The sequence below is a fragment of the Alligator mississippiensis genome, chromosome 5 (assembly GCF_030867095.1).
Source record: "Alligator mississippiensis isolate rAllMis1 chromosome 5, rAllMis1, whole genome shotgun sequence".
NCBI classification, from domain to species: domain Eukaryota; kingdom Metazoa; phylum Chordata; order Crocodylia; family Alligatoridae; genus Alligator; species Alligator mississippiensis.
This window is the reverse complement of record NC_081828.1, coordinates 50,797,119-51,085,476: the sequence shown is the minus strand read 5'-3', so window position 1 is coordinate 51,085,476 and position 288,358 is coordinate 50,797,119. Positions and strand designations below refer to the sequence as shown.

At 43.1% G+C, this 288,358-nt stretch overlaps 2 protein-coding genes across 8 annotated transcripts; one reads left to right on the top strand and one right to left on the bottom strand.

Moving 5' to 3' along the window:
• Positions 1-54,867: 54,867 nt before the first annotated feature.
• Positions 54,868-287,751, bottom strand: RALGPS2 (Ral GEF with PH domain and SH3 binding motif 2). Of its 7 annotated transcripts, none has more exons than XM_006267261.4 (21): positions 287,572-287,751; positions 255,980-256,122; positions 250,354-250,461; positions 232,652-232,702; positions 198,868-198,951; positions 187,301-187,390; positions 176,428-176,520; positions 169,822-169,948; positions 127,695-127,832; positions 126,733-126,823; positions 115,063-115,130; positions 109,544-109,679; positions 105,883-106,034; positions 98,890-98,967; positions 94,535-94,589; positions 88,457-88,534; positions 86,722-86,827; positions 83,091-83,183; positions 69,367-69,472; positions 66,546-66,637; positions 54,868-61,341 (listed from the first exon to the last, which is right to left on the bottom strand). In XM_006267261.4, the coding sequence occupies exons 2-21, from the start codon at positions 256,034-256,036 to the stop codon at positions 61,312-61,314; spliced, it is 1,833 nt and encodes a 610-aa protein (XP_006267323.1). In that variant the 5' UTR covers positions 256,037-256,122; positions 287,572-287,751; the 3' UTR covers positions 54,868-61,311. The 7 variants fall into 7 exon arrangements, with proteins under 7 accessions (XP_006267323.1, XP_019355799.1, XP_019355800.1 ...); XM_019500254.2 differs by having other exon boundaries at positions 109,550-109,679; XM_019500255.2 differs by lacking the exon at positions 88,457-88,534.
• Positions 129,416-158,803, top strand: ANGPTL1 (angiopoietin like 1). The gene is made up of 5 exons (XM_006267259.4): positions 129,416-129,780; positions 138,790-139,644; positions 153,416-153,609; positions 155,369-155,639; positions 157,368-158,803. Exons 2-5 carry the CDS (start codon positions 138,822-138,824, stop codon positions 157,553-157,555), a joined length of 1,476 nt encoding a protein of 491 aa, XP_006267321.1. The 5' UTR covers positions 129,416-129,780; positions 138,790-138,821; the 3' UTR covers positions 157,556-158,803.
• Positions 287,752-288,358: the final 607 nt, after the last annotated feature.

The following is a 288,358-nucleotide window of genomic DNA, read 5'->3' as shown; positions in this document are numbered from 1 at the left end:
TCCATCTGCTCCTTTTGCAGACTGTGGCCTTTCCAGTTCTTCTGCTCTGTTTCCCTTTATAGGATGCATGCTCTAACAGCTATTTTTATGCTGGTCTTCCTTTTCCTGTTCCACTCATTTATCTTCCTTTTGGTATTAATATTCAGGTTGAAATCCCGTCCCCCAACATTACTGCAATTGTGGGCTATACCAAATTTAACCCCTTTACTCCTGGTACCAGTTAATGGCAAACCCTGCATTTAAATCTTTGGTTTCCACATAACTACCAAATGCATTAGTAATGTAAAAAATATTGCTTTGGAACAGTATTCAGAATTAAGGTTCTCAGTCATCTTAACCTCACTCCAGCTACGTGGAACACATATTACAATTTCAGGTTTTTTAATTAAACGTTTTAGGAGTAGGCCAACAGAAATGATAAAAAAAAAGATAGTGTATTCATGGGGTTTTGGTTTTTTTTCATCTGAGCTTGTAAAATAGCCCTTCCTGTATGTAGCAATCCATGTGTTCACGTAATGGCTACATGTGAATACGATTCCTCAGGGAACATTTTACAGGCACAAAACAATAGGCAACCTGATTTTATAATATTTCAGTTAATGGATAGAGGAAATATAATTTAAAATCTCATAAATGTATCCTTATGATAAAAAGTCCAATGAAAAACAAATGGGACTTTTCCATTCAGAGGCATTTGGGTCCCTGGGAAAGGCAAATGCACAGTCCTAAAAGATATCCAGCTCTTCCCAAATTACCTTTCCTATGGGGCATAATAGATTTTTATTTATTTATATATATAATGCTTCTGCAAATAATATGCATGTTTACTCTTCTTTCATGGTTTTAATATAAGCTCAACATCAAATCAATAGATGCATTCATAAAAATAATGATCAGTTTATTCTAGCAGGAATTACTGGATCATTAGCTGTGAATATATAGCTGTTACAGAGCCAGCTTCTATTAATTATTGTCCCAGTCTTTCCCAGATAAAGGCAGAGATGACAAAACCATAGGGTCAGAGATATTCCCAGAGATGCACTATTGGTTTGTGTAAGCCTATTGGTGTCCCGCCCCCCCCACCAAATGGGTATGCCCAGGTTATAAATTTTTCCAGAAGTCATGATTTAACATGCACTTTGGTAAGGTAACAGAAAAGCAGAGGGGATCATTACCAAGAACAACCAATGGTATAAAAAAAAGTGATCACATGCTTTGGACAACAGACTATGGCAAAACAAAACTGACAAAATACTTACCCTATGTTCAGATCACCACCTAGCCCTTGTAAAAAACTCCTGTGACTGTCACCCAGAGTTAGCCTCCTCTCAGTCAGAGCTAGTGCCCTCAGCTGGGGACCTCCTTCTCCTCTCCTCATCTCCGCCTCACTAGAGCCACCCCTAATGGTCAATGCCTCCAAAACATCCCTCATAACCTCCACCTCACCCCCACCAACCTACCTCCCAGGGAGCCAAAGGATCCTTTACAGCAGTGATGCTAAACTTTGTCTTGTAAGCCAGATAGGTGGCGCCCAGTCTGTCCACAGGCTCAATTCAGCAGTGGACCAGATCTGGCCATGCAAAGGGAAGGGGACAGGGAAGCCCAGCCCGACTGAGCCATGGGGCGCTTGGGAGTTTGGCAGCAGGTGCAGGGTGGCAGTATTAATTGTCACTACTCCCCTGCCACCAAATTTCCTGACACATGGGGAGGCCTGCAGGCAGGATGTTGTGGATCCATGGGCCAGATTTGTCCCAGGGACTGGGGTTGAGAATCCTTGCTCAAGAGCAGTGGTCTCCAACCTTTTCAAGTAGGAGATCACCTTTGACATTTAAAAGCAACCCAAGATCTACTGTGTGCTGCCACCACTCCCCCTACCCCTCCCACCCAGCAGGTAAGTCTGTGGGGAGGGATGGGGGAGCAGATCGAGGCAGAGGGAGAAAAAAATATTTGGGGGTGCAACTTCCCAGCAAGTAAGTCCCACCCGGCCATGGCCCCACTCAACTTACCCATGCTCCTGCCTCTGTGGCACTGTCCCTCACGCAGGGGCCTCAATCTAGCCCCTGCCCCTTCCCTCCCCCCCAGACTGACCTGCTGGGCTGAGGCGTGCATGAATGCTTTCACTCAGACCCCCACGCCACCTTGGATTGACTTTAAGAGGCTCCAAGATCTACCAGTGGATCGAGATTCACTGGTTGATGACCACTGCTCTGGAGTGTTTTTGTCTGTGGTTCTGTGACAGCAGGGAATGGTGGAGCAATATAGTTGATGGCTCAAAACTCTTTCTCCCCTCATTGGAATCTCTATAACCCCTCTGTAGCATCAAGCTACACATCTCCCTCCCCACATAGCTCTGTACAAGTCTGCTCCAATCCTACATCCTTCTTTTTAATCTGTTGTGTTCACGTTTGACTACTAATGACTGCTCTCTATCTTTTCTGACCCCTTTGCACCCCTTTTTGCTTAGATCAACTTCCTCAATACTAGACATTTACTCCTGCTCTTCTTTCAAACTACTCCCAAGGACTTCATCTGTGCAGAGAAGCATTTGTGCTATGAGCCTAACTGCTCATCCAACATTACATGCTCATTCTGTTGGGTTTTGCTTCATACTGTCCTCGCTGGTGCTTTTAGATTGTATGCAATTGGGGATCAGGCACGTTTGGCCAAGTCACTTTCTCTCCTTAGCTGGAAAATAGGAACCACGTGTGAGGTCACTAGATGAGTTCAGTATAAGCATCTGCATAAAAAGATCTTGCCTTTTTGCTGACTTTGAAGAAACTGTGCTTGTGGGCCTCTGGAGAACAAAACATATCATAAGAGACAGGGAGGTGTGGGTTACTTCTGGGCCGTGCAGAGATTCTCCACCCTATGGGAGGTTCTGAGCACAGTCACAGCAACAAGGTGATTCTTTGCAATGGCCCCTTCAAGGAGGGATGTTATCAGGGAGTTGAACTGTGCTGGGGCATGGTAATTCTGCACAGATCACACAGGCTTCTACTAGTTCCTTGAGCAACCAGGTATTCTGATGGGCCAAGTCTCCAGATGTTTCTCAGCTAAAGCTGTCCCAATCCCCCCACCATCCCACCTCCAACTTCAACCTCCACAAGAACAGGCACATCCTTCGAAAACCAGGGAACTTGTGGAATTTCATGTCTTGTTCAGAGGCATGGCCTTCTCCGCAGAGATAAAGGTCAGTTCACCTGTTACCCACTTGATACTTGCACAGGTCTATATGCCTGTTCCATACTATTACCATCATCATCATCATTTGCTGAGTCCCCTTTTGAGACCTACAAGCCCCATTTTCAAACTCTTCCAATAAATGCCTGGAATTGTCGAGCTGTTTGTCAAATGGCAGGTGTGAAATAAACAAGGAATATAAACATTTTAAAGACTTCTTTTTTAATTTAGGAGGAAAGATTCAAAACGTTAAATTAAAAGAAAACCCCTTGCCCTAGGTTTCAACGTTATTCGTTGTGCCCAAGTTGGCGGTGCAGATGTACACAGCACAGCAGAGGTTCTAGGACTCCAGCTGTCAACAGCACATGTCTTCTGCACCTTAGAAAAAGTGACTTTGCCTATGAATTGTTAGTCCCGTGGTAAAAACATTTGTACAACTCCATTTTTATGGACAATCTCTGCTAGCTACTTAATAAGTGAGTTTTAACCCCCTTAATGTTTTAATTGCTGAGCAAGTTAGCATTTAAGATCTTTAAATACTAAGCACTTCCTGCAATCCCAAACAGTCTAGGAGCTGGGGTGACTGAGTTTGGTAAACCAGAGGGGAAAATCACTAAAGGGAAGGGTCAGGGGATACCAGGAGGACCAGGAGAAGGAGAGGCTCTGAGTTGTATGCTGTCATCCTTGGCAGCTGACAGACATACTAAGGAGTGGAAAAGGTCACAAGTCTGATGCTGCAGACCAATCCTTTTTAGACTCAGGGCACCCTTCAAAAATGCCAGCTCTTAGCTTTCACTCATATTTTTACTATGAAAAAATAGAGTGTTTTTTCTGTTGCAAAGAAATCACAACAGATCAGGATGTGTTTGACACTACTGATTCCTATTTGAAATATCTGGGTTTATCTTGTGAATTATGTGTAGGTGTTTGTACACACCTAGCAGTCCTAATATTGTGTGGCACCCTACCTAAAAAGGATCGCATGGCATCCCAGGGTACCACAGCAACCTAGCTGAGAATCACTCTATAGACCTTGGCAGAAGAAGGGTTTGGACTCTGGGCAGAGCATAGAAAGGAAAGGCAGGGCAGAACTAGAGTTGCCTGGAGGTATTCAGTCAATCAACAAGGACTGGCAAGAGAACCAAGACAGACAGCTCAGTCAGGAGCTGCAGCCAGTTTGGGAGCATGGTCGGATGAAGACAGGTAAATAATCATATCTGCTTGCCCAGATAAGCTTTAAATCCAAATACAAGCTGTTACTGGATGCAGCACAGATCTCCTTTGAAGAATTGTACGAGTCTGGCAACATATTAAATGAGAAATTTATAAGAGACAAAATAAATTCCCAAGTCAAAATCACAGCTTAGTTCATTTCATAGAATTCCACTGAGCAAGCCTAACATCTAACACACACACACACACACACACACACCCACCCCTGCCCGCCTGCATGCACACACCCCCTACCAGTATAAAAAAACACAACTCACAGGCTAAGGCTACAGAAATAATACACTGAGCTTACACCAAGCTTTACACCCAATTAACACACACAGGCTATTAAATAGAAACATGCTCAATGACCAACAATAAAAATGAATCCAAAATGCTCCACTACATATACTCCCCCCCCGTTTTTCCCCCTGGAGAAAGAACATGTGACAGATATTAGTCACATCACTTAATGCATTCAGATACTAGGATGAGAAGTGCAGTGTAACAGCAAACAGCATTAACGCTGTCCCGTAACAAAGCTTTCATAGTGCCACTACGAAGTGGCAAAAAGTTCTTCAGTTTCTAGGCAACAAGGCCAGAGCCTTTGCAGTGCATTCAGTTAATGGGAAGAAACCCAGGACCTGGGTGACACTTAAGCCATACACAGAGTGAGTTTGGTGATTTAATTTCTCCAGAATAGATGCTTAGACTTGCACAGGAAGGTTTTGTTGACTGAGCTTGAAGAGTCCCCGCCCCCACCTCCATTAAAAGGTCTGCCCTGTTAAACTCTGTAGATGTATATGATATAAAGGATGCATAAGTAGTCTTTCCTCTTTTTTTTTTCCAGGGCTGGGGGAAAGAGGGGCTTTAAAGAGAAAAGCCAACTAACTGAATCACTAGCATCTTCTTCTCAAGTCCTGACACCACTTCACACATGGATATATCTCCTTCCTTTTACTCTGGGAGATCCCTTGCCCATCCTTCAAGGAGTCTCCCTGGAGCAAAGATTCAGGATGTGACGGAGGTAATCCAGGCCAGGATCAAGCCCACCGATTACTACCTCATGGTCCTAGTCCATCTGGGTACTAATGATGCGGCCAGGAGAACCCCCGATCACCTGATGGCAGACTACAGTGCTCTGGGCGGCGTGCTGAAGGAGTTCGGTGCCCAGGTGGTTTTCTCTTCCATCCTACCAGTGACCGGACGAGGAAGACGGCAGGAGAACTGCATCAGAGAGACCAACTGGCGGCTTCGGCAGCGGTGTCTTGAGGCAGGCTTCGGCTTCCTGGACAATGACCCGCACATCATGACGAGGGACATGCTCAGCTGGGATGGGCTTCACCTGTCCCCCAAAGGTAAGCGTGTGTTTTCTACTAGGTTGGCGGATCTCCTCCAGCGGGCTTTAAACTAGGCTTGTCGGGGGGAGGGGAGTACGAGGGCAGGGGAAGCTGTGGACCACCAAACCATGTGGCACCCACAAGGACAGCCCAGCCTGAAGAAGGAGAATATTGGAAACCTGAAAGCCACGGGGAGACCAGCACTACAGAACAGGTAAGAAACAATGGGCCCCTTGGGACTCGGAGCGGGGGGGCAGCAAAGGCACCAGTCGCAGGGCTCAAGTGCCTATATACTAATGCTAGGAGCATGGGGAACAAGCGGGATGAATTAGCGCTCCTGCTTGCACTAAACACCTATGACTTAGTGGGGCTAACAGAGACCTGGTGGGATTCATCCCATGACTGGGCGGTACATATTGAGGGCTATAGATTGTATAGAAAGGACAGGTCGGGGAAGAAAGGGGGCGAGGGTTGCACTTTATGTCAGTGATCAATATACATCAACCCTCATCAAGACAGAATCCGAGGTTGAGGAAGTAGAAGGATTGTGGGTTAGGCTACATGGGGGGCAAGGAGAAAGGGATTTGGTGGTAGGGGTCTGCTACAGACCCCCACACAAAGGGGAAGAAATAGATGCAGGGCTCCTGAGGCAACTCTCGGAGACCATAAAAGCTAAAGAGGAGGTAGTCATGGGGGACCTAAAAAACCCGGACATCTGCTGGGAGATGCAGACAGCAAAGTCCCATCGCTCACGCAGGTTTCTAACCTGTATACAGGACCTCCACCTGACACAGGAGGTGCACGGTCCCACTAGGGGGAATGCCTTACTGGATCTGGTATTGGCAACAGGAGATGACATGATAGGGGACCTCCAGATCAGTAGCCATTTGGGATACAGTGATCACCTTATAATAGAATTCAACATAAGATGGCGAGTGGGTAAGGTAACTAGTAGGGTGAAAGTGCTAGACTTTAGGAAAGCTGATCTCAATGCACTCAGGCGATTAGTCAAGGAAGCACTGCAGAGTAGGAGTTTTGAAGGGATGGGAGCCCAAGAAGGGTGGCTGTGCCTTAAGGAAATGATCCTTCAGGCACAAAGCAAGACGATCCCCGAGAGAGGCAAAAAAGGGAAAGGGGCCAGAAGGCTTCCATGGCTGACCAGAGAAATCCAGGGCAGCCTAAGGGCCAGAAGGGGAGCACATAAAAAGTGGAAACTGGGTGAGATCACTAAAGATGAATATACCTCCTCTGCTCGTGCTTGTAGGGAGGCAGTTAGGCGGGCCAAAGCTACCATGGAGCTGAGGATGGCAACCCACGTAAAAGACAACAAGAAATTGTTTTTTAGATATATTGGGAGTAAAAGGAAGGCCCAGGGAGGAATAGGACCTCTGCTAAATGGGCAGAAACAATTGGTGACAGATAGGGGGGACAAGGCTGAACTCCTCAACGAGTTCTTTGCCTCAGTGTTCCTAAGTGAGGGGCACAACAAGTCTCTCACTGGGGTTGTAGAGAGGCAGCAGCAAGGTGCCGGACTTCCATGCGTAGATCCTGAGGTGGTGCAGAGTCACTTGGAAGAACTGGATGCCTTTAAATCAGCAGGCCCGGATGGGCTCCATCCGAGGGTGCTGAAGGCACTGGCCGACATCACTGCAGAGCCACTGGCGGGAATATTCGAACGCTCGTGGCGCATGGGCCAAGTCCCAGAGGACTGGAAAAGGGCTAACGTGGTCCCCATTTTCAAAAAGGGGAGGAAGGAGGACCCAGGCAACTATAGGCCAGTCAGTCTCACCTCCATCCTTGGTAAAGTCTTTGAAAAAATTATCAAGGCTCACATTTGTGAGAGCCCGGCAGGGCAGATTATGCTGAGGGGAAACCAGCACGGGTTTGTGGCGGGCAGATCGTGCCTGACCAACCTAGTCTCTTTTTATGACCAGGTTACGAAATGCCTGGACACAGGAGGAGGGGTGGATGTCGTATACTTAGACACGGTATTCCACCCCATACTGGTGAACAAGTTAAGAGGCTGTGACGTGGATGACTGCACAGTCCGGTGGGTGGCAAATTGGCTAGAGGGTCGCACCCAAAGAGTCGTGGTAGATGGGTCGGTCTCAACCTGGAAGGGTGTGGGCAGTGGGGTCCCGCAGGGCTCGGTCCTTGGACCGATACTCTTTAATGTCTTCATCAGCGACTTGGACGAGGGAGTCAAATGTACTCTGTCCAAGTTTGCAGATGACACAAAGCTATGGGGAGAAGTGGACACGCCGGAGGGCAGGGAACAGCTGCAGGCAGACCTGGATAGGTTGGACAAGTGGGCAGAAAACAACAGGATGCAGTTCAACAAGGAGAAATGCAAAGTGCTGCACCTAGGGAGGAAAAATGTCCAGCACGCCTACAGCCTAGGGAATGACCTGCTGGGTGGCACAGAGGTGGAAAGGGATCTTGGAGTCCTAGTGGACTCCAAGATGAACATGAGCCGGCAGTGTGACGAAGCCATCAAAAAAGCCAATGGCACTTTATTGTGCATCAGCAGATGCATGACGAATAGGTCCAAGGAGGTGATACTTCCCCTCTATAGGGCGCTGGTCAGACCGCAGTTGGAGTACTGTGTGCAATTCTGGGCGCCACACTTCAAAAAGGATGCGGATAACCTGGAGAGGGTCCAGAGAAGGGCAACTCGTATGGTCAAGGGCCTGCAGACCAAGCCCTACGAGGAGAGACTAGAGAAACTGGACCTTTTCAGCCTCCGCAAGAGAAGGTTGAGAGGTGACCTTGTGGCTGCCTATAAGTTCATCACGGGGGCACAAAAGGGAATTGGTGAGTATTTATTCACCAAGGCGCCCCCGGGGGTTACCCGAAACAATGGCCACAAGCTAGTAGAGAGCAGATTTAGATTGGACATTAGGAAGAACTTCTTCACAGTTTGAGTGGCCAAGGTCTGGAACGGGCTCCCAAGGGAGGTGGGTGCTCTCCCCTACCCTGGGGGTCTTCAAGAGGAGGTTAGATGAGTATCTAGCTGGGGTCATTTAGACCCAGCACTCTTTCCTGCTTATGCAGGGGGTCGGACTTGATGATCTATTGAGGTCCCTTCCGACCCTAACATCTATGAATCTATGAGTTAGCATCTTATAAGGCACTGCATAGTTTGTAGTTGACACAGGTTTGTAGCTTGTGGATGACGGGATGCCGCAGAGATGGCAGAACCATTGGTAGGAACCCCTCTTCTTCATGGCATTCCTTGTTCGGCCACCTCCACTGCAAGGTTGATCAAGGCAGCAAAGTGTTCTTGTATACGTGGATGATCCACATACTGTCACTTAACACAACGAGTGTGGCCTGATAGTGCTGTGATAGTGTCCTGTATGCTATCCAAGTACTCTGCAGACACACATCAGTTTGCCAAGGGCCAGATCTGTACATTTCACCATCGGAATTAAGATACTAAGCATGCATTCAACATCAGCTGGCATGAGATAAAGGTTGCTTCATGCACAAATCTAGCACAACCTCTGTGTTGCTCTCAATCATACCCTCTCCTTCCAAACTCACAATGAGGGGACTGAAGCAAAGGTTAACATCCATAATACCGTCTCAGCGAGCTGGCCACATTAAGGTGTGGACACAAAGTTGACCATGCTATGATTAACCACGTTTGCACTTAGCTAGTCTTCTGCTGCTGTTGCTCTTACAGTATAAGAATGATTCCCCTCCCCCCCCAAACGAGAGGAAACTTCAGATGCTAAAATGTCACAAGACTCGCTTACTGACTCTAGCCTCTACCCTCAGTTAAAAAGTAGTCACCAAAGGAGAAAAAAAATGCAAAACAGTGAGGGAAACATCAAGATGATCAAAGAAGTGGTAGGCTCGCTGAAGGTTCATCAGTGTCTGAGGAACTGAAGGCAGGGTGCAGGTCTTTCCTCCTTTTATATCCTCAGAGGCTGGCACCAAGGGAGGGAGTAGACACAGCTTTCTAGAGATTGACAGCGCAGATGCCTTGATTCCAGTGCAGAAGGCAGAGGCCACCTTGAAGAAGGCACAGTTATCGCCAACTATAATGGAGGTTCACTCAAATGCTTACAGGAAGCACTAGGCTCAGCACCAACTTAATGACCAGGTCACAATCTTCTCCTCCCCTGTAACAAATCACTTATAACAACTGCAAAGTATTAATTAAACTTGCACCACTAACCTCACATTTTTCTCAAAGCAGTACATCAAAACTCTTATAGTTTGTTCCCGCACACCATAAGGTTGTATAAACTCTGACCTTTTGTACAACAATAAATGATTCAGGAAATCAGGGACAGACTCACAAATTCAAGACTACCTATATTATATATAGGTAGTAAGAATGATATTCTCTCTCTTTCTCAATATACACACAGCAATCATTCTTACTGAGTAAAATGATCCCATGAACAACTAGAGTGATACATATTGTTAAAGACAAAGCAGCTGTGAGAACAAGTATTATATGTGACCCAGACTCCATCATAAAAATACAGCCATTACACTAACTCAGGAGCTATTCATGCCAAAATAAACCTTAGGCAGGCAAGGTTCTTTGGGTAGATGTGATATGATCTCTTTTATTAAACCAACTGAGTAGCTGACAAAACGTTCTTGGCAAGCTTTCGGGCGCAGTCACCTTTCATTAGGCATAGGGAGTCTCTGCTGGTCTGAGACTCCAAGGAATGAGAGAAGCTAAAAGTGTTGTAGGATGTCAGCAAAAATATAAATAGGTAGAGATAAGCAAGACAAAAGGTGGAAGATATGATGGAAAATATGTAAGAGAAACCAAACAACAACTGCGCACCAGAATGAACGCACACCGGAAATCTAACAAAGACAAAAATACCCAGCTACCTGTGGGGGCACATTTCTCACAGGACAATTGCTCCCTCTCCAATCTTCTCAGTTCTAATCCTTAAAGGGAACTTACAGCACACCTTTTGTAGATAAGCCTACGAACTTCACTTAATCAACCTACTGGATATCATGGACTCAATATACACATTGGATTTATGATGCATTACAGCCTGCCTGACATCTGATTCACCTGGTACCTGCCTGACCTGACCTCTCACATCTCTCTTCCACCCCACCGCACACACATTTTCTCCCTTCTCCTCCTCCTCTTTCTTGCCCTTTCTCTTCCCGATTCTCTGCCATTTCCTTTTTATTTATAGCCTCTTTTTTTTCACCTTATTATTATTATCATCATCATCATCATCATTACCGTAGTGTTTTCTCTTTGGCCTTTTTTTTTCTACGCCCTCCCTTCCCTGCTTTACCTTTTGTTTTTCTAATTTCTACCCTTTTATAATTTTCACTGACAGCCTGTCATATTTTTAGCTTCTCTCATTCCTGCTTTCCTGATCTCCAACTATTCCCTTTTTCACAGACAGCCTCTTTTCCAACTTTCATTTTACCACTGTTGTCTCCCTCTGACCCTTTTTTCCCCCCTTTCCCCTTGCTCTCTTCCCCCTCCCCTACTTTACCTTTTGTCTTGCTTATCTCTACCTATTTACATTTTCACTGACATCCTACCACACTTTTAGCTTCTCTCATACCTTGGAGTCTCAGACCACCAGAGAGTCCCTATGCCTGATGAAGGGTGATTGCGCCCAAAAGCTTGCTAAGAACTTTTTTCCAACTGCTCAGTTGGTCTAATCAAATATATCACATCTAAACAAAGAACCTTGTTTGCCTATGTCCTTAGACCAACATGGCTACAACCAAAAACTCAGCAAAATAAAACTTCATACTTTATACTCTACCAGTGGTGCCCAATACATCTGGGCCCATGGGCCCAATCTGGCATGCAGGGCCATTCTATGGGCCTGATCCAGCACGCAGGGCTGTGTCATCTAGCCCACAGAGCTCCCCACAGGTCTGGAAAGGGTGGCAAGGGAACAGTGGCAGTGCCAATTGGCACCTCCCAGAACAGTAGCAATCAACGCTGTCACTAAATTTCCAGACCCAAGGGGATACCTGCAGGATGGATGTCATGGTTCTGCAAGCCAGATACAGCCAGTGGACTGCATCTTACTCACTTCTGCACTGTATAACAAAGCGTTTAAACAGAGGCCTAGTTAAATGAATGTTATGAAATACTATAGTGCTGTTGTAGTCATGGTGGTCCAGAGATTATGCAAGAAGGATCGACTTGATAATATCTTTGACTGGACAAGGGACAGTTTTACTCTCAGTTAAGGCAAAGGAAAGGCTACCCTTAGTTTCAGTGGATTGTATTTTAAAAAAAATAAACAAACCCCAAAACCCAAAAGACTAATCCAGAAACAGTATTAAGGGGTTTTTTTTTTTGGAAGCTTGTCCCTGTGTTTTTGTTTAAGGTTGAAAGAGAGAACAGTGTTAAGAATGGCATCAAAATGACTCATACAACTTTAAAATGTGGTCATTCTTTACAAACATGTTTAACGGTTCATCTTTCCTTGAACTGCACTTAAGCTTGACTGTAAATTGAAGGGGTTTTTGTGTTGTATGGGTAAGCAGCAGTGCAAACATCCCACCTCTCCACTTTGAGCAAGCCTCCTGCTAAGAAAATAGCACAGCAGTACTTGTTCATATTATGCAAGTCTACCTTGCATTTTCTGTGTTCCCTGGCACTACTCTGTACATGCACGTACCTTTGAGAATTTCATCTCTTTCCTTGAAAACATGCACACAGAGATACCCATATTGTCTTGCACCATGAGAGGAAGCGTCTCTTCATTCCATCTAGAACAACACTGTGAAGGTAATCCTCCACCTGGTCCCCATCTTTTCTCTTTGGGAAGCTATTAAATTCCAGTCTAATCACCAGTAGCTACTTAATCATAGATCAAACTAAACTAAGCTTCCTAGGCCTTTATACATGCCACAAAACTGGCCTTTAAAGTGGCTTAAATGCCCTTTTGCACCACTTTAATGGCATTGCTGTTTGCATTCTCGGCAGCGTATTCCGCTTTAAATGACTTTAGTACGTAGCAAGATAAAACACCTTGGTGGCGTTTTAGTTTGCTACCTAACAAAACATAACAGCCGTGGAGAAGCACTGGGCCCCGCACAGCTCAGGGGCTGTGTGACCTGGCAGCAGCCCATGCAGGCAGGTTCCACTGAAGACAAAAAAGCAGGAGAGCCTGATCTCCCCCCTCCTCTCCCCCAAGCGAAGCCTGCCTGCCTGAGCTGTGCGGGGGACCAGTGCTTCCTTCTGCAGATGCCTGGGCCGGGTGCCAGTAAGTGAGTGCCACTTGGGGAGCACCATCGCCTCAGAGGGAAGCACCAGCCTCCCCACAGCTCAGGAACCACTCGACCCACCGGCAGCTTGCCTCCCCCCCTTCCCCATCGCTGGACAGGCAGATAAGGATCAGGCCCCCGCCTTTGTGTACACACCATGGGGGTTTAGTTTGTTTAATTCTCCCTAAATTGAAGTGGTGTTTTTAAAAACCCACCATTTCAATTTAGGGAGAACTAAACTGAATTAACCCCCCACGGCATGTACAAGCACCCCGTGATGGTAAGAGAAGGAACTCTGGTCTCTGCTTCAAACCTACTAGTTCTAGGGTAAGGTGATCACAAGTAAAGAAATTAAAAACAGGTTGATGACAGTTTCATAAAACCCAGATGTTACTTTAGGTTGACTTCCCATGAAACAATACATTCCCATGGAATACGACCAGAAGCTGTGGTGTTGAAGAATATAAGAAAATGAAGGTAATTAAAAACACATCAGAATCAAACACACACAGAACCTATCTGAAAACAATATATCAAGGAAGGCTATGCCAAGCTGGCCAGTTCTGCCAAAGCACAAATACAACTCAGACATAAATGCAATAAACATTTCTGTGGAGCCTGTGCCTCGCTCTGCCTGGCCTATTGGGGTGTTGCCCCTCCCCTCAACTCGCCTGCCACGACTTGGATGTACTCAATTACCTTCAGAGGGGTCTCCAGTGGAGATCTTTATCCTGGGTGGGGCCTCCTGATAGACGGTGTTACTCATGGTTATCGGACGCGGTGATCCATGGGGCTCTGCCTCCCCTACACCCCGTCCACACGCCAACCGCTGGGCGATGTCTTCCAGATGTTGCCAGGCCCAGTATGATGGCCTCTGACCGGTTCCCGGTCGTCCTCCCTCCTGCTGGGAGGGGTTTCTCCTTTCTCCTCCCTTATTGATAATACTCCTCCGAACCAGGGGGAGCTGGTGGGGGCTTCCCCTGGTTCCAGTCCCCTCCTGGGGCCTCCGCTGTCTCCCCTTTCCTCCCGTCCGCAGGGCGCTCCCCTGCCTCCTGGGCGTCTGCCGCTTCAGGACGCAGAGAGAGTGCCTCGGCGTGCACTCTCTGACTGCCTCTCGCTTGGCTGCTTGCGAAAGGCTTCCAGCTCTTGCCTAAACTGCCTGCTTGAGACCCACAGGCGGGGTCCTCGCCGCTCCGTGCGAGAGCTGGCAGCACACCCGTACTCTCTCTCCGTGGCTCTCCTCCCTTCCCTGTCCTGCCGGCGTTTTTAAATCTTCCCGCAGCGGCCGCTCCGGCCGCTGGGATTGGCTCAGCTGTTCGCCGCGTGGGGAACAGCTGTTGCCAGAGCCAGCGTAATGGCGGCTCACGCGGCTGCAGTCGCAGATGCGGCTCTTCCTCCCGCTGCCCCTCTGCCGGTACGTATGCCCTTCTGGGGGCTTGCTCTCGGGGTCTGGGGTCTGTGGGTCCCCTCTTCTCTCCCTCACTCGCCTGTGGGGGCGCTTCACCGCCACAGACCTCCCCCCTTAAGTTGCCTTGTGGCGGCTGATTTTCTCTCGTGATGGCATGTGTCACCTGCAGCTCCTCCCTATGGATGTGGCCTGTACCTTCCTCTGTGTCGTCTGCGCCTCTGCACCTGGACAAGAAGTCAGCCACAAAGTTACCTCGGCCCGGACGGTGTATCACCGTGAATCTGAATGGCTGTAAAGCCAAAGCCCAGCGGGTGATCCTGGTGTTCATGCTGTTTCTGTGTTAACCACTGTAGTGGTGCGTGGTCTGTTACTACCACGAATTCCCTCCCCATCAGGTAGTACTTAAAATATTCTATTGCCCAGCGTATTGCCAGGCAATCCCTCTCGATGGTGGCATACCTGGTTTCTGCATGACTGACTTTCCTGCTGGCAAAGGCAATTGGGCGCTCCTCCTGCCCGTGTCTCTGCAGTAACACTGCTCCCAGCGCCCGTCCTGATGCATCCGTTTGTAAAACGAAAGGGGCGTTAAAGTTAGGCGTGTGCACGACAACGTCATGGCGCATTGCTTCTTTCAAATTCTGGAAGCTCTTTCGCATCCCCGGTGTCCATTTCAGCGGTGTCACAGATTTCCCAGCTAACGCGTCTGTAAGTGGTGTGGCGAGCGTCGCGAAGCAGGGTATAAATCGCCGATAATAGTTAACGAGTCCCAAGAAGGAACGCAGTTGTTTGCGGGTTCTCGGTTCCTGGAACTGCCTTATAGCCTCAATCTTATCTGTGAGTGGCCGAACTGTCCCTCGGCCTACCCGAAATCCTAGGTATGCTGTTTCTTTCCCCGCCAGTTTACATTTCTTCGGGTTGGCGGTCAGCCCTGCAGCTCGGAGTTCCCCCAGGACTGCTCTGAGGTCTTGGAGGTGTTGTCGTCAGCTGGCAGAAAATATAATGATGTCATCAATGTATGCCGCCGCGTATGCTGCGTGGGGTGCCAATAGGTTGTCCATCAACCTCTGAAATGTTGCAGCTGCTCCGTTGAGGCCGAAGGGCATCCGCCTGAATTCGAATAGGCCCCATGGGGTCCCGAAGGCTGTTTTGGCACAATCCGTGAGTCGCATCGGGATCTGCCAATATCCCTTTGCCAAATCAAGCGTGGTTATATACTGTGCTTCCCCGATTTTCTCAACGAGGTGAGTGACATGTGGCATCGGAAAGGCATCAAACGTAGTCAGGGCATTGAGCTTCCTGTAGTCTATACATATGCGCAATGACCCATCCGGTTTGACGACGGGGACTATGGGGCTCCACCATGGACTGCGGGACGGTCGTATAATCCCTTGTTCTTGCATTCTCATGATCTCTTGCCGTATTTCGTGTTGCCACCGCTGCGGTATCGGCCTCCATCTCTCCCTCACCAGTGCTCCCTGAGGGGTCCTGATTTCATGTTCTACTCCCATTACTCGCCCCGGGATCTCTTGGAACACTGCCCTAAATTCCTCTATCAAAGCTAGTAATTCTTGCTGTTGGTGATGGCCCAACTCCTTGCCCATCTGTACTGACCCCTCCTTCCCAGGTCTCCCTAACCCGGGACACACCGGTCCCAGGTCCTCCTTTGTATCCTCGTCTAGGGCCAACCAGCCCTGAGGAGTTTTCCATTCCTTGAGCAGATTTACGTGGTAAATCTGTCGTTCCCGGCGGTGACCTGGTTTAAGCAATTCGTAATCCACGGGCCCTACTTGTCTCACCACGGTAAATGGCCCCTGCCACATAGCCAGCTGTTTGCTGGAGGAGGTTGGCAGCGATACCAAAACTTTGTCCCCCGACTGGAACGTCTGTATTTTCGCCTTCTGATTGTAATGCCTTTCCTGTATGCCTTGGGCATCCCTCAGGTTTTGCCTGGCGATCCGTTGGGCCGTGGAGATTTGGTCTTGTAGCTCCTCCCGGTACCTCTCCGCCGAGACCCCCAAGCCTATTGGCTTCTCCCATTCTTCCCTTACGATTTGTAGCAGTCCCCGAGGGCTATGGCCATACACCAACTGAAATGGGGAGTACTGGGTTGACTCTTGCGGCGCGTCCCTTATGGCGAACAGCAAGGGTGTCAAGATAGTATCCCACCTCCGCGGGTCTTCCTGGGCACACCGCCTGAGCATCTGCTTGATGGTCCCATTTAACCTTTCTACCAAACCGTTAGTTTGGGGATGGTAGACCGAGGTCTTTAGCTGGGTGATGCTGAGGGTTTTACATAAAGCCTTCATTACCCCAGACATAAAGTTTGTTCCCTGGTCTGTGAGTATCTCCCGAGGTATGCCCACCCGTGCTATCCACTTAAGAAGTTCTTCCGCTACTCGAGTGGCAGTTATGGACCTTAGGGGCACGGCGTCTGGGAAACGGGTGGCATAATCTACCATCACCAGGATATATTGGTATCCGTTATGAGACCTGGGGAGGGGTCCTACTATATCCAGGGCGACCCGCGAGAACGGTGTCTCTACTATTGGCATGGGCTTCAGGGGTGCCCTTGGGGGCTTCCATTCCTGGGCCCTCTGACACTCTGGGCATGCAGCCCCCCACCTTTCCACATCCTCTTGGAGACGAGGCCAAAAGAATTCTTGGGCCAGCCTCGCCCGGGTCTTGTTACGTCCCAGATGGCCACCCAGGGGTGAGCCATGGGCCAGTCTCCACACCACTTGGCAAAGTGAGGTCGGGACCACTAATTGTCTCCCCCGTATGGTACGCTCCTCACCCCGTTGGACCTGATATAATAGCCCCCCTGTTACCTTGAAGCCGGGACGCCCCTGTGAGGGTCCTTCCCCGGGGTCGGCGTCCCACATCCGCTGCAGTTCCGGGTCCTCATGTTGTGCCCTACGAAATTGGGCCGCGCTCACGAACTGTTCTAGATCGATGTCGCCTGTCATTGTTTCGTTGCGACGGGCTGGGCCCTCGCCGGCCCATCCGTCGCCCCTCTTGATCCGGTTCCTCGCCTCCTGTGTAGCCCTCACTCGCTCAAGAACTGTATAGAATGGGCCCCATTCTTGGCCTAGTATCATCTCACATGCCAGGGTCGGGGCAATTCCAACTCAGAGCTCTCCGCTAAACTCCATTACCCTAAGCGGGACATAGCAAGTCTGGAACCGCATCTCCCCCACTAGTATGCAGGTCATCGTCAGGGGCCCCTCACTCTTCCGTTCCCTCTGTGGAGCGAGGTCTGCCCGAAGTAGGGAGTGGGAACACCCCATGTCCAATTTGGCCTTAACCACCCTGTCTCCAACCCACGCGGTTACTACGGGCCGGTTCCATCCCTCGTTCTGGGTTGCCGACCCAAAACTGCAATCCATGGGTTCCCCTCTCTCCGCCTCTTTGCCTCTATCCTGGGAGGGTGGATATCCTGTAGGGGTGCAACTCAGCTCGCTCAGGCCTTCCCCACATTCACGGGAGATGTGTCCGGTTTGCCCACAGTGGTAACACACCACCCCTTTCGGTGGCCCTCGTTTGGAGACCGTTCGCCTTTCCCCTTCGCTTGTGGGTCCCTCTTTCGTGCCTCGGGAGCCTCGTCCATATCCCCGTTCCCTTTCCGAATTCGCAAAGGCCTCCGCCAAGCGAAGTGCCTCCTTGCTAGTTTGCGGCTGGTGTCTGCGTGCCCACCTCTGGGCATCCTCTTCCAAATCCCATAGGAATTGTTCTAACAGGATCTGGTCCATCATGCCCACCCGGTCGAACTTGCCGGCTGGCAACCATTTGTTGAGTGAGTCCCTTAAAGCTTGTAACAACCCTTGGGGTCGCCTGGCCTCCTTGGACTTTCGGGCTCTAAAGGCCTGGCGATGACTTTCTGGTGAAATCTCAAGCCTGTAGAGGATTGCCGCTTTCACTGTCTCGTAATCACGAGCTTCGTCCCTTGATAGCGCTCGGTAGGCCGCTTGGGCCTGATCTATCACCAGCGCCCCCAGGTGGTGGCCCCACTGACCACGGTCTAACCCTGTCTGGATGGCTGTCCTCTCGAATGTCTCGATATAAGCTTCTGGGTCATCCTCCCTAGTCATCCGGGGCATTTTAAATAAAGCAGCATTTCGCTGTATCCACTCCTGCTGGTGTGCGCCCTGTTGTTGCTGCACTGCCAGCACCTGCCCTATGGCCTGGATAGCCTGCGTAAGCAGCTCCGTGGGCACGAGGGCTGGCTGCTGCATCGCTATTGGGTCCCGGGTCGGGACACTGTCCCTTTACCACCGTACGAGAATGATGTCTTTCCTGGCCAATGCACCACTGTGGAGCCTGCGCCTCGCTCCGCCTGGCCTATCGAGGTGTTGCCCCTCCCCTCAACTCGCCTGCCATGACTTGGATGTACTCAATTACCTTCAGAGGGGTCTCCAGTGGAGATCTTTATCCTGGGTGGGGCCTCCTGATAGACGGTGTTACTCACGGTTATCGGACACGGTGATCCACGGGGCTCCGCCTCCCCTACACCCCGTCCACACGCCAACCGCTGGGCGATGTCTTCCAGATGTTGCCAGGCCCAGTATGATGGCCTCTGACTGGTTCCCCGGTTCCCGGGCGTCCTCCCTCCTGCTGGGAGGGGTTTCTCCTTTCTCCTCCCTTATTGATAATACTCCTCCGAACCAGGGGGAGCTGGTGGGGGCTTCCCCTGGTTCCAGCCCCCTCCTGGGGCCTCCGCTGTCTCCCCTTTCCTCCTGTCCGCAGGGCGCTCCCCTGCCTCCTGGGCGTCTGCCGCTTCAGGACACAGAGGGACTGCCTCTTGCTTGGCTGCTTGCGAAAGGCTTCCAGCTCTTGCCTAAACTGCCTGCTTGAGACCCATAGGCAGGGTCCTCGCAGCTCCATGCGAGAGCCTGCAGCACGGGCAGCACACCCGTACTCTCTCTCCCTGGCTCTCCTCCCTTCCCTGTCCTGCCGGCGTTTTTAAATCTTCCCACAGTGGCCGCTTCGGCAGCTGGGATTGGCTCAGCTGTTCGCCACACAGGAAACAGCTGTTGCCAGAGCAGGCGTAATGGCGGCTCATGCGGCTCTTCCTCCCGCTGCCCCTCTGCCAGTACGTATGCCCTTCTGGGGGCTTGCTCTTGGGGTCTGGGGTCTGTGGGTCCCCTCTTCTCTCCCTCACTCGCCTGTGGGGGTGCTTCGCCGCCACAATTTCAAATGCATTTTTGTTCTGTGGCAGAGGAGCAAGAACAAACCCAACAATTTTGTTAAGACATAAAAACATTTTGAAAACACTTTTTTTTGTTTGTAAGTGTTAAATTACCTCAAGGCTGGTGTAGTCTACACTGGAAAACATCAATTGTTAAAACAGATTTTTGCTCTTAAGATAAAATCTGGCAGTAAAAGCCTTATGCATAATTATGGAGATTGTTCAAAAGGCAGTTAACATTCCACATAGGTTGAGAAAACAAATTGAAAGATGTCTGACTTAGACTATTAGATAAAGCATATATACATCTAATAGATAAATAAGCACACAATCTTGCTCCATGGTGCAGATGTTGCACTGTTTTTTTCTACATACAATAGCACCAGGCACAATGTGTAAGATATACAGGACAGAAACCTTCATTATTACTCTTAAATATGATAAAGGAGCAAATATGGGTGCCAGGGATACAGCTGAATTAAATACTAGTTTGTTTGTTTTTTAAGTTCCTGCAAGTCAAGTATATGATCTAATTGGGGATGGTTATGCTCCGAGTAGTGGGTTGGACTCCTGAGGTCCCTTCCAACCTTATTTTTTTATGATTCTATACCTATTCACTCAGGATACCAAAAAATTACCAAAATGAGATGCCACACAGTTTTGGAGATGTTCATAACTTGTTTATTCCTTTTATTTCCTACAGCAATACACCAGTCACACAGGAAATCACACACTCTGATTAATAAGTGTATTTTGTCAGCAATTAAACAGTTTATGGTAAGATTTACATGGTCATAATTTGACTTGGAATTAACCCACTGGGATAGCCAATAACAGCTTCTCACCCTCAGAACTTCTGTTTCAGGCTCTCAGCAGACTCAGGTGCACATTACTGTAGGTTATTTTTAGTTGACAACATGAAGGTTTCCTCTTTGCAACCATAAAGCCTTATACAAAGGTGTTAAAATGAGAGATACAGGGTGCTCAGCATTATTGAAAACAAGTCACTAATTCAAGAGCCTAAACATGGATTTAAATATAGAAAAAGATTCTGGTGCACGGGACTAGTTTGTTCCAGAAAAGGGTCCCAGCAATTCATCTGCTGGTTCAAGGAAAGATGCCTCAAGCTTGTCTAGCCCTTATTAAAAATAATGGCTGTTTATGTCTGTATTCCATAGTAGCAATCTGTGCAGATTTAATCTAATAGTTTTACTACAGTGTTTTGGGCAATCATGATAGAATATGGATTTTTCTTTAGGAACACTGCAGTGTAATATTATATACCAAAGTTTACAGAACAACTGCAAAGAAATCTCTCTGTCTAGGGGACGGGCAAGAAGCCAGACCAACCTGGCTGCGAAGAAGCACTTGCCACCCAAGCCTCAATTGGCACTGAGCAGAATGGCTTCAGGGAAAACAGTGGAGGGATATTGAGTTTGGAATGTACCCAAGTTTCTTTAAAAAAAAATTCAGTCATTATAGAGTAAATCTATTCACATTTTTGGTCCTTAATCTTATTTCCATGAGTGCTTCCAGTCTTGGAACTGGATCTATTCCAAAAGCATATTTAATGTTTATAGAAATGCCTTTCATCTCAATGCTATTTACATGCAGAGATGCAGAGAGTATACAGACATTCCTTCATTCAATGTTGAAGTGCAGCCACCTTCTTAAAATTGAGCAAATCTCTGACAGCACACAGCGACATTACACAACACTTCTGGACTGTCCCCAATTGAAAGGAAGAATTTGAAGAAGTCAGACTGTCAGAAATTACCCTGGCAATATGGCCATGAGACTGGAGTTAACACATTTATCCTTATGAAACACAATATGGCATTTTTAATGACCATGAGGAGTCAAAACTCTGGCTTGGATACCTTGAGAGATGGAAGGCATCTCCATTAAGGCCACACCGTAACATCGGTTCAAGCACCGACTCGGGGCATAGGGGGCCACCTAGTGAGTCACTGACATCACTCCTAGAGAAGGAAGGTAATTCTTGGACATCTCCCAGCCTACTACTGACCACATCCAACACTGTTCAGCTTGTAAGACTCGATGGGATCATAGTACCAGGTTAATGGGCTAAAAGCCTAAGGAAACTTCTCCTGGCAAGTGGTCCTAGCAGCAGTCAACTTTATAGCGTAAATCAATACAATTCATCCCCTTTTGTACCCTCTGTATACACACAACTCAATCTAACCTGGAATTCATTTCTCCCACTGCAACATTACCCAAATGTATTAATCCAAGTGGGTGATTTCCTGTGCAACTGGTGTATTCTTGAAATGCAAACCCACTGTGTCCATCTCAGAAAGGAGTGTTATACTGTGCTAACAAAAAACACACAAACTGTCTATGCATTCACACCACACAAGCTTTGCTCAGAAACCACCAACAATTTGCCCCCAACCATCATTCTGATTTATGAATCTTGGTTCTACATATAAATGGACTGTTTTCACTGTAGCAAAGTGTCCCCTTTATTTGTAAAATCGTCTCATAAGAAATAGCATGTCTCACCATGGAAACATGCTAAGCAGTCAGTTCCAAGGCAGCCACCCTTTAAGGTCACTGTTAGTGGTCAACGAAGTCAGCTAAGAAATCTGTAGCAATAACAAGGTATTAGCTCTTTTAACTACATGACTGCAGTTATGAAAAGTCAAATGATAGAAATACATCTCCCACCATAGAACAAAAGTAAACTCCTAGCACCGAGGGGACAGGCCAGGACCACCATATAGACTGGTTCTAAAACAACAGTTTTTTCCAAGTAAGAGGCAAATTTCCCAGACCACTGTTATCAATTCTAGGAGTGGGGCATCAGTCCTATGCATAAAGAAGCAAAAGTTGAGAGGGTTAAAAATGTTTCCAAGCTGCATAAGGCAGAGGACAGGTGTGGAACGTGTTAAGAGAGCAAAGCCTGCCTGGAGTAGAGAATTGCTGCAAACAAGTCTCAGTAGCTTCTCTACATTGCCATGCTATGGAGCTGTTTTCTGCTTCAAAAGTGAGAAGGAAAAGGGAAGAAAGTCAGAGCCTATTGAAGATGTAGCACAGCCGGGGCATATTCCATAGAAAGATGCACATTTTGAAAGACACTTTCAAATGCTGAACAAGAACCAAGTGTTGGTTGTAGCCTTGTTGGTCTAAGGACATAGGCAGACAAGGTTCTTTGGGTAAATCCAATATCTTGTATTAGACCAACTTGAACAGTTGAAAAATACTTTTTTTTTTTTTTTTTTTTTACAAATTTTCGGGTACAAACACCCTTCTTCAGACAGAGGAAGTGTCTGCAGTTGAATGAGCACTGCCCTTTTCTGCTAACTGGACTCCTTGGTTTTTAGGCATAAGCTGATACTTGTGTTGAGAGTTATCTATATCAACTGATCGCTTATTTTTATTGCATTTTTGTTTTTTATAACAAAATAACACCATAAATTTAGAAGATTAAGCAGTTTTACCCAAAAGGAAGGCATGAAGGAATTGAACAAATAATATCAAGCCAAAACACATTACCAACAGAACAACTGGCAGGATCATCTGCAGAATTATTTTTCCTGCCTGTCCACAAGGTGTCAGCACAATTTCATGTTTGTGCTTTCTTACATAGCATTCAGGACAAAAAACTGTTCAGATGAATTCTCCCTGTACCATTCTAAACTTTCACAAGTGTCCCTAGAGTGCTGTTGCAACAGTCAGAGCATGCTTATACCCACAGTCTTCTCTCTTTTCCAAAATCAGGAATAGTTCAGTCTGATTAAAATGCATTTTAAAAAACAGGAGGCAGACACACGCACTTAGAGGGTTTGGGAAAGCAACTAAGACGACACAACAAGGACCCCAGAGAGACTGTCATTTAACTTGCAATGGGTGGAACCTGGGACACCGGTTGGATGATTACCATTCAGCAGTACCCAGGATGGCTTTTTTATTTGCATGTACCCAGGAACTTGCAAACTTCCTCCTATTGCATGTGGAGTTAGCCTCAAAGATGCATGCCTTGTCACCTCAAAGGGAGGTTATAGCAATGTGGTCTTCATCAGGCTCCATCTTAAATGTCTTAGGAAACTGAAGCCAATGCAGAACATAGCTAGCTATTCAAGCTTGCTCCTAATGACAGTATTTTCCAGCCTATGGTTGTTACTCATGGTGACTCTACTGAAGCAAAGCCTCCTTTCTACTAGTTGTGGCAGATGCACAAAGAAACACACAAATTTACCCACTGATCATTTCAGGTATGCACAAACCAAACATGGTTCTCCCTTCCAGAACAATGCTCAGACTGACATTCAGAGTTGCCTCATCTGATTCGCAACCAAGGTGGGTTGCCCGAGTAAGTTTTCCACAGTCTGGCATTAATATAATAACTAGTTCTTTAATTATCAGGTTGATTTTTGAGGTGGTTTTAGATAACAGAGCTGATTTTTATATCCTGTAGAAAGAGTCTGGATCCTGCTGCTCTCCAGGGAAATCTTTCAAAAGGTATTTTCGATCCCTTCCCAGTTTTATTTTGTTCCACAGCTTAATGTTATAAAATGGAATTTGTCTTTAATATTAATGGCATCCCAAAGTGCTTTCTAGCATAAGAATGATTACTGACAGGGGAGAGAACATGTAAGTGAACCTAGAAACCACTTAAGCCATCCAGAACTCGCATGCTCCATTAGGGTATGGAGAGTCAAAGCACTTATACCAAGTTCTGAAAGAAGAAATTTAATAGGTGTCAAGCTGACCTACTGCAAGTGTATCTTCTGTCCACTCTTTTCCACCATAATTTAATAGTTGTTCCATTTAGGATAAAGCTCCCACTTATTACAGGATAAACTATACAAACGGAAACAGCTACCATGAACCAACTGACATGCTGTACCTCCCTTTTGTCTCTAATAGTTTAAAAACCAGTACATTTGTTTGGTCTATCCCCATGCTTAGACACTTCGATTTTCATCTGCATTATGGCCCCAACAAACTTAGCGACCCAACATTTGAACTGCCAGCAGGCACTTCCGGGTAGACCGGGGCGCCTGATTGGCTGTTGGAGCAGGGGCGGGAAATTCAAACCGCGGGCTTTAAAAGCCGCGGGGTGACGTAGTTCCCTTCACTCGGGAACCAGCAGTGGGAAGGAGAGGAGCCAGGCACACGTGTGTCCCGCACGCACGTGTGCCCCTTTACCAACTGACTGACCGGAGGCGGCAGCAGCAGCAGCAGAGGAATCGGCAGCGGGGGCAGCAACAGCTGTTCCCCCGAAGGTAAGTGGTGCGAAGGGACCCGGCACAGCTGAGCCGGATCTGGAGGGGAAGCCCCCCGGGTCCCATATAGCTGAGCTGGTAGGGAGCCATGCTCCCAAGCCGTGCAGCGCAAACAGAGCGCGCAAACAGGTGCGCTCTGTAAGAGTGCGCCAGCGTTTGCGCCAGCAGGCGGGCAAGAAGGGCCAGGAGAGAGACTCCTGTAAGGGTAGGGCATAGACACCACACAGATCTACAAACAGCAGCTTATAGAATGGTGTCTACGAGGAGTGCTGCTAGGGCCTCTGCCCAGGGGGCCAAAGCTACCCAGGACTGGTCTGAGGCCTCCACCCAGACCGAGCCCACGGGGGAGCTGATGTCCCCCTACCTCCTGGCCTGCGGGGGATCCCCAGCAGGGCCGGGGGGGCAGAGATTGGGGGCCCCCACACCTGTCAGGCAGGAGCCCGTCTTAGGGCTCTGGAGGTGCAGGTGAGGGAGCTCCGGGAGGAGGTTAGCAGGCTGAGGGGGATCAGGGAGGCAGAGGATGAAATTGACAATTATTTCCTTTCCCTGCAGGCCCAGGCACCGAAGGAAGAAGCAGCCCGGGGAATGCCCTCCACAGCAGAGTGGCAGACGGTCACAGCCAGGACCGGAGCTGCTCGCAGCGAACAGGTACCAGCTCCTCCAGTCCGACTGGAGAACAGGTACGAGGCCCTGGAGACCCTGCAGGAGATGGAAGGGGAGGAGGAAACCCTTGGGCAGGAAGCAACATCACATTCTCCACACACTGACCAGGTCAAGAGATCCAAGCGGACCCAGAGGAGGAGGCGACGAGTTCTCGTCATAGGCGACTCCATCCTGAGAGGTACGGAAGGGCCCATCTGTCGCCAGGACCCCTCAACACGAGAGGCATACTGCCTCCCTGGAGCAAAGATCCGGGATGTGATGGAAGTAATCCAGGCCAGGATCAAGCCCACCGATTACTACCCCATGGTCCTAGTCCATGTGGGTACTAATGATGCGGCCAGGAGAACCCCTGATCACCTGACTGCGGACTACAGTGCTCTGGGCGGCATGCTGAAGGAGTTCGGTGCACAGGTGGTATTCTCTTCCATCCTACCAGTGAACGGACGCGGAAGACAGCATGAGAACTGCATCAGAGAGACCAACTGGTGGCTTGGGCAGTGGTGTCTCGAGGCAGGCTTCGGCTTCCTGGACAACAACCCGCACATTACGACGAGGGACATGCTCAGTTGGGATGGGCTTCACCTGTCCCCCAAAGGTAAGCGTGTGTTTTCTTCTAGGTTGGCGGATCTCCTCCAGCGGGCTTTAAACTAGGCTCGTCGGGGGGAGGGGAAGATGAGGGCGGGGGAAGCTGTGGACCACCAAACCATACGGCACCTACAAGGACAGCCCAGCCTGAAGAAGGAGAACATTGGGAACCTGCAAGCCATGGGGCGGCCAGCACTACAGCACAGGTAAGCAATGAGAAGGTAAGAAATAAGGGGCCCCTTGGGATTCGGAGCGGAGGGGCAGCAAAGGCACCAGTCACAGGGCTCAAGTGCCTATATACTAATGCTAGGAGCATGGGGAACAAGCAGGATGAACTAGCGCTCCTGCTTGCAGAAAACACCTATGACTTAGTAGGGCCAACAGAAACCTGGTGGGATTCGTCCCACGACCGGGCGGTACATATTGAGGGTTATAGACTGTACAGAAAGGACAGGGTGGGGAAGAAAGGGGGAGGGGTTGCACTCTATGTCAATGAGCAATATACATCAACCCTCATCAAGACAGAATCGAAGGATGAGGAAGTAGAAGGATTGTGGGTTAGGTTACATGGGGGGCAAGGAGAAAGGGATTTGGTGGTAGGGGTCTGCTACAGACCCCCACACCAAGGGGAAGAACTAGATTCAGGGCTCCTGAGGCAGCTCTCGGAGACCATAAAAGCTAAGGAGGCGGTAGTCATGGGAAACCTAAACTACCCAGACATCTGCTGGGAGACGCAGACGGCAAAGTCCCACCGTTCACACAGGTTTCTAACCTGCGTACAGGACCTCCACCTGACACAGGAGGTACACGGTCCCACTAGGGGGAATGCCTTACTGGATCTGGTATTGGCAACGGGGGATGACATGGTAGGGGACCTACAGATCGGTAGCCGTCTGGGGGACAGTGATCACCAAATAATAGAATTCATCATAAGACGTCGAGTGAGTAAGGTAACTAGTAGGGTGAAAGTGCTAGACTTTAGGAAAGCTGATTTCAATGAACTCAGGCGATTAGTCGAGGACGCACTGCAGAGTAGGAGTTTTGAAGTGATGGGAGCCCAAGAAGGGTGGCTGTGCCTTAACGAAATGATCCTTCAGGTACAAAGGGAGATGATCCCAATGCGAGGAAAAAGAGGGAAAGGGGCCAGGAGGCTTCCTTGGCTGACCAGAGAAATCCAGGGCAGCCTAAGGGCCAAAAGGGGAGCACATAAAAAGTGGAAACAGGGTGAGATCACTAAAGACGAACATATCTCCTCTGCTCGCGCTTGTAGGGAGGCAGTTAGACGGGCCAAAGCTACCATGGAGCTGAGGATGGCATCCCAAGTAAAGGACAACAAGAAATTGTTTTTTAGATATATAGGGAGTAAAAGGAAGGCCCAGGGAGGAATAGGACCCCTGCTAAATGGGCAGAAGCAATTGGTGACGGACAGGGGGACAAGGCTGAACTCCTCAACGAGTTCTTTGCCTCAGTGTTCCTAAGCGAGGGGCACGACAAGTCTCTCACTGGGGTTGTAGAGAGGCAGCAGCAAGGCGCCAGACTTCCATACGTAAATCCTGAGGTGGTGCAGAGTCACTTGGAAGAACTGGATGCCTTTAAGTCGGCAGGCCCGGGTGAGCTCCATCCGAGGGTACTGAAGGCACTGGCCGACATCATTGCACAGCCACTGGCAGGAATATTTGAATGCTCGTGGTACACGGGCCAAGTCCCGGAGGACTGGAAAAGGGCCAATGTGGTCCCCATTTTCAAGAAGGGGAGGAAGGAGGACCTGGGCAACTATAGGCCAGTCAGTCTCACCTCCATCCTTGGCAAAATCTTTGAAAAAATTATCAAGGCTCACATTTGCGAGAGCCTGGCAGGAAAAATTATGCTGAGGGGAAACCAGCATGGGTTTGTAGCAGGCAGATTGTGCCTGACTAATCTAGTCTCTTTTTATGACCAGGTTACGAAATGCCTGGACACAGAAGTAGGGGTGGATTTCATATACTTAGACTTCAAGAAGGCCTTTGATACGGTATCCCACCCCATACTGGTGAACAAGTTAAGAGGCTGTGACTTGGATGACTACACAGTCCGGTGGGTGGCGAATTGGCTAGAGAGTCGCACCCAGAGAGTCGTGGTGGATGGGTCGGTATTGACCTGGAAGGTTGTGGGCAGTGGGGTCCCGCAGGGCTCGGTCCTTGGACCGATACTCTTTAATGTCTTCATCAGTGACTTGGACAAGGGAGTGAAGTGTACTCTGTCCAAGTTTGCGGATGACACAAAGCTATGGGGAGAAGTGGACACGCCGGAGGGCAGGGAACAGCTGCAGGCAGACCTGGACAGGTTGGACAAGTGGGCAGAAAACAACAGGATGCAGTTCAACAAGGAGAAATGCAAAGTGCTGCACCTAGGGAGGAAAAATATCCAGCACACCTACAGCCTAGGGAATGACCTGCTGGGTGGCACGGAAGTGAAAGGGATCTTGGAGTCCTAGTGGACTTCAAGATGAACATGAGTCGGCGGTGTGACAAAACCATCAAAAAAGCCAATGGCACTTTATCGTGCATCAGCAGATGCATGACGAATAGGTCCAAGGAGGTGATACTTCCCCTCTATAGGGCGCTGGTCAGACCGCAGTTGGAGTACTGCGTGCAATTCTGGGCACTGCACTTCAAGAGGGATGCGGATAACCTGGAGAGGGTCCAGAGAGGGCCACTCGTATGGTTAAGGGCTTGCAGACCAAGCCCTACGAGGAGAGACTAGAGAAACTGGACCTTTTCAGCCTCCGCAAGAGAAGGTTGAGAAGCGACCTTGTGGCTGTCTATAAGTTCATCATGGGGGCACAGAAGGGAATTGGTGAGGTTTTATTCACCAAGGCGTCCCCAGGGGTTACAAGAAATAATGGCCACAAGCTAGCAGAGAGCAGATTTAGACTAGACATTAGGAAGAACTTCTTCACAGTTCGAGTGGCCAAGGTCTGGAATGGGCTCCCAAGGGAGGTGGTGCTCTCCCCTATCCTGGGGGTCTTCAAGAGGAGGTTGGATATGCATCTAGCTGGGGTCATCTAGACCCAGCACTCTTTCCTGCCTATGCGGGGGGTCGGACTCGATGATCTATTGAGGTCCCTTCTGACCCTAACATCTATGAATCTATACCATGTTTATTAATATAATAAGTGCTAAACACCAACCCAAGGGCCTTACAGTATAAATCAATAGCCAAAGGAAAAAAGTAAGTGGGAAAGAAAACAGACGAAAATGAAGAAAGTGACTTGCCCAAAATCATACAGGAGGTCAGTGGCAGAGATGAGAATAGAAACCAGGATGCCTAACTCCCAAGACAGTGCTCAGTTCATTAAAATATGATGGAGAAGGAACATTGATTAGGACCATTGCAAACATTCCCCAATATTCACAAATGAAGCATCACAGCAGCTTTTTAAATAAGAGTTTGAAAGAGTCAGGATTAACAGCAGGAAGTAGAGGTGCACCGATACATCGGTCCAATATCATAGATTCATAGATTGTAGAGTCAGAATGGACCACAATGGATCATCATGTCCGACCCCCTGCCCCTGGCAGGAAAGAGGGCTGAGTTCAGATGACCCCAGCCAGGTGACTATCAAGCCTCCTCTTGAAGACCTCCAAGTTAGGTGATAGTACCACCTCTTTTGGAAGTCCGTTCCAGATTCTGGACATCCTTACTGTAAAAAAATTCTTCCTAATGTCTAACCTAAATCTACTCTCCACTAGTGTGCACCCAGTATTCCTAGTTAGTCCCTGGGGCGCTCTGGTAAACAGCGCATCACCAATTCCCTGTTGTCATCCCTTGATAAACTTATAGGCGGCTACAAGGTCTCCCCTCAGTCGTCTCTTGTGAAGGCTGAAGAGATCCAGATCTCTCAACCTCTCATTGTAGGGTCTTTCACGGAGGCCACTAATCATGCGATGGCCCTCCTCTGGACCCTCTCCAAATTCTCCGTGTCCCTTTTGAAGCACAGCACCCAAAACTGGACACAGCACTCCAACTGCAGCCTGACCAATGCCACATACAGGGGGAGCATCACCTCCCTTGATGCTGGTCATGCATCTGCTAATACATGACAAGGTGCGATTGGCTTTGTTGATGGCCTCGTTACACTGCTGGCTCATGTTCATCTTGGAGTCAATTATGACTCCAAGACCTCTCTAAGCCTCTGAGCTGCTGAGGAGGTCATCCCCCAACCTATAGGTGTGCTAGGGATTCCTCCTTCCTAGGTGGAGTACCTTACATTTACCTTTGTTGAATTGTATCCTATTACGTTCTGCCCATTGTTCCAACCTGTCCAGGTTGGCCTGTATCTGCTCCCTGCCCTCCGGTGTGTTAACTTTGCCCCATAACTTGGTATCATCGGTGAACTTGGAGAGGTGCTCTCCACACCCTCGTCCAGACTGTTGAAGAAGATATTAAATAACACCAGTCCAAGGACCAAACCCTGCAGGACCCCACTGCCCACCTCCTTCCAGGCTGAGAACGACCCATCAACCACCACTCTCTGGGTGCGGTCCCTAAGCCAGCTGGCCACCCACCTGACTGTGTAGGCATCTACTCCACAGCCTGTTACCTTCCCTATGAGAATAGGATATGAAACTGTGTCAAAGGCCTTCCTAAAATACAGGTAGATGACATCTTACATAGATGTCATAGATGTTGTATTGTATTGGCACCGATATAAAGAAAATTGACTATATAGAAAATCAACCTGATGTGGCTAATAATTTGACTGATAAATGCCCATGCGTGTGCACAGCTACAGCACAGAATGCGAGCAGCGAGGAGCACAGCCCAGGAGCGTGGAGAGCTGTGTGCAGCTGGTAAGCCTGGCGTGGTGAAAGGGAAGGGGGGAAGAAAGGGGGGATGCAGATCAATGCCCCCTGTGGTGAAGGAGTGGGGCTGGGGTAGGTGCTGCCCAGCCAGGGTGAGGTGGGCATGGGACAGAGATATGGCTTGTCTAGCGGGGTGCAGGGAGTGAGGGTGGCTCCTGCCTCTGTGCACAGCTTGTCCACTCATCCAGCAGCTCCCACCGCTGCTCCCAGCACTCGCCCAGGAGGCCATGGGTGGGGGGGGGGCATGTGTACCTGTATCTGCATAGGGCAGGCTGGGTGGGCTGCAGCTGTGGGCCACACTGCACTGTGCTTGGGGAGGGCAGGGGTGGCGGCACTGGGAGGTGGCTATGGTGAAATTTGGGGTGGCTACAGCCCTCCAAAGCCTCCCTTCCCAGTGCCACTGCTGCCCACCCAGTGGGCCATCCACTGTGGGCCTCTACTGTGCCATCCCGGATGAGCAGCAAAAGCAGTGGTGGAAGCTGCTCCACCCCCCACAAGAGCCACGGCTCCGTCCCACACCCGCTGTGCCTCGGCTGGGCAGTGCTTACCCCAGCCATAGCCCCGCTCCCTCCCTCACCATGGCTGCCCCCCCATGACACTTTCCTCCCCTCTCCCCTTTCACCACAACAGACTTACCAGCTGCATGCAGCTGTATTGGAAATTGGATTGGTATCGGACAATATGCCTCTTTAAAAATCGTCTATTAGTATCGGCCCCCAAAATCTCTATCGGCGCACCCCTAGTAGGAAGCTCTTGAAGAATGCTGGCAACACTGAAGTAGCCTCTAGTAAGAGTAACATGACTGCAGTGTCAGCTGAGGGTACAAGTCTTGATGTAGGGCTGAACCTACAAGCTTAAAGCCCAAAGGCAGGAATGTTGCCAAATGAGCAATAGCACCACTTCACCTTTATGTGAAAATGTTTGATTGGGAGAGGTGAGGGAAAGAATCCCCTGAGAAACTGCAACTGTTCTCAGCCACCACCTGCCAAATTCTGCCTTTTACTGGGAAAGGGAGAGAGTGACTTCACCTCTTCTACCTTCCCCATTTCCCCTGCACCAAACAGACAGATGTGGCTTTGCCAGAGAATTAATTACAGCTGGACGCTAAAAAAAGAAAATAAGAAAACTCTAAACCACAAGAGTTCTTCTATTGCTTTTTCCTCTCCAGAGCTGAGGATAGATGGGGCGACCTGGGAAAACTGGCAGATGGAAAACCCATTACAGATGTGAAGTTTCGAAAAAAAGGCAAGGGGACTATTTGAGAGCTGTAAATTTAAAGTTTTGGGGGTGTAAATGCATTGCCTAGCAACAAGAACCCAAATAGGAAGCAAGCAGCCTCCTGAGAGAGATGCCTAAATATTTTAGAATCATACTTGAGGTGAAGACTGCATTACCAGAGACCTGAGAAACAGCTATTTCCCAGCTAAAGTATAAGCAGAGTAAGGTAGAGATGAACACGAATCCCTTACTGTTGCGCACACAAACACTTTTGCCTTATTTTAGGAGGGGAAAAGTAGGAATACATACAATTATATGCATTTTGCAAGCATGACGAGCAAAATAGTTGATGTGCACTTAAATGAACTCAGCAATTGAAAAGAAATGTCTCAAAGCACGTTCAAATCTTTCTGGGTAGCAACTTTACTGGGGTATAAAGTCATTGCTTCCATATGTTTGACCCTGAGTACAGAGTCAAATGCATTTTTATACCATTACGTAAATCCTTTTCTAATATCCATGACATAACAAAGCATGTGAAAGGCCCTTTTTTCAGGGGGTAGTGGGAAGGGTGAAGATCTAAACTGCATGGAAATAAATGCTAACCTCTCTGCCCAGTACCTTCCAACATGAAAAGACAGTGCAAGAGGGGAGAACAACATTCTTAAGGAGCTTAAAGAGTAACTGCCAACCCCTGATAACTCAAAAGGCACCATCCCCTGGTAGTTCTCCCATTCCTCTTTTTTAAGATCAGATCCATTTTAATGGTAGGATTGCAAAGAAAAAGTAAACTAAGGTGTGCACAACTCAAAAACAAGCCAGTACACAGACAGGGCTATTCTCGATCTGTAATGTTCACAAGGTATTCACAAAAAAGCTTGCAAGATGGGAACTCCCTTTGTTAAAAATGTCTTTCTAAGAACCAGAAGACTAAAGACAACTCCTCTCACCCATCTTTAATTAAACAAAAGGATCACTCAGTGATCAAGAAGTTACTTGGATTGCCAGGTCCTGGCCTGCAGGGATATGTTGGATCAATAAAAATTTGTTCTGACACCAAGTTGCCTGGGTTGAGCGGACCACAGAGATGGCCCACATATCTTTGCTTACAAACAAACCACCCCCCACACACACAGGCACATGCGCACACTTTACAAAAGTTAAATTAATGGAAAAATCCCTGTGAAAAGTCAAAAAGGTAGGGCCAAATGAAGACAGTTGTTCAGATGCAAATATTTTCCTGAAGTTTTAAAACCAAAATATGGCAGCTTTGCCTTCCCAAGAATCAGAAAATAAATTGTTTCACTTACTGTTTTTGGCTGTTTTTAACCAAGCAAACAGTTTCACCATGGAATGGAAATACAAAATGAACAAACAGTGTAAACAAAAAGCTTAATTAGGATTCCCAGGACTTCCAGAAACACTTACTATTAGTATAGTTCAGCTATCATTGAATTCAATGCGAGTTTTAGCAATGACTTGACTGTGGGCAGTCCAATATTGAATACACATGAACCTCGCCTTTAAAACAGATTCAGTTTTGGCTACCTTAGGCAGATTGGTAAAGCCAGATGAGTTTTTCAGAAACACTTTAAGCGATTTAGACAATTATTTTCCTTTAATTTATGTGGAAAATGGAACATAGGACTGAATGGGACCTTATTGGTCATCATCAAGTCCAGTCCCCTGCCAGCACAGGGAACTATGTCCTGCAATTCATACAATGATCAAGCTCCACCTTAGTTTTTTGGCTCCACTCTTCATACTGGAAGGCTGTTCTAAAACTACACTACCCGGATGGCTAACCATCTTCTTTGAATCGCCAGTCTGAAAGTCACAGACAGTGTAACACATTTATTCTTGTACTAGCACTACCCTCTAATTTAAATAGGGCTTAAAACCACCATGTATTTACACACAGCTACTACATCCCCCTCTCAGCCTTCACTTTGATAAGCTAAACAACCAAACACCTTCAGTCCCCTCAAGTATGAGAAACTATTTCTAGCCCCCTCTCAACACATCTGTATCACAATGGTGGATTTGCCATGCATTTAAATTCCTTGTTTTGGAAAATCTCAATCACAGGTGAACTATATAAAATTTTTAACCTGCTGAAATCCACCAAGTGTCACAAAAAACACAGCTGCTGTTAGTTTACTAATTAGCCTCTGGACTACTGGCTCCAAAGGGAACTGATTCTCTATCCCTAGCTCGGCTACCATGGCAAAAGGTGACGATGACTCAACCTCCTATGTATCGGAGTTGGACGCTACAAGGAACTAATGAAGAAAGGTATACCATTCAACCACCTGTGACTGCAGCACAGAGCCGCAGACTATGCAACACCTGCAGCAACGCTCACTGCTTGAAGGCACATGTACAATGAAAAACCTCGCAAAGTACAACATGAGCACAAGCATGTGTAACAACATGGTCAAATGTGTTGTGGAGACACGGCAGACAAGGTTCTTTGGGTAAATCTGATATCTTTTATTAGAACAACTAAATAATTGGTAAAAAAAAAAAAAAGTGTTCTTTGTGCCTGCCTCTGTTCAATTAAGCGCTCCTCCGTGGCCTTCACCTGGACTAGGGATCGTGTCTGTCCTGGGCTCGCGGGTGGACCCCACAGGCTACCCCTGCTGACATCAGGGGGTCCCCTTAACTCGCCTGCCACGACTTGGGATGTTACCTCAGTGGAGGAGTTCCCCCTTGGGGTAGCTTCTAGGGTCGTCGCGCCTCCTGGCGGGCACTCACAGGGCTCCAACCTCCCTTACACCCCGACCACTCGCCACCTTGGGCTATCGATCTTCGGGCCCCTTTGGTGTCCTCGGTTCCTCCCAAGCTCCTGCCAACAGCTTGCCAGCAGCATGCCTGGGTCTTCAGAACCGGTATATGGTCCGCAAGGACCTCCGCCCCGGTCCGTCCCATAAGACTGCCTATCGCTATAACTAATTACCCTGTAACGAGATGTGCCTACCCCACCACCAAACTAACCAAAGCCCTTAAACTACTGGGCCAGGAGGCCCACAAGGGTGCCTCTGGCCTCTGGGCCGTGTGGATTGCCCTGGGCTTGGGTTCCACTGCCCTGGTGGCTCACCCACTGGGGTGTTGAATCACCACCTCTCTGTAAGGCCGCAGTGCGCCACGAAGGTGCACTGTCCAACCCCAAACAGGGTCTTCGTCTGCCCTCTGGTGCAGCCCGACGAGGCCCCCTTGGACTTCCCTGCCGCTGCCGCCGCCGCCGCCTTCCCTGCCGCCGCCGCTGTTATAGCAGTGAGGCTGTGGAATAGACTTCCTGGGAAAGTAGTGGAATATCCATCACTGGACGTGTTCCATAACAGGTTGGAAAGGCTTTGGTCAGAGATGATCCAAGTATACCTGTGTCTATATTCTACTATGGGTATTTCCCATGCTTCTGGACTTTGCTGGTTGCCGCATGGGGCCAGAAGGGATTTTTTTTTTTTTTTTTTTTGTCTCCTTCCTGCTGCAGTGTTTTCCTCAGAAGCACTAGGTATTTTCATCAGAAGCTGCTGCGCCAAACCTATGGATTTTGACTGGGGTGTGCCAATGCTTCTACTAGTATTTAAATCTGGAGGTTCCTGGCTAGAGGGCCTTGCCCTTCCACTCAGGGCCAGACTGATTGCCATACTTGGGGTCAGGAAACAATTTTACTCCATGGTCAGATTGATATGGACTGTGGGAGGTTTTGCCTTCATCTGTAAAGGGGAACATGACCATCTTCCTGGGATCTCTCGAGCATACTTTAACAATCTTCGCAGCAGCATGATGTTAGCCACTGTGGCCCCCCTGCTTTACCTGTGGCAGATTAGGGTGTTATGTTTGGGCTGACTGTGTAAATTTGCTTAGAGATTAGACAATCGATTTGCGTAGGACAATTTGGAAAGCGATGTTCCTGCCTCTGACATAGGATTGAAGCTGATGATCTCTAGAGGTCCCTTCCAGCCTAGCCCGACTTTTCTACGATTTTATCTTCCCTGCTTTTGCAGGAAGCTTTCTTTTGCAGACCCAGAAAAGCGGATTGGTATCTTTCAAATCTCTGAAATTAAAAAAAAAAGTTGTTGAATTTTTCAGTTAGAAGCAATGCTGTTAGTTAACTAAACAGGGGTTCACAACCCCACCATTAAAATACCTAAATCCAAAAAGATTTAAACAGTTTAAATAAGAATCATTTCCCCCTCCCAACAGCCCAGCTTTCACTTCCTTGGCAGGCACTAACATAAACCTACTAGCTTTTCAAATCACCCACAAATCTTGTCTACAGCAGTGAGTTTCAGCAAAAAAAATCCGCACCACTGCCAGCACCAGTTGGTTCAGCTGCACCAGCAGGAGACCTGTGTAAACAAGGCCCCAGTGACTTTCAGTGTTTTTTTCCAGTGCCAGTTAAATCTATATTGACATGATGGTAAAAATGCCAGGAGTTGTCAGTCTTGTCCACATTCAAGCTCCCACTGGTGCCAACACTCATGCAACCGAGCTAGTAGTAGCACTGGAGGGAATGTTTTGCTTAAATTCCCCAACGTAGATGGGGCCCCTATAGTCTTCTAGGAAAGCAGGGAAAGCAAAACCGGAGTTTGTTAGGCTTTGAGAATTCCTCTCTCTCCCACTTTCTGGACTTCACAGTACAAAAAATGAGGCAAAAGTGTAATACAAAAATGTTTTTTCCCTTCCTTTGACAGTTGCTTTTAATTATGCTTTCCATAATGTTCCCCATCATGCAACTAAGCATTGACAGATTGGTCTGTTACGGCATCACCATACAATCCAACTTAGTTTTTTCTGGCACAAAGGGGAGCACAGCGGGTATAGAGAGACAAATGAACCTTATTACAGGTAGCTACCCAAACAGTATGGGAGTCAATTTGCAGGTAGGAGGGGGAAAAAATTCACGCATTTGAAAACAAATTCACACCCTTGGAAGTAACTCTGGGGCTGTACTTGACCCTGGGAGTTTAATAAAATTAAAAAAGCAGAACTTATCCACACCACTGAGTGAAAACAGGCTGCTAAAAATTGTACTCAAGTCCAACAGTATTACAGTGCGGAAACCCGAATCCCATCAGATATTCCACTGGAAAACAGAAGCAGCAGATTTTCCAAATGCAAGACGGCATTGCTGCTCTTGGATGGCAAAACAGACTAGGCAGCCAGAGGACAGAGCAGGCTTGGAAAAAATCAAGCAAAACTTGCTCTCAGTCTTGCTGAAAATCCCTTCTTGCTGAAAACCTGTATGACATGCATTCCAGGCAAAGGAACTGAAGATGGGGATGAGAAAGGTGGGAGGGGAGGGGGTGCTTATAGTGATAGGAAGGCAGGGGAGCTTCCGTTTTTCTGAAAATGCTGACTGCCTTTCTTCCTTGTGAAAAGCCCCGTTCAGCTAAAAACTCAAGTCTCCATCTGTCCTTCTAGATATGCTGGCCTTTGATTTTATTCATTTCTGCTTGAGGTTTTGCTCAAATACAAACAGCAGGATATTCCAGCAGGAGCTAAAAAAAATTAAACAAATTCCCTAAACCTCCCGGCACATTCTAAACACATTAAAAAGACAGTATAGTATTGGCTTCATACATGCCAGAATAAGTAGCTTGGACCAACACACCAAAAAGCTGAATGCTGTAGTGTGTCTCTGTGTGTTTTAATATGGCATAGGGACCAAACATTTAGATGGGAGCCTCATGCAACACTGAAGCCTCCCATCCCCCTACTCTGCCCATTGCCAACTACACAAAAGTGTTAATTCTAGGCCTGTCCAACCTCTTGGCTTTCCTTCCAGGGATCTCTGTTTTCTCTTCCCTCACCCTGACAGTGGTTTGTCTGTCCCCTCAATCTTTGGGTACCTAAATGGGAACATCACTATTACCTTCGCTTGCCAGGGGAAAGGTGGGCGTCTCCTACAATTAGCGGCAAAAGAAGGGCAGCAGATAGTACGGTGACCAGGCAGAGTGCCTCCAAAGGAACTAAGCTACTTTCCCTCTTCCGCAGCATTAGTAGGAGCTTCCTGAAATAAGGGGGTGAGAAATTCAGCAGCTTTCCCCACTTCAACTCTTTTGCCATAGGTTAAATAGAGGGAAGGCCAAAATTTTAACTGTAGAAGCAAAGGCTTTTGCAGGGTGCCCAGGTCTCTGGGAACATAAGCAACACTGTGATACAATTTATGACCATTAGTGAAGAGGCAACTCAAGAGTTGTTTTAATACTAGCAATGAGGGACTATCAAAGCCACATGGTACCATGCCAGCTACTTGATTTTGTTTCTCTAGTGCTTGCTGGCAGTGGTCTGAGCTATTGCTATGCTTTTCTTTCCCCTCCCACTAATTTACCTTCCATCTCTCTACCTCCAGGGTTGATTTAACTGTGGTATGCAATATGCTTGGGAATCAATCCACAGGTACTAAAGAAACTCCTATTTCTACCAAATGTGGCAGCTGTCAAACAGGAATCAATGTGAGCCTATCAGTGCATTAGTTACACATCAAATAAGATGAAGCTTAAAAGTCCTGATCTTGAACCCGAGACCTCTAAACGGGCACAAAAGCATGCCCTTTAAGTTGTGACCTCCTTGTACTCACACCCTGGAAGGTGAGGAATATGATTAGAGTAACAGGAGGTAGAAACAGAACTTTTTCATTGGGTAGTTCACAGCTGTGAAGCTCCCCCTTAGGGAATTGAGAATTATCACAAAACCATTAGCTGATTGACCTAAATATTTATGATTGCATAGACAACTATTCTATTTGGGTCAGCGTGAGGAATATCCACTACATTTAATTAAAAGTCAACTATGCAGGCCTATAAAGCAAGGGCAGAAAGCCATTCCACTCCACTCCCATATACTTTGACTTTTTTCAAACAGACCCTTAAAGGATGAACAACTGTAGCAATTGTATGTCTCTTACAACATAATGCTTAATATGTGATTAGCGACTGTCTTGGTTTCCTGTCTTCTCCCGCATGAAGAATGGAATCAGATGAGCCTCTGAATAATAGCATGGGGATCTACGTATACTTATAATAATGTCCCAACCCCTCTGGCTCTCTCTCAACCATTGGCAAAAGCAACAATAAAATGAAAAACAAACAAAATAATTCAGCCCCAGCTTGTGCCATGAAGGCCACTCTCACGCACACATGCACATTCTCTCAGAGCAATTTGATCTGCCTGCTTGAAAACAGGACCACTGCAAATGGAGGAAGATCTGTGCAGTGATCTTAGTACTTTGAAATCTCATGACAACAACAGGAGATGGAATATCAGGAGTGGCAGAAACAGTGCGTCACGGACCAAATAAAAATTCCAGCACCACCCATCCCACGCAGAAACACATGTCCGAGCTGTAGTAGAGTCTGTTGATCCTGGAGAGGCCTCATCAGCCATCTTTGGACACAGATAAGACAATCGTGGAAGGCAATCATCCTCTACTGCAAGGAGGGCTTCCTGAAGAAGACTACTTGAAAGCAAGTGTCAATGGCTAGTATCATTCATTTAAACTAAAGAGAAGTAAAGGGAGCTAGAGAAAGCTTCTTGTTTTTTTTTCTTTTCAACAAATGCCATAGGAAATGGACTGTCTGCCAGGGTAATTTAAACAGAAATGGGGCTGGGGGTAGGTTGTTAATCTGTGCTGGAGGGTTTAGAAGCAAAGTATCTTCTATTAATTTTCTTGGGCTTGTATGTACAGATGTTTTACTTTTTGTAACACTATTTTCAGTTTAACCCAGCTGTTGCAAGTCAAATTATTAATGCTCCTTGAAAAGAAAAAAGAAAAAAAAGCAGCCTCTCTATTCTGCCTACTGCAACATCCTGAAAAGTTCACAAGGGCTGAAGCAAACACCTTTCACATAAAGGACCTACCCTGAAGAAAAGACACTAAAAGTGTAGGTCAGAAGGTCTCTCTCTCCTGGCTCTTCAAGCTGCAAAAGGAGGGTCTGTGAAACAGGACACATGGCTGAAATGTATAAAATTACTTTCCTGAGCTGACCATGCCTATAGTTATTACTGCTCCTCTTCTCCCTTAATATTATTCCAGGTTGTGCACGCAGCTTGTTAGAACCAGGGACATGGATGCAGATTACTGCTGGAAGCCAATTAATTAATTTCCAAAATTAGATCCACAAATTAAAAACTACATTCCAAATGAAAGAGATTCCATACTCACCATCAATCTTCTATGTTTATGCAAATCCCGTCACTTTCCCTCAGTACTAGACCGTGTTCAGTCTTGTATACAGACTACTAGATAAATGCCCATGTGAGCTCCAACAAATGGCCTGTTTTCCCAATTATGTGTATACAGACACCAGGGGTTTATAATCATCCCTGGGCATTTATCCCTGGCCCCTTTCTTGATCCTTTTAAATTAGTTACTATAACTGCACGCGGTTACCAGATTGTTTGAAAAGAAGTGCCTGCATTTTGTTATATAATATGCAAAGGAAATATAGGATAAAATATTGCAGTGCAATATGAATCAGACCTTACATTGATAATAAACAAACCTTATCCATGGCAGACTCAGAAACAAATACTAATTCATAACACCAAATAATTTATCCTTATACTTAGAGTCCTAAATTCAAATAACAGTCTCAGTACATATGGAAAAGCAGCCAACTCTCTGTGCTTCAATGATCTCATACGCACTGGAAAAAAAAGAAATGTTTTATCATGCTAGCAGAACACACAAAAGCATAAAAGGCTTGGCTTTAGCATAAGTATGTTAGTGGTAAAAGTCTAAGTATAGATTCAATAGACAAACTACACTTAAATGAATAATTCAGTTAGTAACTGCCACAGAAAAATAAATCCTCTGATAGCATCCATTTGTGTTCTGTTGTACTTGTGCTGTAATATCCATCATAAATTGTACTTGTTTTGCTAATAAAAAAAATATATGCCAAATGTTTTAAGTAGTATCAGAGGAGTGAAAGGGAATGTGGTGGAAAAAGCTAGGATTTGAAGACTGTAAAATATTTCTCTCAGAATGTCTATAAAAATGCAATCAGCTTCCATTTGTTAGTGTTTTTTTTCTTTTGGTTACATAAACCATTTGAATAACAGGAAAAGGAGCTATTAGAGTGCAAGTAAGAGAGCAAGGAGGACAGGTCATGGACAGGAGTGAACAAGAGGATATTGATCAGTATGCAATGAGCAAGAGGAAACATCTGTGCAATCTGATCTGCTATGCATGCTATTAGCACCCATCATTACTAAACTTAGTTTGGTGCCCACTTGGATTCCTCAGCCTGATCCTTCAATTTGTATAAATTGCCATAGTTCAGTTAAAGTCAATGAAGCGATGATAATTTACATCAGCTGAGGGCCTGGCTGACTAAGGTCCTGGTTTCCAAAAGACAGAAACATGACACCCATTAGAGCACCTTTCATCTCATAACCTCACATTAAACAAACTTTGAAATAGCTTCTGAAGTGGATATTATCATACTCATCTTACAAGTTGGGAGAAGCAAAGAGCTGAAGTCATAGATCTCAAAAGTGACTAAATTGTGGACATGCTAAGCTTAACACAATGTGTCAAGTTGGGCATTAAAAACCAAGCACCCAAAATATAGTGGCTGCTTTTAAATATTGTGCTTATGTGACTTGGTTAGCCTCACAGACAATGGTCAGCAAAATACAGAAAATGCAACAGGTTAATACAGAAAAGTAGCAGGAAAAATTTCAAAGCAAATTCATTGAGTGAACCTCAGATACCTACCACCTAAAAACAAACTGAAACTTAGTTTCACTGTTGTTCTTCAGAAATGTGAGAAAAAGCAAGTTGGTGACCTCAAGCTCTCCCCCCCCCCGAAAAAAGAAATCAGTGGAGAGAAACCTTCTTTCAGTATTCCCCACTCATGGTCTCAGCTTCTCTCTTCTGTTCCCCAAATGAAAGGCCTCAACATGTCACTGGTTTCATATGCAAGCATAAGACTGTACTGGGATTACTCCCCTACTTGGCACTTGAATTTATGATGTGCAACTCCAGGTCTGTCTCTTTCAGCTTGGGGAATCAACTCGCAAGGTTATGTGCATATAGGTTGGGTGTGCACACTGCTGCACACCTGCAGGTATTTCACACTCGCGCACAGCTCTGGAATCTCTCCCCCTCTAGCCCTCTTTGTATAAATCAAGCAGCAGGGAAGCTCAGAAACATGATGAATGCGTTGGCTGGAATATCTCCTGCTGCAAAGACAGAGAGAGGAAGGGGGGATACTAAACTAGCCATGCCTTGGATGGAAAAGCAGCTGGAATTTAATGTTCTTGGAAGCCAGCCCTAACTGTTCAGACAGGGATCTGCCAGGGAAGTCCCCAGTGGAGGCATCGCTCACTTTCCAAAGCTTAAATGTCAAGAGAAAATATTGGAAATCATTAAGAACATTGTTCAACATTTCTTGGACAATTCCAAACGGGGGGGAAACAAAAAAAAGACACAAAACAAACCAAACTCTTAGTTTTAATAGAAAGCAGAGGGGGCTTAGCAAGAAGTCAGACTGAGTGAGCTTATTGAACTACTGGGATACTTTGTAAGGCCAGCCAATGGAGGGGCTTGCCCTTATCTTTTATTCAGAGGTCCCTGCACTTTTGGGGGCCTCACTATGAGGATGCCTTTCACAATCAGATGATCCCTTCTAAAAGGCCTCTACAAACTCTCACCTGCATGTGACAGCTTGAGAGCCAAGTAGTAGAGCTTCACTCTAGATTCTCAGTCATAGACAGAGTTGTGGTCTATCAAAGGGCAGCCAGGAGACAAGTTTCTTTTGGGGGTAGGAGCTGCACAGAGCCCCACAAAACGTGAGGTAAACCTACATTCCCATGGTCCTACCAGCACAAGCCACATCTGAAATTTGCCATTACTCATCCCAGAGTTTGGATTAAGTAGTGGGTCATTTTGCCCTTTGTAAGGAAATGCAGTACTAGCAGCCAGCTTTTGTCCGTTTTATTCTTACACTAATTTAAAGGGATATTCCTATTGGCTATTGAGGAAACATGTTCTTGGGCTTATGTATGTCGACATTTTATTGATTGTAAGGGGGCAAAGTCTTCTCTTCCAGCCGTGCATCTCCTACACCACTCCCACTGCTGAAATGCCTCCTAAAATTTTTGGCTGCAGCTCTTCATAAGCACAGTGGCACCGATTCAGTAGATGCTCCTTCTTTCATAGTCAGGACTGAAGCAATCCCACACTATAAGGTTAGGAAACTACAGCTGGAAACACCACCTTTCACCCAAAATTAAATCAGTGGTCTTGACCACTGATGTAATTAAAAATTCTGTGGTACTTTTCATAAGGTCAGGGGCAAACATCTTGATCAAGTCAAGACACAAGGTCCCTGTGAGTCTGGCAGCTAATTGGGCTAATGCGGTGAAGTCACACCAGTTTCTGTAGCTAACTGCATACAAGGAAGTGATGTGGCCAGCATTGAGTCTGAGACCAAGCACCTATTTACAAGTGGGTCAAAACTTTGGGCAGCTTTTGGCATAGAGGTAGAATTAATGCCTCTGGAATCACAGAGATTCCTGCAGCATTCTGCCACTATGGCCAACAAATAACATAGTACCCTGGACAAATTTTAAATTTGCATCATTGTCTTTTACAGAACTTCTGCTTTCAGTGTCTTCAATCAGATCATCTGCTTTTTTTCTCTTGAAACTCCTGGGCTGTGATGTTCTGCAGCCAGTTGCCATATTTCACCTTGGAGATAGCTGTTATTCCGTCATTATGAGAAGCAAATTTTCTCTGTAAAATTTGTAAAGCAGTTGAAATCCCCTTGCATTAAAAGCTATTACATCAATATGCAAAATCAGGATTATTTTCACTGCAATAAGAAATGAGGAACTGTTGAGAAAGAGTCCAGCATTATTAAAATGTTATTTAAAATAGACTTTGTGCATATTAATATTTTTCATAATAGTGGGGAAAAAGAGATAATGGGACATTCTGGGCATGTCCCTATCACAGCAAAAAGGTTCCACACAGTAAAGAGAGGTGCATATGCTCTCAGGCTTTAGAAAACCCTGACAATTTTTTCTCCCTTACCCAGGTGCAGAGGGTTTTACGTGGATTATTGCACAGGAGGTAATCACTGCCCATGCAATGTGGTGGAGCTCAGAGTCAGATTGAGTCAGTGGGTTTATCGGTTGAATGAATCCAGTAAAATATTGCCCCTACAAGCAGTTGGGGTACAAGAACAGCAGGGCTAAGTACAGGTAGTCAAAAAGCCTGAGGCTGAATTGATTCAGTCTATGCAGGTTAGTCTAAACTGCACAGATTAAACTGAAACAGAAGTGAACAGATATTTACCTTTGCAGCCGCATGCCTGTAGTGGCTTGGGCCAGGCACCAGGGGATGCTAGAGCACTCTGTGTTCACTTCCTCTTCCTGCAGCCCCCAAGGTCTCTGGGATTTGCAGTTCAGAATTACAGCAGCAGGACTCTTCAGGGTTGCTCATCACTTCCTCTTCCTGCTTCCAGGTGCCTCTGGGATTTGTAGTCCACAATTGCATCCAGAAGTAAGCTTGAGCAGGAAAAGGGGTATTTAACCCCCTCCCTGGCCCCAGACCTCAGTCAAGGTTTGCTTGCAGGGACCAGTCCACCTCCTGTAAACTGGGCTGCATCCCCAGCTGGGCTTGCCCCCGGCCTCCTCCCCCCTTTGTCAGCCAGCCCTTATGGCTCCAACTACAGATCAAAGGGATGGGGCCAGCCCAGGACTGCAAAGTATGCTGGGAGACTGTGATTTAACTTGAACCAGGAGGGGGTCTGAGACAGAAGTTTCACAAACTGGTTTGATGCAAATCAGTGAAGTCTGATACTACATTCAACCAGGCTTATCTTAAGCCAGTTTCAGCCATTTTCAAACAGGTTTATGTGCACTGAGCTTCTGTTCTGTTACAGGTTTAAAAGGGTTTCTGATCACTTAAACTGGTTTGTGTATAACTTCTGTCCCTAGCCCAGAACACTATTCCAGTTCTGAGAAGGCCACGTGGCCTGGTACACATCTCCTGCCTCAGACGCCTGGAGATGAGAAAAAGAATATTTCTGAATGCTAGGAGAGAATTTCCCATTTTCTTCATGCACATACAGCGATTGGAATATTTAAGAGTGAAGGATGGTACACCTTTAAAAGAAATGTGAAATGCTTTTGTGGATTGGGATAACACACATCTTCCTAGAGCAGGCTTCCAGCATGAATCCATCTACATATATTCCAAGATGTAGCAGCATATGCTGTACTTAAATCCAAAGCATTAAAAAAAAAAAAAAAAAAAAAGTTTTTTTCTGCCTGAACTGTCTGGTATAGCAATTTTCCTCTAAGGCAGGAACAGATCACTGAGACAAATTTATTCACAGGGATTTCCTGTCAAGAAGTCACTCTAATACAAACATTTTTTTATTATAAGAAAATAAAACTTACTAGTGACATCAGCAGAATGCATTATTTCCATTTAAGATGGAACACGACAGCTCCAGATTTTCAGTGGAAATAAGAGTCTGCTGGCACTGGCAAATTACCGCTAAGCCACTTGAGAATTCTGTTTTTTAATTTTATTTTTTGGAAAACATAATACTTCTGAGTTAGACATACTGTCAATATGTTTAGGGATCCAGTTCCACTTTCCATATGTGCTACTAATAGCATCCTTAAGATCCAGTATTCAAATGGTTTAAAATTTGGTTACCAGAATAAATATAATAGAACATTTTTATTTTTAAGCTAATCTTTACAGAGATGATCAAAAGAACATCATCTTTTTTCGTGACCCACAGCTGAACTAGGTTGCATATAAACTATCAAAACATACTTTTTTCTTTTTATTCAACTTCTAGTATTTACTGCAGAGGACAAGAAATCAAAGAATAACCTTTGATAAGCCACTTAAGTGGAATTTAATTTTGTAGATGCTGAATGCCCACAATTTAAACAGAAGTCAATAGAGGCTGCTGGGTGTGCAAGATATCCAATATTTAGCTCAGTTATTTAGGTAACAAAATAAGAAAGTGTCTAATTTTAGGCACCCAAGTTCGAAAATATTGGCCTTAGTTTTAAAAGACTTGAATTTCAATGCAAGACAAACTCAGAAGAAACTTTCAGGTTAAATTCCATCTTCAGTTTCAGTCACAGAACCCAGCAGACTTCAGTGGCGTTGTAACAATTAAGTGCAGGCTGTATTTGGTCCTTTGAATTTACGTGTACATCCTATCAATAAGAGACAAGCATTGCTTGCTTGCTTGCCATTTTACTTCTACTTTTTTTCTTCAGTTTTTGATTTTTTTCTCCCCACAAGCATCTTTTTTTACTTTGGACCTATTTGACAGTCTATGAAGCTCTTTACGTAAGAACATGGAACTGGAAGGGGCTTCCTGAATCAACAAGTCCAGCCTGCTGTTATTGCAGGCAACTATTTCATATCCCTTTTATAAACTGATCAAGGTCCATCTTAAAACTAGTTGGACTGTTTCCCCCATAACTGCTTTTGGAAAGCTGGAAGGTTAGAAATCTTCTAATATCCAACCTAAATTTATTCATGGTCTATATCCATTTGTTCTTATGCCAATATTGTCCTTTAGCTTAAATAGCTCTTTTCCCTCCTTAGTATTTAATGATATAGATTAAATGCCTCTTCAAATTTCATACCAAAGTAATGCATTTTAAAAATTCCATTTAGATGGATTAGGAAGCAGATGTGTGACAATTATGCAACTTTAAGGTAGTGGTTCTCAAGAGCAGACAGAAACCAAAGCAATTTAAGTTTTTCGAGTACTTTGTATCCATATTATTCCATGTTATGGATAATAAAAAAAATAGCACTTTGTCACAACCTGTCACCTCTCCAGCAACTTGTGCTTCACTTTTCCTTATTCTATTATTTCTTTATTTATATTTCCCCTTTCTCCTCTGCTTTCCTACTCCTGCCTTCTGAAACCTCCAGACTTTCACTGCTAACTAATCCATGGATACATACCCCCTTCCACCATTTGAGAAACATTATTTTAGGATATAAGAGAGCTGGATGCCTAAGTGTCCTTTTTAAATGGAACACATAGTAAGACATTTAATTAATCTTGTTACTCCTGAAATTTAATTAATCTGATTACTTGTTTTTCTGTACTAGCAGCATGTTCCTATTTTCCTCAAGTCCCATTACCTATTGTTTTCACACAGCACACATTACATCAAAGCAAACTGAAGTAAGGTTCTCTTGATCTCACTAGGACTCTAACTAAACCCGTGTGTGACAGCTAGTATATATACACAGCCAGTAAAGTTTTTATTTTGCTGTGAAGAAGCTCAAAACAGCATTATAACTCAACCAAATGTTTTTGTTCAGAAGATTCCTTTGGAAGAATTTCCTATACATATGCACACTAAAAGGAAAATGGAAAGAGACATTTGTTTAATTTACAGCCAAACACTGAAAACAAATGTCAAGTACTAAATGGCAATCCATGGACCAAAATGGGTTCAAAAGCATTATACTGAAAGATATACATAAGTTATGGAAAGTGATACATTTTCAGTTTGGTTTATGCAGGTATTCTTTTTCTTATACTTTTTTTGGTTCCTTGTGGCCCATTTTTTGGGAAGAAGGAAGAGTACGTGGTAAGCTAAGAGGTTGGTGGACTTTCCAGCAGTGCAGTAAATTACTGCACTTAAACATACATGTAGATGGTAATATTGGGATTAGTTTACTCCAGCTCAGAGCTGAAGTATATTCAGGCACATTAATTGCACATGTAGGCACACCAGTGAAAGCCAGGGTGCTGACAGCACAAGCACCAGCATGGGCAAAGCCCTGCTACTGACACAGACTGGCCCAAGCTGGCCCCTGCTGCGAACAGAATGCCCAGCCGACTCCATATGATAACATTCAACACACTAGTATCTGAACTACCAACATCCAACCCCAAACCACCAACCTGGCATCACCTGACCTGAACCAGACTTATTTGACCTACATTGCAACTGTGTTGGCTGGTGCCAGAGGGTTAGCAATCTACAGTGTGAGGGGAAACTGAGCGGCTTGAAATGATAATAGACCTGCTCTGGGTTTGCTATCTGACAGCTGAGAGGGAGTGGCAAAGTGTTGTGAGAAGGTATGGGAGGGAGGGTGTTGGGGGGGGGGGGGGGGGGTTGGTGCCAAGGCAGCCAGCCAGCCAAATCAGCCCTGATCTTTGCCCATGGGTGCTGTCAGCTGTCTCCAGGCAGACTGGAAAGCAGCAAAAGCACACTGGGATGTCTGCTTTGGGGACCTTGGCTAATTGCTGTTGGCAGCACAGGCTGTCTGCAGAGCCCCCAGACAGCCCCCTGAAGGTTGTAGTTTCCTACCAGTAGTTTCCAACCACTTAAACTTCCACTGGTTCATTTGAACACCTGAAAGCACTGTATGCTCCTATCAGTAGATGTGTTCATTGAAGTTTTTTGAATGATGACTTGAAGTAATGGATGTCAGAGAGAAAAGATCTATCACATACTGATTTCATGTAGCAGTGGCCTAGTGGAAAAAGTGCTGGATGGTGCCTGAGAAGCCCCGAGTTCTATTTCTGGCTTGATGATTGCTTCATGGGGTGACCTTGTACAAATCACCTTCCTCCCTGTGACTTAGTTTCACCATTTATAAAAAGAGGATAATAACACTGACTGACTTTTGTAAAGCACTGAGATCTGTTAATGAAAAACTTCAGGTGACAACCAGGTAAATTCTCAATAGTAACTGACAAATATTGTTTCACTGGCTCCACAGGTCCCATAAGATTAAGGACAAATGGATGACCAGCATTCACAAGGAATCTACTTTAAGACAACATAGTTTAGTAAATATTTACTGGATACCATAGTAGCATACATGATTATGTCTCAGTAGAATGGGTAGCAGATATCCTCAGCTAAGCAAGTGACTAACATATTTCTCCTCAAATATTTTCATTATCCCATAAACATCAAAATCTAAAAGCAAAGTTATAAGCAATATTTCTTTACCTGGGTGTAGAGATTTCATCAAGTGCTTTGAGATCCTTAGCTAAAAGACATTGTGCAAGTGCAAAGTACATTATTCTTATATGGGCTATATTTTAAAGTAAAGTAATAATATACAGACATATGTGGAAGGATGTAAAGCAAGATTTGAGGCACTATATTTAAGTCTAAAATATAAATCTATAACTGATGTGAAATACAAGTTTATGCTCCATATGATTCCACTTTCCATACTCCTAACTACACAATTTCACTCTTTGTGAAAAAGTGAATCTTTCCAATCATGGACTTAAACACACTAGAATGGAAAAAAATAATTTACAACTTATAATAAAGTGAACTTCAGGCAAAGAATGTTGAGCTTAAACTAGGCTTCTGCTGGGTTCAGGAAGAATTTCTTTTACCACCGGGCTTTAATATAGTACAGTAGGCAAGATAAACTAAAAGGGTGGAAAAGGAGAATTTCTCTTTTCTTTGGGGTAAGTGGCATGAAGCTACCATTGAAAGAAAGATACTGGGGTAGATCCCTAGGTGGAAGAAGGGAGGGGGTTAACAGGGCTTAGACCCCCCCCAAACGAAAGGCAGTGGTAGGGCCACAAGGCAGCCTGCCTGAGGGCTTCCAGCAGCTGCAGCAGGTGTGGGGATGGAGTGGACCTGGGGCTGGGGGAGGGGCAGGGGCTGCACACCCAGTGGGGTGTGGAACTGAGTTGCAAGCAGCCTGTCGGGGGGCGGGGGGCGCAGCTCCAGCTGCTACACACACTCCGGGAGGCATTGGGGGGGGGGGGGGGGGATATGCACCTGGATCTGCATGGGGCAGGGCAGACTGCTGGGTTCTTCCCAAGATGGGGAGGGGGACGGGTAGTGGCAGTGCTGGGAGGGTGCTATGTGAGGGCTGCAGTCACCCCAAAATTTGCTGTAGCCCACCCAACCCCCCTCCCAGCTCCACTGCCGCCTGCCCCGAATGCAGCCCAGCCCCAGCCTGCCCTGCCCCTCCCAGGGTGCGCATAGCAGCAGGACCCACGCCGCGTTTAGTCCTGAGCAGGCTAAACAATGACTCAGGCCAGGTACAGGGGTCCCGTGGGCTCCATCCCCTCCTATGCAGCCAAGGCTGGCCCTGCTCCAGGCCCCAGCCCCCCCAGGCAGTGTGGGGCCGGAGTTGGTGCAGGGAGGCAGCTGGGGCTGGCGGGCGGTGGATTTGTTGGTGCGGGGGAGGGGGGCACTGGCACTGGGCAACGACCCCAGGTATGGGGGAAGGAGCAGCCTCATGGGTGCAGCAGGACCCAGCCCCGATCCTGGGTCGGGCTTGGCTCTGCTACCTCCCGATCCTTGCCCAGTCCCATCCCCAACCCCACTCTCCCTGCCCCCATGACTTTTTCCCCTCCCCCCACTCCTTCCCCAGCAGACTTTCCTGCCAGGGGGAGGGCATGTGTGCGTTCAGCCCCCCCCCCCAATTTTTTTCTCCCCCTTCACCTATGGGTAGATCAAAAGCTGATAAGATATGCTGGCGTGGGAAATTCTTGCATTCTAACTGATATCTATTAAAGCAGGGGTTTCCAAACTTTTTGAATGTGGGGCCGGATCATGAACTTTTTATCACCCAGTGGGCCGGCAAGCCATATTCGAAGACCTCACAGGAAGTGGCATCACATCAGGAAGTGATGTCACGTGACCTTTGACACCAGTGCAGTTGCAGGAAGTGACAATGAAATGGGTCTGGAAATGTGGTTTAAAATCCAAAATAAAAACTATATAAAAGCAAGAATGAAATAATACCAAACACTTGACTAAAATAAACACTTTCGCTTCTACTCACTTCTCAATGAATGAAAGAAGCATAATGCAAGTTGACAGATCAAATGTGGAAAAGTTATCAGCCAGAGTGGAAACTAATCAAAGCAACAAAATATGGGCATTTTTTAGAATAATCTAGACTATTTATATGTAGGGTGACCATATATCCTGGATTGGCTGAGACAGTTCCAGATTTTATAGGCTGTCTCAGTGTCCCAGTCACTGGAGAAAATTTAAGAAAAAGTATCAAATTGGTGGGAATCTGGGAGCTGGGGGGTTGGGGCTGTGTGTGTGTGCATGCATGTGCTTCCAAGCACATGTGTGTTGCAACAGACAGAACCAAAGCAGCTATTGGGATGTGCTGGGAAGCATACTACTTTTGTCACTGGAGCAAGGGCTGTGGGTTGGGGTGGGGACTGGGGTGCTGGCCAGGCTGGGGATGCTGCATGTGCTCTGTCTGCCCTGCTCTGACTCATGGCTCTGGCCCCATTCTGGCATCTGCTGCTGCATTCTGGCTGTGTGCTGCTGGGCTAAGTCAAAGTCAGCTGCATTACAGCCCCATGTGAAGAGCCCAGCCTGGCCTGGCCACATCCTGCCCTAAGTGGAGAGGGGAGTGTGAGGCTGGGGCTGGCTGCTCCTGCCCAGCCAGGGACTCATGGCCAGGATGCAGCTGCAGGTGTCAGGATGGGTACAAGGACAGGGCCAGAGGTGTGAGTCAGACAGAACCTATGCAGAGCCCCCAGTCTGGCCAGCACCCCAGTCTGCAGCCCTGGCTGTGGTGAGAAAGGCACTGTGCTCCTCACAGCTGTTCTGGCTCTGCTCACTGCCACACACTTCAGCATGCATGCATGTGTGTGTATGTGCACATGTGTGTGCATGTGTGCCTTCCCTTGCATCTCTCCATCCTGGATGTCCCGGTCTGAGGGACAAATGCAGCCTCTGGGCCGGGCTCCTCCTGCCTCCCGTCCAGCTTGGCTCCAGCACCGTGTGCCCTGCAGGCCCAGCCCAGCCCTGAGGCTCCTCCAGTTCCGTGCAGGAACTTACCCCATGCCTCTGTCCACCCCAGACCAGCCCCGAGGCACCCTCAGCTCCACGCGGGAACTTACCTCATGCCTCCGTCTACCACGCATGTGGGCAGGGCGCGGGCCATGCTACAGCTCCCCCGGCCACGCACTGGGGCAAGGGGCAGAGCCAGAGAAGAAGCTGCATGTGTTGTCCTCAGCTCGTCTAATCAGGCGTGGCTGGGGCAGCCCCACGGCACGCAGCCCTCGGGGCAGCGGTGGCAGAACCCGGCTCACTGATGAGCCCGGCCCTATGGGGGTAAGCAGCTCCCCTTCCCTCGCTGCCAGCTGGGGCCTGCGGACCAGCCCTGCCTGCCTCGCCTCGCCACCGCCGTGAAGCACGGAGCAGGCGCCTTGGGCCAGCTAAAATGGCTTGGTGGCCCGCATGTTGGACAAGCCTGTGTTAAAGAGTCTTAGACCAAAAACTGAACAGGAAGGAACAAAGCTAGAAGTATTTTTGGAGATGGTCTCTCAGGTTTTTCCAAATGGACTGGATAGACAATAGGGCTGTGCGAAGCTTCAGATGGTGATTCGATTCAGATAAGATTCAGCCTGATTCGGTGGCCGAACGAAAGATTTGGAGAGCTTTGATGATTCGGGCAGTCTGGGGACTCTGAGCTGGTAAGTACTAGGGGCAGGGGAGGGGGACCTGGGGGAGGGGACCATGGGGGGCCCCCCCCATGCTGCATGACTGGCTCTGCACAAGCCCCCTTGACCTTCCCTGCTCCCCACGCCCCCCCACAAGATAACAAAAAAAAGCCGAGAAAAGCCCCTGAGACTCACCACTCCTGGTGCAGCCTCAGGGCTTTAGGGGCTCCTGCAGAGCCTCCCACGTGGCGGGGGGCAGCAGGGATCGCCCCCTGCCAGCAGAAGCAGCAAGTCCTGGGGTTTCTTCAGGGTTTTCTTCTTAAAGGGCCAGAGCTGGCCCATGTGGGGCACCCATGAGAGGGCTGGGGAAGCGGGGGAGAGGTTTGGGTGCTTGTGCAGAGCCCCCCCCATGCAGCGTGGGGCAGTGGGGATCACCCCCCACCTGGCAGCACCTGCTGAGCTGGGGCTTTTATTTCCCCCAAGTGCCAGGAGCTGGGGTGGGCAAGGCAGCCATTGCCAGGCTGGGAGAGGGGCGGGGGATGGGCATGGCCTGGCTGCAGCTGAATCTCTGAATCTGATTCGGCCAGATTGAATCGGGACAGTGATTCGAATCACCATATCGAATCACTGTCACCCATCCTGGCTGAATCCGAAGCGAATACTAGCCACTTCACACAGGCCTAATAGACAGCATGCTGTTTGCTACAAGTTCAGACCTCTACAGTGGGCAGCTCTGCATGTTTCATGGGTCTGGAAGCTGGGGTAATTCAATGTTGCCACTGCTCTCCCCCTCTGCCAAATTTCTAGACCTGTGGGGAGCCCCATGGGCCAGATGATACAGCTCCATGGGCAGAAGGTTGAGCATCACTGATGTATATTAAGGTTGGATTTTTATGAAAAGACAAAGATTCATTTCTTTTTGCAATGAAGGTAGAGAGGAATGTGCATTCTTCTTGGGCTGCCCAAAACTAAGTCCTCCATGTGTCAAGCAGTTTGATTTTCCCATGTTATAACTTTACCTCTCATCATACCGAGGTCTGTGCTGGAACAAGGAGTCCAACAGATAATGAAAGTACTTTTGGAGCCCTATTGAGATGTTCTTTCATTTGAGAAAAGTTTGTAAAATACATAAACCTCAGTCACCTGTGTCAAGCAATTAGGGAGCATGTCAGGGTGCGTGGTTCCAAAACACAGTACTTAAAAGAAGGATGAGGACAGAGTAGGAGCCACAAACATATAGATGACCACCTAGGAATGGAACCCAGGCTTGGAAACAATTGAGGAGCGAGGTAGTTGGGTTTTAAAAAAAATCTCTAAAAGTTACTGAGAACACACACAAAACAAGAACCAGCCTAATCTTACATCAACATGACTCATCTTCCAGATCCACTAGCCACATCATGGACTGTCTGTCTGCAAGCACAGAATTCATTTGTGTTTTGGAAGAGAAGACAGTCAGAAAATCTGTACACCAGAAACTGTTGTGCTGAGACCTAGTGAGGAGTTTATGAGAAACAAAAAAGGCTTGGAAAAGGAGGAAGAAAAAACAGATGACAAATTAATTCCATATTACTTCGTATGGAATTAAACAATTAGGAAGGTCATAAAGTTCTATAATTTGGAAATAATGAAGAGTAAAGTCTGCTCTACCTTTTTTTTTTTTTTTTATGCATTCAGTCTAGAATAAATTATTCCATCAAGGAAGTGCAGTAGAAGGGGTCCTAGGTTCACAACCTGACAAGCAATAATCCACATCATTTCACACCAAGAGCTGTATGGTCTTGTTCCAGTGAGGTTTAAGTCATAGTAAAAGGCATAGAAAATTGATGTGCCATGCCTAATAAAGTAGTACTCGCCATATTATTCACATTCATGTCTCACATTGAAATTACCGTCTTTGGAGTTGCTTATTAATGACACAAGTTTACCGATGCCTTTCTGTTTGCAATGGATTAAGAGGGAAAAAAAAAAAATCAGATAAAAACCGACAACGTATATGGAAATACCATGGTGGAGGAAGAGAAGGAGAGCCCCTGTTCAATAGCAGTTGATAGAATGACCTGTATAAATAAAAACAATTGAAGCTCACTTTTAGTGAACTGTCTTTCCCTGTTAGTCTATTGTTTTAATTTTCGTATTTATTGGCACTGCCATTTTTCCATGCTGTGTTCCACAGGTCAATTGAAAAGAGTTTATAATAAACAAATTCCAGCTGATCACAAGCATCAGTATGTTCAGAAAGAGCCAAACTTCATTCTCCTGAGATTGGCTGCAGTAACAACACAATTACGTAAAGTAAAAGTTCAGACACAATCCATATTTTAAATCATTTATTTCAGTAGGAAAGATTTCTGAAATCTGTACTTAAACTCTTTAAACTAGCGCAAACACACAATTTCATACGCACACACATTAAAGTATTAAAAAAAGTAGAAGAAAAGGAGGCTCCTAGGACAGTCAAACTGCACATCACTCAAAAGAGGTCATAGTGCAATCACCCTATAACTGTTTTGCCTCAATTCAACAGGGAAAAACATTAAAAATGGCTTGTGTTTACTTTATAATAAGCTTGATTTCTGCCCCAAAGATGTCTGTTTTTTATGGAATTATTATAGCTTTTTGTATTTTCTTGTGTCCCTCACATTGCCCTGTAGTAATACACATATGGGCAGATTTCAGGGCATGAGGAGTCAAAGGCTCTGTAAACAAGTACACCCTAATGCCCCTTTCTTTCCCCATTTTACTCAGTATATACTGGTTTTGGACCATATTTGTGAGCAGTTCTGGAATGGTAAGAGATTTCTTTCGGAATCATTTGAAGGTCACACCCTTTCCCATGAAGAACAATATTATACTAGCAAACTGCATGAAAAAAAATTGTATGTTTTTGTTGTTCCTAGGCAATCAAGAGCAAGCTCAAACAAGCAGCCACAGGCTTCTGATTTGCCGAAGTAATTTCATTCTGGTAATTTTTTTTTTTAGTAATGTTCTTTGAAAAAAAGTTCTAAACCTGTTCTGTAATGGCTGGACTTTAACTTTCTCTGCTCTGGTCTAACTCCTTTCAATTGCTTGAAGAATCTTTTGTGGTTGATCATGTTTGGTCTAGGTTAGACTTTCCCTCTCAAATGTCCACAGTTACAAACATTTTGATGTATATAAGCTGTGCTTTCTATAATGAAGCCTTAAAGGAAAATAAAATGAAGCTTTTTTTTTGCTCAAAAACAACCTATTATTACTTTTAATTTCTCCTTCCAATGTTGTACATTTCAGATCTTCAAAACCTCTGCAAGCAAAACTAAATAGCTTGCATTTGGTTTTAGTGAAGTTTCTCACTAAGTGATACAACACTAGAACTACAAACACACATCCTTAGCTATGTTAGTTTAAATGATTTCAAGAAAAGGAACAAGATAGAGTTTATTCAGTTTTTCCCCCGTAAATATTAATTTTAAATTAACAAAAAGCTTGCTAAGTATAATCCTTTTTTTGTGCACTATAGTGTTTAAAATAGTATAAAGGAAGACAGAAATCTTATTTCAGTCTATGGAACTAAGTTCATAAACTCTAGACATGACCTAAATTACACTTTATTTTTGTAACTTTTTTTCTTCTTAAGGCTATTTAGAGACACTTTGTATTTTTTGTCTCTGAAAAGAAATTTGTTACGAGTTAACTTAGATATTTCTGAGAAAAGCTCTGAAGACAATATGTCAAATGTGGCTGCAGTCAGCTAAAAACTACTATAATGAGAAAAACCTACCAAAATGATTATAGTTAGCATTCTAAAACTGGCCAAAATCAGTAAGTTCTTCTGCAGAGAATGTAACAGTGAGGAAGGGGGTAACAAACTTCTGAATCCAGGGAAATAGTCATTAGGTCCAGCAGCTGTTATTAGAGGCTCAGCTCTAGAATAACAGAATTGGTCTCAAACTGATAATAAGGCACTGACCAAAGTCGTTCCCCTTTTCTGCACATATTCAAAGTTGGGGTGGTGGCCAAATTGTTACCTTAAGTTTAATGTTCATTTATACAGATTGTTTTAATTACAGCTCTCTCTAATGTTAATCTGTCCACCTTTGACACAAGCCATTTTTAGGGGAAAGGGGACAGAATGGGGGAAGAGAGGAAGGACAGAAAGAGAATACTTAAATAATAACAAAACGTTTAAAAGTTGAACTTGTAGGGAGCATAAACAACTCACTGATGTAATTTAGTACCAGTTCTAGTGTCTTGAAGCTCAGAGCAGGCAGTATACTAAGATGACTGTGAAAAAGATTAGGACTACCAATGCTTGCGAGTGAAAATACAAGAGAGGGAGGATGAAGAAAAATGCCACTGACAGAGCCAGAAAAACATCACTATAATTTACCTTGATTTAGAACAGATTTGCTAAAGTTCCAGAAAAAGTACAGCCCAATTTGCCTTTTACCACTAGAGACCCAACCTCTCCAAGTGCCCTGTGATTACTTCTTTTATAAAGGAAAGCATGGTGACAATGACATTGCTGGCCCTCAATAACAGAAGATGACGGCAGTCTTCAAAAAGCCTAACTGCAAATGTAAGTACTTAAGATGTGGCAAGAAAACACATGTTAGATAAAATTGGCTTCAGTGAACAAACAGAAAATGATATAACCCTGTTATAGGTAATAAAATTAACAAAGAAACACAAAACGGTAATTTTGTGCGAGTGTTCCACTATCTATCTGTACTACCATTGGTAAAAATTATTTTATGATGCAACTGAGCCTAGATGGAAAGTTAATAAATGACCAATTCTGTAAAAAGACAACATGAGACAGTAACACAAAAGGCAGAATTAGGTGAGGTATGGAGCTGCCTTGCCAGGACTGCAACCTACACTTAAAACAGCTCAGTTAGAGGCCAAACTTTTTGCATTTCATATTTTTTCTGTAGTCCCAGCCAGAGATGCAACTAGAAGGCTTTGTGACCTGGGAAAATCCTGCTGGAGAACTAGGGAGAGAATGTGCCCTTGAGCACTGAAGGGGAAGAAGTACTGAGAGCAGGGGGCAGCAGGAGTCTTACCTGCTCTAGGAACACAAAAAAGCCTCATGCTAACTCCTGTTGCCACTGCACTGCACTGCCTGTCCTCCCCAGTTGTTGCTGCTACAACATCAGCGCAATGCCTGTGCACCCAACTACTGCTATGACAGAGCAGCAATGTAGGGCTGCTGCTCCTAGTGCTCCATTTGCACCCCTCATATTACACTAGTGGTCCCTGCTCTATAGAATATTTGAAAAGTTCCTTGTAAGGACAGAATCAAAGCTGAGTATTAAACTTATGACTTGCGCTGAACCCAACACCCATGGGACAATGTTTCTATAGCATTTTTCATAAGACTGGTTTGTAAAATGAAAAACAGGCCTGAAAAGATCACCTAAATTAACACAAACTGCATAGATCCCGCTTTATAAAATAAACTGTGACTAATTTTTGTTCTTTAACAACACTGCAATGGAATTAATTTTTGATTAAGCCAACTGAAGTTGTAAAGCACCAAGTTAGAAAGTAATGCTAAATTAGCTGTCAGCATTCAAAACATTATAGCAAGAGATATATTTAATGCACTTCTATTGCATCTGCACCAGCTAGTTACGTAAATTACAAATTCTGCTTCTTTTGTTTAAAACTAGCATTCATGAAATTTTAATTAAAAAATGTGGGTACAATGAAATACAGTGCTAAATGTGACCTGTGAAGTTTTAACAGCTACTGAAAGTAAGAAAAAAAATTAGAGCCATAATATTGGACGGTACACCAAAATGAAACAGCCTGCTGGCTAATATATTATTCTTGTCTCTCCAATAAGGTATATTACTGTCATCTTTCACAGCTGATTTGAGTTATCTAATTCTATTTAAGATTATAGGGGCAATTTCACTGGCAAGGAAAAAAGTCACAACTTTTCCCTGACAAACATCTACCTTAAAAGATGTAACATATCATTGGTTGTGTCACCCTAAAGTAGTATTTGGCTAATATAAGATGAAAAAGATTGGAGTATCAAACTGTTGGTAATAAAAAACTATCTATAGTGCTTTCAGTTTCATCACATTTCTTATTCTTGCTAAATATTTTGGAAGCTTTTTCTAGAACAAAGCTCTTCCATGAAAAATCTGAAACTGGAAATAAAGGGATGACAATTATGTAGGCTAAGGGTAGCGAGTTTGTCAAGTGATTACTACCGATTATGACTCAGCATTGCTTTCCTCCTCATTCTCGTCCCATAAAAACATGAAACAGCTGGAAAAACACAAACAATAAAAATAATACCTTCTAACCTGACTACATCTTTAGCAAAACTGCGTGATGTCAGGTTGTGGCTCTCAGTTGCATGTTTCTGTTCATTAATAGAACAAATATGGTTAGTCTGCAATGTATCTACATTAGCTTATTAAAAAATTCAAAATCCACAGGTTTTCCATCCACAATGCTTAAAAAAAAGTACACACATTTTGTTAAAAACACTTACTTTGAGAAGAAACACATTAAGTAATATAAAAAATGAAAAACAAAATCTAAAGTTGTGCAAACTCTATTACAGTAATACTGCTGACTATGAAGATGTGTTACTAAACACCCAACATGGGTTAACTTGGGAGATGTGTAAAGAGTGATTCAGCACAACCGAGCTCCCTTTCTAAAATATACCACTTCAGGTTCAGAACTGATTGTTCACTCTCCACAAAAAAAAAAAAAAAGGTTTGTGAGGGGACATTAATTCAAAGGGTGCTTTTAACTGTACCATAAGAGGACAGAATTATGCATCTGCATAACTTCTTTATAGCATAAGCAGATTTCACAAAGTAACACTCAGAAAGGGACCCTAACCCTTTTCCTTACCCCACTCTGACCTGCACAGGAAGATTCTCTGTCTGTGAGTTTTGTTTCTCAATAGGGCCAGCAACCTTATCCTCTGCCTTAAAAATCACAAACTAATGATTTCCTAACAAAAACATGAAACTGATACTGGGAATATTAATGTATCCCCCTGATTTAGTAAATTAAGTGCACATTTTTAAACTGAATAATAACACTAAGTCTTTATTGGGTTTCAGATAACTTATTACTATAAACTGATGGAGAGTTCTAAAAGAAGTCTATGGTTGCATTTGTAACCTTATTTACTGCTACTGGATCAGAATGTCAATGGAATATCTACTTTTTCATGCCTTTTTAATCCTGGTTCAAGATATTTTGGGCAAAACTGGAATTACTTCCTTATTTATAAAGATTAATTTTCTGAAGATTAAGTAAAACTTTGCATAAATGAAACTACAATGAAGTGACTATGAAGAAACCAAAATAAGTAACTAAATTTAATGAAGACATGTACCTGGAATGTGGCTCCTATTTGTGATCTTAACTGTTTTTGGGGGAGTACATTTTGCAACAAAGGAAGTTTTGATAATCCAGTCCATACTACTTTTATTTCCTAGATTGAATTCCTCTCTCTTTAATTAGATTATTATTGTTTTATGACCTTTTCTAAAGATCAGAAGAGGTTCATTTTTCAAAACAAAATAGGCTAGAACTTGCTTAGGCCAACATATTAGTAATACAATTCAAGTTCATATATATTGAACAATACAGTTCATTAAACCAATAATTTAAAATGACAGGATGGAAGCTGGCATAGTGACTCAAACATTATAACAATGAAGTCTCTTAAATGATCCCATGAAAAACCTTATACTGACAGAGTGGGTTTTTTCGGGGGTGGGGAGGGGGAGGGGTTGGACATTCTCTACCTGTACCTGATAAAGAGGCACATGGACCCCCAGGAAAATAAGACGATTCCTGTGAACTAAATTAAGTGCTTGTTGTGTTGTGGAACCATCACAAGTAAGAGAGCATAAGGGATAGAAACATAAAGGAAAGGAAACATTCAGTTCTGACCTGATACCTCTTCCCAGTTGCCGCACAAGAAAACCCCAAACCAATCTGAAAAGCAAACAAAAACCCCACCACGGACTATACTTAAAACAGGAATAAGAATACCACATATAAGGATTTTACTTACAAAATCCCAAAACTATGGTGTATAAGCACTCAACCTTTGTGCCACTTGCAGGAAATAAGTTTCCCTATACAGTACTAAGGTTTGCAAGTTTACAGATGTTTTTAAACCCTGCATTTGTTCTGGTTCTTATACCCTAGGCATGAGACAATTAATGGCGCTCCAGGTGAACTGAATCCAAGAAACTCCCGATTTAGGGCTGCCAGTATAGTCTAAACAGCATCCCTAGAGTGTCTAAGTACCTCTAGATCCCCAGTTCAAATCCAGCTTTTAATGCAACCCTTAAATGTGGTATTATTTTTTAAGAATACCTAAAAAGGTGAATTATTTCCAAAATTAGTATAAAGTTAAAATAAATTCAAATTAGCTACAATCTATTTAATCCAAGCACAGCACCGCCAGAAGTTTCACACACACTATTTGGTGTTTCATGTTGATTTTCCTTTCACTCTTTAAGGCAGTGGTTTCCACAGGTCAGTTTAGAGAATATTAAGAAGCATGGTCCATGGCAATTCATGTCGCAATTCCATCCTTTTCGGCAGGGGATCCCATTCCCCAAACTGTTAGTGCTTTTTGTTCCATTATCCAGAGTTAGAAGATTTGAGCCTGTAGGCTCTGATCTGGCACAGTTAATCTATAGCTGGCACACTTTCATCAGAACCTCACTTCCGAATGATGAGAAAGTTCTAACTGTTCTTTCACATTCTGAATTAGCCTTTTACTCAAAAGTCATCAAGTTGGCAGGAACCTGAAAATAAGTACAAAAGGAACAGCTGATTTTAGTCTGGGAATTAACTTTCCACATTCCATCTTTTCACAAATCATTTGCCTGCTTAAATGTATAGTTTAGCTCCCCTTTTCAAAGGGAAAACATGCTGCTCTAAAGAACAATTCATAACCAAGTCAAACAGTACAAGAATAACTAAAACCAGGAAAAAACAAACCCGTACAGAGAATGGCAGACACCGAAGTAAAGCATTGTTTATAAACATAGTACACTATGATTTGGCCCTAATCCCTGTTCTGCCAGTATGAATTGTGACACAATACATTTTGGCTACAACTATGAATTTAACTTAAAAAAAAAACCTGACAATCCAGAGTCAAAAACAAATGAAGATGGAGAAAGGACTCTCACAGACAGGTGTCCCAAGTCATTGAATTCAAAGTAAACAGAAGTCAGGATGGGGCCAAGTCTGGTCATAATCAAGAAATATCAAACTCTTAACTTTGCAGAAGCATTCCCAAAAGCTGACAAGGAAGAAGAACCGAGCAGCATTTAACACTGTCCTCTAAAGCAGCGTTTCTCAACTGAGGGTCGCAACCCAAAAGTGGGTCAACAAGGCTGTCTGAAAGTGTTGTGAACAAACTTAAAAAATAGATTCTTCTTTAAAGGAGAAAAATGTGGAAAACGGTGGTTTCCCCTTGCAGGCTGGCAGAGGTCCAGCCTGTAAGGGGCCACTTGGGGCCCCTCACGCCCACTTCCCCATTCCCACCTCACCCACCAGGGGCCAGTGAGTTGGGACTGGCCATTGATGTTTACCAATGGGTCCTGGTACAAAAAAGGTTGAGAACCACTGCTCTAAAGGTTAGAAAAATGGAAGTGCAAGAAGGGACTGCTCCTACAAACACAAAGGAAAGGTCACTACGCCTCTAAGAACAAACCTAAAAGTCAGCAGCTTGTTCCATCTGAGGAAGTTGTATTTTCTCAGCAATGCTTGAGATGAAAAATCTGTTTCATTCCCCAAAAGATCCAGCTATTGACTAACTTTATTCATTGCTATATGTGTAGAATATTCAAGTCTATGACAACTTTCATCAGCTGGACATACAGCTTGAGAGCCCAGCATGAGGCAAGTAAAAATATTCAGCCAGACGAACAAATGGCATTAAAACTTCAGTATTGGGAGAATCAAAGACCTTTTTTATTAGTCCATGGGTGCCCTTAAAATGGAGAAACAGAAGGTTTTGTGCCCTAAGCAAACCCTGCCTAACTCAGACACTGAAGGAGTGCAGGAGGAGAGTGGGGGTGTGAAGAAAGGAGGGTGCTAAGTGATGGAGTGTGAGGACAGGGGAGTGGTCTGTCTCACCTGCTCTAAGGACACAAAGACCCCAAGCTGCTGCTGCGGTGTCCCACATCCAGCTCCTATAGCTGCCGGTGCCAAGTTGCAACTGCTGGGCTCCTATTGCCACAGTGTGAGGTTGCTACTATCACATCAAAGATTCCCTGGAGGGCCTCCATTTCAGCACCCCCTTTTAGGTTGGTGCTGGGGACTGGTCCCCCGCTTGCGCACCCCTTGTCAAATTACTGCCTTAAAAAAAAGACATGACCCCAATCTCAGGTATGTGGCCTACAGAATGCTAAAGATCTCTGGAATTGTTCTTGGGGGTAACAATAAGGTCTATCCACAAGGCTTTTACAAGGTTTCTTGGTAAATCATGGAAAAAGAATCAACTGATGAAGAGCTCAGATTCATCTGGAAAAGGTATGATTGGAGGTGTTGTTTCAAGTTCTTTAGTCATAATAAGCTTACCCTCCTATAGTATTACCCCCTCAGAGGAAAAAAGTGGTCAAGATTTGGTCAGTCTTTTACATCTCTCTCTCCATCCCTCTTCCTAATTTGGGGCTGCTTGCAGATGTTAAAAAAAAATGTGGCACTTTAAACTTGGTGCGCTCCCAGAAGACGCAGCATGTTAACTGGACCCGGCTCACCTGACTTCTGTATAGATCAGGCACTTTAGTGGGGCTTTTTTGGCATTTTTATCTAATTGTGACAGCAGCGTGCCACCGTCACGGGCACAGACAGGGGACAGAGAGGATTGGGGGGCAGCAACAACCCCTAAAAAGAACCCCAGGCCAGGTTACTTACCCCTGGGAGGGATGGCAGCATCGGAGCTGGGACTGCGGCAGCAGCCACGCGAGCCAGCATTACACCAGCTGTTTAAACACCTGTTCCCAGTAAGGGGAACAGCTGAGCCAATTGTGGCGGCCGCAGCGGTCACCATGGGAAAGTTTAAAAACCCCAGCAAACCCCGCGGCAGGGGGGAGCCAGGGAAGGAGGGAGGAGATGTGCAGCATGTCAGTGGTGCTGCGGCTTCCTCAGAGCGAGAGCCTCGGTCAGGTGGCTCTGCATCAGCTCAGCAGCTGAAGCGAGAACCAAACCCCCCAGCAGGGGCAGAAGGAGTGGTCCCCAGGGATTGCCGGGTCCAGGGCATTGATCCGGGAAGCCTCCCCATCCCGGAGGAATATTATTTCTAAGCCCAGGGGAGGAAAAGGGAGATGACCTGAGCTAGTGGCAGAGTCAGCAGGATTTTAAGACAGGCTGACTGAAGGCGACCATTAGCCTAGGTCTCTACGGTCGGGAACACCTACCAGCAAAGAAAGCCTGCGGATAGCAGCAAGTCACCATCTCACCAGCAAGTGACCGGTTGGCGAGTGGACGGGGTGTAGGAGCCCCATGGAACAACGGAAGCCTCAACCGTGAGTACATCCATGTCGGGGAACCCCTCTGGTAAAAGAGCTCCACTGAAGCCCTCCTTCGAATCAACCATAACATCAAAGTCGTGGCAGGCGGGACGAGGGGAGGGGCTACCTAACAGAGGGTGATACTGGACGTGAGGCCCACTAACGTCACACTAATAGCTGATTGGAGTCAGCTATTAGATAAAAGTGCCAAAAAGCCCTCCTGAAACACCCGATTTATACAGGTGCTACAGAGCCAGGTCCAAGTAACGCACGGCTTCTTTCATTAAAGCGCGGTTTTTGGTTTTTCTAACATCTGCAAGAAGCTTTGTTGAATAAGAAAACTAACTGAACTCTACAATGGCCAGTGTAGGGAAGAAAGCTGGTGAAAATTGGCAGACCACAGTTTAGACGGGCTCCCATTAGTCAGGAGGACCATGAGATAAAGTATGGGCAAAGAATATGCTGGTCCTTGCTGCTATCAGATCCAGCAGAACCAGAAGGATAAATAATCTTGACTAATTTACAGCATCAGAAAACCCTCATGTGGTCCTAAAATGCCATCTCCAATGGCAGTAAGAGAACCAGTATACCCCTGGATGCTAAGACCTAGTCTCTCTCAAGGGAAGCCAAAGAACTGAAGCTTGAAAAGCAGTAACAGGAAAGATCTCTACTATTTCATACATTTCGTAGACATTAGGGCTGGAAGGGACCTTGAGAGATCATCAGGTCCAGCCCCTTGCCCAAAGGTCAGGAAGTCAACAGGGGTCAGATGGTTGATCAAGAAACAAAACATAACAAAACAAGAGACTCCCCCCCTCCCAAAAAAACAAAACCAAAAACAACCCACCAGCATTCATACAGGCTTTGAGACAGACATGACTTGACTCGCACCGGTTATAAACAATGTCAGTAAGTTAGTGTTAGAGTCTTCAGTCTTTTGCCAAGCTCTCCTGACAAAACTGAATTGCTGAAGGAAGATCAACATTTTTACCTTGTGCATCATCATCATCTCCCATTTCTTTCCCAAGTTAAAGAAAGAAGACCGCTTAACTTTCTCAGCAGGCTTTATACTATACATTTATAAGCTTTATACTCCATGGTGACTGGAATTAAATTGAGGACTTTTGGTGAATCTAATCTTCATGAAAAGATGTTGCCTTGGAGCTACTGCAGGCCTCCTTACACCACAAACTCAGTAGAGACTCTTCACTCCCATTTCTGAGAGTAAGCCTGGGCAAAGATTTGGAAACAACTCAGTGTTTCCCCTTCTGTCCATTTAAGGACAACAGTGCAGGGCCAGGCAAAAAACTCAGTACCATTTTACATAATGAAATTAATGAATGCATGTAGACAAGGAAGAATAATAAGGGAAAGCAAAATGGTGGGCCAAGGAGGCAGTATTTTTTTCCCCCAGACCTAAGGATATGTATAGATTTATTATGGGATGGAATAGAGGTCCTTTCTCCCTGTTTTGAAGCTTTGCCTTTGTTTTTGTTGCAACTTAAAAGTATGTCAAGCTTTAATATAGATACCTGTTGTCAGGGCCATCCCGGGCTGGGGGGGAGGGGGGGGGGGAAAAAAAAAAAAAATCGGGGCAACCACCCCAGGCCCTGTGCTTTAGGGGGCCCCGTGGAGCCGGGCAGAGCAGCCACGGTGACTCCGCGTTACCACCGGCTTCATGTCCGGCTACTCAGTACCATCCCCCACCCCAAATCTCCCAGTTCTGGCTGCTTGGCAACCCCCGCATTCCCCCGCCAAATCCACCACCTCCAGCCGCTTGGCACCCCCCACTGCTGGCTTCCTTGCGCCCGGGGTTGGGGCGCCCCACAGGCTGATTTGCCCCAGGCCCCACATCCTACTCAGGTCGCTGCTGCCTGTTGTGCTTTTTAGTAATTAACATACATACATATTAACATAAAACTTGAAAAAAGTAAACTGTATGTCCAATACCTGACAAAGTACTACAGTGATCTACAGTATTCATACTGAATGCTACAGTCTACAACAGGTCCACCACTGGAAGTTGGAGGCCAGGCCCAGCCACAGAATTTGGGGGTTTGGGCCCTGCTGAACATGGATGTTGGCAGCAAGGGAGTGCACAAGGGCTGAACAGATAGAGCTGTCACTTGCCCAGCACTTGCTGGACCTCTACTGCTGGCCCTAAATCCCCAAATCCAGGTGCTGCCTGCCCTGTGAATCTGGCCAGAGAGGAATCCTGTGGTTTGGATCCAGCCTGAGGCGAGTCTTCCACCTCTGGCTTCATGTCCACAGAATTTTTAAATTTAACACCAACGGCTTGCCTAGGTAGAAAAGGGGACATTCAGGAGAATCAACGCAAATGTAAGATTAACTGTCAAGAATGTTGTGCTTTTCATAAGAAAATGCTCAATTACTACTGAGTCTTCTTTGCAAACTTTAAGGTATGTAGAGCAACTACTGATCTTCCTTCAGCATCTCACATGTCCTTTTCACTGTACTGCTCTCACCTGTTGTCTGTTGCTTTGGCAGGCAGCACTCAGGTGTTTGAACCAGAGCACTGCATTCATTCTATTCCCAGCTTGAAACTTGTATGAATTTCCTAAAATGAAAAAGGTAGGGGAAAAAAAAAAACAGACTGAACCAAAGCAGAGAACATACAATATAGTACCTTCAACTTTATCTAAATTCAAACAAAGCCAAAATGCAGACATTATCAAAGCATGCAACAGAAATCCTATATTCATGTAAATTTACACCTCTGCAGCATAGATCCAATTCAAATAGAAAAATTTACCTTAATTGCCCCTGTTTGTTCCCTCAGTCCCCAGTCATTCCCCCCAGTTCCTGGTTTGATCCTTCTCCTCAGCTCCCCAATCATCCCCCTTCAGCCCCCGCGGCTGCCAGTACTGCCTGCCTTGCCGCAGTGGGGGCGCAGCTGGGTGAGCAGCGGCTTGTCCTGGGGCTGCTGGCTCAAGCTGGGGCTCATCTGGCTGCTCCCCCAGCTGCTCCTGCCAGCACTGCCTGTCTGCATAGACTATGGCCAAATAAGATTCAGCCCCAAATATCTTTGGATTTGGCCAAATCGAATTGGGATAGTGATTTGAATCACCGAATCAAACCACTGTCCCTCCAAATCTGAAGCAAATACTTTCCGCTTTACACAGGCCTGGTAGACAGAACTGGAGTTTTTACTCTAAGGATGTGTGCATGCCTGCGAAAAAAGTGTTGATATACTTTAGACCAATTTTTAATATATAGTGGTTGCCTGATTCTAGATGGGCTGAGGAAAAATATTACAAAAGTGTTTCAGATTGCTGCTGCTGATATTCAGTTGACAAGTACATACAATTTATATGCGTTGGTGCTATCCTTAGGTTCACCTATGATAGGGACACAATTTGTAATACCCATCATATATGAACTGATATGTACATTTCGTGCTTATATCATATTATACATGTTGGAGAAAGATTCATTTTTAATTATGTAAATTGATCTATTAAAATATCTTTTTAAATAACTGCATTCAAAATATTCACTGAAAACTAACTGCAGTTGCAAAGGTACAGGTAACAATACTAAGACATTATTCTTTAGTACTAAGTATAGAAATATTTAAGAAGAAATCCCAAAAAGGTCACAGAAGAAAATGCATGTTAAAATGTGTTGTCAGAACTGCTTTTGATGCCCTTTCTGCATATTTTGAACTTTCCTAGCAAAGTAAGAATTTCTCCACAGTTCATACTGAACTGGCTTTCACTTTTAATCTTCTCCTTAACCTCCTCTTTCCAAAACAACTTAGGAAATTGTATCTTTTTTGTATTTCTGAAGCTTTTTTTTTTTTTTTTTTTTTTTTTTTTTTAAGATCAAGGCTTTTCAACCTTTCTTAACAAGTGTACCCTTTCTCTCTCAAAGCTCTAGCTCAGGTACCCCTTTATATTTTTTTCTTGTGGGGGGGGGAGCAAATCAAGGTCCCCACAGTGACGGAGGCTGGGGCTGGGGCTGCACAGATGGGGCAGATCATGGGACGGAGCCATAAGTAGCTCGTCTGGGGGGCATGGGGAGGGGGCGGTGGCTCCTGCCAGTGCTTACACCCTGGGAGGGCATGGGCATGTGTGCCCCCAGATCTGCCTGCTGGGTGACAGCGGGCTGGCCCAGTGGTGGGGGAGGGAGTGGGGCCGGGGCAGGGGCTGTCCAGTCAAGGCAGGGTGCAGGACTGAGCTGCATGGGGCAGCCCCTCCAGCTATGCTCACCCCTGGGAGGGTACAGGGATGTGTACCCTTGGATCTGCATGGAGGATGGCGGGCTGCCGCCACAGGCTGGGGCCAGCACCAGGCTGTTCCCAGCAGGGGCTGAGCTGTGCTGCACTCAGGGGAAGCGGCAGTAGTGCTGGGAAGGGGCTTGAGGGGAGGTTACAGCAAATTCTAAACCCCTCCCTGTAGCCCCCTCCCAGTGCCAGCTGCCATGAGTGCAGCCTGGCACAGCCCCAGCCCCATCCTGCCCTGCTCCACCCAGATCCAGGGACACATGCTCCTATGCCCTCCTGGCATGCGCTCAGCAGTGGGAGCTACTACCGCCCTTCTCCCTTGGACGAGCTGTGGCTCTGTCCCGTGCTCCATCCCGACTCCTGCCACTGCACGCACTCCAAAAGGGCATGGGGGGGGTATGCGCCCCTCGATATGTGTGCAGGGCAAAGCGGGGAACATCTGTGTAGTTCAATATTTATTTTTTCATATACATGCAAAATGACTCCCAATGGCTTAAGAATGATTAAAAGCCTGCATCAAGCCAATGAATTTTCTATATTATTCCTGAAAAACATCTAATCTAGAAAGGTAAGAGTTTGGAGCTACAGTTTTGTAAACATCTTAAAAATTTGAGGTGGTAAAAGGATCACTTGTCAAAGAATTTAAGGCAGAAAAAAGGAGATGAGAATTTACAAATTAAAGAATGGCTTAAAGTTTCAATATTGCAGTGGCTCCCAACCTTTTTTTTGCTGCTATCCTAAATCCAGGCCATGACTCCCACCTTCATCTCACTTATGCCTGATGGCACCAGCAGAGCCTGGGCTGGGCCAGGATTGTGGTGGGCAGTGGCGGCAAGAGCAGCGCAGACCATGTGCCGGGAGAGCCCTGCAGGCAGGGCCCCTCCCCCCCCCCCCGACTCTGATTTGAGTTGCGCCCCAAGATTGGGAGCCACTGTAATATTCCTTCCATGTTTTCTGTTATAATTATAAGCATATCTGAGAAATTCTTAAATATTTACAACAAAATCACATACATCTCAAAACCATTTTATACAGATCACTGCAGTCCTGATGTTACCCACCCTTTTCAGAATCAGTCAGCAAGAAGAGATCAGGATGTTCTGGATCATCAGCCATCATTACCATCCATCCCACAACTGACACATTCTTACTTGGGGTAGATTTGAACTGAAAAAAAGATAAAAATTAATTAGTCAGATTCACAGCATTACATATTACATTTTTACATAAATAATGGGCCACTTCTTTCAGATATACCATTGTAAATGCAGAAAAATTCTATTGAATTCACTGGGGTTAAGGCTTCCCATAAAAGTTAAGAATTACTCTAGATGTACTTGGGATTTATTTTACCAGAATTTGATGCCAGCGTGCAATTCAGGGGAAATTAATAGGACACCACAATCCACTAGGACAGGGGCTGGCAACCTTTTCTGGATGCAGGCCAGAATGACCCACCCCAGGTCAGTGAGGGAAGCAACATAAGGAGAGAGTGTCCACTGCCAAAGCCCCAAAACCACCAAATGCTGCCAAAGCCCCGTATCTGTGCGTGGCATCCAATGCAATCCTGCACTAGGATATATAGTCATCAACATACATTCTGCACAATGGTATTTTCAGGACTGTATTTGTGTGTATTACACTAAAAAAAAAAAATACACCAAAAAACCCCACAAAAACAAAGTCTGTTAGAAAACATTTCAGTCATTCACTTACATATTAAGAAATGCCAAAATATGTGTAATTTAATTCAGTCCCATTGTATGTATTTGTAGCATAGTCTTTATCTTATTCAGCCAATCTGAATAGGACATACTGCCCATTGTGCTCAGTCTGCCCCATCAGCAACTCTTTCAACTTATGGTGAATCACTGCATCAAATACATTTCAACCTCTTCACTCCCACAACTGAGCAGCACCTTTCTTTCTCTTTTTCCAATGATTTGTGTCCTCACCAGCCTTAAATGTCTGGCAAACATCACCAAATGTCTAGGTAGACGAGAGGCTCTGTCACCTCGCCTTGGCTTGTCTCATGCGACTAGTGTGGCTCTGCCCTCCATGGGGTGGAGCCAGATCAGGTAGACCTGTGCCTCACTTGCGCTCAGGACTTGTGACAAGAACACCTGGTTCCAGTCATGAGAGAGGGGCTATTCAGCACATGGATCCTTTGATCCTTTGTGTTTTTGTGCAGGTGTGTATGTAGGGGGAGATGGGGGGGGGGGGGAGGGGGAGGCTGGTATCTGGAGTAGACACACTTGGGCTAGGGACAGACATTACACATAAACCAGTACAAGTGATCAGAAGCCAGTTCAAATCTGTAACGCAACAGAAGTTCAGTGCACATAAACCACTTTCAAAATGGCCAGAACTGGTTTAAGATGAAATTGGATGCATGTAGTATCAGACTTAACTGACTTAGGTTAAATCAATTTATTGAATTTCTGTCCCAGATAGCTTGATTCTGGAGGGTGTCTGCTTCAGCTGAGTAGGAAAGCATGCTCTAGCAACCCCAGGCTTCTGGCTGGGGCCACTGACCCATCCCTCCCCCCAGCCACTACTTTCCCTGTAGGGGCAAATACAAGACAAACCTCCAATAATTAGATTCTATACCTGGAAAATTATAACAATTTGTAAAATTTTACATAAATAGAATCTAATTATTTTGGGGTCATCTTACATTCAGGGTCATTTTAGATTCGAGTTAAATACAGCAGCACATTAATTTTATACTACCCACATGAACTAAGTAGGTATTGTTTAACAAGGTATTATTCTTGTAAGTAAGACAAGAATAAGAGCAAAAGTATCCACTAATTTTGGGTCTTCAGTTTGAAACAATTACGACCTGCTTTTCTAGAATATATAGTACTTGATATGGCTCTTACTATATACAAATCATAGTTCCCACTGACTTCAATTGCAGCTATGACTAGTCTACCCCTTTGCGAAATCAGAACTCAGGGTCTTGAGTGGGACATGAAAAAAAAAATGAGAAATGGATAATTAGCAATGACTTACAAAATCTGTGTTTAAATAACTTATCCAGGATCATATAGAAACTCTATGACAAAGGCAAGGGAATAATTTAATTTTCCAGTGCATCATATATCTGCTTTTCCCTTTCTGCAGTCTCTTGCCTCATTCACTACACTTTTCCCAGTTTCTCCAATGGATTAATCAGGGCCCCAAACAACATACTTTCACTATACAACCCTGATTCATCCTCAAAGCATGGTCCAACCTGTACTCTGAAATGAGTCAGGAGTCATGCAGAAAAAAAACAAAAAACCACATAATTGCATAAAGTTAATAATAAAGCATATGCAAAAGAAAGCCAAATTAAGGTTGCACAAGAAACTTGAATTCTGGCTTTTTAGCATTAAGGTACTTTGTAACTGTAATAATATTTATTTAATATAATGTACACGTGTAATTTCTCAGGATTTTTTCAAAGCAAACTGAAAAAGTATATCAGGTGGTATCATACTGATACCCAATTGGTTCATCAATAGGGTTGAAATCTTTAGGTTTAGTCATTTGACTTAAAGAATAACAAATAGCAGATGTAGGTATTACCACCTGTGGACCACATTAGAGCAAAAAGTGTTGCAGTGATGTTGTAGCTGTGATGGGCCAGGAAGTATGTGAAGCAAGGATTTTTGTGGGTGACATCTTTTATGGAACCAACTGTGTGGTTGAGATGAACATAGACAAACTTTAAAATGTAATGCATTCTTCTTTGGGTCACCTCTCCAGTCTCCCTGCTCCATTCCCAAACTCCCCTGCTACACCCAGTCTTTTTGCCCATCCAGCAGCCCCACGCTCCTATATAAGGGACAGAGTGCAATTGTGAATCTGTCAGAAATGTACGTCCAACATCTTGTTCACTCTTTTCCCTGAGATACCCACTTCCTGATCTCTCCCTCTTGCATTCTATCCCTGCAAGGCTCCACATCTGTATCTCTTCAAGGCTTCTCCTCTGATCCAAGTGATTTTGCCTGCCATAGCACTTGGTCCCAGTCTTTTTAACCAGTGAGTCCCAGTTTTGCCCACACCTCCCAGTTCCTTGTACTCACGCTTGCTTTCCTCTCACCTCTTCTTTCCCAATCCCTCACCCACTTGCTCCTCATCCAAACTTACTTTTCCACTGCTGCACTGGCTGCTTCTCCTCCACTACCCTTCCTTCTCTCATACAGTTTTAGCGCCTTGCCAGTCTCCACATCTGCCAACCTCTAAACCCAGACTCAAATTCCAGGCATTTTATCCCAAATCTACTTGTCAAGCTCTCTGCCACACTAGAGTCTATCTGGTTCCTGTTCCTCTGCATTTGAATTAGACATCTTCTCTCTACCATTTCACCAGGCTGCTAGCAGATAGACAGTAAAGGAGAGGTAGCCTCCTTGTTTCATTTCCCGACTCCCCGCTTGCTGAAAGCAACTGTGCACAACGATTATAGGTAAATGTCCAACTTTGTCCCTGTAGGACTAAGCTGGCACTTGTAGAATCTGGTCCGCACTAGGAGCTGTGAAAAGCCTGAGCATGCTCAATAAGGATGACATCTTAGTTTTAGGTGTTAAGCTTTAGTAAAGCTCTATTAAGCATGTGCGAACTGTGATTTTTCACAGGTTTGTAACTTGGCAAAAAATTAGCAGATTTTTTACAGAGAAAGCAACACACACACACACACACTCCTGACAAAGCCTGTTCCAAGGCATGAGCTGTCAGGAAGGTTCTGCTTTCTCAAAGGGAGAGTCACTCTGTCTCTTTTTAATGCTGAAAGACATCTTCTCTAGCCACATTCATAAATGACTGACCCGTTTTAGCTTAAATTTGCCAAAAAATATAGCTCAAGTTAAATGGTTTGCATTAAACATTTCGGCAGGAACAATTAAAGTCTGACTAAGCTACAAGCAGCTGCAAATAGGATCTTTTAAGGGTGCTTGAAGCTTTCCATTATTAGGCAGTACTACCAGGCCCACTTGTATATTCAGTACATACAGACAAATGGTCATATGTACATACATCTGTATATTACACATCACTGACCTTTCAATAGATCATTTTTCAAAAGCAGCAATCATTTACATGTTAACAAATGCCAAAATATGTGCAATTTAAATAGTCTCAGTGTGTGAATTTGTAGGATAGTCCTTAGGTGTACGATCATGTATTACTTCTTCCACAGGACCCTTCCCTTATATAGTGCACAGAATGGGTGGTACTTCTTTAATGACCAACAATTAAATATTTTGTTCTCTTTGTTGTCTAATTCCTTCCTTATACCAACTATTCAAAATCTGCTGCAAAGATAGTAACTTGCTCCATTATACTTAAAAACAAAAACAAAAACAAGTATTAATGAATTGATTGGTATAATCATTTAACATTCCAAAATAAGCCTTTGTATGCTACACAACATATTATATATTTTGTTTCTGCCACATCTAGAATAAATAATTAAGTTACAAATGTTTGAGAGTTTTAAACAGTCTCAGACTACTATTTTTTTTTTTTTTTTTTTTTTTTTTATAGCTAGCTTTGACCACAGAGGATATCATCAGTCTAGATCGGGGTGCTCAATCTCTGACCTGCGAAGCCAAATCATCTGGCCTGTTGGGCTCCCTACAGTCCAAAAATCTGGCAGAGAAGCAGTGGCAGCCAACTGCTGCTCCCCTGCTGCCAAGTTTCCAGACCTGTAGGGAGTCCCATAGGATGGAGAGTATGGCCTTGCCTGATTGGGAGGCACAGTCTGCCTTGTGCCATTCATCTGACCCATGGGGCCAAAAGTTTGAGCACCACTAGTCTAGATGTACAGGTCTCTGAGGGAAACATAATAGCTACAAACCATGACTGAAATCACATTTTTGGTATAGAAAAAGTTAGTATCTTAAAAGGCAAGTTTGGTGTTTTCAGAGTTAGCGCTAAGAGCTTGAAAAAGCTGAAACTCCTGTTTTTAGATTCCTAAATAAATAACCATGAGATAATTAGCTAAAGTATGTGAGATTTCAGGAGAGGTGTTACCAATTCAACACTGATTCTTGACTCTTTGTCCAGAATACTGTGAGGTGTTTGCTTGTTTAGTAGTGTAGGGTTTTTTTTTTTGTTTTGGGGGTACTTTTAGAGAAATTTGAATGTGCGTGTGTGTTTGGTTATCTCATTCTCTCCCGTAGGAGCTGTTCCCCTTTGTACAGATAACTAATTATCAGTCCAAAAAACCACATACACACAAACTCCAGCTTCATAACATTATTACTGGGTTTTTTTAAACATATGTACACACAATCGTAAAATAAGCAGGGAAAGAAGCAAATCACTTTTAAAGAAGATTGGGATAAAATGCTTAATAGACACACCCCAATTTGGGGGGGCTGGTTTTGGAGGGACATGCTGTGTGTGAGAAAATTTACGTATATATTTCCCTTTTTAACCCAGGAGTCATCTTTTGTAAACTCACTGTGTGTTATTTCCCTCATATGAGATTTACTTTTGCTGTTTTCATTTCTAGCTATAACCTACCAATGGATGTGCAATATAAATAAAGTGAAATGTAAAGTAAAATAAAGTAAAATGTCTATCCTATTAATTTTTGTTCCTAGAACAAATGTCTATCTTATTAATTTTTGTTCCTAGAAAGGATTCATTAAACAAACCAGCCTCACTTTCCTGAGGGTGGGTGAAACTTGTCAAATATATCTTTTAAATTATTCCTTGCCAATGCTTAATTTTTTTCCCTTTAGGGATTAATACATTTGCTGTTCTCTTCTGAAAAAGCATTGTACTGGCATCCAGTTTTGGAATACATGGTTATGCAGATTTCTTTCAAGTTACCCTTCCCTATAAAAATGCCTTCATACTGCCACAGAAAAGGGTACGCACTACTTTAGGAAGACTTGCAGGGAGGTCTTTTCCAAGAACAGAAATTTTCAGAGAGAATTTTTTTCATTTCTTATGTATTTGTAACATAAAATATCTGTTCCTGCTTCCCTCCAAACTTTTTAAGATTTATACTTCACTGGCACCGTGAAAATGCTCATCTGAAAAATGTCCTAAAAGTTACAGTGAAGTAAGTTTAGGAACTGAAAATGCAATATTTCTTATAAACATAACTATAGCAATGCAAAAGCAGTGCTATATAGAAGTATAGAAACACATAGCAATTGTATTCTTATTTAATGACTTGTTTGCTCTGTGGCTTTGTTTTCTCTGTTTACATAGTCCTCTATGCTAGTTTGCTCACCATTGATGTATGAAGCATTTGCTAACAAAGTCTGGTTTGCCAGCCTCAAAGGGGAAAGAGCTTCACTGATTTTAATATTCCTTGTGCATCCTAGGACAACCTTTGCCTGAACATCTCTGGGCTAGGCTCCACTAACCTAAGCTCAACAACAGGTATATATAGATGTTTCTCGTGGGCTAAGGACAGAAATTACACAAACTGGTATAAGTGATCAGAAACCAGTTAAAATCTGTAGCACAACAGTTTGATGCATATAAACTGCTTTCAAAAGGACCAAAGCTGGTTAAAGATAAACCTGAATGGGTATAGCATCAGACTTGACTGATTTAGGTTAAAAATTGGTTTACTGAATTTCTCCAGATTCAAGTTAACTCAGAGTCCCCAAGCATCCCAAGATGCTTTGCATCTCCCCTGCAACACTCCTCCCCGCTTGCAGGGTGGGCAGGCTAGCCTTGGCTCAAGCTGTCTGGTCCAGATGAGCAGGGAAACGTGCTCCAGCGCCTGCCAGCTTCTGGACTGGGCCACTGCAGACATGCGGCTGAATTTCCAGAATCAAAAGTGCATGTCTGGTCACTTGCTTACTGGTTCAATCTATGCAGCTTCGACTAACTTGTGAAGATTGAATATGTTTAGCCTCAGACTTTTTGACTGTATGTACTTGGCCCCTGGGGATTAAGAATCTTGAATGGAGTTGTGAACCAAAAAGACCTTCCATTTTAAAAGCTGGGGATCTATCTTCATCACCTTATCTGGTATTTGCAGTGTTTTCTCTCCTAACACTGTTCCTTCTTTATCACTACAGCATGAAAGATATGTTATGTTGGACCCTGGATTAGCCTTTTAATGCCTCTTTTGGCAACTTTTCAGATTAATCTAAACAGTTCCTCTGGAATAGTCTGGCCGATAAGATCATTTTAGGGGGTGAGACAACAGAGAATAGAATTCACGTGAATAAAATGATTAGGTACATCTCATCTGTCAAGTTTCTCTAACTGTAAATTTCTCTTCGAAGAGAAATACAATCAATGATATGGAATACAGACCATATGTCCTAGCAGGAGGCTCATCAATTGTGTTCTGATTAAGAAGCTTATTTGGACAGCAGAGTAGCGCTCTATAAATCCCAATGTGCTACCTAGCATGATGGAATGTTAGATAAAGTATCATCTCATCAAAAGAGCTCTCCCAGCCTGGAAGCAATAACCACCTAACACTAATACAAAGGTTGGCAACCTATGGCCAACCTAGCCTAGATATGACTTACAAAGCTAGGCTGTCAGCAGTGATTTGGCACTACCTGCAGGCACAGGGGGAAGGGGGCATGGAATGGCAGTGGCATTTGGGCCTGGGGAGAGGGGACAGAGAGGTAGCAGTCAGGTCAGAATCAGCAGCTTGTCTTTGGACCTAGCTCTGCTGCTCCTGAAAAGGTTAGTGGCCCCTGCTCTAATACTGGTAAATGGGCTTAGTGCTGCTAATAGCCTGTAAGGTAGGACCCAGAACAGCAAGCAAATGGCTAGAAAGTAAAAAAGAGAGGAAGCTACTAGGATGCAACTGATAACTATGACCAGCCAAAAAAAAAACCAAACCAAACCCCAAATCAAGAACAAACAACGCTCCCCGCTGCCCTGAATCCAACCCCCCCCACGCAAACCTGCAACAACACTTCAACCAAAGTACAATATAGTTACTGCTGGTCTTCCCACAAGAAATGGAACTATCTTGAAGTTACAAACCAGCTCTCTAAGTACAGCAAAAGCTGTGTTAACCAGCACTTTATTAGCCAGAAAATTCTATTAGCCGGCATCCGAGGGATGCAGCAAAAGCAAAACCGGAAGTACCACTTTCTGGTTTTGCCGCCACAGCGAGCAGAGTTCTTGCCATTACTTTGGCCCACGGCCCAGGCAAAGCAGCCTGCGCAGGTCCCGTCCCCCCTGTTCCTCGGCACACTGACACTGGGGAGTGAACCAGACAGTGCACATTTGATTAAACAGACTATTTGATTAACCGGCATCCCCCATTCCCGGGGGATGCCGGATAACAGAGCTTTTACTGTACCACCAAAAAGCATTCTACGATTATTGGTAGTCTATGGACCACAGTTTGAGATCCACTGAATTAGACAGAAGAGGTAGAAAGAGTTGAAAGGATGAAGTTTACATACTTCCTAGTTTCTTACCCAATTAAAATGTATACAAATTTCTCAGCCCTTTCATACCAGTGCTTGCTTGTTTATAATTAATTAATGGGCATGTAGTAGGGATATATTCTAACAGTCAAATATTGTTAGAAAAATGTGGTGAAAAGGCAGGCAAAGATGAAGGTTAGGGATAGACATTGCACACAAACCAGTTTAAGTGATTAGAAACTGGTTTAAACCTGTAACAGAACAGACATTCAGTGCACATAAACCAGTTTGAAAATGGCTGAAACTGGTTCGAGATAAACCTGGTTGAATGTAGATTCATAGATGTTAGGATTGGAAGGGACCTCAATAGATCATCGAGTCCGACCCCCTGCATAAGCAGGAAAGAGTGTTGGGTCTAGATGACCCCAGCTAGATACTCATCTAACCTCTTGAAGACCCCCAGGGTAGGGGAGAGCACCACTTCCCATGGGAGCACGTTCCAGACCTTGGCCACTCGAACTGTGAAGAAGTTCTTCCTAATGTCCAATCTAAATCTGCTCTCTGCTAGCTTGTGGCCATTATTTCTTGTAACCCCCAGGGGCGCCTTGGTGAATAAAATCTCACCAATTCCCTTCTGTGCCTCCGTGATGAACTTATAGGCAGCCACAAGGTCGCCTCTCAACCTTCTCTTGCGGAGGCTGAAAAGGTCCAGTTTCTCCTCGTAGGGCTTGGTCTGTAGGCCCTTAACCATACGAGTGGCCCTCTCTGGACCCTCTCCAGGTTATCCGCATCCTTCTTGAAGTGTGGCGCCCAGAATTGCACGCAGTACTCCAACTGCGGTCTGACCAGCGCCCTATAGAGGGGAAGTATCACCTCCTTGGACCTATTCGTCATGCATCTGCTGATGCACGATAAAGTGCCATTGGCTTTTTTGATGGTTTTGTCACACCGCCGACTCATGTTCATCTTGGAGTCCACTGGGACTCCAAGATCCCTTTCCACTTCCGAGCCACCCAGCAGGTCATTTCCTAGGCTGTAGGTGTGGTGGACATTTTTCCTCCCTAGGTGCAGCACTTTGCATTTCTCCTTGTTGAACTGCATTCTGTTGTTTTCTGCCCATTTGTCCAACCTGTCCAGGTCTGCTTGCAGCTGTTCCCTGCCCTCTGGCGTGTCCACATCTCCCCATAGCTTTGTGTCATCTGCAAACTTGGACAGAGTACATTTCACTCCCTCGTCCAAGTCACTGATGAAGACATTAAAAAGAGTATCAGTCCAAGGACCGAGCCCTGCGGGACCCCACTGCCCACACCCTTCCAGCTCGAAACTGACCCATCTACCATGACTCTCTGGGTGCGACCCTCCAGCCAATTCGCCACCCACCGGACTGTGTAGTCATCCAAGTCACAGCCCCTTAACTTGTTCACTAGTATGGGGTGGGATACCATATTGAAGGCCTTCCTGAAGTCTAAGTATACGACATCCACCCCTCCTCCTGTGTCCAGGCGTTTCATAACCTGGTCATAAAGAGAGACTAGATTGGTCAGGCACGATCTGCCTGCCACGAACCCGTGCTGGTTTCCCCTCAGCATAATTTGTCCTGCCGGGCTGTCACAAATGTGAGCCTTGATAATTTTTTCAAAGACTTTGCCAAGGATGGAGGTGAGACTGACAAGTGGCATCAGACTTAACTGATTTGGGTCAAACTGGTTTAATGCAATTTCAGACCACTTTCTGGTTTAACTTAAGCCAGAGTCCCCCAGTATCTCAGATACTTTGCAGCCCTGGGCTGGGCTATCTACTCCAGAGCAGGGCTGGTCCCTCCCCTCTGCTCCCTAGCTGGGAGTTCCAGCAGAGACTGGCTTCCCCCTGCCCCCCCCCCTTCATCACTCATTGCTCAAGCAGGGATTCCCCCCCCGCCACAGCATAGCCCATAGCCAGCATGTGGTATGCTAGCTAATGGTGAGTGGTGTCTGTATAAGGCAGACAGGCCAGTGTCCGCTTAGGGCTTTTGGAGGCTAATCAACGGGTCAGCTGGTAATGTCCTGCCAGGGCCTAGCCACACACCCCCTCACCTCATTACTGTGAAAGGGAAGGGAGGGCTGTTTTAATGTCCCCTGAACTCTAGCTTGAGCCACTGCAGGCATGTGCCTGCATTTTATCAGTCCAGAGGGGAATGCCTATGCACTTGCAAACTGGTTCAGCCCAGCCAGGTTAGACTAACCTGCAAAGATTGAATCAATTCAGGCTCAGGTTTTTAAATATTTGTATAAGGGGTGCACGGATAGAGATTTTGGGGGCCGATACTAGTAGCCGATTTTTAAGGAGGCATATCGGCCGATACGGATCCGATTTCCAATATAGATGTGTGCAGCTGGTAAGTCTGCTGTGGTGAAAGGGGACGGGGAGCAGATCAACAGCCCCCACAGTGAGGGAGGGAGTGGGGCTGGAGTAGGCGCTGGTTCCTGCCACTCATCCAGGAGGGCACAGGGTGCACGTGCCTCTGGATCTGTGCTGGGCAGGCTGCAGCACTGCACTCAGGGCAAGTGCTGGTGGCGCTGGGAGGAGGGGAGGCTGTACTCACCTCGTATTTCACTATAGCACCCCCTACCAGCACCACTGCCACCCGCCCCGAGTGCAGTGCAGCACGACCCCAGCCCGCCGCTCACTTGGCCTGCCCTGCGCAGATAGCTTCATAGTAGCTAGGGTCAGGAGGGACCTGAACATATCATCTAGCCTGACTCCCTGCCACAGGCAGGAATGAATGCTGGGTTCACAAGACTCCAGACAGGTGATCATCCAACCTCCTCTTGAATTTGAAGGTAGGGGCGAGGACCAGCTCCCTGGGAAGTTGGTTCCAGATTTTGGCCACCCTAACTGTAAAATATTGCCTTCTGATCTCTACCCTAAACCTATTCTCCAACAGCTTATGACCATTGTTCCTTGTCACCCCAGGTGGTGCTGGGAGAAAAGAGCTCTGCCTATTTGCTGTTGATCCCCCCCGATGAGCTTGTAGGCAGCCACCAGGTCCCCCCTCAGCCTCCTCTTGCTGAGGCTGAACAGGTTCAGGTCCTTCAGACTCTCCTCGTAGGGCCTGTCCTGCTGCCCTCTCACCAAGCGGGTGGCCCTCCTCTGAACCCTCTCCAGGCTGGCCACATCTCTTTTGGAGTGCAGCGCCCAGCACTGGACACAGTACTCCAACTGCGGCGTGACCAAAGTCGCATAGAGGGGAAGAATCACCTCTCTGGACCGGCTTGAGATGCACCTTTGGATGTATGACAAGGTATGGCTGGCTTTGCTGGCTGCGGTCTGGCATTGGCGGCTCATGTTCATCAATAATGACTCCAAGATCCCTTTCCGCCTCTGTGCTTTCAAGAAGGGAACTCCCCAGCCTGTATGTATGCTGTGGATTCCTTCTCCCAAGGTGCAGCACCCTGCATTTGTCCACCTTGAACCCTATCCTATTCTTGTCTGCCCACTTCTGTAGCCTGTCTAAATCTAGTTGCAGCCTCTCTTTCCCTTCCAGTGTGTCCACCTTGCCCCACATCTTAGTGTCATCAGCAAACTTGGACAGCGTGCTTTCCACCCCCTCGTCCAAGTCGCTGATGAAGATGTTAAACAGTGCGGGCCCAAGGACCGAGACCTGGGGTACCCCACTGCTCACATCTCACCAGGTTGAGTACAACCCGTCCACCACTACTCTCTGGGTGCGCCCCATCAGCCAGTTTTTTACCCATCCAACTGTGCAGGCATCAGTGCTGCAGTCACTTAATTTATTGATGAGGATGGGTTGAGAGACAGTGCCAAAGGCCTTCTTAAAGTCTAAAAAGACTATGTCCACAGTGACACCATCATCCAAGGATTTAGTTATTTGGTTGTAAAAGGCAATCAGGTTGGTCTGGCAGGACCTGCCTTTGGTGAACCCATGCTGATTGCCCCTGAGCATGATCTCCCTTGCAGGCCCTCCACAGATATACTCCTTGATGATCCTCTCCAAGAGCTTCCCGAGCACTGAGGTGAGGCTTACAGGCCTATAATTACTTGGGTCCTCCTTACTCCCCTTCTTAAAAATAGGGACCACATTAGCCAGTTTCCAATCCCCCAGCACCTGGCCAGATGACCACGAATGCTCATACAACCAGGCCAAGGGCTCTGCCAGCTCCCTCAACACCGTTGGGTGGAGGGCATCTGGACCTGCAGATTTAAAAATGTCTAGCCCTTCCAGAAGATCCCTAACTACCTCTGCATTGACTGAAGGCTTGATAGAGCTATCCCCAAGACTGTCCCTACCTCTGGTAGGTGGGATATCCCGGTCCCTGTTCAGGAAAACAGAGGCAAAGAAACTGTTAAAAATATCAGCTTTCTTGTCTGGCGTGGTCACCAGATAACTGTTTGTGTCTTGCAGGGGCCCTACGTTGCCTGGTGCCCTCTTCTTGCTCCCAATGTACTTGAAAAAGGACTTTTTGTTGTCCTTAATCCTGGACGCAGATCCAGAGGCACATGCTCTCCCCCTTCCCTGGACGAACCGCGGCTCTGTCCTGCACCTGCTGTGCTCCAACTGGGCCGTGCCTGCCTCAGTCCTAGCTCCACTCCCTCCCTCACCATGGGGGTCGTTATCTGCTCCCCCATGCCGCTTCCATTTCACCACAACAGACTTACCAACTGCATGCAGCTCTCCACACTGCCAGGCTGTGCTCCTTGCTGCCTGTGCGCTACGCTGCGGCTGTGCACATGCACGGGCATTTATCAGCCAAATTATCGGCCAGATCAGGCCAATTTCTGATATAATCAATTTTCTTTATATTGATGCCGACCCGATATTGGACTAATGTATCAGTGCACCTCTATTACGTATACAATTTCACAAAGAATAAATGACATGCAAAATAGATGTTCCATGCATAGCCTATAAAGGGTGTGTCCAGATGTATGTGGATGTTTGGTTCCCTGGGGACAAGTAGCAGCAGTGCACCTTGTGCCACAACTACCTGTCCCTGGAAACTACCCATGCCATGTGCACTTCGGCGTGCAGCTAATTGCCCCAGGGGCAGTAGGGGCCTTACCTGGGGTCCTGGAGCTGAAACCACAGTGATCCTGATGGGTGGAGCCTGGCCAGCTGCCACAGTGTGGTTCTGAGTGGCCTGGCTCCACTTTTTAGCAGTGCATGCTGCTCAAGCATGCACTTTTTTTTTGTTTTTGTTTTTTACCCCTGGATATAAACACGTTTGCAGCGCCACATACCACATGACTGTGCTCTCTGGATGTACCCTAAGAGTACATGATTTTTCCATTGAGTTGTATCCATATGAGATGATTGGCTGACTGGAAGACACAGTCCTGAACTATTTTCTTGATATTTATATCAGGAAAATGCATTTACTTTGAACTTTGAGATACAGTGTTGGGGGATTCATAATTCTACATACATGTTTTCTTTCTGTGGCCTTCAGAGATTTTGCAGCATAGTAAAAAAGCTGGGTCCCGCACAATGCTGCCCAGTATTTTGTCCAAGATGCTACCTAGAAAAAAAAAAGAGAGCAACAGATTAATAAAATATTTCATGCTGCCTAGCAGTTAGAAATGCATTCATGTTAACTTCATCATGCAACAAACTTTGTGAGGGCAGCTACTAGATCAGCACTTTTCCTCAACTAAAAAGTGCCGTTTTTTCACTGGTGCTATTTCTAGTTTAATTAGAATATATGCTTACGGAACAAAATATGAATAAGGAAAGCATCAAACAGCTCTTTACCATTGACCAAGGCATTAAACAACCTACATTTTTTTCCTCTACTTTATTAAGTTTTTTCTAATTCAACACTTGTGTTGACATACAAAGTATACCTTTGCCATAAAGGGTCCATCACCATCAAGGAGTTAGAGCATTTGTTTTTGATTAGAAATTACTATTTTATAACACACTATGTGCACGAGACATACCAAAACCTATTAGTTAATATTCAAATCCAAAGTTAACATTAATCAGGTGATGCTTTACATAGTGGTGTGCTTATCTGACTGTCAACTGGAAAACTGAGCACAATACCTTAACATGTGCCTCTCCAAAGAAAGAAATTGGAGCTCTAATGTTGCTCACATGCCGTAATTCACAAGTCAGGTGAATGCAAGACGTATTTATGACAATTAAAAAAACCAAACAACCTCCTTTGACTCAAAACATGCAGTTCTGATAAACTGCTCATTGTTAGCAAATTGTCACTTGAAATTAAAATGTTTAAATAAAATCCAAGTCCCTTGCTGTTAGAAGAAATACTGATAAGAGACAATATCCTTGCTGTTGGGTCATCAGCACTGAAACACCTTGATACTAGATATAAACCTCTAATGAATAAAAAGGACAAATGTGTTTTTCTTTCTTTGTAGTGGAAATAAAAATCAAGCTGATAAAAGAAAATGTAGTATTGTGAGTATTCACTTTATTTGTATACATTTACATGATACCTTAATTCTATTTTTAATAATGAACCTATTTCTCAAGATTTGCCACAAAACATAGCAATAAAAAGACTAACTGTAAGCCAAGCATATTCACAGCACTACCCACTGACAGAAAATTCTAGTAGCTTTAAATGTCTTTATTATGGTTTGTACAGTCCTGATAACACTTTTAGATTTAGCAGGCCAGAATATTTAAGCATTTTCAAAATCTAAACTGAATACACAGAACAAAATGGAAGCCATTTGCATTAAGATATAATCATCAACTGCTTAAAGAGAAGACTATTTATAAATAAACATCTTACTAGAACAAGGACATTCATCATTACATTAGCCTAGGCTTGCTAATAAGAATGAGGGATACAGGAGTAGGTATGGTATTTATGCTTGAGCTACCCAAGAAATAAGAATTGCCAAATTACAGAAAAATCTACATGGTGCATACCTTAGATGGTGTAAACTGGCAAGTACCATTTTATATCAACTACGGATCTAACCATAAATGGGGAAAATGACATTGTCCAAGGAACTTAGTTTGTTTACTCCTTGGAGCTATTTGGCCAACATGGAGTGGGTATGGAAACAAATGTTTAGAACTTCTATACTCCAGTTGTCCATGAATAATAGTACTACTAACAGTTTAGTCACCAGCAATGAACAAAGTCACATTTCAAACACACAATACTGGTTTGGGGAATAAATCTGAAAAAATCCACTGGAATTAAGATGAAAAATATTTAGATCTAAAAATGAGAATAAAATTCAGAATCTGGTAGTACAAGTCTACTCGACTCTGAATAAATAAACTAATTTAAACATTATTGAGATAAATACCTTTTTGAAACAAAAAAAATAATTAAGACCTCAGATCCTGCGATTACGCTGAGAAGGTGAGTACTAACATCAAGGCAGTTTTGCACAGCTGCAAGAGCCCATTACTGGAATCTTAATCTGTGATTTATTTTGTGCAGCCTTTTATAACTGCCTTGGCTTCAGGGAGCATAACAGTTATCTATAGAATAGTAATTACATATAAAAACATCATTAGCATAGTGCTAATGTTATTCTTTAAAAAGGGGAAAAGAAAGGAATTTAGTGAAGGATGCCATTTAATCCTTAATACGTTTAGTTTTAGTCTCGCCAAGTAGTATTAGGCTTGTGTGAATAGGGAAGTATTCAATTTGGATTCAGCCAATTCGGAGGACAGCAATTCGATTTAGAAATTCAGCCCACTGTCCCAAATTGATTTGACCAAATCGGCTTTGGAAGATTCGGCAGTAGAGATTCGGTGATTCGGCCATAGACTATAACGGAGAATCACTGAAATACCTCAAAATTTGTCATTTTTTGGCAGATTTGGATGAAAACAGCAGCACATGAAGGCATGAAGCCTGCCACATTTCAAGGAGGTAGGTGTAGTGGTTTCTGGGAAACTGCACCTCAAACTGCTGAAAGCAAACTCGTGTCACTTGTGTGTTAAGGAAGATTTGGATGAAAACAGCAGGGATAGTAGCCTGTAACAGGAGGCCTTCGTGGTGCCGATTAGATCTCTGCCCACTCACCTGTTTCTGGGTCAGGCACCTGCCCCTCTTTTGCTCAGGCAGAAATAGCTCACAAAAGGAACAGAAAGGCTGCAGACAGAGGCTTATATGCTATTTCCACATCCCTCCCCCAGAGTACTGTGATTGGAAGGGGACTCAGGAAAAGATCACAGTCCAGCTGTGACCAGTAGAGGTCACTGGCCAGCTATAGATTTCCGTCTTTCCCCCTGCTCCCCCTCTCTCTTCTCAGTTTCTGTTCCCCTGAAAGACTGCCTTCTGAATCTCCGAATCTTTTTAGAATTGATTCAGAAGTTCCGAATTGATTTGGAGGGTTTTTTTTTCCTCCCGATTAGATTTGGATTCAGTGATTTGGCCTCTGAATCAGGCTGAATCTTCTCTGAATTGAATTGGTGACCAAAGCTTCACACATCCCTATTAATGATAGACATCTCTCAACAAAGCAGAAGGTTAAATACTGCATGCATAAAAGATCTAAAGCTGTGGCAGCTGTAAAAAAAATGAGCTCTTCTTTCTTTAGGCTCAGGTCAACTTTAAACAGAAATATTGTGAAAATATTAATTTTTTACTAACTGCCAGGATCTTACTCTAATAAATACAGTGCATCAACATTTTAATGGTTTTCTTTTTTCACTGGAGGATATCAGCAGACAAAAAGAAAAAAAAGCAGACTACAGTAAATTACATATATTTAGAAGCATTTCTGTGCAAGTGAAAAATTTGGGTAACATTTAAGATTAATGGAATACTTTTGATGGAGCAAGAAAGATCAATCTTCCCTGATGATAACTAACCCCGATTTAGACAATACATATGAATACCAAGAATATATACAAGCACGTTTGCTCATAAATGTAAGTGGCAGATATATATATCATTTGGCCCTTCGGTCAGTTCTTATTTGAGCACAAATCTGGCTGATTTTACCAGACCACTTTCAGTAAAGTAAAAGTGAACAAAGAAGTCACATTTTTAGCCCAGGAACTTTTTAAAATTTAAAACAGAGGAAGAGGGAAAATGGCCATATTAATAGTCTTACTGTAGGCTTTTTGCCTTCCTTCAACAACGTCTTCCTCCTGAGAACACCTTGAATAGTAACTGCACCAGGATACAAATGAACAGCCAAATCTTCAGATTCTAGAGAACTAGAAGAAGCACGTGAGACAATAGTGTGAAAAAAAACTATAAACATTTTTTCTTAAGTTACTTCTCCAATCATTACTCAAAACATAATGTAAACATCTGTTCTTTAATTCAGAAATGCTGGCATTTAATTTATTGGACTCCATTGTGGAAAAGGACTTTGGCTCCTACAAGGTATTGTTGCGGAATTTTCAATCAGAAACAAAAGTGATTAGAAAACTAATTAGCCCAGCAGGTGGTTTAGGATTTAGAAAACACAAACAAACTTTCCAAAGCTCAAGATACAGCAAAAATTCAACTATAGTTAATTAACTGGGAAAATGTTTACATTATCTGCAAACCTGTAATACTATTGCATTTTTCTGTTAGAAGTTCATTCTTAGTTCTTAATTCAAAGACTGGATATTTTTATTTGTTAGAATCCTTTGAGACAGTAAAACTGCAACATGTGCGTGCACACACACACACACACACACACACACACACACAAGCTTAGAAAAACATGCACAATTCATTTGTAAAATATCTGAAAGCAGTAACAGCAGCAGCAACAGACAGCAGAAAAGCTGGCCCACAGCAGTAAATGATAGCGTTTTTAATGCAGCTGGAGTTCTAATAATCCTCTCCGAGTCTGAACAGTGCCCATGAGCAAGGGGGCAAAAACCAGGTACTGTGAAAAGGAAACCTAACTTTATGAAAACTGAGCAGCTGACTGGCTTACAAAAATCTATTTTAAAACAGAAATTATTTCTTTTTTTATTTTCACTTCAGGAATCATGTCAGTGCATGTCAAACCATTTACATAATTAAACTCCTGAATCCATCAGCTTTCTAGAAGCAAGCTGAGAAAGCAAAAATTTCTGAAATGCCTGTTAAAGTAAACAGAATCCATCAGTTCATTCATCATACCATTTATGCATATACAAAAAACATAGAAATCTGGCAAACATTTACACTGCAGTTAGTGATTGCCAGGGATATGCAGACAAATTCAGAGACTGACACATGAATGTGATTTTAACTCCGTTACAGACAATATTTGATACTTATTGCATAAAAGCTGAGCTACTGCCTTCTCTTTCACAACTAGCAAACCACACTGCTGCAGACAGAGGTTATAGTTTAACTGCGCAGAACAAAGTTATGTGAGCTTAGCAACTTCTGAGGAGTTCCTTTATTGAGAATGATTTGGCACTCAAAGGGCCAATTTAATTTCAGGCTTGCAAGTTAAACAAGTTGATAATTTTGGAGGGAAAAAAGGGCAAATTTAATAAAAAGCTGTTAGCAAAGAAAATAACTCGATTGCAGTCTCAAGCATGACAAGCAGCTTTGTAGCTTACATGGTTACTTTACCCACCTATATTAAATAGCTTAAAGCATCTTTACGGCTTGATGTAAAGATTCAGTGCCTTAGAAACTGGATATACAGATCAGAACAAGCCAAAGGCCATATGATGATATAGATTAAATCACAGAAAAAGAAGTTCTGTTGTAAGAAAAAGGGCACTATCTTAATTTGGAGACGAAAGTTAGAAAGATCAAACATATCAGAAGAGAGCCACTTAATTATTAAACCAGTCACCAACACCAGAGGGAAAGTTTGTGACCTCTGTGTGCAGGGGGGATTGTACCTGCTGGCCTTCATGTGGCCTCGATAGCCATTTCGTGCCACTCTTGTCACCGGACCGAGAGAATGGTATAATCTGTTCCTGTTGAATTCCATTATAAATTGTATGCATTACATATACTTTTATTCACACAAGCAGAATTATTTTCTAGAACAGTGTAATAAAGTTTTCCTTGTTCTACATAACTACCTCTCCAACAGTAAGGAATAGCGGAGAATTTAATTAAGATTAAACATGCAGAGGTAGATTTCAAAATCTATTTCTTATTTAAAAACAGATGTTCTTGATGTCAGTGCTTATAACACTGGGTTATTTTTATTGGCACCTCAATGAATGGGCTTTGAGAACAGAAAGGCGGCTTTTAATTCTCATAGGACAAAATGAAAATATGGGAAGTAACAAGATTGCAGATTTTTCTGTCTTTAAATTCTGACTACAGATGATACAACAAGAAACAAAGGGTAATGGGGCCCCTGGATTGAAAACTAGACACAGGCAAACTGCTGGTTAGAGGAAAACAGACTTGCTAATTCAGTCTCTCGTAATGGCATCCATTTATTTCCAAATCAACCTTTGAAGGCAAGAATTTTCAATGAAAATCACATGCACTTTCCTACGAGACAATTATCTATTTAACACAATATTCATAAAAGACAGATACTTCAAACTGGATACACCTTTACTTATCTGGTGAAAATCAGCAAAGCAATATCTCATTAGTAATTTATAACTTAAAAAGCTCTAGTTTCAAAACTCAAATGCAAACGAAGTAAACTAAGCAAGCATGTTAACATTACAATACTGCAGTTTATATGGAATAGAAACTTCATACAGGAAGGTTACACGTCTGTGCCTTTAACTAGAACCATTTTAGATATTACTGCCCACTTGGATTTTAGACTTACCTTTTCATTACTGTGTCTCATTTAATGTTAGGTATAATGGGTTTAGAATGGCTGTAGCCCCACATTGAAGGGAACAAAAATATGGAATTTTCTACTACCATACTTACTTGAATATAAGACACCCCCTGATAATCAGATCCATATATGGAAAATTTATAACTGTTATAATTCTCCAGGTATAGAACCTAATTATTGGAGATTTGCCTTAAATCTATCCCCTTCTCATCGCTACAGCAAAGAAAATAAATCTGGGGAGTGAGGGAGCCTCTTTGCTCACCTTACCATCAGATCTTGCTCTGCATAAGCATATAGAAACAAGTGGAAAATATGAAAACACTGCCCTTGAAATAAACATACCTGAGGGAAGCTTACATATATGGAAATCACTACAGGAACCCATAAACTCAGTTCATCCAGGACTGATGCAGTTTACTTTTTTTTGAAACTGCTAGATGTTTTAGCACAAGTACTCCATAAGCATGCTTTTAAGCAGCATTTTTGTACCTACTTTATATATAGTACAACATATGCATATTCCAAAGCCAAAAGGCTCATAATTTACCATATAGTTTATTGGGCTGAGCCCCAGCAGAGTCAGTGGTTCAAGCCATGGCGACCCCACAGCTCAGCACTGCTCAGTATGTGCTTGCACTCCAGATATGTCCACAAAGGATCCATGAGCTAATTAACACCCCTGGTCATGATTGGAACTAGGTGTTCTTATTGTGAGTCTAGGGAGCCTCCAAAAATGTTTATGCAGATGAGAGACAGGGCAATAGGGGCCCAGCTCCACATAATGAAGTGTAGGTCCACACCTATCATATGAGAAAGACAAAGAGGGGGTGACCAAGGGATTCTTGGGTGAACCATTTGGTGATGTTTGCCAGACACTTAAGGCTGGTGCAGAAACAGGAATTTTTGAAAGTGGGAAAGAAAGGCTCAGCTCAGCTGTAGGAATGAAGAGGACGTCAAAACTTATTTAATACACTGGTTCATCTGACTTGAAAAAGAGTTGGCAATGAGAGGGATTGAGGGCAATGGGCACTACCACAGACTTTATCCAAATGGGCTACACTAACTTATTCTTCCGGTAGATTCCCATCAATCTCAGCCATTTTAGGACCAAGCACTTCTGGCACCAAGGGGAGGGTGTCAGGGCTGGCTCTGGCCCTCTGCTGCTGGCCTGGTATTGCAGTACCGTCCGGCCCAGTACCAGTTCTTTTCTGGGGGAGTAAGTGACTGTTTTTTAAGGGCCACACAAAAAAAAAGGTTCTTATCAATCAGTATGGGGCCATATATGTTTTATAGTCATGCTCAGTGTTGACTGCATTCAATCAACTTCATAGCTTGGTTCCATTATGAGCACATGCTGCTTTTGGCAGCAGTTTAATGACTGACAACGTATTTAGTGAGGTTTCCTTGTATGCAAATGTAAGACAAGAGGCTTTCACCCACCATGCTGATGGGGGGGGGGGAGGGGAAGAGGGACTTGCTCATCTTGTATTTGAGTAAATAAAAGGTAGTTGAAGATCTGGATTATATTTCCCCTGGTCCTTGGAATTCCTAGCCATTGTGTTGCATATAAAGGTTTCACAACTAACAACTAAATATATGTAGGTCTACTCTGAAGAAAGCAGATGATTAATGACATAACCACCAGCTTGGCAGGCAATTCCTCTTAATATCAGAACAACAGATATCAGGTACAGTCTGCATTATCAGCTTCTATATCAGGTACAGTTTGCATTATCTGAAAGATAACTTTGTATAGTTAGCCCAACCTTATGTAAAACTGAGACCAAACCAATTAAGAGAACATCAAGCTCTGATTTGGACCTAGAATTATATACAACAGGTAAATAAAATTCTGGAAACTAACAGCTGTCTTGAAAAAGGCACTTACTAAGTATAAAAAAAAGATTAAACAAGATGGAAATTTTACATTTTTTTTTAATACCTCAAATTATTTCATAATCAGTGGGCATGTCTACACATGAATTTAGGCACACCTAAATTTAATGCGCATTCATAGAATCATAGAACTGGAAGGGACCTGTAAGATCATCAAGTCTGGTCCCCTGCCATGAGCAGGAAGTTATTGGGCTCAGACGAGCTTGACAAGGTGCTTGTCCAGCCTCATCTTGAACACCTCCAAGGAGGGTAACTGCACCAGCTCTGCTGGGAGTGTGTTCCAGACTCTGGTGACCCACATTAAGTGGGTTTAGGCAGGCATCTACACACAGGTATTAAAGTGCATTAGCACTGTGTGTGGACTGATTTGGGAATAAAGTTAGTCCCGTGTCAGTCCATACACAGAGTTAATACACTTTAGCACATCTACATGTGCACTTTAACTATATGTGCTTAAATTTAATACCTGCATTTGCAAGCATCAAATTTAGGCACGATTAGCCCAAAACTGCCATTTTAAAAGTGCATTAAAGGCATACACGTGTAGACACATGCCCTAATGCACCTTAAATTTAGGCTAATGGGCCTTCAAGCATCCTGTGCAGACATGCCCAGTGATAAGAATCTTCAACAACTCTGCAAACAAATCATGACCCTATTTTCTCTCTCCAAAAAATATTGTCCAACACGAATAAATCTTGGCCTTAAGCAATCCACATATCTTTGAATTTGTAAAAAGTAATTTCATTTTTTATTTAATCTTTTTTTACTTTTTAAGAAGTATCTCTAAAAATTTAGACAGATAGCTTTTCCACTTAATTTTAATTAAACTAACTTACAGAGATCAAAGGTTGTGTATTTGTGACCTGCATCTATTTTTTTCAAGCAAATTAAGGAAATAAAACTTATTCTTACTTTTATATTTGTTTTTTCCCCATAATCAGCAATCCAGCAGTCTGGATTCAAGCTATTTTAAGTAAACATACCTACCAACATTCAGAAGGACAGCCAATGAGAGAAACTTCAGCATCTAACCTTTAACTGCTGCATGCTGTGTCACAATGCCAATGGATAACATTCAGCACCATCTCTAAAACTTTGAAATAAATGCTTTGGCCATCCTAGTGAACCAGAATCACAGAGTTACCCAAGACAAGATCTACATCTCAATCTCAGAATCATTTCCAATCATGCTCTCTAGTTTCATGGGAGTACAGCAGGAAGAACAAAAAAAGTTTTTTTTTAAATTTTATTTGCAACAGATAAAAAAGACTATATGCAAATTCCAGATTCTCCTCTTTATAGCTTTATTTTCTTTCTACATCCATATGACTTGATGCCTATTCTAGGAGTAGAAATTTCAAAACAGTTTTGGAGGCTAGTGCTGACTACGAATTAGCCCAAGAACAGTCAGTCTCTTAAGAGACTGTTTTAGCTACTTATGCAATGAATTGTTTTAAGGGCAATTATTTTGCTCCTTCCATGAACTGGACAGTCCTTATAGGAAGAGATAGTAGAGCAAAACTTTAATTTCTTCTCCACTGGGAACTTCTACAATTTGAACTACTTGTACTAACCACAAGCAAAAATATTAGGACTGTGTTACAATTACTAGCCATAAACAAATACTTTGGCCAAAGTATCTACCAAGTAAGCTGTTACCATGAATATTGGTAGGCATGGTCACCCAAGTCAGTTTCTAGACTGATGGATTCCATGAATATGAAAGCAGATTGTGTATAAACAGGTGGTAGGCTAAACACACTTCAATTCACTGCAATTGCTCATTAAAAAAATATTATGTTTAAAAAAACTAGTCTATAGCCGTAACAAAAGAGAAGCTTGGCACATAGAGGTTTAACAAGGGTAGAGCCCAGTCTAAGATTTGCCTCTCTCACCCAAAGGACAGATATATGTTCTGTTCACTACTGATCTAAACTACACTGCTTACAAAAAACTGCAAAACTTAGATCAATTTTGCCTGGGCTTTATGAATGGATGTACCTCGCCTGGTACAACCCTGAGGATACAGAAGTTCGTAATTTTTCTTCCAGTGTAAAAGTGGCCACTAGGGGAGAAAAATAACTTGGGAACAACCTGAGTAAAGAGGCTTTCTGGAGAATATTTCTCAGGAGACAGAATGTCTGTACGGCAGCAGGTTCAGAGTCCTCCTCCAAAATCCCAGCATGCTTTGCTGGTTCTCCCCACTCTCCCACGGGGCAAGGAACAGTATGTGTCAGTCCCAGCCAAACAGGGAGAAGAACACGCCCACTGAGCACTTTGGGCTGGAAATGCCCAGAGCTGAAGCAGTTAGGGGGTGTATTCCGTTTCTGGCTTGATCCTTTCCTGAATCACACTGCAGCACCTGGATGCAGGGAAGCATACAAGCATACTTTCTGTCCAGCCTTAGTTGAGTTCAAACACAGCATAGGGGAGGGAAGGTTAGAGGACTGTTCTGTACATGGCACAAACCATGCCCCCACCTTCCCTGATGATCCCTGCCTACATTCACTTAAAAATAAACAAACAAATAAAAGAAAGTCTGCAAAGTTTTCTGCTAGGCTGTGTGCTGTAAGGTCCCTTTACTGCCCAGCATTTACAATGCAGGCTCATTGCTTTATTGTTTGAACTTCTGGACAGGTCAGGTTTTTTTTGCTCATGAAAACGAACCTGGGAGAATTGTCCTGGATGATTTGAATGTATGTATGCAGCCATAGAGACTAACTTGTTCAGAGAGGCAACTCTAAGTAAGCCATCCTGCCCTGCATGACTTCAGAGCAATGTAGCTATCTGCCTCTCTTTATTCATAGGACAAGTAGTGATAGCTGATTTTCCTATGTAGAAAAGAAAGCAAGAACAAGGAGTTTGAGTGGGGTGGGATAGGAGAGCCTCAAAGCAAGGGGACAATAGTAAGGGGATACAGAGCAAGAATGCAAAAGATGGGAACTCTGAAGATATGTGAAGACGAGAAAATGAGGGGTGGCGCATGATGCTGAGAGTATTGTACAAGCTTAGTGGTAGTCTGGCTTGTTTTGCATTGTGCCATAAGCCAGGTAGCAAAGTTGTCAGCTAATAATGGTAAAGTGATGCTCCTCACTTGGCTTTACTGTAACCCAGAAGCACTGAGTATCATCCAGTTTATTATAGAGGGGAGCCTTGAACATCACTAAAATGACATTTCACTTTTGGGGTTGAGTGATAGGTTTAACTAGTACTATCTGAAGAGAACTGAAAATATAGGTTTAAATGTGACAGGTTTTCTTACCTTTCAAATGCTGGCCATGAAGTCTCTTCACTAAGTTCTGAACCATCACTGCTACCTAGAACCAGAATGGATGATACTTTGAAACTACTTTATTCCTCATTTTATGCCATCTGTAATCTAACTGTTCTAACTGGTAGTTTCTTATGCTAAATATTAGGAGAAATAACCATGTAATATTTGTTACAGATAAAATGTTCACCTTCGTAATTTTAATTCTAAGAATCTGAGGTTAAAATACGAGGCATAGATCTGAAAAAGGGCTGGTTTTAGGCGCCCACAATAAGCACAAATTTAAAAAGAAAGGTAACTAGTAAGGGAGGAATGGGTTCCCAAATTTTCATTTATTTATTTCATGCCTAGTAAAATGCTATTTAAAGGGGATTGCATGTATTTTAAATGGCATCAAAGTACCTAGATACTGTAGAATGTAATGGAGCCCTGCCATGAGAAACTGCTTCCCATTAAAAGGCAAACACTCATAGGAATCTCCAATATCTTAAAAATAATTACGACTTGGAAGACATGAAACAGTTGTTTTAAGTTAAATTCCATTCATGGCTGTTACAAGGTTTAAATGTACTGTAAATTTTGATTATCCACATTCCAGGAAGATGAGATGTAAGGTCAGACATCAGAGAAACTATTTTGTTAAATAGCATATATGGGATGGAGTCAAAAGAAGCCATAAAGATTAACAACTGAGATATGAATATATGGAAGTGTCAAATTTGCAATTATAGTATTAATTAAATCCCTCAGTCAGGCATGAAAATTAATGCATGTGCTCATAAAACTTGCACCAATTTTTTTTTATCATATAGATTTTACTTTTTAGAGAATGAAGTTGCTGCTTAGGACTTCAGGAATTTGACGTAGTTCATTTAAAAAAAGCCCTACATGCTGTTTTTCAGATCTTGATAACTTACGCATGCCTTGGTTTTAACAGCTGAAACTAAGTACACATACACAAAACTCAAAACAGACCACTTTAAATCCTTAAAATACTACAATAAGATCAAAATTATTTGTTTCAGTTATTTGTATTTATTAATTTGCCAGTGTGCTCACTCCTAACTGCTTCTATTTACATTAAGGGATTCTGAATTTGACAATTAACCTCATAGATAATATTATGCCCCCCTCCCCATACTGTCCAAACGCTACACGACATTTAAAATATTTAACTTCAAAGCATCCATATGATGTAGGGAAGTACTATTATCCTCATTTTACAAATGGGGAACTTTGGTGCAGAGAAGCTAAGTGACCTGTCCAGAATCAACACAGGAAATCCAAATAGTAAAAGTCCTTCTCTAACCAATGGACCATCCCATCCTTCTTCACCAACTGCAGCACAGTCAATGCTTCCTCCCACTGATCTACCTTTCTGGCTCTCCCTCCTTCAGACTAGCCCCATTTTCTAGCCCCAGTTACCACCCTTGCTTCCTACCTTCAAGCAATTTTTATTGCTCAGCACTAGCCCAGTCTCTCACCAGCCTAGTCCACTGGTTCCTCTAAATGGCACTGTGATTTTAGTCTTTGTGCTGCTTCTTGTTTACTTGCTATATTATGGTATAAAAAGGAAGAGAGTGTCCCAGACCTGAGAATGATTCTCTTGGGTAAGTTTTAGAATCTTATTAGGAAAATAGCCTAACTTGGGGGGTGGGTCATAGAAGCAACCCTCATCTATAAGGTAATTACAGGTCTACGCATGAAATCCACATCCAATATGGAAACCTCTACCAGGGAATAACAAAAGATGAAAATGTAGGCTGAACTCCATGCTTTCATACTGCATACATATTTCTACATGAAAACATTTACCAGGCAAGCCACAGAAGGCATCACAGCAAAAATGAAGTAAGCCCTAACAAGTCCAGGTGGATCTTTCTGATCTAAATACATGCTAAGAATCACTTCTATAGCTTCTGTAAAGATACTAGCTGCCCCTTTAACTTTACAGCATATGCCATACAGAAAGTCAAGGTGTACATCTGAATGGCTTATTTCTATCCAAATAAAAAGACAACGTTCTCACAACATGCAAAACATGGAGACTCTTTTCACTAAGGGAAGAAAGTAGTTTCAGAAAGAAAAGCAGCAACTGAATAGACTAGGTGGTGTGGAATTCAAAGACTACCTGAGAAGGAAATATATATGGATCAAATCTAAATGGAAGACCATTTAAGGTGGGTTCAGTCTGAGAGCCTGTATTTCATTTATGCTTTTAGTAAGTGTGAGGGCCACCAAGGACTCAGTCTTCATTAAGCATGTAGTGTGTATCCAGAGATTCTACTCAGAAACCAATTCTCAGAGGATGTCCCATGATGGCGGGTGCTCCCAGCCTTCTGGGAAGATGTACATGAACCCCTTGAGGAACTTCAACACCAAAGATATTACAGAATGACAATCCCCTGAGAAAAGGAGGATGGTTAGCAGATAGCACTGCTAAGTGTACTCATTAAACTAAGGCCCCTATCACATGTTACATATATTATGCAATTTAATTGCACAATAATTTTAGACTAGTCATACATGCAAAGTAAGACCAGCCACAAGTGCATAGTAATTAATATGCAACTAACTGGTTAATCATGCAATACATTTAGACCAGCCACACATGCAAAGTAATTATCACACCATATAAAAGTCTATCCAGGTATAAAGAGAGCCAACCAGCTACAAAGTTAGTACTTTAAAAGGGGTTAACAACTCTATAGGTGGTTTCTGTCTAGCTTTAATTTGAACATGTAGCAGGGCCCTAAGGAATATACTGCAGTGTTTCAAGGATAATAAATAATCTGGATAGCAGGTAATGGAGCTGTTAGTAGCGAGTGTGATTCTGTGACAGACAGACAGACAGACAGACAGACAGACAGACAGACAGACAGACAGACAGACAGACAGACAGACAGACAGACAGACAGACAGACAGACAGACAGACAGACAGACAGACAGACAGACAGACAGACAGACAGACAGACAGACAGACAGACAGACAGACAGACAGACAGACAGACAGACAGACAGACAGACTCTCTCTCTCTCTTGTTTGGCTCTCATTAGTCTGCTTTAAGCAGGCTGACCATAAAGAAATCAGGAACAATTGGAACATCTGGGACATTGCCACCCCTTTCCCCACCCAAGTCAGCAGTGCTGCTGCAGGCAGTGACAGAGGCTGACAGGCAGAGGCATGGGTGGTACAGCAAGGAGGTGGCATACCATGCTGCTCCACCTCCCTGGTGGAACACAGCATACGTCCTTGCGATTCTAGGATTCTTGCTTTAATTTTTACCAACTGGCTGGGACTGGCCTTTAAAATTCAGAACTGTCCCAGCCAAATAGGATGTATGGTCACCCTAGCTTTAAGGGTAGCCATCCTGTGGTATGTGTGCCACAAAAGGTACAGACAGCCTCTGTGTGGGGCACACAGCAGACCAGGGGGAGAACACACAACAGTGGAATGTAGGGCAGGGAGCAGAAAGCAGAACAGGAGGTTTTCAGGGGCACAGGACAGGGAACAAAGCAGAGCAGCCAGTTGGGCAAAGGAAAGGGATCAGAATGGCACTTAGGGCGGGGGTGGGGGGTGCGGCGTGAGACTAATTTGTGGCATACTTGCCAAAAAGGTTGGCCCCCACTGGTCTACTTGAAGCAATATGTCCTGCACCACAGGACAAACACCCTCTCTGAAGTAGTCATCCAGACAACAAGGGGCTTAGGTACATGGACAACTGGTCCAAGCCAAGGAAGGATTCATTAAGATTAAGCAAGCAGGACTGGCTAACTTGATGGTTCATTGTCTTGACACATTCCCTAGATCTTAGAACCAAAATTGCTTGATCTATGTGGATGCTATCACAAGAACCCAGACCTGGATCTTGTCTCCATTTTTTAAAGGCCCCAAGTAAATAAGAACAGGATGAAAAGCGTACATCAGGCAAGGAGTGCAGGAGAATAGAAAGGTATCTGACATGGAGCCTTGACTCACTTCTCTTCTGGACCAAAACTGTGGGAACTTGGTTGAACTTTAAAAAGGTCCACCTTCAGAAACTATCATCATCAATTAAAAGACATCCTGTCTTGAGGACCATTTATGGCCCCCAGGTAGGTCTCTGCTGAGGTGTATTGCTGCTGTATTTACTGTGAAGGTATAGAAACCACCACGACTTCCAGAGATAGATAGCTTCCTGACAAAAATTGTGGAGAGATCTGGTTCCTTCTAGCTGACATAGTAAATTGCTGCAGTTGTGATAGTGAACATATGAATCATTAAGGCTCCTACTTAGGGTAGGAATACCTTCCCATGCCAGTCCAATTGACCTGGGTTCCAGAATATGCATGTGCTATATCTTACCTGAACCTTCAGCTGATCTGTGGGGGCTTCTCACCTTTGAGTGGAGGTGTCCATAACAAGGGTCTTTATCAGCAGCACCTGCAAAAAGGGTATCCTGCTACATACTTGAGTCAGATCTATCCACCAGTCTAAAGAGTAAAGTTCTTCTGGAGTGATTGTAACTATCTATGTTGTGTTTGTTTCAGATGCACAGATTTCAACCACCCCTGCAAGGACTTAAGTCAGAGTTTAGCACTCTGTATAATGTACAGATATACTAAACTACGCTCCTTTTCTCTCAGGGTGGGATAGGACAGGAATGAGTAGAAAAGGTTTATCATCATTTGGGACCTCTGTTAGAAAAGATATGCTTGTATTGACTCCAAAACTACTGAAGTGCCAATGAACTTTGTGCTCAGTCAAAGCTAGTACAGTGATGAACATACAGAGAGCAATGAGGCTGCTAAAAGCCTGGGTGTCTCTATCCCTTTTTCTCCATTGGGACTAGGAAATACTGGGAGTAGAATCTTTTGACTGGTGTGCCTATGAACCTGTCAGGTATTCTCAATGACTCCCAGTTGTACCTGGCATCCAAACAAGACAACAATGCCCTCACAACATCTAGTTGTGTTTTACTATGTGTTTATACAACGCCAAGCACAATGGGGTCACAATTCAACTGTGGTCTGTGCCCTCCATTGAAACAAATGAGAAAATTAAAGCAGTCAGAACAGATGAAGTTCAGTTCCTGTAACTGACTACTTAAAAAGCTAATCCAAAGTGAATGTATAGCCATACTATGTAAATTAATTTAAAAGATGAATGGGCAGAACTCCCAACGTGTCACAGAGACCTGTCAAAGTGAAAACCACACTTACGTTTCAGTTAAGGAAGTCAGATAATTAAATGTCTTCGTCTCATCACAAGCGCTCTTTAAATTTTAAAATATTTGGTATTGAATGATTTATTTGAACCCTATATGATCTCATACTTTTAAGTAGAGCTGCTATCTAGCATTCATCTTGAATTTTGTTTCCCTTGAAATTAAGTTCAGAATTTTTCTTCTTAAGATTCATGTCACCGTCTTACAATGCCAATTCCACGGTGTTCTACATGCTCTTCGAGTCTCTCCATGACATTAGTTGTTTAGCACTTCAATGTTTAATGTCTATTTTAAACCTTATTATTACGTGAATCTAGTTAAAGCAAGTTTAGTGCAATTAGTACAATATTTGGGGGGCTGAATCCTGTGGCCTTCGTATCTGACATCCACCATCTATAAATAATTCAGATGAACTTCAGTGTTGATTCTGTACAGTTACTTTTTTTAATGATTAAATTATTTCTTTTTATGAGACGCTTTCTGGTGAAAACCACCCCAGCACTGCCAATCAGACTTTACATTAAAAGACTTATTACAAATAATTCAAAAGGTAGATTTATTTTGTTTATATGTTCCCCACCCATTTCCATCTTTTCCAGATAGTTACAATTTTATCTGATCTTGTGTTTATACTTAAATTAAATTTTCTGTAATTTAAAAAATCATTCTAAATATAACACTAGTTTTATAAAGGTTAAATTATCTTTTCAGATCATGCACATATGGTTTCATTGCATAAATTTATGAACGTGAGACAGTCTATTAACAGCAATAGTAAATTCCTCCCTAAAATCTTATTTTGTTTTTAGAATGTACAACAAAAACTGCTTAAGGGGTATTCCCCCAACTTTTCTGCATCAGAAATTCTGTCTGGTCTACCCTGTATTTCCTGGAACAAGTTGTAGCTAGTTGGAAAACCAGTAGATATCAAAAGTACTGAAGAAGTAAGGTCTGAATAATTGAGGAAGAATTCTAAAATCATACTACCTTGATCTGTTGGTTTTGTTTGTAAAAACTGAATTACTGTACTTCAAACACCCGTATAAATATGAAAACAACCTATACAAGATTCAGCTCTACTGCCCTTTAATTAAGGGCGGAGAAAACAATCTAGTCTTCTCAGGAAACCTCAAGGAAGAAATAATAAGACACGGTAAGATATGGTATTCCTCACATATCTAAAGAAAGTAGAACTTTAAATTTAATAAGCAACACTTTTGTACTACTTAAAGTAACAAAAGGTGCACACAAGCCTAATCTCCCTGCCCCCCTTTGCATTTCATCTTCATGTGTTTATTTTAATTTTTTTGAGCAAAAGTAATTGGACACACACTACTGGGAAAAAATCCTATATCCATAATGATGGCAAAAAAGGATAATCAAACAATTTATTTAAATGTGTTAGCCAGCTAGCTAAATTTTCTTTCAACAATATTAATTATACTATTAGACTATTCTTTCAATACTTTTTGAAAACAATCCCCTTCTTAAATTATTCCTTAGGATCAGATGAAAGTCAGGTTGGAAGGGACCTCACATGGTCATCTAGTCCAGCCCCTGCTCAAGGCAGGATTGTCCCCTACTAAATCATCCTTCTATATGGTACTAAACACTATCTTTCCAATTATCTTCATGGCTCCTGGTAGCTAGTTTCAACACTTCAATTAACTACACTCTTAAATGCTTTGATGCTTAGGTAATATGCTATGCTTGCTACAAACAAACATCTTACTAGTTTTCCATAATGCTGAAAAGTAACAGACTAGGAATTACAAGGAACCTATACAGGGTTCTGAAAAATTGGGTTCACATCCTTATTTACTACTTTGTGATGTAAAAAGGATGGATGAAAAGGGTTGGGGTTTTTTTTGGTTATTTTAAATGTGTTATAAATATCAGTAATATTGCATTTCCCTGCATTTTACTGGGGGACCTTTCAAACATTTCAGTTTTGTTTACTGGGAGTTCTAATACCTTAGCTGAAAGCATGAGGATACCGAATCTTCAGCACAGACTTCCTTTATCCAAATGTTAGCGATTGAAGTTAAACAGGTGTTAACAAACAAACCAACTCCAGAGTTTCAAAAATATTCAAACTAAAAATTTTCTTCTCTCAGATCTTCAACTCACACTCTCTTGGTTCCTATGATACCATTTTTATAGGGCTCTAATCACCATAGCAAGTCTGCAGCATATAGAAAATGTGAATTTCTAGTGTAAAAAACAAGCCATAGGAAACCCACTTCTTAGAACAACTCATTTTAGTTATATTTATCCATTATGAAGGAATGAAGAAGCAACCTAACTTTGCAGCCAGATCTTCAGTTAGTGTAAATGGACACAGATCTGATAAAATTAGGGAAGGAACCAACCTACTCCAGGTGAAGTTTCAACTTGCTCTCCCAACAATATTTTAACTATTTCAACCATTTAGATCTTACCTATACTGTATGTTATTTTTACTCTAGTTAGCCACTTTACAAAGGCATACACTGAGTAAAATTTACAGCTTGCAAATTCCATTAGTTTCAAAGACAGACAAATTTGGCTGATCACGTCATAGTCCAGTTTTATTTATAAAACAGCCATATCACTAACTCCTGTGTCCATTGTAGCACCATATTTTAATGAATATATAGCAGGGGTGCTCAATGCCCAGCCTGTGGGTCAGATCTGGTCCCTCATGCCATGTAATCTGTCCCACAGGGCTTTCCACTTATCCCTGGGGAACCCTGAAGGCTGTGGTCCTGTGCAGTAGAAGAGGCACACAGGGTAGCATGGGCCCAATCTCAGCATGTGGGGCCAGGCAAGAGCAGCCCCAGGGGCCAATCCTGACAAGTGGGGGCAGCACAGAGACCAATCCAGACTGTGGACCAGCCCCATACTATTCATCTGGCCCACAAGGCAAACACCTTGAGCACCACTGACATATAGAGTAGCTTTGTCTCTTTCTTCTGATTGTCTTTACATATTATACTCTTGCAGATTCTCAGTGATCTCGCATTATGAAGCAGGATATTGGAATCTTAACTAAATAATGATCAGAGAGCTTTTTTGCCAAAGGAAACATCTAGAACAGTGGTTTTCAACTCTTTATTTGCAGACGCCTTTGGAAATTTGAAATGGAGGTACCAACCCCTTTGAATTATAAGTGTGGTTATTCACATACTTTTTATTGATTATAGTGATCTTTTGTGGACCCCTTTGAAAGTATGCAGACCCCCAGTGACCTGCAGACCACAGGTTGAAAACCATTGATCTAGACGTCTCTCATTTAGTGTTTTATTACGGCTTGTATTCCATGCATCAGGCACATAAATGGCTGCGATCGGAACATTTCTAAACAATATGCAGAAGCAACCTGAGATTTTGGGTGGAACTAGACTTTGTTTTTTATTCTTTTGGCATAGACTACAAATAATCTACATAAAACATCCAATTATTTATTCTTATCTAACTACAAGGAAGCATCCTATGTATAGAGCATACATACACTGCTTTTCAAGTCATGCCATTTTAAGCTGTGGGGGGTGCAACTTGGAGCTAGGGGCTCCTGTTACTTTAAGGGAGAAGCTACTACAGGGATGTCCTCAGGTGGGGGAAGACTGCACTGCAGGGAGTAGGCAGCCAGGAACCCATAGGCAGTAAGTGCCTATTGCAGAGCTAGCAGCCTACCAACAGGACAACAGGGCAGAGCCCTGGTTAGGCAGCAAGAACACTGGAGTAAGCTACTCTGGAGGCTGCAGGAGCAGAAGGAGCCAGGGGATATAAGCCTGGGCTCCAGCGGCATAGGGGAGTGCAGCCATGAACTTGACAGCGAGAGAAGCTCCTGCCAGCTGAGGCTGGTGGGGAGTGAGAGCTGCAAGTTGTGGCAGATGCTCACAAGGCTGAGAGCCAGAGAGTGGGAAGTAGTATGACAACTTGGGGGCGGGGGGCTGTCTTTGTGTTTAAAGTGGTTGCTTGAACTTTTGTTCTAGTTTGAAACTGGAGGACTGGTTTGGATATAAGGGGTGGAAAGGCGGCCACAGGGTGCCTGAGGAGCATACTAGATTTTGAGCTCTGCCAGAGGTGATGAGTGCCGAGAGGCACTGATGGGAACAAAGGAGGCCCTGATTAGGGCTTGAGGAACAGGGCTGGAGGCCAACTGGAAACAGAAGGAACCCATTGGCCAAAGAAGGCTAGGGTTCACTTGGGGACCCTAGGACAGCCTCCCTTCTACAACAAAAAATAATTTCATCAAGGCATGGCAAGAAAGAGGGGGGGGAGGGCGGGGGGGCAGGCAGAAAGAGTACCTTGAGGAGCCAAAAGGGGTCATCATGGAAAAAGGAACTTGAATAATATAAAACTCCAAAACAGGTCTTGAGAAATAAATTAGGCAGAGGTATGAGAAAGACCTCATCCCCATGAAAAGTCATATAAGGTGAACTTATCGTTAATGTATTAATTTCCCCTAATATGAGCAGTGAAGTAAAACCAAACTTTTCATAAAAAGATGTTAAACAAAAACACATGACTTATGGTTTAAAAGGTGGTTTTCATCATTCTAGCCACAACAACATTTAGCTCCCTCTAAGGTGGAAGCTCTTTCAAAAGAAACATATACTCTGACCCTTTTAAAATCTGGTAACCTTGGAATGTGAAACTCCTTCGTATTCTTGGATTTACTGATGATAAACAGATACAATTGGTAAATGAACTTTTACTGAACTAAAAGTGCTTCCAATTATAACAAAAGCAAATAATCCAAAGTAAGTGGGATGTTTGCAACAAATGGCAATACTTGATGTTTCTACGCCCAAATAAAAATCTTTTCCATTTGACACTGTGTTTCTAAATCTGTTCTGTTACTACTAAAGATATTCTAGTCTAATTAGGATGGATTTTTCTATGTTGTTCAAGCAGTAACAGGACCATCTGAAATATAATTCCCTTAATCTGTGACTGGGGGTGGGATAAAAAGTAAGCTGCATCTAAATAGACTGCCTTCGTAACACTAGGCACCAGAGTTGTCTGAGCTAAAGATGCAAGTGGGATCATACAAGCTACATCCTCCTTGAGCTTTCTTAGAGTTTGACATACTTATACCAGGCCCATCAAAATCACCCTGCCCCTGGGCCAAACCTGACTATGGGACTCTTGTGGCAGCAGGGTGAGTGGCAGCAGTTGCTGTTAACACAGCTGCTGCTCCACTGCCCCTGAAACTGCTTGAAGCCAATGCTGATCCCAAACAGGGCTCCATGCCTCCGATTTCTGTGTTGGACCCTGCTCCCATTCTTTGCCCCTGAATTCCAGACTCCTCTAGGAGCCCTGCAAGCCACATGGCAGCTCCATGGGCTAGATCTGGCCTGTGGGCCATACTTTTAATACCCTTTTCATTGATCTACACAATGATTATGCAATGATGTCTTTATGGATCATGCATATGTACTGTTTGTAGGTCCACAACACTAGTTTATTTCATTCCAAAGTAAACCCCTTCCTTAAGTTACACAGCCTATCACCAGCTTCCTTGCCACATACCAGTGAAATACTATAATAGTACCTATTTGAGCAGCTACTTCAGGAGGCTGGCCATCTGTCCACTCAGGACACCAGTGCAACTTACATCGATACACAAAACTGATGAAAATTACACTGGTATTAATATGCCAAGTGGTACACCCATGGATAAATAACTCAGTAGTGCACACATTTTTGGCATTCTGAAATATCTGAAAATTATATTATCATCCCCACAGATAAAGTGACTTAAAGACTTGACATGGTATGACTTCTGAAACTTGTGACCTAGAACTTAAATTTACAATTTACTAACACATTGTCAATAAAGATCTATAACTCAGGACAGAACATTTTAATTTGGCATGATTAGAATAAAGAATTCACTTGGGAAAAAACATCTTGGAAGATAATGGGATACAATGTTTCGGTATACTATTAAAACAAGCTTAAAAATAATCTTATTATTTCCTATAATCTGTCAACTTTTAGTTCAGTTCATACTATTTATTCTGCCATTTCATACTTATTTTTATTCTAAAATGCTATTACTTGTACTTCTGCTGGCACACACCCTCAAGTCAACTGTACTAAAAGATATATTATAACACTTTCTTAGAAAGATTTCTCACCTATTGAAATTCCACTAGAAAGGGTAGAGCTTTCCGCCTGCCCTCTGGATGGGGCATGAGGTTCCATGACACTGTCATCCAATAGGTGTCTTGGTCCTGCGTTAGGGAATGTTGCACTTTTAAATTCTGCCGTGTTCATTTTATGTATGAAACTGGGAATAAATAAGGACAGAAACATTTTTCTCAATAAATTTCAATAGCCAGTGCTTCAAGGTATTGAAAGATAGTGTGTAGTTTTGCATGGTACCCCTTGACAGAACTGGGGACTCACTGATGAAGTAAAAATATAGTAATATGTTTGTCTAGATTCTTAGTATCAAAAACTGGTACAATACTCCTGAGAACAGAGGAGAGAGGGAAAGAAATGAAAGTGAAAATACTTTAATTTCAATACAAGAGCTCTTAAAATTGAAAAGCTTCGTGTATTATATATGATCAGCCAAAATGAGATCATGTTAGACTAACTGTTGGACAGATGAACTTCAGATTTTTATCCTAATTCTTAAAATATGCAGTTCTTCTGTGGTTTCACAAAGAGCTGAACTGCAGAAGATTCGTGGTTTTCCTTCTTAAGATGACAAGGAAAACAAGGAGACACTGAAAGGTTTGGGGTATATTTTCAAAAGTAAGCTAAAAGATTTGCTCAAATATGCTATGCATTGCACTGATGCCTAAAAAACCTGACACTGACCTCTGACGTACAAAAATACAGTGCTTTGGGGTGTGCAGGCATACACAACCCCTGGTTGAAACTCAACTAAGTCATCACAAAGGTGCACTCCCCAGCCAGGCTGCTCCTTAGCTCTCCCTGCCCCAAGGAAGCCTGTCTGAGTTGGACAGGCTCAGTGACGAACTTATTCAATCAGCTGTTGCTGCCATGGCAACACCTGATTCTGTTACGCAGATGCCTCCATTTGAAACAGTAGCTTTTTGTCATGGATCTGCCATTCTTGTGTTGAATCTGCCATTTCTAAAGCACAACACATGAACATGTAGATACTGGATTTTCCTCACACTGAAAGTGTATGTACTACAACAAATGTGATGACTTTTGATGACCTGTGTAACCCCTAAGAAAAGGGTAAGTGATAGAAGAGATGTACCTTAGAGTTCTTTTGCTGCATTTTTGAGTATCTACAAAAATTGTAGTAAAAAAAAAGCAGTAATGTGAACATTATTTTATTCGACTCTTTTAACATAAAACAATCAAAGCTTCATGAAGAAAGAAAAAGGAGCCTGCTTCCTCCCCAAGAATGGTAAATACAGACCCAAAGGACAGAATGTTTCAATGATGCAGAAACCACAAGCAGAACAAAAAGGGGTATGAAGTCACACTGATATGACACTTCACAGGTAGCTTGGTGGAAATTGCTATTTTTAGAAATCAAACTACAAGGATGTTTCAGAAAGTAACGGCAATTTTGAAATAAAAACAATTTCACGTGCAATAAATGCAAAATTACATAGCTGCGGGGAATGCTAATGGCAGGATTGTCAAACACACGCATCATTTATGACTATGAAGAGAGATGGTGTGGTTCAGCAAATGATCATTGCATACAAAATGGTTTTATTTCAAAACTACCCTTATGCCCAAAATGCCCTTCTATGTTTTAACCAAGGAGGCTAACACTGTAAAAGACCATATAAAATATGCTAAGAAACAGAAGTCACAACAAAAAGGCTTTATTCTAACATTGGACAAAGTCTTCCTACAGGTCATAAAGCCAATCTTTAAAAGTCCACTAAGGAGGGTAGAGACAAGTGCAGAGATTTAACTCGATGACTAGCTGCCAGTCATAGGAGCCTCACATCATCTATAGACCTGCATATCAGTAACACAGTAATAAATCTACTTGGGGGCTCTAGAGATCGCCTGGGGCAGAACATGTAAGAATTGCTTCAACATTTGATCTAATTAATAGATCCTCTAAAAAAGGGCTTTATTAAATACCAATTATCTTCTTTTTTAGGTGCTGTACAAAATTGAGAAGCACAAATATGTAAAACAAAAGGAAATTTTTTTCTTTCCATTCTTTTGATGGAGAGGGGCACATTTGGTATATATTTTGTTTTTCAACAGCAATTGAAGGAAAAGACTTGAAATTTCATGTGACCAAGGACAGATAACTTAACATAGCTCTTGCATAAAAGGGCAGATAAATCCATTTTCAAACAATAAAAGCTGAATGCATTTTATAAAAAGTCCCTCATAAGTGGACAGGCATAAGAGAAGAGAGAAATTAGACAGTTAATTATAACTAGATAGTGAATAAAATACATTGATATTAATTGCTAACAAAATGTTTGTTAGGGGTTTTTTTGCTGATATTACTTGGTCACAATTTAAAATCTGTCACTGAAATATTCCGTTTTAACTGAGTTGAGTCCGTTATATTAGCTATGATTAAAGAAAGCTTGTTTAGTTGAGAAATATTATACAAGATATGACAGATTAAGAAATTTCATTTGATCTATTCTCACTGTCAAAAAGTGAACAAAACCAGACTTGTTACAACCTCTTAAATCACATAAGTATAAACGCTTTTATAAAAAACAACCAAAGATGCATGTTTTCATTCAAATGCATAATGTGGAAATCCAGGTTAGGAAAGCAAACTAAGAAAGAGTTGTTTCATTTTTCCTTGGGCCTCACCAGACATGCAGGTAAAGGTGTGACAGGATCTGATGCATGATCCATACAACTGCACCTCCTGCCATGCCTCATGTGCGAGGAAGGAGGCATGACTGTGGGATCCCATCACACCTTACTGACAGTACAGGAAGTGCCCCAGATCATACCAGACTCCCCCTGAACCAACAAGTGGCAAGCTTCCGTGGCTGGGAGCCCCCTCAGCTGACAGGGCTCCCTGCTGTGGGTGTGCACCATGCGTCCCCATGGCTGGGAGTCCCAACAGCTGAGCCAGGCTCTCAGCTGCAGAGATGTATCAGATGTCTGATGTGTTCCCATGGCTGGGAGCCTGGCTCAACTGACAGGACTTCCAGCCATGGGGTTCCCTCTGGCCACATGTTCAATTAGTGGTGTGACAGGAACCAGCCACACAGGTATTACCTATTTTTTGTGGAATAAACTTTGTGGCTTATTACTCTTTTTATTATCTCATTAATTGATTGAATGTGTGGCCAGATCACAACTTATGATACAATTAACTTATTAATCACATCTTAAATATAATGTGTGGCCAGGGTCCTTGAGTCAGACCTTCTTATGAAATAGAACTGCAAAGAATACAGTATGTTTTCAGTGGTATACCATTTCTCAATTTAGGCTGCAATTAGAAAGGCCAGATACTGACCAACTCCAAATCTTTCCCTCAACCTACTTCATCATCACCCCCCCCCAAAGATTATGTTCTCTGTAGTAAAACTTTGATACATACAATTTTCTAAGTGGCTAGCACTTTTCCAATATCAAGCAGCAAGATGTTATATTCGAAAACTGATGATTAACAATAAACAAACTCTTACTAGCATACTTTTCCAACTCGAAAGCAGAATAAATGGTTGCATTTTGTGGTTTCTTAGAGTAAAATTTGTAATGAAAATAATTTCCTTTAAAGGCAAATCTTTGGCATTAGAAGGCAATGCAGTATGTGAATATACTTTACAATTTAAATATTAAGTTGAATAAAATACTGACTTGTACCCCAAACTGTGACACTTTCTATGCCCATGTGGTATCAGGTTCCTAGGTGATGGGGGGGTTGGTGGTAGCAGTGCTCCTTCAGCTGCAACATTTTTCCTTCCACTTTGTGGAGATGCTCCCACTTCAGAGCCTGTGAACAACAGAAAAATAGGAATTTCCAAATGAGCAGAATAAATATTATGACAACCTCTAATGCAGGGGCAGGCAAAATATGGTCCACAGGCTGCATCTGGCCCACCAGGCCATTCTATCCAGCCCAGAGGGCCCCTAAAAAATTTAGAAAAATTTATATTCATCTGCTCCTGGCTGCCTGTCAAAGATGACAGGAGCTAGGGGCAGTAGGACCCAGGGGAAGTCGGCAGGTTTCAGCAGCAAGGCCAGCCCAGCCCTGCCACCTCCCATCCCAGTCTCGTCCCTCCCCCTCCCCCTGCAACCGTAAGCCTCTGCCTGCCGCAGCTTGCATCACTGGACTGTGGGAGCACGGGCCCATGCCACTACCCCAAGGCCAGGAGCGGGAGGGAGGGAGGGAGGTGTGTGTGTGTGTGTGTGTGTGTGTGTGTGTGTGTTCGTTCATAGGGTGAGTCCCACATGCACACCCCACCATACACATGCATCCACACCCCCTCACACTGCCATACACAAACCTCCCCCAAGCCCACACCCCCTCATACCTCCACACATCCCTGCACAAACCCCATACCCACCCACACCCCACATATCCATACACATACGCACATGGTCCCTCACCCCATTCACACCCCCACACAAACCTATACATACCCCCCATTCCCTAAACCAATGTTCCCTCTAAGGAAGTAGCAATCCGTGAGTGCGCTGCTTCGGTCCTGCCTCCCTCTTCGGCACAGTCCACTGGTTAGTGTCCCACAGTAAGGTAAAATTGATGCTGTGGCCCAGCTACGGGCTGGACACAATCAATTGACAGAACTGAAAGGGAAGCACTGGGGCCAGCATGGGACTCTTACTGAAGGTAAGCTCCTCACTCTTCAAGCAGGGCAGGCAGAGGTTCCTCCCCGAGGCGAGCCAAGGCAGGGCTGGGACTGGGGCGCCGGCGTGGGCTCTGCTGGCTCCGGGAAACTGCTCTGCGGGCTTTGCCAGCTCCAGGGAACTGCTTCACTCCCCAGCCCTGATGCCATATGCCTCCTCGCTCCCCGAGGCAATGCAGGGGTGTGAAATAGTTCCCCGGAGCCAGCGGGGCCCACGCCAGCCCCCAGCCCCTGCCTTGGGGAGGAGCCGCTGCCTGCCCTGCATGAGGAGTGATGAGCTTACCTTCGGTAAGTGTCCCACTCTGGCCCTGGTGCCTCTGCTGCACTCTAAACCCAGGTCCTCTCCGGGCAGGTGCACAGCAAGATTTTTTATTTGTACATGGCCGCGCATGCATGCACCTTAGAGGGAACCTTGCCCTAAACCCCCTTAATAGGTAAGAGTAAAACTTCATTTTAAGCTATTGTGCAATCACCTCTGTGTACACTATACAAATGCATGTAAATCAGGACACTTTTTTTAAAATCAAATTGATGAATATTGTAGATGTTCACTTTTTAGAATATAATTTGGTATTTTTCTGGTTCTGAGATGGCAAAACCACTTGCTGAAAGGAGTACTTCTGGGGGCAAGGAGAGGGACTTCTAGTGGCAAAGGCTGCGGGTTAGAGGGCAGGACTTCCAGTCACAAGATGGCAACCAAGGGGCGGAGCACCTGTCAAGGGGCAGGGCTACCCATACCTCAACAGCTTGCCAAAACTCAGCAAGCAGCCCTCCGCCCAAAATAATTGCCCACCCCTGTTAATGCTATTCCTCAACCTCCAAGAATATATAGGGTTGGTATCTTTTTAATATTTGTACACAATTAGTATGGAAAATGGCATTTTATTAAACAAATATGCATAAAAGGCCAGTTCTTGTTTAAATCTAAGATGGAATTATTACAAGTCAATAATTAACAATAAGAATATAAAATATTAGAGTTTAAAAAAAAAATACACACACACACACACTCCCTTTAGAAAATTAACATGTCTTTTGAAGTATTGTGACAAAGGAAGCACCTGGAAGGAATAAGATGAAAATAATTCTTTTCACTTTTATAATGCTGTTATTATTATAAACATTGTTGTAAAACAAAAATTTTTCTCCCTGAGAGAGCATGAGGCCATTCTAACTGCTATTCGATGTCAGTTTTAATTTTTTTTGATCAATACAATGAACATGATAAAAACCAGATAATTACATATGCTGAGCAAAGCTGCTGGCAACTCTGCAGGGAACTAGCAAATGGAGAAGGTGGGTTGGGAAAACAACTGTGGCGCATATATAAAGAACAAAAGATATGCACGTGTGTTTAAAAGCCACAACTTAGATTTTTCTTTTGTATTACATGTAGCCTTCTTGTTTTTAATGCAACAGTCCCCATTTTGATTTCTTGACAGAAAGGACTTCGCACACAATATTAAAACTTCAGTATTTAGTTGCAGAGAAGTCAGACAATTCAGATTCAGAATTCTAATACCAAATCTAATTTCATTTCTCTACTTATTTAAATAGTTTAAAAAAAACAGTAGATCATCATCTCATCTGATCCCAATACAATTTTTAAAATATATCCTGCAACTCTAGACATACTTGTATAGCACAGAATTTCCAATTACTGCATATCTTCAAGGTGAATTTTAATAATTTTCTCCTTGAAAAACGTGTATAGTTTAAAAATATTTTATTCGAAATAAATTAGATATGGATGACTTCAAAGTGTTTAAAATGACTAATGTCCTGACTTGGGGGGGTAATACCAGTTAATTTAGAAAACTTGAACCTTTTGCTAATTAACTGTCATGCTTTTATAAAGATAACAGAAGAAAATCCCTTAAATTACTAAAACTTCCTAAAGAAATAATTTCACTTAGTTAAGACCTGAATTTTCAAAAAAAGTTCATTAGGATACAACTCCCAATGAAAAATAAAATCAATGTGAGTTGTTAGGTTCTTTGGTTAATCCCATCCTAAAACAAAATTTTAAATGAGAATAATTTACATAAGAGCTTTTCTGTGTAGAGACAAGAAATATACATTTAACAGTCCTTAGTCCTGTACATCATGCATATCCTAACATATTACCAGAAGAATATTATAAAAGCAAAATAATCAAGGAGTTGACTCAATTTTCTACAAAAAGTAGGCTCTTCCTTAAAATTCTAAATATGATCTCCATCTTGTTTTACTTCTTGGAAAATTTCTTATCATAAAAATCATTGAAAGTTAGGGTTGGAAGGAACCTCAGGAGGTCATCTAGTACGGTGTTTCCTACATACTGCGGAGTGGCAGCCAACCCTTTCTTATACTGAGTAGCAGCAGTCAACCATTGTACACTCAATATAAAAAACGGGTTGGCTGCCACTCTGCAGTATGCGGGTCACTTCCAGACTTCCAGTCCAGAAGCCAAACTTCCTGAGGACTGGCAGCCAACCCTTCATGGCCCAGTACTGAGCCATGGCCCAGGGGTTGGGAACCACTGACAGTCCAACCCCCTGCTCAAAGCAGGACCATCCCCAACTAGATCATCCCAGCCAAAGCTTTGTTTGAGTCTTGAAAACCTCCAAGGATAGAAATACCAAAACCTCTCTGGGTAACCTGTTGCAGTGTTTTACTACCTTTCTGTGAGAAAATTCTTCCTAATATCCAACTTAAACTTCCCTTGCTGCAACTTGAGACAGTTGCTCCTTGTTCTGTCATTTGCCACCAACGAGAAGAATCTAGATCCATCCCCCTCTGAAACCCCCCTCAGGCAGCCAAAGGCTGCCACCAAATCTCTCCTCAGTCCTCTCCTCCCCAAACCAAACAAGCCCAGCTCCCTCAGCCTCTCCCCACAAGCCATGCGCCCCAGCCTCCCCACTATTCCCACTGCTCTATGCTCAACTCCCTGCAACCAGTCTACATCTCCTCTGTAGTGGGGAGCCCAAAACTGAATACAGCACTCCAAACATGGCCCCACCAGTGCTGAACACAGCTGGAGAATCATCTCCCTCAACCCACTGGCAACACACCCACCAATGCAACCCAGTATGCAGCCCTCCCTGCAACAAGGGCATACCATTGGCCAATGTTCAGCTCACTGTCTACTGTAACCCCAGATCCTTCATTGCAGAGCCGCCACACAGCCAATTAGCACCAGTCTGCACTGGCATATGGGACTGTTCTGTCCTACGTACAGGACCCTGCACCTGTTCTCGTTGAACCTCATGAGACCTCCTTCGGCCCAATCCTCCAGCCTGTCCAGATCACCCAAATCCTAGCTCCAGCCTCCAGTGCATCTACCACTCCCTGCAACCTGGTGTCATCTGCAAACTTACCAAGGGTGCACTGCATGCCACCCTCCAGGTCACTGATGAAGACATCGAAAAAAACTGGCCCCAGGACCAATCCATGGGGCACTCCACCCAATACTGGCTGCCACCAGACCACCACCCTCTGAGCCCAGTGCTCCATCCAGCCTTCTGTCTACCCCACAGTCCACCCATCCAGCCCATACCTCCCCAGCTTGCCCACAAGAATGCTGTGGGAGACTACATCAAAAGCCCTGCCAAAAATCAAGGTATACCATATCCACCAGTTTCCCTGCATCCACAGAGCCAGTCATCTCATCATAGAAGGCAATCAGGCCAACCAGACGTGACTCACCCCAGGCAAACCCACACCAACTGCTCCCAGTCACCTTCCACACCCTCCGAGTGTTCAGAAATGGACTCCTTGAGGACCCACTCCATGATTCCTCCAGTGACCATGGCGAGACCAACTAGTCTGCAGTTCCCCAGGTCCTCCCTCCACCCCCTCCCAAACACTGGCACCATGCCTGCCCTTCTCCAATAATACCCCTCCTAATAGCCACAAGCCCACAAAAATGATGGCCAGAGGCTCCACAATGCCACCAGCCAATTCCCTTAGCAACCTCAGGTGCATGCCATCCGGCCCCATGGGCCTTCACATGTCCAGACCCTCCAGTCTCCAACCTGTTCCTTCACCACTGTTGGCTGCCCACCACCCCCCCAAACTGTGCCACCCAGTGTAGCAGTCTGGGAGCTGAACTTTCTCATGAAGACTGAGGCAAAAAAGGCACTGAGTACTTCAGCCCCCCCCCTGCATCCTCTGTCACAAGGCTGCCTCCCCCATTCAGTAATGGACCCACATTTTCCCCAATCCTCCTCCTGCTACCAACATACTTGTAGAAACCCACCATTACCCTTCACATCCCTTGCTAGCTGCAACTTCAACTGCGCTCCACCCTCCGCAATGCCATCCCTTCATACCGAAGCAACGCTCCCACACTCCTCCCCAGTTGCCCGTCCAAGTCTCCACCCCTTATAAACCTCCCCTTTGTGATCCAGTTCACCAGAGGATTTCCCCGCCAACCCAAGCTGGCTTAAGCTATTATCCTAATAGCTCAAAGGTAATAAATAACAAGGAGCATATTCTAATGTATTCCAATAATTATTAAGCATTTACCTGCTAAATCCTCTCTGGAAGCAGCAGAATGTGGGGTGCTGGTCCCTGGTTCTATCTTTAATGAAAGCCTGCGTTAAAAAAGAATAAAGATTAAAACTAACTCTTCCAAAGCTGAAGTTTTATGATTTATGCTAAAAGGATTTTTACTACCACAAGTGTAAGACAGACTATTGTACCAGAAATTCCAGCTTATGTATCACCTCTAACAAAACAATCAAAAGGAGCAATAAACAAGCCATTTCCCTTATTTTGAGATAAATGTGTACTGATTATACTTCATATTTTGAACTTTCCATGTGTGGAGAAAATGCCCCAAGTCCGTCTCTGCTGTGAGGCAGCACTTCCTCCCCCCCCCCCCCGTGTGTTCCCTGCCTACAGGACTACTAAGGTCTAAAAATTCAAATGGGAGGAGGAATCTGCTCCTCCTTTTGTCTCAGGTTCCCACCCTTGCAGATCAGGTGACTAGTCATTTTACCTGGTCAGTCTGATGTTATTTGGAAGCACCTGTCAGCAGCTAATGGATCTGCTTCTGGTGGGAACTTAGTGATGAGGTAACAGCAGGTATACAAAACCCCCCCTCCATGAGGAAGTGGGGCAGACATGTTTTGGGAACACAGCAGACAAACTATGCAGCCTCCATAGAGAGAGCTTAGTCAAATTCTGGATGCAACTGTGAGCAACTTACTTGGATTCCAGCTAGTAACGTAGGATGAAGTGATCTAGAAGCATATCAAACAGCTAACAAGCCACTTCTATTTGTTCAGGGTCATTCTTTTGATACTATTCTGACTGGTACCCCTCTCCATACCTCTCTACCCAATAAAGCAATCTGTTATTACATGCCTTGTTATATATGCTTGAGAGGGATTGTTGTACATGCTTGAAAGGCAGGCCTTTTTGCTTCCTTTGCTCAGTGGACTAAGGGAGGCTACTTTCTATGTTTCAGGCTATAAGAAACACCCAAATATATCCTGCTGGGGCTAAGCAACCCCTAGGTCTGCAGGACCTGTGTACCCCAAGTGGCACAGGGCCTAACAGAGACCAAAGCTCAGGTGGTGGCAGCGGTTACGCCAGACTGGTGGGTGTGCTCCAGGAAGGGGGTTGGCCAGAAGTTGGCATCCCTGGGGAGGCATCCGCACCTTGGCTTTGGTCGTGTGCAATGAGGCAGGTAGCTCAGTGAAAAGCACCCCCTACTGTCCCACCACACCATGCTAACGATGTGCAAAAATGCTAATAAAGTAAACCTGTTTGTGCTCATCTTTAATTTGTTATAAATAATGAGAAGCTCTACAACATTATACCAATTTATTATTAATTGTTGGTACAATATATAATCATCTTGTGTGGGCTAATAATACTACCTATTTCCATTTACTTTAGATAGAAATGCTCTTCAATGTTCTTTAATGCTATTGTGAAGTGACAGACTATTAGTAAGATAACTTCAATTAGTAAAATGAGCCAACTAAATGTTTTGATCAAATAGATATTTTTAAATGAACGTGAATTTAGAAAGAGCAATCTTTAGGAACAAGAGTAAATTTATAGAGGTAATAGCTTTTTCAAACTACTAGAGTAGCATAACTTCATGACAAAGGAAACTAAGGCCATGGACAGATGTTATATTTGTAGCAATGTATACACCGTTGTAGTACTACAAGAAATGGGTGCGTAAATGTGTAAACTGCCCTAGTGCTACCAAAATAGTGCAAGTGTGACTACTATATTTACCTAATTCAAGATGACCCTGAATTCACAATGACCCCCAATAACTAGATTCTGTAAAGGGTAAATTATAACACATTTATAAATTTAAATGTGTTATAACTAGATTCTATACCAGGAGAGTTATTGAAGGGATACTTTAAATTCATGCCCCTATCGCTGCAGGGAGGCAGGTAATATGGGGACATGTAATAGGGAGGACAGCCGGAAGGGCAGTAGGGGGACAGGCAGTGGGGGAGAACAATCAGATACAGACAGTAAGGAGCGGGGCAGGTGGTAGGGAACAAGCAGTTTGACCCTTGCCACCTGTTTCCCCTCCCCCCCGCCCCAACACACGCTCTTATGCCATCCTTGTGCCATCCCCCCTTGCAGCCTCAGGACTGACCCTTTTCCCCTTATGCTGCTTCTGGCCACTGAAGACTTAGGCCCCCACCCCTGCTTTCTCTCATCTCCCCTTCCCTAAAAATTTCTACCTTCCATCTGCTCCTCTCCACCTTACTCTTATTCCAGTTCTGGCAGGCTCTGTCCCTGCTCCATTCTGGGGAATGGAGCACAGCCCCAGCCACACAGCAGCAGTGTGGAGTAAGCGCTGTTGCTAAAGGACTGGCTGGGCTAGAGCCTTGCTCTCTGCTCCAGGATGCAGCAGGGATGGAAGCTGCCAGCCCTGGAGCAAAAGTAAACTGGGTGGGAAATAAGGGTAGCAGAAGTAACACAGGGGAGACAGGGGGTGCAGAGGTGCAGGGGGGGAGCAGGCAGCAGCTGTGGCTCCAGCCCCAATCTGGGGTTGGGGCCAGAGCTAGAGCAGCTGCCTGCCTCCTACTTAATTCTAAGATGTTGGGGGGAGCCCCTCATCTTGAAATGGGGATGGGGAAGCCTAGTCTTGGAATCAAGTAACTACAGTAGCAAGATCCTGGATAAAATAGGAACTCTCTCTCTGCAGTGTTACATTTTGCAGCACTGCATGTAACATCCAAACAGTACATGTACCACTATAAGAGAAAACTCTTCCTCCCACAGCATCTCAGTCCTCTACTCTGTTCCCCACCCATTACCAAGGCTTAATGACTACCAGCTATTCCCAGATCCAAGTGTCAGTGACAGGAAGCAGAGATACAATCTATCTGGGACCTGAGACAGTAGCTCTGCATAATGCCACAGCAGGGACCAGTGCTACTACTGCCTTTACTACTGCTGCAGCTGAAGCAGGAACCACTTTTGCCGCTGCAAGGATCAAGTGGAACAGGATCACAGACAGGTTCCCTCCCAACAAAAGGAGGGGGCAGGTAACGAAGGAACAATGCCTTAGCACCAGGGATTCTGGTCATCTCTGATTAAAAACTGCAAATTCTCCGATTAAAAATTGCAAATTCTGTGATAAAAATTAAAGGCCCCCCACAGCCCCTCCCAGTGCTGCTGGTGCCCTGCACTACCCCCCCCCCCCGTCTCAACAGCCCTCCTGATGCCCCTCACAACAGCCCCTCAGACATGCAGACACACACACAGACACCACCCCAGCAGGTGTGTGGGGGGAAGGGGTGGGACAGGGGAAAGGGAAGGCGTGGGGGGGGTAGATCAAGAAGGAGGGGGGAGTGTGCCCCTGTGTCCACTCTCAGGGGCAGGGCCGGCCGGAGGATGAGGGCAGGGGTGCCACCCTGTGGGCCACACGCATGCTGGCCGGCCTGACAGGAGGTTTGAACACAGAGGCCGCCACCACAACTCTGCCACTGCACCCTGTGCTACCATCCCACGGCCATGTGAATGGCTTTCTAGGCAAGCGGTGCAGGGTGCGGCAGCAGCAGCATGGTGGCAACCACTGGGTGTGGGCCACATATGTGCTGCCTGGCCGGGGAGGGGGGAGTGAAACAGGGGGCTTGCATCAGCGGCATGCCCTACAACTGGCTGCATGGCTCTGCGGCGGCGTGGGGTGGTGGCGGCTGCAAGCAGGGTGGGTGGGCTTTGTGGGCAAGCGCTGCTACCGTGGAGCCATGACCTTTGCCCCTAGATCCTAGAGGTAAGTGGGGCTTTGGGGCAGGGCTGGGGAAGATGGTTGGGGGCTGAGGGAACAAGGGGCGCTGCCAGCCCCAGGCAGCACATCACAGCTGGGAGCAGGGCCAAGAGGTGAGGGCAGGAGTGCCCCTCTGTGGCACTGTATTGGCTTTGCGGGCAAGTGATACGGGGCGAAGCGTGGTGTCTGCCATGTGCAGGCCGCACACATGCCGCCTGGCCAGCTGCCCGGGGGATGGGGAGAGGGAGGCTGGCATGCAGCCAGAGCACAGCTCCATGGCTGGCTCTGCAGCCACAATGATGAATGGGGGTGAGGAGGCTTGGGCTTGCACACAGCCGCCGCTGCCACTTACCTGGAGGCCCGTGATGGTGGTGACGGCCGCTGCCTCCAAAACCTCCCGCTGCTGCCATGGAGTCGTGCCTGCAGCTATGCAGCCGGTCACTTGGCGGAAGCAGCGTGGTGGTGGCCGGGTGGCATGCAGCCATCCCCACCACCACCCCATGCTGTGTGGCCACACAGCTCCGAGCATGGCTCTGTGGCAGCAGCGGGAGGTTTTGGAGGCAGCGGCAGTCACCGTTGGCACGGGAAGCTGCTGGCACTTGCCTGTGGGGCCGCCCATACCAGTGATGATGGCCACTGCATACAAAAACCTCCTGCTGTTGCCGCTGCAGAGCCATGCTCAGAGCTCTGTGGCCAGCGGCAGCGAGGGGTGGTGGTGGGGATGGCTACGTGCCGCCCAGCCACCACCACACTGCCACTGTCGCCTGGCAGCCAGCTACACAGCTCCAGGCATGGCTCTACAGCGGCAGCGGGAGGTTTTGGAGGCAGTGGCCGTCATCACCGTCATGGGTCTCCAGGTAAGTTGCAGCGGCCGTCGTGTACAAGCCCAAGCCCCCACCTCTCCACCCCCATCCCTTGCTATGGCTGCAGAGCTGGCCATGGAGCTGTGCCAGCCTGCAAGAGCTCTTTGCAAAAGCAGAGAATCCGCTGACTTCTCTGCTAAAAAGAGAAATCTGCATTTTCTCCGATAAAAACAGGGAATCCATGGTTTTCTCCATTTTTTCCATGGGAAACAAAAAACCCAGATCCAGGCTTATCACCTCCTGGCTGGAAAGCATACCTTTACAGCAATTTTGTAGCACTTCCTACAGGGTGGTTGGAGGGGCTCTGGATGTACGTATACCTTGTAGCACTACATCACTACATTTTTGTAGCATTACAGAAGTGTCAAGGCACATGTAACACTACAAATGCACATCTGTCCACAGCCTAAGAATAAAATAATCATTCCCACCGTTCTCAATATTCAAGTACAAAATCATATTCTTTACTTATATATACACACTATACAACTCCTCTTCACCAACTTTCCATTGATTAGAATATCACCGCAAAAACTACTATATTGAAGAAACCAACTGTTTCATTTAGTCCAAAAATCTAGTCACTGCAGGGCTCAATACTAGATGCTCCAAAGGAGGATGCAAGAAACACTAATGAAAAATGACAGAGTATCTTCTCCCAATGAATCTTCTTCCTAGCCCGAGCCAATTAAATTATTTGGAATAAATATTTTTATTACTAATGTAAATGATCGCTTCATTTTAAAAACAAAGTAGGGCTGTGCAAAGCTCTGGGTGGTGATTCGATCTGGAAGAGATTCGGCCGGATTCAGTGGCCAAATCTCTAAAACCAAATTGAATCAGAGGACCAATAAAAAGGTCCGAATCGATTCAAAGCTCTCCAAAACTTCCAGAAAGATTCAGAGAGCTTTGATGATTCAGACAGTCCCAGGGAGCTGCAGCCGGACTCTGAGCCGGTAAGTAAGGGGGCAAGGGAGGTGGGACTAGAGGAGGGGACCATTGGGGGACCCCTGCCAGCCCCCAGTCCCTGCCTGCTCCCCCAGGCCCTCTGACCGCTCCCCCAGGCCCCCCTTCCATGGCTGTCCCACCTGCCCCAGCTCCCGGTGTTTTAAAAAAAAAAAAAAAGCCCCAACTCACCGGGTGCTGCTGGGCGGGGGGTGATCCCTGCTGCCCCCACTGTTCCATGCTGCATGGGGGGTTCTGCATGAGTCCCCTGACCCCCCACAGCTGCCCTGTCTGGCCCAGCTCTGGCCCTTTAAGAAAAATATCCAAGAAAAGCCCTGGAATTCACTGCTCCTGCAGCAGCCTTAGGGTTTCAGGGGGCTTGTGCAGAGCCCCCCATGTGACCTAGAGCAGCAGGGATCATCCCCCCCCACCCCCTGCACCGGCAGGAATGGGGAGTCTGGGGGTTTTCTCTTTTTTTTTTTTTCTTAAAGGGCCAGAGCTTGGGGGGGGGGGGGGAACGCGCAGGGGAGCCAGCACCTGGCGTGCCAGAGTTTTGTTTTTTTTTTCCTTCAAAGTGCTGGGAGCTGAGGCAGGCAGGGCAGCTATTGCTGGGCTGGAAGAGCGGGTGGGGGATGAGCCTGGCAGACACAGAGATTCGGCAGCACCCTAATCTCCGAAGCAGATTCAGCCAAATTGATTCAGGAAAGTGATTCGAATCGCCACATTGAATCATTGTCCCTCGAATCCGCCGACTCTGAAGTGAATATTAGCTGCTTTGCACAGGTCTAATGCTAAGGTCTGGATCAATCATAATATATGGCAATGGATTACATATGTTAATCATGTTTTGTATGAAAATTAAAATTAGCATTTATCAGTTATGAATGTATTACCATATTTACTCAAATAGAAGAGGACCCTGATAATCAGACAACCCCCAATGGTTAGATTCTATATATGGAAAATGTATAAATTGGTTATACTTTTTCAGGTATAGAATCCAATTATTGGAGGTTTACCTTGAATTTGTCCTCTTCCCACTGCTACAGCACAAAAAATAAGTCTGGAGGGATCAGGTAGACCCTTTGCAATCTGCTTCACGCTAACTTTTTCCCCTGGCAGCCTCTCTCCTTACCATCAGACCCTGCTCTCCCTGACTAACCCAGAAATTGAACATGGCTGTAGCAATTCGCATAAAGTATTCATACACTTAGTTCAACCAGAATTGGCAAGTTTTAGTATAGGTACTCCATAAACACGGTTCTGAGTGGCACTTTTGGCACCTACTTATATGTAGGACAAGCTACGTATGATATTAGTCTAAAACTGAAGGCTTGTGATATACTGCATAATTTACTGGGTTGGGCCACACCATAATCAACAGAATTTCAAGTCATGGTGACCCCACAGGCTCAGCAGTGCCATAGCATGGGCGGGGCAAGTGAGGTAACTGCCCCAGGTGCCAAAGCAAAGGGATGCCAACAGGTGCTGTCCAGCTGGGGCAGGGTACAGGACAGAGCCTAGAGTGGCTTGTTGGGGGGTGGGGGAAGGTGCAGGGATGGGGGAAGGGCAGCTCCTGCTGCTATGTGCACTTCCAGGTAAGCATAGGTTCATAGATGTTAGGGCCAGAAGGGACCTCAATAGATCATCAAGTCCGACCCCCTGCATAAGCAGGAAAGAGTGCTGGGTCTAGATGACCCCAGCTAGATACTCGTCTAACCTCCTCTTGAAGACCCCCAGGGTAGGGGAGAGCACCACCTCCCTTGGGAGCCCGTTCCAGACCTTGGCCACTCGAACTGTGAAGAAGTTCTTCCTAATGTCCAATCTAAATCTGCTCTCTGCTAGCTTGTGGCCATTGTTTCTTGTAACCCCCGGGGGCGCCTTGGTGAATAAATCCTCACCAATTCCCTTCTGTGCCCCCGTGATGAACTTATAGGCAGCCACAAGGTCGCTTCTCAACCTTCTCTTGCGGAGGCTGAAAAGGTCCAGTTTCTCTAGTCTCTCCTCGTAGGGTTTGGTCTGCAGGCCCTTGACCATACAAGTTGCTCTTCTCTGTACCCTCTCCAGGTTATCCGCATCCTTCTTGAAGTGTGGCGCCCAGAATTGCACGCAGTACTCCAACTGCAGTCTGACCAACGCCCTATAGAGGGGAAGTATCACTCCCTGGACCTTGGAGGTGCCTGTGCCCCCTCAGATCTGTGCATGGGGTGGGGGTAGGCAGCTGCTGCAGGCTTTGCTCCAAGTGCCAAACTTCACTGCTATGGCACTGCTACTCAGCATGTGTGTGTACTCCAGATACCACCCACACAAAGGACCCATGTGCTAACTAGCCCCCATGTGCTAGGACCCATGTGCTAACTCATGACTGGAACCAGGTTTCATAGATTGTAAGGCCGGAAGAGACCTTGGAAGATCATCAGGTCCAGACCCCTGCACCAAACAGGAAAGGTAACTGAGGGGTCAGGTGACCCCAGCAAGGTGACTGTCTAGTCTCCTCATGAAGTTGTGTTCTTGCCTCAAGTCCTGAGATGGCCCAAAAATTTGCATGCAGATGAGGCAAATGGCAACCTGATCTGGTTTTACCTCCTGGAGGGTGGGGCCATACTAATCGTATGTGCCAGACTTAGAGAAAGGGCAACAGAAGGAATCTGGCTAAACTGTTTGGGGCCCCGTTCTGTGATGTTTGCCAGACATTTAAGGATGGTGAACAGGAATAATTGAAAATGGGAAAGAAAGGTATGGCTCAACTGTTGGGAGTGAAGAGGAAGTCAAAATATATGCAATACAGTGACTTTTTTACTGTAAAAAAAGAGTTGGTAATGAAGGGGACTGCACTTACTGGGTGCTACCATAGGTCTTATTCATATGGTCTGCAGTAATCTATCCTTGTGGCAGTCATGCTCAGTGTTGGTTGTTTGTAATGAACTTCAGTTACCTGGCAGGGGAAATACCATGACCACAACGGTGGCAGGAGAAATACCTTGACCAAGGTGTTGCAACTGAAATGGCATTGTGCAATAGAGGGTTTATCTGCTCCCTACGACAACCTCATAATTAGCTTCCCATTGGCCAGCTTCCAGTGGGAGGATCTCAGCTACATGCTGACTTTATGGGAATGGGAGACTTCTCCCTAGCTTGCTCTTGTGGCCATATGGTTGAGGGCAAGCAATACTTGGGGGCATCCAAAAGCCAAGCCTCCAGGCTTGGGCCTGCACGTAGGATGCCTGCTAAAGGATATGGAAATACCTGCAGCCCCAGGCTGGAGTGGAAGATACTCGCTGGTAGCAGGGCCAAATATGGTTCTTGGACTATTCAAACAGAATTTGACTTAATCTGGCTAATTAAACAACACAACACAATACCTTGTGGTAGGTTCCTGTCAGCGTGTTTGCGCAATATGGGCCATGTATTTTATAGGCATACTTAGTATCGGCTGCACTTAATCAACTTCCCAGTTGTTTCTAATTATAAGCACATGCTTCTTTTGGCAGTAGTTGAATGACAGACAATGTATTTAATGAGATTTCCTTGCATGCGATTATAAAACAAGGGGCTTTTCCCCGCATACCAAATGGGGGGGAGGAGGGGAACACACATCATCTTGTATGCAAGTAAATACAGAATTCCAATTTTATTTGGATGTCTTTTTTCTTCCATCATGAGGAGTAAATAGGAACAGCTAATTTATCTTTTCTATTTCTTGTGTGTTTTGCACTTTTGCCATGTAACCTGCTGATCTTCTTTCTAGACAGCTCCAACTTCCCACTTTCTACTCTACACAAACCTCTGTACCCCTTCTGTTAGACTACTATGAACTTAAACGTATTCCATTCTAGTGATGAATGTTGCAATGCCAAACATTACTATAAGGCTACTGATAGACCGGGGGGAGGGGGGGGAAAGAGGGGCGGCAATTATTTTGGCTGGAGGGTTGCTTAACAAGTTTGGTGAGGTGTCAAGGGCCACAAGGGTAGCCCTACCCCTTGACAGGTACCCCACCCCCGATCACTATCTTGGAACTGGAAGTCCTTCCCCCTAACTCCTGGCTTTTGCTGTCAGAAGTCCCTCCCCTTGCCACCAGAAGTACTCCTTTTGGCTAGGGCGCTTGCCATCTTGGAACTAGAAAGAACCCAAAATTATATTCTAAAAATCAAACAACATACATTAATTTGATTTCAAAAAATATTTTTGCCCTGATTTGTGTGTGTATTTGTAGTGTACATAGAGGTGATTGCATAATAGCTTGAAATTAAATCTCATTTTTGTATACTGGGGTGTGTGGAGGGATGTGGGGGGTATGCACATATGTGTGTATGAGAGAGAGGGTGTGGGTGCATGGAGGGCTGAGTGTGGAAGGGGGAAGGTGGCTGGAGTGTGAGGGGGTGTGATGCATGCATACGGCAGTGAGGGGGTGTGGGTACATGTGTACAGTGGGGTGTGCGTGTGGGGGCTCCCCTACAAACATGTCTCCTCCTTCATTGAGCACAGTCCCTGTTGCCACCAGCAGCAGCAGGCAACGAGGCCTCAGGGCACTCATGGCAGCAGTAGTCAGAGACCCCTGGAGGTGCATAGACCCGGTAAGCCCCAGGATTGCATGTGGTTGGGCTGCTCGCAGGGAGAGTGGCAGACTTGGCCTGGCTCCACAGAGCCCTTGCCACCAGCCTGGGCTCCGTACTCCTGCTGCCCCACCTTGGCCCCTCGCTGGCCCTGGGGCACGAGGATGGTCCCTGCACTCCTGCCCAGCTGCCACTGTGCTCCTGCCCACTCACTGCCACTTCCCCCCTTCCTGCCTCTGCTGCCCTTCCCTGCCAATTCCCTTCCCTTCCTTTCCACCCACCACCACTACTCCTCCCCACCCCCCAACTGCCCACCCACCACTTTGCAATGCACAGTATCCAGCTACATGGTTGAGACCACAGAACAAAGCAGGAGCCAGCTCAGCTCAGCCTAGCCAGGCCCCCATGGTTCCCAGTTGGCTCCTGCTGCTGCTGGCCCTGGCCCCAGGGCAACATGCTCTCACTTGCTACCACTTCCCCCCTGCCATAGCTGCTCTTCCCCTCCTGCCACTACTGTTTCCCCCCACCTGGCCTACCTGCTGGCCTCTGCAGCAGTGCATGGTTCCTAGCTGCATGGCTGGGACTGCAGGACGCAGCACGAGCCAGGCCAATCAAGCCCCTGTGGTTCCCGGCTGGCTCCTGCTGCACTGTGTGGTCCTGACCGTGCAGCCAGGAACTGAATGGTGTAGGAGCCAGCCCGGCTGGGCCGGCAGCATGCGGTTCCTGGCTGCATGGCCAGGACTGCATGGCGCAGCAGGAGTCAACCAGGAACTGCAGGGGCCTGGCCAGGCTGGGCTGGCTCCTATTGCACCACATGATCCTGACCATACAGCTGCGAACCATGTGCTGCCAGCTGGCCAGGCTGGCTCCTACTGTATCAGCAATCCTCCACTCAACCATTTTTATCTGAGCTTTCCTCTCAGATGGAGGGAGGGCAGGGAAACAGCCACAGGGTCCCAGACTAGAAGCTTCTGCTAGGCAGATGCTTCCAGTTGGGGGTGGGACAGAGCTGGGCAGGTCTTGCTGCTGCTGGGTCCTGCCACCAGCTTCTCCTGGGTTCTGCTGCTGCTGGCTCCCCATCCCCAGCTGTATTTGTCCATTTAAATTGATACTCAAAGCCAGTGATATATCTGACGTGCATCTAGACTGGAAACTAGGTAGAGGAAAACTTGAGGAAGGGACAAGACTTATGGAAGTGTCTGTCTATGCTGCAGATTGTAGTTTAGAATAGAGATGCCCAAGTTGGTTCAGGTACTAGAAACAGTCTAGTTGTGACAGCATAAAACTCCACATAAGCCAATTTACTCCGATTTTCTACTGGGTAAACCAGCCCATGTTGAGTTCCATGCTGCAATCACTAGATTGCTTCCTTTACCCAGCCAGCTTGGGTAGTTTAATACTACACTACAGTCTGTAGTTCAGGCATATCAGCCTTGACGCTAAAAGGTATTTATTTAATGCAACTAAAATCCTAAATGAAGGCAGACTCTATAGCCTAATTCACCATCATAACCAGCATGTCTGAACGTTTAAATATGAAGAAAATTAAGATTCACTTCGAGAATTGCTTACTTACTTGTAATTATCATCTTCTACGAATTTCTGTAGCTCTTCTATGTACTGAACCGAGTTCAGGTATTTCTGAACATGAGGCAACAGAGGAATATCTAAAGAACAGTCCATATATTAGTTACATCATTCATTGTAGATAAAAGGTACTTTCTTGAAAAGACTTATAGGTGAACAAATATCTTTTGCTTTATTTATGTTGAGCTATAAAGTACAAGCTATGAGCCGCACCATTATTTTGTGATTTTCTGATACTCCAGCAAATAAAGATAGTTTGGGATGACCTATCTTACATCCACAAAGAAAACCAGTATCTGAATAGAACGGCTCTAAGACAGTATCCGAATAGAATGGTTTCCCTCACCATCCAAATTTTCATTATATTGATCCTGCAGTTAAGTCATAATTCTGTGCTAATGACAGTATTGATTTGTCAAATAAGGACCATCACAGATCCAGTCTTATTTTACTGAAGGTTGGAGGAAGGGTAACTGGCCTGTAAGACAGATTACCTTTTCTAAAACTCATTTATTTATAATACAGTTGAAAATTATGAAAGTATCTAAAGAACTGAGGTAAGTCTAAATACCACGTATTTTAATGTTCTCAGATCTCTAAATACTCTAAAGGCAAATCTGCTAATTTCAGATACCATCCATAAAGGGATAAAAAAAAAAGGAAAAAAATTGTGTCAACCAAACTTATTAACTAGAATAAAGCACAAGCTTTTCATTAGGAATTAAATGTTTTGAAACTACATAAAACAGAAATAGAGTGTATAAGTGATTCTCATTCTATCTCTGGGTACTGGTACAATTCCAGAACATTGTTACCTAGGGTTTCTGTTTTCAGATGGGAATATTATACAAATGGATCAAGTCTCACTAAAAAAAGCGTATCGGAGGATACGCATTTTCACTTTTAACTGTTTTCATTAATTGTGCAATAGAATTAATTGTACTTGCTTACCATATTCACAGGACTGCTGTAAATCTGAGATTATTCTAAGTATATTGTTCATTAAGTTCGTTCTCTGTTCACTTTCTAGAATGCTCCCTGTAGATGGGTACGCAGAGTCAATATATGTCAAGTCCGAGAGATAAATACCTGAATAAATAAGATTAAGATGAGAGATTCTGTAATTTATGGTGTAAAATTTAAAAGAAAAAAACAATTTTAATTTAACCTCTGTTTACATGTATTGATATGGACCAATTTCAGTATTTAATCACTGTTTTGTTTTGGAGACAGAGACAGAAACCTTGGCTTTATAAGAGCTCTGGGAGACTTTGAGCCTCAGAAACTATTATTTTGTTTGGCATATAAGAACGTGAGCAGAAAGTAATTACACATAATCTGATACAAGGCCCAATTTTACTTCATCTCCTTTACCAGAATTAGAATATTTATTAATGAAAGGAATATATTGGTAACAACAACAAATTATTAAACATCATATTATGGTAGTGCTTAACTGCTTTAAACTACACTGGCTTAGTTTAAAGCATCTAGGTACTATGTGCCAGGTACTGCTGAATCAATAAAAGGCCCTGCTGTAAAGACCTTACATCAGGGCGGACAATTATTTTGGGTCACTTACTGAGTTTTGGCAAGCCATTGAGGCTGCATGACAGGCAGCCAAGGCAGATTAATATTAATTTTCTAGATGTTTTAGGGGCCCCATGGGTCAAACAGAATGGCCTGGCAGGCCGCATTTTGCCCATCCCTGCCTTACATCCTTAAGATAAAAAGGTAGATGCTATTTACAAGTTTTAGTGACAGAAGGTTTCTATGGGCAAGCAATTTCTTATTTTGGAGAAAGATATCTGAACAATTAATTCTTGCTTAAGATCCCATAACAGCATTTTTATTGTCTGATGCATTCAAGGACACCTAAAGAGTTTTTCTGCAAAATAAAAGATCCTTGGGTCACCCTTATGAAATAAGAATAATTTTGTAAAAAAGAAAATGCAAAAGTAAATAATTTCCCAGATTTACTTGAACTGTATTTTTTGTGAAGAAATTGAAAAGAAAACTAAAAACCAGAAGATATTCATGCACAAATTTTAAAGTGACAGAACTGGAAGTAATATTCATAATTTCTGAAATGTGCAATCCATGTAACTTCTGCTTCTTTTAATACTAATCAGATGTTATCTAATATTCAAATACCTATTCACAACCATCATACATAGCTTTAATATTTTCCACATGTATCAGATTCTTTATAAGCAACAACTAGACCTGTTTCTTATTAAGTAAACTTTAAGAATTAAATGCGACATTCTGTACAGCATTCTTCTACACTATAAATGGCTCAACTTTTCCTCTACTACCCAGTCAGCCTGCCTCTTTTATTCCCAGTGACACAAATTAAGTTTATCAGCCTGAAAGAATCTTTCTTCTAAATGAAGCCGAGTTCTATAATAACTTGAAAAGCATCTTTAGGCAGTGTAGTAAAATGTTTGATTTGTAATTGCCTGCTGAACTCTTACACAGTCTGTTGCCATATGGTGTCCTGCCTTAAACTGGCAAACAATCTTTCCTTGTTCATGGCTTTTCAGGCTCCCTCCCCCACCCTTTTCCAGAGACTATGGATAGGAAAGGAGGAGTTTCTTCTGTTCTTCGATGAGTTCAAAATGACATCATAGGTGGGCTGAACATCTAAGTCTAGTGTGTGTTTGTTTAAAAAAAGAAAAACTGCCCAAGCGTGCTCTATATGGAATCTGGATCAGCTGTAGCTAGTTAGTGAGTTCCTGCAAGTAACACATAAAACACTACAGCTTCAAAAACACTTCTATCCCTTTTCTGGAACAGAATACACTGGAACTTCAATTATACTTTTTTAATTAATTTAATTAGTTTGGTTAACTGTATGGAAAAGTTCGATTTTCTAATGCAGCTTGGATCTAACAAGGGAAGGCAGAAAAGCAGTCTTCACTAGAATGACAGATTAACAAAACACAATACTGGGTAATGCAAGAAGCGAAAGCAAGTTGACTTTTGGATTTTCAATCTACTACAGAAGCAAAGCATCGATAAGGTTTGTTTGTTGGTAAGTTTTCTACTTATTTTTCATACACATGCAGACTTGCTTGCAAAATATCTCACATGTAATTATGCGTGGTACGCTTGCTTAAGAGTTCAGTGACAGCTCTCAAACATTGAACTCATTTCTGTAGTACACAATGAAGAACTATGACAAACAGGAATAGTTTAACATACATGAGAAAACTGACAGCATGAACCAATTATTTCAGTTGTACTGAAAGCATTCTTACTGTATTCCATCTGAATATTTTAGGTTATCTGTATAATTTAATGAGAGAGAGAGAAGAGCGCACTATAGCATTAAACTGAACACATGTATACAACATTAGCAGTGCACACAACTCAGGTATTTTGAGCATAACAGACAAACCTGGATGCACTAAAATGAAAGGAAAGTTTCCCATTCACTCTAGGAATGCCAAAATTTCACCCGATGTCAGAAAGTGTACTGGTAGATAGTACTATTAGAACTAGAAAATGGATATTGCAAATCTGCTATGAAAAAAACCAAGTTGACATATATGATGAACAGCTAGCAATCCACATCCGCCCAATGCAACATTTTAGTAGAAGGATTTCTATAGACTAACATTTAAATTCATTTTCAAACAACCGCTCTAGTTTTGCAACCAAATCAAGAATCCTTTGGTCGTATATAGATTCAGACTCAGAACATGTCTCTTAACAAAACCTGTTGCAAAACCAAGTAAAGTATATGAGCAAAGTTTCCATCCTTCTTAGCTATATAACAAAGGATAATAGTGTGCCTGTTTAGCAAGTGCAAACACACACACAAAATTAAAGTGAATTACTGCACGATTGGCTGTAGTAAGGAAAATCAAAATCATTAAAAACTTTCATAAAGGATATTGTGAACTATAGTTTACCACTAAACAGAAAACAGATTTAAGCTCTTTTCTTTGAAAATGATAACATTTAGAACTTGAAAACTAGTAATAAGCCCAGAAGATAAAAGCTTATTTAAAAAAAAAAAAAAGTTATCAAGGTAAAAGTTCCACATTTCATCCCTCAATGCTTTTTTTTTTTTTTTATAAGATGGATGAATACAAACATAGTAAACTTAGAATAAATGAAAAAGTAAGCTGTATTAGCCAGCCCTTGGGAATAACCTACAGAATGAAGAATCCAAGAGAAAATGCTAAATGGAAATTCAAGTATTTAAAATTTAAGTAATTGCAAAAAAAATGACATCTGTACAAGGAAACACAAGACATTCTCAACTAAAAAGATTTAGCCTGTTCAAATTGTTTGGAAGATAAAGTTCTGCTTTTTCTAACCATTATCTTACTCCCCTTAAAATATTACAGGGACTAACCAGGAAAACTAAATGTCACTGGAAAGTCTACATTGTGAATTTCAGATATTATTCTCCACTCATTCTTAGCCAAGTACAATTTAGGAACAGTTCCTAAACCTCTTGCAACAGAAAGCAGCTGAGTCAATAGCTCTGAAGTTATATAAATGTTCATAGGAAAAATTATTCACTCCTCCATTGGCCTCTAAGCTTTTGGCATTTGCTGTAAGAGACTTATTTTAAATTACCAGTGACATATTGATGGTTTATATGTTCATCAAACGATAAAGATCTAAATGAGAGAAAATACTGAATTTTAAGTTTCAAACTAATTGTGTATACATCTTGGAGGCCTTAGAACTTTTGAACATCTGCCAATAGCTACATAACTGTTACCAAGAATACTCTGACAGAAATTACTGGGTTTAATTTGCTGTTCCTCACATGTGCCCTATTAATCAGGTCTGTGAGATTTATATAGTGATTAATGAAGCAAAACTTCTCAGAGCTTACTTATTGCCAAGTGTTTAATGTTTTCAGTATCTGTTCCACTAGGAATTCTGGAGCCCCTAAATAATTCACATTTCTAAACATATGTTAGACTGCCGAGTTTTACACATGGAAGGGACCCATGTAACTTGACTTTTTAAACAAGCTAAAATAAGTAATAGGGGTTCAAAAATCCCCACATTTCTAGGCGCTAGGAACGCAGCACTTTTTGAATATGAATAGCTTTAAAATATATTCTGATAATGTAACTTTTTCCTGTGACTTCAGGACATATAACAACCTTGCAATTATTTTGTGTTAACACGATCCTTCCAATTGTTAATTTTTAAAGCAATTTTCAAACTTCCCCTCCCCTTACCTCTGCTTCAAAACAAGTGATTTAATTTTTTTTTTAACTTTAAACTCTGGTTAGCCCACAAAGACTACTTGGTATAGGAGATCTAATTATGATTATTTTGTACAGTGCATTTATCAAAACACACAAACTACAAAGTTGCAGTGAATATCAATATAAGAATCTAGTTATGCAGTCTAAGGCTGAGCAACTTGTTGAAAAGGGCCAGTCTACATGGAAAAAATTTAATAGCAGAACCACTCTGGTATCATTATGCCAACTTAACTCCACATGTTGGAATCTTATTCCACAATAAGTACGGTGGTTCCCCCCCCCCCCAATATAAAATGTCACTATAGCAGCAGCTGAATCTAAAGTCAAGAGCCATGCTTATTCCACAATAGGACTGTCACATGATACATTTCCCCATATTGATGAACCCTAAGAGATTTCAGTTGTTTAAACAGCCACAAACAACACTTCAAATGATGTCATACATGGTAATGTATAAACTCATACTATGTAAAAAAATGATAACTTTTTAACATTAGGGTATCAGCTGCTGTTTATTTTTATTACTGCATCTTTTTGAAAATATGAACACTGGACAAAGTAGATAAATGCACTGATGACATATTCATCATTCAAACATGAAGAATATCCATCATATTCATAATTCAAACAGGAAGAATAAGTCTGTCCCCAGAAACACCATGTAAAATTTCTCTTCATTTGCTGTAATTAAACTTTGGATTCTTTCTTTGAGAAAAGGTTCCTCCCCCTCTCTCAAACCTTTCTACTTGGAATAGGATTTTAAGATCCAAAAGTACAAGTCACAAAATATACATGAAGTAATAAAACGAAAAAAAAAAGTAGGACTATGTTCATATGATCAAAAGGCTACCACACCAGTAAGTCTTAAAAGCTATGAAACCTGAAGAACAGGTACTGAGAGAAACAGATATGTATAAGAAACTGAATTAAACCAATGTACTTTACAATTTCTTCCATGGTTTAAAATCTTGGTATGCTCAGTAGGAAAATAAATAAATAAATAAAATCACATCACTTCAAATGAAAACAAATAGCTTGCTCTGCAGACAACTCAAATATGCTATTTACAAAAGCATATTCTGCACACCTGCTCTTCTCTATGCCTCTGCCAGAAATGACATTTAAAAGATATACAGCATTTCTTCGGATAACACGCCATAACCAGTGAGAAACTAATGTTGCACTGCAAGTGAAGAGCCAGGTCAGGCTTCACTTTGATCTTTTATAGTTAAGAACTCTGTTCTTTGTTGCCAAATAAATAGCTTCTTTGTAATTAAAAAAAAATTAGAATATAATTTTTGTAAATAAAAATCACTAATTTAAAAGGTAGACTGGAAAGGGTTTTGCACATTTGCCTTTAAAAATGAGCCAAGAGTAAGGGCTCTGCTACATGGTCAAATTAAAGCTGGACAGAAACCAGCTAGAGTTGTTGCACATTTTCAAGCACTAACTTTATAGCCAGTTGGCTCTCTTATAGCTAGATAATCATTTTTATCATGCGATGATTACTTTGCATCTGTGGCTGGTCTAAATTTATTGTGTAATTAGCTAGTTAATTGCATAATGCATTTAATGCATAGCAGGGTCCTCTGTCCAAAAAAAAAAAAAAAAAAAAAAAAATGCAATAGTACTGTACTCACGTAGTGCCCACAATTCTGAATACTTCTGTAAAAATGATCAATGCTGTAGTTAACATTGCTTTTGTGAAGACAAATTAAGATGCACACCACTACTTTGGTAGACATTCAGTATGGTTTCTGCACAATCACATGGGCTCAGAACTGAAGTAGTTAAAGAAGCACCAGAAAAATGCCAACAGGCTGCCTAACCCCGTGTTTGAGGTTTATACTCACTCACGATGGGGTAAAAAACATCATTAAAAAAAGCATTTTAAAGTAGCACTGCTTGCAAATGCTGCTTCTATCACTTACCTGCCAGGCCCTTGGGGTTCCGTTTTTCTCAAAAACGGACATTTTTAGCCCCGTGTAAAGACTTGTTCAGCTCAAAGTATAGAAGTTAGCAGTCCGACTAAGAAACTCATCTTAGGGTCTGAACAGATGGTATTTACCTTTGTGGAATGTGTGTTAGTATTTTAAATTGATGTAAATTGTATTGGAGTCCTGAGAGGACAGACAAACAGCAATACATGCTAACTTCTTGCTGTAGGTGGTATTTACAATACCTCCCCACTAGACAATAGGGAAGTTTGCAGTAGATTCTGCCTTGTAACAAATGGCTTCTATGAGATGGACACTGACATTCAACAGGATCACAGGAAAACAGGGCAGAAAAGGATCTCACAAGGTCATCTGGTCCAGCCCCCTGCTGGAGGCTAGACAACCCATGACTAATCCCAGCCAGAAGTCTATCCAAACTTCTCTTGAAAGTTGCCAGGAATGGAGATGCCACAATTTTCTAGGTGGCTTGGCTTCTTCCAGTGCTTCAACCACCCATATAGCCAGAAAGTTCTTCCTAATATCCAACATGAATTTCCTCTGCTGCAGCATGATGCCATTGCTCCTGTCTTAGTACAGCCACAAAGGAAAGACTATTTCCATCCTCTCTCTTTAAACACCCTTCATGTATTTGAAGAGTGTTATCAAATTCCTTCCCCCTCTCCCTCCTCTGTCTTTTCTTTTCCAGACTGAATAACCCTACTTCTTGAAGCTTTCCCTCATAAACCATATTCCTCAGGCTTCTACTCACTTTTGTCACTCTCTGCTGGACTCTTCTGAATCTGTCTACATCCTCCAAGAAGCGTGGGGTCCAAAACTGGACAGTACTCTGGCTGTAGCCTCACCAATGCCAAATAAGAGTGGAAGAATCATTCCTTTTGATTTGCAAGTGAGATTCCTTGTAATACATATTATGCTGTTGGCATTTTTTTTCCCAACAAGAGCACACTGGTGGTTCATATTCAGTTTATAGTTCACTGTACCTAGACTAGTAGGTACAAGTTATCCCCCAGTGACTTAACCCCAGATGAGGCACTTATGCTGTTGTAAATGTCATGTACCCAAGCTGTTAACGTAATTATAAACGTATCTAAGGTTAATGCAAGTCCAATCAGCAGATGGCTCAATATTTGCTTATTATGGAGCACTAAGACAAAACTTGAGCAGCTAGTAGATTTTGGTTATGCTATGCCATTTAATTCATCCTGTGATCAGAGAGCACATTTAAAGCCAAAATCCTGAGAACACTTGTAAGTTACACCCTTCAATTAAAAAAAAAAGTAATATAAGCTGGTAGGATTAAGATCTATAAATATAATAAATTATTACAAGGAATGAGACCAATTAATTGAGGCAGAACACTGGAATGGATTAAGTGCTTCATTGCAGTAGGCTTGCTTTTAAGACATTTATTTGTAATATCCTTCAGAGGAAAAAAAGTTAAAGAACACTATTTTTACTTCCATTTGTTCACCAAATTAAAAACAAACACACAACAAAATGTAGTAATTAAGTTGCGTCTCTGACAGCATCAGAACTCAGTTATGTTCCTTTTAATAAAATATTTTTTTAATGCTATTTGGAATTTGATGGTGCCACAGGAATTTATTAGGAGCTGTAATGGGTAAAATAGGAAGCTGTTGTAAAAACTCAGATAAATGTCTATGTACACAGATAGTGTACATAGACATTTGTACTAAAACATGGTACTACTTTTTATTAAGCAGTGCCATCTTTCATATGTCAGTGAAGTCATACATGCACACAAGGTAGAAAGCTATTTTAAAATAATAGTTGGAGGATTTAACTAAAGTTTATTAGGAAAATACCTTAAATTTCTGGTGTTGTTTTTAACCATGATTCAAATGAAATTCTGACAAAACTCCAACACTAGGCATTGCATAACTAGTTAGTAGAATAAGTGAATGACGAGTTACCTTCCTGTATACTAGACTACATACGTAAATGGTTTGCTAAGCATGTACGTACAATATTTCTTATAAAAAAATAAATTTAAAGCAATACTGCTTACTTTTATCTTTCCTTACATAGGGCATTGTGGTACCCCAAAACTTGTCTAAATCCTTCCTAACACTATATAGCTGGTCCAATAAAAAAAAATACCACCCACAAAAAAATCTTGCCCTGAGCAACAACATATTTACTCTGTTTGATTAAAAAAGGGGTTTGCCAAGCGTACACAAATAGTAACAATTATCAATAGAACAGATGAGACCAGAACTCTTTATAATTTAAAAAAACAAAACAAAACAAAAAAAACAACTCACAGCCCATTTTACCTACAGGGTATTTTTATTAGGGGCATGCTCTGGTCTTCATCAGTCCTGTTTTGTAGTTGACATACTTGGGGAACAGACATTTAGAAGATTTAGCAAGGACAAGTGATAACCTATACCTGTTTGCTACTGCTCAGGCCAGAAACCCTACCTAGGCCACTGGTTTTGCATCATGGTGCAACAGAAACAGCATGAAACTAATAAGCTTCCATTAATTTCACTCCAGTGTTGAGAGAGAGAGAGATTCATTTCTACTTTTTCCATACCTGAGACAACAGGAGAGAGAGCAATCTGCTTGTCAAAACTGAAATTAATGATCCAACTATACTTTCCCTGAAGTCAGCAAGAAAACTGTAATGATCAGAGGATAGTTATTAGTTTACTTAAATATGAATACTATTTGTCACCTTGAATGCTGTGGTAAAATTTAAAGAAGGGATCTCACTTTTCATGTGTTAGAATGATGTTGTAGTTAGGATGGCCCAATAATTGTGAGTGAAGGACTTCTTAGGGTAACATCTTTTATTGGACCAACATTCTTCATCAGTATCATCTGAGCAGTAAAAGCCAATACAGCATAGTAAAAACCACAATTGTAAGAAGGGAGAAATTCCCAGGGACAGCAGACAAACAGAAGGTGATTACGGGGAGGGTACCACAGTTGGGTATGATGGGATTACCTTGTTTGCAGATCTTTGGGAGTGCACAAAGTTCCTGGGATGGGAGAGTGAGGAATAAGTGGAAGCAGTTTTTCCTAGAGCTGGTGTGGGAAGGATGTGATTATATTTTCCAGTTCCAGAGTGCATTCTGGTTTTGGGTCTTCCTCAAGTTCTTTATAATATTTGGTGTAAGAGAACTGTCTGGTGGCTTCACTGATGCAGTCTTTATGGTTGATGATGGCTAACTATAGCTCCACCTTTGTCTGCTGATTTGATTACTCTCTCACTGTATAGCTTTATGGCTGTATGGGACTGTATGGCTTGTCTTTGAGGGAGGGAGGTTTCTGGGCTTTTATTGAGAATTTTGCTTAAGGGAAATCTACTTAACACTGTTAAGAGGAGAACTTGGGAACAAAAATTCATAAACTGGATGGACATTAAGAACCCAGGATTCAACACCGATACTGGTTTTATGACAAATTGTAACATACCTGATTCCTGAATTATTTTCATGCATGAAAGCTGAGAATGACCCTTCTTCCTTCTGATAGGCCTCTCTCTCAGTAATTAGCTTTTTCTGCTAATTGTTCATCTGTTACCCATGGCAATTTCTCGCCCTACTCTTAAAACTGTTTTTATTTATTTATTTTACAATGCTGTTCTGGCTTTTACTGTTCAGACCTAATGAAGAATGCCTCGCATTTGAAAGCTTGTCTAACTCTTTCCTTACTACGCAGTTGGTCCAATAAAAAGGCATCACTCCAAGAAATCCTGGCCTCATTTTTCAATGTGTTCTTACTGTCCTATGTAGCAACAATATAAGCAAAACCATTCTGTTACATGTTGAAAGAATTAAATGTTTTTAATATTATAATTTATAGCTGATAAAATATACCCAACTTCTTTACAGATCAAGGGGTTGATGATTTGTGTCAAGAAGGAGCAGTGTAACTATGACAATTAAAATCCCTCAAAGACACCTAAAAAAAAGCATCCATTCTTTTAAGTGGATATTCTTACTGCTTTTTCACCTTTGTCAGGATGCATTTTGCCATCCATTTTGTGAAGGGCTGATATATCATATTTTCTTTTGAAGGTTAAAATCAGAAAAGAATTGTGGGTAGCGTTTTTTCTTCTCAACACCTCACAGAAATATGACGTACAGTTCTGAGGTGTATTTATTTTGCTTTACCAGAGCAGACGTCAAAATGGAAGAGAAAGAGGTGAAAGGACACGCATGGCTTTACTGAATAAACTCCCTCATTAGAATTTTCATTAAAATATTTAAAAATAGTGATAGATAATTTAAGATCAGTATTAGAAATCAGATGATCAGAGTACCTTAATTCCTTAGTAAAAATTCTAGGTTTCATGAGAACAAAGGTCAGTATGCGTGTTTCCATTCACATATGAAAGAATTACAACCTTAAATATTCAAGCAAAATATGACCGCAGAGTTAACATTATCAATAATTGTTTCTTACAAACATAAGTTAGCTTAAAATGAATTCTGGATAACTATTTTAGGGCAATCTCCAAAGATCGTTATTTGTAAATCTTATTGTAGATATAATTAAAATGATTAAGCACAGTATAAAAGCTAATGCCATTTAAGTGGGCAAGAACAAGTCAAGTTTGCGTACATTTGTCCTGCTAGAAAGGTGTAACATCCCCTTTGTATAATTATAGAACTATTTAAACAAATACATTTTTTAAATAACTAAATTCAGCATCATGAGAAAATATCTATTTGGGCAGCATTTATAGCAGACAGCCTCAGCTGCATATGTGGCCTAACAAAAGATTGTTTTTTCCCCCCAATATGTTACTAAATATAAAGTAAGGCCTTAAAACTGAATTCAGCTTTTCATTTTCTTTTTATTTCTTAGTCTTTTCTGAAATCCATCACATTCACTTCAAAATGAAGATATTTACATGGACTTTGGGTATGGTATTATTTCTACTACTGTCTACAGGCCATTGCAGAGAACAGGCTGCACTCAAAGTATCCCAGAAGAGGCATCCTCGTTCAACAGATGGTGGAGAAGAAGGGAAAAAATGTGGTTACACATTCCTGGTTCCTGAACAAAAAATAACAGGGCCAATTTGTGTAAACACTAATGGACCACGTTCTGATAACAGAAAAGATGAAGTCACAAGGATGGACATAGAAAATCTAAAGGATGTACTATCCAAGCAGAAACGGGAGATTGACGTCTTGCAACTAGTGGTGGATGTAGATGGAAATATTGTGAATGAAGTAAAATTGTTGAGAAAAGAAAGTCGTAACATGAACTCTCGAGTCACTCAACTTTACATGCAACTCTTGCATGAGATAATCCGAAAGCGAGATAATTCTCTTGAGCTTTCCCAACTGGAAAACAAAATCCTCAATGTTACAACAGAAATGCTGAAGATGGCAACAAGATACAGAGAGCTCGAAGTAAAATATGCAGCACTGACTGATCTTGTAAACAATCAGTCCGTGATTATTTCTTTATTGGAAGAACAATGCTTGCGGGTATTCTCACGACAGGACACACACGGGTCCCCACCTCTTGTTCAGGTGGTACCACAGCACATACCTAACAGTCAGCCCTATACACCTGTGCTTTTGGGAGGTAATGAAATTCAGAGAGACCCAGGTTATCCTAGAGATAGAGATGTAAGACCACCACCTGATCCAGCTACTTTTCCAACAAAAAGTCCATTTAGGATACCACCACTAGCTTTAATTAACGAAGGTGAGTTTATCAATTTCTACATAATGATTTCTTGATTTTAAACAAATAGGCAATGCACCTATAGTACTTATTTATAATAAGAAGGGAATGAGTACTTAAAAAAGAACAACATTCAAATAAATATAGCCTGTTTTCTAACAACTTTTGAAAGCAGCTTTAGATTTTCTAAATTACCAAATTCCTGGGGTTGATTCTGAGCTGTAGTTGGCAGGAAGTTTCATGCAAATATTTAGTATTTTGAATTCAAGTTATATAGTTCAGTTTTAATTGACACATTTATTATTTATTTATTTGGTTTATGCGCCATCCTCTCCAAAAAGGCTCATTCATCCAGTTATAAATTATACTTATTATGTGCTGTTTGCAGGAGGTTGAGTAATGCTTTGCAGTGCTGCTCCCCTTCACCCAATTATGTAGATTTAGTAAACACAAAATTAGTAGTAAAAAAGAAGAAAGCATTTCACTGAAGGAGTTTTAGAACTCTAGCATGATTACTGCATATGTTTATAAAAATTTGATGGAACTGTTGTTTTAACTTCATCTCTGCAGTCCTGAAAGCTTTTATAATCTTTTTCTCATGTATGCTTTCCAAGTAACCATCTCTCTCCTAACTTTTTATAAGCTTACACAACAAAATGCTCTGCACTGCTTTCAGTCACAGCTGGATATTCAACTGGGTTCCTGGGGTGAAGATGCATATTTATTGTGGCTATTCTGCAAACACTACAAGCAACCAGCTGCTGATACAAAGAGAGATTATTTTCCTCAAGGTCTGGGGAAAAGTCAAAGTACAACAGAAATAACAAATGTCATGAGAACTGAATCACCTATATGCAGCACAAAAGAAATGTAGCCAATATAAAGAAGTTATATTCATGTCTAATCAGGAGCACAGGCAGAATGGTCTTAAGAGCTATAGAAAAACTGTGCACCTGCTTTATAATTAACAACAGAAATGTCCATAGAAATGAGATAAAGCAACATCACAAACAAATATCTTCTGTAAAACATTTAAGTCTTTCTTTTTCCCCAATCCTTTCAAATGTGGCATTCATTTCTGGAACTTAAGATAAAGGAAACTTAACATGTATCTTAACAGTAATGGTTTAATTTGCCCAAGGTTCCTCTCCCCACCCTCTAAAACAGTGGAATTTGTAGCTTTAAAAAAGGGGTATCTTGCACAGAGCAGGGAGAAGGATAGAGCAGTTCTAGAACTGATGAAATGCAAGTTATTGAAACTTAAAATAGAAATCAATGTATAATAAATTGCAAAACCATTTTTAGTCTGCATCTCTCTGCTGCTTCCAATTAAAGCACCTCAGTTTAATAGAAAAGTACATAAGAGATAAGCAATGCAAGAGGAGAGTTAAATTACTGGGGCGGAGAGCTGGGGCAGAAGAGTTACAGGACCACAAAGAAATATTTACTGATGGATAAAGACGACAAAACAAAACACAAAAACTAACAGGGCACTGTTAAAGTTAAAAAGACAATTGCCAAGTATAATGATGGAAGGAGAAACTGTCAGCTGGACAAGTCAGAATACATTTTTCTCTTATTATATTTGAAGCAGTAGTTCAGGTGTACTTGAAAAAGGACAGGCAAGCTGCATATAAAGACAGGTTTACATTAAGTATGTATATATATTGTGGGTGGGAAGGATAATTTAACCACATTTCATTGAAGTGAAAATAAGGGAACTCAGCTTGATGGAAGACAACTCCCTAAAAGAAAAATAAGTGTCTACAAAAACAAGTTCATTAATTGGAAAGTATGAAATAAAAAAAAAAAATCTTAGTTGATAGTGGGTTGTTAGGGCAAAATAAGCAGCATTTTAAGCTCCATTTACCACTTAAAAATACAAAAAAGAACATCCTTTGACAACACAGATAACAGCCCCTTGTTTCATTTTGCTTATAAAAGGAAGTACTTTGTAAGGAAATATTTTTTCCCAATGTCATGATGAAGAATGTGTCATACCCAAAATAAACTCTTTTAATTCCATTAAAACAAGCCAAATATTGCCTTATAGGTTACAAAGCCAAGCATTAACAAATCAGAAAAAAGAAAAAGAAAAAAAGAAAAATCAAATTTAAGGTGGTGTATGAATACTTAGGTTTCCCACCACATCTTTACCTTAAATCATAGGTATACATTATTTTTTCACAGCCTTCAGTATTCAAAGCCTGATGTAGTACAGAGGTAGTTAGCCATGTTGTTGTATTCATGTTGTGGCCATGTTGTTGTATTCATAACAGCTGACGAAGTAGCTGAATACAAGACAAAGATTTTCTCCCAATTGGCAAGGGGGAAAAGAGCCCCTCATCTTCTGATCCCACACAAGAAAATCTCACTAAATACATTGTCTGTTACTCACCTGCTGCCAAAAGCAGCATATGCTCAGCAATGAAAACCAACTATGAAGCTGATTAAATACAGTCAACACTGAGCCCAAGTATAACACACATGGCCCATATCAGGCAAACATGCTGATGGGTTCCTATCACAAGGACAGGTTAGTGCAGTCCATTTGAATAAGGCATATGGTAGTGCCCATTAAGCAAAGCCCCCCTCACTGCCAACTCTTTTTCAAGTCATGGTGAGCCACTACCCTGCACACATTTCGACTTCCTCTTCACTCTCACAACTGAGCTATATTTTTCTTTCCCATTTCCAATGATTCCTGTTTCTTCAGCAGCCTTAAATGTCTGGCAAACAAACATCACCAAAGAGGGCCCCAAACAGTCAACCCAGAATCCTATTGCCCTCTCTCTCAACCTGGCACCTATGATTAGTGTAGCCGTGCCCCCTCTTGAGATGAAGCCACACCAGGTTGCCCTGCACCTCATCTGCATATAAATTTTTGGAGCATCCCATGACTCATGACAACAACTGGCTCCAGTTGTAAGTGGGGGCTAGTCAGCACACACCCTTTTTAAGTGGGTAGGGGAGGGGGGAATCTAGAATACACACATACTGAGAAGTGCTGAGCTGTTGAGTCATCATGACTTAAAATCCTATGGACTATGGTGGGACCCAGCCCAATGAACTATGTGGTAAAATCACAAGCCTTTGTCTTTGGATTAATAATGTGCATAGTAGGCGTGTCTACACATGCATTAGATCCGGGAGCAGTTTACCTGCAAGTAAAATACTCATGCGTATTTTATGCTCCTGGGCTGGCGTCCACATGTGCAGGGAAGCAGGAGCAGATTTCCTGCTAATGGCAGCAAACTGCTTCCGCTTCCTGGGACCCTGCAATGTGCTCCTGCCACCACCAGAAGGATCTCTAGGCTCCCCCTGGGTGCTACCCCAGGGGCTAGCAGGAAGGACAGGGTGAGGAGAAAGCTGACTCTAGGCTGGGGCTAGAACACTTCCCCCATGCCCCTGGGGAGCAGCCTAGCCCCGGCTCCCCAATCAGGGACAGAGAACTTAGAAAGAGCTGCAGGGCAGGGGTGGACCCCTACCCTGATCCATTGGTGGGGCAATTAACAGCTAGCTTGCTGCTAGCTGCCCCACTGGCAGATCAGGGCAGGGGACTAGGACCTGCCCCAACCCCACAGCTCTTTACAAGCTGTGTGCCTTGATCACCTGATCAGGGCACAGAACTGGGCAAGTTCCTAGCCCCTGCTCGACAATTGTGGAAAGCCTGTTTCCCCCCCCTCCCCCCACTTTGGGCATCTACATCAGCACTACTTGTGCAGTAACTAATTGCAAGTAAAATTTGATATGTGCATTTGCAGATAGTAAATTTACTTGCAAATAGTGAAGCTTACTGTGCAGTAAGCATCTGCACATGTAGACACATGCTTACTGTGCAGTAAAGCATTTCATGGAGACACCTAGTTTGTCATGTAAGTAGATCCCAAAGTGCTGCTCAAAAGTGTTTGCAGAGTACCTGTACTAAAACTTGCTGCAGTTTCAAAAAAAGGCAACACGCATCAATTCTGAATGAACTAAGTGTATGGGTACTATATGTAAATTACTATACCTATGTTTAATTTCAAGGTTATTGTTTCTGAATTTGCTCCTCACTTCCCTGTGCTCAGGGGGAGCAGGGTCTAACAGTAAAGAGAGGGGAAAGGGGCTGCTACGAGAAAAAGTTGAGGGAAAGCAGAGAGCAAAGAGGTTACCTAACTCCCCCCCCCGCAATTTATTTTCCCTGCTGTAGCAGTGGGACAGGGACAAATTCAAGGCAAACCTCCAATAATTAGATTCTACACATGAAGAATTATAACAAATTTATAAAACTTTTCCATGTACAGAATCAAATTATTGGGGGTCATGTTACAATCAGGGCTGTCTTCTATTCAAGTACATACAGTACCTTATTAAAGCCAAGAAGAAAGCGACAAGCAGGAGAATTAATGCAGATCAATTAAAATGAAATTAAATTGAATAAAACTGAATAGAATTATAATAAAACAAAACTGAGTAAATAAAATCAAATTAAACCAGATTAAATTAAGCTGCTATATTTGCACTATCAATATTAGAGGAACATTTAAGCTTAAATTAGTCTGGCACTTCTAATGGATCCATATAATAGGACCCTGGTATTTGTGGAAATACATCCAATTACAGCAGTTGTGCTCAAGTTCTTGGGACTGTGGGATGGATGAAAGGTGCAGGATCAGTCTGTGCATCAGGATCATACCCCACAGTGTCTCCCTCAGCTCTGCTCAGGGCCCCATGCTGCTTCCCCCCAGTCTGGCTCCTCCAGATCAGGGTCCTGCATCCCCTCCCTGGGACCCAAGCTGCTTTCAGCTAGCACCTGTATGCCCAGATCCAGTCTAAGCCACCTCAGCAGGCCAGACAGCATGCTAGATTGGTGAGTGAAGTTCCTCAAGATTCCAGAAATTTGGCAGCAGGAGAGCAACAATTCCTCTGTGGAAAGAGGAACACTGAAAATTTTTTCAGACCTGTCAGCATGATAGGATGGCTCTGTGGGTTGGATCAGGCATGCAGGCTGGGATTGAGTGCCCATGAACTAAAGGATTAGCTTAATTTTGATGTAGTATAGTTGGCTTAACTTCTACAGAGAAAATGGATCACAACTGAACGCATCTTAAACCTACCATGTAAATATGAAAGTTTTCAATCATATAAATTGGTCAAATCAAAACCAGTTTCTATTGGGATAGTAAAAGCATTCTCTTCCTCTTCAAGCATCTTTGCTCTATTTTAACTTTCTATCCTCAGCTTTTAGTGCTGGTGCCACTTTAAAAAAGGTGAAAGGCATTAATTTATTTCTTGGGGTTTGCTTTGTTTTATTTAATAAAAGGGAATGAAGACTTTTACCACTCCCTCTCCTGTTATTAAAAAATGGCAGAAACATATAATCCTCAACCTTCCAGCCCTGCAAATTCAGTCAAATAAAATACATGACCTAAAAAAATACAGCCCAAAACTGGAAAATTGAGAAAAATATAAGTAATGTTTAGTATGGGTTGTGGGTAGACGCCTTTAACTACAGTTGTCATTACTCATTCCAGCTATACAACCTTTTAAGCTCACAGCTGTAAAGACAGTATTGTTTCCCTCTGTATTTTAGCATTCTATGTAAAACAAGCCAATATGTATTACCTCTAACAAAATTTTGTTCCATTATCTTTGTAATTCTTTTAGCTAGTCACTCCTTTTACTTGGGAATTCTCCCCTAACATATCTAAAATGCTCAATATGAAAAAACAGAAAAGTAGTAATCATAGCAATTTTAAACACTTTATAGGTGGTTTCCTTCTATGATATACATGAAATGGGGAAAATTTATAAATGGGGGGGAGAGCTAGCCCCCCCTGCCCCTACTCTGGCAGTGCTTATGTTCTATTGGCCCACCCCCCATTGTTAGGCTACTGGTTTCATCTCTAGAAACTAAAAACTATTAAAGAAATTATATACTTGGCTTCTGAGAGGAAATGGGAAGCCTATCATTCTGGCAATGACATACTCAATAATGAAAAAAGGGTAGTAATTAGAAATGAGGTAATTTTGTTGGTATTCATTCCAAGCATCGGAACGACTACCTAGAAAAGTTATAGAAGCTCCATCTGTGGAAATTTTCAATTGCAGGTTGGACAAACACTTAGATAGGATGGTTTAGTTAGGGATAATCCTGTGTTGAGCTTAACTAGATGATCTTGTGAGGTCTCTTCCAGCCCTACTTTCCTATGATCTTATATCTATCTCTGAAGATAATCGTTCCATTTCATTTGGGCCTAAAATGCTAATGAAGCTAAGTACATATGAAAAACATTTTTTAATAAACAGCATGACTACAGTATAAGCAAGAAGCCATATTCTGTTTTTATTTGCACCAACATGTAACTTAAGGAACTAAGCAGAATTTGATACAGGCAGAACTGGAGAGGAGAAGAAGAGAAAAATATAATTTAGATGTATTCTAAAAATAACTACACTTTCCAAAGCACTGATAAATTGCATTTTTAATGGGAACATTATGTACTTAATAAGCAACTCCTTATATTTACCATAAAACGTCCTTTATCTCAGTACAATTAAAATATTCTATCAATAAATCACAAATCTCAGAAAAATTGGATTACAGTTCCTATAAGCTTATTATATGTAATATGTATTATGTATAAAGATAAAAGTTTATAGGATGAAACTTGAAAATATCTATAAAAGGATATACATGAAATTCATAGGCTTATAGGAAAATAGTGCTGGAAGGCATCTCATGAGGTCATCTACTCCAGTCTCCTGTTCAATGTAGCATTATCTCTGACTAAACCATCCCAGCCAAGTGTCTATATAGCCTGCTGTTGAAAACTTACAAAGATGGGAGATTCCACAACTTCTCTAGGTAACCTGTTCCAATACTTGACCACCATCATAGTCAGAAAGTTCCTCCTAATCTCCAATTTAAATTTCCCTTGTTGAAGTTTGAAGCCATTGCTCCTAGTCTCATCTTCTACAGCCACAGAAAAAAAGGCCATCTCTATTCACCCTATAACTGTCCTTTAGGTATTTGAAGACTTATCAAGCCCCACCCCTACCCCATCACCTCTTCCCCAAATAAACAAACCTCTCTCTTTCAGCCTTTCCTCATAAGTCTTGCCCTACTCACTTTTATCACTCTCTGCTCAACTCTTTTGAAACTATCCATAGCCTTCTGCAAGTGTGGGACCCAAAACTGGACACAGTACTCCAGGTGAGGCCTTACCAGTGCTGAATACAGAGGAAGAATAATTTTCTTTGATTTACAAGTGTAAGTGGAAAAGACTTACCTGAGACGGAGTGGAGGTGGCAGGACACTGTGCTGGCAGATAAAAGCGGCAAAAGTGAAACCACAGCGGCTCAGGAAAATACAAAAAGGAAAAAAAAAAACAACAAAAAACGGCCAAGCTTAAAGGAGCCACAGCCGACAGCCCCATTGGTGTCGGCACACTTTATAACAGCGTGCCAGGACCGATTTAGCAGCCAGACCCTCAGGTCCAAGATAAAAAGCCCGGAGGAACACAAGCGGTGGGGACTGCAAGTGGTGCCCCCAGCCGGCCCGGAGGGGCCAGAAAACGCAAGCAGTCCCAGTGAGGGGATCTGGTGGTTATCCCGGGAAGGGGTCTCCACAATAGATCAGGGCCATAGAGGGCCTGGGGATTTGGTTGCAGAGCCAGCGTGGACCAAGGAAGCCAGCAGCAGAGATTGGAGCCCGGCAGGACTCAGAGGAGCCAGGATACAGGTGAGACAGATGGATGGCAGGTCTCAAGCCCAGGGCGGAGGTGACGCGTCGGGGGACAGACCGGTGCTGAGGCCGGGCAATGCATAAAAATCGGAAAGAAAGAAGGCCAGGAGAAACGCTCGGGATAGTGATATCTCCGACACCCAGTGGCCATCATATTCCAGGAACCCGAGCAAAGACGGCACAGGACATCAGTTTCAGCAACGCAGGTGACAACATCAAGGTTGGCATTAGGCGGGGGTGTAGGGGAGGTTGGAGCCCCACAGAGGTGGAACAGCAGGAACAACCAAAGGGAGATGGGACCAAAACATCATCCTTCCAGTCTGAAGGCAATCAAAGATGTGGCAGGAGAGGCCCCTTGGTGAACTGACCCAAAGTCGTTACAGTAACCCAGCTGTTCATCCCTAAGAATAACGGCGAGGCTAGAGAGGAATCCCTATATGAGATGCACTGGAGAGAGACACGGCAGACTACAAAGTGGCACTCCTATTAGGAGTGCCTAGGGCACAAAGCCCAGCCCCCAGTGGCAGCTGCCTCACCCTGCACACAGCTCGGGGGGGGGGAGGGGGGGTGGCGGGCAAGGCATGTACTCCTGGACCTCCACCAGAGGGCGTGCAGTGGCAGGAACCCCCCCCTCCCATGCGCATGGACAAGCCGCCTGAGCTCCAACACCCCCCCAGCTTGGCCTGGTTGGGGCCCCACTCACCCAGTGGCAGGGGGCACAGAGGGGGATTGTCCCATTCACCTAGCCCAGCCCTGGTGGCAGGGGGCACAGTTCAGCCCACCCACATGCGTCCTGCCACTCGCAATCAAGAAGCCTTCTCAGTCTGGAGGGCTAGCCACCCCAGACCGATTGATAGACCACAATTGACCAGTTGGTGACCACTGTACCAGAACCTGCAATTCTTCCCATCTGTTCCCCAAAATTCTCACATTAATATACATTTCATTTCCTATCCTCTTCTTGAGGATACTGCTATGGCTTCCATTATTGCTTCCCTGTACTAAGTTTTATCCAGGTCCCCAGGCTCTTTATTTACCTCTGGGCTTTTGACTCCATCCTTCGGTGAACTTATAAACTTTAGGCTTTAATGTTGATCATATACTGAATATACACAGTATAATTTAAAACAATTTGTATTATAGATTATATATTTTGATCCACATATTTAAAATATTTACTTTTCCTCAAGAAAACAAGGCAAGATAATGAACCAATGCCAAGGGATTTGTTGGATTTATTCTCTTTCATTCTAGAATATAATTTTGAAACCTCTTCTACCACATCAACTTTCTATGTTAACTGCATCTACAAATCTAAGCATCAAATTGGAGACAAATTACATCCTGTGTGCTTAATGCCAGTTGAATTTTAGAAGTGATCAAAGGATATTATGTAAACAGGCTATAACAATTTTCCATTCCTTAGCAGCCAGTTAAAACAGTTCTACTATGTGCCTGGCCTCTAACAGTCCTGGGAATAAGACTGCTGAATTCCTTTCTCCACAGAGAACATAGTATTTCAGCTACAGTAGCAGATCTTTTGAACTGTTCCCAAAATTTTAATCTGTTATAGAAATAACATTTCTTTGTTTTACACATTTTGTAATCAAAAAGCTGTCTCACAAAAGTACTTACTATGGAAACATGTTACTATGGAATCATGACATACAGTTTATAGAAACAAAAATAAGGTAGATCCACGTACAGGCCATAAGGCAGGCCAGGAAGAGTTAGAAGCTCAGAGGACCAGTAAAGTGCATCAGAACATCTGGAACCTGTTCAAAAACCCCCTGAGATTAATAGAAGCAGTACAAACTGCGACAACAGATGAATGTAGGATGGTACGACCAAACTTGAAACAATATATGTTTAGGGGATGCTGTACTTGAATCAAGTTCATTAGTCAGTAGACTGTAAAGGTGCACAGCACCAAGAATGATTTATCATGAGGTAACAGAAACCAGGTACAACAGACAAAGGCTAATTACAGAGAGAAAGTAATTCTGTTATTAAACAGAAAGTAGTAAAATGCAATGATGTATGCCTGATATTAGCATTTCTAATATATAAAAAGAATAGAACTGCACTTTGTGATCAACCCTGCACTATCCCTGCTGTCAGCCAGTCTGATCACCTGGCTGATAGTATGAATAACGGCTTTACTAAAGTTTATACTCACTGGGTGCACACATCTACATATGTGCTTTACTGTGGAGCTGACTTCTTAGCTCTGCAGTAAAGCATAACCATTTACACATGAGTCCGTATTAGAGCACTGTAAATTAACTAACTCCACTATAGGACAGTACTGTCTGGGACAAGAACTATCCTACAGCAGAGTAGTTATGTGCACTGAAATGCACATGTAGACAGTGACCGGGGCTGGCTAGGCACACTCTAGCATCCTCATGCCCCAGGCAGCACCTCTGCAGCATGCCGAGCTGGGGCAGAGCAGCCCTGGGCTGGCAGGCTTACCCCGTCACCTACGGTTGATCCACCTCGGCTCCGTGTCCTGCAGTTCTGGGCACATATGTAAACACTGCGCCCAGAAGCAACAAAGTTCAGCACGAACTACTCCAGAGTTTATTGCTACATGCTAACTGAAGGTGCAGATTCACCCCTTGGATAACTGTCATGTGCTTAATTTAAACCATGTTGCAGTAAGACCTAACAGGTCCTTGGAAGCAACAATACCATGCTTTAAGGAGCTTTCATTAACTCAGTGACTCTCAGCTAGCGCATCATGGCACCCTGAGGTGTTTTGAGATCCTTATGAGGATCCTACAGGGTGCCACGCAATGTTAGGTGTGCAAACATGATTCACAAGATAAATTCAGAGATTTCAAAAAGGAAACTGCAGTTTTAAAGTGTTCTGAGCTGTTCTAATCTGAAGTTTGTTTTGTTTTGTTTTTACAAGAGAAAGATTGCTCTATTATTTTTGCATAGTCAAAAACCCGAGTGAAAAAGAAGGGCTGACATTTTATCGGGAGGGAGGGAGGGAGGGCTCAAGTCTAATAAGGGGCGTCTCGAGTCTAAAAAAATTGAGAACCACCCCTGTACTTGGATACCAGGAAAACGAACAGAAAGAACAAAGAACAAAGGAATGAAAAAGATACAGAAAATGCCAAGTGAATTAAAACATTAATAATTTCAAGGCAACAAACAAGAGACGATTTTGACAAAGTATACTTTGGCTAGCAAGAAGGGCATGAAGCAGTTGTTAGAGAACAAGAGAAGATACTTATGGTGATCAATTTTTCATGCTTAAATTGAAAGGAGATTTTTTCCAAGAAATGTGAAAAATATTTAAACATGCTATGTTCGAGATATGAGTTCACAGTTTTCTGAAAAGCAAGCATTACTGACTAGCTTATAATTTAAAAACGAAACAATATGGTCCGTAACATTCAAAATCTTGTTTACTTTTACCTCAGAGAGAATTCTGTCATTGTGCCAGTTTTATAGGTTTGAGTTTTCAAAATAAAGTTCTTTAAAGCATCACTTCTCTAAACCAAAAGGTACATGACAATTTTTTCAATGCTGCTAGATAATTGGCAGTGTTTTAGACGAGGCAAAATTGCTTCTTGTTATCAAGAAATGCTGTAAATGTACACTACTACTTTTTAATGCCAATACCGCTTATTAATAGCAAACATCCTTCCTTGTTCTACTACCGGGTGTGTAACTCGGCACCATGGGTGGAAGGAGCGTGGCCTGGACCCAACCCAGCCCCACTGGAGAACAGGGGGCAAACATCCTTCCTTGTTTTACTACCGGATGTATAACTCGGCACCATGGGTGGAAGGAGCATGGCCTGGACCCAACCCAGCCCCACTGGAAAACAGGGGGCATGGCCCAGCCCAATGGGGGAAAAGGGGGCATGGCCTGGCACTTCGGAGGAGGATGTGGGGCTCAGCACCAAGTTGACACTGCGGGGAAAAAGGGGGCATGGCTTGGCCCAGTGGGAGAAAAGGGGGTGGATGCCCAGCCCTGTGGGGGGGAAGGGATTGTTGCCTGGCCTCATGGGGGCAGGGGGAGGAAGAGGAGGAGAGGGCTTGGTGTGACCCCAGAGAGAATAGGGGGTATGTCCCAGTCTTGCCACGGGAAAGGAAGCATGGCTTGGCCCTATCCCGGGCCCACTGGTAGAAGGGTCATGGCCTGACTCGGAGCAGGCATGTGGGGCTTGAGGTTTGGAAATCTGGCACGAGGAAGGGTGGCCACATTAATGGCCACTGCTTCCTTGCTGCCAAATTTCCTGACCTGTGGGGGGCCCCACAGGCCAGATCCAATGGCTCCATGAGCCACATTTCACTTGCAAGGCCAAGGTTGGTCACCCTGCTTTTACATAATGTAAATGGCAACTCTCGTCAGGCCCTGCCCTGCTGCCAGGCCCCAGTTAGAAGGGTTGGGTTCAGATGTAGGGGTTTAACACCGAACATATTAAAAAAGTAAGAGAGTTCGGTTGTCAGTAGAAAGTGTGCAATAAAAAGAATTCTTGGGTTGATAACCTGATCGACTTCAGCAATGGTTTTACACTGCACTGTATAATTTATAATGTGCTTCAATTAGTTGGACAGATTATATGATTATTCAAAAAAAGAATTAGAACAACCCCCCAGTAGTTGTCTTTAGCATTTAAACAGAAAGTTATCAACTTTTAGTAAGACTGACTTATAGAGTTATCAACCACTAACAGGGGATTCACCACTAGCCATTATCAGAAGACATCCAGTTATATTATGAAAATTCTCTAACTAGTACAAACATCAATAGAAATGATTATCTAGGAATATCCTTTTCCTTGAAAAGGGACAGAAGGGTCAAAACACAGAAACTATAATACTTTTATTTATAAAAAGGACACACGGACTAATAAAGATGTAAAAAACATAACTACAATATGAAGGCTGACAGATCCTCTTTCATAAGAACTGTATTTATAACCTGAAAGAAAACTTTCAAGAGCCACCATAATCAGCATCTCTTTAGAAGTACAGCTTTGAAACAAGTAAATGAATGCTATTGGCTGCTCAAAAATACTTGGTCCACTACTTGTATGCTTCTCTGGCTAATAGTCATGTGTACATAACTGTCAAAAAATGAAAATATGAAATGTATAAAGATGTTCTTATCTCAGGTTTAATAAACTAAATGTTGGAATTGGAGTAATCAAGAAGACAAATGTTACACAACACAGTAGGAATCAGAACTCATGGTAGAGGCGATATATTTTATTAGACCAACTAGATGTTTGCAAAAAAAAAAAAAAAAAAAAAAAAAAAAAAAAAATTCTTTATTTGCAAGCTTTCAGGCACATGCACAGGAGAAAAGATTGTAAAAGTTCTCTTAGGCAGAAATGAAAGTTCGTATTTCATAGGAAAGTTGAAGGTGTAATAAAATCTTCTGTTTGGAACAGTTTATTTTATGCAGAAGGGTCCCTGGTGCCCAAAAGCTTACAAATAAAGAATTTATTTTGCAAAAATCTAGTTTAGTCTAATAAGAGATATCACCTCTACCACAATTTCTGATTCCTTTTGCCTCTAGACCAATATGGCTACAACCTGGATCCCACACAACACTGTAAACATTGTTTATTGCATTAAGTTCCATACTTGTAGACTCTGGCTGCAATAAGTTTTCTAAAGAAATTCTAGCTTTGCTGCTAGCTACTCATATACTTTAAGTTTTTACTATATCAGTTCAAATGTAGGCATTATAGTGAAAATGCATACCAGAAAGTAAGCTGTACTATATAGGATAAACTAATTATGAAATGGACTCACTCTTCTTGCATATATAAGATTAGGTTGTAAATCCTTGTGACATTCAAAAGGAAGTTATCAAAATATTTGGGTGTAGACTGTAAAAGAATGCCATCTGCTTGGCAAAACATTTAGTTATTGGGAAAGATGGTGTGGTAAACAAGACAAACAGAAAGTTAACCAAATGAAAGACAAAGATGTTTTACATGTTTATATGGTAGCTTTTACTTTCCGAGAATTAAAATTATGAAATAAGTATTCTTGTTGTTTGTTTTTTTTTGTTTGTTTGTTTTTCAAACAGGCCCATTCAAAGACTGTCAACAAGCCAAAGAAGCTGGGTATTCCAACAGTGGAATTTATATGATCAAACCTGAAAACAGCAATGAGCCAATGCAGTTATGGTGTGAGAACAGCCTGGACCCTGGAGGCTGGGCAGTTATTCAGAAAAGGACAGATGGATCTTTCAATTTCTTCAGGAATTGGGACAGTTACAAGGTAAATTTTATTATTCAGAAAACATGGAGCTTCATTTTGGTGGGAAAATGACTGAGAATATCATTCATGGCTAGCCACTTTAACAAAGTTTATCTCTTTAAGTTTAAAGGTAAATCAACTTATAATTTCAAAATACAGACAAGTATTTTATGTATAACATGTAGGGTGTCCACCTGTGGGGTACACAACAAGCTCTTTTGAACAATGAATTTTTTTTGCCATGTATATTCCAACAGTCTAATTAAAAAACATGATTTCTGTTAACAATTACAACATGCTTAACTGTACGCACTTACATAGTCGAATTCACTTGAGTGGGATTATTCATTTAAGTGGAGTTTAGTATGTACAAACATTTTTAGGATCAGGGCCTTCGTTTTTAAGTACAACTTACCTTGAATTTAAAGTAAGCCACTCCTAGCTTTCTAATAAGGTTTGAACTTTGTTCTAGGCAGTAGGGTCAGGGAAAAGAACTTTACCTTTGTACATGCTTCCCTGACCCAGCCATACAGTGCATACAAATTATTAGTCTAATTACTGACTACATTTTCATAGGAAATGCATCCCATTCTGGACCCAATTGAGAATGGGGCTACTTACATGCTTAAAGATAGGTATGTCTGTAAGTATCTTGCTAAATTGGGGCCTTTATGGATAATTTGGATTGCACTGGGTATATTATTTGCCATTTCTCAAGCAGTGCACAGCTGTAGTAGAAATACAGCTTGGTCAGGAAACGCAAAGTTTAGTCTTTTCATAATAAACAGGGCTTTCATGAGTCGCCCACATTGCATGTATAGAGCTTATTTGAACCTGCACTTGTGTCTACTGTCTGAGGCAACAAGTGAGCTACTGTAAAGATTACATTTACCAACTCAACTAGTAACCCGTAATACAACATATGCAAAGAAAGTGCATGTAAGTTATGAGAACTTTAAGAACTTTTTCATTTCTAGGTATTTGACTATTAAAACTGAATTCTCATGATAAAATAACTGATAATGTTTGCATTATCTCCTCCTTTATTGTTTTTTTTTCTTTCAAAACAAACTTTTTTTCCTTTAACTTTTTGAAGGCAAACTGGCCTTCAAGCTAGCTTTACTTAAAGGGTTTCTTGGGTAAGAAAAAAAAATGTTATTCTACCAATCACCACATAATTTTAAAGATATAATTTATTGGGAACAGAAGGCAAAGGCTGCCAAATGTTACCTATCAGGTATGCATCATATTAGTTGTCTGACCCAAACCTGAATAGGTCTTTTCTAGATTCATTAGGATTGAAGTCAGAGGTGAACAGGTAGAACATCTAGTTAAGTTATTTAAAGAAATAGCAACCTACCTGCACACTAGGTGCAGAGTTTATGCATCATAAGTATTGGGATTGCTCATAACTATCTTTTGCAACTCTGAATGTACTCACATTTTCTTAAAAGGGCACTTTTTGTGCTGCCAGAAAATATTTTTAAAGGTATCAGGGGAATCTCAGACACCAGGGCTCAGTTTCTTCTTCCTCATGCTACTAGCAGTTCTACCAGTAATCATTAAGTAAATAAAATACTAAATTAAGTCAAGTAAGAGTGGCAGAATCTGCCCTATGCAGATTAAAAAGAAAGGGTTAAGAAGTTCAAATGTCTAACACCTTTTAGTGGTTGAAAACAAATTTTACTGAAATATGCTACTGTTGCTGATAAATATCTTCATTAAAACAGATTAGGAAAGCTAAACTACTTAACCTCACATTCTGGTTTTCTTTGTATAGAAAGGATTTGGCAATGTTGATGGAGAGTACTGGCTGGGACTAGAAAATATCTACATGCTTACCAATCAGGACAATTACAGGTTGTTGATTGAACTAGAAGACTGGAGCAATAAGAAAGTTTATGCAGAATACAGCAGTTTTCGCCTGGAGCCTGAAAGTGAATTTTATAGGTTACGTCTGGGAACTTACCAAGGAAATGCCGGGGACTCCATGATATGGCACAATGGAAAACAATTTACAACACTAGACAGAGACAGAGATATGTACACAGGTAAGGAAACTAGTGTTACCCAGGAAAAAGCTGGCTGGTACAACAGATACCACCTTCAACATATACAAGGGTTTTAAGAAAAAAAAAATACAATATTTAAATTATGATAAAATGATTAATATTAGTATTGGTTCTTCAAAGTAAGCAATCAGCATACACAGGTAGTCCAATTGACAGGGCCTATTTTGAGCCTGCTGCATGATTCAGGACTTAGTTATTTTAAATTTGGTGACCTTTGATAAGAGTTAAGTCTAAGAAGGTTTGCACATACTCCATTCCAAATAAGGCTTTTGCCTATATTATTCTTAGAAGTCACACCACTCTTATGGGAGGTAAACTCGTAGAGCACTAGCTCTCAGCCTTCAGACTAGACCCAGACATATATTCTCCAACCTTTGCCAATAATTGCAGTGTTAAGTCCCAATCCTGCTAAGTTTTAAGCATACAGGTAACTCTAATTACATTAAAGTCTCACTGGCTGCATCTACATGAGATGCTAACTATGCAGTTATTACTGCTCAATCCCAAGTACAAAATGACTGTGCAGTATTTGGCATTAGTATGCAGTAGCATCCTTGCATGACTTCCTGATAATGCAGACTGCACAGTAGCCTGTTCTTACTGCACAGTAGTACTGTATCACTGTTTGTGCCCTGCAATATCACTGCGCAGTAGTAACTGACCCTGCGCACTAAGCATTTCATGCAGACGCGGCCACTGATGGGACTATTCATAGCATTATAAAATTAAGTGCATAAGTAACTTTGCAGGATCCAGGGTTTTGTGTATTACTTGTAACTAAATAAGAATACAATTCTGAGACAAAAAATGATTTATTTTGACAACAAGTCCAATAATACTAATCCAAATTAAACAGCAAGTAAAAAACAAAATGAACTGCAGAAAAAGAAACAATCCTTGCTTTGTTGACACTTATTATGCAATTTTGGACCTCAGGCCAGGTCACATTGGTAAAACCAATGACTTAAGCCAGGGGTCAATAACCTATGGCCCTGCAGGCTGGATCTAGTCCATGGAGCCACACAATTGGTAGCATTCAGAGGTGGAGTCTCTCCCTGCACTGCATTGCAGTCCAGTGCCTAAAGTCTGATAAAGAGGGAGCTCTGCCCACAACAGGCTGCAGCTGGGCACTCAAGACTTTGGCTGAGAGGGGTACTTTCATTGCAACATACTACAGCTGGGTAGCAGGGAGAAGCAGTGACAGTGGCTGGATCCTAATGTCCACAGTGGGTCATTCTGCCCCCCCCCCCCGCTCACCAGAAAAACATGGCCAGCTTCTCACTAAAACAGTTATTTGCCATTATTAGTTGTTGAGAAGATAATATGCCACTTCCTTAAATAAAAATCAGCCTCACGGCAAATTAACAAAAGTAAAATATAAGTCATGTTGCTCCTACTTAGGTAGTTCCATACAGCAGAAATTCTTAAATTCAGTTCACGGAACACAGCTGATTAGTCAAATAGTGTGGCTAAGGACACATTATTACTAACATTATGTTCCCTTATAAACAACTCCTTGTAGGGGAAAGCAAGTTAAAAGGATTGTAAATGGAATAAGTGATCTATGAGAATGCAAACTGGGAGGCAAAGTGGTTTGCAAAATAAGCTCTATTACCAGCTAGGCACAGTATGAATAAGTTTGAAAACCCCTCATCTATCAATTCCCTTAAGTGCTTCAGTTTCACTTATTTTATTTTCTCCCAACAGGAAACTGTGCCCATTTCCACAAAGGAGGCTGGTGGTACAATGCCTGTGCACATTCTAACCTTAATGGAGTGTGGTATAGAGGAGGCCATTACAGAAGCAAGTATCAGGATGGGATTTTTTGGGCTGAATATCGAGGAGGTTCATACTCCTTGAAAGCAGTTCAAATGATGATCAGACCAATTGACTGAGTGGGGAGAAGTTAAAGCTCTATCATGCTCAAGTGATCAAATAGAAAAAAAACCGAAAAAACTTTTCAGTGCCTGGATTCCAGAAAAAGTTACATTTAGACCCTTATTTTGCACAATTTAGCTCTGCAAGATGCGGAGCTACAAGTATATTTTGTTTGGGTTTTTTGCTCTTGTCTTCTTAAAAACTTTCTTACTGTGAGACAGCATTTGTTACCTATACGAGCTTGTAATAACATACAAAACATGCAGGAATTCCACCTGCAATAAATATTTATCTTTGTCCAAGTCCAAAACACATGTAGTCATTAAAGCTACTAAAAAAAGATTTTCCAGTTGAAATACAAGCTATGAGCTTCTTCAGATACGTTCAACCATTTATATTTAATGTGTGAAATGATTTAGTTTAAATATGAAAATTATTCCATTTCAGTTATTTAACAATTTATTTAAAATCTTTATTATAGGACTACTACTTATAAAAAAACTGATTTCACATTATTATTATTTTGATATTTACATATGCAAATGAACTTGCATCCTAAAAAAAGACAAAAATGAGGCACACACTAGATTTGTCTGAAGAAATATATTTTGCACCAGTTATTTCAATATGGAGTTGCAAATTAAGCATAAAATAAATGTCAACGGCATAGAAAACTCCTTCTAGAACGTGTGCATCCTGCCCCTCAGCACACTTACATAACAATGTTCCCTGCATGATAAATGAGAAAAAAGTAAGAATGAAGTTATAATAAAACATATACTTTTAAGAAGGTGCAAAAATGAATTCCTTAGTGCTCATATCTTCCACTTGCTTTGGTATTCAACACATCTGGCAGACAGACAGTGCTATGGTACGTACTACTCCACTAAACATGAAACACTTTCCTAATAGCTTGAACTCAAACATAAGAGCAAAAGCGGTATAAATAAAAAAGGGCAAATTAGAGCATGATACACAGAGGATCTCAACATCCCTCTAATTGCAACCTCATCTCATTTCCCAAAGAGACGTCAACATTATTTTGGTAATTTTTTTTTTATTTATTTATTTTACTTTTATTCATTTCTGATTTGAACAAAATCCTGCAGTTTATATTATGCCAATATGTATCAATTTGTTTCTAAACTCTGTATAGATACCCTCCATGGGATGTTTATGTTTTTCTAGATAGGCAAAGGAAGCTGATATGCAGCTGTAAACCAACCTTCAAAGCAAAACTTAAATATTTTTTTGTTGTTGTTTTATTTAGTTTCTTTTGTGGTTTGTTTTTTATGGTAAACCTAAGCTGACACTCCAGTTGACTAAGTGGGTGAAAAAGATAAGGACATTTAACTACTTCACTTACATATGTATCTAATGAATACCAAAAAAAGAATGTAATCCAAAAGGTAGGATTTTCTTGGTTTCACGGTCTCAAGTAGATTTTGTTAACAGTTCAAAGAACAGTTCCATGGAAGAAGTATTTACAGTTTGTTCAACAAAATTGTTTAAAATCCAATTCTTAACTTCTACAATGCAGCTAATATACATTATAAAGCTGCAAATGAGGTGACTTTTAAACTCTAACATTTTACTCTATAAAATTTTCAGTCACATGAACTTCTCAAATCTTCCATTCTCCCCCCTTCGTAGCTGGCAAATACCTTGGTTATAAAGCTAAAAAAGCACTTTCAAACTAAAGCTTAAGACTATTTCTTAATGGATTTTAGGAGTTCCATCTCAACATGCACAAAATATATTTTTTCGTGTCCCTGAAAGAACAGATCCATCTCAGTATATGCCTGGGCACCTTTTCTGTAACCAACTTGTAAGGCTGTGAGGTGAAGACTAAACTGCATTATTTCTAGGTTTGGCAAGATTCAGGGGGTTTTTTTTCCCCCACTAATCAGTAAGCATGGATAAAATGTTGATCTCACCTCACACAGTCTGGTGAAAAAAATACTTCCATGGTTAATAATCAAATTTATAGAAAGGGGGCTTAAGAAAAATGATAGCTGATGGAGTGTGAGACAGGGAGCAGTCCCTGCAGAACCATGCTGACTGTAGCTTGGACTGCAACTCCCAGAAACCTCAGGGGACTAGGAACAAAGGAAGAGGAAGTGACAAAGTGGACAAAGGAGCTACAGGCAAGTGGAGCTAAAAGGGAGGGCAGCTCTGCTGCTCAGCCAGCGCAGTCCTACAGTTGTTACATTTGTTGAGGCAGGTGGTTAAAATTCACAATCCTGAAAATTTAAATAGATAAAAATTGAAATAAATGCTTAAAATGAATATCAATATTATCTATCAAAATAATTAAGAAATAAAAGTTGAATTGTGCCAAGCCTAATTATTGAAAGATACCCACGAGTTGACAGTAGGTCTAGCTGACTGACTTCAAAGTCTTAAGGGGTAAGACTTATCTTAAGCAATATCAGCAATCAAAATTCATATTTCTTAACCATTTAAACAAAAAATGCAACTTTAAGAGTCTTCCAGGATCCTTTAAGACAGACACATTTGCCACAAGCTAACAAATTCACTGAGTCCATGAGCTTTGTTAACATAATCATAACATTTAATTCTTAGCTACTTTAGATGCCAAGATCCTGATCTAAAGCCTTATTACTTTTCAATCAAGCTGGAGGGGAAAGCAGAGAGCCTGTTGACAGAAGATAGGATGCATGCATAGAAGGCAACAGAAAGTGAACTAATTTATTCTAAGGAAGGAGATGGATAACTGCCTTGACCTGAAACTACATAAGAAAAATAATGGGCGAAATGGAGAATACCTTATGGACAAAGGACAGCCTGTGGCCTAGAAGAATAAGCACTGCATTGGGAGTTGCACCAATCACTTAAAAGTGATTAAAATGAGTTCCAAGTTTCAACTACACGTATGTAATCTGTAAGAGGCTACTTAACCAGAAGACTTGTCATGTCCGAGTCTGCTGACAGACTTGAAAACAAACAAACAAAACCAAACCACACTTTACTGGAAGAGGCAGTGCGATAGTTTACCCGGCTCCACAGCATCTGTGTAGCTAAGGAGCTTCAGTGGGGCTTTTAGGCACTTTATCTAATGGCTGATTCAATGAGCCATTAGATAAAAGTACCCTATCTATACAGATGTTGGGTGAGCTGGGTTAAACCAACACAATGCCTCTTCTGGGCACATGCTGGGCTCAGCACGGGGACACACCACATTTCAAGAGACATTTTGGGATGTTTTGTTTTATACTTGTAAGCAGCCTGAATGATCAACCATCCCTTAAGATGGTAGTTTAAATTTCAAAATCTGCGCACAAGAAACCGTCTAAATTCAACTTCTGAAGAATCTTAAATTGATGCCCAATATTATAAGATAGGTGCCCTGGAAATCACTAAATTATATTAAAGATATACACAAACAAAACACAGACATTTTATCTAAAAGCAATTACTATTAAAATAGAAATTGACTGCCAGATAGCAAGACACGCACTTACAGGCTGCATAAATAGAGAGCATAAAACTTTTGTGAATTCATGCTGACTTTATCAGATTCTGTAAAAGGACAAGTGTAGAGCAAGATATGAAACAAATGATTTGAATACAAAAGGTAGGGAAGGAAGAGAGGGAGGAAGGGAAAGAAGATAGAGCTGGGAGATGCAAACAAGTGATGAACCCATATAAGCAAGAGCCACAACAGCTAATCCAGGTAATAGGATAAGGATCTGTAATCCATGTTTAACCCATACTTAACACAATCCAGTCCATGGATGATATTTTGTTTCACAATTTCCCATTCAAAGTGTTTTTTAAAATTTTGCTGCCTGTAAAGAACAATTATCTCACCTGCCAAAACGAACTTCTATTATGTCTTCCCCACTCCCTTCCTCCACCTGGAAGTATTTCAAGTGATTGTTAGAAAAAGTGATAAGCATGCATTACACATGTATAACAAATAAGGGCGGAACAAACATTAGGTAACTGCAATAGTATAAGATATGCACGGAGTGCTGAGAGCTCCAGGTCAGTTGCTATGTACAATACTGTAGTGGAAGGCAAGCAAAAAGCTGTTTTTCTAAATTAAAATGTCAATAAGTCTGGAGGCTTTATTACTGTATTGAAATAAAATAAGATAATGTCCCCTAACCACCCCCCTTCCAATAAGCATAGGAAATAAGACTCTTGTCTTACATTCACATATAGGGAAACCTCTTAATTAAACACACTATCATTAAACTGCCACCAAGAGCAGGATCTGCTCAATAATTAAAACCAGCTATGAAGTTGACTGAATACAGCCCATACTTGAGCATACTTGTAAAACATATGGTCCACATTGGGCAAACACACTTATAGGAAACTTCCACAAGGGTAGTAGTGCAACCTATCTGAATAAAATATATGGGAGTACCCATTAAGTGCAGACCTCCACAGAAACGACTCTCTTTCAAGTCATGGTGAGCCACTACACTGCATACATTTCGACTGTCTTCAGTCCTGGGCAGCACCTTTCTTTCCCATTTCCAATTATTCTTGTTTCTTCATCAGCCTTTAATGTCTGGCAAACATCATCAAACACCTATGTAGATGAGAAGCTCTCTCTCTCCCCCTCAGCTCACTGCATGTGGCTGCTGTGGCCCTGCCCTCCATGGAGTAGAACCAGACCAAGCAGCCTCAAACTTCATCTCTATGTGAATTTTTGGAAAGTCCCAGGACTTGTGAGAAAACACACATGGTCCCAGCTGAGTGGGGAGATAATTAGCACATGGATCCTTGGAGGGAGGGTGGGGAGAGAGGGTGGAATCTGGAGTATACTCACTGAGTACTGCTGCATGGTGGGATCACCATGGCTTGAAACACTGTTGACTCTGCTAGAGCACAACCCAATGAACTGTGTGATAAAATATCAACCTTTTCACTTCGGATTAATATTATACTATGTATAAGTAGGTACAAAAAGTGCTACTCAAAAGTGTGTTTATGGAGTAGCTTAGCTGAAACTTGAAGCAGTTTGCAAAAAAAAAGGTAAAAATGCAGTAGCAAGAAGGCCAGCTGACCCCCCCCGCTACCCTTTTCCCTGGTGCCATAGTGGAAAGGGGACAAATGTAAAAGAGACCCCTCTGATACTTAGATTCTATACCTGGAAAATTAAACTAAAAACTTATAAATTTTCCATAAATAAAATCTAATTATTGGGGGGGGGGGGGGTCTTAAAAATTCAGGGTCATCTTAGATTCAAGTAAATAAAGTAAGAAAGCATGGCTCTAAAATACTTTAACCAAGTACTCAATGCTAGTTTTTCTAAACATAGTATTTTTATTTATGTTATGTTTAATATAAAGCGTTAGGCAAACTAAAAGGAAACATTATGCATAAATGACACTGGATGTATTTAATGAAGTTTTCTGAACAATTTAAGTTTATAAGATGATGCCACAAGGTAAAGCAACTACTTTAATGTTACATCATGGTCACAAATATTGAAGGTTGCCATGTATTTGCATAAAAATCAAAGTTAAGCTGGTTAAAACATTGATTTTACATTTATTCTAAAACCAGGAAAAATGAAGCTTTGCAAGTACTGATCTTTGAGCAAGCATCCCCCATCAGCCAAGTAGTTCATTTAAACATTGCAAAAGACCCTAAGTGTCCAATTTACAAAATTATAATTTTCCCTTTATTTTCAGTCATAATTTTGAGGGAAATGGTAATGAATCCAAAGCAGGAATCAGTCCTACTCTGAGACAGAAGTTTGATATCTGTCTTCCAAAATAAACTCCTTAGAATGTACATTTCTCTTGCTAACCTAAAAAAATATTTCCTGTTCACCTCTACTTAAGAAACTATCATGAATAAAAGTTTCTAGAAAGTGTGTAGTAAACAGAGGTTCAATCAGCAATTATAAACAGAGACAAACTTTACAGAAAATCCCACACATCTCATTGATTTGAATTGAATCAAATTTTTCTTTAACTACCATCTCTTATAAAGCCATGTAGTAGGCAACTTTTCTGTCACAAGAGTGACCATCTTAACTAATTCTTCCAAGCAAGGCATATTTATATATAAACAAATGCTATCAATGGCTGAATTACTGAAAAAGTGGTTTCTACTGGAATTAACATGCAGATACAAAAGCTGTTTTTGATCCTGGGGTTTTAGGTACTATATGTGCATTAAAAACAAATTAAGACATTGCTGAAGAAATCAAATTATTACAAAATACTCATTCTATTCAAGTCTATTTATTGTTAATCTAATATGTATTTGATCTAAACATATTAAGGCCCCAAAACAGTGTGAAAAGTTTAATTATCATTTATGAGGAATGTTATTAATTGCTCGGTATAAAGGTTACAACAGAAGAATGGCGAAGAGTACGAGTACTCCAGTATTATTTTATGGAGTAACATGTGTCTATTCACTGACAAAGCAGCAGCTAGCTAACTAAAAGTGGAAAAAAGAAGACTATAAAACTTTGACATTGCTTTTTGCAAGAGAGGGATATTTCTGGTTTTCATAAAAAACTTTCCATAGACTTGATTTAGCTATACATATAACCATTTAAAAACCTGCTGAACGCTCCAGCTTCTTTTACAGTAGCACTGCTAAACAGCACAGATATATTTAGAAGTCGAACAGTATCCCATGAACATATCCTTAGAGCATCACTAATGACAATTATAACACTTCCTGCCTATATATTCCCTTCTCTCTGTCCAAATAGCAATTATTTCTGTACAAAAAGCTACTCTTTGCTACAAAACAACTACTTTTCCAAAAAATAACATCCAAGACAAACATATTTTATATAAATACCTACTTAAGACAAATGACATCTAAAAAAGAACAGATTTTTTTAAATGAAATTTACTGAAACCACCTATTTAAGTCTTTAAATTTATTCTAATTAAGTTTAGCATCACAGATAGCTGAAGCTGTCTCTACCCCCAAACTTACAAATTATAGTATAGCACTGTTATTTATGCTCATTAAAAAAAAAGTACAAAGTCTACATTAAAAATGTATCATATAATACAAATTAAATATTCTGAAAAGGAGAAAATTTATTAAAATGTTTGCAAGTCTATTAGTTTATAAGCAGATTTGGTAATCTCATAATTGTAATAATGAAATGCCTTCTATTAGAATGCCCCATTTTCATTTGTTTATAAAACTTTTCAGAACTAAAAAAGATGGGCTGATTTTTTTCAACTGTCAACTAACTGCAAAAAGCTAATTTTGGGAAAAAATTAAGCCAAGAGATTGTCCTCTGAGAAGGAAGCACGAGAAAAATGCATGTTTTAGCCATATTAAGAAACTTTTCTTTAAGACATGATAGTCACTTCTATCCCTAATTCCCATTTTTGGATTAGGGACTTGAAACATGCTTTTCAGTTCCTGTAAAATATGCCCAGATCTGGCCCAGTTATATGCCTTGGGGAGGGATCTGTGTTTCACGCGTGCTGAGGAAAGTAGATAGGCAAAACCTGGAAGATCCCATCTACACTCACTGTGCTCTAGTCCAGGCTCCAAGAGCCAAGAAACTTCCCTGCGAGTGCTGCCCACGCCTGCTCACGGGAGAGCACTGGAATGGAAAGGAAAGACAAGAGCATGGGATATGTAATTTCTCAACTGGGCACAGGAAGAGTAGAAGGAAGCTGCCCAATTCAAATGCAGAGAGCAGCAAGGGTCAGGATCAGGTTGAAGGAATGAATGGTGGGAGCAGATTGAGATAAGAAGGCTATAACAGGAAGGAGAAGGTCCAGTCAGAATGGACTGGGTAAGTCAGTGCGAGGTTTCAACATATGAAGCGCTAGATGATATTAAGTACCCTGAAAAAATGTCCTAAAAGATCCAGGCATCTTACGTTTGGCACCTATTACTGAATACTTTTAGCTGAATTACTGCCTTCATTTTCCATTCATAATTTGGGCATAATACCCCCAATTCCAAGAGAAATTCAATAGTTTGTTTTTGTGGAAAACTCCAACCATAGAGAAGAGCACCACAGAAAAGCCGATGAGGAAATAAGTTTGGCCTTTAAATCAGGATTTGAATAGTCTGTTGTAAACAAGAAATAGGGAATCACATAAAATAAAGAGAAAACAAAAATAAAGAGAAAACAAAATATTTACTAGCTATTATTACATGAACAACCACAATTCTAGCATTTTTCAATTTTTGAATATTTTACTGAGCCATCTTAATGTTCTTATAACCTAGAACTCTGCATAAAATATAGTCCCCAGAAGATTTGTATAGCCACAAAAAAAAAAAACCCTGTTCCCATGGAGGGGTAGATAGTCAGCTGACTTGGACCATCTTCTCAATTAACTGATTCCAATTTTTGCATAACTGAAGATATTTTTCAGCACATTTTCTTTCCCAGGAGTTATATCCTTAGTAGCATAAACTGTATGGTCTTCCCGTTATACAAGTGGATGATGACAAGAATTATACGTGGAAAGATGCATATTTGTAATGTTCTATTCCACTTTGCAGCACACTGCTCTATTTTTCTCCTACAGAAATAATGCCACCACAGTGCCAAATCCCCAATACAACCTCTTAAGTTTGTTCTGAAATTTCTGACATGAACAAATGAGTAGTCTTAACGATTTTCAGATTTAGAGCACTCTCTCATCATTCACAGCAATATTTTTCCTTAGTATTTGCCAAAGAAGGGCTCTTCAGACAAATGTTTATAACCTTTCTTCAAGGTTTCCTCCTAACAATTTAGCACAGCTGATCTCAGCTTCAGTGAAACACACATAGAAGACCATTTCAAGGGGTTGTGCATTTAAAGCCAAGAAAACATCTTATTTTTATTAATATGACCACTTGTTTTACTGTGACATCTGGCAGCACACTGGTAATTAAGGTTTTTTCAGAATTTCCATTATATACCACATTTTTGAGAGGGATGATATTCTGCTTCAGAAAAAAAGAATTAACATATAGCAAAATCTTTTTTATCTGGCACCCTTGGGGAATGGGGTGGGGGGGTGCCAGATAACCAAATATGCCGGTTACCTGAGAGGCCCAAACAGGTGTCTTTGCCTGTTCGGGCCACCGCCTCTCCCGTTATGTCTGGTGCACTGCCGCCACTCCTGCCGCGTCAGTGTGCCACGTACTAACATTACACTTTTACTGGTATAAGTGATCAGAAACTGATCTACACCCATAACAGAGCAGAAGTTTGTCACAAAGAACCAGTCTATACTTGCAACAGAAAAAAAGTATGTCACACAGACCAGTTTAAAAATGGCAGAGCCCAGTTTAAGATTTGCACTAATGTGTTCTCTCTTCCTAGGGGTAAGCAACCTAAAGCCTTGAGATGGCATGCAACCCACCAAGTTTAATCCAACCCATGAAGCTGGGACATCAGTCATGGCTGGGTTACAAGTACTAGGTAGCTAGGTTACAGGCAAAACCCCGTCTTTGGATTGAGCTCCATCAATTCAGGGTGCTGCTCCCAAAAGGTTGCTAACTAGAGCTGCACAAAGCTTCGGTCCCCGATTCGATTCAGCGGAGATTGAGACCGATTCAATGGCTGAATCTCTGAATCCGAATTGAATCAGGAGACCCTTTAATTTCTCTGAATTGAATTGGAACCCCCCACTGACTGTGACAAGCCCTACGTGAGACACTCAATAAAGGGGCAGTGAAGTAGAAGGAAAATAGAAATGTTTTTGTCTTTGATTTTTGGCAGAGTTTTATTCCTGAGCAGCAAGGATACTGACTGCTACAAAATAGAAGATAAGTGAGATCTGATGGGTAAAATTCATAGGTAAAAGAAATCTGAGATATAATGAACATTTAAGATGATTAAGTTACAGGGAGAGAAATCAGGTCTCGCCTATTTGTCTCACGTGACAAAGAATGTCTTGCATTTAAAAGCTTGTGTAACTTTATCCCAACTACACAGTTGGTACAGCAAAAGATATCACCCTAAGAAATCCTTGCCTCACACATTATCTCTAGACCAGGGGTGGGAAAAATACGGCCCGCAGGCTGGTCCATTCTATCCGGCCCGTGGGGCCCCTTAAAAAAAAGTGTAGAAAATTAATATTTCTCTGCCCTTGGTTCTTGTCAAAACTGACAGGAACCAAGGGCAGTAGGACCCAGGGGAAGCCCGGTGGGCTCCAAAAACAGAGGGGCCCACCTGGCCCCGTCCCCCAGCCAGAAGCCCCAGCTGCTGTTTCTGGGCTGGGAGCACGTGGCTGCCCTGGCAGCGTGGGAAGCTCAGGTAAGTGGTGGGGAGACCCCGGGCAGGGAAGGAGTACAGAAAGGGGGGGGGGGGAAAAAAGAGGCCCATCCCCCACCCACACCCGGTGCCCAGCACTGCAACTGCTCATAGCCCACTGTGGGGCTGCCTGTGCCCACTCTGGAAAGCCCCATGTAGGCTGCGAGCGCCTGCAGCGTGGGGCACCAGCTGTGGGGTGCAGGAGGGGCTGCTTGCCCCTCGCACTCAGCTTTTTCCCAGGCTCCTCCCCCGTGCAGAGAAAGGCGGGCCCTCACCCACCGCATGGCTGGTGCCCCACGCTGCAGCCCCCATGAGGCTGCCTGTGCCTGCTCCAGACAGCTCTGTGTGGGCTGTGAATGCCTGCAGCAGGGAGCACCGGCCGTGGGACGGGCCACTTTTCCCCATGGTCAGCACCAACTTCTTCCCTGCTGGTGAGCAGGGGGGTCGGGGCTGAGCACTGACCCCTGCCTGCACCACGGGGCTGGGGGGCACTGGGTGTGAGCAGGCAGGGAGCCAGCAGGAACACAGGGCCCACACCAGTGTCCCAGGGCCAGTGACAGCGGGACCCAGAGCAGGGTGGCAGGAGCGCGGGGTCCTAGCTGGCAGGGGCTCTATGGAGCTGGGCCAGCTCCCCCCTCTCAGCTGGTGCAGCCCAGCCCGGCTCCACAGACCCTTGCCGGCCTGTGACCCGCTCTGGGCCGCACCGGTGCTGACCCTGGGACATTGGTCCCAAGATGGTGACCAGGGGGTGGGGCACCTGTCAAGGAGCCCTCAACAGCTTGCCATATGGCCCTCAACAGCCTGCCAAAACTGGGTAAGCAGCCCTCTGCCCAAAATAATTGCCCGCCCCTGCTCTAGACCATCACAGCTACGTTACTCTTACACTACCATAAATTATGGAAACAAACAGTCATATTTTTCTCTTCAGAACGCCTGAAGATGTAGTTAAACCTGTCCGCTGCTGGTAAGACAAATAAAATAGTGGAAACTGAGTGGCCAGGCATTCCCTGCCACCTACTGTGACATTTACGAAAACTTCAACACAAAGAAGAGCCTCCAGAGTCTGGGGTTACGGAGAAGCTAAAATAATCCAGCAATGTTAAACAGAAAAATTATTACATTTAGAGTGAAGTGAAATTAAAATCCAGTATACTACAGCAGGCCACTGGAGATTATTCCAACTACAGACATACAAACAGCTGAGATGTGTAACACAAATCATTAAGTGAAACTCTGCTAACCTTGGACTGAGCTGGAAGAGGGAAGCAGTTGGACAAACACTTTTGTTAAACACTGATGTTTTTATATGATCAAGGAAACCAAAAATATGAGCAATATATTAAAAGTAAATTATAATAATCTTGCTCAATTCGCCTCGATTCAGCAAGTAATTCCAAAAAGCTGATGAAAATGCTCTATTTTGTCAAGACATAAGAAATAATATGCAATGAAAATAAATGAACTGGTCAAGTTTTCTTAAAACATAGGAAGGTAATTCAATTATTCAAGTTAACTCTGCACATCAGCTATTTTATTTATCTTTAATAGCAATGACCTAATTATCCTGGTCACTTCAATATAATTCAAGTGTCAATTCATACAGTATAAATCAGGTTTCACAGCAGTTAAAATAAATAGTCTATAATTAATACTTATCTGTCAAGTTAGTGATTTACTGCTTTTCATTATATCTATGCACAGTCAAATGTTTAGTTCTTCAAAAGTATTGCCAGGCATAACAGTCTAACTACTCCACCATCAGCCAATCATTATATCTACACAACATAAGGAAAAACCATCTCCAAGAAAAATGATACTCCATGTAAAATCTTAAAGCACTTGTATACACACACACACACACACACACTTATTTATATAAATATAAAAATGAATGAGAAATATTTTTCTTGCTGTATACAAAACATTTATAGCCAACTAGATTTATATTTGTATTCTCATATACTGCTTAAAATAGGTTTCTCTTTTTTCTAGTTGCTTGTGTAAGTATTTTCTTGTTAATACCACCCATAAAATTGTTCAGCTTACCTAAATAAGGAATACAAGGAGTCATCTTCAAGCTGCTGATATAATCTCTAAGTCTCTTATAATTATCCTCTTTACTCATAACATACTCCAGCTTTTCAAAGGTAGCTTTGTCTTTTCGACTCAATAACTAAAAAAAGAGAAAATTAGAAGGACTGTAGTTAGAAATTTACAACTGAGATGACTATTGAAGTTAAAATATGGATTCAATGCTCTGTGGTAAAGAATACATTGTCTTCATCTACAGAATAAATTTTGAGCTTTTACAAGAAAAAATAGCTAGGACATGAATTAAAATTAGCATTTAAATGGGTCCCTTAAAAATTTAGGACGGTCAGATCATTTTTATGATAAAGGACCAAAAAAAAAAAAAGTAATACAGAATTCTTCATATTTCCACAGTTAAAAATCACTGAAATCTAATGCACTGATTACATTTGAATTTGATTTACCATTAGTAATTTTTTCCCCCCTTTTACAAATAAAAAGTTATCTTGCAGCAGGTAATAGCCAGGGATACAGGTTTTCTGTTTCGCATGGGAAAACAGGGAAAAATGTGGATTTTCCCTTTTAACCAAGAAACATGCAGAATTTCATTTTAATGGAGAAACAAATGGACTTTCCCCTTTTGCAAGGAGCTCTTTGCAGGCTGGCAGAGTTACAGCCTGCATGGGCTGGAGGGAGCAGGAGGAAGGTGGTCAGGCAAGGGGCCACCATGCGCATGTGTTCACTCACACATGCACATGGTTGCCAGGCAGCTTGGAGAGCAGTTCCCCACAGGTAAGGGGCCAGAATGCATAGCTACAGGGCCCCAGCAGGGAGCAGGATGGGGACATGGACAGCTCGCCTGGGGTGTGGGGGGCCTGACTTCCCGTCACTGTGCACATGCCCCCCAGATCAGTACACAGGACAGGGGTGGGGTGCCCACTGCAGGCTTCGGCTCCCTGCCCTGCCCTGCTATCCTCCCCCCAGGGCCTCCTCAGCCCAACGGGCAAGACTCAGTGCAGCAGGGCAAAGCAGGGCCAGGCAAGGTGTCTCTTTGTGACTAAGCCCCGTGCTGCCGTGGCAAGGTTCCTTCTGCCTGCCTGGTAGTAGCGGAAGTAGTGGTGCAGAGTTGTGCCCCTCACTGCTGCCAGGCAGCCTGGGGGTGCCTTGCCATGGTGGCATGGGGCTTGCAATGGCAGCAACGAGCCTCCCTGCCTGGCCCTACTCTGCTCTGTGCCAGGTCCCACGCATTGGGCTACAGAGGTCCGGGGGGTGGGGGGTGGGGTGGCAGCAGGGTGGGGAGTCCAAGCTCACAGCAGGCAGTCTGCACCCCCCACCAATGGGTTCCGTTCCGGCTGCACCACTCATGGGGGACCGGGAGCCAGGCTCCGCATTCTGCTCTGCTGCAGCCACCTCCTGCAGGCAGCAGCCAGGGCTTGGGCACTGCTGCAGGGAGCAGGGGGCTATAGACCCAGATCCCTGACCCCAAAGCCCTGGCAGCTAGGGGCCCCCCTTCAACAGGGCTGGGGGAGGAGTGAGGTTGTGGCTTGGGAGTGAAGGGCCTAGACCTGCATCCTGGTAAGCAAAGGGGGCAAGACAAGTTCTGGTTTTCCATGATAAAACCCCCACAACCAAATACCAAAATTTGTAAGTACTTAGAATTTATTTTATTGTAATGATGACTGAGGCACTGGTAAACTTCCTAATTGCTTTAAAACTGTAAATATATCAATAAGACATTGTGTTCAATGGACACTTATAAATAGTTGCATTTCATTCTAAAGTCTGTGATTAAAATCAGAGAATTTGTGATTTTTTAAACAGAGAAAATCTGAATCCCTGGTAATAACCAATTTTCTACTATAGACAATTTCCATAGAGAACCAGAATGGTTGCTAACTGCTATTCTTTTCAACAGAAGTGAACCTAAAAGGTGTTTAATGAAAAACAAACAAATGCCTCCTTTAAAACCACCATCTCCTCCCATTGTTCCCAAAGCAAGCTGGGCTGCCTCCAGGGAAGATCGATGCCCTCCTGAAAGAAGTCTGTAATAAATCTGTATTTCATAATCATGCCTGTTTGGTTAACTTAGATGCTTTTATGATTTCCTTAATCTTAAAGATTATTTTCCAATGAAGGGAACAGGAGAACTAAGGCTGATAAAAAAAAGTTTAAAACATTATTTAAAAAAAATCTGTTTGCCTCATGCAAATACACCGATATTCAGATGCTTAAACAGAATTTCCCCTTGGAAAAGGAAGGTGTAATAGAGACTTGATCAGTCTTCTCCACAGAAAAATATTTCTGTTCGAGCACTACTTGGTATATATTATTCAGACAGCAAAAAAAGCAGTTTTACTGGCTCCATTCATATTAAAAGATCATTAGTTTTGAACACAAAACTTAAATCATTAATCTGTCTTTTAGTCCAAGTCCATCCTCCCTGCTCCCTCCTGGGCTCTTAACTAAAGCTGAGCTCTTTGTGTAGGGAATAAATTACAAAATTAGAAAATGCTGTACTTGAGGTAACTAACAGAACTGCCATTGAGTAGCCACATTAAAGTTTTTATTTCATTTTAGGGCCAAGATTTAAGGAAGTGTAGAAAAATGTTTGGATTGTACATTTTGGCAGGAGACAAGGTGTTCTAGCAGCTCAACCACAGTTTCAGCTATATATAAAGATGTACAGTAGCTAGTTATTAAAATAAGTGGAATTAAGGGAAACTCTAGTTGTGTAGGTACATATCCTCAAGATTTTACATGCAAATTCCCTCCTTTTCAAATCAAAATCTACCTGTGTGGTCATGACTGCGATGGAACTCATCTATGTATTTTGGCAAACATGTCATTTTTATTTGTTTTACTTCTTTTTACTCTTGTCTACCTTTCTACCTACTAACCATCACAAGGATGACCAACACTCCAATGCAATTCTACATCATCAGTTTTCTTCTTTAAAGAGAGACCTGTCTTCCAAAAAACTGTTTTCTCTGAAGATCCAGGACAGAGCTTGAATTAACATTGGTGTTTTGCATCTCTTGTGACACATTGCCAGGTTAGAGCTCCTACAGATTTCCAGGGATAATATATGGAGCTGAAAACACATTCAAAATGCTGTTAGTTCTAGCTCCAACGTATAAGCAAGGAAGTCTAGCTTTTTTTTTTTCTCTAGTATTATATCACACCTCAAAGCTCAGGATATTACATTTAAATTTTAAGTTAATTAAGCAGTAGATACTCTAATAAGACAATCTAGGTAAATTTTTCATTCCATCATGCTTTGACATATGTTCTGTGTTTGGGAGGCATTTTATAACTCCATTGGAATGAAAGTAATAAAACACAAGTGCTTCCTTTTACAATACAAAAGAAATGCTGAAAGTTTTGATTGCAATGCAATAATTTGACAGTCAACTGTGCTTTCTTAAATATGGGTTAAGAAACAATACTGTTGAAATCTGATTCCTACATTCAAAGTCTTTGAGAGGTTCTCCAAAAGTGTTACCCTTTCAAGGGTTTCCTTATGCAGTTCCTTATGGAGGGGATGGTATGCATAGCAGGTTCCCTTTCTTTTGTTTAATGTAGGAGCAATCTGGTAGAGAATGCGACTAGAGCACAGGTAATGTTTAAGAAAAAGCACCCATTCAATGGTCCTTAGATTTTCTTTCCTCCTTTCCTTCCCTTCCAAATTGTTTTGTCCAAATGGACTCCCCCCCCCCCCCCCAAGTATCCAGAAAACAAGCAATAGTAGTATCTGTGGGTATAGACACATATTTGGAGTAGTTTCAAAAGAGGAATGTTTCAAAAGGCCAGCAGCTGTTACATTTTAATTGTTTCATGAAGACAAACATGAGCATGTAGCAAAGCTCAAATGCATAATTAGTGATTTTTGTGTCTTGGCAGAGACATAGAGGTACAAATGGGAGTGCTCTGTCAAGCATCTGAAGAGTGGAGGAGAACGGACACACACCCCACACACAAGCATCTTTCCTGATAGCAGCAGTTGCTGCTCGCTCCCTGTATGCTGCCTTGCTGGTGCAGGGTTCCCAGGTACTGCCATCCTGGCACCCCTGGCCATTACCCCTGACTCAGTTTATGCTACTGCTCCAAGTTTAACTGAATAAAAGAGTGGTAAAGTGAGAGTGGTTTTGCTACATTTGTATCATTCCTGGCTTGTCTGCCCCTGACAATTAGAATGTTAACAGCTGCTGGCCTTTTGAAACTGCTCTAAATACATATATATACCTTATGTGAGGGGCTGGCAACCTTTGCAACCCATAGGCCATGACCACCATGCTGGCTGAAGTGCCACCACCACTTTTCCAAGCCCCCCACCCCCATTCCAGGCTGGGGCATAAACACAACTTCCAGCCCAGGGGAAGTTGCGCCACGTCTGGACAGCTTGGAATTGAGCCCAGGCTGCTGCTGCTGCCGCCACCATTACTCCCTGGGCCTTCACTCCACAGCTGCACTACAGATACAACTTCCAGCTGGTAGGGAGCTGCTCCTAGGTTAGTGAACCAGAAGCTTCATCTACACTGCTGATGTTTCTCACCAGCCGCCACTGCAGTGCAGGCACAGCTGGAAGCTACCCAGCCCCAGCCCCAGCACCAGCCTGGTTGTGGGCATGGGTACAGACCAGATCTAGTGACTGCAAGCCAGATCTGGCCGATCGACTATCTGTCGTTGACCCTTCTGAATGTGATGGGAGACAACAACAGGCATAACTGTTTATAGAGTAGGAGTGGATGATTCAGAGCTTCACTTGAAAAAACTCTCATTCTTGCAGCTCCCTAATTGTTTCAGCTCTTCTATTCATTTCACTTTAGTTACGGTTTCCCTCTACCAAGAACAGTTTTATTAAGATGTTAAAAGGAAGAGTTGATGTTTAGAAGCTGACAATTGTTTGGTGGCTTTACCTTAATGAACCCAATATCTTTAAAATGGGTGGGTGCATGACCTATTTTGTCCTCCATAGCTTCACTCATGAAGGGGTGGCTGAAGTCACAAGATTTACAAAATGATCAAGTAAGGAAACAGAAAATGTTGTCCTCCTCAATTACAGATTATGTGGATCAAGCTGAACTGCATGGCATATTCCTTGGATGACAATACTGGTACATGCTCAGCTTCCCTTATTTGTAGGTGGCATTTCTTTGTCCTTTACGTACTGAGAACAAGGCTACACAAGCTTCAGGAGACGGATCTGTTGAGGCTTGCAGAATACATGAATGGGAGTTTCTAGACGACCTATTTTGCAAAAGCTCATGCAGATTGAGTGCAGGAAGTGGCTCCTTTATAAAGGCCTGAAATCTTAAAAAACACTTGCCCAAAGATAAAAGACATGCAATTCATCAGATTTTTCCAGTAATGGATTATTTTATATTTTAGTGGTTGGAATAGGGAGGGCTGTCTACATTTAGGATCTGGATTTCTCAGATAGATTCCAGAGATGCATGACTTTATCCTGTATAAACATGCTGATTGGTGAAACTGAAGGGAGGCAATTAAAAATAGACCAAGAGTGAAGATTTTCTCAAAGAACACTTCTGAATAGTAAGTGCATTTTAAAGTATTAAGACCTTTCAAAACAAGGTATATCAATGCAAAAAATAAGGAACTGTATGGTGTTTGTTGAGTTTGCCTAACTTGCCAATGGCAAAATTATACCTGGTTGAATACTGATGGTTAGGCTCACAGAATAATGTCAGCTAACAATGTTTACCTTTAATGCGTCTGTCTTGCTAGGATACAGTAACTCTTGTAGCATGCAAAGACTTCTAGCCACTAACATACTGGTCCCTGAAAATTTTTACCTCTTTTTACAAACTAATTAAAATTTGTATTACATACTGGAGTGTTTCATGTTCTGGGTGAACTCTGAAGTAATCAGGCTTGAAAATACTGTGTTTCATCTCTTATTATTTATATGGCTATGCAGACATACAATTTATGGTAGAATTAGGCTGAATATTTTTCTTAGTTCTGAACCTGCAACTAGGTCAGCACGTTGCCCAAAGTTGTGCCAATCACTGACATTAGTATGCAAACACCAGCTTATTACCATTTTAGTCAAGAGAGAGAGTGGGCAGGGTGGGAAAAAATAATTTCTCTTTCAAAATTAGCAAATGCACTGCTTAGAATAGTTAGCATATAGAATACAATGGACAAAAATTGGAAAAAAATTAAGCCCAGTTATCAGTGATAAAAATAAAAATATATACATCTTTATGGAATCTGACTCAAAAGTTTTTGAATATGTATTCTTTACAGATGAAAAATTCCAACAGTGTAAAACCCATAATGATTAAAATATGACCTCTTTGGCACTCAATTTTCCAGTAACTAATACAAAATAGCATTTGGCCAAATTAGAACCTCTGAACTTAACTGAATCTTCAGGGAACCTTTTTCAAAGGAAAAAATGTCTATGCCAAAATGGAAAAAAGCTCCAGAGGAAAATGTAGACTTAGAGGCACTAGAAATAATGTACAGAATACAAGTGAATTAAGTGCATCTGAAATAATCATTGGATCCTTGAAACAGACTACAGAAGGATATACTACAATCTTTATTTTTAAGAAGGAATTAAGAGTCACCTACTGTCCTACTTAGATTACTTACCGCCCACGTTTTAGTCAATCTGAAGATGGGGGCACTTTGTAATCCAGACACCACTGCCATAAGGGCATGCAGGTTATTCAGCTCGTATAATTTCTGAGGATGAAAATAAGAATAACTTGAAAAATACTTCAACTGCAATGAAGAAACACACACAAAAATTAAAAATACCCAAAAATAATATATACAGTGATGTTAATGCAATCTAGTCATTTGTTCTAAAAGTTGTAATTTGACTGTAGCAAACCAAAGTGCATCCACACTACATTATGGAAATTTCCTACTTCATCATTTTACATTCACACACTTCTGTCTGCCCAGATTAACCACTCAGAAGCCTAGGGAGATACAGCATTGTGCATTGTTCCGCTGTTCTGTTCTACGCTCTGATTTGTCATGCTAGCCATTCTGAGATAGATGTCAAACTACAGGAATTCTATGACTATCTAAATGATAAACTCCAATGATTCCTCTTATAGCATCTGTCAATTTTGTCTGCACTATTTTCTAAATGGTACAAGGCAGCATGGATGAGAAAGTGCTGTGCCATAGCCATGAAAGTAATATGAGAGGAAGATGCATATGCATTGAGTCATGCAAGCAGATGGATTTGGCTCTATAAGATCAGAACTGTTAATGGTACCTCAATATAGCTAACAGAGCAGAAAATGAAATCTAGCAGTTTTGTTCAGACAACTGTAACTGACTGATGGGAGAAGAGCCATCTTAGCCTTCACAGGCAATCATTAAACTAAGGAATCTCCAAAAAATGGTTGCTGTGGCGACAGAACCTCAGGACAAAAAAAAGCAATTGCTCTAGAAATCTGAACAGAAGTTATCCCATAGTTGCAGCAATGGAACTAGAGTTTCTATCAGCATGGGAAAGCATTTTACCTTCACAACATGGAGTTCCACTTCCTTCTCTTTCATTGCTGACAACCAGTAGCTAAACAGCTTAGTATGAGAATATCAACTGCTGGGGCTGTGGTCACAGATGTGCAATGCTATGAAGAGGGTTCTGCTATACAGTGCCAGCCTCCTAGGCTTTTTGAGGGCTTTAAAAGATGTTTTCAAGTTTCAAGGCCATTGATAAGACACACAAACTTATTTTTGGCCCCTTTAGAAGTAAAGATTCCTCCTCTAATTTTGGCAACCCAGATTACTTCATCTGTGAAGCTTTTTTACTGGAAGTGGGGAGAAGAGTACTTTAACTTTACTCCTAGGTACTAAAAAAATTCAGCAGAGTGCATTGTTTAGAGGCTGAAAGGGATTTGGGTGTTTCTAATCATTACATGCCTGATGTGATAAGTGTCTGATGGAGAATCAGAGAAAGCAGAAAGTGAAGACATTTTCTATATAATGGAGAAGGTGCCCCTATCATATACCCCAAGTAAAGGAAACAAGGAAGAGATGCACTAGGTTCCTACTTTATACACCAGGGGCAATTGTGCCTAATAATTGTTCTGTAATTAAGAAAGTGCTTTTTGGTTTCTTTAAGAACAAACAGCATAGAGTAGCAAATACCAAGTCATCTATGGATTGAACTATATCCAAATTAAGGTTTTTCAAACAAGTCGTTAGAAAATACATTTCATACAGATAAGATACTTGAATAAAAGTAAAAAAATTAAAAAACATAGTTTGAACTTAAAACAATAGAAGTGGGGCACAACTATACCATGGAGTGCTCATGAGCTCTGGCGGTAATTCACTCAAGGATTTCTCTTTCTCTGACTTTTGTGGAGTTTCATTTGATAGAAAGAACCCAAAATTATGTTTAAAGAAATGGCAGTCCCAACATATCTCTACATTTAACAGAACATTAGAATGCCAAGGTGTAGTTTTTGTCTCTTGAAATAAGAGATACTGTCATAGCTGTTTTGTTCTCTGCAATGATTACATTTTGTTCCTTTCCAAGGTTATGCATACCTTTCTTAAGAATCTAGCCTACATTTTAGATATTTTGAAAACATTCCATGAAACCTTCTCCACACAGATCTGTCTTTATGTTCCCTCAGTCATAACAAACTGAATAGTTAATGGACCACATCTTCTTTAGTCCATCTCCACCTTCTCCATTCCCAAGATCTGACAGATACTCTGAAGATAACTGCTTTCTTTGCAGTTAACGGATATTAAAGGGAGAAAAAAAAAATCAGGAAAAGTATAACTACTTATTGTTCTATCCCTTACAGTCTGTATTCCCACAATAATAAAACACTGATTTTCCTACAATTTGGAATGCTGTTTCTACCATCTCTGCCCAGTCTGTACTTTCCTAGGAAGATGGCAAGGGTTTTTTCCAAACAACTCATACTATATCCATCTTGTATTTTTTCTGGGAAGTATGTGAGAGTTGGGGCTGTATGCATGACTCATTACTTTAACATTCAAATGAATCAGTGCCAGCACAGTGGATCTCTGGATACTTCCCTCTCTCTCTCTTTTTAAAGATGCATGGAAGGAGACAGGGTATTGTTTAGTAATTGCATGCATTCTTCTCATCTTAGAAGATATTACCTTGAGACAAACTCTCAGAAGACGAAGAGGAGCCCTGTTCAAAAAGGCAATGTATATATCAACAATACAGGAATTCTGCTCTTTATCAAGATAACTTGTTCCAGCTAGACAAGAGCACAAGGGTTACGCTAGATGCATAGATACTCCTAAGATTGCTGCTTTAACTTTTAATGCTCATGCCAAAACAGAGCACTACCTCTGCCTTGAGTAGTGCTTTTGTTTCCCACAGATCAGTCTAAAGAACACTGCAAAATTAATAGAATTCTGGAGTTAATTTTATAAAAATCAGGATATTATGACATCTTAAAATATTTATGCATTCTAAAAGGTATCCAATGCCTAATCTGAGACATTTACTTCAAATTTTAAAGCTCTGTGAAAAGCCGAGTGCCCTACAAAGTTGTGAATCAATGTAACTTCTCTAATGAGCTTTAAAAATCCCCAAACTTTCCGTATCTGTGATTAAAACAAAAATAATTGTTTTAAACTTTTAAAACTTTCAGTTTTTTAAACTTTAAAAGTGCTCACAGCAGAGCAAAATGGGAGCAAGAAAACTCCGCAGCTAGTGGAGGGAGGTGGAGAGAGACACTACAGGAAAAGCTTGGGAAGAAAGCAGTAAGTGTAACTCATAACTGTGGTGTTTCTCATAGCAGAGAAGAAAATCTTTACACCTTTAGCAGAGATGCCATTTTGAAAGCAAAAGGGTATAAAACAGAGGATAATGGGAGCACGATTAGAAATCAGCTGTGCAAGAGAGTGGGCACAGATGTAGGATATGACCAATGGCAATGAGATTCAATCCCACAGAGGGAAAAGACTAGAAAAGCTTTAAGTCTCCACCACAGATGCCACGGAGAACATGCTGGGCAGAAGGGGTTCCCGGCTGCCCCAATAATTCTCTGTGTGATGCCCAAATCAAAAAGTTCTACTGGTGGTCTGCTGGGTGCTTGCTATGCCTGTGCGAATAGGGAAGTATTCGGTTTGGATACAGCCAATTTGGAGGATAGTGATTTGATTTGGAGATTCAGATCGCTGTCTGGAATCGATTCGGCCGAATCATCTTGGGAAGATTTGGCACTGATTCGGAGTGATTCAGCCATAGACTATAATGGAGAATCACTGAAATACCTATAACTGTCATTTTTTGGCAGATTTGGATGAAAACAACAGGGATGGAAGCCCCTTCTCAGGGCATAAGGCCTGTCAAGTTTCATGGAGATAGGCACAAGGGGTTCTGGGAAGCTGCACCTCAAGCTTCTGAAAGCAAAATTCATGACATGTGGGACTGTGTGCGTGTTAAGGCCCAGTGGGATGAAAACAGCAGAGATGGTAGCCTGTAACAGGGGGCCTTCCCGGTGTCGGTTAGATCTCTGCCTGCTCACCCATTTCTGGGCCAGCCGCCTCGCCCTCTTTTGCTCAGGCAGGAACAGCTCACAAGAGGGACAGAAAGGCTGCAGACAAAAGCTTATATGCTGTTTCTACATCCCACTCCCAGAGCTTTGTGATTGGAAGGGGACTCAGGAAAGATTAGTCACTGGCCAGCTACAGATGTCAGTCCTCCCCCACAATTCCCCCTCCTCCTTCTCAGTTTTTGTTCACCTGCAAGACTGGCTTCTGAATCGCCAAATCTGTGAATCTTTTTCCAAATTGATTCAGAGGCTCTGAATCGATTCAGAGCAGGGGGGTTTTTGTCTCCTGATTTGATTCCGATTCAGTGATTCTGCCTCCAAATCAAGCCAAATCTTCTCCGAATCAAATTGGTGACCAAAGCTTTGCACACCCCTAGTGCTTGCCATGCAGTCTTGGGTGTTTTTCATGTTCCCTGTGGCTCTAATCCACCATTGCATTCTTGGCTTTGATGGTGGCATCACATGCAAAAATGCAACTCAGTTCTTCATAATATTGGCAGGTAGAGGGAGCATTACCAGAGACCCCATTTTGGCACTTTGCTTTCAGCTATCTCCACTGGATCTCCTTTGTTTTGACTTGGCACCAAGTATTGAAAAGGGGTACTACTCCTGGCTGCTTGCTAGTGTTTGAACAGAGAGATCACATCTGGCCACAATGTACTTGGGTGGCAGTGGCAGACACACTGACCTATCAAGACCAAGACTTAGGCATGAAGTAGTGTCTACTGTACTACCATATTTTCTTGCATATCACAAGCCCCTAAATAAGACAGTCACTTTGTTTTTTCTTCAGAGCATGTCTGGTAAGTACTTGGATGAGATATAGCTAAGTTAAACTCCTTGAACAATTATCTCCAGGAATGAGTTTCATGAGAATTTTGATATTTCTGATTCCTCAAAGTTGATTACCATATGCAAACTCCTCCCCCAATAAAACATACTTGATTAGATTCATTACAACTAATCCAATTTTTTTTGTAATCTCCATTATTGCATTTTAGAACTACAAAAGTAAAACCACAACTTTATTTATTAAAATATTTAATATGCACATATAGCAAATCTTACCATGTATTACAAAACACTTCTTTGAGCTCCACAGGCCTTTTTAGACTTTACAGTCTCAATTTTTATCATGATACATTGATGCTCTATACCACAAACAGTTTTCAAAGTTTGCATATCCACCCACATTTACTGGTCTCCCTTACATTGCAAAACCCATTCATTCAGATCCTGTAGAGTGGGGATGTTATTACAGATAATTCACATTTCTTTTTCTTAATGTCAAAAGTAACACTTAATTTTCAACCCTTAATTTTTATCATCCCACAAGATGTGCATTTAAAAACTTTTAGGGCAAAGCTCAGAATGGGGGAGAAATTATATTGCGTTCTCAAAGAGCTATCAAGGCAGAGTGGCAGATCCATACCTTATGGAGTTTCTGAGGGGCAACTAATTATATATCAATACTTAAACTTTCTCCTTAGAGTAGTCTGAGTTTTGTCTAAATTAACTGGACAGCATTTCCCGCCAAATTGCATACCCTAATAGGGGAGGACTAGACTGCATAGTGTAGATCAGTGGTTCTCAACCTTTTTAAACTTGAGGAACCCCTTGATAGACCCAAAACACTCCTTGGAAAATGCAAGCTTTTAGTTTTCACTCTTTTTTGACTAAAGAAAAATAGAGCAATTCTTCTGTTGCAGAGAACTCAGACCCCAACAGATCATGTTTGCACATCAAACAGTGTGGCACCCCACAGCACCAAGGATCTGCAAGGTGCCATGGCCTTGCTCGAGTCACTGGTTTAGATTATAAAAGGCAGCGTGGCAGAATTTTCAAATGTGGTCACGCCAAAACAGCTAAACAAGAACTACATACTGATTTTCCAGGAAACCAGCTGATGCTTAGGGTGAGTGCAAAAACGTGTCCCTCTCCCATTTGATGTCCAACACTGCCCAAAGCTCCACCGACTGCTGTTATATGGGTATCTCACCTAATGGCATCAGTGCAACAGTTTGGATTTAAAAGCAGTGTCAGGAAAAGAAAAAAAAAGGTGCTGCTGTGGAACCAAGTCCAGTCTCACTTCACCCAGATTATCTAGATTAGCTGTTAAATCACATGCCTATGACCAAACTTTTGTCCCCAAAATGGAGGGTACCAGGAATTTAACAAGTGTATGGTAGTGTTTTTGCTGAAGGTTGTAAATGAAGGATCATCAGAGAATGGAATTAAACCTACGTGTTTATCACTAATAGGGCAACAAACTTCTACTAGGGTCCACTTCACTGTAGAAGATCACTAACGAAGTAGAGAAGCTTGGGTGGTCCTCTTCTCCAGACTTATCTCCTGTCCAAGTTAAAATCTCAAACCTCTCTGCAAATCTTTTTCTCAATTATCAGCCTCCACCTCAAATTCAACATTGCTGAAACAGGATTACTCACATATTTGAAACTGTTAACAAGTACCTTTGTGCTTTTTCCCCATGCAGGCCTCTGCTGTTAGGTGGAGTATCCAAAACTTATGCAAGCTATTTTGTTATCTTCCAAATCCCTCCCTTAACTCTTTTCCTGTGATGCTAACAAAAACCTTACTAGCTAGGTCACTTGTATGCTGTTATCACACCCTATCATGCTGACTGGATCTTGTCTCATTGTTTCCTTGTACCTCCATGCATTTGTTACCACTTCCTTTAAAATTAGCTTATACCCTGCTTGGAGACATGATAATCCTTCTTATTCTATGTTAACAGAAAATCTAGCACAATGGGGTCCAAGTTGATAATTAGGACTACAGTAATAAATTGATAAAATATCCTTTCCAGATTATTTTCAGTACCTATTGGTATACTTGTCATTCTAAAACACAAAACAAAAGAAAATACAAAGTCTCCATATAGTAACCAGAAGGGGGAATAAAACTCCTGAGCATCTTGTTAAACTAGCTAATTTGATGCCAACAGGGCTATAGACTCAGCAGCTACAGATGGCATCTATTTCTCTCTTCCTTATGTTTTTTTCAACATGTCTGCATAAGGAAAAAACTTTCACAGCGCCTCTTTTTAAACTGATCAGGCCCCCCAAATGCTTGGAAGTACAATTCCTTTGTTATAAAAGCAGTGGATCTCTTTAAAATATTTGGGAAGACAAGAACCTCAGAGTTGTCTCAATTTCTTTGAAACTCCTATATAATATCTACAACTACATTTGGGATGCACAGCCATACGCGCATCCAAATGACAACAGTGCAAGACAGACATCTTTGCAGTACCTTTACCAATTCTCCTGACACCAGTGTTTTAGCTTTATTTCAGTAGTGCTTCCATTTAGAAGAACCAGTTTAGCCACACAGCAGAATCCATGCTGTGTCAACAAAACTCAATAATTGGTTTGTTTTGATCATTAATGTAAAGAAACAGTGCAATATTAGACAAGTTAACCTAACTAATTGTTCACTGTAGTTCTGGAGGCCATCATGAGCTAGCTATATAGAAGCTCTGCAAAGACATGGCATCTATCTGAACTACACCTGATTTTATCTGTTATATGAGGTCACATGTCTTGATTAAGCTCTTGTCCTGTACAGAAGGAATAAAACCTACTTTTAGCACACAACACTCCTCATTCATTCCTACCTATAGGAGTATAAAGTGCCAATGCATTCACAGCTAACACTCTCAAACAAAGCCCAAATACGTCTCACCACCTCAACTACGATCAGATCAAGGTCCTAAAGTCCCTTTACCAGATACACTTGACAGCAACAAAAGTGTTTTCCTGAACAAATGCTGTTTACTTTTCCTGAATTAGTCACAAATGTGTCCAACCAGCCAAGCCAAAGAAAGGTTTATAATTAACCTATTTAATTTGGCATCACTTCTGTTAAAAGAGTAACCCAATCCAATTTTGAACTGAAAATTTTGCTGAATACCTTGAAGAAAGATCTGATCTCAAGAATGTCCCTCAGACTTTGCATTTTTGCTTCAATATACTGAACACGTACCTACAATCCAACAAGACATTTACAGCAAAATTTGTGGAGCCATATTCCTATCAGTGACCAGCACCCCACTAAAGAATGGAATTCTCCACTTCAACAACCCTATCTGATTTTCCAGATGGTCAACTCAAAAACATTCAAACTGTTAACTTAAGCTTTGGCAGTCATTTTAAGACATGCAAGTGGGTTTCCTTAAATTTCTAGTGACCAAGGATGCAGTCCTTTACTAACCTGTATGCTAAATCCTGCAATACATATGCTCTTGAATGAAGACTCACTATGAGAGACCCTCCCTACACTTCCTTTGTGCTGTTATCCACCACATTTAACTCCTGATCATCCATTTCTACCTTTATCCATTTCACTGTCAATCTATCCAGATTGAATACAGCCATCCTCATTATTGTTGATAAACTCATTTCAAATATTAGAGACCCTACTGAGGAAAGAGACCATCATATTTTGATTCATATCTTCTAACTTCTTGCTCTACCACCCATAAATCACCATCAATTGAGGTCCACAATTAACTTGTCATTAACATTTTAAAACTGATTTGTGACCTAAACATACCACCTCTGCCTACTATTCCCAGAAGAAAATGACATTTCATTTTTTTGCCAATTACAAAACAAGTCTAATATCTCCTACAATTCAGACCCCCCAAAATCAACTCATCATGGTTCTTACTCTGCTGAATTATGGATCTGATCCAGTTTCCCACACCTTAATTTAAAATCTCTTGTGTTCCTAAAGCTAGCTTCAGCAAGCATTAATATCTTGACTGTCAAATGTACACCTTAAGTATTAAGCAGAAAAAACACTATCAGGAAACACTCGCATACACCTCCCTGGATGGCAACAGGATATGCATGTCAACAAAGAATCCTGACTCCTTTGTCTTCAAGCAAATAGTAAATCAATCTTCTCAACTTTAAAATGAAGCGACTTCAACATATGGTCACTCCTCTCACTGTCTCACACACACTAAAAATCTATTGCCAGAACTACTTAAATATCCATCCTTGACAATTACCATTCAAGGCTCAAAGGGAGCTTTTGACTACATAGTCAGATTCAAACTATGGAAGAAACTTTCAGTAATATCAATGGACAAAGCTCTCTTACAATTATTGCCACTTACTATTCAAAAACAACATCTAGGGTACGTTACAAGATTCAAGGCGCCCTGTCCAAGAGTTTCTCAGCTTAGATGGGTACGACAAGGATGTCCACTTGCTTCACTACTTTTCAACTTATTCTTGAATGATAGGGGGTCTTGTGAACCTAGCATTTATTCCTGCCTGTGGCAGGGGGTCAGGCTAGATGATCTGTTCAGGTCCCTCCTGACCCTAGCTACTATGAAACAAAACAGGTGCCAACAGGGAATCAATTTCACACATTCATGATTTTGAAAGATCCTCTCCCTCTTCTGCTTTATAAAGATGACAGAGTGATACTGTCACAATCTCAAATAGGTCTCCAAAGGTTATTAGGTGCCTTTCAACAGTACTGCACCTCAAACAGCTTAGAAAGTATTGGTTTATGAAGATGAAAGGGGGAAAACAAGATTTTTTTTTTTTTCAGGAAAAAAACCTGAGGTATTTTTTTTTTTTTTTAAATACCTTGGAATCTACTTTAGCAAAAATCTGAGCTAGAAACAGCATAGTGAAAATGTAATTACTAGATCAAAACTTAGGTGGAGTTTTATGTTTTTACAGTAAGATAAGCAGAAGAGCAACACTGGAAGCACTAAGGGGGTCTATACACGTGCTCCAGGGTGGAGGGGAGGGAGCCAGCATTTTATTTTGAGTAAGTCGTCCCCCCCCGGTGATTGCTTGCCAAAAATCGCAGGTAGACCTCCATTCTGTGGGGTTCACAGAAACCACTTTTTCGTTGTTTCTGTGTAAAACATGAAATCACAAATACATATTACACATAATGCCCTAGTAAGTTACTTAGATTTATTTATTCATCCGTAACTCCAGAATAAGTTGGAAAGTGGCTGTAGGGCCAAATACCATACCCTGCACAGGAAGTTGTCTCAGGCCAAAGCCAGCTAGAGGTCCTATGGATCGTGAAATGCATGCCTATCTGTATGTCCTCAGTGCATAGCACAAGGAACAGGGTATGTGTGCGCTCTACAGGTAATGCTCACTCTGAGCTCAAGTGTATACAATGTACACACCCCACCAGTGGAATGTGCCCATGGACAAACATTTCAAAGGAGAACTGAACTCTGCCTCATGTACAGGGACACGCATGAGGCACATACATGGACGTTCCACATTTCTTTGTGACATGAAAGAGCACAAACAGAGGTGACATCAACAGGGTATTTCCATGGATGTTTAACTCATGTACTGAAAGTATCATTAATATAATAGCATAAGTAAAATGTGGCTATAAGCTGCCTGATTTGCATCTTGAATCAAGAAGTATTTTTGAAATTGTATTACCCCCAAATGTGAATATTTCATATTAAATTGTTACTAATTGATAATAGTCATAAGACTACTGCTAAAGGTCTAAAGACCTTTCTTTTTAGCAGCAAAAAAAAAAAATCATAAAATTTTAAATAGCAGCCACCAGAACAAATCTAAACATATAAAACCTGCAAGCAGTGAAAGATTTTAACCCAGGTTATAGTATATAAGGAGTAATAAATTATATTTAAAGAAAAAAAATGAGGAAACACTATGAGAAATTTTATTTTCAAAGTTAAGAGAACATTTTTAAGGCATGTGAATCTAATTCTGGAGCTCTGGACTGCCACCCTTTCTGTTGATGTCGCATTGATGAAGCCAAACACCAATTCATGTCAAGACACAACTACAGCCAAATGAAGTGTCAGACAAATATTTATACACATGCATTTTGAATGGGTGAACTCAGGTATAAGAAGTTTCATCTTGGTAAGTCCCAAAACAAACAATCTTTCTTACCTTAGCAGTTTTAATATAGTGGCTCAGAACCTCAGCTCTTATTTTTAAAGTTTGTGCATGAAGAATCTCTCTAACAACCCAGAAGCTTACCTAAAAAGCAAGAAGATAAGCATATTAAAAAGGACAAATGTTAGTTATGCCATCAAATGAAATGTAAATGAAACAATTACATTTATTAAAAGTAAAAATATGCTACATCCATCTTGCAACTTTAAATTATAACTAAGTCAGGAAAAGTAAAAATTATTGCAATAAAAACCTTAATTCAGGGGTTCTCAAACTTTGTGATACCATGGCCCCCAAGTGCTGGATGGCGGCAGCAGGGGACAGGGAGCTCACACGCAGCAGCCGCTGTTACCATCCATCACTTCGTACTGCTGTTGCGTGCCACTTCCCTGCACTACCGCACATACCCCCTAGGAAGTTTGCGGCCCCCTTTTAAAGTTGCTTGCGATCCCCCCAGAGGGTCACGACTCACATTTTGAGAACTCTTGCCTTAATTGGTAAAAGTTGCACATACCGTTTATTTAATTACTTTACTTGCTTAATAATAATTATGCCCTTGCTGCGTGCAAAAATAACATTAATTTTACAAAGAGAGCTTTTTTTTCCTTTTTAATTTCACAGTACTGCATCACTTGTGTTGTCCCTCACCGGTTCCCCCTCAGCTAAGAATTGATCTCATGGCTACCCATTTTTAGCCAAATATAAATAAGCTTTACAGTTCTGCCATTGAAATAACAGTGTACAAAAAAAAAAAAGAGAGGCTCTTAATACCTTGTATTTTTAAAAGAAGAAAGCATTTATTTTGCATTGTGCAACTCAGATACAATTGAATGTATTTTGTGCAAAAACTTTCCAAACCCAGTTACTTTGATCTAAGACCTTGGATAAAGTCTTGGATTCACTGAAATCAGTGGCAAAACTCCCGCTAACTTCAAGAGAGCCAGTATTTCACTCTTACAGTGGCAAGTTCCAAGTCCACGATAAAAGGAAAATCTTGCCAAAAAAAACAAACAAATTTGTGTGATGAAACAAAATAAAACAATTAAAATGAAGCTGCAACCTTAACTTTGCATTCTCATTGCTAGAAAGATACATTTTTTCAAAGGCACTGAGACCCTTCAGTTAACTCAGTGGGATCCCTATGTGAAACCAGATCAATGACTACAGCCCTTACAGTAGCAAAGACTACTCCTCCCCCCACCACCACACATGCATTTACTACTCTGCCAGCAAAAGGAATTTTTTTACTACTAAAACGGTATCAGCTTCCCTGAACAGCAGCAGCACTGCTGGCAGAAACCACCTTCTTCTAGCAGTCTGTATGGGGAAGTTTGATAGCAGTTATGTCAGTTATAGGATGCCATCTTCTTGCACCCATAGCCAACTTGCCTACAAATTTAAGACGACTGTCTTTTTTACCAGGTTGGAAATGTGTTATTGAAGTGTTTTTTTCAAAAGTTGTAGCTTCTACCAAAATAAAGCAGCTAAAATTGCATTAATATGTCCAGTTCTTTATATATTTAAAACTTACTACTCAAAAAACCTACAAAATAACAGAATCATAGAATATTTTTCTAGTATAAAAAATTCTCAATAGTGAGCTTGCAAAGAACAGCTTTTTTAGCAACTTTTTTCATACTACACTGTTGTAAAATGCTGAAGTAATATCAAGATTCAGCAGGATACATGTTGCTTTCACAGCTATGCAAAACACTGTATGACTACAAATGTTCTGTGACAAAACCCATCACTCCAATTCGTAATGCTTCTTTGAATTTTGAAAAAAAATACTAAAAACTTTTTCTTGCAGACTATGGCTAGATATATATAGCTAGACACTGTCCCCCTGTGCCTACTCCCAACAAAAAAGCCTTGTGTTTATGCTGTCTACCTCACACTGTGCAGTCCTACATCTCCACATGTGGTTATACAGAATGTTGCCAGGAGATTCAAGCCTCTTATGTACTGTATTCTTAGTGAAGTCACAGTGATTGGGCTAGAACTAAACGCAGTCCCATAAGGAAAGAACAGCATTTTGATATCTTCTAATATTAAAAAAAAAAAAAGGAGATTAAGAGCCAGGCATTTCTATTCCAGAAAAACTTGCTGTATTGTCCTGAATATCTTGGGATAAAATCCTGAACTTCATTGCCTGTTTCTATTTAGTCCTCACTGAAGTTAATGGGAAATTGTTCATTCTGAATGCAGATATTGGGATTTAGGCCAACAAGGTTCTTTGGGTAGATGCGATATCTTTTACTAGACCAACTAAATAGCTGGAAAAACTGTTCTTTGCAAGCTTTCTGGCACAAACACCTTCTTCAGGCATTAGAATTTTACATTTATTTCGTTCTGCTTTGTTTAAGGTTGTGCCAGCCTGCTCAGCATAACTATGGAGCTCAGTCTTTCTATGCTTTTAAGGAAACTGACCGCAGACAACTGTGTTAATCTGACACACACAAAAAAATTGTTTGGCAAAGAGAACATGAAATATTTCAGCTATTGCCAAAAAATTAAAGAATTCCATTTTCAGCTGTGCTGTCAAGTCACAGGACTTTGAAAGATGGCAGATGCACTTGGTTGTCACAGGCTGACAGCAGAACTTCTGAAGAGTTACATACACCTTTACAGAACTTTACAAGTTTCAGTTCTTAAGCAAATTATAATTTTAAAAGGTCAGACAGCAACACCTGACTCGCACTTTGTTGCGCCTTACAGCATGAGTACTTCCACTGAAATCGGTAAGATTACTTGTTATTGAAAAAAACACTATTCATCGTGAACAAAAAGGTATCCTCTGCCCCTCCCCCTCCACAGACTTACCTGCTGGGTGCTCCTGTCTGCCCATCAATCCCAAGCCACAGCCCTCCCTCCAGCCCTGCTGCTGCCCCTCCCTCCTGACCCACAGTACCCTACATCCTGCCAGAGCATGCAGGGATTCCCACCCCCACACACACCCCACAACCGTCTAAGTACCTGCGTAATTTTGTGTTTTTCCTGCACATAATTTTGACTTCTGTGCGATTAAAATAGCAATTAATTGTGATTATTTTTTTTAATCATGCAACTAATCACAATCACATTTCTAAAGCATTTGACAGCCCGTTAAGTAATATAGCATCTTTCAAACCATCTAATAGTACAAAAACAAAGATAGATTTTCAAAATTACAGATCAATTATCTCTGCAAATGGAGCACAACAGTGGGTTTTATACACATATGGACTGCTGTATAAACTCAGTGGAATGAGGTTGATTGACATTTTTTCATTTGGGCATTGCTTCTACAGACACCGCGCATTAGTGATTACAGCATAATTATAATATTGGAAATAGTGCTTTCTCAATCAACTAAAATCTACTGCACATGATCACTGTTGCTTCCAAAATACTAACAGGAGACCAATTTGCTGCAAAGCATCTGTAAGTGATTTAATGCTTCTTTGCCTGCCAAAATATGAAAGGTAGTCAGGACCTTCTTTTGAAGAGGCAGATGAAGAAGGAAGACAGCAGCTGCATTTTGTATTACACAGTTTAATCATAATTTTAAAAGTTGGGAAAGTTTAGTGATCTGCATTATACCTGATAAAATTAAAAGCTAGCAAAAAACTCACAATAATTTCTACACATGACTTAATTTTACCCTAGCTGAGCTAGGATCCCACTGAGGTAAACTGGATGGGTGACAGATAGACCTAGATTCTCTTGAATGGGGATTTGGTATAGAACTGGGTTTATTGCGACTTGCCAAGAAAGGAAGGGGTCAGCATGCTCCCCCATATTTTAATCTCCCGATTACAGTGAATTCAGTTTCTTCCTCAATCTCTCATGTATTTTCCATACAAGCACTCCATTTACTAAGCTTTCATCAACATCACTCATCTCTCCTAATAACTGAATGTGGATATTGAGTAAGACAAAAGACTGACCTGAACCTGTCTATGCAACTGAAAAGTCTCATGAGGGAGATCCTTCAACAGTAAATATGTACCTAGGTATTTGGGTTGGGGAGATAAAGGCAGCTGGATATGATACTAGCCAAGTTATTTCCTGGCCTATCACTAAGTATAAAAATTGGCATGGCTTAATTACATGAGCTGTATGGGCTGCCTCTGCTCAGGAGAACCTGCATCTCAGTTAAGATGAAAGGAAGAGTCCTTTTGATGAAACGCTGATGATCTGAGAAATCAGCCCAGGACAGAGTGATCAATTATCTTTAAAGGCTGCCTGGATTTGTACAAGATTGCATCCTTCTTCCCTTTTCTCAGAATTTAAATTTACAACTTTGGATGAATTAACCACACAACTTTGGAAAACAAACTATTAATATTATGGGCCACTTAATGCTGTAGCAATAATAATTTTTTATAAAATGTGATAAAGGGATGAACAGAATCTTAGAGGATCCTTGTCATTATTATTTTCATAATTAATACTTCATGATAATTACCAATACATAATTACCAATACTGATGACATCTAAAATTTGTTTATTGCTGTTCTGCTGACCTTCCCCTGTCAAGTTTGGGAAGGAAATGACTCGATTAAGGAATTTTAGTCTTTATGTGGCTGGCTGCACCACAAGAACTGTATGACAACACACCTGCTCAGGCCCTTTAATATATGGGGTGGAATTCTGTTACTCTATGCACAAAAGTGGCAGCTTTCTAGCTATGCAAGTAACATTTTTGGCAATTACCTATAGACTGTGACTCTATTACCCCAACACTGTGAATTCATATATATGCACAGACTGACCATCCACAGTAGCAGTAATAAAAGTATAACCTGAGTGTAAGTACAAAGAATGTGACTTATAAGACTGGAAGACTGCCATTAAGGCACACAAAAAGGTAACAAAATTCTGCCTGTGATGTCAGAGGCAGACCCCCAAGACAGGTCAAGCTGTACCTTCTCTGCCCCTGCACAGAACTAGGGTGACCGTGGTTTATGCAAGGGAAGGAAAGGGGAGGGGCTGGGAGAGCAGGATATGCCCTATGAGGACCCATCCCAGGGACATCCAGCATGGGCTGAGTTGCATTGTTTAAGCCAGCTGCTCACTGACACTGTGCCCTTCCCGAGTAGGGGAGAGGACAGACTGTACTGACCTAGGGGCAGGGAGACCTAAGAAGCAGCCCTTTAGTGTCATGCCCCTCCACCTTCCAAGCCCACACTATATCTCTCTGTGTTAGACAGATCACTTTTGAGGTTTTCATGCAGCTCTCCAGCCAGAAGACTGAAGTGTTTGTACACCCCTAGCCCCAACCTATTTTTCCAGCACTAAGAATTCCCCTGAAATTCTTAGCTCTGGAACTGAACACTTCTCCATAGCCTCATTCACAGTGCCTGGTCATTAATGGCTCTCCTCCTTTCCCACTCAGAGAAAGGGCAAAAATCTGACTTGAAGATATTTCTCCTGGGGCAGTTCAAAAATTTCGTGGAGTATGAATGATCCAAACAAAAAAAGCAAAACAGCACATTAAACATTGCAAGTCAGCTGGCTTCTGAGAAGCCTTTAAAATACAAGAAATAGCTTTTTAATGAACAAATAGTTTAAAAAAACCCCAACTCCTATACTGGGGAAGGAAAGTTGAAAAAAACAAGACGAGGTCCTTTAAATATGCTGGTCAGAAAAAGGAAGACAAAGGAAGCTGTGGGTCCACAGTTAAGCAGCCAGGGTAAGCACCTAACAGGAGATGCAAAGAAGGCAAAGCTGCTCAAAAGCTTCTGTCTCAGTATTCACAAACATTTTTTTAAAAACCCCCAAACCAAACTGCAACCAGACAGCTAATGCAGATTATTTTATGAACCAGACACCTAAAGAAATTAAATAAAGTTGAGGGTTGTGATAACAGACGAGACAGTCAGAGAGCTTCTAACTGGTCCAAATAAACTCGAGTCAGCAGGGTCTGATGAATTTCATCCCAGAGTACTGAAGGAACTAGCAGAAGGGATCTCAGAGCCCTGGGAAAAATATTTACCAAGTCATGGGAGACAGGTAAGGTACCAGAGGACTGGAAAAACATAGTGCCCTGGAGAATTACAGACAGTTGGCCTCACTTTCAATACCCAGGAAGTTACTAGAGCATAACTTAAGGAAGTTTATTTGCAAGCACTTGGGGGAGGAAAGACTGATCACCACCAGCCACCATGGGCTTACTGAAAACGAATCGTGCCAAACAAACTTGACCTTCTTTGGTAAAGTAAGGTAACTGGATAGATGAAGGGAATGCAGTGGATACAGCATATCTGGACTTCAGTAAGGTTTTCAACAAAATCTCATATGTCCTGCTAATTAAGAATTTGGAGAAATGTAGCCTAGGCAAACCAATTGCAAGGTGGATAGGCAACTGGCTCAACAGCTGCAAGCAAAGGGTAAGTATAAATGGATCCATGTCAGAATGGCAGGAGATTCTGAGTAGAGTCCCACAGGGTCTATCTTGGGCCTGGTGCTGTTTAATGTATTTATTAATTATTTGGATACTGGAATAAAGAATTTCCTGAACATATCTGTAAATGACATGAATTCTGGAAGGACTGCAGACTGGAAGATAAGAGCACAATTCAGAAGAAATTTAATAGTCTAGAAAGCTGGGCTAGAGCCAACAGGATAAAGTGCAATGCTGACAGATGCAAGGTACTATGCCTTGGAAAGAATAATCAAAACCACAAATACAAAATGGGTAACAACTGCCTGGATTGGCATTATAGAGAAGGATCTAGGATTCCTGGTGGATCACAGACTCAATGAGAGTCTGCAGTGTGATGCAACTGCAAAGAAGGCTAATGTAGTTTTGGGCTGTATCAACAGGAACAAGATGCAGGAGATGATGGTTCCGGTTTGCTTAGTGCTAGTCCGACCACATCTAGACTACTGTGCAAAGTTTTAGGTTTCCATAAAAAATGGAATAAAAAAAAAAAAGAAGATATGAAGAAGTTAGAAAATGTCCAGAAATGGGAGGCAACAATGATTAAGGTTACAAAAAGCAAGCCATATGAAAGAAAGGTTGAAGGAATTAGGCACTCATCTTGCAGAAAAGGCAATTAAGTGGGGGACACGATAGCAATGTCCCTCATCCTCAGCCCCCTGGCCAAAGGGTCCCCTGCTGCACCATAGGTCCAGGGCTCCCCCAGCACTGTGCAACTCTGCTGCCCCTGGAAGAGAGGCAAGAAGCAAAACCCAGAGGAAGGAGGGAGAGCCAGGAAGTCCTGGCTGCTGCTACAACCAAAGAAATGGAGTGACAGTGGCTGGGTGGGAGCCCACAGATCACAAGTTAATCCCTTGCGGGCAACAGGCCACCAGCTGGACAACCCACATTTAATATTAAGCAATGCCTGGAATGTAGTGCTAAGAGAATAAGTTGAACACAGACGACCACTCCCTACTCCGTGCTGGGAGATCATGAGAAGAGCTCTGCAGCTTAGAACAGGTGGATATCAGAGAGGACAATGCTCAGCAACAGGAGAATGAAGCAGAGCTCTACAACCACCTTAGTTATTTACAAAAGAAGATTAAAGGGTCTGGGATAAATTCATGGGGGAGAAATGGTGACAGAAAGGAGGTAGGACATGATTGCTGTCCTCAGGTTGCAGAACAGAGTGGAAGGTGATTGTACTTTCCCAAGCTTCTGGACTTCAGTGGTTATGACATGGGATCAGGAAGGAATTTTTCCCATACTGGTGAAAGGTTATTTTTTTTCCCCTTCCTCAGAAGTACTGGATGTTGACTGCAGTTGAGGCTGCAGATTTTGAATGAGATGTGCCACTGGCTCCTACTGGAACTGAAACCCATTGGCAACACATAGGGGGTGCATGCAGGTGTAAATGCACCCCCAAGCTTGGCGGTGCACCCCCTGCAAAAAGGTGCTGCTGACACTACCGGCAGCACCTGTGGGCAGTCGCTGCTCACCACCGACATCTGCAGGCAGTCCTTGATCACCACTGGCCACTGCCAATGACAACTGCAGGTGGAGGTGGTCACTGACTGCCAGTTGACGCTCGCCGCCCCCGCCAACAGCGCCACAGCTACCTGCAGGAGCTCACCACTTGCCACCGTCACACTCCTGCTGCCACCTGCAAGAGCTCACCATGCCCCGCAGCCTCCAGGGTCGCGTGGTGTTCATGCTAAAACCCAGAGGTTCCTGGTTAGGGGCTTAGCCCTACCACTTAGGATGAGATCAATCACATCTGGGGGTAGGAAAGAATTTTACTCCAGTAAATTGGTCCAGACTTTGGGGAAAGGGGAGGAGAGGCTCTTCTGTAGTGGGTCCTTTTCCTCGGATCTCTCAAATGTATTAACTCCTTGTGCCGTGGTGGGATACTGATACTGCCCTTGTCTCCCTGCTTTGCATGTGGCAGATGAAGGTGTTCTCGGTATTTTTGAGCTATGTGTCTTGTAGTTGTGCAAAAGGATTATAAGCACTTGCAAAGGATTATTTAGATATGGATGTTCCTGCCTTGGGCGTGGAGTTGGACTAGATTGGCCTGAGGTCCCTTCTAGCCCTACTTTCCTATGATTCTATAGTTCTAATAAAATCATATATTTGTGCACAGGTAGAAAATAAACCATTTGTCAGTGATGTTTTCTGGGCAAGTGGAATTTTGCTAACATGTTTGCAGTAGAAGTTCACTGGCTACTGTAGAAAACTAAGTTTCTTGTATGTGATTTTTTTGCCTGTTTTCTCTATTTCTTTTGCTGTGTGCATGCACCTTGTGTTATCAGTCAGCATATAAACACAAGAATACGCAGAGAATGAGAAGTGGCATAAAATTAGCTTATTTGAATATATAAATTTGCCACCTGAAGAAAGAAAACAAACTGACTTTCAATGCCTGAAGTGGATACATTCTCACTGATCATTTCCACTGAAAGAAAAACTAACACTTGCTAGCAATTTAGTCTTATGCAATCAGATTGGCTGAATGGGATTTTTTTTTCCTAAGCTTCAGGCAACTGCTTTCAGAGGTCAGTAGATTTCCATTCCCTTTTATTTTCGGGATTAACTGCAGCACATAACCATCTAGCCACATTGTCAACAGTCTTCTCTGACCATAACCATTTTGACATAATCCAGCTCCATGTTTTTGAGGACACACAGTACTGCATGGATCACAGAACCTAAATGCTTTCAGATGGGAAAATATGTCTACTCTATAAGGAATTGTTTTTATACATTAAGCCCTTCTTGAGCTTCAGATAAAATGAAAAGTACAGCACACTTTGATAGAAAAATAATATGGCCTTATTCATCAGTTGCTTTTATTTAACAAACAAAGTTAACAAAATCAAACAGCAACAACTATGCAAATTATCGCTATACTAATTTTGCTTTAAAGTAGTTTCACTGTTACTGTGAGACATGAATGCATTGAATGTGTACATGAGAATCTACAGTTACGTTTTGTTGAATCTGTTAATGGAAATGGATGTAGATCTTTACTTTGTGTTTACTATGTATTCTGTGCTTGCCAGCCTGGCAGTACTCCTTCCCACACTTGTGGCTACAGTCATTGAATATCAAATGCTCCTGGACAAATATAACAACTGGTGATGAAGATGGGATTGTATGAGAGGGGCATGCATTGAATCAACCTAAAGAACTGCTTTGTGAGTATTTGAAATCTGTTGGAACCCAAAAAGGTCATTAATATTGGAACAACTGGAGCTTATGACAGCACTCTGGGAGACTGGCCTACAGATACAAAGAAGCTAGAGCTTTTTTTTTTTTTTTTTTTTTAATTTAAATAAATGGATTCCCCCACAGAAACATGTAGCCAAATTATTGAATCTGATGGAAAGAAAAACAGTGTACTGCATGACCTGCTCAGCCCAGAAAGGCCAACAAACCAAATTGTGAAAACTGCTCAAGAGCATCTGGCACCCAAGACATTGATAACTGCACAAAGATTCAGCTTTCTGTAGCAGAAACAATCTACTGAAACTATTAACTTATTTCAGCTGGTATATACCCTAGTGACCTGTAGTATGATTGGACAAGAAACCAAATAAAATCCCACGGTCGTACAGGTGTATGAAGCCATCCTGGAAGGCTGGAAGTATACGGACAACCATAATTTAGCACCTTTTTATGAGGGCAAAGATGAACTGTCTATATACATCAGTGATGCATTATGTTGGGGATTTGTGTTACTCAAGTAAACTGCATACAAGAGTTTTAGAAGTGCTACACATAGGCCACCTACTAGTTGTAAAAATGAAGACACTAGCCAGAAGCTTTGTATGGTGGACAGGTACTGACCAACAAATACAACACCTTGTTAGGGAATATGGGATGTCAACAGATACAGACTCTGCCCAAATTGGAACTACTCTCTGCAAGTGACTCCACATTGATTTTGCAGGACCCTTTTTAGGAATGATGCATCTAGTTGCCTAGAAGTGCATTCCAAATGACCATATGTTTTCTGAATGAAAGCCATTAAAGCATCCCAAACAACAGAAAAATGTCGAAGTGTTTTTGCAGGGACAGGATTGCCAAAAAAGTAGCAACTGGTAATGGCCTACAACTCAGTTCAGATAAGTATCAAAAGGTCCATGAAGAGAAATGGCATCTGGCATATCACTTCTGTGCCATACGACTTGGCCACAAATGGGCTGGCCAAATGTTTTTGGTTTTGTTGGGGGGGTTTTGTTTGTTTGTTTGGGGGGTTGTTTGTTTTGGTTTTTTTTTTTTTTAATTGCAGTCTTTCAAAAAGGCCTTGCTATCCATGAAGAAAGAAACAGGGTCAGTAACAGCAGAAGATGGCCTGCTTCTTGCTAGCATATCAGAATGCAGTACATGCTACAATGAATGAGACGCTGGCAGTGCTGTTCTTGGTCAAGAAACACAGGTCATGGTTCGGCTTATTAAAATTGGACTTGTGACAGCATATTAGGAGTTGTCAGATAAATCAAGCCACGCCAAGGGGAACAGACACCCCTCAGCAGCTACGTGTAGGCCAAAGAGTACCAGTATGCGATTACCAAGAACTTAATAAATAGCATCCTGCAGTTGTGAGGGCACAAACAGGTCCTTTGTCTTACACATTGCAAGTCATGTCTAATACTGTTTGACATCACAACACTGGTTAGGGTAGTAAATGCCAGGTGGGCAGGGTGGGGAGCTCTGAGCCCGCAGTGGACAGCCTGCATTCACCTCTGCCCCATGTACAAAAATGGGAGGCACGTGCCCCACCCATGCCCCTTCCCCAGGAGTGCGCGCAGAAGCAGGGAGCTCCCTCTCCCCCATGACTGCCCCAGCCCTGAGCCCCATACACCATCCTTGCTGAGCAGTGCCCACAGGCCCAGCCCCACTCCCTCCCTCCCTCAACATGGGGGCCTCAATCTGCATCCCCCCTGCCATAGACTTACCTGTAAACAACAGGGGAGCTACTCTCCACCACTGCCTAGGGCTGTATTCCTAGCCATGTGCATGCGCACTGCATACACAAGTAGTTAGCTGTTAATAACAGCTAAAGTAGTATATTGATTAAGCATTCTATTCATATTTTTTATGTTAATAGATACCTATTGTATTGCTAAAATTATAATAAAAACTCACATGATTGAATCTTCTTGTGAAGGCAACTGCATTTGGTGCAGAACTGTACTTCTCTTTTTTATTCCACCCGCAACTTGCCAGCTCCTGAAAAAATGTGAATAAGAATTAATTTTTAGTTTGTCGAGAGAAAATAAAATGCTCAGCACTGTACAGAAGACACAGACATGGTTACATACATTCAAGGTACTTAAATAATTTTCTTTACCTTAGCAATGACATGATAATTAATGCATTTGTCACAGCCCAAGGGTGTGATTTTTTGTTTGTGAGCGCTTTGGCACTGCTAAATTATTTTCCCGCCGTTTGTAGCTTTCTTTGCAGGGTGCATTTCTTCGTTGCAGCACAGAAATGCACGTTGCAAGGAGTTCCCGCCATTTGTATTTAAATTCGGGCCCCACTATTGGTCAGTTCTAAATTATTCCTATGTGGCGGCTAGCGATTGGCTTGCTGGCCATATAAGAGGCTTGAGTGGTTTCCGCCCAAGTCGGAGAACTTTGAGCACACTGCTAAGTGCCTCTAAGGAGATTTGACTTGCGGCTAGCTGATTGATAGACTGATCACCTATCAATTCTTCTCCCTGTCGCCGAACAATCCCTCGACGTACCCTTCCCTGCGCATAAAAGTTCCACGGAGCCTCGAAAACTTTGTGCGAGTGAATCAGAGTTCTTTTGGAGTCCTTAAACTAGGATTTATGCGGCGTATTCCTGGAAACGTTCCAGCCTACACCGCAACCATCTTCGGTGTAAGTAAATAATCTTAAACAACCATTAAGCGTCCGTGCCTAATTCTAGCGCGCCGCCTGCCTTCCCCGACCCGGCGTGTCCGGGCTGCTGGCCACAGCCCGCGGCGTGCAAAAGGGCCTCGGATCGTTCCCGGCCCACACAGCATTGAGGTGATAAATATGTAGGCATTATACTTTTTCCAGATTGCTTTGGGACAATTGTTAAAATTGTGTCTATTGGGCTGGATATAAATAGAAGGTAAGTGGAAAAAAATCTAAGCATTTACTAGAGAAATATTATTTGTAAGTTGTCATGAATAACCTGACTTTAGATTTCACATTTGGTTAAATTCATGGCTTGGAGTACCTTGTTTTGTTTTTAAGTGGGCAAAATAGTGGAATAGCTTCAGGTTCAAAATCCTATCTTAGAATTAAATTTGACCTGGAAAATATTGGAAAAAAAATAATGTTTTTTATGGCTGCTGGGTTTTTGTTTGGGGGTGGTGGAGGGGGTTGGAGTCATTTTACTGAATATATAAGTCTATCTAGTTGATATGCATTATCAGCCACATATGCTATGTACATAAACCTTTAAAAACAAGAATCTCCTCACTTGGTAGCAAATGGCAGAAACAAAAATGGCTCCTCTGCTTGCCAGTTAGTTATCCTCAGTGACCAGTTAACAACAATGTATAATTACAATAACAATAGACTACTACGGGTATTAGTGAGAGATGAACTGATAGTCAAATCTTGTAAATCTGAATAACTGGCCTTTAACTACAATGGACTATTATATCAAGCAACTCAGGCAACATGACAGTTAATTGTGTGTGGTTGTCAAATGTTTTCTGCCATCACTTTTAGTCTTAGAAGTGGAGTCCCTAATCATTCTTAAGTTTGAATTTTAACAAGTTATTACTTCTAATTTGTAATATCTGAAAAGGATATTTCGTAAATATAAAATAAAAAGTTTCTCCCCTAGCTCCTCAACTACCAGCAAATACTTATGGGAAAATACTTTGCGTCTTAAAGGTAAATACTACAACAATTATACACTTCCCTCTAAGAAGAATTCTTCCCTCTAATTCTACCCTACAATAATGAGCATAAACCTGCCCTATAGTGCCAAACATGCACCATATATGTTAAATATAGATATAGAAAAGTATAATAATGAACAAAAATGAAACAACAGCAATTAGTAATGTCTGCAAAGTATATCCACTTGTTTCAATGTACTACTGTATTTCTGAAGATCTCTGGACCCTTATATAAATAAGTACGTATAACACAGCAATCACTGATTCATATTTCCCATTATTGTGTGCATATGTAGGTACTAGCCAACTGATCATCAAGAATGACCAGGGGGAGGGGGAAGGGCAGAGCTCAGGGATGGGAGGAGAGGTAGAGAGCCTGTTGCAAGGGAGGGGGGTGGGGGAAGACTGGGCCACAGCCCAAGGGGGAAAGAAAGCTCACTCCTTCCCTCCCTCAGCCCCTGCTGCAGCTGCATTGGGCTAGGCCACCTGTTCCGCCACTTCCCCAACCCCCCTCCCCCAGTTCCCCAGCAGCGGGCCGGTTTTTCCCCCACTCTGGCCCACTCCCCTCCCCATTGGGCCTGGGGCCCAACCCACCGCGCCACCCCCCCCCCCCCCCAAATCTACAGAATATAGGTAGCTCTGTCCACTTTGTTACCACTGTCTCCAGGGAGCGGGGCAGGGGGGGAGGCAAGGCCAGCTGTGCTGGCCTTGCCCCCCCCAATCCATCCCATGTGTCCCCACCATCATGGTGGTGGCCTGCCTTCTGTCAGAACGCTTCTACGTGCTCTGACTGTCTGTTTGTCAGCCAATCAGAGCGCAAATAAAGCATGACAGACAGACAGACTTAGGCTTTTGTATTAGGTTTTTTTTCCCTCCACACATGCATACACACATACACATGTCTGACAAATAAGGGGAGAATGAGTCACACTGAGAAGGCTTCCTCCACCTGTAAAATACCATATTAATTCGTTCCCAAGATGAGCCCTCCCATGCAACATGGGGAAAACAAAGCCTTGCCTTAGAACAAAGTTAAAGTAAAAATTCAGCACCTTTAGTCAAAAGCAGCAGCAGAAACCCACTTTGAGAAGCTTGGGGCAGCACTGGACCCAGGACAGAGTCATGGGGCAGCACGACATCCAGGGCAGAGGCACCTGGCAGTGCAGTACCCAGCACAGAGGCACAGGGCAGCACAGGAGCTGGCGTGAAACCCAGTATAAAGGCACCAGGAACTATGGGACATGGCCAGGGGACAGAAAATGGCTAAGAGGGACAGGTAGGCATAATTGTGTATGTATAGAATCTATACATATCCGACCTGCTGGGTGGCACGGAAGTGGAAAGGGATCTTGGAGTCCTAGTGGACTCCAAGATGAACATGAGTCGGCAGTGTGACGAAGCCATCAGAAAAGCCAATGGCACTTTATCGTGCATCAGCAGATGCATGACGAATAGGTCCAAGGAGGTGATACTTCCCCTCTATCAGGCACTGGTCAGACCGCAGTTGGAGTACTGCGTGCAATTCTGGGCACCACAATTCAAGAGGGATGCGGATAACCTGGAGAGGGTCCAGAGAAGGGCCACTCATATGGTTAAGGGCCTGCAGACCAAGCCCTACGAGGAGAGACTAGAGAAACTGGACCTTTTCAGCCTCCGCAAGAGAAGGTTGAGAGGCGACCTTGTGGCTGCCTGTAAGTTCATCACGGGGGCACAGAAGGGAATTAGTGAGGTTTTATTCACCAAGGCACCCCCGGGGGTTACAAGAAATAATGGCCACAAGCTAGCAAAGAGCAGATTTAGATTGGACATTGGGAGGAACTTCTTCACAGTTCGAGTGGCCAAGGTCTGGAACGGGCTCCCAAGGGAGGTGGTGCTCTCCCCTACCCTGGGGGTCTTCAAGAGGAGGTTAGATAACCATCTAGCTGGGGTCATCTAGACCCAGCACTCTTTCCTGCCTATGCAGGGGGTCAGACTCGATGATCTATTGAGGTCCCCTCCGACCCTAACATCTATGAATCTATTTGGGAGCAGCCATCTTAAAATCTGAGGTCATCTTTAATTCAGGCAAATATGGTGAGTCTTAATAAACCTTCCTGCCTTCCCTGAAAGCACCTCAAATGCCTGCAACAGATGATGCATTGATACAGCAGCTGTCAGCTAGCCAGGATCTAAACAACTGAGGGCCTAGGACATAAAAGTAAGACCACTTAAATTTCATATCTATATGATGTGTATACCATCTTGTTAGTTCCTCACAGTGGCAGATGATAATCCTCTAATGGGGATTTAAGTGAAGCACAGCAAGTGCATAGATGATCGTACAAACCTACGCATAATAAAGACCTTTTGCCACAAGTTTCACAGCAGCACATAACATGGGGTCCAATTTCCTGTTGTTGCTGTGGCTGACTCATCCTTCACCATATGCACTTTCTGTTATTCAAAAAGGTAACCTTCTTCTGAAAACCTTCCCTCATCTTGGCACTCCACTGCTTTCTATTAATGACCAAGCACACCAGGTTAAATAGCAGACTGCACTCAAATCAGCTTCAACTTTTACACTATCCTTAGAGTGCTTTCTTTGACACCTATGCTTCCCCTTTCCTAGGGTTACCATAAGTCCAGGTTTTCCCAGACATGTCCTCTTTCTGGGTCCTCCCATCTCCATCTGGGAGCTGTGTGGGCAGCAGAGCTGAGGTGGGGGCAGAGGGGCTGAAAGTGAGGGGCACCAGCATGGTCGGGGGGGGGGCAGGGTATTGTGGGTCATTAGTGAGGGCGGGAAGCAGCAGGGCTGGGGGGAGGCTGTGGCTTGGGAGTAAGTGGCATATCACTGCTCCCCCCCCCCCCCCAATACCATATACCCACTCCCTCCCACAGGTGTCCTCTTTCTTGCAACTGAAAATTTGGTAACCCTACCCTTCCTACACACCAACTGACTGCAAAAAAAACCAGCTTGAATCTTGATGCGTTGTCCATCCAATGTGCATCAGGCCCATCACAGATAGGCTTTTGTTACTAATGCCTCAATGGACAGGCAGTCAAGCATGCTACTGTACAAATTGTCATTTGTCAGTTCACTCAGTGGAATGGTCCAGGGTCTCCGATGAACTGACAGATGTGCCACATAATCAACATCCAAGTCTTGCACTCACAGAGCAATGTGGTAAACTGGTATATGTTTGGTTGGCTGGGGAATTTGACTCATAAAATTCCAAACTTGTTTCAAAAGCATCTCTAAAGCCACACTAGATTTGTGAATTTGAGATAGATTAGCTTCCCATTAATACTAGCACAATTATTCAAACATTTCTAAGGTAAGCAAACTCATGATTGAGCCAGCCAGTGTACACATACTTTACAGAGTTAGCTAACATATCACCAACATGTGGCTTCAATGTTCCCACGGTGGATCTTTGAGATTGCTACCTGTAACTTTTTTTTTTTTTTTTTTTTTACAAATTTTTGTTGACAAGTATCATCTTTGGAAGTTTCAATATTAAATCACAGCTATAGAAATGAGTGGAAGTCGTATGGCATTTATAGCAATTTATGAAGCATTTTTGTTCCTGAACTGCCCTCAATATTACCATTACAGGTCTCATTCATATTCATGAATGATCATGAAAAGCAAGTCATCTGGGAATGTGCTTTCCCCTTAAGCAAAATTTGCTATTGAACCTTTGGGCTTTAAGGAAAAAATATTTACCCTGATAAAGGAGCGAAGTTTTATGTGGTTTACTCCAGAGATATGATCAGGAACAGTATTAAAGTAATACTCGTTACTAGGATTTTAAAATACTCATGGGAAAAGAGGCAGCACTGATTATTCACAGTTGGATCCTAGCAAATCATCTTAGTGATATGGAATCCAAGATATCAGATTCACCTGAAAATTACAGATAACAGCCTTCATCTTTTCCTTGTAGCAATTTTATGCATCATCTCTGATGAATTATGAAAGACTTCTGAGAAGGAGAATCAGGGCCTTTTTAGGACTTCAAGGGTGGGCTTTACAGTTTGCTTGTTGTTGTTTTTTTTAAGTCATTCACTGAGGCTGTCAGTGGTAACCATCACCAGGATTACTGTGTGGGAAGACTACAGAAAGAAAGGAACAAGAGTGACTCACGGATGCCATTACCAAGAAAGGAAAGGGATTTAAAAAATAAAAGTAGAAAGGGGGAAAGAATTAAAAAGTCTACTTCCCACAAGAAAAGTAATTTTATTAAATAAGAAGGGAAGTTTATCAGTTTGCACCATGGATGAAGACACAAACTGTAATCTGGCAAATACTGTATTTTTCTCACATACAACATGCCCCCAAATGTAATATATACCTTGTTTTTAGAAGGCAGAAAGAACAAAAAAGATTTATCCAGAGTTATTGCTGCATAGAGCAGAACCCAAGTCTAATTTTTCAACTGACTCACCATCCCTTTCCTGCACAACTAAAACTAAATCCCTAGTTGCTGCTAAACACTGGTCTCCATGGGTGGATCTATAATTCTGAAAAGAACTAAAGTGTCTGTGAAAGAGAGAGCAGAAGCAGCTAGCAGACATCAAAATTGTCCTAAGAAAGGTTAGCTTGATTGGTGGAACATCAAGACATTAAAAAAATAAAGATGATCAAACACCCATAAAATGAAGAACAAGTTATTGCATTATTGCACTCAAAAGTATTTTGTGAATACAGCTCATCCTAAGAATCTCAACTCATTTTCTAGCAAGAGCAATACACAGCTCATAAGTTTATTTAAATTTACTTTTTTCTTTTTTTTTCTTTTTTTTTTTTAAACACAAAAACCCTATAGAAAAAGAAAAAGGGTGGCTATCAAAATATTAAATATGAATAATGAGTTAGGCATAACCAGAGCATTTAAACAAAAACCTAATTTATTACATAAAAAAACCCATAAATCATTTGATGCTTCTGCTCAATGTTTATTTCCAATTAAAACTTTTAACTTCTATTCCTCATTGAGAAGTAGTTATATGCATATTTGAAGTATTGAAATTTTAACAATTTCAGCTAGTCATGTAAAAAAACAAACACAAACCCCTCCCCCCCAGGAATCAGAGCAAACTTCTTCCTTAATTCTAACGACTCAAAAGTTGAACACATTTTTCTGAAGCTTTAAAAAAGATAAATAAAAATCAATGCTATGTCTAAGTTAGTATATAAAAACAAGTGAAGATAAATATTTATAAATGCAAGTTATTAGCAACCCATTTTAGCTTCCACAAAATTCTGAATACATTTTGATACATGTAAACACAGTTTGAATGTAGCAAGTAAATTGATAGTTACCCATTTATGCAGCATTTCTAAATATTAACCATTGAGGGTTAAACCATGGATCCACTGAAAGCAAAAGCAAAATTTATATAGACTAATCATGTTATGTACCTGTATCCAGCTACTGAGAATTAGATATTATGTTGACACTAGATCAAAATCAAGAAAAAAAAAAGTCCAAGCCTTAAAGTTAGTATAGTTATCAATCATAGGCAGATCTCCAGAAGAACAGTAGATTTTCAGCATCTTATAATTTTCCTTACTTTCAAACACTGGTTTTCTCAGTTTAGAATTAAACATTTTTTCATGCTTCCCAAAAAAGCAAACTACTTACAAAAATACATTTGCTTAACTTATTCATTTGCATTACAGTAACAGTCTTTCTATATATTGGTATAAAAGCAACATTCACCACACTATAGTTGAAGCTTTTCTTACAGTTCCTGTAATGAGCTTTTTTTTGAAAAGTTTATTACTTAGCCATAAATTCAGCTTTGGGGCATCTGTGTTTGGTTTTCAAACACACAAAATTTAATTTCACATCCCACAAATACTGCAATACCTAGGCACAAGATAAATTAAGGACACATTCGGAGCCTTAACGCAAAATTCCTTTGCTTATGATGATTTCACATGCCTTAAAATTATTTTTTAACTGTAACTGATTAAAAGTTCTACTTCCTTATAAAATGTGCAGGGTAACAAGATTGCCAGCCTATGCAGTTCTAGGTTATATAGATATGCAGTATAAGTGCAAAGGTGAGAATTAATGCACTGTATTATTTTCTTTAAAGTACCTTTTAAAAAAAAAAAAGGTACCCATCTGTAAAGTAACTTGCATTCAAGTTGTGCTGGCCTGCAGCATGTCTCTCAACCCTGCTCAACCCAGGCTGTGTCTCATATGGCCAGTCCTGCAGCTCTTGGGCATGAAGTGGAGCTCAGGTTGCTGTGGCACAGCATGGCAGTCAAACTCAACTTCCCAGAAGCCACAACATCAGGAGCTCCTTCCAGCTGCTACTGCCAGACCTGGCTCCACTGGCTGGGCACCCTGGCCTGTCTGCCCTATATCTACACTCAGGGGGGGCCGGACAAAGCAGGCAGGCAGTTCTCCATGGAGATTTCCCTAGGAACCCCACAGGCAGGGCAAGGGCGCACCACTGGGCAGATGGGATGGGGCCATGGGTGGGCAAGGAGCAGCTTCCGGGAGCAGGACATGTGGCCAGGACTGAGGCCAAAAGGTGGGATTGCAGGGCAGTGACAGCATGAGGTTGGGGCCCTGGACAGCACCACAATCTTTTTTGCTCACATGTCCCTGCAACAGGCACCAGTTCTGTGGGCAGGCACATGTGGGAAGTAGACTGTGAGACTGCCCCAGGCCCTAGCCCTGTGCTGTTACTGTCCTGCAATCCTGGCCCTGGCCCAACCCTCCCACCCCACTCCAAGACATCACTGCCTGTGGCCCCATCCCATCTGCCTGGCTGAGTATGCCCTGCCCATGGCGGGGGAGGGGGATCCCAAGTCAGTCTCCATGGAGACCGTGCCCACCCGCTCCATCAGGCACCCCCAGCAGTGGGTGTGGGGTGGACAGGTCCAGGCCAGATAGGATCAATTGCTGCCCCATCCCCTGGCCTATAACAGCTCACCAAAACTCCCTAAGTGGCCCTCCAGCCCAAATAATTGCCCACCCCGATCTAATGGGCTGTATGCAAGTCTTTCATGCCCTCATATACTTCACCTAAGGGTATAAAACAGAGAAAGACCAACCAACCCTCAGTCTTTTGCCAATACAGAACCTAGGTACTACCAGACACCACAGCTCTAGAGAAAGAAGTGCAGGTTGTTCTTTGAATGCTTGCTTACATATATTTCACTTCTGGTGACTTAAGTAGCAGCCTTATTAAAAGGAGGTGGGTGCTTAAGTACAAGCTAGAAATCATACCAAATTAGGCATCAAAATAAGATGCTTCTACTAAAGAATGTATAAAATATATACATTTTTGATAGATTCATTTAATCATTAAAGATGACATGCTGATCTAAAGAGGCGATGCTTCTTGAACTAGAAGACAAATCCCTCCTTTTCAAGGGTGTTTGTAGCTGGACAAGAAAAAAAGTGTGCATATATTGTGTATTCTACAATGGGTGATGTTGTATTACGGCTGCCAAGCAAATTCTGAGTGAAGTAATACAAATATCCAACCCCTGTAAGCAGATAATCAAGGCTATGATGATTTAATAATCACTGGGAAACAGGTTCCAGTAAGGTATCCAAAAGCAATTTCTTTTGCTTAGCTACGTAAGTAGATCCTGTCAAATCTTTTCAACTTTATATAAAGAACTTCTGCGTGACTGGAAATAAAGAATGGCTTTTCCAAATCATTTGCATAAACAGCATCCAGGCATTAAAACACAAGTATGCTGGTTTTGGATACAATCTTCCTATTGTCTTATGAGACCATATCCAGAGACAGTGGTAGTGTTATTGGGGGGGGACATATGAAAGCTTTCCCTATATTTAGCATATCACGACCAAACTACAGTCCAGAGACTCTTCCGGCTCAATTTTCTTTAAAAAGAATGGAATCAAAGTGGAGTCATAGAAGTCTGCATACATTAACCCTGGAAACCATGACATAAGGAACGCACCCTTATAGATATGATTCCGACTTTCTCTGCAAAGAAGCTTTTATATTTCATGTTTTTCAGCTGAAAAAAAAATCATGCCTGAGAAAAGTCTGGGTAAGTAGGTCCTTTACTGACTTCTTGATTCTGGGAATGCTGTCTCTTGTGTTAAGTTTCCTAATGTATTCTCCAACCCCTGTAGATGAAGAGCCAATTCTTTCACTTGACAGTTGTCAAGTGTACCCAGTCCACAGGAAGATAGGCTCCTGGCCTAGAAACAGTAAAATTAGCTCCCCATTTATTTATAGAGGTGGTTAGTGATGGTAGTCTGAAAGTCAGGCAGAAAGTAGGGCAGAGTAAACTATAAAGAGATTACATTTCTCTGGGAGAAAGCATTTTGTGCCTAGATCTTCCAGATACTCACACTCATTGTCCTGCTTTAAGTACCTACAAAGTATGCCAGTTAAAATGTGTTAACAGTTTCCCAGGGACATCACTGTGTAGGTCTGTAAATTAACTGTGGCTCATTTAATTGCAGTTCATTTCAGGGACAATCTTGTTAGGCTGTTTGCTCTCCCTGGCCACATACTGGCAGAGGAGCAGCAATGCAGGTTGAAAGGGCTCTGCTGCACCTGTTTTGATTCAAGTGAAAACCTAGGACAAATCAGAAGCACCTCAGGTGTGATGTCTGTCTCATTTAGAGACCAACTGGTTCAGAGAAATGTGATCTTTCCTAGGCAACAATGTTTTTCCGCAGATGCTAGGAATGGATTGGCAGAAAGATTTTATATAGAAGGGAAAAGGAGGGAGGGGGAAGGGGGATTTTCCAAATGAGAATAAATGGGTTGATTAGATCAATTATGATGGACAAGGCAGTTAACACCTGGAGGGATGCCAGAATAAGTAGTTATAGGATAAAATGGTTAATGGGATAAGAATCCATAATCCCTATTGAGACCGTGATTAATACAATCCAGTCTCTGGATGGTTTTTTGTGCTGACGTTTCATGGTCAAGTTGTTTTGTAATGGTTTTTTGTTGTTGTTTAAGGACAAATTACTCTGAGGTCATGTTTCCATAAAGTATCCCTGCAGTTTTGTCCATAGTTATGTGGACAATCTTGACCTTATTGTAAAGAAAGAATATAGCACATAGTTTGATCATTTTAATGATATACTGACACTGTGATCACTCTCCACTGGCTACCTTCTGAACTAAAAGTATTGTAAGTCTTAGTGCAGTATTGCAAATGAACCAATATAGTCTCTGTCACAACCCAAGGGTGTGATTTTTGTTGTGTGCGTGCTTTGGCACCACTGAATTATTTTCCCGCCAATTTGTATCTTTCTTTGCAGTATGCATTTCTTCTTTGCAGCACAGAAATGCACTTTGCAAAGAGTTCCCGCCATTTGTATTATAATTCAAGCCCCATTATTGGCTTGCGTTAAATTATTCACACATGGCGGCTAGTGATTGGCTTGCTAGCCATATAAAAAGCTTAAGTGGTTTCCGCCCAAGTTGGAGGACTCCACGAACACCAGGAGGAGGAGACTTCACACTGTGTGAAGATCTCTAAGCGCTGCGGAGCCTATTGGACCCAGCGCATTTCAAGCAGGAAACAGGGGTTTGATCAGCCTCTAGCCTCTCCCCGTCGCCGAGCGCAATCCTCAACGTATCCCTCTTCCCTGCGCGCAAAAGGAGCCACGGAGCCTCGACAACTCTATGGGAGAGATCTGAATATTGTCCAAGTCCTCAAATGAGGATTTAAGCGGAGCTGTGCCTGGGAAACTGTCCAGCCTACACCGCAACCATCTTTGGTGTAAGTAAACAATCTTGAATCAACCATTACGCGTCCGTGCCTAATTCTAGCGTGTCGCCTGTTTTCTCCAACCCAGCGTGCCCGGGCTGCTGGCCACAGCCCGCGCGGCGCGAAAAAGGGCCCGGATTGTTCCCGGCCCGCACAGTCTCCTTAGGGCAACCTGGAGTATATTACCCCTGCTTCAGGAAGTAGTGTGCACGTGGCAGAAGCAGTGCAGTATGACAGTGACTGATGTGCCATAATTGAGCAATACAGATGTAGCCTCAAGGATGCAGACTATGATCCTCTTATGAGCTCAGTAAGTTTCTGAGGAAGTGAACAACAGGGATTTGGGCAAAGTCTAATGATCTGATGACCTGCCACCATGAATCTGGGGCTCTTGTGAAGGAAGCCAAAGGCATATTTGATATATGAAGAAGCGCTTGTAGGGAGACAAAAACACTAATCAGCAGAATGGAAACCCATGGAGTAATATCATGAACTCCATACTTGAGTCAAATCTGGAGGTAAATTCTTCCACATCAAAGGTCTAATATCAGGGGTTACATAGGCATCAGAGATTTTAGTCTGAGCCAAAGACTGAAAGTAGAGGTGTACCAATACATCTCTCCATATTGTATCGGCATCAATAAAAGGAAAATTAACATTATAAGCGATCAGCTTTTTTGGCTGAAGTGGCCAATAATGTCGCTGATAAATGTTGTGTACTTGCATGCAGTCTTCATTGTGCACAGCCAGGGGTACAGCCCGGCAGCTCGGTGTCTGACCAGCAAGTCAGTGAGGGGGGGGAAGGGGTGTGGAGGGGGGCAGATCGAGGCAGCACATGGTGAGGAAAGGAGGGAGCTGGGGCATGTGTTGCCCAAACAGGGTGGGGCAGGGTGCGTGACAGAGCCCCAGGAAGCTTGTGGGGGGGGGGGGGAATGGAGAGGTAGAACAGCCCCAACTGCTGTGCGCACCCCTGGGGGAGGCATGGCAGGGTGTGCCCCCAAATTTGTGCATGGAACAAGGGTGGGCTGCCTGCTGCATGCTTGGGGCCAGGGCTGTGCCACCCTCTTCCCAGCATGGGGGGTGGGAGCTGGGCCAGGGCTGTACTTAGGCTGGGTGGCAGTGGCACTGGGGGGGGTGGGCTATGGAGAATTTTGGGGTGGTTGTAGCCTACCCTATAGCCTCCCTTCCCAGTGCTGCCACCACTGTCCCATCCTGAGCACAGCCCCGGTCCAGCCCTCCCACCAGGAAGAGGCTGGCGCAGCCTGCCCCTGGCCTTGAGCCCACAGCAGCAGCCTACCCTCAACCCTGCACACAGATCCAGGTGGCCCATACCCCCACTTCATGGGTGTGCGCAGCAGTGGGAGCTGCTCCCCATTACCCACCCCCAGGACAAGGTGCCAGCAGCTCCGCCCCGTGGCCAGCCTTGGCTGTACAGAGCCTGCCCCTGCCCCAGTCCCATTCCATGCCTTGCCATGGGGGCCTTGATCTGCCCCCCCCCCCGCTCTCCAAGCTGTTGGGCTGCATGTTGGCAATCAGATCGGTATCAGCTGATATGGCTGGTCAGTAATCAGCTGCCGATATTGGCTCAAAACAAACAAAACAAAACAAAACAAAAAACACAAACAACTTTATCTGTGCACTCCTAGCCTCAAGGTAACTTTTTTTTTTTTAATTTTAAATCAGAAAGAAGAGATTTTGTTCTTTCATTTGGTAAAAGAGTAGATGGAGACTGCTGTCTGTGCCTGTTAGCGAAGTTCTGCTGAGACCTCCCCCTTTCTTGAATGGAAAGTGGAAATATCATAACAGTGACAGCAATAGCACACTTTGATAAACAAGCAGGAGTCATAGATGCTGAGAGAGTGGCAATAATGGTCAGTACCCTTGTTCACATTCAGACAGATACAATTTTCCAGATTCCAAAAACACCAATCAAACTTTACTTCAGCCATCATAAAAGAATATCTCAATCTAGATAAAAGTCGCACAAACATTTCTCAGCTTAACCATTCTTCAGCATTTCTTTGGTCTTGGAACGGAGTCTAAGACCTACACTCCCATATGCACATTATGATTCTTGTATGTCTTTTTTCAGATAGACCCGCAAGTGTATCTAGAATCCCTTTGCTACCAAAACATACTTTTTTTCCCCTCCTCTCTTGACTAAGTTTCAATTTCATGATACTAATTGAAGGACTACATAGTACTCAATGCTATTGTCCTCTGACATGATGTTTCTCACATGATTAATATCGATAAATACTTTGAAGTACTACACCAATTTAGTGTAGTCTAACCAATATCTGATTTTGAAGGATTTCGACTGACCACATGCCCTGAATTTATATCTAAACTTCATATTTAATATGAAGTTTAAATATATACTTAATTGTGTGTGTGTGTGTGTGTGTGTGTGTGTGTGTGTGTGTGTGTGTGTGTGTGTGTGTGTGTGTGTGTGTGTAATCATATTCATTCTGCAAGCTTAATTTCAAGTCAAACAGCACTAAGTGTTCATTCTAACAGCCATCAAGACATTAAATATTTTAAGACAATGACTATGTGTCATTGAGACTTTTGCGGAGCCATGTTAATAATGTAGGAATTCTACAACAACACAGAGAAGCTGATTCAGATGTGTGTAAACCAAGTTGTCTAAAGAATCTATAGCCCATTTTAGTTTAAGCAGTTAAGCCCCTGAAACAGATGGTTTTAAAGTTGTGGGTCCTCCTGAACTGGTAACAAATACCATAAATGCTAAATGCATCATTTTAGAAAAATACATCCAAGTCTTATTAAAAGATACTGGGAAAAGATTTACCTGCTGTATGCTAGCAAAGACTCCTGGCCCTTTAAAAAAGCAACAGATTCTATCAATTTAACTGTTTTCAACAATGACTTCAGATTATGACAGTGAACTACCTTTCTCCATTTTCAGCAACAGTTCAGTTGAGGGTAAATGAAGCATAAAGGTAGAGAAGGATAAGAAATTCACCTTTGGCAAAGCCAAAACACAAATAAAAATTTCAGCCTCAAAAATGAAGCTCTTTAGAAAGTTATATTGGGGTTATAGAATGGAAATGATACTAAAACTGTACAGTAAGTTGCAACCAATGGTCACACCTGCACAGTACTGTCCAAACAGTTCAAAACTGTTGCCTAGCTTAGTCAAACACAAAAAAAGGAGTTAAAGACACAGAAAAATCAAACTGATAAGGTGGGAGATCTCTAACAGTATTTATCTTTGGAGATTATGAATATATTAAATAACTGAAGTGAAAAATCCCCCAAGTTTCCAACAAACAGCAGGTTAATACTTTTTGCAGATGTGTCACCTAGCTCTTAGCTGAAGTGTATAATAACAATTGGATGCAGTATAATCAAATAAGCCTGTGACTAGTTTCTTGCTCTGCTCTGGAAATCCTGAGAGAGTTATAGGCATTAAAGAAGGTAGAAAAAGGTAATCAAACATGTTTCATTCACGAGAAAAAATATGGACCCTGTGTCATATTCTATGTCTTGTTAATTTTCCTAACAATGAAAATCCAGCTTGGTCGCTTTCATACAGATGGAATTTTATGCAGCAAATATATTTTCTTACATTACTCTGCCTCCCCATTAGCTCTTTAATCAGGGTGAATAAAAATCAATATATTTTTTCCAAGTTAAAAAAAACCAAAAAACCCCCCCGGTTTTTAAAAAAATTTTAATCATTTTTTAGATTTAAATCATATTAATTTTTAAGATGCTTTAAAAAACTTATATAAAGATAGCTTTAATTTAAGATACGTTAGAGCTCAAAGAGATCATCATAGAATAGAGATTATAACTTCTATTTATATACTATTTTAGACAATATATTCATGTAACCTTTTTAGAAAAGTTCTATAAATAGATCACAACTGGCCATGGACTATTAGATGCCCAATCCTGGGGGGTTCCCAAGGGCTCCTCTATAGATTAGTAAAGATTAAGAAAACCACTCTACCCAATGGGACTCAGTCCTTAGTCTAGAAGATCCCATTAAGCATCTCCATGATGCTTAGTTTCAGTTCTCAAACTGGGTTTGTCTCTCCAGAGATAACATCCTTGTTAACAGCAGTATATGGAGATGAGAGACAACAGACTCGATTACCTACCCATCAACCCTATCTCTCTGCAAGTTTGTGTACTGAGTCAAGCCCTTACCTCTCTCTAAAATGCAAAGTTTCAAGAAGTTAAATGAATAGAGGATTGTTGAGGGTGAAGTAAATATGGGCAAGAAGGAAGAGTCTGGAGATAAATCCAAGGAGAGAGGGACAGCAGAAACAAAAGAAACATTTTGAGCAAAAGATTCCAGAAGTTATGAGGGATATATTTCTGAATATAGCCTATCCATTTACAGTAAAAGATCTGTTATCTGGCATCCCATGGGGGTGACAGGGGGGGGGGGGCTCCCCCGCGCAGGCTGCTTTTCCCACACAGGCTGCTTTGCCCTGGGCCGTGTGTTGAAAAAGTGGCAAAAAAACTTAGCTCATTGCAGCAAAACGGGAAGTCCCCTGGAAGTGGTATTTCCGGTTTCGCTTTTGCCACGTCGCTCGGATGCCAGTTCGAGCTTTTCGGCTAAAAAAGTGCCAGCCAGTTAACACAGCTTTTACTGTATTTGAGATCTAGTGAGGGAATGGTATGGTAGTAGAAAGGAAAACCTATCATGGCAGCAGGCTTTCCAGGCCATAAGAGAGAAAGAGAAAGCAAAGATTAAAAGAAATCTAGAAGAAAGTGAAGAAAGCCCCAAGCTAATAATATTTATGTCCGCAATGCTCATTTGATGTCCTCCTAATACAGCATGGTAAAAGCATCCCCCAAATAGCCGTGATTATTCTAATGAATTGGAGGTAGTTCACCTCCCAATGACTTCACAAGCATGCTTCAATTAGCTTTGGTAAATAAAATAACCAAATCATAATTCAGTTTTCTGATGTAGCTGCAAAACTAATCTGAAAAAAATATCAAAATAAAATCATTGCTTTAAAATGTATAGTGTGTGACTTCTAAAAATGAAACCTAGATCTCTCTGAGTTGTGAATAATATGCATTAGAATTACATCAAACAACAAGAATGAAGTTTTGGAGAACACAATGATCAAATTGAGGCTTCCTGACCACTGATTTAAATCATGGTTTAAAATCGGTTTAATTTAAATCAAATCCACCTCATCTTTAAATGAAAGGAAAGTTGTTCATTAGCAGGGATCCTGGTTTTGTGTTTCCCACGGAAAAAAACCAGAGAAAACCCGGATTTCTCCTTTTAGCAGAGAAACCTGCTGATTCCCTGCTTTTGCAAACAGCTCTGCAGGCTGGTTGAGCTCCAGTTTGCAACAGGTGTTTGCAAACAGGGCAGGAAACCCCCAGCCCTGCCAGGAGGGAAGGGGGAGTGGGAAGGCAGGGGCCTGAGACTCTCAGTTTGCCAGGGCTCTGCTCAGCTCAGCTTCACTCCTAGAGCCTGAGGTAAGTGGGGTTTGTAGGGGGCTGGAGGGCACCAGCAGGGCTGGGGGGGCCAGAAGCTGGCCCCACCCCCACACAAACAGGCAGGAGCAGTTGGGGAGCCGGCTCCATGCTGCTGCTGTTGCAGGCAGAGAGCTACAGGCTCTAGCCCCATAGCCCTGGCAGCTGGGGGCCCCTCCAGCAGGGCTGGGGGGGCAGGGGCTGTGGGTGGAAGCAAGAGGCACAAGTAGGGCGGGGGGGCTTCAGGGGGCTTTTAATTTTAATAATGGATTTGGGGGGGTTAAAAAAAAATAAAAATCAGAGAATTAATGATTTTTTGTTGTCAGAGAAAACCAGGATCCCTGTTCATTAGGAAACAGCCATACATTCTCTCTCACATACCACATGCCCTCAGGAAAAATTATTTTTTCTACGTTCTGTCTTCCAGAAACAAGTTGTGTATTTTATTTAAGTCATAGCCAACTGTGTGACAGAATAAGTTTCATAGTTGGTAGGGTTGGAAGGGACCTGAGGAGATCTTGTAGTCCAACCCCCTGCTGTGGCAGGAAAGAGTACTGGGGTCAAACGACCCTGGCCAGATGTTTGTCCAGCCTTTTTCTGAAGACCACCCAGGGTAGGAGCCAGCACCACTTCTTTTGGAAGTTGGTTCCAGGTCCTAGCCGCCCTGACAGTAAAATAGCGCCTCCTAATGTCTAGCCTGAAACTACCCTCCGCTAGCTTGTGTCCGTTGTTTCTTGTAATTCCCAGGAGTGCTCGGGGGAACAGTGACTCTCCCAATACCTGCTGGTCCCCCTTGACTAGTTTGTAGACTACAAAGTAGTCCTCCTGGAAACAGAGCATCTAGAAAGGGTAGCATCCCAGGACAGTCTGAGTGAGGCAGCAGGAACTTCCTGGTGCACCAGGATAGCAACAAGACTAGGTTAGGTCCCAGACCCTTGCAAGGACAGTATCAAGTTTTCTTTACTGTAAATAGTTCTTTATAAAGTCATCAGGCTTGTGGTGTAGAAACAAGATACTGCAGACTGCATGCAACAGCTCACTTAACCTTCTCATAAGCACTAAGCTGGCTCTGGGCAACACTGAATACAACCCTTTCTTCTTGCTGAACCAGAGAAAAGTGGGAGATACTTAGGCAGCCATTAGAGCAGGGGTTCTCAACCTTTTTCCTCCTGAGGTTCTCCCCTAACATACTATAAAAACTCCATGGCCCACCTGTGCCACAACAACTGTTTTCTTGCATATCCAGTATATGGGGGAGGGGGGCCCCCACAGGCAAAGCATGGGGGGCATAGGCAATCCATCAGGGGGCATGTACTCCCCCCCCCCAGATTTGTGCGCTCAGGCACAGGGCTGCAGTATGGCTGAACTGGCACAGACAGGAGCCACCTCCACAGACCAGTGGGCAGGACCCAGTGTAGAAGGGTCAAGCAGGGCAGCGAGATTCACTGCGACCACCGAGACCCCCACACCAGCTGCACCACCAGCAGCACAAGGAGTAATAAATCAGGGGGTGCCAAGCTGCTCTCACCTCCTCTCAATACCAGCTGCTCTCATGCTGGGCCACAGATCTACCCCGCCACTATGGCCCAGCTATCACTGCTCCTCTCAGGCCACGACTCTACCCCCGAGCAGAAGATGCCCTGAAACCTATTTGCAGACCCTCAGTTGAGAACCACTGCTTTAGAGTACAGCATCTCCATGCTTCTATTCCAGCAAAGTAAAATCAGCTTCCCTGCTTAAAATATCTACCCCAATTTTGGAGAGCTGATTTTAAGGGAAAGAGTACATATGTTATGAGTAAGTCATAGAAAATTATGGTTGGAAGGGAGGTCACTTAGTCCAACAACCTGTTCAAGGCAGGACCATCCCAGCCAAGGCTTTGCCTAGCTGGGTCTTAAAAATCTCTAAGGATGGAGATTCCATGACTGCTCTGGGTAGATGGTTCCAGTGCTTTACTACCCTCCTAGTCAGAAAGTTTTTCCTAATACCTATTCTAAACTTCCCATGATGCAACTTGAAACCATTGCTCCTTGTTCTGTCATCTGTCGCCACTGAAAACAGCCTAGCTCCATCCTCTTTGCAACCACCCTTCAGGTAACTGAAGGCTGTTAATCCCACCTCAGTCTTCTCTTCTGCAGACTAAATAAGCCCAGTTCTTCTGCCTCTCCTCCTAAGTCATGTGCCCCAACCCCTAACCATTCTTGTTGCCCTCCACTGGTCTCCATTTTATCCACATCCTTTCTGTTGTGGGGGCCCCAAAACTGAGCACACTACTCCAGATGTGGCCTCACTAGCGCCAAATAGAGGGAAGAATCACTTCCCTCGATCCTCTGGCAACGCTCCTACGAATGCAGCCCTGCATGACACTAGCCTTCTTGGCAACAAAAGGCACACTGTTGGCTCATATTCAGCTTATTGTTCACTATAACCCCCATGGTACACTCCATCCTCTCTTCCAGTTAGTTGACGAATACTACTTTACTTACTCAAACCTAAAATGACTCTGAATTTAAGACTACTCCCAAATAATTAGATTCTATACAGAGAAAAGTTATAATTTTTAAATTATATTAAAATTTTCCATGTACATAGTCTAATTATTGGAGGGTTGTCTTAAATTCATCCACCCTCACAGCTGCAGCATGGCAAGCAGTGGCAGAGGAGTCAAGGGTCCTAATACCTTCCCCTTCCGTATCTGCCTTCTCCCTCCCCTCCTAGTACCCATGTGCCCCAGAACCTGCCTCCCTCCAGCGCCTGCCCCCCCCATGCCTGTGCCCCCTGGCACCTGCCCCACCTGGCTCCCTTGCTGCCACTGCCTCTACCACGATTTACCCCCTGGCTCCAGCCCAGGGCATGAAGGACCAGCCAAACCACACAGCAGGCAAAGCCAGAACAGCTGGTGCGTGGTCAGGTTGGGGCTGGAGTTGGGGCACAAGCAGCAGAAGGACAGCAGGCCTTGGCGGTGGGCAGTGGTTGTGGCTCCAGCTCCAGCTCTGACTCCAGCCCTGGTTCAGGGCCAAAGTCAGAGCCACAGCAGCCCCCTACTTCCTCCCCTGCCCCCATACTCAAATCCAATGTTAAAATGGGGGAGGGGGGACCTTGTCTTTAATTCAAATAAATACAGTAATCTACTTAAGGTGTCTCAGAACTTCTGACTTAAAAATACCTCTTGTATAGCAAAGTAGTATACAATCCCTGCCATCATACAAGGTGTAGAAAGGAGGTGTTTAAGTTTATTAGGAACTGAAGGACTTTTTGGAACAGGAATCTGTACAAGAGGGATGGTTTCCACCTGAAGCACAGTGGTACCAAATGTGGCATGTAACATTAAAAAGCTGATAGAGAAGCTTTTAATCAAATAACTGTGGGAAAGCCAACAGCTGCGGAACAACAAACAGTTCAGACTGACATGCCCTAAAGGGGTGAAGCCATAAGCAATGGGGTAAGAAACAGGGTGGGAATACTCAGGTGAAACAGAGAAAGTCAACACAAACAAACAGATCTACTGATTCAATGCAAGCAGCCATACTCAAGCAGCCACAATATAAAGCATAGGTGGTTTTATACTAATACTACAAGTCTATGATTCAAGACGGGGAAACTTGAATGCTTAGCAGTAAATAACAATATTAACATAATAGGTATCACAGGAACATGGTGGAATGAGGGGGGGAGGGGGAGAATTCAGTGGGATACTGTAATACCAGGAAACAAATTATATAAGAACGACAGAATAAGTCACACTGGTGTCAAAGTGGCACTCTGCCTTAAAGACCGAATTGAATCAAATCAGTACTACAGAATCACCGAGTAGAGGTTTGATGCTTGAATAGAAAAAAAAAAAAAAAAGTACATCTGGGGATATACTATTGACCCCCCCTGGACTAGGATAGCACCAATGAGTTAGCAATTCTAGGTGGAGTTGAAAGAGATTACAAAAGCAAAAAACAGTAGTAATGGGCAGCTTCAGCTATCCACAAATACATATGGTCAATCTAACCTCAGGCCAGGATCCAGAGACCAAATTTCTTGACATTATGAAAGACTACTTTTTGGAGCAATTAGTCCTGGAACCTGCACAAGGAAATCCCATTCTTGATCTAGACATAAGTACTTCACAGAATTTGGTGCAAAGGGTAAGCGTCATTGTGCTGCTCTGCTATAGTGACCAATGCAGTTGGGTTTGAAATCAACGTAGGAGCGCAGACAGGAAAAAAGTCTACCACAGTAGCCTTTAAACTTAAAAAGGGAGACTATGCCAAAATGAGGCATCTAGTTAGACGAAAGTTAAAAGATACCCCCCCCCCCGGAGGTGAAGAACTTGCAAGCAGTGTGGGAACTTAAGAAAACCATAATGCAGGCACAGAGAAAATGCATACCACAAGTAAATAAAGTACAGCAAAAGCTTTGTTATCCGGCACCCATGGGGGATGGGGGGTGCTGGATAACCAAATATGCCGGTTACCTGAGAGGCCTGTTCAGGCCACCGCCTCTCCCACCATGTCACTGCCCCACTGCATCAGTGTGCCAAGAGACAGGGGGAGGGGCTCAGCAGCACAGGCTGTTTTGCCCCAGGCCGTGGGGCTTGGTCAAACAGGAAGTGCAATGGTAGGGACTTTCGGTTTCGCTTTTACATTACAAGCCAGCATGTTGGTTAATACAGCATGCCAGTTTGTAAGGTGCTGGATTAATGCGGCTTTTACTGTAAATAAATATAAATAAGAGGAAAAGCAGATAAAAAGAAAGCCAACATTGCTTAATGACAAAACTGCAGAGACAAACAGAAAAAAGGCTTTTTTCAAAAGTTGGAAGTCAAATCCTGAGGGAAATAATTAAAAAAAAAAAAGGAGTGCAAACTCTGACAAATCAAACATAATACCATAATAAGGCAAGCTAAGGAAGAATTAATTATGTCTCCTTATTGTCTGGATAAAGAATCTTGGGAGCTCAGAAAAAGTATTACAAGTTACTTCTTGGATCAAGAGCTAGAAGTCTCTTTATAAATCCATGATGAATCCACACGTTAAACACTGTGCCCAGTTTTGGTCCCCACACCTCAAGAAGGATGCAAAAGAACTAGAGATGGTACAGAGAACAGCAACAGTGGTGATGAGTGGTATGAAGGGGCTGCATCCATCTCCTGTTTAAACTGCATTTAAATCAATTTAAGTATAACAACATGTGCATACCCTGACCTTTCACAAGAACAGAAGGACTGCCATTTGCTGGGGTCAGACCATAGGTCCTTGACTGTAGGCACTGCTTGTTCAATAAAAGCTATCTTTTTAACAACCAGTTGTGTCCTCACTCCTTAGCTGTGCAACCTCACCATGTCCCCTCAAGCCTCTGGGAAGGGGGCCAAGAACTACCCTGCACCCATTACCTCAAGTCAGACAAGCACACCACAGACTTCAGTCAATAGAAGACCACTAAACTTTACTGAACTCATTTTTTGGAGAAAAGGGAAAGCAGAAAGCTGACGGCCACAGCCACCTACGCCCTGGGAAACCCAAAGCAAGGATTCAAGCACTCCTTCCCCACACCCTCCATATGTCTAACTGCAAGGCATTCTGGGCAGAGTGCTTACTCACACCCACTGGTGTCAGAACCACAGTACTTCACATACAACTGTGAAACCATTCCTAATCGGTGACATTTGGATCATTCCAATTGTCATGTGCATCTGCACCCTCATTCTCAAACATTGGTACATTCTCCAATCAGGTAGGAGAAAAGACAATAAGATCAACAGATCAATAAGGAATGATTATACAATTACTGAAGCCGAACCCTAATTGATCTAGTATCAGCAATGGGTATCAGGGAAAAAAGCAAGTAAGCTAAAACAGGTGAGGAATACTAGGGAAGCCTCTTCTCAGACCTATGGGACCCAGGCAAGAGCAGAATTTCACCATGCTTTGATTAGAGTTGCTGAAGTTGAATTTTTGCAAGTATTTACTACCATGGAATGTGATAAGCAGGGATCCTGGTTTCTCTATTAAAAAAAATCCAAAATTCTCTGATAAAAGGTTGAAAAATCTCCAATTAACCCCCCCATCCCCATTTTCCCGTGATTAACATGAAAAACTACTATATATATATATATATATATATATATATATATATATATATATATATATAGGTAGTTGAACACAACATTTTTTGGATATATTTACAATTTTAAAGCAATTTAGAAGACTACCAGTGGTTCAATCATTATAATAAAATAAATTATAAATACCTCTATATTTTGGCATTTGATTTTGGTTTTTTTTAATCATGGGGAAAAAAAAAAAAAAAAAAAAATCAGAGCTCCTCCTGTCCCCTTCACTTACCAGGACATGGGGCCAGTTGTGGCTGTCCCCCCCACTGCTTTGTGGTGCTGAGCAGCCCTGCTCTGCCAGTGCCCCACACTTCCAACCCACAGCCCCTGACTCCCCCGACTCCCTCCAGCAGCACCCCTCCCCCACACCAGAACACAGGTCCAACTTCAGCTATCCCCCCCTGCCGCTTTGCAGCACTCAACAGTCACTATATGCCAGTGCCCTACCCCTGCCCATGCTGTTGCTCCTCACTCCCAAGCCACAGCCCTGCTAGTGCCCCTCACTCTTGACCTACAGTCCCTGCCTACCTCCCTTGGAGGAGAAAGAATTAAAAAATAGGAGCCTCCTGGCCCTGCTCTTCCCCAGTCCAGCTCCCTTGTGCCCACGCGGTGCCCACACACCATTTCCATCAGCCTGGCCAGGCTTTGGTAGCTGAGTGCAGCAAGAGTTGAATAGAGCCCAGGGCTAGGGTGAGCCTGCAAAATTAAGCCTGAGGCTCTGCAAATTAAGCCTGTACCTACTGATTGCCCAACTCAGGAGCCCTGAGCTGGGCAACTAGGTCTCAGAGGGCTGCCAACACTGCCATGCATTTCCTCCACAGCCCGCATTGTCTGCAGGAAAGGGAAAATCCAGATCTCCAATGATAAGATATGCCAGTGTTGCCCCCTCTTCTTCTACATCCATCCCGCAAAGTCAGCCTAAGCGTAGATCTTATAGACGGACTCGGCTCTGAAGAACAGATCCAGATGTTTTAGGGGAGAATCTTTAGAACTTTTCTTGACTGAAAATTTTTGTTCCAGCTTGGGACTGGAGACTAAATCAGGGTTGCTTTACTACTCTCCAAATGAATAGCTCCACAGAAAGCCTCACACAAACTTCTACATAGCTCCAATAGGATGCTACTTAACCAGGTATTTCCTGAGGTGACCACCTGCACCATGTGCCAGACTAGAGTAGATAACCTTTCAATTTCATAGGTTCATAACTGTGATTTGGCATGTTAGAAGCTACACTTGGTGCTCTTGAGTATTATTCCATGCTGTTGGTGAGGGTTCAAAATGGCAAATATGGGTCTCCTTTTGTGAACTGTCTGCATATCCAAGGGACTGAACTCAGTGGCCCAGGAGTCCCCTTCTAATCCTCTGTTCCTATGTGGATTGCCCAAGGAAAAAAGGGGGAGGAGGGGGTTACAAGTGAAAATGGATTAGCATCTAGGATTGCAGTAATGATCTATAGTAAGGGGGTCTGCTACTGCTAGTGATCAATTTGAAAGTTCTAAAGAGGAAGGAAGTGGAACATCTCAGGGATCACTTCCACACAAACTGCTGTCCTGCTAATCAGCTAAATACTGTGAAGGATTTGAATCTGTTTTTTTAAACTTTGCTTTTAACTAAAAGCACAAAACCAAGGCTAATTCTGCACAAACCTATATTTTAAAGAGCTGCTTAAGGTTGGATAAAAAAGTTCTGACAAACCAAAAAAATATGAGATGTTCCAAGAACAGCAAGTATGAGCATTCAGCTTCATTTCAACTGCATCAGTAGGTGGTAGCATATCAGATTTGCTTATCTCAAACTAGGTATCATCAGCACTGTCATCAACTCTGAATACCCAAGGAGCATATGACAGATTAAAAACATTGTATAGAATACAGCAGTCATTTTCATTAGAAAGAATATGAACAGTTTGTGCGTCAGACACTGGAATATGAAGATGTATCTCCTTATTGTCTAGATAAACAATCTTGGGGACCAGGAAAAGGAATTAAAAACTACTTCCTGGATCAAGAGCTAAAAGTCTCCAATCTGAACTTAGTTACGGGCACAGAAAGTTGGGCTGCGCGAAGCTCTGGGTGCCGATTTCATTCAGAGGAGATTCTGCCAGATTTGGTGGCCGAATCTCCAAATGCGAATCAAATCAGGGGACCAATAAGAAGGTCCAAATCGAATCGAAGCTCTCCAAATCTTCAGAAAAGATTTGGAGAGCTTTGATGATTTGGGCAGTCCCCACCTGCTGCAGCAGGGAGCGGGAGCCAGACTGAGCAGGTAAACAGGGGCAGGGGAGGGGACCATGGGGGGGACCCCTGCCAGGCTCCATCCCCACCCACTCCCCCAGCCCCGCCATGGCTGCCCTGCCTGCCCCCGCTCCCATTGCTTTTAAAAAAAAAAAAAAAAAAAGCAAGCCTCAACTCACCAGGTACTGCTAGGTGGGAGCAATCCCCACTGCCCCACGCTCCATGGGGGGCTTTGTCACAAGCCCCCTGTGCCCCTGTTTCCTCAGCCCCTCCCCCCCGCCATGGCTGCCCTGCCTGCCCCAGCTCCAGCCCTTTAAGAAAAAAAACCTGAGAAAAACCCCAGGACTCACCACTCCTGCAGCAGCCTCAGGGGGCTCATGCAGAGCCCCCCACCCCATGCAGCATGGGGGGGCCCCCCCCATGTGCCCCCCCCCAGCTTGGCAATTGACCCCAGAAGGCCCCAATCGCTGAGCGGGGGGGGGGGGGGGGGGGCAGTGCACCCCCCCAGCAGACCCAGAAGTGGACTGGAAGTGCTTCTGGTCCACTTCCGGGTCTGCTGTCGAGCACAGTGGGGAGCCCCCCTGTGCTCCTGTGGGACACTCCATGCACCTCAGCATCACAGCATTCATGAGCCCCTGATACCTAGAGGTATGTGGAAAAAACATTTAAAGCTGTCCCTATGTCCAAGTCTCCAAATCGATTCAGTGGGTTCCGATTCTATTTGGAGAGATTACAGGGTCCTCCGATTCAATTTGGAGATTCTGCCACCGAATCGGACCAAATCTCCACCAGATTGAATGAGAGATCGAAGCTTCGCACAGCCCTAGTATCTACACCTAGAACACGCATTTTCTTTTTCAGTTTAGAAAAGATTTAGATAGACGATAAAATGATATTCTTGAAGGCATCAAGAGAAACCTAATATTTTTATCAGAATCACTTCTCCCCGCACCCCCCACCCTTTTTCATATTCACAGATGTGACTGCTTCCAAGGAACAGGATGATACACAGATCTGTGCTATTCTGAAGTCACTGACACAATTGCCACAGAGTAATTTACCTCAGATTGTCAGAGTAAAATTTACTCTGCAACAAAGGAAAGATAAATACACCCGAGAGAATTATGCAATTATGCACCCACGCATATTCGCACATAAAATATGTAACCCCACATAATTTTGCATAATTTAACGTGGGCAGGCTCTGTGCCTCCACCTCTGCGGGGCTCCCGGCACTCCACGTGGAAGACCCACATGGAGGCACCGTACACAGTAGCATGCAACTTGACAGCTGACGAGCGGGCAGGGAAGCTCCTGCCTGCAGCGGGGGAGAGGAGGGAAGAAGGGGGTGGGCCTGGAATTCGTGGGTGGGTGTGGGCCCCCCTCACCACACACACACACACACACCTCTCCTCCCCAGTTGTGCCCGGCCTCTGCCATCAGTGGTGGCAGCAGCAGGCAGTGGGCCCTTGGAGCATTCATGGCCACAGCAGGCAGATCCTCCCCAGCAGTACTTGACTCTGGCTGAGTCCCAGCCTTCTACCCACACCAACCTGGCTCCATGCTAGCATGTGGGGCTTGCGGCACTGCAGGTGAAAGTCACATTCCATTAGGCCATCCTGACTGGCTCCATGCATCCACATGGGGCTTCCAAGCACTGCAGTGGGAAGCCGCACATGGAGGCACAGAACTCACGTGGCCCAATGGCACACGATTCCATGCCTCAACATACAGCTTCCCGCTGGCATGGTAGAAGCCCCACATGGAGGCACAGAGCCCACCTGGCATGATGGCATGTAGCTCCTGCCTGCACTGCCCTGAGCTCCACATGCTGGCACAGAGCCAACCCGGTCTGGTCTGAAGGCGTGCACCAGCAGGCCAGGCTAGGCCAGCCACATACAGCCTCCAGGACTCTGCGCATAATTGCAGAGTTTTTCTTTGCATAATTTCCTGGGCCGTAGATAAATAACCAGCTCTCCCAACTTAGCTCTCCACAGGAGGACCTATTATAATATCTGCCCACTAGGTTGCAGGTAAGTCAGTTGCACTATGCAAAGAGCAAAACTTTCTAGGGGAGCAAACGCCCAAGCAGTACATAGGTGTACGGCTACTCCTCATTCTCCCTAAGAAAAACTTCACCTCAAATGGGAGTAACATTTGCTGGCTGGTTTATGTAAACTGTTTTTTTTTTTTTGGGGGGGGGGGGGGTTGTAAAAGGAGGAGATTTTCTAACTTGCCCCATATTTCATGCGTCTGCCTGCTTTTCTTTTACCCCAGAGTAAAGTCATTCTCTTACTGCAGAGCAGCAATTCTCAACTAGGGTGCTCCTACACCCTGAGATGCTGCGAGAGTGGGTGTGAGGAGGAAATGGAAGCTATCTGATTACTGGCAAGTCTTCTGTGATAAGACTTGTGCAGTTTGGATCTTTACAGAACCGGCTGAGGAAACCCACATGGAGTCTTAAGTTTAGAATACTAGCCCCAGGATAGAAGGAACACAAAAGGACCAAAAAAGCTATTGATGTAAAAGATTATTTGCAAGTTGAGACTAGAGGGGAAAATGGTTGGGTTGATAATTACTACTCAAAACACAGAATTTGTTTTTCCATACAACAGCTTTCTGGAATTTTCCCTTGTTAATAACTATAAATAAAAACATCAATTTAGAACTTTGATTTGGAAAATACAATTTTTATGGGCTTCACAACTTGAGAAATAATTCCACTAAAAGACTGGTTCTCCCATGAATTGGGAGAACAGTATTTCATCAGATCCATTAAGCCCCGAATGCATCCAATGCAAGGAAAATAAACACCACCACCAAATCTGTTGCTCTTTAGGGAACAGACGAAACTTCTCAGAGCCAGACTGCAGCTGGTCAGGAAATCTAATTATGCAATGATGTAGGAACTAAAAATTCTGGAATTACATAAAACTTTCTGAACACCCGGGGGGGGGGGGGGGAGGAGAGGGAGAGAAAGGAGCATTGCTCTAAAAAAAAGCTTGCCCCAAAGCAAGACTGGCCCAGGAGCAAAGGCCTCAAAGCCTCTCAGTGGATCATCATCAGAAGGAAGGCATTGCAGTTGTTAGGGAACTACTCTTCTGTTTTCAACCTCTGCTCCAAATTGTTTGTGTGTGGTCCCAAAGGAAACTGCTTTTATTTTGTCAAGATTCCAGAAATCCAGAAAGCCATGTCCTAACACACAGGAATATACAGAGCCAACTGAAGGAAGCAACCAAAATGTTCCACTCAAAGGCTAGGCAACAGTAGGCTGAGGAACAGTAAGGTAGTGTAGGTGCCTTTACTGCAAGCTGATTCACTTAGACTTGCTGAATTTTCAAAAAAAAAAGTCAGATATCCAATAGCATGCACATTACATCCTACCTTCTAGCACCCAAGTCCTAGTTGAGCTGGTGAAATAATATGCACATTCTATACACTCATCCAAGAGCTTAAATATGCTGCTTTAACAGTTTAACTACATATTTATACCAAATGGTGACTCAAGTTAAAATATTTCTTCTTTTAGGAAAAACAGTTTACATGAACTAATCCTCAAAAAAATACCTTGTCTAAAACTTTCCAATGGTTCACTGTGGACTATACAACTATGATAAAATTAGAATATGGACAGGAAGAATTAGCTGAGCTATATTTACAGTATTACAGATCTAGGCAAAAGGGCCAAGAATTAACCATGTGGCTTTACTTTCTCCATTGGTTTTGATGCCAAAAGAAATTTACCATAAAAGATTATGGTATAAAATAAGATGCCATTCAGCCCTAGATTCTGACAGATAATTAAGCTTGTTTGAAAGCAATAAAATTCTGATGTCATCTCTTAACAGCAAACATTCAGAACTAAAATTAAAAAGAAGTTTCTACAGAGCAAAGGGAATTCAACACAGATTAAATCTAGATATCCAAGAAAAACTAGGTTTAAAGTAATACCGCTCAGACACTTCCTTAAGACCATGAAAATCTAGTTGCTTTGAAAAATGAAGGTTCTTGAAAAAATTCTATCTTCCACTTAGGAAATAAAACAAAAATAAATTAAAAACTAAAAATAACAGCTTTACACAGTTTGGGAATGCTGTGGAACATCTGCAGATTGAGGAAAACTTGTTTTTGGTTAATAAAAAACTATTTTTAAGTCTTTACACATCAGGAAGAGGAGGCTTCATTATACTCATTTTCTATAAATGAGCTTAGTAGTGTTGCTGGCATATAAAAAAAAAAGTTATACATAATCCCAATGTATTTCCTGGACCCACTAAGTCCTTGATTCAGAAGCAGCATTCCTATTTAGGAAACACATTACATTTCTTCTAACTCTTAAGCATACACTTAAAGTTAAGGATTTAAGTGCTTTTGTAAATCGAGATAGAGAGACAAGCTTGGTCTAGTACCTACAACATGGAAACCAGACACCTAGGTTCTTTTACTAATCAACTGCTGAATCACACTGGACACATTTAATTTTTACATTCATGTCCCAACCTATCCAAAGGGCTCAAAGCATCTTACAAACGCACACAAACCACAGATAGGATTCCCCAAACACTACCCAAGAACTTCAACTACACTCTCTCTCCAACCACCACCTCCCTACCCAAACCCCAACACAAGCAAACCCTCCTGCCAGTTCCAAACATACCTCCCAACCACCACTCACATCCAGATACAAGAAACCTCTTCCCACCTCCTCTCTCCCCAACCTACCTCAACCCACAAAGGCTCCCCACTCCCTTCCCCAACATCCCCTCTATGCCTTTACCCCCTCTTGTACAGAGGTGCTACAGTTGTCATTCCTCCCCTTCAAAAAAAAAAAAACAATTAAAACTTTTCCCCCAACAAACAAAATTCAAAAAGAACCCTAAGAGAAGAGAAAAGAACCTCCATTCCTGCCTCAGTTGCACACATTACCACAGACGTTGTTTTGGTCAGCACATGTATTGATTAACTATTATTCCTAATAATGGTATCTTGATATTTTGGTAACTGCATACAAAAATGTGAGGAGTGGCAAAAGGTCACTTTCTTCTTTGTAATTTAAGTAAGTCTACATCACTGTTCTCAGTAGTGGCAGATGACAGAACACGGAGAACAAAGAGCAATGGTCTCAAGTTGCAGCAAGGGAAGTTTAGGTTAGGACAAGGAAAAAATTATTTTACAAGGAAGGTAATATAAAGTATTGGAACAGGTTGCCGAGAGGAGGTATAAAATTCTCCATCCTTGGAAGGTTTTTAAGATGAAGCTAGACAAAGCCTTGGCTGGGGTCCTGCTTTAAGCAGGGGGTTAGACTAGATGAGCTCCTGAGGTCCTTCCAACCCTAATTTGTTATGATTTTAAATGCTAGCCTTTAAAACTAGAGAGACCTTGGAATATGTTTTGGTTCAGTACATGTATTCTTTTTCACAGGAAATATTTTAGGTATTGTAACCCTTACTTTTCCCTCCTTAATTTATCTATTTTTGTTTTAGAAATGAATTTTGACTAGACTCGACTTCTGCATCTGTCCTTCCCCTTTACGCATTTTAAAAAGCGAGTCAGAACAACACTGCACAATTTAAAACTCGGCTACTTAACATTTGTTTTCCTACTCAGGTCACTGTCCATGCAATTACTGGCACATGTTGTGTGAACAGCAACATTAGAAGAGCATATGATGAGGTATGGACTGTTGGATAAGTGCCATACATCTGATTTACTTTTTGCCTTGTTATGGCTGTTGCACAGCTGACTGCTATCTGTGTACAATGCTGGCAGAGGTTCAGGAACATTAGTAGATCAACAGGTAAAATCTTTACTAGCAAAAACAGTATGTCATTTAAAAATAAGAGATCTTTCCCACTACTTTTCCACAAACAGGCTAAAACTATGACCCAGTGGTATGAGTTTGAAAACTGAAATTTTCTAATGATTATACTTGTAATAGCTTCAAGAGGATATCATAATCTTACACTGTTCAGAATAATGGAATATGCATGGGCTCACAGAAAGCTTCATGAAGAAGTTGTGGGTATGGAGATCAAAAAGCCTTGAATTCTGACTTCTTGCAGGAATGCCAGAAAAACAATCATCATAGACAATATTCAGACATATATCCAGGACTGAGATTCAAATAGCTAATACTAAATAATTGGTTTCCTTTCTAAAGAGAGAGTACACAACAACAAGAAAGCCTGGTAACTATTAAGTAATAGAGCTGTGCAAAATTTCGCCAGCAGTTTCGTTTAGACTCGTTTCAAGCTCAAAACAGTAAAATCGAAACAAAACGAAGAGCTTCGAAACAGCCTCAAAACGAAATAAGGCAAGTCAAAATGTTTCGACATTTTCTAAACGTTTTGAGTTTCGAAGCTCACACTGGGCTTGCCTAAAGGGAAACAGAAACTAAAGGAGAGGGGGGAAGCAGGGGGAAAGGACTGCTCTCATTATTGACTCTGTAGCTGGTCAGTGACTGTCATCATTTCCTGAGGTCTCTTCCAATCCCCATGTTCTGGGGGAGGGATGGAAAAACTGCATAAAAGGCAGCATCGTTTGAAATGCCCTGCTTTCTGCCTTGGTGTCAGTTGAGTGAGGGCGCACCTTAACACATACACACACACACACGTTTTGCCTGTCAGCAGCTAGAGGTGCAAGGACTCAGAACTCAAAACCCCTGCACCTATCTCCTTGACAGCTGGCAGGCTTCGTGGCTGCAGCAGGGCCTACCAGGTCTGAAGTTTTCACCACCCTGTGCCCCAAGACAGACAGTCCCACAAGCACCCATGTCACAAGTTTTCCCCGTCAGCAGCCAGAGGTGCAGGGCCCCAGAACCCAGAATCCCCTACATCCATTTCCTTGAAAGCTGGCAGACTCCATGGCCTCAGCAGGGGCTAGCAAGCCTGCAGCTTTCACCCTGTTGTGTGTTAACACAGTGTCACCCATGTCATGAGTTTTGCTTGTCAGCAGCTTGAGGTGGTTTCCCCAAAACCCCTGCACCTATCTCCTTGAAACTTGACAGGCTTCATGCCCTCAGCAGGGGCTAGCATGCCTGCAGTTTAGACCCCACTGTGGCTTAACATATATACATGACATGAGTTTTTTGTTTTCAAGACTCTGAGGTGCAGTTTCCCTGAAACCCCTGCACCCATCTCCTTGAAACTTGGCAGGCATCAGAAGGGGCTAGCATGCCTGCAAGTTTCATCCAAATCAGGCCAGAAATGACGAACGTTATAGGCTGTTTCCAGCTTCCCCATTATAGCCTATGTGCGAAACTTTGAAACTGTTGTTTCGACAAAACGGAACAGCAGTTTCGAAACAAAATTCAAAACAAAACACTGTTCCATCGAAACACAAGTCAAAGCAGAACAGCGCTGTTTTGCACAACCCTAATTAAGTAAGAAGATTGTTGATACTATAGAAAACCTATACCAACTCCATAAAGCAGACTGAGCATACAGCTGTAACTGCTATTAAAACATTCGGAAGACGTTCACAATTTCGACAGACAGAAACAAGATGCACAATTAATAAATGCCCAATATTAGATAGCAACCCAGAAATTTAGTAGAACCGAGAAGTTATGTGACTGAGTTACTACGTAAAATATAAAACTAGCCAGTGAAAAGGTTACGTGAGCCTAAGAACATTTTAATTGGAGTTTATTGCCCTATAGATCAGGGGTCAGTAACATTATTGGGCAAAGTGCCAAAAACACCTGCAACCTCAACTTGCAAGGTGTTGGCGTGCTGTAGCAGATGCAAGAGGTCCGATCCTTGTTGCGACAGTGCAGTCCCAGCCCCTTTCCCACCATCCACCCCGAGGCGCATATGCCTGCCATTGAAGCCTAAGCAGCTTGCAGCAGGCAGTGGGAAGGCTGCAAGCAGCTGCACTGGGGTCCATGGAGCCCCGGTCCAGCTCGTTGCCAGCAGAAGGTACACACACACTTCAAGGTGGACAGCAGGAAAGGGGCTAGGGCTGCGTTGGAACAACAAGGATACGGCCCCTTGCAGCTCCCCTGCATTTTTGCCCTGAGACATGCTTGCCAAGCAAAATGCCTGTGCGCACCACAGACTGCCACACATGCCAGGGGTTGCCTACCCCTGCTATAGATCCTGAGGGGGAGGGGATAGAAATCAAACAATTGTTTCTCTGCTACAAAGAATACTTGGATCATTTACAATATTAGGATTGATATATTTAAGCAGTTTAACATTCAGAAACAGCACCAATGAAAGATTCAGATGTTTGATGTTTAAACACATTCAAGTGAAGGTAAAATACAGAGTTCTTGCCCAAAACAGTTATTAGTTCCAGATACATTCATGTTTTAAAACCATTCATTTCAAAACTATAAATGGAAAAATAAGAATAATTGAATGTACTTATATTCTGCAATTCCAAAATTTATGTTCATAGGCTGCCATCATAATAAATACTGATTCTTTTCATTTAAAAATTGAAAACAAAAACAAAAAAAACAACTGATGAACTACTCACCTCTGGCTGAATTGCTTTAAATACAGGAACATCCATTAGTGTTATCTGACCCTGAAATGAAGGAGTCAGAAATTACGATCAAAATTAATTTTCCTTTCTTTTAAGCTATTATGTTACAAAGTGTCTATCTTGTTTTACTACTTCATTTTGTTGCATCATCATAATCTGTTTGGAAATATCACAAAAAGATACATCATATCTATAAAAAGATATCACCCATAACAATCCTTGCCTCTTGCATAATTCCTGGACCATCATGGCAAAAACAACATTTCAGTACTGTTATAATCGCTACTAATTCCTGAACTGCCATCTTTTTCATGGAGTTTAACTACCAACAAAGCAGTAAGAATGAAAGCAATAGTTAAAAGTTGAAGATTAGAATTCAGCGTATGGGTTAAGGTAACAGTTAAAGGAGGCCAGACAAGCCTACCTCCAGAAGTCCATTTTAAACTGTAATGAGCAACAGAACGATAATGTTATTCCAAAACTCCTTTGCCCTTCACATAAGATGGTCTATGCCCTTTTCACTCATAACAACCACAATAAAACACACTCTGTATGTCTATAACAAAAATAATTCTTTTCTTAATTTAAAAAACTATTCTGCCCTATATTGTAATTAAGGAATGACACAGTTACAAGAGTCACAAACCCATGAGTCTTGGTGCAAAATGCCAACCCAGGGGTGCTCAACCCCTGACCCATGGAGCCATGTCATCCAGCCCACAGGCCTCCTGCATGGCTCTGAAAATCTGACAGCCAGGGAGCAGTGGCATGATATATTGCCACTCCAATGCTTCCAAAATTTCTGGACCCATGGGATGAGCAGAGGCTGCAAGGGGCCAATCCTCCAGGCATGCAGGAGAATAACCAAGGGGGCTCAGGGCTGATCTGGGCATGAGAGACCTAGGTTGAGGCAGCACGAGGCTCAATCCAGGCAACAGGGTTTGGGTGAAGCAGCACAGGACCTGATCTGGCAGCATGGAGCCCAAGCAGTTCAGGGCCCAATTCAGCCTGTGGACCAGCTATGCACCTCTCATTCCATCTGCACGACTAGAAGATTGGGCACCACTGTCAAATATAAATATGATGCCAGTGCATGTGAAAACAGTCAAATTTGATTTGCGAAAAGTTACTGATAAGGACAGGTTACCTCCAGTTAGTCTGCCTGTTGGGATGTTGGTTTTCTAAAATTATAGCCATTTTCATTAGCTGCCTGCTACAATTATTTTTTACCCTGTTATGTTACCAGTATGAGATGGTTAGGCTTTACCCCATAACAACAGGAACAGGCATATCGAAAAAGAATACTGGCACCAGCTCAACTTCCTAATTAACCCTCAACTGGAAGGCTGGGAACATGTACGTAGTATCCATTAAATTAGCTTTTAAATGTCGCCCAAGAAAAATTCCATAGTTTCAAGGCAGTGTTAAGAATTACAGAAGGCATTGAATAAATACAGGAAAAATGTTTCAATGTAGGAACTAATTCAATACCTTTTTGTGCACTAAAAGGAATAAACAGGCTTCCTTTACTTATCAAAGGAGAACTTCATTTGCACTGTTCAGAAGAACATTTTGGAGGACTTCTCTCAAAAAGGTCATTTTGTAGCACTGAACAATAACATGAATCAAAATGCATAAGGAATCTCACTGTTGAGTGTTACTAAATTCAGTTATACAAATAAGGGCCTGCAGACCAAGCCCTATGAGGAGAGACTAGAGAAACTGGACCTCTTCAGCCTCCGCAAGCGAAGGTTGAGAGGCAACCTTGTGGCTGCCTATAAATTCATCATGGGGGCACAGGAGAGAATTAGTGAGGGTCTTCTCACCAAGGCACCCCTGGGAGTCACAAGAAATAATGGCCACAAGCTAGCAGAGAGTAGATTTAGACTGGACACTAGGAAGAACTTCTTCACAGTTAGAGTGGCCAAGGTCTGGAACGGGCTCTCAAGGGAGGTGGTGCTCTCCCTGACCCTGGGGATCTTCAAGAGGAGGTTAGATAGGCATCTAGCTGTGGTCATCTAGGCCCAGCACTCTTTCCTGCCTATGCAGGGGGTCGGACTCAATGATCTATTGAGGTCCCTTCTGGCCCTAACATCTATGAATAAATTCACTCATGCAAGAACACAAAATTAATCAAATGTTCACTTAGAAATTTCAATTTTCTATGGAATTTAATTTGCTTGGAAGAATGTGCCCTAAAATCCAAATTCTGTAATTTTATCATGGTCTAATATTTCATTCTTAGTACTGGGAAATCTTCACATTGATCTCTTTAATTGATCTTTTTTGTTTGCTGGTATTCAAAATTCCAAAGATGAATGCCAGAAGACAGGCCTCAAAGAACAATTATGATTTTCCTTGCCTTCACTCTAAAATCATTCCGTCCCTTCTTCAAATAAGCATCCTACTGTCAAACAAGAATTGCAAGCTGTCACTGCAAACCTGTACCTACTGCAAGGTGTGCAACCAAAATATTACAAGACTGTATTAGTGAACTGGAACTAATAACCAAAACCAACTAGCCTACTTTCATTGTCCACAATAGAAATCAGATATAAAAAGACAGAGCAGATGATAAACTGGATTTTTAAAAAGCAAAATACTCAAAGTTACCAGAAATTTCCAAATATTAATTCTAATCGGTTATGTATTGCATGGGGATGGGTTGTTTTGTTTTTTTTTTTTGGGGGGGGGGGTATCTTTTATTGGACCAACTGTATAGTTGGGATAAAGTTAGACAAGCTTTGGAACTGCAAAAGCATTCTTCTTCAGGTCTGAGGAAGAAAGCAGTGTATTGTACATAGTTTTACTCATGTATGCCAAATAGTTCAGCTAGATAAATTGATGAAATTAACATAATAGGAAAAGCACATCAGCATTTGGATTTAGCATTTTTAATGTTGCGCTAATGCTATAAAAGAAAAGGTGAAGGGGAGGGAGAGGGAAGAAACTGTAAAAAACTTGAAGTTCTCCATCAACCCTACCAACAAGACTGTAAACTGCATGAGCACTGGGTGTATGTTAAATATTCCACCTAACCTTGGTATCTTTCTTTTACAGAGTTTACAATGTCTGTTCAGATACCCATGAACCCACAAAGCAGTTCATAATTCAAAAAGGAATCCACAAGTTCCTTAATATAAAGTATTTGCCTTGCAGAATTAAGTCTATTTTCACAGTTCTGTCGAAAGTCTCCTTAAAGTCTTTACAGATGTGTGTTTTAAAAAAAAAAAAATACAATTGAAAAATTGCAAGTAGCTGTTCATATGAAACAAAGCTAACCACAACCCTTTTACTGAAAAGTAAAAAGATAACAAGCAATATAATTGTAAGCTTGTCAAACCTGTTCTGTCCTGTGGACTTGACAATAAGTATTGGGAGTATACAAATCACAGTATTTACCCAAATTTAAGCTGACCCCAAATGCAAGATGAGCCCCCCCAATAATTAATTGTATACATAAAAAAAATTCTAATTTTTTTTTAATTTTCTATGTATAGAATCCAATTATTGGAGGATCATCTTAAATTTGAACTCCCCCCACCCCTCTTCACTGCTGCAACAAGAAAAGCAGTGGCAGGGGGACAGGCAGTAGGGGTGAGGATGGAAATAAATACATAAGCAAACAGTTTGACCCCTGTCCCTTAACCCCCTAACACCTTGTCCCCTGCTGCCTGTCCAACCCCCACCACTTGTCTGCCACCCTGGAGTCTTGGATCCCCCATTCTCCCTCATCTACCTCCACCTCCCTCCCCACATGGCTTACCCATACTCCAGCCCTAGTCCAGCCTGAGGCACAGAGCCTGTTTGCTCCAGGCCCAGCTCAGGAACTAGTAGCCTATGAAGTTCCATCTGTGAAGCTTGCGGATACCAATCAGAAAGAATGCCACAATTTCGGCTTCCAGTCCATTTACTACTTCCTACACATTAGCTTAGGAAAAGAAAATTAGCAAAAACTTATCTAGGTCATCAAGTATAGTTCCATGTTGTCACAGACAATCATGTCACAGAATCCCACTCAAACTGATCAAGCTTCATCTCAAAAGCATTTAAGTTTTTTGTACATGCATTATGTACTAGAAGTGATATTTTCTTAGTGTGAAGGACCACCAGTGGACTATTCCTTTTGTGGTCCGTCTCAGTCCATATTTCACATCCTGACTCTTGGCAAAATACACCCTTTTATTTTCTAAACAGACTGTGCTGGCAGCACTCTTGATTACTCTCAACAATAAGCAGCACCATGCCTGCAGTGGCCCAGGCCAGAAGCCAGGGGGTGCTAAAGCATGCCTCCATGCTTGGCTGAAGCAGACAGCTTGGGTCAAGACTAGCCACCCACCCTGCAAAAAGGGCAGGAGGGCTTGCAGGGGAGGTACAAAACTTGAATCTGGAAGGGACCTGGGACAGAAGTTCAATAAATGAATTTAACCTAAATCAGTTAAGTCTGATACTACATACATGCAGGTTTGTCTTAAACAGGTTTTGGCCATTTTAAAAGCAGTTCATATGTACTGAACTTCTCTTGAGTTACAGATTTGAACCAGTTTCTGATCACTTACACCAGTTTGTGTGTAATTTCTGTCCCTAACCATTATGTGGTATGGACCAATACCGTTTGCCACAATGCAAATGGACACTCTAGATTCTGATGAATTGCAATGTTCTATTTTTCTTTGAGACTATATTCATCCTGCAAGCAGCGCTTTGTAAATTGTTCCATAATCAGGTTTTCTATCACAAGGTTTACTTGCATTTTCCAACTTGGCTTAATATTTCCTATCCAAAACTGCCAGAACTCTTCCCTTCCCAGAAGTAATAATATCCAGGCTTCTGTTAAGCATTTCATCAGTGGTATTTCTCTTCTGTGGCCCAAAAGAAACCTAACCCTCCATCTGCTTCCTGTCACTAGAGTGCTTGGCTAGGTTTAGCTAACCATGCACTCCACCCCATATAAACTTCTGCACAGGAACAGGAAGTGTTGAGATAACAGGTCTCAACTTGATGCTAAACCACTTTGCTGTTCCTTCCCTCTGGCTTGCTCTCTGCCTCATTTCCTAGCTTTCTGATTTGGTTTGTTCCTAGACCCTGACCTTAAACTGACCTCCTCCTGGCTTCCTGACACAGCTGTCCCTGAATTCTGCTCACTCCTGACCCTGGTTGGCACCTCAATCCCAAAGGCCCCAGACTTGGCCACTTATGACCTGGCACAACAGATACCACCTGTTGTTCATACGAGAATCATTTTTAAATTTTCTACTAATTTTGTGTTTTTTTTAAACTTAGCGAAACAAAACTCATCCAGAGAATTAGGAAAATTTAAAGCTTCTTCCCTACACAAGCCCTAGGGTTTTTTACTACATTCTCTCAGATACAGAGACTGGCAGTGGTTCCGTGACATGCTAACTCAACCCAACGGATGTTAGAGCAGTAGGTGCCCACTCTGCCACCAACTTAAACTGCATAAAGCAGTTCACACCAGTGGAAGATGAAACAGTGAATTTTAGCTTCAGCATATGTTCTCTCTTTTACTCATATGTCAAAGGAGATGGTTATGCTATTAAAGATTTTCCCTTTAACATGAGTTAATTTTCTGCTGTTCAACTGGCAAAAATGAACTTACTGTAGTAGGAATCCAACCTTAGTCTCCATTATGCAAGAAATGTTTTTAAAGTCTTATTTCATGCCTCATTTACAACAGTCATATGATTTCTATATTTAATTAGAGACCTTGAGCACCACAGAAGTGACTATTAAAAAATTCAAACTCCCACATTTCACATAAAGGGGTATATTATTTACAATATTTTATATTCTTTTCCTACTTATTGGAAAAAGTGAGCATTCTGCTTTTGTATTCAAGTTGCTCAAGTTTAACTGAAATTTATTTTAAAAATCATACTATTGAGTCCATATTTAGATCTCCCTAAAGGCAAGATTAGCTAATTCTATAAAAATAGATAATTTTTACAGCTGTGCTTCCTAATTTTATTTAATCTATACTGGATAAAGTGGGTGCATAAGGTGGTAGGATAGCTCAAAAGTAAAAACAGATCAGGATACCCTCTCCCCACAAACAGTAGCAGGTCTTTAACAAACAAGTTATCATAAAACAAAAAGCAAGAAGTAGTCCTACAACCTGAGGTTCATCTACTACCATGGAGAGCCCAGCATTTCCAAAATGTTATGTTCAGTCTCACCAGCAATTCTTTCTAATCTACAGCTCTTCTTCTGAACGGCAAGAGATGGTGAAGTGATATTATTGGATACAAGACAGTGGATCCTGCACCATCAGCCCCCCTCTTCTAAAAGTGTGGCCTACACAGCCAGACCAGAGGTTACCCTCGGAGAAAAAGTAGAAAACAGTTACTCTCACAGATAACCTATGATAGACTATGAATAATTTCACCTGCAGAGCTAGATTCCAGTCAATGGCTCTGGCATCTATTTGTTTCATTGTCTTCAGATACTTAAAAAAAATATGGTCAGAGACCAACCTAAGATATACTTTGAGGAGTTTAATACAGGGAACCTATTGAATATTTTATAGCTAGATATCTCTCTGTAGGACTCCTAGCAGAAATCGGGATTGTTCAGTTGAGGCTTACTGCATAAAATCCTTTTGATTTTCCTAAAAGATATGAAACACTCATACCTTTACTTTCCTGGAAACTGTTTGTGTCAGGTCAAGCAAGGGAGCCATTGGGGTGAAATAATCAGCACAATCTGCTAGTAGCATCTGGCCAGTATTAAGGAAGAACTCACTTATTCCTGTGTTGTTGTGGCTAGACCCTTTCAGCAAGGACCTTAAATGTCATTACTAATATTTTAATTTTGCTCTGACTTACAGTATATCCAAAATATTTAATCTCTGTGCAGTAAGTTTTATACTTGTTTGTGCTGGTGGTTAAACTAAACCCCTTAAGGGATTAGAGTACTTTCAGGATACTTTTGAGAACAGATTAACTTGAGACTGGGTAAAGGTCCATAGTACTGAGAAACTGTGAAAAATAGTTAGCATGTTCAAAGGAAGACTATTGATTCCCCTGAAATGACTGCAAAAAAAACAAACTTGTACCTGGTTTTGGTGCTAAAACAGTTGGGCTGCACCCCATTACTGAGGTCTTTGCCTCAAATTTAACACTTGCCAGGTTTCATTTTGCCTGCTCCCATATGCTTGACAGGAAACAGATTATTATCCTTTCTGTTCATTGCTACTTGATTTGATCAGGAAGCAGTGACCAGCAAGACAAGACTTCCTAGCTGAGGTCATGTAAAATTCAAATTCCTGTCTATGCATTGCCTGTGCATTGGAGAAATTGCCCCATAAGAATACAAGAGATCTCTACCTGAAAGCTGGAAACATCACTATTTCTTGTTCAGTAAACTGAACACATTATTTTTCTCCTCTTTTGGATTTTCAATAAAAGTACTTAGCACCCTGCCTTTTCTTTCCATCTTAAATGTACTTCAGTTTCCACCTTCCTCATCTGAATTATTACTTCAAAATTCCTCTACTGCTTAGAAACTAACTTGTCCCCTGTGACCGGTAACATAAATCAGTTTTCTGATTTTCCTAATTTTCTGTAATGGCATCTATTATGTGTTTGTATAAGAAGTACCATTAGAGCAGAAATTAAAAAATAAGGTATTTTATCACAAATATGTCTTGGGTAGCCTGTTTGGTACTTCATTCATGTGTCTTAACGCACACTTAGTCTTCTGTTCAAAAGTTTACTAAATTTTATCATTGTCATCAGTTCTAGTTGAAATTTAAGTCTCACTGTCATTTCAGTGTTCTGATTACTTTTAATTCACTTTCCATATTTTATAGCTACCAATTCACTTTTTAGCTATAATGAGAAGTGAAGATAGACCGAACAAATGGAAACAGAAAATAAAACTAGGAAAAAACACAAGTTTCCCCACAAGAATAATAAAAAACAGAAAGGAGTTAGTTTTGTTGTTTTTTTAACTTACTTTTGGCAATTTAACAATTCTCTCACTCAAAGTCACTAGAATAGGTTATTATACAAATAAACCAAGGAAAAAAAATATTGCCTAATAGAACAAAAGGCATCTCAAAACTACAGTTGCAGAGAATATATTAAAAAAAGAGAAAAACAGAGAAAGACACCAACAAACAGATCTAGCCATGTTGGTCTCAAGATGGGCAGAAGGTACGCACCTTAGAGACTAACTCATTCAGAGAAGCATGAACTTCTGGAGCCTACAGCTTACTTTACAGACCATTTCATTCATAGCATCTAATGAGGTGCCACTCTGTCCTGTCTACTGCAAAAAGTTAGTCACCTGCTGGTCATTCCGCTCAAAATATACAGGAATTTTAGGTAAGGAACACTGCAACGTGATTCACATAAAACATGGTCTCCAAAATTAAAAATTGCATCTATTAAGCAAAAATAATGTGATGGCTATTAGCAACTTTGAATCATCAAAAAAAGGTAATAGGGAAAAGCATTATGCTGGGTAGGGAAAACCTGACCAAAATTGCAGCATTTGAAATTTCAAGATGGAACCTTTAATAAAAGCTACATTTAACAAATGCCTGAATACTCAGGCTGGGAAAGCAACCTAAATAATTGGAAACATGTTTTGGATTGCAATAAAGCAGGGGTGTCAAACATAGCCCACCACCTGGATCTAGCCCATGAAGCTGTATCATTCAGCCTGTGCATCTCCAGCTGACCCTGCATACCTCACAGTGTGCAGAGCTGGCCTGACATATGGACTGGACCTAGCATCATGGGACAGGGGTGTCAGTGAGTTGCATGCTGTTTATGGCACATATGCTGGACCAACCCTGTGTGCTGGCTCTGGAGCTGGTCCAGACCAGGCTGTGCTGAAGCCAGCACACAGGACTGATCTAGGGGGGTACAGCATACAGTGCCCGCAGCACTGGGTCCAGCCTGTATGCTGCATGCGGCGTGTGCCAGCCTCATTCCAGGGCTTGCAGGCCCCGCCCACAGCACAGGGAGCAAGCATAGGGCACGCACTGTGTGCAGCATCCCCCCTGACTGATCCTGCACCCTGGCTCCAGCATGCAGACAGCCTGGGGCCCAATCCACACTGGTTCGGGAGCCAGCACACAGGGCTACTCCAGCAGGACACTGCATGTAGTCCGCTCATCGTGCCAGCCTCCTAGGCCTCAGGCAGCACACACAGCAGTAAGTCCAGACGGCATAAGGCCTGCAGTGCAAGCTGCTTAGTGGGTCTGGTGCACACTGCCTGTGACAGGTGGAGCTGACATATAGAGTGCACTGCATGCAATGCTCCAGACTGGCCCTGCACTTTGGCTCCAGGGCAGCCTGATGCAGCCTGCAGACCACCGCAGAGAATCTCACCTGGCACACAGGACCAAATGAGTTTGACGTCCCTGCAATAAAGGATTCTGATGTAAATTTTCTGGCTCAGTAAATAACTTTTATTAAACATCGATGCAAGTTAAAAGTTCCTGTGTTTCTAAGTTTACTTGGTGGCTTTAAAAAGGTGCTAAGAGAGCTGAAACAGGGAAAAGAGTCACTTTGTATCTAGCTCTCAAATGGCGATTTCAATTCTCAAGAAGGGCTAAATCAGCATATACCTTTAACTGCTGCTCAATGGCATCCTCTACTGGCTGAACATGAGCAACATTCAATGGAGCTCTGTTCAGCATTGCTAGCCTAAATACGTAGTGCAATGAATTCATTTCCCAAACTTGAATTCCAGAAGTAACATTCAATGGAGCTCTGTTCAACTCTGCTAACCTAAGCATGTAGCTACAGTGAGTTCATTTCCCAGCCCCCAAATTCCACAAGTAACCAGATCTCCTTTATGTACTATATGGAAAGCAAGGTGCTATCGAATGCAGTTTGGGCTGGAATACAACAGTGCTAACAGTAGGGCTGTATAAGATTTTTAAAAGTTAACACTACAAAAAAAAGGTTTGAAAAATATTTTGCTGTAAGTTTTAAGCACTCAACACAACACTGTATTCAAGCATTTCAAACAGAGGAAATTATCTTGGAGTGTAAGAGTAAATTACTTTTCTCTAATCTGCAAAAGTATCTACTGCACAGAATTCTTGCCTGAGTCTCAGTTTTTTTAAACACAAGACTAGTAGCTCACCCTTAGGGCTAGGGCAGAATTTACAAACAAACCAATTTAAGCGATCAAAAATTGGTTCAAATGTGTGACGCAATAGAAGTTCAGTGCACAGTACTGTATCCATCCAGGTTTGCCTTAAACCAGTTTTGGCCATTTTGAGAGCAGTTATCAGAAATCACTGATTTAAGTTAAACTGGTTTATTGAACTTCTGGCCCCAGATCCCTTCCAGATTCAAGTTAACTCACAGTCCCCCAACATCCCAAGATGCTTTGCACCTCCCCTGCAAACCCCGCCCTCACAGGGTGAGCTGGCTAGCCTTGACCCAAGCTGCCTCCCTGCTCAGCTGGAGCAGATGTGCTCTAGCACCCCCTGGCTTCTGACCTGGGCCACTGCAGGCGCGTAGCTGCATTTCCGGAACCAAAAGTGAATGTCCATTCATTTGCTTATCAGTCCAATCTAACAGTTTAGACTTACCTGCAAATTTTAAATCGATTCAGCCTCAGGCTTTTTGACTATCTGTTAAGATTTAATGATTCATGATGTACTACCACTTCTATATATTACCTTTTGAATGCTGTAATCAAGTACTCTGATTGCACTGGAAGTGATAATTCTAGACTGATAGCAAATACAAAATAATTAAGTGTGCAATTAAAAGCAAATTGCATATCTTCACTCTTTTTTCTATTTGGAAAGATATAAACTTTAAAAGAAGTTAACCTCCAAATGTTAGGACTGGTAAAAAAAAAATAGAGGTGTTATATTACTCTCTTCTCCTAAAAATTAAAAACCTCCTATTCCTGGGGAATACAAAGCTCCACAAATGCTTCAGTGAACTCGAAAAGAAAGCAAAAATATACCCAGCAGTAAAGAGAGCCAATAGCAACAGGGAAAAGATTCCTCTTTTCCACCAATTGATAACAAGAGAGGTAAGTTAGTTCTTATTTATGCAATAGCACACACAACATTCAAGTCCTCAGGAGAAAGCATTTACATACAATTTTCAGCAAAAAAAAAAAATCCGACTGAAAGCAAAGGACATCCTGAAAGACATGTTTTAGACTGCAGGAGAAGATTTGGCCTCTCCCCCATTGCAAGCAAGTTCTGGAGCAGACAGTGCCAAAACAGCATTCCCCACTGGAAGCTAATTGCAAGAAATAATGATTTGCATATGCACATCTCAATGCAAGCATTAGAGAAAAACTGATTGTAACCTTACTGCAGATAAATAAAATATCACATGATCTTTCAGCTTGCAACCAAGGGACACTACAAAATACACAAAAGGTCAGTTTAGATAGGATCCTTTTAGATCAGTGGTGCTGTCAACCTTTTGGCCCCACAGACCTTTTGGCCAGTCTGTGGGCTGGATTGGGCCATAAGGATCAAGATCATACCCCAAAATGCCCCCACCCACCCCCCACACGCTGGGATTGGGCTCCATGCCACCTCCACACACACTCTAATCTGTGGGACTCCTCAGGGGTCCAGAAATTTGGCAGACGGGGAGCAGTGCCATAACTTACCTGCTGCCAAGTTTTCAGACCCAGGGGAGAACCCCACAGACTGGATGTCCTAGTACCAGGAGGTAGATCTCATCTGCAGGCAAACAACCCCATTGTAGATCAGTGGTTCTCAACCTTGTTAGACTCAAAGCATCCCTTTGTGAACTGATCAGCACCCAATTCCAAAAAAATACATTTTATTATGGTGCTTACTAGGCCTGTGTAAGGTGCAAGTATTCACGTCGGATTTGGCCGATTCGGAAGGACAGTGATTTGATTCAGAGATTCAAATCACTGTCCCAATTTGATTCAACTGAACCAGATCCAAAGATTCAGCTATAGACTAAACAGGCAACAGTCCTCACCATGCTGGACACAGCTGCCTCCAGCTGGTAAGTCTCTGGAGCTTGGGGGGGAAGGAGGAGGGAAGGGGCATGGGGTATGGAGGGATTCGGGCCAAGTCTGGGACTGAGACAAGCGGCCCAGCCAGTGCAGGGGGGTGCGGCATGCAGGCGCAGCAGCACTCAGAGTAGGGACTATGCCCTGCTGCTGCCTGCCCAGCCAAGAGGGGTGGGATGTGGGTGCAGCTCGCTCTGGGCAGAAGCGGGCAAGCAGAAGCAGGGCATAACCCCCACTCCCAGCAATGCCGCACTCACATCCTGTGCCCCCCCACCCCAGCCGAGCAAGCAGTGGCAGCAGCCATGCCCCCCGCACCAGCTGGGCAAGCAGCAGTAGGGCAGAGCTCCTGCTCCCAGCACTGATGCGGGCACAGTAGTACTGGGAGCGGGAGCTATGCCCTGCTACTGCTTGCCCCCTTCTGCCCGGAGCAAGTCACGCCTGCATCATGTCCCCCCCCGTTGCCTGTTTTGCTTTTCTGTCTCCAAACCTACAGTCTGTTTTGCTTGTAGAATTCTTTTATCTTATGTAATAAATTCCTTTTGTTGTTTTGCTTGTGGACAGAGTAATTGCTGGGTAAGTAATACTCCAGGCTAACCCTTTCCATGGAAAGGGGGATGTGTAATTTTTTCTCTTATTCCAGTGGGGCCACCTGGGGTTGACATTTCCTCACTGTGGCTACAGGGTCTGGTATACGGGCAGTACAGCTGAGGTTTGCTGGGTTAAGGAGTTGCCCCAAGGAACAGACTAGAATTGCCTTGGGATAAGTGGCAGCACAGTAGGGGAAAAAATTTGGGGCCATCCACAGATGGGTTTGTGACATTCATGTACAAACAAACACAAAGATCTCACAAAGTTAAAACAAACAGCAATAACAAACAGTTTTGATCAGCTTTGCCAGGAAAATACCAAAATTCTTCACTGAAAAGGCTTTTGTAACTGAAGGTGAAGTTGGGGTTTAAAAATGTCTGTAGAAATTCAACTGCAGAAACAAAAGGTCAGCTTTGGCAAAGTCTCAATTTAAATACAGATACATTCCATCACAGTACATTTAGTAAGTCAAAACCAAACAGGAGGGGGGAGAAGCAGTTTAATGAGATGCAGGTGAAGGACTCCTTGTGGGGTGGTCTGCCCTACATTGCAAAGCATTTCTCCTTGGCTTTATTCTCAGAAGTGACTTCCAAAATGTCAAAACATCACAAAACAACCTGCTTAGATTCACCATGGCTACAGAACTCTAGTACTTTATCAGGAGCTAGGGTGATAGGGTGACAGCTCATAGATTCAGATGGAGATCAGTCTATGCCCTAGTTCTGAACAATGATCCCAGACTCCAATATTAATAGGACTATCTTGGCCCATATACAGGTAGTTAGAAATAAGTTAATTACCTGTAACCGGAGTTCCTTAAAACTGACTACACTTTCACACTACTGGGGTTGCACCAACAATTCAAATTTAATGAACTGTTGCAGCACAGCTGTAAGTGAGAGCATTCTGTTTTTGAACAGTCTGAGGGTGAGACTATGTGAGAAGTGATGGCTCAGTTTCTTCCACCTCCTCTTCAGGTTTGCAATTTTAATACTGGATTCTACAGAAGAGAAGGTGGGCAAGGAGACTGACTCTGCAAAATCCATCTTGAAGAATCCCAATTACAGGGAAGTAATACCTATTTATCAACTGCTACACTTTTCAACACTTAGGCCAGTTGTACTGCAACAGGGAGCTCTAATAAGCAGTAATTAAAATACAACTCTGCCAAAAATTATGCCCTGGATCTGAATTGAGAGTAATATTTAATACATATGGCTGCTTGCAAACGTGAAAGGGGGGGAAAAATGTGCTTTAAACTTTTTACGTTCCCGTGCCAGGTCCCAGCACGTGCCCAGAAGAGGTAGCGCATTAGTTCGACCCAGCTCTGCAACACCGGTATAGATCAGGCGCTTCAGTAAAGCTAGGTGAATAAGATATTAGATAAAAGCGCCAAAAAGCCCCGCTGAAGCGCCCCATCTATACAGGAACTGCAGAACCAAGTCAAACTAATGTGCTGCTTCTTCCAGTAAAGCACAATGAGTTTGTTTTTTCCCCCCACATCTGTGAGCAGCCTATATTGTTTTAAATTGCAGCTTTACTAATTTCAACAATAGAGGCAATAATGCATGTAAAAGAGTGAATCTTAACCTAGTGACTTTCAACCTGCATTCTGCAAAACCCTGGGGCTCCAGAAAAGGCCATCAGGGGTTCCGCAAAAAAACTGGGAATAACTGTGGAGTGGGCCAGAAGGCGATGGAGCTGCCATTGCCAGGCTGGGTTGCCTGGTTCCGCATCTGATCACAGGATAGGGGTACAGGGTGCTGTGGCAGAAGTGATATGAAAGGGTTCCATGACTTGAGAGTGGTTTTCAAACTCTCTCAACTCACATAAGAAGGGGACAGAGGCCAGCTAGTAGCTCTCTTTAGTACATAGCTTGATATTTGGACAAACAATGAAAGCAAATACTGTGACCGTCAAAGTAATTTTTTGTAACCTTTTTAAAGACCTTAAGCTTCATAGAGATTCTGGCCCTTTTAAAATAAAATGCTAGAGTGCTTTTGGCATCTATTGTTTGGTGTTCCAATTTGCTCCAGTGTATGCGAGGCCTGGAAAATAAATCAGATAAAGTAAATGAATAAATGAACAAAGAACTGGTGGAGATTCAGATCAGTAGCCACCTTGGGCAGAAATTTAAGCTATGGAGAGGAGATTTCTCCAGCTTAAATGCACTACCACCTCAGATTAACATGGCAATTGGCTAGCCATTTAAGATTTTTATACAGTAATGCAAGAAACATGAGAAATAAGCAAGAAGAACCAGGAGTCCTAGTACAAATCACAGAAGTACAACATAATTCGGATAGTTGAGATTTGGTGGGATAGTTCATGTCTGGAATATTGTCATCAATGGGATCAATTTGTTCAAGAAGACAGGTGGGAGAGAGATATATACTTGTTCCAAGGTACAATAAGTGCGGGCAGACCTGTTAAAGGTTCTGGGTCAAAGTCAATGTGTGTACAGGATAAACTACCAAACCAGGAGGTGAATGAAGCTTTTTTCAAGTCACTAATCAAAGTACTTTAAAAAAAATTTTTTTTTAAGTCACAGGACCTGGGGCTGATAGGAGACTAAGTACCATGGTATCTCCTGGAAATGAAATGCAGCAGTGCTTAAGCAGTCTAGCAAGTTTCTGGAGTATGTTAGGAATAACTTTTTGGTACAGACAGCAAAGAAGCCAACATAAGAACTACCATTTACTGGGTCAGGCCATAGGTAATCTAGTTTAATATCTGGTCTCACACAGGATGAGAAGCAGAGATGCTGAGGGGGGAGGGTAAATGGCATATCCAAAATGTTCTATACCCTGCTCCTCTTTCACTGCAGCTTCCAGTATTCAGAGATTTAGAAAGTTCTGATTCAGAGACCTCACCCTTATATACCATGTCCAATGCCTACTGATGGTCCTTTCCTCCATGAATTTTGTTAAAACCCCTTTTGAACCTGGTTAAAGCTATTAGCCTTCACAACATCTTGTGGCAAAAGTTAATTTTGAGTTCCAAAAGTTAATTACATGCAACATGAAAAAGAACTTCCTTGTAGTTAGTCTTAAACCTGCTACCTAATCATTTTCATTACATCCTCCAATATGAGATAGTAACTAATACATTCCCATTTTCTTTTTTTGAACCATTTAATATTTTATAAATGTCTATCATGTGTCCCCTCAAAAGCATCTTTTCTATGCTGAAAAGTCCTCACTTATGTAGTCTCTCCTCATATGGAAGTCCTTCCATACCATGTTCTTCCTTAATGCAAGAGTATTCCAGAGAGAATTTAATCAAGTGGTGGTAGCAGTTGAACTTTTGGTGGAAGTCAGTAAGGGAGTCCAGGTGTTCACAGTCCAGATAATAAAAATATCTATGTAATACAGGTATAGTACAGGCCCAGTAGTTCAGCTTTAAGAATTACTTTTGTAGGTGGTTCATGAAGAAGTTGGCATATTGGGAGCCATCTTAGTGCTCATAATTTGGAGGAAGGTGCTGGTTGTTAAAAGTGAAGTTGTTGTGGGTGGGGTTGAAGTGGATGATTTCTCAAATATGTTCTGGTTGCAAACATACTGGGCTGTATTACTGGAATGACATTTGCAAGTCAAGTGATCCTCCTGGTTATTTTGGCATTGGTAAAGCCCCATCTGGAATGCTGTGTCCAGTTTGGGGCACATTTCAATGCTCAGATAAACTGAAGAATCCACTGGAGAGCAGCAAGAATTACAGGTCTAGGAAACACGACTTGCAAGGAAGAGTTGGAAGACCTGGGATTATTTAGTCTGGAAAAGACAAGACTGAAGGAGGGATTTGACAGCTGCAGTTAAAGAGGATGGTGACAGACCATTCTCAGTGGCTGCAGGAAACAGGACAAAAAGTAACTGCCCTAAATTGCAACATGGAAAAATTAGATTAGAAATTCAGAAGAGCTCTCTCACTATGATGATGGTTAATCATTGGAACAGATTATCCATCTTCCTGGGAGGAAGAAGCGGAACGCACTTTGTCACCTATGCAAACTGTATAGCTGCAGCCACTATAAACTAGTGAAAGCAGGGCTTTGTTATTTATCACAGGATACATGGTAAAATAAAGCTTGTCACTTTCTTCCAACCTGACTAGATATAGCTATATTCAACCCAATTGTTCCAGCTGGTTCCAGAAGTCCTTCCAGATTTTCAGACAGGATGAAAGGTTGTTTCTGTTAAAGGGCTGATGTATAGGTAATACAAGCTATTCTGCCAGCACTGACAGCAGTCAAAAAAAGGAATCAGCCAGAAAATATAGAGAGCAAAATATTTATATTCAACAAGGCTATTATAAAAGATGACAAGCAGTTTGCATTCTACCTAGTACTGCTGCCCTTAAAATTAAAGACACCACTGATAAATTATGTTTAAAAAAAAAAAAAAAAAAAAAAACTATGAAAAAATTTCCCAGTCACACCATATCAGACATAGGAATGAGACCTTACCTTACACCTAGAGAGAAAGAGCAAAATTCTGGATTCAATGAAAGCTATGATGGCTGTGCCACTGCATTCTACATTAGCAGGATTTCCCATCAAGTGTACACACAAAGTTATTTGCCAAGTTATTTGATCTCTGAAAGCCAGGACACTAGTTTTGAATCCAACTGTCACATGGCAATAAGCTGCAGTTTCACTAATAGGCTCCACCCAAAAGGTTCTTTAAGCTATTAACAAGGTTTATTAAATACCCTAAGTGGAAATAAAGTCAGATTTATGGCTGCTGCTAAAATGAGGGAGACAGGAAGGGAGGAGTTTCTTAATAGCCCTATCAGAATTAAATTAAAATCTTACAGATTTAAGGATTTCTCCATGATCAAGCTATATTGCACATGAAAATCTCAAGAATAAAGGACAAATTAATCTCCTTTGGACTAAATTGTTCTAGGTCAAACAGTATATGCACCCAACAGAACCACAAGAGACTCTCAGGCTCCCCTGCCTGCCCCCATGCTTCTCCCCCTCTTTTTTTAAAGCGGTGTTCGTAAGGGGAAGGAACATAGGGTAGATGGCAGGGGAGGGGGATAAGAAAGTTGTCTTACAAGTATTCCTACAAAAAGCTAACTTATTAATTTCTTACAGCATATTCTTCTGGAGTAACCTTGAGGACATCGAATACCACTGCATCAAAGCTTTTCTTCAGTTCAGCAGAACCTTTGTCACTTAAGGATTCGGAGCTGCTACTCTTCTGTAGAAATTAAAAGAGAAACAAACAAGTTATTTTTCCTCACTTAGAGTAAGATAAAAAAAAATATTTTCAAATGTTTGTCTGTGTCACTGCATGAAGGAAGTTCCCTGGTGAGTAGCAGATTTTGGTCCTGACCAAAATACCATTGAAACAAGAGAATCTCAGTTGTTTTCCAAGGACTTTTAAGAAGGCTTTTAATGCATTAACACTTAGAAACACTTTGCACCCCAGCTATGCTTACATCAGAAGTTTTTAAAAAGTGCGCTCCATTAATCTTTACATTAAAAAAATTCTGTACAATGAGTACACAGTGCCTGTTCAGGAGGGAAAGCTTAGAAAGCAATAGCATGATAATTCCAGGCAAGGACTGAGACGTTTATTTTGTTCCTTACATTTTTCATAAGTATTAAAAAAAACAACTGAGATTTAAAACAATTGGGAAACAAAACAAAACAAAAACACAAAAAAAATCACTGGTATTTAAAATAAATTATTTTGATTATTAGGGCATCCAGTATGATACAGTAAAAGTAACTGCAGTAATCCGGTTTATAACATTTTAAATTCTCTTAAGTTTGCAAAAAGTAGAATTCCTAAATAAGATTTTTCAAGACTGCATACCTGATAGATCAAGGATTTGACCAGAACATTAGCATCTGATCTAAATAGAATTCTCTCAAGACTATTAATATTTTTACACAGGAGCCTGGAAAACAATAGAACTACATTGTATACACATTAAACTCTTTGGGGTCCAAGAGTAAAGATGGATTCTCTCCTCAAACATTAATTTAGTAAATAATTTTTCTTTGATAATGTTTAAGATGCGTTGCCTATACACACATCATCTTGTGCCCCAAATTTACCATTTAGCCCCATTATTCTTCATGCTGTATGCTAATAGCATACAAACTACTACAAATGTTCTTGCTTTCAGTTTCCTTGAAACTGCAGAGGCCCAAGATGCATGCAACTCCCAGGAAGATGGGACAGAGTAGGGATGGGCAATTTTTTTTTGTGCAGAGTGCCAAAAACACCCCATCCTTGACTTGTAAGATGTTGGCATGTCAGGGGTAGATGGCAGGGGAGCTGTGAGAGGCTTGAACCTTGGTGTGGCTGTGCAGCCCCAGCCCCTTCCCCACTGTCTATCTGGAGGCGTGCATGCACCCGCCACCAGAAACTAGCTGGGCAAGAGCTCCACAGACCTTGGTGGAGAGGCTTTCATCCTCCCAGCCACCTGCCAGAGCCAACCCAGACTCTGAGCAGGACCCTGCCATCCACCACGGCGCCCTGGCTACTCCCAAGAGGTGGCAAGCCGCTGCACTGGGGTCCACAGAGCCCCAGCCCAGCTCATTGCTGGCAGCAGGTACAAGCGCACCTCCAGGCAGAGGACAGGGGACCTGCAAGGGACCCAATCCTTGTTGTGGCAGTGCAGCCCCAGACCCTTTCCTGCTGTCCACCCCGAGGTGCACATGCCAAGCAAAATGCCTTTGCATGCCATGCACTGGCATGAGTGCCAGGGGGGTTGCCAATCCCTAGGATACAGGGTACAACATGGAGTATGCAAACGGCTAACACGATCTCAAAAAAGCCTCCATTTACTATGATAATGAATATCCTTCTCCTTCAAGTAGTTGCCCACATGCACATTCCACTACAGGCGACTCAAGCAATGCCCAGTTCACACAAGACAGGATCTCAGCATCCCAGGGAAACAGCAACTTCAAGATCACTTTCCCAACTGCAACATCTTATCTGAAAGCTTCAACAACGACATGCTGTTTGATGAAACTGTGGATGGAGCTCCAGACAGAAGCCTTACTAATACTGTATTTTCTCACACACTATACCCTGCCAAATAAGACACGCACATTTTTTGGGGAAGACAGAAAGAAGGAAAATTTTTTTTCCAGGGTTATGGTTGAATACAGGCCACGTGCATCAAGGACAGAATCTACTCTTCAGCATCATTCACTCTTCTCCTTTCAAGTTTCGCAACTCAAGCTTTAGCTTTGGTCACAGCTGCCAATGACATGGCAGAGAAATCAGCTTCCTTGTTTAAAACACTCGCCCCAATTTTGGACAGTCAATTTTTTTGGTAAAGGTGCATGTGGTATACAAATAAAGATAGTTTGCATGAAGAACTTCTAGAGAGAGATAACAGATGTACTGTACTCTAACCACTGTTGGAAGCTCTACCTTGGCTCTCATATATCCCTGATGTAATCCAAAATCCATTCTCTGCTGTGGCTATGAGCACCAAGAAGGCCTCCTGAAAGGTCTAATTCTTTGTAAATAAAGGCAAGAGTCTTTTAAACATCTAAACTGTGCAGGGATGAGCCTGCTCTTGAGTAGTCAGAGTTAAGGAAGAATACAAATCAAGTAGATTTATTTACTCTAGTGAAACTCTGCAAAAACCCTTGGGCAGTAACTTCAAGTGCACCTCCACACTAGCAAATAGCAGTTGTAAACCAAAGGAGATAAAATGGTTGTGGCAAATTATTATCCTCAACCTGAAGTAGTCCAAACCATCTGTTCACTCTCCTTAAGTCCAGGATAGAATTTATTTACCAGTATTCATTAGATTTATATGCAGATGTTCTCCACAAAGACTCAGGGCAGCTTACAGTAAGAAACATAACTTACAATGTTAAAATAAAATATAACAAAGTCTCTAAACAATATCCCCCAGCTTACCCTTAGTTGCTAAACACCTACCCAAATAGGAAGGTCTTATAGTGTTTCTAGAAGATATACAAGTTCAGACTGCTAGCCCTCAAGGAAGGAGGAAGCTCTAAAGCTGAGGAGCAACTACCAAGTATGACCTCTCACGTGTTGTCACCAAGCAAACTTGGTACAGTGATGGCATTTGCAGGAAGTTTAATCTTGGTTGACCTTAGGCACTGTGATGGGGCATAAGGGAGAAAGGTACATAGTACCCAGACCATTTAGGGCCTTATAGGCTAGAACACTAGCAACCTGAATCATGCCAAGAAAGCCATTAGAAACCAGGGCAGACCCTGGAGCACTAGAGTAACATGTAGGGGTACACCAATAGAGATTCTGGGGGCCGATACTGATAGCCAATTTTTAAGCTTTGTATAATAGGTTGGTGTATAAAACCCTTGAGAGTTCAGCATGCCCTTCATGTCTTACAATGGTTTCACTCGCTCTTTTGCTGAAGAGCTCCATAGCTGCCATACCCTCCAGTCATCTTAATAGCACCTCTGCCCCAGGCAGCAGGCAAAGCCTGGGATGGGGCTAGAGTCAAAGGTGCAGCAGCTGCCTGCCCACAAACTGCTCTCCTTTCCCTGCACCTTGCAAACCGCTTACTGGCAGGTGCAGCTCCCTCCCAATCCCTCCCAAACCACATGAAGGCTCCAGCCCCTACCTGGGGAGCAGGCAGGAGGCAGAGGCTGCAGTGGGGACAAGTGACAGAGGCCGTATGCCCCACCCTGCAGCTGCTCTCCCTACTCTACAGCAGTGGTGGGGGCACCTGAAGGTTGGGAGTAAGGAGCTCTGATAGGGCCAGGGAGGGCTGTGACTTGGATGTTAACTGGCCAGGAATAAAACTCCCAACTATTTGTGCCACCACTGTCCTCTTATCATAATCATGTCCTCTTTCCAAAACATTTCATGGGGCTAAAGGCGGCAAACTCTCCTAGTAAAATATGCTCCTCAGACTCATCAGTACTTCAGGACTCATGACACCCTTTCAAGGTGCTAGTGAAAATGCCCTGTGTGACTGTTTCCAAGAGGCATGCACTGGGTTTGAATTGAAACCAGCTGCAGCAGAGGGGGTGGTCCAGAGCCAGGGCAGAGCTGCGATCCACTGCCCCTGCATGCCCCAGGGGCAGGAGCATGCAGACAGCAGATCACAGCTCTGCCACAGCTCCAGACCACACTATCACCACTGCAAGATCCCAGCTCCAGCCCCAGAGTAGCTCCCCACCCAACTGCGCACCCTGCCCGCACTGCTGGGACTGGTCTCCATGGAAAACCTGGCCCTGAGCTGTCAGGGGTGCTGCTGCCCCTGGGGTCTCCATGGAAACCAGCTGCAGCAACATGGGCAGCAGCTGCTGGGAAACGGAGTACAGCTGCCAGCCAGATCCGCCATTTTGCCCACCCCGGTCTAGCCCCACAAACTGCCTGAAAAGACAAGTGCAGGGCAGTTTAACCTGATCTCTCTAGTGATGCCAGTGCCCGCACACTTGAGAGTATGGGGAGGCATGCTCCTTCCTGCATTAGGTTTAAATCAGAAGTGTCCCTCCTGCTACAGCCACTTCCTGGTGTGGCCCCACACATACATCCTGGAAAAAAATTAGGTGATGCTAAATTCAGGAAAGTTATGGGGGTTCTGTAAGCCTGTGGTTGTGAGTCACAAACCAATGCATTAGTGAATCACAATCATCCTGTGCTCAGCTAGCACATACAAAGTCTTTCTTCTCAGCCATTTCCAACTGATGAATCTCCCCAACAGCTTACAGCAGAAAGTCTTGTTATTAGTGTAGTATGCAAGGTCATGTACTAAATTTTCTATTTCTAATGCACCAAATCCTCAAGGTCATTCAGTCCTCCTCTATATTTAAAATGCCTCCCAACTTTCATTACCACACTCCTACTCTTTGCACTAAGGTCATCAATGAAAATGGTAAAGATCAGTTTCAGGACTAATTCTCAAGAGGTTCCATTAGTGGCCTTCTTCCAACCTAATACTTTATTTTCAACATGGTTGTTATAATTCGTTTCACCAATTCCTTGTCTACCTCTCTGTTCCATCACTGATACCCTCTTCTTCAGCTTAAATATTTCCATGTGACACTGTATCAAATGTTTTACTGAATTCTAGATGGATTTACAGCATATGCATTTAAAAAAAAAGTCGGGTGTGGTGGTGGCCGGGCGGCACGCAGCCATCCCCACCACCACCCCGCGCTGCGCTGCTGCCACCAGCCGCATAGCTCTAAGCACGGTTCCACAGCAGCAATGGGAGGTTTTGGAGGCAGAGGCAGTCACCGCTGACACGGTAATATGCTATTTCACTATACGCGATTTTTGCCTTATGCGTGGCCTTTAGAACGTAACCCCCACGTAAGATGAGACATGCCTATACTAGGATACTTTCTTTTTAAAATATAATAAATTGGAACTTTAGGAGGCAAGTATTCAACAAGACTCTTTTTATACTTTGGCCACAGATACACAGCAGTTATGCGCAAAAAAATCCAGAAGGGCCTCCATCATTTCTAGTCATAAAGGAACACAGTGCAGGTTAATGCTGGTTCATACTTTCTGCTAGTAAATGTTCTAAAGGTTCAGAAATCTGAACCCGTAGTGAATGAAATCGCACACATTAAAACAATAGATCCAAGGTATATTAATGAATCTGCTATGTGATGCAACTCTGTAGAAAGACAAAAAAAATGCTTAAGTTTTGGGTGAAGTCTTCTTAGATCTCAATAGATGTTATGACTGTAAAGCGACTATCTGAAAAAGGGACTAGCCTTGCAATTCTTACCTCTGAAGCAATAGCTGCAATATTAACATTGCTCGATTGCCCATTCATTAGGTCCATACTGCTCACACCATTAGTCTTCTGCCCTACATTTACAACAGCAGGATCATCATCATTTCATCTCCAAGGCAACAGAATAATCATTCCTACAAAAGAATAAAAAGAAATCAGAAACAGCTTGTGTGGATGTCTTAGAAATCAAAATTGTAAGGATTCAATGTATAAAATGCATAAACACCAAGTGTAGCAAAACCTTAACAATATTAAGGACCAGCCTTTAGACTCAAAACACCAACATCTGGATTGTCTATTTAACAATATACTACATACATCAAAACAACCCAACAAGACAACAATGATAAACCAACTTATTTGAGGCAGGGGGTAGACAAACAAGTTACTGCAAGGTAAACTAGAGTGTGAATTTACAGTATGTCAGCTACTCCATGGCAGTTGCCCAAGTGCACACTCTAATCCTACAGTAGTCATGAAATAATTTACCCCTGAAAAATGGGATAAGCTACGCCGTATTTACCAGTCAGTTTAAATTCAGACCCTCAATTTTTGTTATACAACACTAATAGATATTGAGTACTTTGAAGCCTAATCTACACAGAATGCCATAATTTGAAGTTATGGATATTATATGCATGATTGTTAAAATATGGTTCCTCATCTCTAAACAAAATACTTCTTTTATTAAAAAATACCAGAATATTAAGTTAATTTTTTTTAATGAAACAGTACCTAACTGTTTTGCTTCATATTTCTGCTGGCTTCAAGCAAACCAAAATTTAATCAAATTAAAAGCATCTCTCAGTGACAATAGTGATCAGCATGGAACAGAGCCTACATAAATCATTATTTAAATTAGTGTTTAACTATATATGCATCACTAACTTACTGATACTTTTTATTGGCTTTTTAGTTCTCATTTTTACACAGAAAAAGCCTGATTAAAAGTGAAAACTGTTGGGCCTTATTACAAAAAAATAAACTCATCTAGTTAGTAAGTGAATACTACTGATACAATAAAGATCTGCTTTTGATTTCATGAAGTATGAGTGCCCCCTAGTGTAAAGGCTTAGATCCTTGTTTAGTTCTTAAGAAGCAATGGGGATTTTTGGTGGTAACTTTTACCCGATCAACTATAGTCAGGAAAGATGTTAGACAAGCTTTTGGGCACAAAGTGCCTTCCCTTCATTTTCAAGGGTATTGCTTTCAATTCGAATACTACTTTTCCTTTTTTTTTTCTTCAAACTATGAACATAAAATATAAAACATAGCCCAGTTCTTATCTGAAACTTTTTGAAAACAGATAGTTTAAATGTCAGCTATGAACAATCCCATGATTAAAAATGTCCTTCTTTAAAAAAAAAAGAAGGTCTCATTGTTTCAAGCACAGTAGAGCCCATACTATATATTGGAATGTATTAACTTTAGTTTTGTAATTTTAAAGAATTATCAACTTCTGCATCACCATAAACATGTACAGATTAGTTTGAAATCTTTTGGTATAATTTTCATTACTACATCTGGCATACAGATAAACCTGAAACTAACAAAAAGGTGATAAATAAGATAAGTCAACATGTCCTTAGAAGTCAAATAACTAACTGCAGTAAAATAAAAAAAGAGGCTAGTTTGAAACACTAGCTCAAATCCCACCCAGCCAAATGCTGTAATGGTCAAGGCACCGTTGCATGCTACCGCCACTTGTCTGATTCATGTTGAGCTGGTCCTTATGCAACTTAGAGAAGCAAGGCAACTACTCATATTTTAGACAGTAGTTTATTTCTCTGCTATAGTCTAGGTCAGGGATGTCAAATTCATGTAGTGAGAAGTACTGAATTCCACAGTAACTGTGGTTCTCGGACTATAAAACACCAGAATGGCATATTTCCTGCCACTGACACCAGAATACCCACTGATATCAGTGGGAAGCTTGTAAAAAAGCCAAGTTAAAATCTAAATTTAGTCATCTTTTATTAAAATGTCTTCTGTCTCATTCTGTATCACTTAGTGAGAAAATGTGCTTCTCTGGCTCAAGATTTGTCTTTTTCCTCCCCCCCTCCATTGTCAATCCTCCTTATCACACAATCTTCCTTGTCTTAGTTTCTCCTCTCCATTTCCTTTCCTACAGAAATTCCAAATTCACATTCCCATGCCCTTTCCATTTCATCCACTAAAATGAACAGCAATGTAATAATTCTTTTTACATTGCAAAGTCATCATTTTCACCTATGCAATGAGATAAAAGGACAGAAGTGCACAACTCCAAAATCTTTTTGCAGACCTAAGGCAGCAACACTGCCTCAAATTCTCAACTGGAAATTTTTTCTTTGTATTATAAGGGCTAGAAATTCCATTTTTAATTAAAGGTTAAATCCTACATGATTTTATCATGTCATATTTGGTACATCCATGTGATAGGACAGCCAACCTTGTTTGACAATCCCTGGTCTAGATTATGTCCTTTTTTTATTCAATACTAGAGGGGAAAGGAGCAGAGAGGAGAAAAATATTTTGAACAAAAGAAAATAAAGCATCTGTTGTGTTTCTGAAGTCAGCTTAAATGAGGCTGTTAAAGAACAAAAAGGAACAAATACAGAAACTAAAGCAATGGCTGTCAGTCCTCATGCAGTGAGACTTTCCACTAGCTGTGCTGCAGTTCAGGGCTCCTATTTGATAAAAAGCTCTTTAGGAAATATCTGGCAGGCTGACCAGAATAAATAAACCTTCTAGGGCCAGGCCAATAATACTGCCAAACAGATAAGATAGTCACTGCACTGGGAATACAAAATGGGGAGGGACAAGGAAAGGAAAAAAAAAAAAAAAAAAAAAAATATATATATATATATATATATATATATATATATATATATATATATATATCAAACCAGGCGTGGGACTACCCAAGCTACCAACAGCCTGGCCCAAGTGCACATTCCCAGTGAAGGGCATCACATAAGCTAGAGCAGGGGTGGGCAAAATGTGGCCCCCAGAGGGACCCTCAGTCCCGCCTGACCCAGGCACAGTCCAGCCATGGTGCATCCTGCCACCCCCTGGGCATACAGCAAAATTGGGGTGGCTCCACAGCTGGATTGCCTTTCTAGGCAGCCCAAGTAGGGGCAGCTCCTTCTGGCTGCTGTCACCACACCGTGATACTGGTAGGGACCTGTGCTGCAATAGCCTTAAGTCTGCACCTGTGCCACATTCGCCCGCCAGGGCTCAGCAGTGGAGACAGAAGCTGTTGTTCAGTATGGAGGAAAAAGAAGCCCCCCCCATCCTGCTGCCACCAGTTCCCTGCCGCAGCCGCGCACAGCCCATGCTGAGCTGTCCCATGTCCGCTCTGCACTGCCACTACTGCTCTGCAGGGCAGCCTGGAGGCGACAGCAACAGCGGCACAGATGCAGGACAGCCCAGCACAGGCTCTGGGCAACTGCAGCAGGGAAACACTAAGCAACAGCTTCTGTTTGGCACCTCCACTGCTGAGCTTGAGTGGGCAATCCCAGAGCAGGCACAGAGCATGAAGGGCTGGGGCTGTGCAAAGCAGGTCCTTACCTGTACTGCAGGGCTAGGCCGGTGACAGCCCAAAGGAGCCACCCCCACCCAGGCTGCCTAGAAAGGCACTCCGGTTGTGGAGCTATCCCAGCCCCGCTGTATGCCTGGGAGCAGCTGGACATACCACGGGTGAGCCAGGTTGGGGTTCTGCCCAGTTCCCACTGATCCACTCTGCCTGGGGTGAATCTGGAGTAGGCATGGGGTGCACTGGGGCTGTGCACTGCTGGTGGTGGCGGCGGCGGGGAGGCACCACAGGGTGTGTGGGCTCTGGGCTGTTGTGGTGCAGGTGCTGACTGGCTCAGGGGGGCGTGCATGAGGGGCTCCCATGCATACCCCACCATACCCACAAACCCTCTCTCAGTAAACCCCATAACCACACCCTCCCCACCACACACAATCACACATCCCAGAAATACTGTAGCCAACATCTTTCCCCCCACAAACCCCCATGCACCCTCCACACACATACATAAACCTCCCCAGCACAACACACTCATCCTCCCCACACCCCAGCCACCCTCCCCTTCCACATACCCCACACATCTCCATCACAAACCCATGCCCACCCACACACATGCATAAACACCTCACATACACAGCCCCCCACAAACACCATACCCCTTACCCCTCCACACTCCCCTACAATATACAAGAGTAAGACCTCACTTTGCGCTATTATTCAGTCGTTTCTATATAAATACACTACAAACACACAAATCAGGACAAAAATATTTTTAAAAATAAAATTAAAATGTGTTATTGTCAATGTTTGATTTTTAGTATACAATTTGTTTTCCTTCAAGGTTGTTGACCCCTGGCATAGATGACTCATTTTAGTACATCAGAGAATGTTTTCTAAGCAACTCACAGCAGCTTCTCAGCTTTCATACAACCCATAAATGTAACTGTAGAGCTACACTACTTTGAAATCTGAACATTCAGAATTTTGTATCCTTGGTCACATGATAAATGAGGGAAAACAAAGATGGATTTTTAAACTAACACAGCACAAGATTTACCCAGTGATCTACCAGCCTTAGTCCAAACTCTTTTGTTCTAAGAGAGAAAATGGCTACATTAATTTTAATCATTATACTGATTTCTATCATCAGACCATAGAAAGTTAGACTGTACAACAATGTGGACAATAGATGTTCAAATGCATGGAAGGAAAAATTAAAATAAATCAAGCAGGTTCTCTTCAAGTAGTTGACCTGAACAGCCATGTCCACACTGAGAAACTCAGAAAAACTTGAAGTGAATCAAAAGATTGTGAAGACAATGAGCATAAACTGAAAACAAATTACTTCTTAACAAGGGTATCCATGCAGAAATAAAAAATGGCCTTATGCTGCTGTATCTCAGCCCTGTGCTGAAGTAGGAAGAAGTGATTCAGAATAGCAAGAAATACACTGCCAGGAATAGTAATCCCACTGGATGCTGATTTAGTGCCAGGGCCACGATGCCCTACATTTGTTCTAGTGCCAAGGCAAGAGAAGATGGTCATTCATCCAAGATGCATCTTGCTACATAAAGCTCACCTGTTCATCAATGCCAGTACCAGTGTGGTCCTCCACGTATAAGCAAGAACTGCTATTACTACTGACTGTTTTCTTCAGTTAATACACCTCACTCCCAAATACTCCTTTGCGATTTTGGAGGAGTACTTCAAATCCTCCTTGTTTGCCTGCTCCGAGTGCATTTGCCATTGGGGTTTTCAAGAAGTAGACTGCATAGGTGGCCAGGCTGCCTCATCCCAAGGTTGGTGTCAGTGTACTTGGTGCCTGACATTAAAACTGGTAGTGGCATTTTTAGCTCCCATAAAACTGAACATGAGTAGAGTGCTTAGTTAACTAGGCAATACACCAGACAGACTCCTTAATTCCAACTTGGTGAATCTCTTCTCCACAAAACCAGGCAACAACTTATGGACTGCTGAAGACCCTGATGACATAAATGTGAGCCTTCTACCATCTATTTTCAGGTGAAGGAAGAAAAAGAAGAGCAGATCAATCAGTTACCAGAGACATGTCCTTCCCCAAGACCAAATCAACTGTGCCTATCAATTGAGAGCAATTCGTGCTGAACAGACTGTTTAAACTCAGTATGTTTAGAGTTCATCCATACAACAGGTGACACAGAGCAACATATCTCACTGTACAGTGGGCGTACATAGGGTTTCCCAGCTCATTTCCCCTTAATTTGGATGTTTGGGGAAAGAAGAAAATTAATAGAGAAATGAAGAGATTTATTGACAAAATAAGATTACATTTGAATTGATCTGAAGTTCACAAAAGTACCTGAATGGACATTTGCCAGACTCTTGAGGAAACTAATAGATTGTTGTGGTCACTCTGTCTTTTACACCCTCACAGAGAATCACAGAGGCATGACATGTACAACAGCCCTGACGCTTTACTAGTGTCCTCCATTTATACATATTCCAGATTAACACAAAACTGTTCAGGGAATTTTTCTTTCATATTTTAATATTCTATTTGCTTTTATATGTTGTTCTGTCTTATTGCAAGGCACTCTGAGCCTTCGTTGGGAAGGCTGGCACGTACAGCAAATAAGTGAGTCTCAATTTGTTGGCTACACCTTGCATACGGTAACCAACTCTGGTTATCAGCATAATGGTTAAGAGTATAAGCCCCTAAGTGTAGAGCGTATAGCATTTTTCTGCCCCAGTCTACTCTGAAACTTAACTGTACAGTTCATTGGTTAACTGTATACTACCTGTAACTGTAATGGTCAAACTTGTAAATACCTACTCCTTTACCTACACCAGAAATAGCAATGGGGAAAAAACAGCTGTCAGACTACTGCTATGAGAAGCCATCAAAAGTGACAGGAGCTAGTCAGCTTTAAGGATACCATTTTTCCTCCTTTTCAAAACTCCTAATCGTAATCATTACAGCCAACTGGCAGTCTCGAAAATGAGTGGATCTAGCAAGTTTCACAGCTGTTAATACCACAGACTGTGCATTTCAAAAGCATTTCTTACACAGTGCTGTGGTATCATTTTTCCTCAAATACCACATGCCCCCAGATAAGACACATCTTGCTTCTGGAAGAAAAATGCATTGGGGGGTGGGGGAGGGAGGAAGAGGCTTTTCTATTGTCATGTCCAAGAGCTAGTTGCATGCGGCAGATCAATTGGCCTCAGCCAGCTCAGTGGCTCTTCAGGCAAAAGCTGCAATGTTAATCTTTTCACAGTTGCTGCCAAATTGGGACTCTACCCCTAATGCTTGCTGGCCCAAAAAGAAGAGGCAGCCATTTTGCAGCCATTGCAGCACAGTGTCTCCATACTTCTATTCCAGTGAAGAAGAATCAGCTCCCTGTTTAAGGCATGCACCCTAATATTTTTAGGGCTGTAAAGAGCTGTGGTATGCAAATAAATACAGGTATACCCTGAAACTAACCAGGTCCCTTCATTTTTAACTCTTCCAACAGCAACTTTGAAACTATTAGAAGCTATTCAATTTTGAAGTTGCTTATACCACAACACTGTATACTTAAGGATTAATTGGTTTGGGGTTTGTTTTTTTTAAATCAGGGTCATCCAATGTATGACTGGACACACCATGCAGACTATATGTGCCCCTCAGCTGCATGCCACTCTGAATGGGCCCTACCTAGAGTGGGAGGTCCCCCTTCCCCCCCTGCACTGCATCAGGAGACAGAGTTGGAGGAGGGAGGAAGAGCCTAGAGACTTGCAGCAGCAGTGGGAAAGAGAGATGGAGGAAGTAGTGCCTAGAGCAGGACTGGTGGGGGGAAGGGAAGCATTAACTCCTTGGGGACTGGACATAGCCAATGGGCCACCAGTTTGACAGGCCTGGTTTATATAAGCTCAGGTAAGGGCACAGCTTTTTTCAGTCCCCAAACTATACATTTAAATGGAGTGCACTGTACTCAAAAAAGATGCTAATATGGGCATGTGGTACAAATCTACAGGTGGATCCAAACTGAAATGTACTGTATTTACTCAAATCTAAACAAGGTTTTCCCCCCATTCAACTGGGGGGGAGAACCGCTAGTCTTAGATCTGAGTATGTGGGGTTGGAGTGGGGAGGCTGTGGACCCAAGCCCAAGTCCAGGGGCAGAGTTGGAGTCACAGCCACTGCTCCCCTGCCCTTCTCCCTGCCACTTACCTTCCCGTTGCAATGCTGGCACCCTGGGGCTCTGCTCCAGCCCAGGACAGGGAGCACAGAGCACATGTTACCTCCAATCACCACCCAGCAGTAGCAGCAGCCCCAAATGCTGGGTCAGAGTTGCTATCCCTGCAACTGCTTCTGCATAGCTGGGCAAGAACCAGAGACAGCATGTGCTCCATGCTTCCTTTCACCAGCTGGAGCTGCAATGGGAAGGTAAGCATCAGCATGGGGGAGGCAGCAGCAGCCAGGGGATGACTGGCAGGGAAACAGGGGGAGGGGTCAGACCCAGAGAAGGGGTGGGGGGGAGGGGAAGACCCCAGGGCAGGGGGTGGTCAGGATGGGCAAGTGGTAAGGGGGGGACTGTAATCTGGGCAAGATGGGGAGGGCCAGGAGCACAGCAGTGGAAGACAGATGGAAGGAGACAAGCAGCAAGGTGCAAGGCCAGGGGGGAGGGCGAGGGAGGGAAGGAGAGAGAAAGGTGAGCAAGTAGCAGTAACAGGTGGGGGATGGGGTGGAAAAAAGAGAGTAGGGCTGGCAACAAGGGGCAGGCCACTTCACTCCCCTGCCACCTGCCCTCCTGCAGTAGTGCGGGAATAAATTTAAAGACAATCCTCTAAAATCAGGAGCCTATACCTAATACATGGTAAATTATAACAAATTTATAAATTGCATGATCGGGGCCTGGAGAATATGCCATATAAAGGAGAGACTCCAAGAACTAGTCTTGTTCAGTCTGGAGGTGTTCAAGAGGAGAATGGATAAGCACCTCGCTGAGTTAGTTTGTAACCTCCTGCCTATGGCAGGGGACCAGACTTGATCTTCCAGGTCCCTTCTGGTTCATTGATTCTATGAAAATTTTCCATGTCTAGAATCTAAATTGGGGGGTTGCCTTACATGTGGGTAAATACAATACTTAAGCAAGAATTCTATAACACATAGGTACATCCATCCCTCTTTCTAAAATACTCAAGATGGTATAAATTAATGTGATATTACTACACAATGTGGAGAAGAAAAAGCAGGGTTCTAAATTATGGGGACTAAACAAAGGATAGGAGGGTAAGCTAGGACTGCACAGTGCATTGCTATATGTAAATTAAGGAAAGAAGCAGAAGTCACCGGCTGACTGTGAGGATAAAGCCAAACCATCCTACACCAAGAACAATTATTCCCGACAGAATAGAACTACTTAAGGGCATATGAAGGCTACTGAAACTATTAGACTGAAGGAGTCTCTGTGGAGCTGCTCAGCCAGGAGAAAGAATGGCCTGTATATTTAAACCAGGCACTTGACAAAAATGTGTCCAGTTCACACAAATAACAATTCTGTGAGAAGTCTGTTATAACACTGAAAACCAATAAACTTAAATGAATTATATTTGTTTTAGATAAGCTCCATCATGCTTTATCTATGCTTGACAGCTTAACAGCAGATTAGACAAACACTTATCTGGAATGGTTTAAATAGGGATGACCCCCATCTTGAGCACAGGTCATAAACAACTTCTTCAGGTCTCTTCCACCCTATTTTTCTGTGTTTCTAAGCTGTTTCTGAAGTGTTCTCCTACAATCCAAACTCAATATTTCACAAACTTGTACATTCGGGAAAAGTAAGATTTTCTAAGCCTTCAGTAGCTTGTCTTTCTGCTACAAACTCAGACAGTCACGGAGATATTCATTCCTCTACAGTTATACTTCCAAACTAGAAACAGACATCACCAAATTAAGCAGATTAGTTGTGCCAAGATGTGTCCTGGCACAGATGACCCCTTCCTTGGGAAAAAAACATGTTGCCTGTTGTCCTGCAACATCAACAAGCAGGACAACGGGTAACATGTTTTCCCAGAGCATAAGAGGCCCAGTACTGCACATACAGGGAATTCCCATGTAAAAATCAGATCCCTCAAGCCCCAAAATGCCTGCCCAGCTTTCTTCACTTAAAGACACACCACTGGGATCTCTGGGGCATGTCTCTGTAAGTGGGGAAATTCAGGTAGGTGCTCCAGGGGTTTGAGGGACCCAAATCTGCAGAGAATTCCTGGGGTGTGCAGGATCAAGCCCCTGGGGCTCCTGTCCAGGTTGGCTAGAGAACATGGGCAGCTGTCCACTGTTGAATAATGGGACAAACTTAACTACCGTCAATTGTAGCCCTTATTTGTGGCATGACAAAGAGTATGGACATTTGTCTGCTTGGCCTTCATGCTGCCATAAAAATGTTTATGGTGGCCACAAAGGCAATAGAAAGTGACATCCGTTTCCACCCTTAGGTTCTCCTCGCACACTCTACAGCAGGGGTCGGCAACATTTTTGGGCAGAGTGCCAGAAACACTTGCAACATTGACTTGGAAGATGTTGGCATGCCAGGGTCAGACAGCAGGGCAGCCACAAGAGGCCTGATCCTTGTTCTAGCGAGTGAGCCTCAGCCTCTTCCCTGCCATTTGCTGAGGCACGCATGCCAAGCAAAATGCCTTGGCATACCATGCTCTGGCACCCAGGCCAGGGATTTCCTATCCCTACTCTACAGTATCAGTTGCTTTTGGTTCATGGTTTAAGCATCTTTCAAACACGACAGAGACTAGAAGCATCTTTTAAAGATGAAAGAACCTAGATCATAATTCTGCAGAGGAACGAATTCCATGGCAAATTTTGCAACTGTGGAATTGGAAGTGCATGAAGCCTAGTGAGTAGGACAGCCATCAGCCTCTTTTATAATGCTCCCTATAGTAGCCTTTAGAAGTGATTTGCAAATGGAAATGCTTAAGAATGAGGCAAAGTACATTAGAAAGCAAAATAAGAAAAAAAAAATCTGCATAATTAGAAGAAAATCCTCCCAAGAAAGAAAGAGATGATCTAATAAACTCCATTCTACAGGCATAGTCATGCAACAGGTTGCAAGATGGATTTATTTTCTCTCTAAAAATCTGTGCAGCCTTTCCTTGCATCAACAAGATGGAAAACAAGTGAGTTAAATTGGCTGGAGTTCTAAAATACTGAGTGCCCATGGTGTTGAGCCCTTAGAAAGCTAAAAAGATCTCAGGTCCCAAATAGAGGATAAGAAAGCAAGGGGAAGACAAAGGAATGAAGAGACCCTGAATCATTTCAGGAGTCTGAGATAATCCTTCGCTGCCGGTGCATTGGAACATACTCCACCCACCAATAATTCTGCTCTTCTCAAGATGTCGAATATGGCCCACCCTTTCAAAATCCTTAGACTTTTCCTTACTTACTCAATGGCATGAAGAACCATCAGTACAAGCACTAATCAATCACCACATCATCTCTGATCCCACAGTCAGTCAACTAGGATTTAATTGGCCACCCTGTTATTGGGAACTTCTCAACCACTTTCAAACTGGACAGGGCCACTGTCCCTCAAACCTCTACCAACAGAGCCTTCGCAATGACAACAAATGCCCTCGTGGACAAGTTCAAACCATGCACCACACTGATGACTCGTGTCCATTTACTATGCTACCTGGTAGCCTTCAAGCTCTTCACAATGGTGATGACATCATCTTAAGACAGCTGAAACAATATGCTGAGACTGTATTCACTAAACAGATTTCAGGAGTTGGGACAATAAAAAGATTACTATTTTCTATATTGAAATTGGATCACAAAAATGGCTTATTATGAGAAATAGGTTAGCATTTTTAGCAGTTGCCCAGAAGTCCAGGACTGTTCAGCTAGCAGCTCACAAGTCATATGAATGTGTGGCCCTGGGATCTTGCCAAGCAAGAGCAGCCAGAGTCTCCAGGCTCCCTCTCCTTCCTCCACCTGCTGCTTCCTGCCCTTGCCCCAGCAGCCAGGACAGTGCAGCTGCACAGGGAGTGGAGGGCAAGTCTGGGGCCATTCCCAGGGGAGGGGGAGGGAAGAAAAAAAACAAACAAAAAAGGGGGGCTGTGCTGGGGGAATATGGCACACCCATACAGTGTAGTGGTGGGTGCAAGGGAGCATCTGCACAGCATGCCTGATGAGGCGGCCCCTGGGACATGTGTCACCTAGAGGCTTAGAAGTTGAACAACCCTGTGCTACATTAACTTCCAAAATTTCACCACCACAGAAAAGCTAATATAGATCACAAGCCTAATGATGAGGCAGTGGGGGTAAGATTTCTCTTAAGAATATGTATACAGTTACCCATATACATACAATATCAGTGCAACGGTTCAATTTTTTTAATTTCACATGCTAGCTTTTTCCATATACATTCGATCAATAATGAAAGGAACTAAAGACTATCACACTCCACTCCCCCCTCAACATGTGAAACTTCCACTAATACTGGGGTTTAACCAACTTGCTGCCTTCACTTATGAAAAAGCATAGAAAAATATTACTGTCCACAAAAAGGCATGCTATAAATCTCTAGGGGAGAGCCACAAAAGATATTTATAACTGGCATCTTTCTGCGTAGAACTGGCTACTTTTCAACCACAACAACATAGACACATTGCATTACTGACCTGGAAAGAGTGAACATGTGACTTCATTAATGACATGCAACACAATAGGGAAAGAAGATACAAAAGGAGGAAAACGACACCAGCAACTAAAATTTCAGTTGCTTAGGCTTGAATTTTCTCTCCCCCTCCCTCCCAGGAAGAAGAGTCAACAAGACATCTGTGCCATTCACTAAAAGTCTGCCCTGAAATTTGCCACTATGTCTCCAGGCAGAAATAAGCCCTCTTCTTTCACTTGTACAGAAGCCTCTTTCCCTATACAAATTACTTTTGCTCATTTCTAATTCTATTCTTAGCTGGTCACCACTTTCTTGACTTAGGACTATTGATTTAAGGAGAAATTGAGAAAAAAAAAAAAAGCATAAAAATGTACAGAAGAAAGTTATAAAAAACAGAATCACAACTGGGCCCAGGCCCACACCATTCATCCAGCCCACTGAGCAGGGGTGGTCAAAATACACTCCACAAGCCAGATCCAAAGCCCCCATTGCTGTCTCCCAGGAGCAGGTGCATGCTCTGCCACTGGACCCCAACCCTGCTGCCCAGGTACCCTGCATCCATCCATGCCCGCCCTCCCACTGGGGATGCCAGATGGAGCAACTGGGGTCTCTGTGGAGACTGGCCTGGGACCCACTTGGACACGGTGTGCTCAAATGGAAGGACAGGCAGGCAGGGAGCAGCATCTGGGAGCAGGATGGGTGGACGCTCCCCGCACATCCCTGCAACGGACGCCAGTTCCACAGAAACTACAGAGCAGTGAACTGGCACCTGTTGCAGAAAAAAGCAAGGAGCAGATTGTGGCTCTACCCCAGGCCACAGCCCTGTGCAGTCACCACCTTGCGGTCCTGCTCCCCACCCCACCTGTCCTGCTCTCAGCCACCTGCAACCCCATCCCATCTGCATGGCCAAGCGCACCCTGGCCACGGGGATCCCAAGCCAGCCTCCACAGAGACCCCCAACCACTCCATCCATCACCCCCAGAGGTCAGTGTGGGGCAGGCAGGCCCAGGTCCAGATAGGATACATTGGCATTTCCCTGGGCCATGCTTCCCCCCACCCCAGCCAGGCAATTAAACATCTGTGACGGGCTGAGGCTAGATCAGCACCTCTTCCTATATCTCCACCCTCAGGAGCTCACCAAAACTCCTTAAGTGACCCTCCAGCCCAAGTAACTGCCTACCCCTTTCACAGACCAATCCCAGGCCACTCATCCAGTCTATAGGGCCAGATGAGTTCAACACCCATCATAACCTCATCACACCATTTTTATTAGGGCTGTATGAAATTTTGATAGCAGTTTTGTTTCAACAGTTTCAACTCATTTTGAGGTCAAAACAGCAAAATCAAAATGAAACAAAGGCCATCGAAATAGCATTGAAACAAAACAAGACTAGTCAAAATGTTTCAAAAGTTGCTAGATCGTGCCGGGGTGGGGAGTCAGCCCAGCTGGGCTCCAGTGCGATCTAGCACAGGGGATGGCAAGACAGCCCACCTGGGCTGCCTCCCTGCCCCCGGCACAATCTGGGGTGTCAGCACAGCCGGGCTGAGTTGCTTTTCCCAGCCCCATGGTCTGGCAAAACGGTTGAAACAGCATCAAAACAGCCTCACTGTTTCAACAAAGTGAAACAGTGAGGCCGATTCGACTCAAAATTATATTTGATACAAAGCACTGTTCTGTCCAAACCTCGAAACTGAAGTCAGAACGGAACAGTGCTGTTTCGCACAGCCCTGATTTTTATCTACTCTGAATCCACAAATTATATATGAAAGCAACAGCATTTTATAAGATACACATTGGCATTTGTTGAGTTCCTCCAGAATACATCAGCTTCATATGGTCCTAAATACTTTGCTTTGAATGTGTACATGTGGAGACACGTACTGTATCAATTGTAGAATATTTTCTTTCCATTAACTAGGCTTCTTCCCATCTCCAGATCATTCAGTGTATTTTATCAAGAACACCAAAAAAAATCATTTTTTACAGCTGCAATTGTTAGCACAGAAATATGAAAGTCTACTTAATTTGCAGAAACAGGTAACTTAAAAAAAATCAAAGATATCCTCTACCAACTACCACACAGGCAGGGTGAGGCTGCCTCCCCAGCCAGGTTTCTCACCCCTACCCCCACATCAGTCAGCCCAGCATGCTGGGGGACTGACTTAACTTTAATCAGGAAGAGGTCTGGGACAGAAGTTCCATAAACCAGTTTGACCCAAATCAGTTAAGTCTGATACTACATTCAACCAGGTTTACCTTAAACTAGTTTTGATCATTTTGAAACTGGTTTAAGTGCACTGAACTTCTGTTCTGTTACAGGTTAAGTCAGTTTCCGATAACTTAAAATGGTTTATGTGCAACTTCTGTCCCTAGCCTAAATGTCTCATGCTGACATGCCTACTGAGTAGCAGCAGCTAGGAAGCTGAACCTGCTCATTGTTCTGCCCCCTCTAGATTGTATAGACTTAACTTTTGCTTTTCCCTGGTAGACAGCAGAAACTGCTATATCCTTACATATAGTATGCATGTCAATGTCTAGCAGCTAGCTTTTGGGAAAAAGGTAGATGGCTACATACAAGAAAATATAGTACTTACACAAATTCCTCAAGTAAAAACCTATACAGTATAACCTCATAAATCCAGCACGCTCAGGACTGAGCACTTGCTGGAATATTGAAAATGGTGCGGAGGCCAGTCGCAAAGGGCAGGAGGGTAGCAGCAGCTGCTCCTAGAGCAACAGACACATGCAGAGTGTTGGTGCAGGGTGGTAAATGGTGGCAGCAGCCAGCACGTGCAAGCTTCTCCCTGTGCATCTGGGAGGGCAGGGGAGGAAAAGCAGCAGCCAGTCCCAGAGCGGGAATGCCGGATTTTTGATAATTCCAGATTTTGGCATCTGGATTTATGAGGTTATACTGTACTGGTAAAGTACATTTTTGCTGGTGTTCTTTTCTAAACTAGGGCTTTTTGCCAATATATAAAATGCAGAAGAATCAAACTCTTAACTGATATCACGCTCAAGAATGAAAACACTGGATAGCCCAGCAGAATTCATGATGCAAAAATATTAAATAATTTCATCTTAAGGAATAGCAAATTCTTTAGATGACACTAGGTTTTATTTTGCACACAAAGCAGGGGCTTTTTTACCATCTCTTGTAGGGAAAAACAGAGCACATCTTCCCAAAAATCCATAGCAGCCAAAGCAAATAAAGAGTAGAATGAGTATTTTAAAGTGAAATTGTTGCTTTATTAATTAAAAAGCTTATACTGACAGTTTTTATAGCTCTCTGGCTTAAACTATGAAAGGCAGAAAGTTAAAGAATCATATGCAGAGAAATAGCAAATTTCTCATAGCCAAATGCATATAATTAGTGATTGGCATTTAAACTGCCCAGCATATCATTTGAAAAACTTTCCATAGAAAGATAAATAAGAGATTGAAACTTTTTTAAAAGGAATATTTTCAAAATGTGTGATTTTGCAACACCCCCCCCCATGTAACTAAAATGGGCAACAGTTAAAAAAAAACCAAAAAAAACCCAGAAAACTGGAAAATGAAGACTTGTCTTCAACTTTTGAGATTATCAAAATGTTTCTGAGAAAGGCCCAAAGTAAATAAGTTTGAAGAAAAACAAATCTTTACTAGACATAGTTCTGCCAAACTCTACTTTTGAACACTTCTGGAGATGAATAGATTTTAATCACATACAACACCCCCCAAATATAACTCGCACCTTGTTTTTGAAAGGCAGAGTGTAGAAAAAGGAAATTTCTCCAAACTGTGAGACAGAGCAAGTCCTCCTAGAAATAGAGTGCCCATAAAGTGTGGCATCCTAGTAGACAGCCTGGATAAAGCAGAAGGAACTTTGTGCTGCAAGGGACTTCCAGGCCCTTGCAAGGTTTGTAGCAAGGCTGTTAGTTCTTTACTGTAAGTAGCTCTTTATACAAGTTCCTCTAAAATGTTGTTCCCATATCACAAGCCTCTTCAAGATGCTTCCAGGAGCTCATTTGCTGCTTCAGGCACAAGCTACAATGCTCAGCCAATATGAAATTTACTCAAATATAAGATGAGGGTTTTTTCCCCCCTCCATGCTGAATTGGGGATAAAAACATCACCCTAGATTTGAGAACAGGCCAGGAAAGCAGCTGCTGTGGATACAGGCAAGGCCAGAGTGGCTCATGCAGCAGATAAGGGAGATGTGTGGAGTGGAGAGGGCACATAGTGCAGAGAGAAGGGAAAGAGGTGAGGGAAAAAGGGACATGTGCAGCAAGGGTGGGGGGATACAAGGAAAGAGATGTAGAGTGCAGAGGAAGCACAAACAAGGAGCGCACAGAGTGGGCTGGGGAGCTCCTGTGGCTCTGGCTCCAACTCTGACCCAGACCCAGGGCTAGAGGCTGGAGCTACCACTACTGCCTGGCCCATCCTCCTGCTCCTCGCCCCAAGCAGAGCTAGAGCAGCTGCAAAGGTAAGAGGCTGGGAAATTGGGGTGGAGCACCAAAGGGCAACAAGGGACATGAGGCAGGCTTCCTGCCCCCCAGCTACTGCTTTCCCTGCCACTATTTTCCCTGTAGGAGTGGTGGGGGGGATAAATTTAGAAGGACCCATCAATAACTAGATTCTAAACATGAAAAATTACAATAAATGTATAATTTTCCATATCTAGTATCTAACAATTGGGGGGGTTGTCTTAAATTTGAGTAAATACAGTAGCTACAGCTGTGAGAGGGTTAAAACACAGGATTACACTCCTTCAGCTTGCTTAACCAAACACAAGCAATGGGTATCTTAACACTGAATGCCACGCAGCTGCTTCCAGATATTCTTCTTTTCCTGCAACAAAAACAGATTCACTACTTGAGACATGCACCCCAATTTGAGGAGGCTGATTTTGGGTGGAAAAGGTACATGGTGTATGTGAGAAAGTTTGGTATTAACTCATGATCCCAATAACATACCTCTTCTTAAAAACCCAATACCCTGAAAAGAAGTGAATGTCTAGAGTCCAGCAACATGCAAGTCGTATCAAGAAGCAGAAACTATTTTTTGGTGCAGGAGTGAATGTTAATCAAAACCCAAAGTGACTGACAAACATGTTCCCTTCAAGACATCATGAAATGATAATTTCTTAAACACGCCCATAACATTAAACAAAACACTGCATACCAAACCAGTTAGGTGTGCTATACATGGTCCAAATTTGCCAAAACCACATAAAAATAATTAAGTTATCTATTAGTATATAACTTCTTCTAATTCACCCAAAAATATACACGCTCCCCAACAGAGCACTACACCTCTGATTAAAATTATGCTTCAGGAAGAATATCAATCTACTAGAACACTCTCCCCTCCAGTCATGAGCAAATATGACGTTGTACATCTGAACAGAAAAAAACAGAAGTAAGGGAAAGTCTGCTGCTCTACTGCAGTTGAGGGGCTTGGAGATGCTGAAAACCTGGTATTCCTACAGGATACTGTCACTGGTATAACCTGCAAGGCTACATACTGCAGCACTGCTCAAACTTATGTGGGAATTGATTAGTTACTATATGCGGACATGCAACACCTTATTCTAGATCAGAAAGCAAACCTGCACTGTTTATGGCCGATATATGAGCTAGAAGAGTAGGCATCAAAAGTTTCACGTGATCTCAGATGAAAATCAAAAAGATGCAGGAATTCATCCTGGCCTGTATCAGCTAGATGTCAAGCCTCAAGAAGTCTAGTCAGCTAACTCATAACTGCAACAATAGCAGGGAGCAGCATGCTCCCAGCCAGGGGGCACAATAGGAGGCCCTGAAGTTCTGCTTCCCTGCCACCACCAAGGGCTGTAGCTTGCTGACAACTTGCCACCTCCCATTGAGGGAAGAATGATTGGGGAGCACAATGGCAGCCCCCAGGAAACCCAGTACCCCAGCACACTCACCAACAACCTGCCACCCCAGAGCTGAAGCTCTGCTCCTCACCCAGCTGCTGGAACCAGGAAGCTGAAGGCAGAGGGGCTCACAGGGGCTCCTGGGGAGCCAAGAGACCTCCTGTCACACTACAGTTCAATGCTCACACTACCTGTAATGCTACCAAATGCAGCACTTTTCATTCCATCCAGGAAGAGCACACACCAACTGCTGAAACTTCCTTAGCCTGACAAAGGGTTTTTGAACCCGAAAGCTTGCTGAATAACTATTCTCCAACTATTTGGGCTGGTCTAATAAAAGATATCAAATTCACCCAAGGAACCTTGTCTGTACTACAAAGAAGTTATTTCATTCTGTAGTGCAGGGGTAAGCAACATTTTTTTGGCTGGAGTGCCGAAAAAAAGTGTCTACCTTGGAAGGTGCTGGAGTGCCGACATGCCGGAGCCTAGAGTGGCTGTTTGCAGTCTCCCAGCTGCAGCTGGCCCACAGAACCCAGTCTGCTTGCAGCAGGGCTTGCAGCCTCCCAGCTGCCTACTGGGAGCAGCCTGGGCTCCATAGCTGGCAGCAGATGCTTGGCGCACATGCTGGGGGATGCTGACCACTGCTGTAGTGCAATGGTATCAAACTCATGTTGTGCCCCAGGCCAGATCCAAACCATAGGGAAGGAATCTGGCCTGGGGCATAAGGAAGTTGCAGTGGCTCTGACCCAGAGCATGCAGCAAAATCAAGTTTCATCTCTGACCCAGAGCATGGAGTTGTATCTTCAGTCCCCACAGTGTGTCCTGTACCAGAGGCAGAGCTGCCACCACCACATGCCCCGGGTGGGCAATGTTTGCTGTTGCTGCCCACCTGGAGCTTGTGCACTGGGCAGCACAGAGGCGGTGGTGGCAAGCCGGGGGGCCACATCTGCTGCAGCCAGTGCAACCCCGACAGGCAAGCCCAGAGCCAGCACAGGCAGGTTACAAGCTGGAGCCAAGTCCAGGAATAGCGGCCTCTCCCCTACCTGTGCCCGGCACCCTACACTGCAGCTGCTCGCAGCCTGCATGAGGCTGCCTGTGCCTGTTGAGGACAGCCCCACGTGGGCTGTGAGCAGCTGCAGCGTGCAGCACAGGCCACAGGGCAGGCGAGGGGCTGCTTTTACACGCACCGAGCACCAGCTCCTTCTCTGCTACGGAGCAGGAGGTTGGGGCTGCAAGCTGCCCCCTGGCCTGTACCGCAGGGCTAGAGGGGCACTGGGAATAAATGGATGCACGAGGCCCACACCAGTATTCCAGGACCAGCGCCGGCAGGGCCCAGAGCAGGGTGGCAGGAGTACAGAGGTCCCAGGCAGCAGGGGCTCTATGGAGCCAGGCCAGCTCCCCACTCTCCCTGCTGGTGCAGCCGAACCCAGCTCCACAGACCCTGCCAGCATGCGCCCGCTCTGGGCCCCACCAGTGCTGGCCCCAAGACATTGGTCCCAAGATGGTGACCAGGGGGCAGGGCACCTGTCAAGGGGCAGGGCTACCCATGTGGCCGACAGCTTGCCAAAACTGGGTAAGCAGCCCTCCACCCGAAATAAGTGCCCGCCCCTGGGGTAGCTGCTGCCAGCTGGGAGCCCGGGCTGCTCCCAGCAGGGAGCTGGGATGTTGCAAACCCTGCTGGGAACAGTCTGGGCTCCGTGACTAATCAGCAGCTACCCAGAGTCGAGGCCAGCTGCAGCCGGAAACCTACAAACAGCTGCTGCCTCCCTGGCCCCAATGGGCACAGTGCCAGCACCTGCTGCCTTCCCAGAGCCAGGGCTGGGAGGGCAGCAACTGTTTGTAGCCTCCTGGCTACAGCCAGCCCCGGCTCTCGGTAGCTGCTGATAGCCATGGAGCCCGGGCTGCTCCCGTGGAAGCCCTGCCGCAAGCAGCCCAGGCTCCGTGGCCATCAGCAGCTACCCAGAACCTGGGTCAGCTGCAAACATTTGCTGCCTCTCCGTCCTGGCCCTGGCCCCAGCCCCGGGCAGGCAGCACATACTGGCAACACTCCCCACTGTGCTGCTCTCACCACTTCTGCAAAGCAGCACTGGAACCCGGCGCAGCAGGACACAGCTGGGGGTACCAGAAAGCTGCCTTCCCTGCCTTACCTCCCCGCCGCCCTGCCACACTTCCCCTGTAGGTGGGGGCAGCAGTGAGGGGCACAACCCTGCGCTGCTGCTCACACTGCTCCCATGCACACAGGGGAAGTGTGGCAGGGCAGCAGGGAGCTGGAAGCAGGCAGCTTTCTGCACCCACCGCTGTGCCATGCTGCACCAGGTTCCAATGCCGCTTTGCAAAAGCATTGAGGGCAGCACAGCAGGGAGCACTGCCAGTATGTGCTGCCTCCCCGGAGCCCAGGGCCAGGTATGGGAGGCAGCTAGGGCCGGGGCCGGGGCCAGAGCAGAGAGGCAGCAGATGTTTGCAACTGGCCCATGCTCTGGGTAGCTGCTGACAACTACAGAGCCTTGGCTGGGGGGCAGGGGCACAAGCAAGGCATCCTGCCATGTACCCCTCGCCCTCATTTTGTTTTTCTGGCATGCTGGTACTCCAGCACCTTCCAAGGTAGACATTGTGGGGGTTTTTGGCACTCCGGACAAAAAACATTGCCTACCCCTGCCCTAACCTGTTCTTCTACTACTCTATGCTGTTTGTCTTCTTCTATATCTTTGTTGTCAACTGCATTGGTCATCTGGTAGCTGCCCCTATTTATGAAGGATAAGGTAAAAAAGGACATTAAATACCACACTTAATTGAATACAAGATGCAGTTTTCCTCCCCACCCCAAATCAGAACGCTGAGGGGAAGCTTCTCATTTTACATTCATATACAAGGAAACCTCATTAAATACACTGTCTATGATTAAACTGCTTACAAAAGCAGTATGTGCTTAGGAATGGAAACCTACTATGAAGCCAATTAAATGCAGCCAACACCAATCATGACTATAAAACAGATGGCCCATACTGGGCAAATACACTGATGGGATTTTTCTGTGCATGTGTGGCCCTTAAAAGCAGGCAGTTGCTCCTCCAGGAGGAAATAAGCACTGGGCCTGGAGGTACTGCAGTACCAGCTCAGTACTCAGATAGACCAGAACAAGCTCTGACACCCTCACCTAGTGCCAAAAATGCTGATGGAAACCGACCACAAGGATAGATTAGTACAGCCCATGCTGATGGGAATTTACCGCAAGAATAGATTAGTGCAGCACACCTAAATAAGATAAAGTAGTAGCCATTGTGCTCAGATCCCCTCAATATCAACTCTTTAGTCATGGTGAGCCACTACAACGAATATATTTTCACTTCTTCACTCCCACAGCTGAGCTATGCTTTTCTTGCCCGTTTCTAATGATTCCGGTTTCTTCACCAGCTTTAAATGTCAGGCAAACATCACCAAACGGAGCCCCAAACAGTTTACCCAGAATCCCTCAGGTGTCAGGTTGAGAGAGGGGCAGCAGTGATAAGTTTGGCCCTGCCTTCTATGAGGGGAAGCTGGACCAGGTTGCCCTAAAATGTATCTATATATACATTTTGAGGATCTCAGGACTTGTGACAAGAACACCCAGTTCCAGTCATGAGGGGGGGGCAGCTAATTAGCACATGGTTCCTTTGTGGGGAGTACGTGGAATATACACACACTGAACAGCGCTGGCTACGGGGTCACCATGGCTTTAAAAACTGTTGATTCTGCAGGGGCCCAGTCCAATAAACTATATGGTAAATCATGAGCCTTCTGGCTTTAGATTAATAATCATGCATAGTTTACCCCCAAGCAAGATGGGAGTAAAAGGAAAGGGTTGCCTGGTCTGAAAGACTAAAAGTTGCTTGTGTGTGTAGCACATGATGCAGATATTGTAAGGGGTTTGGGTGGCCAGTGGGTCTTCGTACGGGCATGTGGGCATGGGTTTTGTAATGGGTTAAGGCAGAGGTAGGCAAAATACGGTCCATCAGGCCATTCTATCTGGCCCGCAAGGCTCCTAAAACATTTAACTATTAATTTTCTATCTGCCCTGGCTGCCTGTCATGCTGCCCTCAATGGCTTGCCAAAACTCACTAAGTGGCCCTCTGCCTGAAATAATTGCCAGTCCCTGGGTTAAAGGTTTTCTTTGTGGAGTGATACTCGGGGAGACAGAGACAGAGACTTTTCTTTGTAAAAATATTAGTTTGTATTTTCTATAAGTAGGTACAAAAGTGGCGCTTAAAAGATGTACTTATTTAGTACCTGCACTAAAACTTGCAGCAGTTTCAAAAAGGTGTGTCAATTCTGGATGAATCAAATCTCTGAGAAACCTACAGCCATGTTTATTTCAAAGTCAGTGCTTTCAACTTCGCCCCTCACTTCCATGTGCTCAAGGGGAGTAGAGTCTGACAAGGGGTGGGGGTGAGAAAGGGTTGCAGGAGGAAGAAATCGGGGGGGGGGGGAGGGGAAGAGAGGGAAAAGGCAGCTCTGACCCCCCTCCAAATTTAATTTTCCCTGCTGTAGCAGAGGAAGGGGGACAAATTCAAGGCAATCCTCCAATAATTAGATCCTATACCTGGAAAATTATAACAAATTTACAAATTTTCCACATACAAAACTTAATTATTGGGAGGTATCTTATATTTGCATAAATACTGTACTTCAGCCTTTTCTGCATTTACCCATAACTAAATTGCCTTCTACATTCCCTAAAGGGCTTATGGTTTCTCTGGTCTTCGAAGCTCTTACTTTTGACATACTTGTACAATTCCTTTTTATTGCCTTTTATGTGCTTGTCCACTGCATCACAAATTGTGCCTTTTTCTCCCTGCATGACCCCATGCAATGCTCATACTTTTCCTTAGTACTATATGTTTCCATTTCTTATAGAATTCCTTTTTGAGTTTCAAGTCATTAGATTGTTGTCTAGCCAGGCTGGCCTCCTATTGCACTTTCCATTCTTGTGCTGCATTGGGATAGCTTGCTCCTGAGCTGTTAGAAGGGCCTCCTTGAATTACAGCCAGATCTCCTGTTCTCCTGCTCTCCTCAGACTTGTCTCTTGATAATTCAGACTTGCCCCTTAAGTGCTATAGCCGTACAACTTTAATCAAACTCACGTGCCAGAGATGGTCTCTCTCTACACCCCACAGCCCCGAGACGGATTACAGAGATGTCAGTACATCACAAACCTCTGTAGAACCTAAAAGGAAAGGCGGCCTTATGCCTGCCCTTACCAACATATGACATTCTGATGCAATAAAAAAAAAAAAAAAGGTAGGCTACCACCTACACAACAGTATTCTTGCCTTAATAGAATATTTGACAGTTTTAGACTGCAGTCAGTCAAATGATACCAATTGACTCTATTATTCGACTAGTCAACTAGCCAGCTTACCAAACCCAATTTTATCCTAATAAACTCATTGTCTGCATTCGATTTACCTTCACGTTTTTCACTTTTGATTTACACAACTAACAAGTGCAAAAGGGAAAAAGTAGGAAGGAATAAAAACATAATATATTGAATCATGTGCTTTTTAACAGTACAGTTCTGAGTTCAGAAGTTACCTTATTCATTATAGCCTCAGAAAACCTATACGTAGCACATCTATGTGCTAAGTGTGGTTGGCAATTAATAAGTGGAGAGTAACCAGTTTCTCTCTCCATTTTATACCAGGAGATTAATTTATACCATGACATTTTTTTTTTTTTACCACATTACTGACTAAATCATCATACCCATGACATTTTCTGTAACTTATTATTAATTACACTGGACAAACATCATAAAAATAACAACTGAACAAGGGCTAACATGACAGTTATTTGCCTTAGTAAATAAGTGAGTTCCCAAAGCCACATAACTCAATTTGAGTAATTATGCTGAACTCTCCTACACTGAATGCAATACTGATTTTAGAAACAATATACCAATTTGATCCACCAAGTTTCCATAATTTTCTTCAGTGTGAAAAGGACTGAATGGATTGAATCAGCCAAGGACAAGCCAGGAGCCATAGATTCACCTCCATTTAGGGATCAGAATGAGAGCATGGACATGGGGGAAAAAAAAAATAAGGAAAAACATTCAAAAACATACTGCTTTATACTGAAGTCTAATGTTTGCAAGGTTAATTCACCTGGAAAGTTTTTGCTCACCAAACAACTGAAGGAGGAAAAGGCACCAATATAAAGTATCAAATTCAACAACAAATGTATTATCCAACCAATATTTATTCCATGTTTCCGCTTATGACAAAACAAAAATTATTTTAAAATTGCTATTGGAATACTTGTTTTCTTTGCTTGAAACCTGTTTGTTTGTGAGCTTGATAGAAACTATTTATCAAATGATTCCCAAAGTTCTAATTTTATATTTTTTCCAATGCACAAGGACATAAAGCTTTATAATATTTTCAGGATTACCATTTTAAATCTCATCCCTAATAAAGCATATTTAATCTGCTTCTGATTTTCTGAAGAATAAATTCTACTTCACCCTGGCAAGTAATATCTTCATGTTTTCAGAATCTTTATGTCCCTAGGTTTGCTTTGTTTTTCTTCAAGTTACAAGGAAGGAACATAAAAACAAAAACATATAAACCACTTCATAATGCCACTTCAATTGTTCGTCCATAATGCGACTTTCCATCATTTTCAAAACACTACATTTGATTGATTCTGCTGCAGCAATTATTGTTGCTCCCAGATTTCTAAAAGTCCCTGGTCTTCCTAAAGATGTTGGAAAGGCATTTTTAAATATATTCTCAAAAATTACTTGGTCTTTTATCGTTGTAAATACAGGACTTTTCAAAAGATCCTCTCAAAACAAATACACATCCTGCTTTTGTAATGAAATATACCATGTATGATTCATTCAGCATAAAGGCAAGTCATTGGATTACATTCCCCACCCGTAAAGCAAAGTTCTCAATTCAGTTTTGTCTACTGAATTAAAACAGGAATCTAAATTACTCTAAGTTCTGAGAAAGTACAAAAATCAATCAAGGACCAAATCATGGCTCCATTGAAATCAATAGGACACAGACTTGGTTCCAAATATTTTTTAAGAATTAATTTTGGAAAAACAATGGTTGTAGACAGAGCTGAATCATTATCAATTCAAACATTTGACAATGTCTGAAAGCATGTCAAGTGAAACATTAACACTGGAAAAAAGTTGAAGTCCTAAAGCCATGTTTAAAAACAAACAACTAATTTTTTAAAGAAAAATTAGATTAAAAGTCACTGCTGTTAGAGTACCCTCTATGCATGTCCCATTGTGCGTTCATGCCCACTACTAGCACCAAGTTCACAAAATCTTTATCAGGTGAGGGTCTTCTTGTAAGGACTATACAGCCACCAAAATTGTCATTCTGAAAGTATTGTAATGTTTTGTCATGTTTTAGCTCCTTGTATATTGAGAAAAAATATACAACTAGAACTTAGGGGAAATCACTTGGTAAATACTTTCTATCATAAGCTTAAAAACTAAATCGCAAAGCTAAGAAAACAAAAGTATTCCAATAGCGATTTTTAAAGTAAACTAATATGAATCTGTTTTTTAGCAAGTGGAGGTAGATGGGAACACAGAAACTGATGGGAACCAAGAATGTACAGGCAGCCCCTGCTTAACACGGTTCCAATTAGCGCTACAGCGCTCATTTAAAATTCATACCTCATTTCACTTGGTGCTGAGCCAGTTTCATTATAACGCTCAGTCAAACAGCAGCAGCAAGAAGTGGTGAGTGGGCAGGTAGACATGAGCTCGGGGCCCGCCCTGGTGCCGCAGGGCCAGGGGAGCAGGAGTGGGGGCCTGGGCTAGCACACGGTGCCAGAGCGGCTGGCAGGCGGCGGGGTGGGGAGAAGCAGCAGTAGGGAGAAGCATGAGTGTGGGGCCCCATGGGGCCGGAGCCAGCAGGAGCATGGGGCACGGGCTGGCACTTGGGACCAGAGTAGCCAACAGGCAGATGGAGGGGTGTGGAGAGGCAGCAGCGATGGTGAGAAGCTACAGCAAGAACCAGAAGTAGCCAATTATTTCTATTTACATTAAACCCTATGGGGAAATGTGTTTCGTTTAGCATGGTTTTGCTTAACACTCGGTTTTCCCGGAACCAATTAAGAGCGTTAAGCGGGGGTTACCTGTACTGAGGCAACTCCCAAAAATATGTTCCCAGAAGGTCTAGCTGACAGCTGGTATCAAATGGAGTGTCACAGAGGACGGTCCTGGGGCTGGTTTTGTGCAACATATTCATCTATGACCTGGAAGATGGCATAGAGTGCACCCCCTCAGCAAGTTTGCAGATGACACCAAGCTGGGAGGAATAGTAGAAACGCTGGAGGGTAGGGCTAGAATTCAGAGTGACTTAGACAAATTGGAGGATTGGGCCAAAAGGAATCTCATGAGATTCAACAAGGACAAGTGCAAAGTCCTGCACTTAGGATGGAAGAATCCCATCCACCAGGACAGGCTGGGGGTTGACTGGCTGGGCAGCAGCTCTGCAGAAAAGGACCTGAGGGTTACAGCAGATGGTAAGCTGAATATGAACCAGCAGTGTGCCCTTGTTGCCAAGAAGGGTAATGGCATACTGGGTTGCATTGGTAGGTGTGTTGCCAGTAGGTCAAGGAAAGTAATTATTTCCCTCTATTCAGCACTAGTGAGGCCACATCTGGAGTACAGAGGGCAACAGAAACAGTGAGGGGGCTGTGGGACATGACTTCCAAGGACAGGCTGAGGGAACTGGGCTTATTTAGTCTAGAGAAGACAAGACAGAGGGGATTTAATAGCAGCCTTCAACTACCTGAAGGGGGGTTCAAAAGACGGAGCTAGACTGTTCTCAGTGGTGGCAGATGACAGAACAAGGAGCTAGTGTCTCAAGTTGCAGCAAGGGAAATTTAGGTTGGATATTAGGAAAAACTCTCTCACGAGGTTAGTAAAATACTGAAACAGGTTATCTAGAGGTGCTGGAAGCTCCATCCTTGGAAGTTTTCAAGGCCCAGCTATACAAAGCTTTGGCTGGGATGATCTAGTCTGGGATGGTCCTGCTTTGAGCAGGAGGTTGGACTAGATCAGTGGTTCTCAGACTTTTTTCACAGTGGGATCTATTAGCATAACTATCAGCTTGCTGTGAGCCACACCATCCCAGTCTCTGACCCACAGTCTCTCTCCCCCCTCTTCCCTTCCAGCTGCTACATCCAGACCCCTACCTCTCTCTCCTGCTGCTTTATGCTGCCCTGCTCCATGCAGCCTTGCAGCATTTCCCTCAGACCTCCAGATAACGCTTTAAAATCCTCTTGTGACCCAAGTTTGGGTCATGATCCATGGGTTGAGAAACACTGGACTAGATGACTTTGAGGCCCCTTCCAAACTTAATTTTCTATGATTCTAATTTCTGTTTCTTCTTTGACCCTCAAAACACTCTTTGTCAAAGACTGAGGTTGCAACACTAAGAGTCTGCATTAAAGGTATAAACCAAACTCCAAGTGGCTGGTCTAGATCTCTCACCTATAGGTAACTCTCTCACACATGCTGAGGCACTTTAGTATTCCAGTGTAGAATAAGCTTTAATCAGTCCCCATGAGAAGGGCACTTAGGCAAACACTAATGTCACTAGAGCAGTGACTTTCCAACTTCTTAAAGTCAAGGAACCCTTTCATATCACTTCTACCACGGAACCTCTAACCCCATGCTAAATACTGATATGGACTAGGAGCCAAGCCACCCAGCCCCACAATGGCAGCACACTGCCTCCCAGACTGCTTCACCATTACTCCCAGTCTCATCATGGACCTCCTGAGGACCTACTGCAGAACCCCATGGTTCCACGCAACAGTATGAAAACCACTTCACTAGAAGGTGTGTCACGGCAGGGTCCTACAGGAGGGCCGTGATCCCCTTAAGGCCCCCTCTCCGTGCCTATTCAGCCCAAGGGCACCCTCTATTCTCGCCCGCCACGTCTTTGATCTTGAGTGAAGTTGGGAGGCTGCCTTACATCTCCTAGGCACGGTTAGCTGGGACCTCCGTCCCTGTGTTCTACCGGACCCACCGGGGGTCTCCCTGTACACTGGGTGTGTTCCAGGCACCCTAGCCTTATGGGCTACACGTGGCTCCTACCAACCCCTAATACCACGCCCCAAGCCTCGCAGATGTACTGGACATTGGTCTGTCAAAATACACGCCCGCTCCCCCAGGCCTCCTCTGTAGTCTAGCCCACTCCCGGACCTTCTTTAATATACGGCCCCTCACGGGGACTCTCGTCGAGCCCACTCTGGGCCTTCTCTAAAATAATCTAGCCCACTACAGGACTTCCTATCGAGTCTCCGGTCCTTTAGGCCCACCACACGGCTACCCTCTCTTATCCAGGCTCACCGCGCCACTATCCCCCTTTGCCGGGGACCACCGTAGCACCTTGCCTTTCTCCTAGGGTGTTGTACTGCTAGCCCCTTCTGTCGGGGTCCACCGCAGCACCCTGCCCCTAACTGAGGGCTATTGCCGTACTAGCCTACAGCCGGGCTCGCTACGACCGTCTCAGGATTCTCAATAGTCCCCCTTCTCTGGGACCTTACATGCCCGCACCGGGCTTCCTGATACTATCACTCCTTCACTGGGGCTTGCTGTGCCCCCGCTGGGCTCCTTAATAATGCCGCCCCCTTCCCTGGGGCTCGCTGCACCCACGCCAGGCTTCCTAATAATACTGCCCCACTCTGGGGCTTGCTGTGCCCACGCTGGTCTTCCTAATAATACTGCCCCCTCTCTGGGGCTCGCTGTGCCCACGCTGGGTGCCAGGGTCCTCACACTCTGCTGTGAGGCCCCTTTAAGGATACTGAGCCCTTACTGGTGCCAGGGTCCCCATACCACTGGGGGTTCCCCCCCGAGTATGCCACGCCTGCTCTGGCGCTGGGGTCCTCACCCTTCGTTGTGAGTCCCCAATGAGTACGCTGTGCCCTCCTCAGGCGCTGGGGCCCCCACTCCTCCAGGGGTCCCTATGAGGCCTCCTCCAACCCCTTATAGCCTCACCCTAGCCACTGGTGTAATAAACAACAACAACAAAACCACAAGCCTCCTGGCTACAACCTAACTTAAGGCTGCCTAGCTATAACAACATTGCTCCAGTCCCCTGGAGCCGCCATCCTCTACTCTGCTCGAGCAGTTCTCGCATCTCAGCCCCAGGAGCTCCTCTCCGTCTGGCCGCCAGCAGGGAACTGCCAGCCTGGCCTCAGCCCTGGGCTTTATGAGGGCCAAGCCCTGCCCTACATTACCAGCTGACCACCATCAGGTGTGAGTCAGTCTATCTGGAGTTGCCCTGGCAACTCACAGCTGCACTCATTATCCCTGCTAGGGCTTTTCCCCAGCAGTTTTCCCCTCTCTAGGAGCGGGGCAGCGAGGTGCCCCGTGACACGGTGCTTCTGCAACCCTAAGAGACACTCCTGGCAGAAGACTAGACTAATCTGGCTTTACTTTGCATAAAAGTTGCAAAGACATATCAAAATAGCCTTATATTAGTGTACGTCATTCCACTCTGGAGTGAAGTTACTCTGCAGAAAGTGAGGACCAACTATACATCAGTGTAAACTAAACCAGTGTGCCACTGTCTGCTACCTTACCCATCATGGGATTGACTAAATACTTGCTCAGTGAAAACTAGCCCCCACTGCCTAGAGGCCAAGCACTTTAAGGGGCAGCACACAATGAGAGCAGCCAGCTGGTCAGATGCTCACTTCTCACCACTAAGTAAAATCCGGGTTAAATTATCCCCTAGTAATCACATTGTGTGTCTGCATCCATAAACTACTAACCCACACATGGGTATACAAAGAGGCCTTAGAAGGTAAAATAATTTTGCATCCACAAGTGATTTCCCTCTCAGAACCAAAATACCATATTTAAATAAAATATCACATAAATGCAGCATTTATCAGAGAAACTGCCAGTCTTCAAAGCCAGAAAAGTACCCCTGGAAAGACAAAGCAATATCAATTTCTGCAATATGCACTGACACTACAACTTCTCCATTACACACTGACACTTCAGTTTGAACTATGTGAGCAGCTTCTTGTATCACTGTGGAGCACATTAACTTACAGAATCAAGGCCCCAGTCAGCTTCTCTTTGAGTGATGATTATGAACATCCTGCTATTATTAAATACCTACAGTAATCTGAAGCTAATAAGCAGCATATATACATTATCAGTCCAAAGAATACTGGATGGAGACTTTAATTTTATCATTTTCTTGCTGTTGTATGAATATATAATATTCTGTGATAAGGAAAAAAAAACAAGAACAGGTTATGACCAGTAATACTTTACATAAAGGGATTGAAAATATGCCCACTTTATGGGAAAAAACCATAAATCACTGGACGGGTCCAGTTCAGTTACTTGGAAAGAAGGAAAATATAACAGACATTTTTTACAGAGTTCTAGGCCGTGTAATACTTCTCTGGGAAAATGGAGGTAAGGTGCTTCCTATCAGCACAAAGATTACTCTTATACCTAGGATAAAATAAAAGATATTGATACCCAAATAAAAGATAAAATAAAAGATACCCAAAGAACCTTGCCTGCCCATGTCCTTAAACCAGCACAGCTACAATCTACACCCTATAACCTAGACACACGCAAAGATTCACTGGTCTACCTGTGGGGGAAGTAAGTGAAGTGATCTCCAACCGCGCATCTCGCAGTACGTGGTTGCCTACTGCTGTTGCTAGTCTCAGCATAAGACAGTTGACTAACCCTGTGTCCAGTCTACACAGCCCCCATGTCTACCAGCTAGGCCCCATTTGTCTTCTAGTGGTTCCCAGCTGCAAGGGCAATAATATCACCAGCTGTGAACTCTGGGAGGGGTAAGCTAAAGTTTCCTCCCTACTTCACAACTAGCCCCTGTCCCTGTGGTGAGGGTGGTGCTGGGAGCCCAGCCCACCCCTCCCTAGGGCAAAGTCTGCACTCATGAACCCTCCTCGGGCCGAGCCAGCTCCCACCTCCTCGGCACACCGCCTCAAACCCTCCCAGGGCAGCTCCTCACCAGCGGGCCCCATTGAAACCAGGAGCGGTGCTACAGCCCAGCTGATCGCTTGGCTGCCCTCCCCAGCCCTGCCCGGCTGCTGAAGGCTCCCCCGAGGCTGGCGCTGGCTCTGCTCCACACCAGCTTCATCTCAGCCCCCGGGGCGCTCGGGCCCGTCCCGCACGCGCACGCCGTGGGCCCCAACCGACCGGGCGGGAAGCAGGACCCACTCAGGCCGCGGCCCCGACCCGCTCCCACCGCCTCCATCAGGGGCGACGTGCCCAACTTAAACCCCGCGCGCCCCTCCATCTTGCCCCCGCGCCCGGCCCGGCCCGGCCCCCCGCCCCACAGCCCGCGGGGACCCTGCTCCGCCGGCAGCACAACGGGCTCAGGACCTCCCCGGATCTGGGAGGCACCGCGCGCCTCCAATCCGCAGCCGGGCCCGGAGCGGGGCACCGGACAATGCCAGTGGCGGTGCCCCGGGGGTCGGGCAGCGGCCCACGCGCGCTCCCCGCCCGGCCACGCTCACCTGCAGCGCGGGCAAGGCAGGACCGGCTGCAGCCGCTCAGCCAGCACGGACTCCCCGCATCCCGCCGCGGCGCAGCTCGGAGCAGACAGGGGGAAGGAGAAGAGAGGAGAGGCGAGGAGGCTCCGCCGCGGGCACACATACACACGCGCGCACGCACAGGGGGGAGGGGGCAGAAGCTGAGCAGCGGCGGCGCCTGCGCAGAAATGCCCCTGGCCCGGAGCGCCGCGCGCAGCCGCGGAGTGCGGGGGGAGGGGCGGTGCGCGGCGGTTGGGCTTGCGACGTTGGACCAAACGGGCAGTGGGCGGCGGTTGGCGGTGACCCGCGGGGGAGGGGGTGCCTGATTAGTCTTACTGTGGCAGCCCCAGAAAGAAAAGACACGGCTGTGCTGCCACTCGCAGCCTTTTCCGGCTCTTGCAACCGGTCTCCACAAACACCTCCGCGCGCCTTCTGTCTTCTGCTTCCCGCAGGCTCTAAGCTAAGGGAATAGGCCAGGTAGCCGGGTCCTGCCTCATCACAGATGGGGCAGCGATCCTCCGCCGGTGCCGTGCCACGCGGTGCGCGCTGCTTGGGGCGCAGTCCTGACTCGCGAGATGAACCCGCAGAGTGCCCCGAGTCCCGTGTGGGGCTCCTTGAGTCTAAAAAGGCTGAGAAGCACTGGTCTGGGGCTTCTTGTTATCCCCCCAATAATGGATGGCAAAACTGCTGTCATTAATGGGAGGTACAGGCTTTGTGAGGAGATGAGGGGTGAGCGGTTGAGCACCAGCAAACATCATCTAACGGGGCCTTT

What these genes read in the sequence shown, in the direction of transcription:
- ANGPTL1 (XM_006267259.4), top strand. Translation starts at nt 138,822, where the DNA reads ATGAAGATATTTACATGGACTTTGGGTATGGTATTATTTCTACTACTG. An exon ending in ACTAGCTTTAATTAACGAAG is followed by an intron (nt 139,645 to 153,415) that starts GTGAGTTTATCA and finishes TTTTTCAAACAG; the next exon opens with GCCCATTCAAAGACTGTCAA. An exon ending in GGAATTGGGACAGTTACAAG is followed by an intron (nt 153,610 to 155,368) that starts GTAAATTTTATT and finishes TTCTTTGTATAG; the next exon opens with AAAGGATTTGGCAATGTTGA.
- RALGPS2 (XM_006267261.4), bottom strand. Translation starts at nt 256,036, where the DNA reads ATGGACCTAATGAATGGGCAATCGAGCAATGTTAATATTGCAGCTATT. An exon ending in ACAGCAGTCCTGTGAATATG is followed by an intron (nt 126,824 to 127,694) that starts GTAAGCAAGTAC and finishes ACTGTTCTTTAG; the next exon opens with ATATTCCTCTGTTGCCTCAT. An exon ending in GGCCACATGAAGGCCAGCAG is followed by an intron (nt 86,828 to 88,456) that starts GTACAATCCCCC and finishes TGCTTCTTCTAG; the next exon opens with TTCTCTAGAATCTGAAGATT.